At 42.3% G+C, this 249,458-nt stretch overlaps 3 protein-coding genes across 11 annotated transcripts; 2 read left to right on the top strand and 1 right to left on the bottom strand.

The window, feature by feature from the left end:
* Positions 1 to 14,942: 14,942 nt before the first annotated feature.
* On the bottom strand, positions 14,943 to 153,005 carry LOC109890791 (kinesin heavy chain). Its single transcript, XM_031824700.1, has 30 exons — positions 152,407 to 153,005; positions 117,701 to 117,788; positions 115,119 to 115,192; positions 112,907 to 113,011; positions 109,460 to 109,508; positions 107,344 to 107,399; positions 101,761 to 101,848; positions 101,221 to 101,345; positions 99,534 to 99,638; positions 99,190 to 99,338; positions 85,428 to 85,576; positions 84,522 to 84,754; positions 82,463 to 82,531; positions 80,597 to 80,683; positions 80,359 to 80,478; positions 79,922 to 80,068; positions 66,853 to 67,041; positions 63,551 to 63,668; positions 63,252 to 63,316; positions 63,024 to 63,133; positions 60,616 to 60,717; positions 51,171 to 51,231; positions 50,244 to 50,315; positions 46,204 to 46,308; positions 21,519 to 21,735; positions 19,641 to 19,875; positions 19,192 to 19,475; positions 18,986 to 19,013; positions 18,147 to 18,250; positions 14,943 to 17,594 (listed from the first exon to the last, which is right to left on the bottom strand). The coding sequence occupies exons 1-29, from the start codon at positions 152,533 to 152,535 to the stop codon at positions 18,163 to 18,165; spliced, it is 3,447 nt and encodes a 1,148-aa protein (XP_031680560.1). The 5' UTR covers positions 152,536 to 153,005; the 3' UTR covers positions 14,943 to 17,594; positions 18,147 to 18,162.
* A 16,917-nt stretch (positions 153,006 to 169,922) lies between these two features.
* Positions 169,923 to 200,422, top strand: LOC109890792 (dynactin subunit 2-like). 8 transcript variants are annotated; one of them, XM_031824705.1, is made up of 14 exons: positions 169,926 to 170,131; positions 176,973 to 177,041; positions 178,477 to 178,482; positions 181,233 to 181,329; positions 182,998 to 183,059; positions 183,267 to 183,365; positions 183,564 to 183,724; positions 184,194 to 184,344; positions 184,562 to 184,666; positions 184,972 to 185,049; positions 185,250 to 185,321; positions 185,613 to 185,715; positions 188,736 to 188,827; positions 197,963 to 200,420. In XM_031824705.1, exons 1-14 carry the CDS (start codon positions 170,096 to 170,098, stop codon positions 198,047 to 198,049), a joined length of 1,218 nt encoding a protein of 405 aa, XP_031680565.1. In that variant the 5' UTR covers positions 169,926 to 170,095; the 3' UTR covers positions 198,050 to 200,420. The 8 variants fall into 8 exon arrangements, with proteins under 8 accessions (XP_031680563.1, XP_031680564.1, XP_031680561.1 ...); XM_031824707.1 differs by lacking the exon at positions 197,963 to 200,420 and adding an exon at positions 189,012 to 189,327; XM_031824701.1 differs by lacking the exon at positions 188,736 to 188,827 and having other exon boundaries at positions 169,924 to 170,131; positions 197,963 to 200,422.
* Positions 200,423 to 209,087: 8,665 nt separating this feature from the next.
* On the top strand, positions 209,088 to 214,543 carry LOC109890793 (DNA damage-inducible transcript 3 protein). Of its 2 annotated transcripts, XM_020482827.2 has the most exons (4): positions 209,088 to 209,222; positions 210,721 to 210,785; positions 211,352 to 211,565; positions 211,846 to 214,543. In XM_020482827.2, exons 3-4 carry the CDS (start codon positions 211,410 to 211,412, stop codon positions 212,590 to 212,592), a joined length of 903 nt encoding a protein of 300 aa, XP_020338416.1. In that variant the 5' UTR covers positions 209,088 to 209,222; positions 210,721 to 210,785; positions 211,352 to 211,409; the 3' UTR covers positions 212,593 to 214,543. The 2 variants fall into 2 exon arrangements, with proteins under 2 accessions (XP_020338416.1, XP_020338417.1); XM_020482828.2 differs by lacking the exon at positions 210,721 to 210,785 and having other exon boundaries at positions 209,095 to 209,222.
* Positions 214,544 to 249,458: the final 34,915 nt, after the last annotated feature.

Genomic DNA, 249,458 nt, shown 5'->3' on the forward strand with positions numbered 1-249,458 from the left:
TATTTGGAATTCCTTAGATTTAGGTTACTGTCTCTTCTATGATTCAGCATTGTTAAATACGTTATTCAAGCAGATCATTTAGGCAACAGACACCGTCTTGCATCGAAATTCGCTTCGCTATTATTTTGAATGAATTAGTCTCTCAATTTAACCTAAATAATCTATGAAAAAAGTTCAATTTATATCTTATACAAACACTAGCGACCGTATCTTTCTAGGCAAACCATACAAATGGTTTAATTACAATGAAAGACTCAGATTTTAGTCAGAGCATTAAAGCCTTTTTGAAATCTGACACGGCGGCTGGATTAACAACAAGTTAAGATTTATTTTGATGTATTGCTCTTGTGATTTTATAGAAATCTAATTTGAATTTGGAGCTCTGCATCTCACCGGAAGTTGTCGAGACGCTAGCGTCCCACCGATCCATATGAAGTTAACATAATTGCAAAATTGATCTAAATATCAACTAGCCTTTTAAAATGATAAACTTGGATTAGCTAACACAACCTGCCACTGGAACACAGGAGTGATGGTTACTGATAATGGACCTCTGTACGCCTATGTAAATATTCCATTAAAAATCAGTCGTTTCCAGCTACAATAGTCATTTACAACAAACTTCTTAGGGCTAGAGGGCAGTATTCGGAGGTTCGGATGACTGACGTGCCCAAAGTAAACTGCCTATATGATATGGGATATGCATTTAATTGATAGTATTGGATAGAAAACACTGAAGTTTCTAAAACGGTTAAAATAATGTCTGTGAGTATAACATAACTGATATGGTAGGCGAAAACCCGAGGCTAATCCATCCTGATTTTATTATTTTTGAGTTCCTATGGCTTCCACTAGATGTCAACAGTCTTTAGAAAGGGTTTCAGGCTTGTTGTTGAGCTAGAATTTGTAGTGTTTCAAGGTGGCTCTCATTTGGACTGTAGTCTTGTGGTGCGCGTGGATGAGGGCGCACACTTCGTTATTTATCTCCGGTATTGAACATACTATTCTCCGTCTTAAATTGTATAGTTTATTTACATATTAGGGTACCTGAGGATTGATTAGAAATGTTGTTTGACTTGTTTGGACGAAGTTTATTGGTAATTTTTTAGATTGCTTTGTCTGCATGTTGAACGACAGGAACGAGTGGATTACTGAATAAAACGTGCCAACTAAACTGACTTTTTGGGGATATAAAGAAGGACTTTATCGAACAAAACAACCATTTGTTGTGTAGCTGGGACCCTTGGGATTGCAAACAGAGGAAGATATTCAAAGGTAAGTGATTTATTTGATCACTATTCCTGACTTTTGTGATGTCTCTGCTGGTTTGGAAAATGTTTTTAATGATTTTATTTGCGAGGCACTGTCCTCAGATAATCACATGGTATGCTTTCGCTGTAAAGCCTTTTTGAAATCTGACACAGTGGCTGGATTATCAAGAAGTTAAGCTGATGTATGACACTTGTATTTTCATGAATGTTTGATATTACGAATTTTGTATTTTGAATTTCGCACTCTGCAATTTCACCTAGCCTTAAGAATATTTTTTAACCATGTCTACACTCTATTTCTGATAAATTTTATGTTATTTAATGGACACAAATGTTTGCTTTTCTTTAAAAAACAATGACATTTCTTGTGACCCCAAACTTTTGAACGGTAGTGTACATCCATTTGACAATAACCGTTTCATGGAGCATTAACTTCTATATTACGTGCTAAAAAAACATTTCCATTCTCTGTAAATTAATGGACAATAAAAATAAATCTTATCTTACTGTTATTATTGATGGAGATTAAAAATGAATTATACTGTCTTTGTTGGCTGTACTCAACTTTTATACGCTGAGTATACAAAACATTAACATGCTCTTTCCATGACATAGACTTGCTAAAGCTATGACCCCTTATTGATGTCACTTGTTAAATCCACTTCAATTAGTGTAGGTGAAGGGGAGGAGACAGGTGTGCCATTCAAAAAAAATTAGGTGCCTTTCAGCGGGGTATTGTAGTAGGTGCCAGGAGAACCGGTTTGTGTTAAGAACTGTAATGCTGATGGGTTTTTCACGCTCAACAGTTTCCCATATGTGTCAAGAATGGTCCACCACCCAAAGGACATCCAGCCAAGTTTACACAACTGTGGGCCAGCATCCCTGTGGAACGCTTTCAACACCTTGTAGAGTCCATCCCCCAACGAATTGAGGTTGTTCTGAGGACAACTCAATATTAGGAAGTCATTTCTGGTGTCAGGTTCTTACTTTTCAGAGTAAATAACTCACGGACACTAGAGAAGCTTAACCAAGTTTAATTCTTCCCAAAGAGTTGACACAGCTGTAATTCAGTCAAAAGACATGGCTTCACCCGTGGTGGTATTCCTACCCCACTTTGGGTGGAGTCTCCTCCTTATGTCTAAACATTGCATCCTTCCTGCTAAGCAGGGAACTAAGTGATATGAGCCTTCAACGGTTTCTCCCCTTATCAGTACTGTCACATGTGATTGTTTTCCCTGCACTCAGCCCCTCCCAAGCTTCATTATGGCATACCTCATGTCCCCTGTGTAAATAATGTTCCTATACTCTGAGTACAACAGTATTCAAAGTTTACTCCAGAATCCAACACTGGATACCAATCAAGAACCTTACTGTAATAGAATTCCATAAAAATTGGCAAAATAGCTTTTTAGCAAAACTTTTTGTCAAGCAAGAATTTTGCTAGGCTTGTCTGGGAGTGGTCTGAGTGGGAAGGGGAAAACAGAAAACTAGTTGGCATAGATGGTGATGTCACTATGGAAAGCCGAAACTCCCCCATGCAAACCTGCTGATTAGAAGGTCTTGTGTAGATTGTATTTTCAACCAGCAATTATTTTCAACCACACTGATAAAAAAATATTGTTTTATCAGCTGTTGTACAACATGCTATAAAACACAGGAAAAAACAGAATTTTAACTGGACTGGGCCTATAAATATTTCATATTATGGTTACTAATGGTTCATTAGATGTGATATTGTATCCTTTTTTACATTAATCTATTTTCTCATTACATTAAGTGTCACGAATCCCGCTTCCTGAGTCTGTGTTTGCCTGTGTTTCTGTCCTGGAGTGTGTTTCCGGTGTCCTGGAACGCACCCTGTCTGGTTGCCGGGCGAATTAGCTTGTTGGGAGATCGATGTTCACCCGCACCTGTATCCCATCAGTAATCTGCACACCTGTCCTGATCATCACCTCTCCCCTTCAAAAGCTCTGACCTGACATCCATTCCCTGCTGGATCGTTAGCCATGAACAGTATGTTGTGCCCACGAACCAGCCTCCAGTTTATAGAGTTTGTTTTGTTTTATTGTTTTGTACGTCTTGCTTGCCTTTAACTTACCGCAGTTTGTTTTGTCTACAGCCATTCACCCAGAACCCATACCCCACCCCTGTCTGCTCGTTGCCAGTGTGTTGTTATGCATTGGATCTGCATATCCACTCCCATCAACCCACCTCCGCTGCCCGCTCCTCCACCCGGAACTATCTACCTCCACGTTCTCATTGATTAATAAATACTCACCATCTTTATACTCACCTTGTCCTGGTCTGCTTCTGGATCCAATTCTGGTAATCCGTGACATTAAGACATAATGCAACAGCTTCAAAACCCCACAACACTATTTGTAGTAATAAAACCATACACACTGTGAGTAGCTTAATATCGAGGCCTAAGTGTCGTGATATGAATCATCTTTATTGAAAGAGTTTCATCGTTATTGTCATAACATTTTTTTTTTCAGCAGCTGCAGAGGCATGTAGTGCATGCACTATCCCAAACAAACATACAAACAAAGGTGGTTCCACTCGACTGTATGTTGGTACATTGTTTTTTTAGTATTCTTTCTTAGTATATACTGTATTAGCCATTATTTTATGCTTGTGATGCCTGTAGTACATCCCATAATGCTCTGTAGGTGCTACAGTATCAGATATGACCAGAAAATGTTTCATATTGATTTACAAATCAGACAAGAGACAAACAGACAATAAGTTTCATCATCATAATCACCATCCCCAAACCTTACAATTTCCACATCAAAACCTACAGTGCAGAGATCCAACCCACTATTTGTTCCTAGGTGGTCTGTATTGAGTTATACTAGGGTTCCCTTAGGATACTGTACACTTCTTACACTCTGTTGTAAACAGTTTTACATCAATACATCAACCTTTTACACCTAGAGTTCAAACTCTCTAAGTACTAGTGTTTATTTAATAAGGAAAGGCTGCTTTCAAATATTATTCAAACAAGTTGTTTACCTAAAGCACACTGCATTATTGATTTTAAAGTGGCTGTTCCATTACACACAAAAAACATGTGACATTTGCAGTTATACATGTGAAATGGCTGTTTTCACATGTTGACCTTAAATTTCACACGTGAAACCATGAATTAAATGTAGAGTTCACATGTTAACATCACCTTTTCATGTGAGTAAAATAACATGTTTTCAACTCATGTGAATTGTAAGTTTACATTTGAAAAACATTAACGTGTGAATCTCTTTTGCAGTTTCACATGTAAGAAAACCCCATATGTAAATCTCACTTTCACAAGTGGAATTGCAAGTGAAAGTGTTTTTATCATTTTTGTCATTTAGCAGATGCTTTTATCCAGACCGACTTGCAGGAGCAGTTAGGGTTAAGTGTCTTGCTCAAGGGACATCGACAGATTTTTCACTTAGTCGGCTCGGGATTTGAACTAGAGACCTTTTGATTACTGGCCCAATGCTCCTAACCACTTATTCTACTCACATATGAAAAAGGTGGGGTTATATTGCAGTAGCAATGTTTTCCACAAATGATTACTTATTATTTCTGAGCTACACCATTATTATTGTAGTCCTCCATGGTGTTGCATTGATATACGTGTATACTTAGCGCTACCACTAGGCAGAGGCATTCAGAGTGTTACTGCTGCAGGTGCGCGCCTCTTTTTTTCGTACGTTGGTCTGTGACCATTGGAAGAAGCCGAGTGAAAAAAAACAAAAGCTAGCTCTCCGTGTCTCCTTTTAATCCTGTTTTCTGGTTTGTACGCATAGTTACTTCATCAAAATCTAGAGAACTCAACACAGTTTAGTTAAACATGTTTTCCTGTCATTTTGATGTCTAATTGAACTGTTTTGACTGAGTGAAAAACAAGTGAGATTTTCCATTGACATGAGCTAGATAGGTAGCTCCCTTTTTTATGAAAGTCAATGAGTATTCAAGATTCCATTTCGGCTGAATTAGTTTATTTCCGTTATAAATGTTTTGGCTCTTAAATGTTTTTTTCTAAAGAGGGAATCATATTGAGTGTATTTACATATCAACTACTCTAATGATATGTATTTTAGAAAGAGACACATTTGATCAAAAGTAACCAACCAACCATGCTAATTTCTAACAGCTAGCTAGCTAGTGATAGGTGATAGGTAGCCTTCCATTTCATACTAGCTAGCTATTTTTAGCTTGTGTTATTTATGCACAGGCCTAAAAAGGATTTGAATCTATTTGAAACTGTGTTAATGTGTTCGCTTTTGGAATGAATGTAAACAGTTACTTTTCTACAAAGAGATGATTTTGAATTGGGGCCTCCAGAGTTAATCAGTTAAATTGTGTTAAAGTAAACTCACTCACTTTTGTACATCGCCTTGGTCCGTACAATTGACCTTATTTTAGCGCCCAAAAAACATAATACTTCCAGATCAACTGTAATGTCAATACCATTGTAATGCACAATTTCTCCCCTTTCCAACAGAATTCATGCCGAGACCTCCACGCTGCCCGTTTCTGCATGATTGAAGACGGCAATGAGCTCCTTCGGGTCTTTTTAAAAATGGCGGGTGGGGAAGCGAAACTAATGCGTGGTAGAGAGAAGGAGAGGAGATGTGTGAGAAAACGCCTTTTTTTCACTCGATCTGTCAAACTTATCAACTTATCCCTCTAAAATGTAAATAAAACACTATAAAGAGTTTATATATAATATATATAATGTGTCATTACATACAGTGGGGAGAACAAGTACTTGATACACTGCCGATTTTGCAGGTTTTCCTATTTACAAAGCATGTAGAGAGAGGTCTGTAATGTTTATTAAAGGTACACTTCAACTGTGAGATACGGAATCTAAAACAAAAATCCAGAAAATCACATTGTATGATTGTCACATTGTCACAATTCAGAAAATCACATTGTCACAATTTAAGTAATTCATTTGCATTTTATTGCATGACATAAGTATTTGATCACCTACCAACCAGTAAGAATTCCGGCTCTCACAGACCTGTTTCTCTCACAGACCTTTCTTTAAGAAGCCCTCCTGTTCTCCACTCATTACCTGTATTAACTGCACCTCTGTTTGAACTCGTTACCTGTATAAAAGACACCTGTCCACACACTAAATCAAACAGACTCCAACCTCTCCACAATGGCCAAGACCAGGGAGCTGTGTAAGGACATCAGGGATACAATTGTAGACCTGCACAAGGCTGGGATGGGCTACAGGACAATAGGCAAGCAGCATGGTGAGAAGGCAACAACTGTTGGCGCAATTATTAGAAAATGGAAGAAGTTCAAGATGACGGTCAATCACCCTCGGTCTGGGGCTCCATGCAAGATCTCACCTCGTGGGGCATCAATGATCATGAGGAAGGTGAGGGATCAGCCCAGAACTACACAGCAGGACCTGGTCAATGACCTGAAGAGAGCTGGGACCACAGTCTCAAAGAAAACCATTAGTAACACACTGCACCGTCATGGATTAAAATCCTGCAGTGCACGCAAGGTCCCCCTGCTCAAGCCAGCGCATGTCCAGGCCCATCTGAAATTTGCCAATGACCATCTGGATGATCCAGAGGAGGAATGGGAGAAGATCATGTGGTCTGATGAGACAAAAATAGAGCTCCACTCGCCGTGTTTGGATCTTGGCTGGGTCTTCCAGCATGACAACAACCTGAAACACACAGCCAGGGCAACTAAGGAGTGGGTCCGTTAGAAGCATCTCAAGGTCCTGGAGTGGCCTAGCCAGTCTCCAGACCTGAACCCAATAGAAAATCTTTGGAGGGAGCTGAAAGTCCATATTGCCCAGCGACAGCCCCGAAACCTGAAGGATCTGGAGAAGGTCTGCATGGAGGAGTGGGCCAAAATTCCTGCTGCAGTGTGTGCAAACCTGGTCAAGAACTACAGGAAACGTATGATCTCTGTAATTGCAAACAAAGGTTTCTGTACCAAATATTAAGTTCTGCTTTTCTGATGTATCAAATAGTCATGTCATGAAATCAAATGCAAATTAATTACTTAAAAATCATACAATGTGATTTTCTGGATTTTTGTTTTAGATTCCTTCTCACACAGTTGAAGTGTACCTATGATAAAAATTACAGACCTCTACATGCTTTGTAAGTAGGAAAACCTGCAAAATCGGCAGTGTATCAAATACTTGTTCTCCCCACTGTACCTATTTGAAGGTTTGTGTCGAATTCGGTTTTTAGGGCGGTGCTAAATTGATCTTCAGAAGTATAAACAGCGGGTTTGAGAGTGACGATCGCTTACAGTGATGATGCAAAAAACGACTAGGTATCCCCCTCTTACCCCCGTCACTGTCCATTTCTTGTTTTTAAACGATGAGAGAAGTGCTACACTTGGTGGAGAGAGATTGTAAGACAGAAATAGTGCTTTATGCATGCTGTACATTACGGCATGACACGTCACGATGTAACGGAGGGTCGTTTTTTTTCAACTTTTCTCCAATACTATAGAGCCATTACCATGTCAATCAACGCTTGAATAGAAACGTAGTTCACACCCCATATTTTGAAGTCAACACAGTCGCTACAGTCCCATTAGTTTTCTTTGCAGCCTCGTTTGCGCACATTTGTACGGAATGGGGTGAGTTTACATTACCTTTTTTAATACAATGTCATTGTTGAATACTTGTTTCTGATTGGCTTGAAGGGCATTCTAGAACGAGCATTATGTACCTATAACGCACAGTGTATTTGCAGGGTAGAATTCAATGGCTATAGTTCATTCTTACATGTTCTATGTTTGAGCTGCTTTTGAAAGCAAAAGTCGAATTTAAAACATGATTGACTTGGTGAATTAGACTTTCCTAATGGCAAGCTAGGACTGATGGTTTGGTTAGCTAAACTACCAAGTCTGTTTGTTTCGTTACCATGGCAAGTACTGTAGCTATCATGTAAACTTGCTAGCTACTTCAGTGGATGTTGAACATATTTCTACTGACAAATGAACACATTTCTAGCAGCAAATGTGCTAAATTATAACCGTGGTGTAAAAGGGATAATCAACTCAGGGCTCTATGTGATCTCTTGAAAATAATGCAACTCCGTGGAAGGTCAGTTCCACTACTCTAGCCCTCATTGATTATACCTTGCTTATACCATGGCTTTGTTGAATACTCATTTCTGATTGGCTTGAAGGGCATTCTAGAGCATGCATTATTTCCCTATAACTGTCACGTCTACTCGTTTACTGACAATCGGTCCTGGCAACCCATCATTACGCACACCTGGCAACCCTCATGTTGCACACCTGCTCCCCATCATTAGGCACACATGGACTTCATCACTTCCCCTTCATCTGCAACCCGGGGACCACAAGAGCAGAAGGACGGCCCCGTGATCATCTGCCTCCTGGGTTAGGCTTGAGTATCCATCATTATCACTTTCCGCAAAACCCCTTTTAGTATCGATTTCACTAGCTGGCTGTCCTTCATAACTCTAATGGATTCCGGTGCCACTGGGAATTTTATTGATCAGAACCTTGCCTCCTCACTGAACATCACCTCATACCCGCTCAACCTCTCCGTTTCTGGTTCAAGCGCTGGATCATTGACCACTGGATTCTGGGACTATCACACACATCACAACACCACTCACCGTCCATACATCAAGAAAGCCTTCCCTTTCTCATCATCAATATACCCGTACACAAGATCATCCTCGGCCTCCCATTGCTCCAACGCCATAACCCCACCATCTCATGGTCGGGGATGTCTGTCACGTACTGGGCACCCGAATGCCTGAGGACCTGCTTTCCCTTCCCCTGTGGTTCCACGTCGATTGAGAGTGTTGTTGCAGCCCAACATCCCAGAGGTATACCAAGGCATGCGTCACCTGTCTCCCTCCTCATTGCCCCTGGGACTGTGCCAACAACCTGCTTGCAGGCTCTGCGCCTCCGCATCTACTCTCTGTCAGTGGCTGAAACCAAGGCTATGGAGGAGTACACCCATGAGGTGCTCCAACAGGGTTTCATCCACATGTCCAACTCCCCTGTGTCGACAGGCTTCTTCTTCATGGCAAAGAATGATGGAGGGTTACGCCCGTGCATTGATTGCAGAGGTCTGAATTCCATCACCGCGAACTACCGTTACCATCGCCGTTACCCTCGGATGAATGGAAAACAACTTTCAGCACATTAGCCAACGCTCCGTCAGTGTTCCAGGCATTTGTAAAAGAGGTGTTCCGGGACATGCTCGGACGCCAGGTGGTCGTGTATATCCACAATCTCCTGGTCTACTCACCGACCTTGGAGGATCACATCGCTCACATCCCAGTAGTCCTGGAACGCCTCCTGGCTAAAGCGGAGAACTGCCAATTCCATCAGGAGGCCGTCTCCTTTCTGGGTTACCAGATTGGCCTGCAAGGAGTGAAAGTGGACGGTAAAAAGAAGGTAAAAAACTGTCAGGTCATGGCCAGTCCCAACCACCATAAAGGGGTTACAACGGTTTTTGGGGTTTGCCAACTTCTTCTACCACCATTTCATTAAGGACTTTAGCTCTATCGCCTCTCCTCTCACCTCTCTCCTCACGGGTAGTACCTGTAAGTTGGGGTGGAGTCCTGCAGCCGACCAAGCCTTCCACCTACTGAAGGGACGTTTCACCTCCACCACGTTGCTCAAATACCCATATCCTACGCTGTGCTTCGTGGTGGAGGTGGACGCTTCAGATGTGGGTGTAGGGGCTGTCCTGTCCCAACAAGGAAATCCACAGAAATTGCCTCCATGTGCATATCACTCAAAGAAACTGTCTCCTGCAGAGGAACTATGACGTCGGCGATCGGGAGCTCCTAGCAGTGAAGTTTGCATTAGAGGATTGGAGACACTGTCTGGAGGGTGCTAAAGACCCATTTCTCATCCTCACCGACCATTGGAACCTGGAGTACATGCGGACAGTGAGGCGGTTTCACCTGCGCCAAGCAAGATGGGCCCTTTTTTTCCACTCGATCGATTTCACTCTGACAAATCGCCCAGGATCAATGATGTGAATGTGGTCAGTCGCCAGGCCCTGGGGAAGGAACACGCACCAGCTACCTGTCCTCCTGAGCGCATCTACGTTCCCACAGGGATAAGGGATCGGCTGCTGACCTGGGCGACCACAGCTGTCATCGCTGGACATCCAAGTATGAACCAAACTATTCAAAATACTGGTGGTCTACCTTTGCACAGGACATCACTCGCTACAACTCCTAAATTCCTCTTCCGTATGTGCACAAACTAAATCACCCCGGCACAAACTAAATCACCCCGGCACGCTACAGCAGGGAAACTCCTTCCCGTGCCTCAATGTCCCTGGTCTCATCTGTCCATTGATTTTGTCACTCATCTCCCCTCCTCTGATGGTTTCACCACCATTTTGGTGGTTGTGGACAGAATATCTAAATCCTGCCGTTTTAACCCTCTCTCTGGTCTCCCTACCGCTCTCTCTTACTAGACAATAATTTGTTCCAGGTGTGATATCCCTCCTAAATAGCTCGGGCTAGTGTTCCTATCAACTCAGTAAGACCAGCAGGCTAGTCTTAAAAAAATGTATGTATTGGTATGTAACTGTTATGAAAGTTGTATTGCCAATTTAGTTTTGTATTTACACGCCATTTTAAATGTGTACATGACACTGCAACAAAATTTCCCCATGGGGACAATAAAGTCAGTAAGTAAGTAAGGTTGCTGCGGTACTGTTCCAGCAGGTCTCAGATCTGTCCCCAATTCACGTCACGGGATTGGAAAGCCTTCATTTAGAAGCTGGGTGTCATGGTCTGCCTCACTTCCGGGTACCGGCCTCAGTCTAATGGGCAGGTGGAGAGGCTGAAGCAGGAGCTGGGGAGGTTCCTGAAGAGTCAATGCCAGGACCAGCAGGGAGAGTCGGCCCGATTCCTTCCCTGGGCGGAGTACGCTTACAATTCATTGGGTCACTACTCCACCGGGCTGACTCCCTTCCAGTGTGTTCTGTGTTATCAGCCAGTCCTGGCTTCATGGACACCGAACCAGACCGAAGCTCCTGCGGTGGACGAGTGGTTCAGGCACGCAGAAGAGGTTTGGAACAATGCCTACGTTAGGCTCCAGCCACCAGAAGGAGCAGGCGGATCACCAATGCAGTGAGGCTCCTGTGTTCCATCCTGGGGATAATGTCTGCCTGCCTCTCCATCAGGAACCCCCCACTCCGCTTGTCCTGTAAGAAGCTGAGCCCTCGGTTTGTGAGGCCCGTTCAAGGTCCTCGGGAGGGTCAACGAGGTGACGTATAGATTACAGCTCCCCACTATCTATTGGATCTCACCCTTTTTTCATGTTTCCCTCCTCAGGCCAGTGGTTAGTCGTCCCCTGGCTTAGGCCTTCCTCCACGACACCCATCTGCCTCTCCTGGACATCGAGGGGAAGCCCCACCTATGCCGTAAAATCCCTCCCAATGTCGTGGGGGTCAGCTCCAGTACCTGGTGGACTGGGAGGTGTACGGTCCAGAAGAGCAGTGTTCGGTTCCGGTGGACGACATTCAAGATCCCAACATCATCCGAGATTTCTAACTTCGCCATCCGGACCGGCCCCGCTCTTCACACTCGGGCCGTCCAGAGCGCACACTGGACACTCTGGATGAGGAGTAGTGTTGATCCGAGTGTTTTGACAGGTGTTGATCATTCGTAAATTCATCAGTGATTCTGCACTCTGGCACAGTCAGATGAGAGTGCTCTGAAATCGGTGTAGATAGCCAGAGCAAAGTTACGAATGCACCCTTTGAATCACTCTACGGCCTTTATTGTTAAACTCACCAACTGCACCTACTTCCTTACTCCCAGCGTCATTGTTACAATAATGCACTATTTAATTGAATGATTATGAAGTTCTTTCTTACACATTCTATGTTTGAGCTGCTTTTGAAAGCAAAAGTCTGTTGGAGGACTGTAATGTCAGCTAAACTAGCAAGTCTGTTTGTTTTGTTATCAAGGCAACTACTGTAGCTATCTAGTAAACATGGATGTACTCCTCCATAGTCTCCTTTGACTGCACATGGGCCCAGTGGCGGCCGGTCTATTATGGAGTTTAATTGTTAAAGAAATGTAAACAAAATAAATTATATAATTCATGGATTGTTTTAAATGTCCATAAAGTGTGTTCAATGTGTAAATTTTACTGTTTCAAAAACAAGCTGTTCAGTTATCTACTAGGTAACTCTCAGCAAGCAGCAGCTGTGTTCAGCCGCCCAGCGCTTGGATTGCATTGCCAGTTTTGCTAATGAGGGAGACTGCATCAATGAGATTGCAGGATTTCATCACATGAATTTCACAACAAAAAGTAAATGGACCATCTTGGGGCACTGGAATGGGTGCTCAGGCCTTCGGCATCTGCTCTTTCAGGTACTAAACAGATGGCACTAAAGAGAACATTTGAATGAACTTAAATAATCATAACAGTCATTGGGAGCCTGGGAGAATTTTTTTATTTAACCTTTACGCAGATGACACCATTCTATATACTTCCGGCCCGTCCTTGGACACTGTGCTATCTAACCTCCAAACAAGCTTCAATGCCATACAACACTCCTTCCGTGGCCTCCAACTGCTCTTAAACGCTAGTAAAACCAAATGCATGCTTTTTAACCGTTCGCTGCCTGCACCCGCACGCCTGACCAGCATCACCACCCTGGATGGTTCCGACCTCGAATATGTGGACATCTATAAGTACCTAGGTGTCTGGCTAGACTGTAAACTCTCCTTCCAGACTCATATCAAACATCTCCAATCGAAAATCAAATCAAGAATCAACTTTCTATTCCGCAACAAAGCCTCCTTCACTCACGCCGCCAAACTTACCCTAGTAAAACTGACTATCCTACCAATCCTCGACTTCGGCGATGTCATCTACAAAATTGCTTCCAACACTCTACTCAGCAAACTGGATGCAGTTTATCACAGTGCCATCCGTTTTGTCACTAAAGCACCTTATACCACCCACCACTGCGACTTGTATGCGCTAGTCGGCTGGCCCTCGCTACATATTCGTCGCCAGACCCACTGGCCCATGCTAGGTAAAGCTCCGCCTTATCTCAGTTCACTGGTCACGATGGCAACACCCATCCGTAGCACGCGCTCCAGCAGGTGTATCTCACTGATCATCCCTAAAGCCAACACCTCATTTGGCCGCCTTTCGTTCCAGTTCTCTGCTGCCTGTGACTGGAACGAATTGCAAAAATCGCCGAAGTTGGAGACTTTTATCTCCCTCACCAACTTCAAACATCTGCTATCTGAGCAGTTAACCGATCGCTGCAGCTGTACATAATCTATCGGTAAATAGCCCACCCATTTTTACCTACCTCATCCCCATACTGTTTTTATTTATTTACTTTTCTGCTCTTTTGCACACCAATATCTCTACCTGTACATGACCATCTGATCATTTATCACTCCAGTGTTATTAATCTGCAAAATTGTAATTATTCGCCTACCTCCTCATGCCTTTTGCACACAATGTATATATACTCTCCTTTTTTTCTACTGTGTTATTGACTTGTTAATGGTTTACTCCATGTGTAACTCTGTGTTGTCTGTTCACACTGCTATGCTTTATCTTGGCCAGGTCACAGTTGCAAATGAGAACTTGTTCTCAACTAGCCTACCTGGTTAAATAAAGGTGAAATAAAAAAATAAAAAATAAAACTAGGTAAGTCAGTTAAGAACAAATTCTTATTTACAATGACAGCCTACCAGGGAACAGTGGGTTAACTGCCCTGTTCAGGGGCAGAATGACAGATTTTTACCTTGTCAGCTCGGGGAATCAATCCAGCAACCTTTTGGTTACTGGCCCACCACTCTAACCACTAGGCTATTTGCCCCCTCAATAAGCCAGAAGTTCATCCATCAAAGGACAGAGGGATACACTAGATATAACCTTCTCGCGTATCTGTTAGGATCAATAAAATATGGCTCTGTGCCTAATTCGCAACATTGCTTTTTGTTTCCCCTGCTATTCATCATATGCTAGCTAGTGGGCAAGCTATGTACTGGTAGCTTGCTAATTTCATGTCTACTGAAGTTAACCTGTGTTAATGTCACAATGTCACAAGTTAATGCTTGACATGCTAGCTATCCCCATTTAGATCATTCATTTTCACTTGTTGTATCTGTGCTTGTGTCACCAATGCACTCGTGAGCTGGCTGCTCATGAGCTGGCTGCTCATTCTAATCTAAATAGTTGGCAATCAACAGTCGCAGCAGTGGTGATTCTGTTTTCACATGCAAAACTGAAATAGGTGTATTTATGCTGTTGATGAAATGCACCGATCACTTTATATATACTGGGTATATAAAACATTAAGAACACCTCTTTCCATGACAGACTGACCACGCGAATCCAGGTAAAAGCTATGATCCCTTAATGATGTCACTTGTTAAATCCACTTCAATCAGTGTAGATGAAGAGGAGACAGGCTAAAGAAGGATTTTTTGGTCTTGAGACAAATGAGACATGGTTTGTGTATGTGTGCCATTCAGAGTGTGAATGGGCAAGACAAAAGATTGAAGTGCCTTTGAAAGGGGTATGGTAGTAGTTGCCAGGCTCACCAGCTTGTGTCAAGAACTGCAACGCTGCTGGGTTTTTCACATTCAACAGTTTCCCGTGTGTATCAAGAATTGTCCAGCCAATTTGGCACAACTGTGGGAAGCATTGGCATAAACAAGGGCCATCATCCCTGTGGAATGCTTTCAACACCTTGTAGAGTTCATGCCCTGATGAATTGTGACTGTTCTGAAGGCTCAGTGTATCTTTCCAAAAAAGAAACAACCAGTAATTTGAATGCTGCTTTGTGTACCAGCCCTGTCTACAACCAAAATGTATTCTGATTGATCAGTTAGCATTCAATAAACAATGAATGAATAAATAGTATATATTAACATAAGAACAACCATGTGCAACTCAAGAGTAAACATATCCAGTAAATAACATCACATTCAATAATAACAATAAAAAATGAAATAATGAACAGTATAAAAATAGTTGCTTACACAATTACTAAATCTGTTATTTTTTACCCAGTTATATTTTCCATTCTGTGTTGGTGAATGTAATTGATGACCACTGGACACATCACAGCAGAACAAACATGTTGAGATGAAGGTACATCAGAAATCTAGAAAACCCTATAGAACCTTAGAACTCTATAGAACACTAGAGAATCCTAGAGAACCCTATGGAACCCCATGGAACCTACAGAACCTCCAACCCAGGTAGATAAAGTAGTATGTTACAGCTCCAAAGTATCAAGTATCTCTGTCTTTCTTTCTTCATAGAATATATATACTGTACAGTATATAGCTCCCTTCTTTCAGTCTTGTATTGATGCATTGAGAAGCACAACATTAGCACAACATTTTTATTTTATTTTAAATCCTGTCATTTTTTTTCACCAGACTTTTTATTTTTTACTTTTAGTAGTTTGCATCATAGCAGATAACCTATTTGATGAAAACCTTAAGAGTTACTGCATTAGTAAGCATACATTAAAGCATGCATTACTCTGAAAGCAAGCCTTGAAGGGCTTGGTTGGAGCGTCAGCATAGATAGACATGCTTGCGTCTGACTGTAATTGCTGTTATTCTATAGACAGGATAATATACACACAAACAAGTACAACAATGAACCTGCTGGAGGAAGTTTGTGTTTGACCTATGATCTAACTCATCCACATTCATCAGCTATTTACTCTGAGTATGATGCTGCTGTAAGCTCTATTTCTTATGGCATTTAAAAAACACTGCCACTAGCACAACAATCTTGATCTGCCCTCTACCTACAGTACTGTTCAGAAGTCTCCAACCTCACTCGGCCTGACCAGTGCCATATTTACAAAATAAGTAAATATATGGCTCTGGGCCTGACTACTCAACCGGCCAGTTGTCATCTGTTGTCTTAATGATATTGTGGAAGTTAAAGAAACAGCTGTCTGCTATGTTAACCTGCTCAGTTAGCAAACAGTATCATTATTACTATGACATCAGTCAGCTGTGTAAAACACTTATACAGTCCAATACAAAATCAACCTTAATGGGGTGCATATATACATCGATATTGTATATACTTCTATATACATGAATAGAATAGAGTGAGAAATGGTAATGTATGAATATGTTCACTTTTAAATTAAGACGTTGCCGTGCTCTGCGTGTGTGTATTACTTCGATCAATCTCCAATTGCAAGGTGGTTGTTGTCTATTGTCACACCCTGACCTTAGAGATCCTTTTTATGTCTCTATTTTGGTTGGGTCAGGGCGTGAGTTGGGGTGGGCATTCTATGTTTTGTGTTCTATTTTTTTCTATTTCTGTGTGTTTGGCCGGGTGTGGTTCTCAATCAGAGGCAGGTGTCTATTGTTGTCTCTGATTGAGAACCATACTTAGGTAGCTTTTTCCCACCTGTGTTTTGTGGGTAGTTGTTTCCTGTTGAGTGTGCGTATCACCTGTCAGAACTGTTTCGGTTATACCTTTTGTTATTTTGTATTTAGTGTTCAGTTTCAAATAAATAATTTGAACGCGCACCCCGGCACCTTTGTCCTCACCTTCTTCCTATGAATGCCGTTACATCTATTTTCCAACCGATTCTCGTGGTGTTGAATAGAGGTATTAGGCTTATATACTCTTATTTTTGATATAGGTACAGAAAAGGCCAAAAGAGCCTAAAATGATCATGTCTCGTCATTTACCCTCACAATGTACTGTACCTCCTAGACGGAGAAGAGCAGGATGAGCGTGCCCTATTGCCACACAGAACACTGCACCATCACGCTCCAATCCTCATTGGCTAGTACAGCTTCAATTCATTCCAACAGGGTCAGAGGAATAGTAAGGGCTTAGAGGAAGAGGAAGCTGCCAATTCTAGGTTGTGTGTCGAATGGCACCCTACTTCCTTTATAGTCCACTACCTTTGACCAGAGCACGACGGGAATAGGGTGCCATTTGGGACCTAAGCCTAGTGGTTCAGTTACAGAGTTTTCTATGCTGCCATGGTTCCTTTGCATACATAATCCATACAGTAGGCCTACTATACATACCCCCATACCCACATAGTACAGTACGTTATATTCATATCACCTACAAAGTATTGGACAAATGGTTCAAGAGAGTGGACAGGCGGATAGCAAGCAGGAGAGGCAGAGGGGAAAAGGTGGAGGGCTACAGAGAGTTCTACAGAGGGAGGAAGAGAGTTGGTGTTACTGGGAAAGAGGGGAGGAGGATAGAGGGGTGATCAGAGGGCCGTTGATTCGCAGCATGCGAATTTACGAGGTAAGTCTTGGCAGAACCGGACACCTGGAGAGGGAGAGAGAAGGAGAAGAATAAACAAGGCAGTGAGTCAAATAAGCACTGCAGGCTTAGATTACGTCTGATAATATAGTCTTTATTGTGAGTGGGAAGAACTGTGGAGTTGAATTTCACTAGACTCAGCTGGAGTCTAATGCTGAAATTAGCTCCTAAGCTGCATCCCAAATGGCACCATATTCCCTATATAGTGCACTACTTCTCCATTTAGGACGCATCCATCGTCCAACTCCTTATTTCCACCCAGCCAATTAGAAGGCAAGATGAAGCCATACTAATAACAATAATTCTTACATCTACCCAGTATAGTATATTAGGGGCTCTCTGGCCATTTGGAAATCAGCATAAGCACGTCCAGTCCAGTGCACTCCATCTTCTTCTCACTTTCTATCTCCCTCTCCCGGAGAGAAACAGAGAGAGAGGTAGAAAGAGAGAGGGAGAAAGAGAGAGGGCAGAAATACACAAGGCAGTGAATCTGCCATCTTAGATTGTCTGTTATGACATACTCATTCAATATTTAATATTCTCCCTCCCCCTCCTTACCTATCGAGCTGAGTCACTAGCTGGCAGTCTGTTCTGGCTGGATGACGTGGTGCAGTTTGGCTGGGTTCTCCTGGTTGTGGTTGTCGCAGTGCTGCACATCATTCCTGGAAACAGCAACAGCAGAGTGGACACTCAGAGACATGCTATACAACACCAGGCAGGGCAAGCGGGAGGCACTCAGGAAGGTAGGCCACAGCAGCAGAAGGAAACCAGCAGCAGCACAGCATAGCAGTGAGGCACAAATTACAAAATTACATATAGGTTTTCGTACCCTGTAAACAGTCTATGGACGAGGTATGACAGCAATCCATGCTTTGGTTTAGTTTCCCTGGCACTGTTTCCACATGCTAACATTTTAGCGTTCACTGCAACAAATTCCTATTCACAATGACGGCCTACCCCAGCCAAACCCGGATGATGCTGGGCCAATTGTGTGCAGCCCTACGGGACTCCCAGTCACAGCCAGATGTGATAGAGCCTGGATTCAAACCAGTGACTGTTGTGACAACTCTTGCACTGAGATGCAGTGCCTTAGATCGCTGTGCCAACCGGGAGCACAGAGGGACATTTCAAAATGCTGATGTTTGCATTTTAGCAAGGCTTGATTTATGGATTTGTCTATGTGGTCTTTATTCAAATGCACTTCATGTAATATAACAGGCGTTTCAATATTTGTGCACAATCTTTACTTAAAATATCAAAGGGACACACAAGGCACTAATTTTGTGGAACGACCCTGTAATCAAGCATGCCACATAGTAGTGTGGTGTAGTACAAGCCTGCAGGGGGATTCAATACATAACGGCAGCCAGGTCTGTGACAGTGGTGGGCAGTCTTACCTGTTGTCATTGATATCTGTAGTGTTCCCTGTGGATAGATGAAGCAGGTGTCAGGGTGAGGATGCAGTCAGACCAGTGTATAGTGAACAGCGAGGAGTGCAGACCATAGAAATAGAATTACACTAATTATATCTACTGTATTTCTATGGAGCAGACCAAGTGAGGAGTGAGTTGAAGTGGGGAACATTGAATGCTGTTAACCTTACCGTTGACACTGTCAACGTCCACCATTTCTGTAGAGTTGACTGTAGGGTCCTTCAATGTGGAGCCTTTTTCTGTAGTGTCCTTCACTGTAGGGTGCTTCACTGGGGAGTTATCCATTGCGGCACTATTCACTGTAGTGTTATCCACTGTAGGGTGCTTCACTGGAGAATGATCTACTGTGGCGGCATTGTCCACTGTTGGGTTATCCACTGTAGTCTTCTGCACTGTAGTGTCCTTTACTGTGCCGTTGTCCACTGTGGTGGTGTTGGGTGGCTCAGCTGGCAGCCTACAGGACAGACAGAGACCCATCAGTCACCTAGTCATGAATGTACAGTATTTCAATCAGTATTTCAATCAACAATCAATAATGTAAAATTATACTTCAGTGTCATGTTTGCACTTTTGTATAAAGCTCATACACAGCGAGCTCCATTCCTATGTTTGTACTCACGTCTTGGTCTGATGGAGGCTGGTCTCATTGGAGTGGTGATTGTTGGTCTGGGTGGGGTTGGAGTTAGATGATGTAGCTGGGGGAGCGGCAGGGTGGCTGGTGTGATAGCTAGCTGTCTGGCTGGGGATCTGGAACATGGCGTTACTAAAATGGATGGAGTGTTGCTGTTCAGTAATGCGAACCCACGGGTTGGTGGGGGAGCAGAGTGGGAACTGGCCCGGACGGACAGGCTTGGCTGGGAAGAGAAAACAAAGCAATGTTGGTATCAAAATCATCATTGTCATCATCGTAGTTATCATCATCATGGCACATGGTTAATAAATAGATATGCAACACGACGGCTGATTAAAAACTTTGAATTTTTCAATTTAAATGATTATACTAAATTATTGAAACCAATAGAATTGTATATAAAATCAGCAAAAAAAGAAGCGTCCTCTCTGAGTACATTTTCAGCAAATGTAACATGTGTAAATATTTGTATGAACATAACAAGATTCAACAACTGAGAAATAAACTGAACAAGTTCCACAGACATGTGACTAACAGAAATTGAATAATGTGTCCCTGAACAAAAGGGGGGGGTCAAAATCAAAAGTAACAATCAGTATCTGGTATGGCCACCAGCTGCATTAAGTACTGTAGAGCATCTCCTCCTCATGGACTGCACCAGATTTGCCAGTTCTTGCTGAGAGATGTTACCAAGGCACCTGCAAGTTCCCGGACATTTCTGGTGGGAACGGTCCTAGCCCACACCCTCCGATCCAACATGTCCCAAACATGCTCAATGGGATTGAGATCCGGGCTCTTCGCTGGCCATGGGAAAACACTGACATTCCTGTCTTGCTGGAAATCACGTACAGAACGAGCAGTATGGCTGGTGGCATTGTCATGCCTGAGGGTAATGTCACGATGAGTCTGCAGGAACTCCACATGAGGGAGGAGGATGTCTTCCCTGTAATGCACAGCATTGAGATTGCCTGCAATGACAACAAGCTCAGTCCGAGGATGCTGTGACACACCGCCCCAGACCATGACGGACCCTCCAACTCCAAATCGATCCCGCTCCAGAGTACAGGGCTCGGTGATACGCTCATTCCTTCCACGATAAACGCGAATCCGACTATCACCCCCGGTGAGACAAAACCGCGACTCGTCAGTGAAGAGCACTTTTTGCCAGTCCTGTCTGGTCCAGCGACGGTGTGAGTGTGCCCATAGGCAACATTGTTGCTGGTGATGTCTGGTGAGGACCTGCCTTACAACAGGCCTACAAGCCCTAAGTCCAGCCTCTCTCAGCCGATTGCGGACAGTCTGAGCACTGATGGAGGGATTGTGCATTCCTGATATAACTCGGGCAGTTGTTGTTGTCATCCTGTACCTGTCCCGCAGGTGATGTTCGGATGTACCGATCCTGTGCAGGTGTTGTTACACGTGGTCTGCCACTGTGAGGACGATGAGCTATCCGTCCTGTCTCCCTGTAGCGCTGTCTACCGTCTGTAAGCTGTTACTGTCTTAACGACCGTTCCAATTGTTTATGGTTAATTGAACAAGCATGGGAAACAGTGTTTAAATCCTTTTCAATGAAGATCTGTGAAGTTATTTGGATTTATACGAATTATCTTTGAAAGACAGCGTCCTGAAAAAGGGCCTTTTCTTTTTTTGCTGAGTTTAGTATGTATAATCTGGAAGTAGAGGTTCATTAGTTTGCTCCAATTAGTGTTAGTAAAAAAAAAAAAAAACATTATTACTATCATTGTGTGTGTGTTAGCTATCTGAGCTGTGTGTGTTTGGGTGTGTGAGAGACCTGTGTGTTACCTACCTGAGTGGTGTTCATGCATTTATGTTTATGCCTGTGCGTGTGTGTGCGTGTATCATTACCTATCTGGGCAGCATGTTGCCTACGGAGGGGGTTCTTGGCCCTCATAACATCTTTGATACTCTCCACTTCCTGTTGATAGCGTCTACGGTCCTTCATGGCCCCCTCCTTAGCCTCTTTCAGTGCACCTTCCAATGCCCGCACTCTCTCAGCTGTAGACCGAAGACGCTTCTCCAGCTTAGGAAGCTCACAACGCAGGTCTGCATTATCACGTACCAACTGGAGAGAAAAAAACGAGAGAGATGGGGAGGCAATAGTCATGAGAGTGATAAAAATAGCCTGAGGTCAACAACGTATCTAATATTCGCTATTGGAATAGACACTATATATACAAAAGTATGTGGATACCCCTTCAAATGAGTGAATTTGGCTATTTCAGCCACATCTGTTGCTGACAGGTGTATAAGGTCGGGCACACTGCCATGCAACCTCATAGACAAACATTGGCACTAGAATGGCCTTACTGAAGAGCTTAGTGACTCAACGTGGCACCATAATACGATGTCACATTTTCAACAAGTCAGTTCTTCAAATTTCTTCCCTGCTAGAGCTGCCTCGGTCAACTATATGTGCTGTTATTGTGGAAAAGTGGAAAATTCTAGGAGCAACAACGATAGCTGCGAAGTGGTAGGCAATAAGAGGGCTCATAGAACGGGACCGTTGGGTGCCGTAGCACGTAGCATGTAAAAATTGTCTGTCATCGGTTGCAACACTCACCACTGAGTTCCAAACTGCGTCTGGAAGCAACGTAAGCACAAATGTTCGTCGGGAGCTATATGAAATGGGTTTCCATGGCCGAGCAGCCGCACACAAACCTAAGATCACCATGCACAATGCCAAGCATCGGCTGGAGTAGTGTAAAGCTTGCCGGCATTGGATTCTGGAGCACTGGAGACGCGTTCTCTGGAGTGATAAATCAAACTTTATCATCTGGCAGTCCGACGGACAAATCTGAGTTTGGCAGATGACAGGAGAACACTACCTGCCACAATGCAAAGTGCCAACTGAAAGTTTGGTGGAGGAGGAATAATGGTCTGGGGCTGTTTTTCATGGTTTAGGCTCCTCAGTTCCAGAGAAGGGAAATCTTAACGCTACCTCAGACAATGACATTCTACACCATTATGTGCTTCTAACTTTGAGGCAACAGTTTGGAGAAGTTCCTTCACTGTTTCAGCATGACAATGCCCCAGTGCACAAAGCAAGGTCCATACAGAAATGGTTTGTCGAGATCTGTGTGGAAGAACTTGACTGGCCTGCACAGAGCCCTGACCTCAACCCCATCGAACACCTTTGGGATGAATTGGAATACTGACTGTGAGCCAGATCTAATGGCCCAACATCAGTGCCCGACCTAGCCAGCAGTATACCACTCAGCATCCCACTGCTGGCTTGCTTCTGAAACCAAGCAGGGTTGGTCCTGGTCAGTCCCTGGATGTGAGACCAGATGCTGCTGGAAGTAGTATTGGAGAACCAGTAGGAAGCACTCTTTCCTCTGGTCTAAAAAAAATATCCCAATGCCCCAGGGCAGTGACTGGGGACATTGCCCTGTGTAGGGTGCCGTCTTTGGGATGGGGCATTAAATGGGTGTCCTGACTCTCTGTGGTCACTAAAGGTCCCATCCCATGGTGTGTTAACCCTGGTGCCCTGGCTAAATTCCCAATCTGGCCTTTATGGCCACCTAATCATCCCCAGTTTAAAATTGGCTCATTCCTCTCCCCTGTAACTATTCCCCGGGTCGTTGCTGTAAATGAGAATGTATTCTCAGTCAACGTGCCTGGTAAAATAAAAAACCTCACAAATGCTCTTGTGGCTGAATGTTAGCAAGTGGACGCTGTTATAGCTGCAAAGGGGGGGGGGGACTCCATATTGATGCCCATGTTCGACAAGCAGGTGTCCACATACTTTTGGTCATGTAGTGTATATTCCTGACAATTCATTCAAGCAACACTTTTCTCCGCTATGCGTTATGCCCTCCCCTCCCTCCGAACATAGCATACCACTTCTTAACTTTTAACAATTTGACCCCTGCCTTAAACACATTTTCATCACTCTATTAACTATTTACTCCTGACCCCCTTTTCATCTTTCCATCTCCCTCTATTTCCCTCTCTGTTTCTCCCTCCTCCTATCCCCCTTTCCCTCCATCTCTCATGTTAGTATGTGATAATGCAGAAGTGATACTTGCACGCATAGGTAGCAATAAATTGGCGAGAATATACACTACGTGACCAGGAGTATGTGGACACCTGCTCGTCGAACATCTCATTCCAAAATGATTGTCATTAATATGGAGTTGGTCCCCCGTTTGCTGCTATAACAGCCACCTGCTTTCCACTAGATCTCGGAACATTGCTGCTGGGACTTGCTTCCATTCATCCACAAGAGCACTAGTGAGGTCGGGCACTGATGTTGGGTGATTAGATCTGTCTCGCAGTCGGGGTACCAATTCATCCCAAAGGTGTTCGATGGGGTTGAGGTCAGGGCTCTGTGCAGGCCAGTCAAGTTCTTCCACACAGATCTCGACAAACCATTTCTGTATGGACCTTGCTTTGTGCACTGGGGCATTGTCATGCTGAAACAGTGAAGGAACTTCTCCAAACTGTTGCTACAAAGTTGAAAGCATAGAATCGTCTAGAATGTCATTGTCTGCTGTAGCGTTAAGATTTCCCTTCACTGGAACTAAGTGGCCTTGCCTGAACCATGAAAAACATCTGGACTGCCAGATGGTGAAGTGTGACTCATCCAGTGGAGGCTCCTTAGAGGCGGAAGCAGAGGACCATCCTCCTCAGTGAATTTCACAAAAATACAATTGTAAAACATTAAAAAAGTTATCCTGTTAAGATAAAACTATACTAAATATATTCACGTCATCAAATAACTGATTAAAACACACTATTTTGTAAAGGTCTACAGTAGCCTTAACAGCACTCTGTAGGGTAGCACCATGGTGTAGCCGGAGGACAGCTAGCTTCCATCCTCCATGTACATTGACTTCAATACAAAACCTAGGAGGCTCATGGTTCTCACACCCTTCCATAGACTTACATAGTAATTATGGGGGAAGTCCTCCAACCTCTCAGAGCTCTTGCAGCATGTACTGACATGTCCACCCAATCAAAGGATTAGAGAATGAATCTAGTACTGAAAGTATAAACTACAGATAGGTAGCACTGCAGTGTATAAAATGTGGTGAGTAGTTGACTCAAAGAGAAAGACAATAGTTGAACAGTTTAACAAAATTATTTTCTTCCAAAATGAAGGAGAAGCAAGAGAGAAAGAGCAAGAGATTATTTTTGTTCACTTTCAGTTTCACATACTTAGCTAGCAAATGCAGCTAGCTTGTTTAGCCTACACAATGCTCAAATAGAGGGATGCTATGTTAGCTAGCTGGCTATGACTTTCCAACACAACAATGAAACTCTTCCAAGTCAAGGTAAACTTTTGTTATTACAAATGTATTGCCACCGGGGCCTGCAGGTGTAACTGTTTACTGACTGTACACTAACGTTACTGCATGATTGTAGCCGGTTTACTAACGCGTTAGTTCCATTAGCCATGCTGACTATGCCGTTACTGTAGCTAATATGGTGACAATGATGTAGGCTGTTTGTAGAGGTTTGGCTTGTAAAGTTTTTTTTCGCCTGGTCACATACAGCCGATGTGTGGTACATTGAAGTCCGAAGGGAAGAGAAGGAATACAACGTGGCTGTTATGAGAGAGAACTCGTGATCGGGGTGTATTCATTCCGCCGATTCTGTTGAAAAACTTTTCCTAAAACAGAAGAGAACGGAACAAAACGGGGTTAAACATACCTGAATTTGTCCAATAGATGCTTTCATGTAAAAGTGTTGGACTAATGACTACACCCTATATCGGCTAGATGCGGGCAAGCGGTATTGAATGTCACTGTCTGTCACCTCAAATTTGTCTCTCGATCTGTGTGCACCTAGATTGTAAACTTTCATTCATAGGCTAGGTTGAAGCAACCTTATGATGGGTAACGTAAACTCACCCCATTGCGTACAAATGTGCACAACCGCAACATTCAAACGAGGCTACAAAGAACTAATGGGACTGTGTTGACATCAAAATCGGGGGTGTGAACTAAGTTTCAATTTAAGCTTTGATCAACATGGTAATGGCTCTATAGTATTGGAGAAAAGTAAAAAAAACGGCCCTCCATTACATCGTGACGTGTCATGACATAACGTACAGCACGCATAAAGCAACTATTTCTGTCTTACAATCTCATCCTTTAAAAACAAAAAATGGAAAGTGACGGGGGTAAGGGGGGGGATAACCTAGTCATTTTTTGCGTCATCATTGCATGCGATCATCATTCTCAAAGCCGCTGTTAACTCTTGGAACTACCCATCCCGGATCCGGGAGAATTGTCATCAACTACACTAATTAGCATATTACTAGAAAATATCCATATTCATGAAATCACAAGTGAAATATAGTGAAACACAGCTTAGCCTTTTGTTAATCACCCTGTCATCTCAGATTTTGAAATTATGCTTTACAGCCAAAGCAAGACAAGCGTTTGTGTAAGTTTATTGATAGCCTAGCATAGCATTATGTCCAGCTAGCAGCAGGAAGCTTGGTCACGAAAATCAGAAAAGCAATCAAATTAACCATTTACCTTTGATGATCTTCAGATGTTTTCACTGACGAGACTCCCAGTTAGACAGCAAATGTTCCTTTTGTTCCATAAAGATTATTTATTAACCTGTTAAAGATAGGGCTTACTGCCCCCTTTGGAGGAATTGCGTGCCCATAGTAAACAGAAAAAAAATCTGTCAAAAATTGCTAATATATGCATATAAAAATTATTATTGAATAGAAAACACTCTAAAGCTTCTAAAACCATTTAAATTATGTCTGTATGTAAAGCAGAACTCTCAGGGCACTAATTCTCCCAAACTCTCTCTTGTCATCATAAAAGTTGGCCCAACTTTGATGTCATCGCCCCCAATACCTCCTTTTGTTGGTCACGTTATGTTCAGAAATCCACCGGAAATAGCGGTCACGACAACGTCGAATAAATGTCCAAATTACGTCCATAATATCGACAGAAACATGGCAAACGTTTTTATAATCAATCCTCAAGGTGTTTTTAAAACATCTATTCGATAATATATCAACCAGGACAATTGGCTTTTGAAGGGGATATCATTGAAGGGGATATCTGGTTGATATCCCCTTCAATGGGCAATAGGGATGCATAGAAAGACAGGGGTTTCAAAATAAGAGTCACTTCCTGATTGGATTTCTCAGGATTTCGCATGCAATATCAGTTCTGTTATACTCACAGACAATATTTTTACAGTTTTGAAAACTTTAGACTGTTTTCTATCCTAATTATATGCATATTCTTGCATCTGGTCCTGAGAAATAGTGGGTTTACTTTGGGAACGTTATTTTTCCAAAATTAAAAATAGTGCCCCCTAGTTTCAAGAGGTTAGCTTCTAAGATCACTTTTAGCACTGCCCTAAAAACCCGATTCAAATGCGACACAAACCTTCAAATAGGTATGTAATGACACGTTATATAAACTCTTTATTGTGTTTTATTTACATTTTAGAGGCGATAAGGTGATAAGTTGGACAGATCGAGTGAAAAAAAGCCATTTTCCCACACAACATCTCTCCTTCTCACTATCACGCATTAGTTTCGCTTCCCCACCCGCCATTTTTAAAAAGACCCGACGGGGCTCATTGTCTTCTTGAATTATACAGAAATGGGCAGCGTTTAGGTCATGTAATTGATTCTGTTTGAAAGGGGAGAAATTGTGCTTTACAATGGTATTGACATTACAGTTGATCTGGAAGTATTATGTTTTTGGGGCGATAAAATAAGGGCAATTGTACGGACCAATATGCTGTGGTCCATGCTCATAATTTTTTTGTCCTCCCTCATCTTAAACGACACTGAATGCCACTGGATTCATTAATCCAGAGAATGCGTTTCCACTGCTCCCGAGTCCAATAGTTGCAAGTTTCACACCATTCCAGCCAACGCTTGGCATAGAGCATGGGGATTTTAGGCTTGTGTGTGGCTGCTTGGCCATAGAAACCCATTTCATGAACCTCTCGATGAACAGTTCTTCCAGAGGCAGTTTTGAACACGGTAATGAGTGTTGTAACCAAGGACAGACGGTGGCCCGTTCTGTGAGCTTGTGTGGCCTACCACTTCGCGGCTGAGCGAATGAAAGGTGGCATCCTATGACGGTGCCATGTTGAAAGTCACTGAGCTCTTCAGTAAGGCCATTCTACTGCCAATGTTTGTCTATAGAGATCGCATGGCTGTGTGGTGATTTTATACACCTGTCAGCAATGGATGTGGCTGAAATACTGTGTTAACAACCCTCCAGGCGAGCTTCAATGCCATACAACTCTCCTTCCGTGGCCTCCAATTGCTCTTAAATACAAGTAAAACTAAATGCATGCTCTTCAACTGATCGCTGCCTGCACCTGCCCACCTGTCTAACATCACTTTTCTGACTTAGAATATGTGGACAACTACAAATACCTAGGTGTCTGGTTAGGCTGTAAACTCTCCTTCCAGACTCAAACATCTCCAATCCAAAGTTAAATCTAGAATTGGCTTCCTATTTCGCAACAAAGTATCCTTCACTCATGCTGCCAAAGTGACCATCCTACCGATCCCCGAATTTGGCGATGTCATTTACAAAATAGCCTCCAATACCCTACTCAATAACTTGGATGCAGTCTATCACAGTGCCATCACAGTGCCATCCTCACAGATTACTGCACCTGTACATAGCCCATCTATAATTTAGCCCAAACAACTACCTCTTTCCCTACTGTATTTATTTATTTTGCTCCTTTGCAACCCATTATTGCACATCCTTCCACTGCAAATCGACCATTCCAGTGTTTTACCTGCTATATTGTATATACTTCGCCACCATAGCCTTTTCTGCCTTATGGTGATTTTTTTTTTTATGGCACTCACTTGCTCACATTGTATATAGACTTATTTTTCTACTGTATTATTGACTGTATGTTTGTTTTACTCCATGTGTAACTCTGTGTTGTTGTATGTGTCGAACTGCTTTGCTTTATCTTGGCCAGCTCGTAATTGTAAATGAGAACTTGTTGTCAACTTGCCTAACTGGTTAAATAAAGGTGAAAAAAAAAAAAAAAAGTAAGAAAAATAGCCGAATGCACTCATTTGAAATGAGTGTCCACATACATATAGTGTATTATGTTACATATGGATAGGCTCGAAATACAATTTCATATGATCATAAACAACAGATGTAAACTAACATTGAAATGCTTATATACAGGCCCTTCCCAACAATGTAGAATACAGAAAACAAACAAAAATAATAACAGAAAACACAAGGAATGAATACACAATGAGCAATGATAACTTGGCTATATACACACGGGTACCAGTACCAAGACTTTAGTGCTCTGGTACCGTTTGCCGTACAGTAGCAGAGAGAACAGTCTATGATTTGGGTGGCTACAGTCTTGACCATTTTTAGGGCCTTCCTCTGAAACCACCTTGTATAGAGGTCCTGGATGGCAGGAAGTTTGCACTACCCTTTGTAGGACCTTGTTATCAGATACCAGATTCTTCACTGGGATTCTGGAGACGGTTGTAGACACAACAGGACCATAGCTGCAGCCACTTCTTCCAGTTCAGCTTGAATTAGTGGTTTATTGAAATAATAGAAAAATACATTTTGAAACTGCTCTGTTAGTGGATTATAAAATTAAGTGTTGATGTTCATTAATATGAGAGGGGTTAAATTTCCACAGCCCCATCCCTGAGCTGTATACCTAAATACATTTTGTGGACTGTGATGTGCATTGTCAAAAGTCACACCGGTGTCATCTTCCCTTTCCACAAAGCTTTGAAAAGTAGCTATGCGAGTGTATAGCCTAATGCAGATTTAATGCGGCCTACTGTTTAAGCAATTGAGATTCAGTAGATGCTGTTGATAAATGGTTTACAGAACTAAAACTACTAACTCAGAAAGTTGATGTTTTCTTAAGAAAGAGTTTTTCTATATAAATAAGAGAGAAGTTGTGATGACAGGATTAATCAGGAAATGTTTTAAAAATTCTCTGCATTCTGTTGTCCACTTCTTGATGTCACTTCTTCCTGTTTCTCCAATTAAAGTATTTGTCTCTTTTAGTGTCTTTCCCAGATGCTTTTTGAATATTTTGCACTTGTTTTCATGTTTCTATGTCACGATCATCGTATGGAGGAGACCAAAGCGCAGCGTTGTGTGAATGCATACTTTAATGATTGACGAAACCACGAAGTACACGAAACAAAACAAACAAACTAATAAGACGACCGTGGCCGCTATAGAACCACTGTGCTAACATGCAACATAACATAGACAATAACCCATGAAATACCAAAAGAAGATGACTGCCTAAATATGGTTCCCAATCAGAGACAACGATAAACACCTGCCTCTAATTGAGAACCAATCTAGGCAACCATAGACATATATGGTAAACAACCCCATAAACCTACAAAACCCCTAGAAAGTACAAAAAAAACACATACATCACCCATATCACACCCTGACCTAACCAAAACAATAAAGAAAACAAAGAATACTCAGGTCAGGGCATGACATTCTATGACAATCAATATAAAAAATGATTGCGATTAAGAGAAGTAAATGCATTTTTATATAATTTAATTATTTATACCAAATCAAAGCCTAACTTATGAAAATCAAAGGTTGTAAAAGTAGGACAGGCCTTTGTAGGATAATTAGCACCTGTTTTGATGTTTCTATGACAATCATTGCAAACGTTATTGCGAACAAGAGATTTAAATGCATTTTCATATGATTTTACTATTTATATCAAATCAACACTTTACTTTTTATGCAAATCAAAGGTTGTAAAAGTAAGACAGGCCTTTTTAGAATAATTAGAACTTGTTTTGTAGTTTCAATGCAAAAAGTTATTGAGAACAAGTGATTTCACAGAGAATGTCTGTTAATGTCTGATATAAAACCTACTTTACCTCAGTCCACAGCCAGCACAGGCTGGAGCGAATTTAGCTACAGTAGCTAGAGGTAACGTTAGCTAGAATTAACAATGCATGAATGCAACGACTTTCTATAAATGCATTAACTGGATTGTGTTTCGGAATTAACTTATCTATATGTCACGTTGTCGATGTAATTTATTGACAGTAGGCTATCCATTGTAGCGTACAGCCGATTTGTTTGATAAAGTTAAAACAAAATGCAAGTCTATTGTTCTTGGATCTAAGCGGTAAAATGCTGGTAAAATAAGCTGATACATTGTCCGAAAATAGACTGTTTGTGCATTGTTAGCTCTGGAATTGTGAAATTTATAGTTAACAAGTGTCTATTTAATGTTGATAAGTTCTGTGCCAATATGTATAGAATAGTTACTATGATAAATATGTAAAATGCATGAGCAGCCAACTAAGGGACTAAAGGAAACTAAGGAGATTGTGAGGGAAAGTTAGGTAAGAGAGGAGGAGCAGGACAGCCTTTTTTTACACGCATGTTTTATGGAGCCATGAAAAGTTATTGTACTCAATATCTTTTTACTGGTAAGTATTTTTGACAGATATGACAACTTTGTCTGATGAACATGTTTGTGTCCACAGGACTGTGTCCACAGGAGGCCCTGACTGCTCTCACACAACCCGACACGATACACTCAGCAAGGGCTCAACACAACCATCCAACTGCTATTTTCATGTAGTATTTACGATTTACCTTCCTTGTCCCTCATGCTTTGTATAATGTATCTCTATCTAATCCTCTCTTCCCATTGTTTCTGTGCAGTCTTCAGATAGCAGGCAGAGGCTAGCGACTGAACGAGCTGCAAAAAACACTCAAACGGGACCTGAACTGAACTGAAAAGAAGAGCGACCCAGGGATGTGTGTGCTTTGGGGACGTTTAACAGAATGTGACAGGCAGAATGGGTGTTGTATGTGGAGGCTGTGGAGGCTGTGGTGAAAGAGTAGTGATTACGATAGAGGAAACCAAGTCTAGATTTAACCTTCGATATGTTCTGAGAGAAGGACAGTGTACCGTCTAGCCATACTCACAAGTACTTGTATGAGGTGACTACCTCAAGCTCTAAACCCTCAGAGGTAGTAACCACACCAGTGGGGAGGTGGGCATTCTTCTCACCAAACCACATCACCTGTCAAAGCAAGGGCTGATTTCAAGGTTTTACTGCTAACCTACAAAGCATTACATGGGCTTGCTCCTATCTATCTCTCTGATTTGGTCCTGCCGTACATACCTACACGTACGCTACGGTCACAAGACGCAGGCCTCCTAATTGTCCCTAGAATTTCTAAGCAAACAGCTGGAGGCAGGGCTTTCTCTTTCTCCTATAGAGCTCCATTTTTATGGAACGGTCTGCCTACCCATGTCAGAGACGCAAACTCGGTCTCAACCTTTAAGTCTTTACTGAAGACTTCTCTTCAGTGGGTCATATGATTGAGTGTAGTCTGACCCAGGAGTGGGAAGGTGAACGGAAAGGCCTGGAGCAACGAACCGCCCTTGCGGTCTCTGCCTGGCCGGTTCCCCTCTTTCCACTGGGATTCTCTGCCTCTAACCCTATTACAGGGGTGTAGTCTGGCCCAGGAGTGGGAAGGTGAACGGAAAGGCCTGGAGCAACGAACCGCCCTTGCGGTCTCTGCCTGGCCGGTTCCCCTCTTTCCACTGGGATTCTCTGCCTCTAACCCTATTACAGGGGCTTAGTCACTGGCTTACTGGAGCTCTCTCATGCCGTCCCTGGAAGGGGTGCATCACCTGAGTGGGTTGATTCACTGATGTGGTCATCCTGTCTGGGTTGGCGCCCCCCCTTGGGTTGTGCCATGGCGGAGATCTTTGTGGGCTATACTCAGCATTGTCTCAGGATGGTAAGTTGGTGGTTGAAGATATCCCGCTAGTGGTGTGGGGGCTGTGCTTTGGCAAAGTGGGTGGGGTTATATCCTTCCTGTTTGGCCCTGTCCGGGGGTGTCCTCGGATGGGGCCACAGTGTCTCCTGACCCCTCCTGTCTCAGCCTCCAGTATTTATGCTGCAGTAGTTTGTGTCGGGGGGCTAGGGTCAGTTTGTTATATCTGGAGTACTTCTCCTGTCCTATTCGGTGTCCTGTGGGAATCTAAGTGTGCGTTCTCTAATTCTCTCCTTCTCTCTTTCTTTCTCTCTCTCGGAGGACCTGAGCCCTAGGACCATGCCCCAGGACTACCTGACATGATGACTCCTTGCTGTCCACAGTCCACCTGGCCTTGCTGCTGCTCCAGTTTCAACTGACCTGAGCCCTAGGACCATGCCCCAGGACTACCTGACATGATGACTCCTTGCTGTCCCCAGTACATCTGACCGTGCTGCTGCTCCAGTTTCAACTGTTCTGCCTCATTATTATACGACCATGCTGGTCATTTATGAACATTTGAACATCTTGGCCATGTTCTACATCAACAGTTTTCAGCTGTGCTAACATAATTGCAAAAGGGTTTTCTAATGATCAATTAGCATTTTAAAATGATAAACTTGGAGTAGCTAACACAATGGCACATTGTGTTAGCTTAAAATGTTGTTAAACTGCTGTTTTCTGATTAAAGAAGCAATAAAACTGTCCTTCTTTAGACTAGTTGAGCATCAGCATTTGTGGGTTCAATTACAGGCTCAAAATGGCCAGAAACAAAGACCTTTCTTCTGAAACTGGTCAACCAGTTGCTGATAATGGGCCTCTGTACGCAGATGTAGATATTCCATAAAAAAATCTACCGTTTCCAGCTAATAGTAATTTACATTGTTAACAATGTCGACACTGTATTTCTGATCAATTTGGTGTTATTTTAATGGAAAAATGTGCTTTTCAGCGACTGGCTGAACTCAAGCGGGTTGTAAGAAATTAAGTGGGTTAGTTTGGTGTAGAGATATGACTAAGTTGAATGGGAGATGTGCTTTGTCAATTTCTAATTATTAATACTAAATTCTATAGTTTAGGTGACACCAGTGAATTTGAGCAGGAATGAAATGTCATTTAAAATGATAATCGGTTTCCATTAAGTGGAAATGTCAATAAAGTCAATAAAGTGGATTGCAGTTAGTTTTGACTATTATGCTGATGAGAAAGATTTGTTAAACAAAAGGTTTATATTTTTACTAAATCAATGCACCAGGTTAAAATGATAACATTACCAGAAAGGAGCACAATCTAAAGCGATACAGCTATTACCTATGTCGTTGGACAGTAACGATACCAGGATCATTTGACATGGGAGGAAATGGATCTGATATTGGGGTTGGATAATCCTTGCGAGAATTAAAGACAATGGAGTCAGATTTTTTTTTTACAATTATAAATCCAAACTCTACTTGCAAACTCAGAAAAGCTTGCAGGGTTTTAATCTCGTGATACATTTATGTCTTCTTATGAAATAGATTTACATTATATTTAGTCTTATTCTGAAATAGATTCAGAGAATGGACGAAAGGGAGGAGGGGTCATGAGAAATTAGAGTTGGGGTTACCAAACCTAAAATGACCATTTAAAATGTTTTAGTGCAGTGGTTTTGGAAAATCCATGGGGAAAAGAGGGACCAATGAATCGTTAGACTCGGTGGCGAGATAAATGTAGCCCGGTCTAAGGGAAGTACATGCTAAATAAAAGGATACAATGTGGTGGATTAAAACAAACGATTAATGATTGGAGAGAGGACAGTGGACTTGTCATTATCATGTTTGGTTTGTAATTAAAACATATGGTTGCTGATTAAGATGTAGCATAGTGATTGCTTAAGAAATGTATACTATCTCTTCCAGGAGAATGGGGGTAGACATTTTCTCTCCTTTTAAAATGTTTCCCGAAACTATTGTCCTGGGAGAGAGAACCCCTGAATATGAAATGTATGACTATTTTTCGATAATTAGTATACTATAGAAACACTTCTTTGAAGGGTTTGTATGACCTCTGACCTGACATTCTAGTGTGGTTTGATCACCCTCACTGGAAAGCCGAGCGACATTGGGTGATGATTTAAAGGTCATATATAACACTGATGTGAAGGTCACATATAATACTGATTTGAAGGTCATATATAATACTGATTTGAAGGTCATATATAATGCTGATAATTACGAATATGTTCATAGCCTTATTTGTGATTCGGTCCACGGGGGAAAGAGAGGGCTGCCCTTGAATAAGGGGAGGCTGTCTTAAGTCTATTTTCCTATAACCATATTGGTAAAAATGTTTATTTTGAAATTGTTTTGTTTGACTTTTTAACCAGTAGTGTTGTTGTTCTTAAACATTAATCACATTGTGAGTCATGTGTCAAAATGAGGGAATTACCAGTCCTTTGAGGTTTTTGGATTGAAGTTTACACATCTTGAGTGATATGTACACTATGAGTGTCACACCCTGATCTGTTTTGCATGTCTTTGTGCTTGTCTCCAACCCCCTCCAGGTGTCACTTATATTCCCAATTATCCCCAGTGCATTTATAGCTGTGTTTGTTTGTCGGTTGCCAGTTCGTCTTGTCTTGGACTGCTCGAAGATAGCATACCTCATCATGCTGATATCCGGGAGGGCTCTCGCCTGGGCTACGGCAGTGTGGGAACAACAGTCTGCCATATACTTCAGCCTGGAGGAGTTCGTGGCTGAGGTAAAAAAAAAAAGGGTTTTGGGTTCTCCGTTGTCCGGGAGAGAGGCTGCATGGAAGTTACTCCAGCTTCGGCAAGACTCCCGCATTGTGACAGACTATGTGGTGGATTTCTGCACATTGGCGGCTGAGAGTGCCTAGAACCCGGAATCGCTGTTCAACACGTTCCTGCATGGATTTTCGGAGGAATTTAAGGACGAGGTAGCAGCCCGGGAACTACAGACGGATCTCGACTCGCACATCACCTTGACCATCCGGATCGATGGGTGGCTACGGAAATGTAGGAAGGAGAGGTGGTCTGATTCCACCTCGCCTCCGAGGCATCCCGAGAAGTTCCCGACGTCTCCTTTTCTGAGAAAATCTGAGGCTACCTGAGATCCCCAGAGTTTCCAAAGTCTGCTGATTCACCTCTTCCCGAGCTGATGCAACTAGGCAGAGATAGGTTGTCTCCAGCCGAACATTTACGCAGGCTTAACATGAGTTTCCTGTATTGCGGCACTACTGGTCATTTCATGTCCTCATGTCCACTAAAAGTCCAGGCTCACTGGTAGGGGCGAGTACTCTGGTGGGCCATACAGAGACCTTTCCCTCTCCACTTACTCACTCGCACCCCTCTCCATGCCATCCTGCTGTAGGGGAACCAGTCAAAATCTCTCCGGGTAGTCATCAACTCTGGGGCCGATGAGAGTTTTATGGACGCCACCCTCCGTTCACGAAGGTCCCCAGCTGCTGACAGAGCGTTTCCCGGGATCTCAAGCACCGCCTCACCATAGCTCCCATATTAGTTAATCCTGTCCCGGCAGTTCGTGCTGGAGAACGATGCTTTGGAGGTGTCTGGTGGTCTCAGGAAGTGGAGACTTGTTGGTCTCAGGTGGTTTGTCCAACTGAAACTCTGGGGAACGTTCCAATGTCCTGTCCTGCTCGTTTAAGCATTGATCCATGTCCATGGATGGAACTGGAATTCGAGCTCGGATCTGATCCACGTCTCCTTTGTCTTTGTCCACTTCTGACGATCACAGTATAGGATACTGGTCCTGAGAAATCCTCAATTGTAGCTGGAATCCATTTAGGACCAAACGCATTGTTTCTTGTGTAGACATCGTCTCCAAGGGAGAAACTTCTGAGTTTGGCTCGGTTGTCATGATTCCGTTTTTGAATCCATTGCTTTTGTTGTATTTTCACTTTCAGGTCTGGCCTGATGAGATCCAAGGTTGACCTTAACCTCCTTGACATCAGCATTTCTGGAGGTGACAACCTAGTTGTAGCTTGAGGGATCCTGTAGCTAAACAAGACTCAGTAAACCTTTGTTTCAATGCTGTCCCCTTGCATCTTCCTCATCCCCCTCCTACAAGGTCTGAACCGCACGTTCTGCTAATCCGTTTGAAGACGGGTGAAAAGGGGCCGACGTTACTTGCTGAATTCCATTCAGTAGCATTGTCACTAACCAAGTAGCATTGTCACTAACCAACATTTGAGGCAATCCCATGACACTGAAGCTTTGTCTCAACTTATCCATCGTAGAGTGCGATGTTGACGTGTTCATGGGGTAAACATCCATCCACTCTGAATGAGAATCAATCAGCACAAGGAACATTTTCCCTAGGAAGGGTCCAGCGTAGTCCACATGTAGTCGTGTACATGGTTTTTCCGGCCATTCCCATGGATGTAATGGTGCGGTGGGGGTTGACTTCCTGTTACTCTGACAATCAGCACACAGGCTAACCTCATTTTTCACATCCTGGCCCACCTTTGGCCACCAGACTTATGACTTCGCTAGGTCTTTCATTCCCGACATACCTGGATGCAACTGGTGCAACAACTTCAGTAGCATACTCCACCCTTGTGATGGGATCTTGAACCCCTCTTGAACCCAACAGAACACACTCATCTCGAACACTCAAGGCCAAGCGATGAGCTTAGTAAGGCATGATCTGTGGCTCTGTCACTGTAGGCCATCCTTTCAGGATAAATTCATAAACCTGTGATAATGCCACATCCTTTGAAGTCCAATTTCTGATTTGTGTTGTGTTCACCGGTGCATCATCCAACACATCGATCATCAAGACTTAATCATTTTCTCCTTCCTGATGATTTCTGGATCGGGCAGTCTACTCAGAGCATCAGCGTTACCATGGTATCTATCTGGATTGTAGATTATTCTGTACCCATAGGCCCTGAGCCACACAGTCCAACATTGAACTCTTGGAGAGACCATTTGTGGTTCTCCCTTCCGTGTCCAGTTGGGAGTACTTTTTCTCCACTGGCGACAATGTTCTTGACATGAACCTGATTGGGGCAGAGAAACCTTTCTCCATCCGATGTCATAGCACCGCCCCCACACCATACGATGAGGCATCACACGATAAAATGAGGTCTCTGTCTGCTGAGTAGTGCCCAAGGACTTCTGCTGATTGCAGTATTTCAAGGTCACATACTTCCTTAACAGTTGATGCAGTGGAGCTAAGAGGGTAGAGAGGTTAGGGTGGAAGCAATTATAATAGTTCAGTAAGCCTAGATAGGCTTTCAGCTCTGTAACACTTGTTGGAGCTTGCGCTTCCACGATAGCCCTCACTTTAACTTTGACAGTGTGTAACCCCTTGGCGTCCACCTTGTGGCCCAGGTGCTGCACTTCATCAGCTAACAGTGTACACTTGCTCCTCTTCAGCCTTCGACCGGCCTACTCCATCCTCCTCAAAACTTCACCCAAGTTTCTGAGATGCTCCTCCTTCGTGACTAACCTGACAACAATGTCGTCGAGGTAGACCGCTACCTTGGCTATCCCCTGCAGAACTTCCTCCATGGTTCTTTGGAAGATAGCTGGTGCGGAAGACACCCTGAAAGGTAAGCATTTATAGTTAATCATCCCTATGTGGGTGTTTATGGTCAGGTACTTCTGTGAAGCTGCATACATTAGCACTTGATGATATACGTGACTCATGTCCAGTTTTGTGAACTGTTGCCCTCCGGTTAATGTTGAAAGCAAATTCTCCACTTTGGGTATGGGGTACTGCTCCAGTGATGAAACTCTATACATTTACAGTCAGTTTTTAGTCACCACATAATCTGATGGAACCATCTGGTTTGAGTATGGGAACAACTGGTGTTGCCCACTCCGAACTTAACAAGAATAATTATATCCTCTGCTAAGAGTCTGTCAATTTCCACATCCACTTTAGGCTTCATGGCATATGGAACTGATCTTGGCCTATATAATCTGGGAGTAGCATCTGCAGTAACATGAATGGTAGCTTGGACCCCTTTTAATGTCCCTAGCCTTTCTTTGAAAATACACTCATGCTTTGAAAGCACCTGCTGTAGTGTCAATGTCTCTTTGGTGACACGTTTAATTTCATCCCCGTTCAATTTTATTACCTCCAACCACCCTCTCCCTAGTAAACTGGGGCCAGTACCTTCCACTACTAAGAGATGCAGACTTTTATTTTGTCCTTGATATTCCATTTGATCATCAGCAACTCCAATCACAGTGATCTTATCCCCTGTGTACGTTTTGAGTTTAATGGGGTTGTCTCTCAATTTAGACACTTCAACATTTTTCCACTTCCGATAGAATTGGGACCTGTTCATCAGCATGACACTACATCCTGTGTCCATTTCAAATGGTACCTTAAATCCATTATTCCCATTTCCACAATGAAAGGCTTCACCTTTTTCATATTCCACCTCCTGTACACTGTACATTGAGAACGCTTGCTCTGCGTCTGCGCACTCACTTTCACTTTATCACTTGATTTGAGGTAGCTAGAGCATTGTGAGGTATTCGGCTTTCGGTCCATTTTCTGTACCCTGTGGCTTTTTGTTATTGCGGCACGCCTTCGCAATGTGTCCTATTATCCCACATGCATAACACTTTTCATGTTTTAATTTACAGTCAAACGCGGCACTTTGCAACGATAAAAGTCTATATTGGCTGCTTCCCCACGGCTTTCCATTCTTTGAAATTCAGAGCTGCTCTCTTTTACTGTATGGCACAAAGTTGCGCCCCTTGCCTGCAAATCCTGTGCATTTCTATTCACATACTCCATGGCCTGGGCCAGTTTGAGTGTAGTCTAAAATGTGAGATTAGGCTCTGATAACGAGCGTATTTGTATCATTAATCGCACACACCAGCCGTGAATCAAACTTGAATCTTGCACTATCTCACTGGGTTTGGGGTTTAGTGATTTTTTTAAAGATCGACTAGATCTATGAATGGCTTTTCTCCTGGTTTATCTGGGATCAACAGTTTCTCATTAAGCTGTATGTCTGTGCACTGACAACCCTTATGAGTATGGATTTCTGTATAGCAACATCAGTTATTTTATTAGCAGCAAAGAAATGTTCCATTATTTCACAGTACTCCTCCCATTCCTGATTTTTAGGATCAAATGGTGGTAAAGAGCCTATGGTTGCCATCTCTTCTGATTCTCTCTCCCCTCACACAGTCAATAATTTGTCCTACCCGTATCCAGGGAATCAATCCTTCAAAATCTTCCACTGCTCACTTGAGTCTCAAGTCTATATTGGCTTGTGAGGTAACCTTGTGAGGTAATCAAGAACACTCCATTGAATTTGTGGCAAACCTATCCAACGCAGTCCTCCATCCTTGTTGCCAAATATGTAGTATCTTAAGAGGATTCTTAGATTGATGACACATATGACACATAAGTACTGTTTAGTATTTAATTGTAACTTATAATAACATTCCCTAATGCAAGCTGTAAGCTACCTGACTACACCGCTCGCGTAACGTGTAAAATAAATTTTGAAATCTATATTATTCTATATTAACCTCTAGCGTCGAGCAATCCCGTATCCGGGAGCGTAATTATAGCCTCAAGCTCATTACCATAACGCAATGTTAACTATTCATGAAAATCGCAAATGAAATGAAAGAAATATATTCACTCACAAGCTTAGCCTTTTGTTAACAACACTGTCATCTCAGATTTTCTAAATATGCTTTTCAACCATAGCTACAAAAGCATTTGTGAGTATTAATAGCTAGCATAGCATTAAGCCTAGCATTCAGCAGGCAACATTTTCACAAAAACAAGAAAAGGATTCAAATAAAATCATTTACCTTTGAAGAACTTCGGATGTTTTCAATGAGGAGACTCAGTTAGATAGCAAATGTTCAGTTTTTCAAAAAATATTATTTGTGTAGGAGAAATCGCTCCGTTTTGTTCATCACGTTTGGCTAAGAAAAAAATCTGAAAATGCAGTCTCAACAACGCCAAACTTTTTACCAAATTAACTCCATAATATCGACAGAAACATGGCAAACGTTGTTTAGAATCAATCCTCAAGGTGTTTTTCCTCGAAGCAAATGAAAAATACACGCAGCTGGAGATTGCGCAATAATTGCAACGGAGGACACCAAGCGGCCACCTGGTAGATGTAGTCTCTTAAGGTCAATCTTCCAATGATTTGCCTACAAATACGTCACAATGCTGTCGACACCTTGGGGAAACGACAGAAAGACTAAGCTCATTCGTGACCCATACACAGCCATATAAGGAGACATTGGATCACAGCGCATTCAAAATCTGGGGCACTTCCTGTATGAAATTTCATCATGGTTTCGCCTGTAGCATTAGTTCTGTGGCACTCACAGACAATATCTTTGCAGTTTTGGAAATGTCAGGGTGTTTTCTTTCCAAAGCTGTCAATTATATGCATAGTCGAGCATCTTTTCGTGACAAAATATCTTGTTTAAAACGGGAACGTTTTTTTATCCCTAAATTAAAAGAGCGCCCCCTATATCCAAGAAGTTAATCTATATTAGCACCCACACTGCTTGCACGCGCAAACGAGCGTCTGCGTTGCCAAGGACTAAAATAGAAGTCCGTTCTATTTGTGGCGTAGATCCTGCCTCTCCCATCTCCACATTGGTTTATAGAAGCAGGTACCCACGTGCCATCTCATTGGTTATACCCACGTGGGTGACTGAAAGACGAACGTGGTCAGTGGCGGTAATGCACCTAATTTATGAAAGTTGCCAAACGCAATATAAAGTAAAGAGAAGAAAAGGCCTGGAAGGAGGAAAGATGACTAGAAACGATTCGGTTGACCGTTTTATGTGTGGATTAATTGGCGGAGTAGAGGACCTTGTGCATTTCAGGTAAAATAACAACTCAATGTTTATATCCCAGGACAAATTAGCTAGCAACAGCAAGCTGACTAAATTGCCAAAAATGTTTAATGCTTTTCGACCTGTCCCCAAATTAATATAATTAGTTCAGTTTGTTTTGATATTTTAACCTGCGTGTCATGATCACATTTGGTGTGGGGGGACAAAATATATATATGCGCGATGGCGCACACGCACAGCTGGTTTGGGTTCCGTGTGAGACTTTCTCAAGCATGGTTATATAGGCAGACATAGAAAACGGCTATTGATAGCGGAAAGCAATACCAATACTGCCATCTATTGGTAAACATAAATATACCAGGTGACTACAAGGGCAATGGTGAGATCTTTAAGGGTGCAGTGACACATCCATAACCTGAGCGGAAACCAGATACTATAGACATCAAGAAAGCCAATCAGATGATTATTGACAAGTTTTTCCAACACTTTTGATAAACAGGGTAAAATAGAAATTGGCCTATAACAGTTAGGATCAGATTGATCTCCCCTTTAAATAAAGGATGCACCGTGGCTGCCTTCCAAGCAATGGGAACCTGCCCAGAGAGGAGAGACAGGTTGAAATGGTCAGGTATAGGCTTGGCGATGATAGGGTCACCACACACGAAGTTCCCTCTCAGGAAATAAAAGCTATTTTGAATTTTAAATGTCACTGGTGAAATTCTTGGGGTCTTTGGAAGATCATTAAAAAAACAATAACATGAGGTAGTCTTGAAAACCTGACCCTAGGCAAGTGATTAATGTCTGGTTTCAATTACTCTTTAGGCAACTTCTATAAGTGAAAGACAATTGTTGCGGGGTAGGTTCTCTTCAGACAGACAACTCTCCCAACAAATCATGAGGCAGACAATGTCAGAACGTCGAAATTCAAAAACTAAGTTTGCAGGCAAAACCTTTGCAATGGTTTTAGTGAATGTACACAATGCAAACTAGCCACATGCGAAATGCTCTAATTCAAAATAACCTCTGTGATCTATCTTGCTAGCTACTATTTTGTATTTTATTCAAGCAGATAAGGTAGTGTAGTTGTTCCTCTATGCCAAACTGATATTCTATTACATACAGACACTTTTAAGCCAGAGCATTTGAACATTTTGGAAGCTAGAGAGACTAGCATAACAGCTCAGTTAGAGTTGAGCCAACTATCTACATATATATTTTTATATTCTTTAGGTTCACAATACTCAATGTGGAAACTTTTATTTTTCTAATCACACTTTCTGCCATTATGTCAGACATGTTGGATACAGTGATGGGCCAGTGATGGGCCACTCCCCAGCACATGTTGCCCTCCTTCTCCTGGTCCTCCTGTCTGTTGCTTCAGTTGGGGCATAGCCCCCATGCACATCCTCAAGACCCCTATCACAGGGGTCGCCCCACAAACCCCCCTACTAAACCCTTCCATCCTAACGAGCCCCCGCTCTACCTTACATATCTTAATGCTGTAGGGGCTGGACAGCTCATGGCACACCACCCTGGGATGCATCCCAGGCAGAACGGGACAGAGAGAGAGACAGGGACAGACAGTGGGACAGGGATTTAGAAGGGCGGTACGGTGCCGGTGGGATTGTCTCTCTATGGTAATCTTACCAGGAGGGCAACTCTTCCAAGTCTTGTGGTGCACCACTCGCACCACTCAGCGCAAGAGAGAGGTGAGAGGGTCTACAGACGGGACAGCCTGGGCTCCAGAGGCCGCGGCAGACACCGTAACCACCACTCACACAACCACAGCAGCTACCACAGTTTGTGAATAGCACGAGGTAAAATGAGACGTGAATATCAGTGACAAAAAAATTGCCCTAAAGGTTTGCCATGGTATTGTGATACAACTAGGTATTGTGATACTTTGGTTTGGTATTGTTTTGTGGGTAATATTTAGCATTGTATCAAAATAAATTATAAATTATTTCATATGGGTTTAGCCACATTTGGGTTTAGCCACATTTCAGGTGAACCCCGGGTCTATTTTGATACATGTAAAATGTTTGCAATCATCTGTTTCAGTGTTCATGCGTTTAGTGACAGCACTTTCAATTTCACACCAATTTTAGACAATGGTGTTTGCAATAACCTGTTTCAGTGTTTATATGGAGTTTTACTAGGTCTGTTTGTACCTGTTAGTAGCTGTTACGTTTGGACTGACCCCTTTTTAACAAGACAGGTCCCCCAGACATTTTGCAGGGAGTTTTCCACTTTGTCTCTCACATTCTAAACGGGGTAAATGACAGTACTTCCAATTTACACCAATTACAGACAAGGGCATATTGAGTATTTTGTTATTTTACAAGAAATAGTATTTTGTACAAGCTAACATCCAGTTACTTTTTTCGTAAGTGGGTAAGATAACAATAAACATGAAAAGTTGTTAACATTAAATAATCTGTCATGATACTTGATAGTTAATGTGTTTAATGCATGCACCAAAAAATGATGCCTCAGTTATGATCTCCAAATGCTCAGACATGGCTGCTCCTGTATTGAGTGCATTCGGAAAGTATTCAGACCTCTTTTATCCAAAAGAGATAACTTTTTTTTAAATTACTTTTAGAATAAGGCTGTAATGTAACAAAATGCACACAATACCCCATATTGACAAAGCAAAAATAGTTTTTTAGAAATGTTTGCAAAAAAAATGAAATATCACATTTACATAAGTATTCAGACCCTTTACTCTACTTTGTTAAAGCACCTTTAGCAGCGATTACAGCCTCAAGTCTTCTTGGGTATGGCGCTACAATCTTGGGACACCTGTATTTGGACAATTTCTCCCATTCTTCTCTGCAGATCCTCTCAAGCTCTGCTGGGTTGGATGGGGAGCGTTGCTGCACAGCTATGTTCAGGTCTCTTCAGAGATGTTGGATTGGGTTCAAGTCCGGCGTCTGGCTGGGCCACTGAAGGACATTCAGAGACTTGTCCCGAAGCCACTCCTGCGTTGTCTTGGCTGTGTGCATAGGGTTGTTGTCCTGTTGTTAGGTGAACCTTCACCCCAGTCTGAGATCCTGAGCGCTCTGGAGCAGGTTTTCATCAATGATTTATTTGTACTTTGCTCTGTTCATCTTTCCCTCGATCCTGACTAGTCTCCCAGTCCATGCATCTGAAAAACATCCCTGCAACATGATACTAACACCACCATGGATACACCTGAGCTCAATTTCGAGTGTGGTTCCTACCGTGAAGCACGGAGTTCCAGATACAGCCCTGCCATTAGTTGAAGGCAGCCAATCCAATAGTTTCAGAAAAGTAGTCACTTCTTGAGATCTGTATTAAAATATTTAGTTTAAGTAGTTGCGTTCTCAGATCTGAATTCAAATAGTTTAAAAAAGTTGTAACTTTCTGAGATCTGTGTTCAAATGGTTTTAAAGTTTTAATTTTGTATTGTCCTCCAGGAAAAATGTTTCTTTCCACAAAGCATAGTTAACTATAGTTATCCCAGGTCTGGTGTGTGTGCCAGTCAGCAGGTAAATCTACCAAATGAAAGTGTGTGTGTGTATATGCGAAAGCATGTTCCTGTGTGTGTGCACGCACTGTGTGCGTGTCCATTCGACCCAGTCTGTAGAGCCACCTCTATGTATTTACAGCAGCAGCAGTATAAGTAACAGTACATTTCCTGCTGCTGTGTTTTTAGAGGGACTTTTATCTGGTTCTGTAGTACAGGGTGATTGATGTAGCTGGCTCTACAGTACTTAGTACCCAGAGGAGAGCAATGGCACAGCCAGGACAAAAATAATTTGTTTTGTCCCTTTTGTCCCTCTCCTACTTATTCTGCTCTCTTTGAATTCCCCTCATTCTCTCACTGGTGCTCGAACACTAAGTCATAGGTGCACTTTTAGAAAAAAAGGTGCTAAGTAGAACCATTCAGGGTTCTTCGGGTTTGTCCCCATTGGGGAACCCTTTTTGTTGCTGGGTAGGACCCTTTGCGGAGGAGTTCTATCTATAAACCTATATGTAGGGTTCTTCAAAGAACCCCCTGTATATGGTTCTACCTAGAACCCTCTATGAAGAATCATTTTATAATCTAAAACATTCTTCCTCGAATTGTCTATGAAGGGTTCTACCGAGAACGCTTTTATCTTTGGAGGGTTCTTCATAGAACAGGTAGAACCCACCAACCTTATACTGAGACCTCAATCATCTAAACTGGATCAACCAACAAGTGCAATAAATCCAATTACTAACAGATTGGATTAGTTTAGAAATCTGTATGTTATTTATGTTTGTGTAGCATAAAATTTATCAACCAATCAATGTACATGCGAAAACACATATTACAGTAAAACAAACAATTCAGAAAATTTCCCGGCAAATGATAATGCTGGGAATTATGCTGCGCGACTCGGGAGGCCCATGTAGAACCCTTCCTGCCTTCCAAAGAATCCTTCTTGCCTTTCAAATAACTATTTTTTCCAAAAACAATGTTAAAGGTTCTAGGTAGAACCCGTTGACTTACAAAGAACCCTTGTCTTCCAAAAAGGGTTCTTCTGATCAGAACAGTTATTGGTAGAACACTATCCCTCCTCAAATAACCTGTTTGGAACACTTTTCCTAAGAGTGTGTGTATGGAATAGAAATGGGCTTTGAAGTTTTTATGCAGGCTAAAACTAGGGCCAGGGCCTGTATTCAGAGTCTGAAAGAAGGTCCCTGCTGTTCTTATATAATCTAATTCATTATGAAACCAGGGGGCCAATGTATCTTTGCATATCAGAGTAAGACTGCTGATCTAGGATCAGGTCCACCTGTCCATATTATCTTATTCATTATTTTATTATAATGTTATTCAATTAATCACTATTTCAGCACTCCTCCTGAGACTTTGTCAAGAGTCCAGGCCGCTCTGCTCCACACACAACACATTCATCCACCTACCTGTTTGTGAACTTTTGTAAGCTGGTCCAGGTTGTTCTCAAGAAAGGAAATCTTCTGCTTCTGGTGGCTACATCCCCCGCTATCATCTGGCTCCATCTCTGAATGCTGCAGCGGGAAGAAACAGAGAGAGACAGAGAGAGAGAGAGAGAAACAGACAGAGAGAGAGAGAGAGAGAGAGAGAGAGAGAGAGAGAAACAGACAGAGAGAGAGAGAGAGAGAGAGAGACAGAGAGACAGACAGACAGAGACAGAGACAGAGAGAAGGAGATAAAGAGAAAGAAAGAGAATTTGGTTAAGATCACACTAGATATAATTAACTATTAAATCATTTAGATTAATGGTCCCCAACCGGTCGATGGAACCTAGGCATTCCTAGTCGGTCACCAGACGACCTCCACTCATCACTGTCAAACGCTCCCTGAAACACTTCAGCGAGCAGGCCATTCTAAATCGACCTGGCCAGGGTATCCTGGAAGGATATTGATCTCCTCCCATCAGTAGAGGATGCCTGTTTTTTTTAAATGCCTTCCTAACCATCTTAAATAAGCATGCCCCATTCAAGACATTTAGAACCAGGAACAGATATAGCCCTTGGTTCTCCCCAGACCTGACAGCCCTTAACCAACACAAAAACATCCTATGGCGTTCTGCATTAGCATCGAACAGCCCCCGTGATATGTAGCTATTCAGGGAAGCTAGAAACCATTATACACAGGCAGTTAGAAAAGCCAAGGCTAGCTTTTTCAAGCAGAAATTTGCTTCCTGCAACACTAACTCAAAAAAGTTCTGGGACACTGTAAAGTCCATGGAGAATAAGAACACCTCCTCCCAGCTGCCCACTGCACTGAAGATAGGAAACACTGTCACCACTGATAGATCCACCATAATTGAGAATTTCAATAAGCATTTTTCTACAGCTGGCCATGCTTTCCACCTGGCTACCCCTACCCCGGTCAACAGCACTGCACCCCCCACAGCAACTCGCCCAAGCCTTCCCCATTTCTCCTTCTCCCAAATCCAGTCAGCTGATGTTCTGAAAGAGCTGCAAAATTTGGACCCCTAAAAAACAACCGGGCTAGACAATCTGGACCCTTTCTTTCTAAAATTATCTGCCGAAATTGTTGCCACCCCTATTACTAGCCTGTTCAACCTCTCTTTCGTGTCGTCTGAGATTCCCAAAGATTGGAATGCAGCTGCGGTCATCCCCCTCTTCAAAGGGGGGGGGGGGAACACTCTTGACCCAAACTGCTACAGACGTATATCTATCCTACCCTGCCTTTCTAAGGTTTTCGAAAGCCAAGTGAACAAACAGATTACCGACCATTTCGAATCTCACCATACCCTCTCTGCTATGCAATCTGGTTTCAGAGCTGGTCATGGGTGCACCTCAGTCACGCTCAAGGTCCTAAGAGATATCTTAACCGCCATCGATAAGAAACATTATTGTGCAGCCGTATTCATTTATCGACTCTGTCAATCACCACATCATTATCGGCAGACTCGACAGCCTTGGTTTCTCAAATGATTGCCTCGCCTGGTTCCCTAAGTACTTCTCTGATAGAGTTCAGTGTGTCAAATCGGAGGGTCTGTTGTCCGGACCTCTGGCACCTGCCCGCCTGTCTAACATCACTACTCTGGACGGCTCTGACTTAGAATATGTGGACAACTACAAATACCTTGATGTCTGGTTAGACTATAAACTCTCCTTCCAGACCCACATCAAACATCTCCAATCCAAAGTTACATCTAGAATTGGCTTCCTATTTCGCAACAAAGCATCCTTCAGTCATGCTGCCAAACATACCCTTGTAAAACTGACCATCCTACCAATGCTCGACTTTGGCGATGTCATTTACAAAATAGCCTCCAATACCCTACTCAACAAATTGGATGCAGTCTATCACAGTGCCCCATATACTACCCACCATTGCGACCTGTACGCTCTCGTTGGCTGGCTCGCCAAACCCACTGGCTCCATGTCATCTACAAGACCCTGCTAGGTAAAGTCCCCCCTTATCTCAGCTCGCTGGTCACCATAGCATCACCCACCTGTAGCACACACTCCAGCAGGTATATCTCTCTGGTCACCCCCGAAACCAATTATTTCTTTGGCTGCCTCTCCTTCCAGTTCTCTGCTGCCAATGACTGGAACGAACTACAAAAATCTCTGAAACTGGAAACACTTATCTCCCTCACTAGCTTTAAGCATGAGCTGTCAGAGCAGCTCACAGATTACTGCACCTGTACATAGCCCACCTATAATTTAGCCCAAACAACTACATCTTTCCCTACTGTATTTATTTTTATTTTATTTATTTATTTATTCATTTTGCCCCTTTGTACCCCATTATTTTTTATCTCTACTTTGCACATTCTTCCACTGCAAATCTACCATTCCAGTGTTTTACTTGCTATATTGTATTTACTTTGCCACCATGGTCCTTTTCCCTTATCTCACCTCATTTGCTCACATTGTATATAGACTTGTTTGTACTGTATTAGTGACTGTATGTTTGTTTTACTCCATGTGTAACTCTGTGTCGTTGTATGTGTCGAACTGCTTTGCTTTATCTTGTCCAGGTCGCAATTGTAAATGAGAACTTGTTCTCAACTTGCAGACCTGGTTAAATAAAGGTTAAATAAAAAATCCCCTCAGACTGATCATCAGATGCAGGCCATCAGTCCAGTAACAACAACAAAAGCTACCATCAGTCCAGTAATTTAAAAAAATATATGAATATGTTCACATAGCTATGCCTCACAAGTACATTGAACAAAAATCTAAACGCAACATGTAAAGTGTTGGTCTCATGTTTCATGGGCTGAAATAAAAGATCCCAGGAAATGTCCAGATGCACAAAAAGCTTTTTTCTCTAAAATGTCCTGCACAAATTTGTTTACATCCCTGTTAGCGAGCATTTCTCCTTTTCCAAGATAATCCATCCACCTGACAGGTGTGGCATATCAAGAAGCTGATTAAACAGCATGATCATTACACAGGTGCACTTGGTGCTGGAGACAATAAACTCTAAAATGTGCAGCTTTGTCACACAACACAATGCCACAGATATCTAAAGATTCGAGGTGGCATGCAATTGGCATGCTGACTGCAGTAACGTCTACCAGAGCTGTTATCAGAGAATTTAATGTTAATTTCTCTACCATAAGTCGCCCCCGACATCGTTTTAGAGTATTTGGCAGTGTGTCCAACCGGCCGCACAACCGCAGACCGCGTGTGTGGCGTCGTGTGGGCGAGTGGTTTGCTGATGTCAACGTTGTGAACAGAGTGCCCCATGGTGGCAGTGGGGTTATGGTATGGGCAGGCATAAACTACGGACAATGAACACAATTGCATTTTATCGATGGCAATTTGAATGCACAGAAATTCCGTGATGAGATCCTGAGGCCCATTGTTGCGCCATTCATCCGCCGCCATCACCTCGTGTTTCAGCATAATAATGCACCGCCCCATGTTGCAAGGGTCTGTACACAATTCCTGGAAGCTGAAAATGTTCCAGTTTCCACCAATATCCAGCAACTTTGCAAAGACATTGAAGAGGAGTGCATACGCACTGTGACAAACATATGCTTATCTGTATTCCCAGTCATGTGAAATCCATTGATTACGGCCTAATGAATTAATGTCAATTGACATATTTTCTTATATGAACGGTAACTCAGTAAAATCTTTGAAATTGTTGCATGTTGCACTTACAGAATATTTTTGTTCAGAGTAATACAACAAATTATACAGTGTGATCATACACCTACAAAAAATGATATAATAAAAAAATGGTCTGTGGAGAACAACATTGACAGGGCATTTCAAGCTTAGCCAATATACAGAGATAATGTATTGGGCCTACTGCACAAACCTCATTGCTACAGAACTGTTTTTAACTGGTTAATATTGCATAACATAAGCTGACGTTTTTTTAAGTCATGTTTAAAAAAAAAAGCTGAGCGGTAGATCTTGCCTTGCATCTTCTACAGTCTTCCTCTCCCTCCTTTACTCCCTCTCTTCGTCCTTTACTCACTTACCCTTTTGACTCGAGTTGTGAGGTCTTGAACAAAAAGCTTCCGTAGGTTGTGCAGGGTCTGGAGTTCACGGGCCTGTGGAATAAAGAGAGAGAAGAGAGAGAAATAGAGTGAAAAGGAAAGTGGGAAGGAGGAAGGGATAGAGGCACGGCGGGTTGGAGAAAGAGAGGGATGTGAGAGGAGATATGGCAAGAGAAAAACAAGAGGTTTGCACAAAGAGTGGGCAAAGAGAGAGAAAGAGGAAGAGAGAGGAGGTGCATTAGTGAATCGTGATCAAATTCTCCTACAGTGGAATAAATTGAATGTCAGAGAGAGAGCGAAAGTGAGAGCGAGTGAGGGAGATACAGTGGGGCAAAAAAATATTTAGTCAGCCACCAACTGTGCAAGTTCTGCCACTTAAAAAGATGAGGCCTGTAATTTTCATCATAGGTACACTTCAACTATGACAGACAAAATTAGAAAAAAATTCCGGAAAATCACATTGTAGGGTTTTCAATGAATTTATTTGCAAATTATGGTGGAAAATAAGTATTTGGTCAATCACAAAAGTTTATCTCAATACTCAATCTCTTCACAAGGTTTTCACACACTGTTGGTGGTATTTTGGCCTATTCCTCCATGCAGATCTCCTCTAGAGCAGTGATGTTTTGGGGCTGTTGCTGGGCAACACGGACTTTCAACTCCCTCCAAAGATTTTCTATGGGGTTGAGATCTGGAGACTGGCTAGGCTACTCCAGGACCTGAAATGCTTCTTACGAAGCCACTCCTTCGTTGCCCAGGCGGTGTGTTTGGATTTTTTTTCTCATTTTGTCTGTCATAGTTGAAGTGTACCTATGATGAAATTACAGGCCTCTCTCATCTTTTTAAGTGGGAGCACTTGCACATTTGTTGGCTGACTAAATACTTTTTTGCCCCACTGTAGATACTCACCACAGTCTCTTCCAGTCCTTTAAGGTCCTGCTTAGACTGCTCGTGGCGCTCATGAAGAAATCTGGCAAAATGTGGAAGGAGCAAATAAATACAGTTCAAGTCAGAAGTTTACATACACCTTAAACAAATACATTTAATCTCAGTTTTCACAATTCCTGACATTTAATCCCAGAAAAAAATTCCCTGTGTTAGGTCAGTTTTTTTAAGAATGTGAAATGTCAGAATAATAGCAGTGAGAATTATTTCAGCTTTTATTTTTTTCCATGACATTCCCAGTGGGTCAGAAGTTTACGTACACTCAATTAGTATTTGGTAGCATTAGCTTTAAATTGTTTAACTTGGGTCAAACGTTTCAGGTAGCCTTCCACAAGCTTCCCACAATAAGTTGGGTGAATTTTGGCCCATTCCTCCTGACAGAGCTGGTGTAACTTAGTCAGGTTTTGCAGGCCTCCTTGCTCGCACACACTTTTTCAGTTCTGCCCACAAATCTTCTATGGGATTGAGGTCAGGGCTTTGTGATGGCCACTCCAATACCTTGACTTTGTTGTCCTTAAGCCATTTTGACTCAACTTTGGAAGTATGCTTGGGGTCCATTTGGAAGACCCATTTGCGACCAAGCTTTAACTTTAACTGATGTCTTGAGATGTCGCTGCAATATATTCACATAATTTTCCTACCTCATGATGCCATTAATTTTGTGAAGTGCACCAGCCCCTCCTGCAGCAAAGCACCCCACAATATGATGCTGCCATCCCCGTGCTTCACGGTTGGGATGTGTTCTTCGGCTTGCAAGCCTCCCCCTTTTTCCTCCATACATAATGATGGTCATTATGGCCAAACAGTTATATTTTTGTTTGATCAAACCAGAGGACATGTCTCCATAAGTATGATATTTTTCCCTATGTGCAGTTGCAAACCGTAGTCTGTATCTTTTATGGCATTTTGGAGCAGTGACTTCTTCCTTGCTGAGCGGCCTTTCAGGTTATGTCGATATAATTATTATGTTATAATATTATTATGTTATAATCTCCACCCGGCACAGCCAGAAGAGGACTGGCTACCCCACATAGCCTGGTTCCTCTCTAGGTTTCTTCCTAGGTTTTGGCCTTTCTAGGGAGTTTTTCCTAGCCACCGTGCTTCTACACCTGCATTGCTTGCTGTTTGGGGTTTTAGGCTGGGTTTCTGTACAGCACTTTGAGATATGAGCTGATGTACGAAGAGCTATATAAATACATTTGATTTGATTTGATTTGATATAGGACTTGTTTTACTGTGGATATAGATACTTTTGTACCGGTTTCCTCCAGCATCTTCACAAGGTCCTTTGCTGTTGTTCTGGTATTGATTTGCACATTTCGCATCAAAGTACGTTCATCTCTAGGAGACAGAACGCATATCCTTCCTGAGCAGTATAACGGCTGCATGGTCCCATGGTGTTAATACTTGCGTACTATTGTTTAAAAAGATGAACGTGGTACCTTCAGGCGTTTGGAAATTGCTCCCAAGGATGAACCAGACTTGTGGAGGTCTACACAAAAAATTCTGGGGCTGATTTCTTTTGACTTCCCCATGATGTCAAGAAAAGAGGGACTGAGTTTGAAGGTAGGCCTTGAAATACATCCACAGGTACACCTCCAATTGACTCAAATGATATCAATTAGCCTATCAGAAGCTTCTAAAGCCATGACATCATTTTCTGGAATTTTCCAAGCTGTTTAAAGGCACAGTCAACTAAGTGTTTGTACGCTTCTGACCCACTGGAATTGTGATACAGTGAATTATAAGTGAAATAATCTGTCTGTAAACAATCGTCGGAAAAATGTAAAACTCTGAAAAACTTGTGTCATGCACAAAGTAGATGTCCTAACTGACTTGCCAAAACTATAGTTTGTTAACAAGAAAGTTGTGGAGTGGTTGAAAAATGACTTTTAATGATTCCAACCTAAGTTTATGTAAACTTCTGACTTCAACTGTACGTATATCAATCACATTCAGTAGCACTGTACATTAATAGCGTAATTTTTGTGTGTGTTCATAGACAATATGTAATGTAGGTCAATGCATTATGAACACGAGTTTATGTTTTGGTTGCGACCACACAGTGTTTTTAAAGTGTGTTTATCCCAGAGCATGTTTTGTTTTCTTTGTTTGTTTGCTTGCTTGCGTGAGTGCATGCGTGCGTGCGACTCAGAGCATGTTCAGTCAGCTAAATGTTAAGGGTTCTTGGTGGTCTCATAATGGTAAATAAACAAACTTCTGGTCTCAATTCGCTCCCTACCCCCCTGGCCATAACCTTTCAATGTTTACTGATCTGAAAGGTGGAAGGAATGTGTTGGGAGCTCTGCAAATATCGAAGGATTAAGGGTATTTCCCTTGAGAGGTGCAGAGTGAACCAACTGGCTGCGGCAGGCGCCAACCGGTGTGCCCCATGGTGCTTTAGCGTCAGCGACGCTGCGTTCAAAGTTCAAGTAAATTGCACTCTGTGCTGCGGGCGGCTTGCCTATTTCAAGTGAAAGGCCTTTTAGGGCTAAGACTCTTAGAAAAAGGGTTATTTGTGGAGGGATAGGGTTCTATCAACAACCGTTTTCATCTGAAGAAACCTTTTTGCAAACCAAAAGTGTATTGTCTGTCTCACAGAAAATTGGCCAGTGTTACCTAGTGTTGATTCAGGAGGTGAATTAACTCTGTGAAAAGTTAAATTAACACTCAGTGGTGTAACCCCAAGTGTTGATGTTAACGAAAAAAGGGTTCCAAAAGGGTTATTTGCGGAGGGATAGGGTTCTACCAACAACCGTTTTGATTAGAATAAGTCTTCTTTGTAAGTCAAAGGGTTCGAACTAAAACATTTAACATCCTAAGAACTGTTTTTGGAAGAAAGTTATTTGAAAGGAAGTAAGGATTCTTTGGAAGGCCAGAAGGTTTCTACATAGAACCAAATATAATATTTCCCAGCATGATCTATAGCAGGGAGATTTTCTGAATTGTTTGTTTTACTGTAATATCTGTAGTTTTTATTGGATTATTAATTTTATGCTACACAAAGATAAATGACACAGTTTTCTAAATACAAATCAAATCAAATTGTATTTGTAATGTGCCGAATACAACAGGTGTAGACCTAAAAAGAGAGTAGCAGCAGCATAAAATGGGGGGGGGGGCAATGCAAATAGTCTGGGTAGCCATTTGATTAGCTGTTTAGGATTCTTATAGCTTGGGGGTAGAAGCTGTAAAGCTGTCTTTTGGACCTAGGCTTGGCACTCTGGTACCGCTTGCCATGCGGTAGCAGAGAGAACAGTCTTTGACTAGGGTGGCTGGAGTCTTTCACAGTTTTTAGGGCCTTCCTTATGGTAACTTCCTTATGCTAATCCAATCTGTTCATTTTCTAAACTAATCTAATCTGTTAGCAATTGGATGTGTTGCATCTGTTACTGAGATGGTTGGTCCAGTTTAGATGATTGAGGTAGTGTCAGTATTTAATCTTCCCTACCCTAGTAGTCATTCTGAATGCAGGTTGCGTGTGATTAACAATTCCACTTGTCGGCTGTCCTAACTCTTGCTGGATTCCAATAGGAATTACACATCACCTTGCAAACCAGCATAATGTGACTTGCTGGCTTGATGTAAACCAAGAGATTGCTAATACCACTGTTTTAGGTTATAACTAGGTTATAACTAAGCCCTATAACTATGTAATGTATTGCCGTAAATATTTACATTTTAAAAGGCAAAAAAGGAAGGTGGATTCTACCCGTTCTAGGAAGAATCCTCCAAAGACAAAATGGTTATTGGTAGAACCCTTCATAGAGGGTTCTAGGAAGAACCTTTCCTAGAGTGTTCAAGGCAGAACCATATACAGCACCAAAAAGGGGTCCCCTATGGGGACAAACCGAAGAACGCTGTATGGTTCTAGTTAGCAAAAAAAATTTAAGAGTGCACCTATGACTTAGTGTTAGCACACCAATGAGAGAGTGAGAGAAGTTCAACAGAGCAGAATATGTAGGAGAAGAAGAATAGGGACAAATCAAATTTTATTTGTCCTGGCTGTGCCGCTCGTCATTTCTATCCTCTGGGCATATTTTTTCTACGAGTGGAGTGCCAGCCTATTTTATTTCATTTATTTTTTATTTCACCTTTATTTAACCAGGTAGGCAAGTTGAGAACAAGTTCTCATTTACAATTGCGACATGGCCAAGATAAAGCAAAGCAGTTCGACACATACAACGACACAGAGTTACACATGGAGTAAAACAAACATACAGTCAATAATACAGTATAAACAAGTCTATATACGATGTGAGCAAATGAGGTGAGATAAGGGAGGTAAAGGTAAAAAAAAAGCCATGTTGGCAAAGTAAATACAATATAGCGAGTAAAACACTGGAATGGTAGATTTGCAGTGGAAGAATGTGCAAAGTAGAAATAAAAATAATGGGGTGCAAAGGAGCAAAATAAATACATAAATAAAATAAATACAGTAGGGAAAGAGGTAGTTGTTTGGGCTAAATTATAGGTGGGCTATGTACAGGTGCAGTAATCTGTGAGCTGCTCTGACAGTTGGTGCTTAAAGCTAGTGAGGGAGATAAGTGTTTCCAGTTTCAGAGATTTTTGTAGTTCGTTCCAGTCATTGGCAGCAGAGAACTGGAAGGAGAGGCGGCCAAATAAATAATTGGTTTTGGGGGTGACTAGAGAGATATACCTGCTGGAGCGTGTGCTACAGCTGGGTGATGCTATGGTGACCAGCGAGCTGAGATAAGGGGGGACTTTACCTAGCAGGGTCTTGTAGATGACATGGAGCCAGTGGGTTTGGCGACGAGTATGAAGCGAGGGCCAGCCAACGAGAGCGTACAGTTCGCAATGGTGGGTAGTATATGGGGCTTTGGTGACAAATTGGATTGCACTGTGATAGACTGCATCCAATTTGCTGAGTAGGGTATTGGAGGCTATTTTGTAAATGAAATCGCCGAAGTCGAGGATTGGTAGGATGGTCAGTTTTACAAGGGTATGTTTGGCAGCATGAGTGAAGGATGCTTTTTTGCGAAATAGGAAGCAAATTCTAGATTTAACTTCGGATTGGAGATGTTTGATGTGGGTCTGGAAGGAGAGTTTACATTCTAACCAGACACCTAGGTATTTGTAGTTGTCCACGTATTCTAAGTCAGAGCCGTCCAGAGTAGTGATGTTGGACAGGCGCGCAGGTGCAGGCAGCGATCGGTTGAAGAGCATGCATTTAGTTTTACTTGTATTTAAGAGCAATTGGAGGCCACAGAAGGAGAGTTGTATGGCATTGAAGCTTGCCTGGAGGGTTGTTAACACAGTGTCCAAAGAAGGGCCAGAAGTATACAGAATGGTGTCGTCTGCATAGAGGTGGATCAGAGACTCACCAGCAGCAAGAGCGACATCATTGATGTATACAGAGAAGAGAGTCGGTCCAAGAATTGAACCCTGTGGCACCCCCATAGAGACTGCCAGAGGTCTGGACAGCAGACCCTCCGATTTGACACACTGAACTCTATCAGAGAAGTAGTTGGTGATCCAGGCGAGGCAATCATTTGAGAAACAAAGGCTGTCGAGTCTCCCGATGAGGATGTGGTGATTGACAGAGTCGAAAGCTTGGCCAGATCAATGAATACGGCTGCATAGTAATGTTTCTTATCGATGGCGGTTACGATATCGTTTAGGACTTTGAGCATGGCTTAGGTGCACCCATGACCAGCTCTGAAACCAGATTGCATAACAGAGAAGGTATGGTGAGATTCGAAATGGTAGGTAATCTGTTTGTTGACTTGGCTTTCGAAGACCTTAGAAAGGCAGGGTAGGATAGATATAGGTCTGTAGCAGTTTGTGTCAAGAGTTTCCCCCCCTTTGGGAATCTCAGATGACACGAAAGAGAGGTTGAACAGGCTAGTAATAGGGGTGGCAACAATTTAAGCAGATAATTTTAGAAAGAAAGGGTCCAGATTGTCTAGCCCGGCTGATTTGTAGGGGTCCAGATTTTGCAGCTCTTTCAGAACATCAGCTGACTGGATTTGGGAGAAGGAGAAATGGTGAAGGCTTGGGCGAGTTGCTGTGGGGGGTGCAGTGCTGTTGACCGGGGTAGGAGTAGGCAGGTGGAAAGCATGGCCAGCCGTAGAAAAATGCTTATTGAAATTCCCAATTATGGTGGATTTATCAGTGGTGACAGTGTTTCCTATCTTCAGTGCAGTGGGCAGCTGGGAGGAGGTGTTCTTATTCTCCATGGACTTTACAGTGTCCCAGAACTTTTTTGAGTTAGTGTTGCAGGAAGCAAATTTCTGCTTGAAAAAGCTAGCCTTGGCTTTTCTAACTGCCTGTGTATAATGGTTTCTAGCTTCCCTGAACAGCTGCATATCACGGGGGCTGTTCGATGCTAATGCAGAACGCCATAGGATGTTTTTGTGTTGTTTAAGGGCAGTCAGGTCTGGGGAGAACCAAGGGCTATATCTGTTCCTGGTTCTACATTTCTTGAATGGGGCATGCTTATTTAAGATGGTTTGGAAGGCATTTAAAAAAAATACCCAGGCATCCTCTACTGACGGGATGAGATCAATATCCTTCCAGGATACCCCGGCCAGGTTGATTAGAAAGGCCTGCTCGCTGAAGTGTTTCAGGGAGCGTTTGACAGTGATGAGTGGAGGTCGTTTGACCGCTGACCCATTACGGATGCAGGCAATGAGGCAGTGATTGCTGAGGTCTTGGTTGAAGACAGCAGAGGTGTATTTAGAGGGCAAGTTGGTTAGGATAATATCAATGAGGGTGCCCGTGTTTAAGGCTTTGGGGAGGTACCTGGTAGGTTCATTGATCATTTGTGTGAGATTGAGGGCATCAAGCTTAGACTGTAGGATGGCTGGGGTGTTAAGCATGTTCCAGTTTAGGTCGCCTAGCAGCACGAGCTCTGAAGATAGATGGGGGGCAATCAGTTCACATATGGTTTCCAGAGCACAGCTGGGGGCAGAGGGTGGTCTATAGCAGGCGGCAACGGTGAGAGACTTGTTTTTAGAGAGGTGGATTTTTAAAAGTAGAAGTTCAAATTGTTTGGGTACAGACCTGGATAGTAGGACAGAACTCTGCAGGCTATCTTTGCAGTAGATTGCAACACTGCCCCCTTTGTCAGTTCTATCTTGTCTGAAAATGTTGTAGTTTGGGATGAACATTTCAGAATTTTTGGTGGTCTTCCTAAGCCAGGATTCAGACACAGCTAGAACATCTGGGTTGGCAGAGTGTGCTAAAGCAGTGAATAGAACAAACTTAGGGAGGAGGCTTCTAATGTTAACATGCATTAAACCAAGGCTATTACGGTTACAGAAGTCATCAAAAGAGAGCGCCTGGGGAATAGGAGTGGAGCTAGGCACTGCAGGGCCTGGATTCACCTCTACATTGCCAGAGGAACAGAGGAGGAGTAGGATAAGGGTACGGCTAAAAGCAATAAGAATTGGTCGTCTAGAACGTCTGGAACAGAGAGTAAACGGAGGTTTCTGGGGGTGATAAAATAGCTTCAAGGTATAATGTACAGACAAAGGTATGGTAGGATGTGAATACAGTGGAGGTAAACCTAGGTATTGAGTGATGAAGAGAGAGATATTGCCTCTAGAAACATAATTGAAACCAGGAGATGTCATCGCATGTGTGGGTGGTGGAACTAATAGGTTGGATAAGGTATAGTGAGCAGGATTAGAGGCTCTACAGTGAAATAAGCCAATAAACACTAACCAGAACAGCAATGGACAAGGCATATTGACATTAAGGAGAGGCATGCTTAGTCGAGTGATCAAAAGGGTCCAGTGATAGAGAGGTTGGTTGGGGTCACAGCGATTTAGACAGCTAGCCGGGCCATCGGTAGCAAGCTAGCATAGGATGGAGGTCTGTTATTAGCCACCTCGTGCGTTTTCGTTGGTAGGATTAGTGGGGTTCCGTGTGGTAGAGGGGATGAATACAAATCACACAAAAAAAACAATAGATATAGTTATAGAGGCCCAAGAAAAAATGTTATTAAATAAAAAATAAATAAATAGTCCGATAGGTCTATTCAGATAGCAGCCGATAAGAAAGCTAACGGTTAGCGGACCGCAGATGGGCGTTCAGGTAACGTCGCGATGGAGGAGCCAGCCGGATAACTCCTTTGGGTAGATAACGTCAGTAGTCCAGTTGTGAAGGCCCGGTGGGGCTCCGCGTTGGCAGTAAAACGGGTCCGGATAGGTGATTGTAGCCCAGGAGTGATTGATGGAACTCTTCAGCTGGCTAGCTCCGGAATAATTGATGTTTGCTCCGGAATCGGCGAAAGCCGATAGTCACACGGATAGCAGCTAGCTAGCTGCGAGATCCAGGTATGAATGTCCAGAGTTAGAGGTTGAAATCCAGGGACATGGAGAGAAAAATAGGTCCGGTATGTTCCAATCCGAGCCGCGCCGTACAAAACTGCCGATAGATTTTCGAGCTAAATGATAGCTGATGACCACAAACCGTGGTTAGCTGAATACTACCGATTAGCCAGTAAAGAAGCTAACTAGCTTCTGATTAGCTTCTGATTAGCTTCTGGCTAGCTTCTGGAATTAGCTTCTGGCTAGCTTCTGGTTAGCTTCTATGGAGGGTTACCTATTTGAGGTAAATAATATATTTATTTTTTTAATATATAATATAATTGGTGAGGCGGGTTGCAGGAGAGTGTTTTGAAGATGAGTATATGGAAAATAAAAAAATATATATAAAAAGGTATGCAAAAAAAGTTGTAAATATATATATATATATGGGACACGACAAGATGAGGACAAAAGACATCTGAACTGCTATGCCATCTTGGAACATTGGAGCGACTGACCCACTGGAATTGTGATACAGTGAATTATAAGTGAAACACACTCCTATAAGGAGGTGGTAAGTGAAATGGCATTGTGGCATTGTGGTACATGAAAAACAACCTCTCCCTCAACATCAGCAAAACACAAGAGTTGAGTGTTGACTTGGGGCGGCAGGGTAACCTAGTGGTTAGAGTGTTGGACTAGTAACCGAAAGGTTGCAAGTTCATATCCCGAGCTGACAAGATACAAATCTGTCGTTCTGCCCCTGAACAGGCAGTTAACCCACAGTTCCTAGGCCGTCATTGAAAATAAGAATTTGTTCTTAACTGACTTGCCTAGTTAAATAAAGGTAAAATGAAAAAAAAATGAAAAAACTTCAGGAAGCAGAGGAAGGAACATGCCCTGATCCAATGCAGTAGAGAGAGTCAGCAGTTTTAAGTTCCTCAGCGTCCACATCACCGAGGACTTGACATGGAACAACAATACGACCACTTTTGTCAAGAGGGTGCAACCATCTCCAAATGGTTCTACCTAGCACAAAAAAGGGTTTGCCTATGGGGACAAACCGAAGAACCCTATATGGCACCAGTATAAAAGTGTATGGAGTGAATTGAGATGGTCTAAAAGAGACTCACGTCAGCTCCTCCAGTTGCAGTGTCTTGTGGTGCTCCTGACTCCTAAGACGGTCAAAGTCGCTCCTCAGCCGCTCCAACTCCAGATGAAGACGATGGTTGCGACTGATCAGGACAGAAGAGGAGGGAGGACAATATATGAGAAACAGTTTGGTGTAGCCTTCCTGGTCTAGAATGCCAGGGGGTTAACTTTATCACAAATGTCATACGTTTAGATCCCATTTTTATGAGGAAATTGGTTCTGGTTATGACTGATAGACAGGAGAGGAGGGCAAAGACAGAGAGAGTAGATGCTGTGAGGAACAATCTGATGTTAATAAACTTCTAGGGGGTTAACTTAACAACAATGTAAGTACATTTACTTCCAAAATGGTCATGAAATGGTCATAAATGGGACAAAATGTTGGATTTTATATCTAAAATGTATATAATGAATATATAAATCTGTGGAATAGATATACACTTGCTATGCTCTTACAATAAATTGGGATAGGAAAGTATAAGGCTGAGGCTGAGATTCTGGGTAGAAATTTAGAGATTATATAGGTGATTTTTCAACATATGGTGCTCAAAATGCTTCAAGGCATGTTAAAATATGCAGGCAGATGCTATGTTGGTTGGATAACAGGTAGGGTATAGAATAACAAAATAGGCACTGACAGGGAGGTCGTCACACAGCAGTACAGCTGCCATCTTGTGACTGAGGTAACACTGTGAGCATAACAAAGAGAGGGAGAGGTCGGTACTGGCTCAGCGAGGTCGTCAATGATCTTTGTAACCAGCACACTAGTACAGAAATCTACAGATGGAGGTAAGGTTGTGAGTCAGGTTAGGTAGAATGACAATGAGAGAGCAATGGGAGGGAGGAGAGAGGGAGAGAGGACAACAGTACAGATACATAGCGTGACAGAGCATGACAAGGGTAGAGACTTGACAGTAAGAAGGAGATGAATGCACTGATTCACATAGGTCGTCCCACAAAGCAGTACATCTGCAGGCTATGTAGTGAGGTGACACTGTGAGGTAGAGTAGAGAATGACAATGAGAGGGAATCGAAGGGAGAGAGGGGGAGAGGAGGGAAGTGTCATGGCTCTCCTGACAGTGGATCCAAGAACCCATCAGCTAGGCAAATGCTTTAAGATAGCCAGACCCCCTGTCTCCCACGGAAGAGGGGCTGGGGGGTGGGGGGTGGTGGGGGACTGTGCCGGTCTTGACACCTTAACACTGGGTCGTACATTTAGAGAGAATGAACTTTCTCTTCCTTGCCCTGCACTATTGGAATACTGAAACTCCTTTGTTACTGAGAGACTCTTGCCAACCAAAACATTTTTCTCCACGTCACGAATGGTTAAAACTACAAGACCAGACAGCGTGGAGCGGTGGCTACCCGGCAGAAAATGGTGATACCCGTACATTGCCGGGTTACTACTGGCATGTAAAGTGGTTGGGGGCTGAACCCTGAATAATCAACCATTGATTCCAAAAGATGTGAGACGTTAGTCCACACGTTGAAATAGTGAGAAACTGAAGCTCTCAACCTCAACACTAGAAAAGAAGATATCCTCACCTAGGAGACCAGAAACATTTACAGTCTGCAGCTGAAGTCTCAGTTCCACCAAACACTCTACTAACAGAGAAGCTCTACAAAAAAGAAGGACATTGTGACCTCAGGTGGACAATCAGAGCCTCACAGCGAGCCGCTACCCATAGACGGATCAATTGGTTTCAACAGAGAAAGACATCTACGCATAAATACAGTATGTGGCATTTCTTATCCGACTGAGCGGTGGTTAGGGTGCTAAGTATTCTGGTTACTTGGAGCGTAGATTCCAAATGTATTTACGATAAGTTGACTCTCTTTGTCTCTGCCTCTCTTTATCTTTCCCCACCCCCTTTACATTGTATAACAAGCCGTCATATCGTGTCAGTCCACTAGGGACTTTTATTTCATGTAAATGTGTATGTGTCTACTGTGTTACTATTTAGTTAGTTAGTAAATAAATAATTAAGCCAATTTGTGTATTGATGTATGCGACATTCGGAATGAGACTGATGAGGTAATGATTGATGTAAGCGATATCTATAGAGTTTTATGTCGGGAGATAGTAACTTGTTAAACAACTTTCCCATGGTGCCCCAAATTCCTTAATTGTTACATGATCAATTCAATTGAGTAAAAATTAAACATAGTTTATTGATTTTATAAATAACAGTCATCAGGTTAATGATAGTCATGTCACGACAAGAGGGAAAGGGAGCGAGAGAAGAAGATGATGAGAGAGAGGAGGAGAGGAAGGTACTTACTCAGTGAAAGGGAGATGAAGGTTGAGAGAGTGACAAACGGATATATGAGGAGAGGGGGAGAGGGGGATAGAGGGGTAGAGGGTTATGGAGGGAAGAGAGGTACTGACTCAGTGAGGTCGTCAATGATCTTCTGTTTCTCGTTGATGTCGTCTCGGAGACGTCCCAGTTGCTTGTGGTGCGTCTCACGGTGAGACTCCATCTGCTGCACCAGAGCCCTCTGAAATAGGGAGAGAAACAGACAGTTAGCACTCACACACAAACACAGGGAGACACACACACACACACACACACAGCGTTTAAAACACAAAATAGTCATAGTCAGTGAGCATAGTTACCTTAACATCAGCAGACTCTTCGATGTCCGCCTGGTCCCCTCCCTTTGTCACCTCTGACATGCTCTCTGAAACACACACAAATATTTGCATTTCAGCGTATGCCTACAAACAAGTCACTTTACTGTCATTTCACTCGTCATTTCAGCGCCGCTGGAATGCATACACAGTGTTGCACTAATTGTAGTGTCAGTCATTGAGTCATGTACCCTGGGCCAGAAGTTTTACTTTGCACCTGGAGTTTAAAACTCAGTTTAACACTGCACTGCATTATGTTGTAGTCATTGGGATGACAAATTTACCTTGGGCATGGAGTTTGGCCAGCTCTTCACTCAGAGAGTCATAGTTATCCTCCAGCTGTCTATTCTTCAGCTCTATGTTCTGCATGTAGTCTGTCAGAGAGTGGATCTTCGCCTCATGCTGCACACACATAAAACACAATCAATGATACAACCAATGTTATGACCAATGAGAATCAACCTCACACCCTAAACAAGATGATGAGGTGCATGAAGATACTTGAATGAAAGCATAAGGTAACATCCACACATCTGGCATCAGAGCAAATAAGCTTCCCACTTGAACGACTAAGCGCTCCAGAATAAGCTGAAAGGTGCACTCAGACTAAATTAAGAGTTTTATTCCCAAATGCTATATATCCATTTTCAGAAATCTTGGTAAATTACCTTGGATTGTTTAAAGAACTTATAAAACATTGGTGTGTTTTCACTATCTAATCACGGCATGGGGTTGACATGTAGAGTATTTGTTTATAGCCCATCCAACTACCTCATCCCCATACTGTTATTTATTTTATTTTGCTCCTTTGCACCTCAGTATCTCTACTTGCAAACTCATCTTCTGCACATCTATCACTCCAGTGTTAATTGCTATATTGTAATTATTTTGCCACTATAGCCTATTTATTGCCTTACCTCCCTTATCCTACCTCATTTGCACACACTGTATATATAATTTTTCTATTGTATTATTGACTGTATGTTTGTTTATTCCATGTGTAACTCTGTGTTGTTTGTGTCGCACTGCTTAGCTTTATCTTGGCCAGGTCGCAGTTGTAAATGAGAACTTTCTCAACTCTCCTACCTGGTTAAATAAAGGTGAAATAAAAACTCAATAAAAAACAGACTTGTGGAGGTATACATTTCTTTTCTGAGGTTTGGCTGATTTCTTTTGATTTTCCCATTATGTCAAGCAAAGAGGCACTGAGTTTGAAGGTAGGCCTTGAAATATATCCACAGGTACACCTCAAATGATGTCAATAAGCCTATCAGAAGTTTCTAAGCCATGACATAATTTTCTGGAATTTTCCAAGCTGTTTAAAGGCACAGTCAACTTAGTGTAGGTAAACATCTGACCCACTGAAATTGTGATACAGTGAATTATAAGTGAAATTATGTAAGGGGTGGGTGTTTGTGGCAGGGAAGTCAGGCGCAGGAGAACGAACTTGGTATAAACGGAGTTGTTTAATAAATGCTGACAAAACTCCAAAACAACCAAAATGTACAAAATAACAAGTGGGTACAAAAACCTGCCGCACACCAACACTAAAATGCACATCACATACAAACAAAACAATTTTCCAACAAGGACATGAGGGGGGGTTAAATACACAACATGTCATTGATGGAATTGGAACCAGGTGTGAAGGAAGACAAGACAAAACCAATGGAAAATGAAAAATGGATCAGTGATGGCTAGAAGGTCGGTGACGTCGATCGCCAAACACCGCCCGAATAAGGAGAGGGACCGACTTTGGAGGAAAGTGTGACAAATTATATGTCTGTAAACAATTGTTGGAAAGATTACTTGTGTCATGCACAAAGTAGATGTCCTAACCGACTTGCCAAATCTATAGTTTGTTAACAATACATTTGTGGAGTGGTTGAAAAACAAGTTTTAAATGACTCCAACCGAAGTGTATATAAACTTCCGACTTGAACTGTAGGTGTTCCTTTTGTCCAGGTGGGAAAGGGCAGTGTGGAGTGCGATTGGTTCACGCATGCTCTGAGTACACCCCTGGTCTGATCCAGTGGCCTTGTGAATGTTGACCTTTTTAAAGGTCTTGCTCACATCGGCTACGGAGAGTATGATCAACATGTTTGTAAAACTTAATGTAAAACTCAAATGGGAAGTACATGCAGCCATTTAGGCAGCATATCAAACACAAGCAAGACACAGACAAAGTCTAATTAGCAATTGAATGTTATGTTTTCATCATCATTGCAAACATTGGCTAGGCACGAGGCAGACAGTAGTGGTGTTTTTTCAGCAACTCTGGCTGGTGGCTATGCTATGGCAGCAACTACAGTACAAAGATTAGCCTACATCAGGGATGGGCAACTGGCGGGCCGCATACAGCCTGCCCTTTTGTAGGCCTGCAACCGGGGGGGCTCTATGTATTTTGTAAGTCACTCTTACTCAGATATCATATGAAAAACTGCAAACAGTTCTCTCCAACCTAAGGCAAAATGTGTAGAATTTCAGGAAATTAGTTATAATGTTATAACATTTTAGTATCTTCTTTTGCTAGCAAGTTGGATGGGCCACTCCAACAAATCTTCACTTAGGGCCCCCAAAAGGCTGGCTCTGACTGCATATGTGGAGATGGATGTGGGATGCAGACCTCTGAGCCACTGTGGCCCCTCCTGATGAGTTATGATTTTTTGTGTTGCCCATCCCTCACCTCCATCACACAAAACACAGAGGGTGTTCTTTAATGGAAGCCTCTCCAAGAAAATCCAGGTAGAATCAGGAATTCCACAGAGCAGCTGTCTAGGTCCCTTAATTTTTTCAATCTTTACTAACAACATGCAACTGGCTTGGAGTAAAGCCAGTGTGTTTCTGTATGCGGATGACTCAACACTATACACGTCAGATACTACAGAGACTGAAATGACTGCACTTAACAAAGAGCTGCAGTTAGTTTCAGAATGGGTGGCAAGGAATAAATTAGTATTTCAAAAATCTAATAGCATTGTATTTGGGACAAATCATTCACTAAACCCTAAACCTCAACTACTGTAAATCTTATAATGCATAATGTGGAAATTGAGCAAGTTGAGGTGACTAAACTGCTTGGTGGAGTATCCCTGGATTGTAAACTGTCATGGTCAAAACATATTGATACAACAGTAGCTAAGGTGGGGAGAAGTCTGTCCATAATAAAGTGGTACTCTGCTCTCGTAACAGCACTATCAACAAGGCAGGTCCTACAGGCCCTAGTTTGTCCCACCTGGACTACTGTTCAGTCGTGTGTTCAGGTGCCACAAAGAAATGTGCATTTGGCTCCAAACAGGGCAGCACGGATGGCCCCTTGGATGTACACGAGAGTTAACATTAATAATATGCATGTCAATCTCTAATGGCTCAAAGTGGAGGAGAGACTGACTTCAACACTACTTGCATTTTTGAGAGGCATTGACACCCATTCATACCCCACAAGACATGACACATTAGCAATAATTTCTAGTGAAAAAACACAAATATAAAAAAATTGTGGAAAGTAACTCTTCAAATGTACTTCTAGTATACCCTTGATTCTTCTGCATACTAAAAGGTACTCTGAGTATGCCCCGTCCCTGACCTGTGAGATGAGGAGTTGGCAGGAGGACAGCTCTCTTCCCGTCTCCTCCATCTTCCTATGACACTCCATCTGAAGGTTCTCCAGCTGACGACAGCGTTTCACCATGGACTTGACCTCCGACTTGATCTTACTGATGTAGAGACGGGCCACCGTAAACTCCTCCTCGATCGCACCCGTTATTTCCATTGGCTGGGGGAAGAGACAAAGATTACCATTATCATTGATTCAATATGTTCCTATATGTTTGCTTTGGCAATGTATATGGCTACACTTTCCACACCAATAAAGGCTTTTGAATTTGAGAGAGAAAAAGGAGATAGAGAGCTGAACAGAGAGTAGGAGAGAGAGAATGAAAGAAAGAAACAGAGAGAGAGAAAGAGAATGAGGTAAAGAGAAAGACTTCTGCCGTTTATTTGTAAAAACAAACATCCATTATATTACAGATCATTTAGCAAACGCCACATCAATTACCATCTAAATATGACAACAGTGATGTTGTTGACAGAAAACTCTGCTCTCCCTGACAACTGGCATGAGGTACTTCCGCTGAGGGCCTTTTGGAGTGAAACTTCAAAGTATTGTTTTTCATACTAGAAAAAGATGAACTCTTAAAATCATTAAATGAGAGATAGCTGTGCCTATCTGGGCCTGTATTCAGAAAGTATATCAGGGGTCCTGACAGTACAAGTTTGCCTTTTAGATCACAATGACTTAGATACAGTGTCAAGAAAAGGTATGTGAACCCTTTGGAAGTACCTGGGTTTCTGCATATATTGGTCATAACATTTGATCTGAACTTCATCTAGGTCACAACAATAGACAAACACAGTCTGCTTAACCTAATAACACAAACAATTATGCGTTTTCATGTCTTTGTTGAACACACCGTGTAAACATTCACAGTGCAGGGTAGGAAAAGTATGTGAACCCTTGGATTTAATAACTGGTTGAGCCTCCTTTGAAAGCAATAACCTCAACCAAATGTTTTCTGTAGCTGTGGATCAGAACTGCACAATGGTCAGGAGGAATTTTGGAACCTTCCTCTTTACAATACTGTTTCAGTTCAGCAATATTCTTGGGATGTCTGGTGTGAACTGCTCTCTTGAGGTCATGCCACAGCATCTCAATCGGGTTGAGGTCAGGACTCTGACTGGGCCACTCCAGAAGGCGTATTTTCTGCTGTTGAAGCCATTCTGTTGTTGATTTACTTCTGTGTTTTGGGTGGTTGAGCTTCAATTGGCAGACGGCCTAACATTCTCCTGCAAAATGTCTTGATAAACTTGGGAATTCACTTTTCTGTCGATGATAGCAAGCTATCCAAGCCCTGAGGCAGCTAAGCAGCCCCAAACCATGATGCTCCCTCCACCATACTTTACAGTTGGGATGAAGTTTTGATGTTGGTGTCCTGTGGCTTTTTTTCTCCACACATAGTGTTGTGTGTTCCTTCCAAACAACTCAACTGTAGTTTCATCTGTCAACAAAATATTTTGCCAGTAGCGTTGTGAAACTTTTGTAACCCTTTCCAGCTTCATGCAAGTAAACCAGTCTTAATCGTAGGTCTGTGTTACGGTTTTCTTCCGTCGTAGGAGAGTCGGACCAAAATGCAGCGTGGTAATTTTGATACATGTTTAATAAACAAAAAAAACACGATAATACAAAAACAAGAAACATATACAGCCTATCTTTTTTTTTAAATAAAAAATAATTTATTATCTTCAATACCATTCATTCTTTACAACTCATAATTCTCATACATACTCAAATAATGGTATTTTAATTTAACTAAACAAAAACCCCAAACAAAACCTCAGGGGAGCATCTTCCCTCCCCGTCACCCGTCACCCTACAAACTACCTTTCCCTATCTCCCCGTCCCTAATCTATCCCCTTACAAATCTAAATGACACCCAGCCCTAAACCCCCCTTCCACCTCTCCCGAGCAGCATGCTGCCCCCACTTCCTCTCCTCCCTCTTCATCCTCCCCCTCAAATCTCCTTCCACCCTCCTCACTATCCCTTCCACCCCCCAATCTCTCCCTGTCTTCACCATGTTCTGCCTGGATTCCCACAGCCCCCGTTTAAAGAGACTCATGAGAAGCCAGAGCAGAAACCTGTCCCTATCCGTCCCTCTCGCTCTCCCTACACCTCTCTCTAACCTGGCCCACGTCAATACAAAATCCCCCCTTACCAAACCTAACAACACCCGTGCCCTAGCCCATACTACTCCGGCAAAGGCACAGTCCCAAAAGACATGGCGCACAGTCTCCTCCCTGCCACAAGAGGATCTTGGACAGGTGGGGGATTGCACCAAACTATACCGGTACATGATGGAACGTACCGGCAAGAACTTATGGAGGCTCAACCAATTCAGGTCCTTGAGCCTGTTGTCCAGACCCCACGCCTGCACTCCCTCCCAGACCACTTCCGAGATGTCCACTACAGGCGCCGGACTCCCTGCCTTTCTGGCAACTTCAACCTCAGGGTGCGCACCCAGCCACTTGGCCGCATGACCAAAGTGCCACGGCAGCTGTTCCGCCCGAGGACCCGTGTTAGACCACACCATTACGCTTCTCGCCTGATACGAGAAGAACACCTGCAGGAGGTAACCGGACTGGATGAGCAAGCTCCGTTAACAAGAAAGAAACAAAAATTGTGTCCAGCTTGAGGGGGAAATGTGGTACACCACTACCTCCCTCCCCGATGGGACAGAGCATGCGTGCCCTGGCGACCCACTCGCACCTGCCACTCCACATGAACTGAAACACAAGCCTCACTAGAGGCCTCCTCAGACAAGCCGGCAATGGGTAGATGTACGCCAAATACAAAAGAGACGGCAACACATCCACCTTTAGGACCAGGACTTTGCCCATAAAAGACAAATACCTAGCCTTCCACATTGCTAGCTTCCTCTGTACCACTGCGATACGCATGTTCCAGTTTAGCGTCGCTGAGCCAGAGGTCTCAAAATGGACCACGAGAATCCTCAGGGCCCCCTCACAGAGAGATAACCCCCCAGGCACATCCGTTCTACCGCGCCATCTTCCGAAACACTTGACGGAAGACTTAGCATGGTTCAGAACCGCTCCCGACGCTCGGGTGAAATCCCCAAAGATGGCAAGGGACCTTGTCAGGCACGAGTCCTTGCACAGCAGCAAGGAAGTGTCGTCGGCGTACTGCGTCATCTTAACACGCAGCCCACCACTTCCAGGGATCAACAAGCAATCCACCCCTGTGTCTGCCCTAATGGCAGCCCCCAGAGGCTCCATGTACAGAACGAACAGGAGTGCCGAGAGTGGGCACCCCTGCCTGACCCCAGACGAGAGGTCAAAAACATCACCCAAGTGACTATTTACACTAACTCGGCACCCCGCTCCGACATATAATGTATGAATCCATCCTATGAACTTCTCCCCAAATCCTAATCGACCTAACACTCTGAATAAAAAGGATCTATTCACGCGATCAAAGGTTTTCGCCTGATCTAGCGCTGCTACCATTAAAGGCAGTCCTCTATCTTCAACCCAAGCGATGGAGTCCCTGATTAACTGCAGGAGCAGGAGCACCCCGTCGTGATCCGAAAAGAAAACAGGCAACAGCCTCCCAGACAACTTACCCAAAGACCGGGGTACAAAAATATAGTCGAGCCTCCGCTCAACCCCCCTGGAGTTGCGCCATGTAGGACCGGCCATTTTCGGAGTAGTGTGCAGACCACCATCAACCAGACCATGGCAAGCCATTAGCCCGGTAATGGCGCCTGCACTGCTATCCCCCCTATTCCTAAATCTGTATTAAAATCCCCCCCTATCACTAATTTCCTATTTGTGACACACAGGGGCGTCAGACAGTCCACCATCTCCCTCCTGTCTGCCACCACCTGTGGCTCATACACCACCACTAATCTAAATTTACAATCCCTTATCGTGACATCCACCCCTATAACCCTCCCCTGCATTACCACAAAAGAATCCTCCACTTTTACCTCCCTGTGCCAACACAAAATCCCTACCCCCGATGAGTGCACCCCCCCAATACCCCAAGCCAACTCCCCCTTGTCCCACTCCCTCTTAAACCTACTAACATCCCTTCCATCCCTCAGGTGAACCTCCTGTAAAAAACAAAAATCAAACCCCACACCCTCCAAATAACTAAAAACCGCCCTCCTCTTAACAAAATCCCTTAAACCCCTTACACTCAAATTCTAAACCCAGACAGAAAACAAACAAAAACAGGAGACTCACCCGATGCTCCTCTGCTCCATATCTACCGGTGAAAACACCATCCGTACTCCCGACATTCCCCCCTCTTCCTCCATCTCACCAACCCAGGATGCAGGAATAGTGTTTGGCTCCGGGGTGCCCTGCACCCTGGGTCTACCCCCACACTCCTCCCCCTCCCTAGTGCTGCAGCTGGTTTGGAAAAAAATCGGGGAGGCTGAGTCCCCAAACAAAAAACTCCCCACCTCCTCCTGTACCCAGTCCTGAGTCTTGTTAGGTGTGTCCCCACCCAACAGAAGTTGAGGGCCTGGGGAAACCAGCAGCAACCCAGAGGTTTCTCCCACTCCCATCACTCTCTTGACCATCCCCTCCCTCTCACTGTCGGCCAATCTCACCCTCCTCTTCATTCTCTTCTTTGGTGATGGTGGCAGTGGAGAGATACCACCCTCCCCCCCGCCAGCTCCTCCACCATACCCCTCATCTCTTCCACCAGAGCACTTTCCCCCCACTCCACTTGCTCTACCACCGTCTCCTTCTCCACCACTCCTCCCTCGCTTTCTTCTCTCTCATGCTCCTCCACTCGGTTGCCTTCTTCCGCCGCTTTTCCTGGTTCTCCTACTCCCGTGCCTTCTGTTTCCTTCTCTCTTCCATCCGCCGCTTCTTGCTCCTCCTCCTTCCTTGCGGCCTTCCCCTCTGGACCTGTACTCTGGTCATGAGGCGTGCTTCCTTCCCCTCCTCTTCTTCCCCCATCCCCCGCTCCTGCTCCCCCCCCAGCCGCAGACGCATATGACCTCTGACGATCCGGGCACCCCCGCCACAGGTGTGCTGACGAGCCACACCCGTGGCACGCCTTAGGCTTGTCACAATCCCGTGAAAATGTGGCCGTAGGCCATACAGCGCCTGCAAAATGGGGGCTGACGTGCATAAAACAACGTCCCCCTGTCAGCCCCTAGGGAGAACATAGCAGGAGGATGGAGGTAGCCACCATGTCCCTTTGGGTCCTCCCTGAGGAGGGCCTGGAAGCCTCTCATCCCATTCCAAAACCCAAGGGAGTCTTTGAGGTGCCTTGCTGAGGAGACGTTATCCATGCATCTCCCCAGAAAGGCCCTCACCTCTTCGTCCTTAACGTATGGGTTGTAAATGTTGACAGTTACAACCCTAAAGTTGTTCTTCGCCAGGCTTGTTATTTCATAGTGGCTCATCGGCCTCTCACCTCCCACTGCTCTTGCCCTTCTCAGGATATCATCGTGTTTCTCCTCTGTATATAGTGCCACGTCGTATGCTCCCTTCAACGAGTTGCCTTGGAAACAAAACACGTCCTTCACCGTCAGCTTTAGAATCCCCATCAATATTATCCTTCCAAAAGTTTCCCGTCCTAAAGGACTCCAACTCCTTTTCCTTCCAAGCAAACCGAATCGTGTTGGCCAGCCCAATCACAGGGACCGACCGTGTTGATGTATTTTGCACCATCTCCACAAGGAGAATGGCGCTCGTTCTCTTCTCTTCCAAAACAAGGAAAAAAGAAAAACCAAAGTGACTGAGCCTTATTTTTTTTAATAAAAAATAATTTATTATCTTCAATACCATTCATTCTTTACAACTCATAATTTTCATACATACTCAAATAATGGTATTTTAATTTAACTAATTTAACTAAACATAAACCCCAAACAAAACCTCAGGGGAGCATCTTCCCTCCCGTCACCCTACAAAATACCTTTCCCTATCTCCCCATCCCTAATCTATCCCCTTACAAATCTAAATGACACCCAGCCCTAAACCCCCCTTCCACCTCTCCCGAGCAGCATGCTGCCCCCACTTCCTCTCCTCCCTCTTCATCCTCCCCCTCAAATCTCCTTCCACCCTCCTCACTATCCCTTCCACCCCCCAATCTCTCCCTGTCTTCACCATGTTCTGCCTGGCTTCCCACAGCCCCCGTTTAAAGAGACTCATGAGAAGCCAGAGCAGAAACCTGTCCCTATCCGTCCCTCTCGCTCTCCCTACACCTCTCTCTAACCTGGCCCACGTCAATACAAAATCCCCCCTTACCAAACCTAACAACACCCGTGCCCTAGACCATACTACTCCGGCAAAGGCACAGTCCCAAAAGACATGGCGCACAGTCTCCTCCCTGCCACAAGAGGATCTTGGACAGGTGGGGGATTGCACCAAACTATACCGGTACATGATGGAACGTACCGGCAAGCACCTATGGAGGCTCAACCAATTCAGGTCCTTGAGCCTGTTGTCCAGACCCCGCATCTGCACTCCCTCCCAGACCACTTCCGAGATGCCCACTACAGGCACCGGACTCCCTGCCTTTCTGGCCTCCTCGTACAGGTGCCTGTGATCTAAACCTACTCGGGCAACTTCAACCTCAGGGTGCGCACGCAGCCACTTGGCCGCATGACCAAAGTGCCACGGCAGCTGTTCTGCCCGAGGACCCGTGTTAGACCACACCATTATGCTTCTCGCCTGATATGAGAAGAACACCCGCAGGAGGTAACCGGATGGGTGTATCACTGGATGAGCAAGCTCCGTTAACAAGAAAGAAACAAAAATTGTGTCCAGCTTGAGGGGGAAATGTGGTACCCCCCTACCTCCCTCCCCGATGGGACAGATCATGCGCGCCCTGGCGACCCACTCGCACCTGCCACTCCACATGAACTGAAACACAAGCCTCACTAGAGGCCTCCTCAGACAAGCCGGCAATGGGTAGATGTACGCCAAATACAAAAGAGACGGCAACACATCCACCTTTAGGACCAGGACTTTGCCCATAAAAGACAAATACCTAGCCTTCCACATTGCTAGCTTCCTCTGTACCACTGCGATACGCATGTTCCAGTTCAGCGTCGCTGAGCCGGAGGTCTCAAAATGGACCCCGAGAATCCTCAGGGCCCCCTCACAGAGAGATAACCCCCCGGGCACATCCGTTCTACCGCGCCATCTACCGAAAAACTTGACGGAAGACTTTGCATGGTTCAGAACCGCTCCCGACGCTCGGGTGAAATCCCCAAAGATGGCAAGGGACCTTGTCAGGCACGAGTCCTTGCACAGCAGCAAGGAAGTGTCGTCGGCGTACTGCGTCATCTTAACACGCAGCCCACCACTTCCAGGGATCAACAAGCCTTCCACCCCTGTGTCTGCCCTAATGGCAGCCCCCAGAGGCTCCATGTACAGAACGAAGAGGAGAGCCGAGAGTGGGCACCCCTGCCTGACCCCAGACGAGAGGTCAAAAACGTCACCCAAGTGACTATTTACACTAACTCGGCACCCCGCTCCGACATATAATGTACGAATCCATCCTATGAACTTCTCCCCAAATCCTAATCGACCTAACACTCTGAATAAAAAGGATCTATTCACGCGATCAAAGGCTTTCGCCTGATCTAGCGCTGCTACCATTAAAAGCAGTCCTCTATCTTCAACCCAAGCGATAGAGTCCCTGATTAACTGTAGGTTCCATCTAATAGAGCGGCCCTCTACCCCGCACGTCTGATCCTCATGAACGACGTAGGGAAGGGCTGTGCGCAACCGGTCTGCTAAAACCTTTGCAAGTAGCTTGTAATCTACGCACAGCATGGTCAATGGCCGCCAGTTGCCAAGGTCTGTTACTTCCCCCTTCTTATATAAAAGTGACAGCACACCAACAGCCATTGATCCCCCCGGGACCCCCGTCTCAAGGATGGCCTTCAAGACTTCGAGGACCACTGGTCCAAGTATACCCCAAAACTTGAGATAAAACTCAGCCGGCAGCCCATCCATCCCAGGCACCTTCCCTTTTCCCATCCTCCTAAGAGCGCTCTCAACCTCTTCTAGTGAAATCTGGGCCTCCATCACTTCTCTAATGTCCTCCGGCAACCGCCTGGACAAGTGTTCTAAAAACACATTTCCCTGCTCTACATCTATTTCCCTTTCCTTAAATAAACCTTGGAAATGATCAGTTGTCACCCTGACCATATCCTCTGGTTCTCTAACTATACTACCATTTTCTTCCCTAATGCCATGCATTACCTTCCTACTCTGTCTGGCCCTAACCGACTTAAAGAACATAGCGGAACAAGTCTCATTGTGTTCTAGAAAGCCACTATGCGCACGCTCCAGGAAAGCTCGAGCCTTCCGCTCCTGCAACTCCCTGAGCTGCGCCTTTAGGGTAGCGGATCTCTCCCAGTCAAACGACCCGCCGAGGTTGCCTGCCTCATACTCGAGTTCAATTAACCTTTGGATACGATCCACCTCCCTCCTCTCCTCCCTTTTTTTCCTCTTGCAATACCCTATTATAAAAGCCCTAATCCTCACCTTAACTAATTCCCACCACTCTAACACCCCCTCACACATGGACCGGAGGCCTTCAAGCCTCCAAAAGAAATCATAAAACCTGTCAACAAAAGCCTGCTCCTCCAGCACATCCCGATCTAACTTCCAGTACCCCCTACCAAAGAGGCAGACTGGAGACCCCACCTGCAGGAGCACCCCGTCGTGATCCGAAAAGAAAACAGGCAACAGCCGCCCAGACAACTTACCCAAAGACCTGGGTACAAAAATATAGTCGAGCCTCCGCTCAACCCCCCTGGAGTTGCGCCATGTAGGACCGGCCATTTTCGGAGTAGTGTGCAGACCACCATCAACCAGACCATGGCAAGCCATTAGCCTGGTAATGGCGCCTGCACTGCTATCCCCCCCTATTCCTAAATCTGTATTAAAATCCCCCCCTATCACTAATTTCCTATTTGTGACACACAGGGGCGTCAGACAGTCCACCATCTCCCTCCTGTCTGCCACCACCTGTGGCCCATACACCACCACTAATCTAAATTTACAATCCCTTATCGTGACATCCACCCCTATAACCCTCCCCTGCATTACCACAAAAGAATCCTCCACTTTTACCTCCCTGTGCCCACACAAAATCCCTACCCCCGATGAGTGCACCCCCCCAATACCCCAAACCGACTCCCCCTTGTCCCACTCCCTCTTAAACCTACTAACATCCCCTCCATCCCTCAGGTGAACCTCCTGTAAAAAACAAAAATCAAACCCCACACCCTCCAAATAACTAAAAACCGCCCTCCTCTTAACAAAATCCCTTAAACCCCTTACATTTAAAGTAACAAAAATAAAATTAGACCCCATGAAAGAATCAAATAAAAACATGTAATACACTCAAATTCTAAACCCAGACAGAAAAAAACAAAAACAGGAGACTCACCCGATGCTCCCCTGCTCCATATCTACCGGTGAAAACACCATCCGTACTCCCGACATCCCCCCCACTTCCTCCATCTCACCAACCCAGGATGCAGGAATAGTGTTTGGCTCCGGGGTGCCCTGCACCCTGGGTCTACCCCCACAATCCTCCCCCTCCCCAGTGCTGCAGCTGGATTGGAAAAAAATCGGGGAGGCTGAGTCCCCAAACAAAAAACTCCCCACCTCCTCCTGTACCCAGTCCTGAGTCTTGTTAGGTGTGTCCCCACCCAACAGAAGTTGAGGGCCTGGGGAAACCAGCAGCAACCCAGAGGTTTCTCCCACCCCCATCACTCTCTTGGCCATCCCCTCCCTCTCACTGTCGGCCAATCGCACCCTCCTCTTCATTCTCTTCTTTGGTGATGGCGGTAGTGGAGAGATACCACCCTCCCCCCCCACCAGCTCCTCCACCATACCCCTCATCTCTTCCACCAGGGCACTTTCCCCCCAGTCCACTTGCTCTTCCACCGTCTCCTTCTCCAACACTCCTCCCTCGCTTTCTTCTCTCTCATGCTCCTCCACTCGGTTGCCTTCTTCCGCCGCTTTTCCTGGTTCTCCTACTCCCGTGCCTTCCGTTTCCTTCTCTCTTCCATCCGCCGCTTCTTGCTCCTCCTCCTTCCTTGCGGCCTTCCCCTCTGGACCTGTACTCTGGTCATGAGGCTTGCTTCCTTCCCCCCCTCTTCTTCCCCCATCCCCCGCTCCTGCTCCCCCCCCAGCCGCAGACGCATATGACCTCTGACGAGCCGGGCACCCCCGCCACAGGTGTGCTGACGAGCCACACCCGTGGCACGCCTTAGGCTTGTCACAATCCTTCGCCTCGTGTTCCTCAGATCCACAAAATCTGCATTTTCTTGTGCTGCACGAGGCGAATATGTGGCCGTAGGCCATACAGCGCCTGCAAAATGGGGGCTGACGTGTATAAAACAACGTCCCCCTGTCAGCCCCTAGGGAGAACATAGCAGGAGGATGGAGGTAGCCACCATGTCCCTTTGGGTCCTCTCTGAGGAGGGCCTGGAAGCCTCTCCTCCCATTCCAAAACCCAAGGGAGTCTTTGAGGTGCCTTGCTGAGGAGACGTTATCCATGTATCTCCCCAGAAAGGCCCTCACCTCTTCATCCTTAACGTATGGGTTGTAAATGTTGACCGTTACAACCCTAAAGTTATTCTTCGCCAGGCTTGTTATTTCATAGTGGCTCATCAGCCTCTCGCCTCCCACTGCTCTTGCCCTTCTCAGGATATCATCGTGTTTCTCCTCTGTATATAGTGCCACGTCGTATGCTCCCTCCAACGAGTTGCCTTGGAAACAAAACACGTCCTTCACCGTCAGCTTTAGAATCCCCATCAATATTATCCTTCCAAAAGTTTCCCGTCCTAAAGGCTCCAACTCCTTTTCCTTCCAAGCAAAACGAATCGTATTGGCCAGCCCAATCCCAGGGACCGACCGTGTTGATGTATTTAGCACCATCTCCGCAAGGAGAATGGCGCTCGTTCTCTTCTCTTCCAAAACAAGGAAAAAAGAAAAACCAAAGTGACTGAGCCTTATCTGGTGACAATAAACACAGAGACAGGAACGATCACCCATGAAACACTCAAAGAATATGGCTGCCTAAATATGGTTCCCAATCAGAGACAATTAGAATCACCTGCCTCTGATTGAGAACTGCCTCAGGCAACCATAGACTATGCTAGAAAACCCCACTAAGCCACAATCCCAAAACCTAGCCTAACCAAATAAAGAAAGAAAACACAAAATACTAAGACCAGGGCGTGACAGTCTGAGATCTCTTTTCGAGGCATAGTTCACATCAGGCAATGCTTCTTGTGAATAGCAAACTCAAATTTTGTGAGTGGTTTTTATAGGTCAAGACAGCTCTAACCGACATCTCCAATCTCGTCTCATTGATTGAACTCCAGGTTAGGTGACTCCTGACTCCAATTAGCTTTTGGAGAAGCCATTAGCCTAGGGGTTCACATACTTTTTCCTACCTACACTGTGAATGTTTCAATGATGTATTCAATACAGACAAGAAAAGTGTGTTAATATGTGTGTTATTAGTTTAAGCACACTGTGTTTGTCTATTGTTGTGAAGATCAGATTAAACCAATTTATTCACATACTTTTTCTTGCCACTGTATATGGACTGGGAAACCTAGCCTCGACCTCCAGTGTTCTAGGAGAGGTTCTCAGAGATAGGAGTTTAGAGTCTAGATCAGCACTCCTATTTTTTATACAGGTGTACAGGCCGTACACGCTTAGAATTATTGGTGACTCAAGGAACCCTGGTGATCCTCGTGGAACCCCTGGAATTCCTTAAGCAACCATTGCTAGTCAATGGTTCATATTTGCACCTTCAGTTAGTTGAGGGGTTCATAGAGGAAACTTGAATGGTTCAATGTAGGAACCTGGAGTGGAGGCGTGGCTTAGTAGTGGCGTGGCTTTAAGATAGGTGTGGCAGTTGGCCTAGTGGTTAGTGCGTTGGGCCAGTAACCGAAAGGTTGCTAGATTGAATCCCTGAGCTGACAAGGTAAAAATATGTTGTTCTGCCCCTGAACAAGGCAGCTAACCCAATGTTCCCCGGGAGGCTGTCATTGTAAATAAGAATTTGTTCTTAACTGACTCGCCTGGTTAAATAAAATAAAAATATATTTTTGGGGCCACCTGTTAGAGCAAATGTCATTACATCTGTTAGGTTGTACTGCCATTAGACGTTAAGGTTGAACTCTGACAGTTTTGTAGTTTCAATTAAGCTAACAGAGGTGTATGATCCCCTCAAAAGCCTATGCAAATCCCAAAGTTACCCCTTTATTACTGTATGTAATCAGCAATGTTAATATTATATAAAAATATATACTGTAAAAAATATCCAAGAAACATTTTAATTTGCACAAACTTAACATGATGAACAGGAATGACATTTAAGCTAAAGGGTGACCAAAAATAAATATCTGAATGCCAAACCTCCAATAAGCTAGACCTTCAGTCTGATAGGCTGCCACTTCTACATTACATTATTAAAAATACCCTTTTCAGAAGGGGAACCTTTTTCAGCGGGAAAGGTTCTGCCTGTACGGCAACCCAAAATGTTCTTTCAGGCACCTTTACTTCTATGAGGGTGCAGCAGGTAGCCTAGTGGTTACTGTGTAGGGTCAGTAACCAAAAAGGTTGCAAGATCAAATCCCTGAGCTGACATGGTTAACATTTGTTGTTCTGCCCCTGAACAAGGCAGTTAACTGTGGCCGTCATTGTAGATAAGAATTTGCTCTTAACTGACTTGCCTATTTAAAAAAAGGTCAAAAAAATAAGTGTACTCTTGGTAACAGCAGACCACAGGAAGTTGGTGTCACCGTAATTGGGGAGAATGGGCTTGTGGTAATGACTTGAGTGGAATCAGTGGAATGGTATCAAACACATGGTTTCCAGGTGTTTGATTCCATTTGCTTCATTCTGGCCATTATTATGAGCTGTTCTCCCCTCAGCAGCCTCCACTGTAGCAGACGTACCAGTTTGATGTCCTTTTTGTTAAGTAAAAGTCAGGTATCAAGAATCAACAATCAAGCAAAGTGAAGTCAACTCAGAAATCATCTTTTTACAACTAAAGTAAAGTTCTGACCAGTTTGATGTCTTTGTTGCCTACGATGGCACTGAACTCAGAGAGGTCCCTCATTAGGCCGTTGAGAACCTCAGCGATGCGTTTCCTCTGATGACTGCTCACTTCCTGTAGACGAGACAGCTCCGCCTCAATTCGCATCAGGTGGGCCTGGAGTTGGGGGGAGAAGAAGAAGAGACTGTGACTTATCTTTTTTAATTTATCCTATCCCCCTGAGACACACACATAAGCACTCACCAAAGGAATAGAATGATAGATATAACTGTAGTTGGATGGATGCATGGATGGAGGAAAGGCACAGTACAAATACACATTTAGATGGATTTATCAAAAGGTTACAGTAATGCACATAGGGCTGGTTGTGTGGATGGGCGGATGGGGACAGATGTACGTAAAGAACGGACGAACAGATTAAGTGTAATCCCCTCCCTCTGACTTACCATTTTCTTGGCCAGTTCCTCAGCCAGTAGTTTATTCTGTAGACTCTTATCCTCCACCTGCTGGCTCTTCTCGTCGTAGTTAACAGCCAGCTCCTCTAAGGCCTGTAGAACCTCCTTCACCTATAGACCACAAGTGAAATCAGTAACTGACTTTATTATTGTAATTTACTGGCTCTATATGTATTCAATTGTCAAATAAATTCAATCAATCAATCACTCAATTAATCGGCCAACCAACCTCCGCCTTGGCAATGTCACTCTCCATCTGTAGTCTGCCCAGCTCTGATGACACCTTCTCACTGTCCCCACGGGAGGAGACCAGGAGCTGGGAGTTACACAAAAACCCAATAACCATCACTCACTTATCTTCGATAGCTCCTTAGAGCATAGCGCCTCAACATTTGGGCCAGTTCCCAGGCTGAATAACCATAACCATAGCATTAGAAATAAAATAAAAGTGATGACAGATTATCCAACGTGAGTTGAGTTCTCAATACAATTGCCAAATGAAATTACACTGAACAAAAATAACTGCAACATGCAACAATTTCAAAGAGTTTTACTGAGTTACAGTTCAAGGAAATCAGTAAATTGTAATAAATTAATTCAGGCTTAATCTATGGATTTCACATGACTGGGAATACAGATACGCATCTATTGATACTTTAAAAAAAAGTAGGAGCCTGGATCTGAACACCAATCAGTATCTGGTGTGACCACCATTTGCCTCATGCAGCGGGACACATCTCCTTTGCAAAGAGTTGATCAAGCTGTTGATTGTTGCCTGTGGAATGTTGTCCCACTCCTCCTCAATGGCTGTGTGATGTTGCTGGATATTGGCGGGAACTAGAACAGGCTGTCGTACAAGTCAATCCAGAGCATCCCAAACATGCTCAATGGGTGACATGTCTGATGAGTATGCAAGCCATGGAAGAACTGGGAGATTTTCAGCTTCCAGGAATTATGTACAGATCCTTGTGAAATGGGGCCGTGCATTATCATGCTGAAACATGAAGTGATGGCGGTGGATGAATGGCAGGACAATTGGTTCGCTGTCAGTAGCTTATCCCTGGCCATAACCCCACTGTCACAATGGGGCATTCTGTTCACAACTTTGATATCAGAAAACCGCTCGACCACACAAGCCCCTAATTGCTGTCTGTCATCTGCCTGGTACAGTTGAAACCAGGATTCATCTGTGAAGTGCACACTTCTCCAGCGTGCCAGTGGCCATTGAAGGTGAGCATTTGCCCACTGAAGTAGGTTACGACAACGAACTGCAGTCTTGTCAAGACCCTGGTGAGGCCGATGAGCACGCAGATCAGATTCCCTGACATGGTTTCTGATAGTTTGTGCAGAAATTCTGCATTTGTGCAATCCATAGTTTCATCAGCTGTCCGGGTGGCTGTTCTCAGACAATCCCGCAGGCGAAGAAGCTGGATTTAGAGGTCCTGGGATGGCGTGGTTACATGAGGTCTGCGGTAGTGAGGCCAGTTGGACATACTGCCAAATTCTCTAAAACAATGGTAGAGAAATTAACATTCCATTCTCTGGTATCAGCTCTGGTGTACATTCCTGCAGTCAGCATGCCAATTGCACGCTCCCTCAAAACTTGAGACACCTGTGGCATTGTGTAGTGTGAATTATCTGCCCATTTTGAGTGGACTTTTTTGTCCCCAGCATAAGGACCACCTCGGTAATGATCATGCTGTTTAATCAGCTTCTGTCAGGTGGATGGGTTATCTTGGCAAATGAGAAATGCTCACTAACCGTGATGTAAACAAATTAGTGCACAAAATTTGAGACAAATAAGCTTTTTGTGTGTATAGAACATTTCTGTGATCTTTTATTTCAGCTCATGAAACAATTTACATTGCGTTTATATTTTTGTTCAGTATAAATGAAATTAAATCACCCTGCAGATTCATTTTTCATTTGACAGTATTTTTGGCACAGATTTCTGCTCTTTGCTTGACAAAAATGTAAATTAATCATCTCCTGCCAACTACTCAGTCTAAGTAAGCTCAGATGGGCTGAATAACAGAGGGATAGAGGAAGATAGATGAGGAAGAACATTGGGCTGAGTAGAGGGAGGGTGTTGTACCTCTTCCTGGTCCAGCATCTGCTCCTTCAGCTTCTCCGCCAGCTGACTCTGCTGGTTGATCTCATCATCCTGTGTAGACACACAAACAAACACACACACACACACACACACACACACACACACACACACACACACACACACACACACACACACACACACACACACACACACACACACAGTGAAAACCAGGTATGTCATACAGAGCATTATGGGTAAAGTAGTTCATCATGCACATAGACAACCCACAAGAATAAATACTATAGTATACTATGGTATAAATATCGTACTATTACTATATTTTTTTATACCAGAACATTGTTGAATACTTGTTGCTGATTGGCTAGAAGGACATTCTAGAATGGACATTAAAACCAGATCACGGGACAGTTGTAAAAGGAATCTGGACAGTTGGAAAATATTCGCTAGGAGCTCTATGTGTGGTTTAGGTTAATGTTCCATCTTTTATGGATCTGGCTGTCAAGCAGCAGGAGGTGGCAATTGCCCATGTATTTGTCCATGTAATGTGTATAGCTAGCCAGCTAGCTGATAATATTTGCAAACTAGTACCAGTAGCTAGAAACTTTGCACAGTGTCAGTTGGCTAAATGTACTTTTTTATTTGTAGTTAGCTTGCTAGCACGATCCCCTTTTCAACATTGTTTTTAAGAGTGTTTAATGCTGCTGACAGATATAATAGGCTACATTGAAATGATTGACCACATCAAATTACCTAGCTAGCTAAAGACAGATCATGTCAATTTGGCTAGTTATGTTTTTTCTCAATCACGTACAAGCAATTTTGGGATCTGTGTTGAAACGTATCTATAGCAGAACAGCAAGTGTATGTAAACTTCTGACCCACTCGAATTGTGATACAGTGAATTATAAGTGAAATAGTCTGTCTGAAAAATTACTTGTGTCATGCACAAAGTAGATGTCCTAACCAACTTGCCAAAACTATAGTTTGTTAACAAGACTTTTGTGGAGTGGTTGAAAAACGAGTTTTAATGACTCCAACCTAAGTGTATGTAAACTTCCGATTCAACTGTAAGTACAGCTGTGATAATCTTTTTGCAGGCAGTTGTGTTCTTTTGATGCATCAATTACTATCCTGCAATTTTGACAGTATAATATAGTTTTGATTCATGTATTTATGTTTTGAGAAGGCAACTACATATTGAAAAATCATTTACTGTTTAGCAAAAGGACACATAGTTCTGTAATGCATGTAGTGAACTCTGTTTTGAAAATCGACACAAAAAAATAAACAATTATTGAGAAAAGCTATAACAAGCTAACTTTCAAGGGATGAACTAGATAGCTAGTGATCTCATTGATTGATTTACTTGACATCTATTAGTGGTGATGACAGTAGTCAAACTGGAACTTTACCTGGATGAGTTTTGACTCAAATACTTGTCGATGTCAAGCTCTTTCCAAAACAAAAGCCTAATCTCTGACGAAGCAAGATAAATGACACAAGTTGTTTGCTTAGCTAGCTATCTACAGTACATGCCAAATAGGTAGGCCAACCACACATATCTAAAAATACATGATCAATTGATGTTTACTGATCATGAAGTGCATGCAGTTGCTTGCTGTATAGCTCTGATGATAGACCTACATGTGGGAAATTGTTTTGCATGGAATAACTTGTAAATTTGTAGTTAAGACTGTGCTCTTCAAGAGGGGATCATATTACAACCAAATAGGTGGAAACATTTATTTCACATTCCCTTGAAAATGGCACTCGGTTGTAATGTTTTAAACTGAGCTGGAGGTCTCCTTGCCCCCCAGAAGGCAAATCGAACGCTCTGCACCGTATTGGGACGCTTACTGATAACAACCTATATTATTCTACAGTATACTACAAAATTCCATAGTATGTGCTACACATGATCGAGGGATACTACAATGTAGTATAGTATTTTACCAGAGGATGCTGGTGGGAGGAGCTATAGTAAACTGTAGTATTTTTTATGTGGGAATGACACTCTACTTATGTCACATCAAGCACCAACTTCAAATAGATGTTACATTTTGTGTGTGAACCCCCTCACCTTGTCGTCCAGCTGCTTGTAGAGCTTGCGTATCTCCTCCTCATACTTCTGTCTTTCCTCCTCTGAGATCCTGATCACTATAGAGGAGGAGCTGTCTTCTCTAGGCAGCCGACTCAGACCGGAGGAGGAGCTCTCTTCTCTGGGGAGCCGACCCAGACTGTCTTCTTTGGGTATCAGACACTCAAGAGGCACAGCACCAGGACACAACTGATCCAGCTCTGAGTCCTCCTCATCTGAGGGAGGGACAATGGATCATAAGAAGGACAGGCCTCATTGGGGGAGGTATGGGTGTAGGGGTGGTTGCGTGTGTGTGTGTGATCTTCTTTAGGGCTAGCCAAGGAGGCCCGATGTGTGTGTCCCTCTCTTTATGTGGCTCTGGAGCAGCAGACAAGTGTCTACAGTCTAAAATATATGAGTCCATGTGTGTCTTGAGTATGTGTGTCTACAGTATATAATGTGCCTCTTAGGAGATGTTTATTTTTTTTTACCCTTTATTTAACTAGGCAAGTCAGTTTGGAACAAATTCCTATTTACAATGACAGCCTAGGAACAGCGGGTTAAAAGGCCTTGTTCAGGGGCAGAATGACAGATTCTTACCTTGTCAACTCGGGGATTTGATTTAGCAACCTTTCGGTTACTAGTCCAATGCTCTAACCACTAGGCTACCTGCCGCCCCAGGTAGCCTAGTGCTCTGAGGATTACTGAAATATAAGAATCCATAAAGCATAAAGGCACAAAGAAATCTGCCTCCAGGACACCGTGGGAGAAGGCAATTCATCTTTGAGAGTGTGTGTTTGTGTGTGTGTTTGCCTGCTCGTGCCGCATGTTTTTTTTGTGCATGCCTGTGTGTGTGTCTCAGTGTCTATGTGCCTGTGTGCCGGTGTGCGTGTCTGTAGGTGGCCTCACCATTCATCCACCTGTTGAGCTCAGACTCCAGCCTCTGTACCGTCTCCTTCATCATCCTGTTCTTCTCCTTTTCCTTCTCATACTTCTTCTTCCACTGTTCTGCCGTCAGCTCCAGATTCACTGACGCTGTGTTCCTGATCGTCTTAGCTCTGGGGGGATAGAGAGAGACAGAGGAGATGGTAGTAAGGCATAAGGCTGTATGAGTTAGGTAGAGATTGTGTAATTGTATGGATTCTATTGTTCTGGATTGCCTTAGTGATTCAATGGAACACGCATAGGTAATGACTCAGTTGGATGAAAGACGTAGGAGAATGTAGTGATGTATAGATAGGCTCTGTAAGTTTGACATGACATTGTTCTTAGGTACAGATTCTATAATTGTATGGATTCACTCTCGACAAAATCTGTCCAGAATAAGCCCAATGTGTTTATACAGGTTTAAAAAGGGAATGGAAACACTATGATTTAAAACGCCAGCTAACTGTAACTGTAAATCGCCATATTGGCATTGTTGCGTCACTGGCAGGAGAGAACATATTGGAACTCCCAAAAATGTCTGATTTTACCGAGTCTGAGAAGGAGTTTATTACAGAGAATTAAATCATTTAAGTGACTTATTTTCCACCATAATTTGCAAATAAAATTCATAAAAAATCCTACAATGTGATTTTCTGGATTTGTTTTCTCATTTTGTCTGTCATAGTTGAAGTGTACCTATGATGAAAATTACAGGCCTCTCTCATCTTTTTAAGTGGGAGAACTTGCACAATTGGTGGCTGACTAAATACTTTTTTGCCCCACTGTATATGCTGCCTGAAACACCTCAGCTTAGAGGGTCGGCGTAGGCAAACACAAACTGGTGTGAGTGGGGATGCTGCCAGGTAATGGCTAGAGTAGAAGTGTGTGTGTTGTAGAGAGATGGTGGCGATACAGCACAAAATCCCAGGGGAGCTGTTAATCCCAGGGTGGCTGTTATTACATCCAGTCAGAGGTTCCTGTCAATCTGTCTGGATGGCGATGTATTTATTGGACGTGTCGGTGCTCAAAATATATAATCGGTATCCTATAACAATGTTTCTTATCAGCGCTGTTTGGCGCGTTGGTAACACATTTATCTTTAGATCAGACGGCCGGGGTTCCAATCGCAGACAACATCATGATTCATGAAATCTCATTCTAACCAATAATGGGGCATGCTCATTATAAATACATTGTGATTAAGTTTCGGTAGCAGGCTAACTTTTTTATGATTTTGGCTATGAGCAGGCTGGCAGTTTATCGCCATTTCACCCTATGGGCAAAAGAGAGAATTGGACGAGATGTATGGCGTCTCATCCCTGCGTGTGTCGTTTCTTCCATAAGGCGTGCATAGCCAGAAGCAAAGGCATTGAATAAAAGTTCAAATAAAACCAGTTAATTTAGTAAATCTAGCCTAGCCTAAGACATAATAAACCATTTGACATTAGTTTTCCATATCTCCCCACTGACAATTCACCACATTCTTTATGATAGAATTATTGTTACATTATCCACTTTTTGGACATTAGAGTTTTGGGAAGGCAAAATTCTCTGGAGACAAAGGGACATTCCTTTATCCAATACTGGAGGGTAGAGAGAGAGAGTCCTCTCCTGCTTAATTTATGACCGGGTGTGGAGATGTCAAAACCATCCAGCATCTAGTGGATGCTCACAGGACAGTCATGACAACTACATGACCATAAATATGTGGAGACCGGGTGTTTCGACCATCTCATTACAAATTCACGGGAATTAATATGGAGTTGGTCTCCCCTTTGCTGCTATAACAGACTCCACTCTTCTGGGAATGCTTTCCACTAGATGTTGGACCATTGTTGTACCCCAAACTGTTGCCACAAAGTTGGAAGCACAGAATCATCTAAAATGTCATTGCACGCTGTACCGTTAAGATTTCCCTACACTGGAACTAAGGGGCCAAGACAAACCATGAAAAACAACCCCAGATCATTATTCCACCTCCACCAAACTTTACAGTTGGCACTATGTATTCGGGCAGGAAGCGTTCTCCTGGCATCTGCCAAACTCAGATTTGTCTGTCAGACTACCAGACAGTGAAGAGTTATTCATCACTCCAGAGAATGCGTTTCCACTGCTCCAGAGTTCAATGGGGGCGAGCTTTACACCACTCCAGCCGACGCTTGGCATTGCGCATGGTGATTTTACACTTGTGTGTGGCTGCTTGGCCATGGAAACCCATTTCATGAAGCTCTCGAAAAAACAGTTATTCTGCTGATGTTGCTTCCAGAGGCAGTTTGGAACTTGGCATTGAGTGTTGCAACCGAGGACAAATTATTTTTACGCGCTACACACTTCAGCACTTGACGGTCCTGTTCTGTGAGGTTGTGTGGCATACCATTTCGCAGCTGAGCCGTTGTTGTTCCTAGATGTTTCCACTTCACAATAACAACACTTAAAGTTGAACGGGGCAGATTTAGCTGGGCAGAAATTTGATGAACTGACTTGTTGGAAAGGTGGCATCCTACGACAGTGCCACATTGAAAGTCACTGAGCACTTCAATAAGGCTATTCTACTGCCAATGTCTGTCTATGGAGATTGCATGGCTGTGTGCTCGATATTATACACCTGTCAGCAACGGGTATGGCTGAAATAGCCGAATCCACTAGTTTGAAGGAGTGTCCATATACCTTTGTATATATACTGTATATTCATGTTTTGCCAAAATTATATAGTTACTCCTCTAAATAAAATTTATCAAAATACTTCACCAGAGTGAATGACTTAGCCACAGACGATTATTAGCTTCTTTCTGGATTGTTTCAAATCAAGTCGGTAGGCCTATGCCTATTTGGGAAGCTCGTAATTTCGGTAGCCCGTGACAATATACCAAGTTGATTATTGAGTTGCGGCTGTCAGTAATAAGCATCTATGAGTAAAGATAATGTGTCTTGGGTATAATTTTAAATATGAGACAAGAGAAGGGGAAGGGTGTGTGGCTAAGATATGGATCATCTCTCTTCAGAATGTATGCATTCATTGTTTTATTGTGTGAATATTTGCCCTTTGATTGTTTATTTTTATAAATTCCACAAGCACATATGGTCTAGTAAATGTACTGTTGATCTCAGTCACATTCATTTCTGTTAATGCATGTATTAATTACATTCGTTTACTGTTCTCATTCTCAGAGTGGAAACGTTGTTTGCATAGTTCACAACTTGCTACACTTGTGAGAAAAAGGTTTTGATTAATTTCATAACCATTTGAGTTGTCTTCTTTGGAGTGCTCCATGTGAGCAATGAGCATGTGTCCGTTTCTCTATCCTGATAATGTTGAGGGGAGTACGTGACTGAGCACTCATAGCAGTACCTGGCCTGCTGCACCCAAATGTAGGAAAGGGATGTCTGATTTCTGATCGTATTAACTCACCACGTCTACCACTAATAAGATGAGCCTCTCAGTAATTTTTCCTTCACCTCATAGCCGACAGTTTGTTTTTCTAACATCCATTGCAAATGATAATAGTTCCTCACAAGCTAGGTTTTCATCCTTTTCGCAACATGATTTTCATTGGAATATTGTAAAGTCTGCATAAAATGCATTTTCCCACCAGAGATGTGTTTCCATCCAAGTAACTTGTTGTGGATAAAAGGCTGTGCGTGATGACATAGTGCACATAACCATTTTAAAAATACAAGTTAAATGGGTTTCCATCGTATTTTCAACTCTACTGATTATTTTAGTCACAAAAGAAAATGTGCGTTAAATTATAGCGAATGTGCCACTCTGGTCTTGGCACATGTGTTCTAGCCAACAGCTGGCAGATACAGTGTGGGTATAGCCTACATGATGAGATTATTATGAACAAAATAGTGAGTTTGTCTTTAATTGTTACGCCAAGCATCGATCATCATGTCACCAGAATATGATCCTCGATATTAATTGTAGTGAAGCTTCAAGCTTATCACCATAATCTTTCACCACCCTGTGAAGTTCATCATAATGTATTTAATCTGTAATAGAGGGTTTCCCAACCTTGTGAAGATACTGGAGAAAACAGGTAGAAAAGTATCTATATCCAAAGTAAAATGAGTCCTATATCGACATAACCTGAAAGACCGCTTAGCAAGGAAGAAGCCACTGCTCCAAAACCACCATAAAAAGCCAGACTACAGTTTACAACTGCACATGGGGACAAAGATCATACTTTTTGGAGAAATGTCCTCTGGTCTGTTAAAACAAAAATAGAACTCTTTAGCCATAATGACCATCATTATGTATGGAGGAAAAAGGGGGAGGCTTGCAAGCTGAGGAACACCATTCAACCGGGGGTGGAAGCATCATGTTGCGTGTGTGCTTTGCTGCAGGAGGGACTGGTGCACTTCACAAAATAGATGGCATCATGAGGTAGGAAAAGTATGTGAATATATCAAGACATCAGTCAGGAAGTTAAAGCTTGGTCACAAATGGGTCTTCCAAATGGACAATGACCCCAAGCATACTTCCAAATTTGTGGCAAAATGGCTTAAGGACAACAAAGTCAAGCTATTGGAGTGAACGTCGTCTACTCCTTTCATCTGCAAAAACCCCAGTCTTGCTCATTATTCAGTACTTGGCTAAGGTGTTTGTAAACTTCCGACTTAAACTGTATTTAAAAATATATTTGAAAACATATCTCAGGAAGTGACTACTTTTCTGAAACTATTGGATTGGTTGCCTTCAACTAATGGCAGGGCTGTATCTGGAACTACATGTGGAAGATAGAAATAGAATGAATAGAGCACACACAATCTCCTATCAGGTATTCCCAAACTGCGGTATGCGCAATGCCGTCGGGGGTACGCCAGATAAAAATGTGATTCACATTTTCAAACAGTCCAATTTTCCAACGGGCTATACATTTAGGTGTGTTTTTTTCCTCACCTGAGTAGCCTCGTTTCACTGCCCAAAATAAAATTGAACCATCTAGTGTTCAGCGAAATAACAACATAATGTCAAAAATAGGTAGCCTAGTCAAATAACTAACATCCAATCACATTAACCATTACTCTCTCGCAGGAATTCCACTAACGGTCCGTACGTAGCCAAAAGTAGCTGCTGCTCATGTTGGTATCTGTACTGATGGCTCAATAGCCATAACAGGGAGACATAGTGGAGTGGTAACACGAGTGGTGCAAGCAGTTGTTCCTGACGTCACTTGGGTACACTGCAGCATCCACCGAGAGGCTCTTGATGCCAAGGGAATGCCTGACAGCTTGTAAGATGTTTTGTACACTGCAGTGAAAATGGTGTATTTTATTAAAGCCAGGCCCTTGAACTCTCGTGTATTTTCTGCACTATGCAATGATATGGGAGGTGACCATGAAACACTTTTACAACATACAGAAGTCCACTGGTTATCAAGGGGCAAAGTGTTGACACGTTTTTAAAAATTGAGAGACGAGCTTAAAGTTTTCTTTACTGACCATAATTAATTTTCACTTGTCTGACCGCATACATGATGACTAGCTTCTCATACGACTGGCCTATCTGGGTGATGTTTTGTCTCGCCTGAATGATCTGAATCTAACTGTACTCAATGTGCGGGACAAAATTGAGGCTATGATTAAGGGGTTGGAACTCTTCTCTGTCTGCATTAACAAGGACAACACATAGGTCTTTCCATCATTGTATGATTTTTTGGTGTGCAAATGAACTCAAGCTTACAGACAATGTCAAATGTGATATAGCGAAGCACCTGAGTGAGTTGGGTGCGCGCAATACGTTATCCCTTTCATGCCCTGCCTCCAGTCCACTTACCGATATCTGAACAAGAGAGCCTCATCGAAATTGCAACAAGCAGTTCTGTGAAAATTTAATCAGAAGCCACTGCCAGATTTCTGGATTGGGCTGCACATCCTGCGTTGGCAAACCACGCTGTTAAGACACTGATGCCCTTTATTTTACCTTTATTTAACTATGCAAGTCAGTTAAGAACAAATTATTATTTTCAATGACGGCCTAGGAACAGTTAACTGCCTTGTTCAGGGGCAGAACAACAGACTTTTACCTTGTCAGCTCAGGAATTCGATCTTGCAACCTTTCGGTTACAAGTCCAATGCTCTAACCACTAGGATACCTGTCGCCCCAGATTCTCGGCCCTCACTAGCATGAAAACTAAATACAGGCATAAACTGTGTGTGGAAAAGGATTTAAGACAGACTCTCTCCAATACAACCCAACATTGCAGAGTTATGTGCATCCCTTCAAGCATACCCTTCTCTTTAACCTGTGGTGAGTTATTCACAATGTTCGATGAACAAATAATGTAAGCAAAATTATTGATTATTATTAAATTATTATTTGTGCCCTGGTCCTATAAGAGCACTTTGTCACTTCCAACGAGCCGGGTTGTGACAAAAACTCACACTCATTCTTATGTTTAATAAATGTATTGTATAGTGTGTGGCAGGCTTACAATGATGGCAAAAAAAAATATTTGAGAGTGTGCTGACCCTGGTATGGGACTATAAAATGTTTGGGAACCACTGTCTATTCCAATCTATCTGACAGTCATATTGGATCTATGCAATATATTTCTATCTGAATATTTGGTAAAAGTCCATTCTCCTGAATATCCATTGCCCCAGGTGTACATAATCAAGTCAAAACAAATAAGAAATTATATTTGGTATATTTTACAAGTATAAATAAGTTGTGACGTTCAAATACTATATGACTCTTTCAACATGCCACTGAAAAGGTTGAAAGATGCAATTCATTGTATGATACCTGAAAATGCTGCATCGTTTGCATTTGCAAATATGCAAATAGCAAGTTAGATGCTTAGCAAAAACAACTTAGAAACCTCTTTGTCCATCTGGGGGTAAGTGTTCACATGGTAAGTGTTCACACAATACCATATTTAAAGGGATAGTTCACTCGGAATACAAACTAACATGATTTTCCACCTACCTTGGCAGTAGTTGATTAAAGGCCGTTTTGGAATATTTTGTTTCCTTTCGACACTTATTAGCCATATTTTTTACTGTTGGCATTCTCAGTAAGACTTAAAATCAACAACAATGCACTATTGTAATAATCAACGTTACTACACATGTAAAATAACTTGATGTCAAGTGTTACTGCGTTACCTTATGTCTCACTCATTATGAAAATATATTTGTTAGTCATTGTGAAGCTGCAAAAGTGGTCTACTCTAAAGTTGACATTCCATGCCCCTTATGTATTTAATTCCAGGCTATAGCCAATATGAAGATTCACGTCAAACCAATTGATTACGATCATAATGTATATTTAGACTAATTCAACTAACTGTTGTAGTTTTTGTATCTTGTTTTTTTATTTTTTATTTAACTAGGCAAGTCCATTAATAACAAATTCTTATTTACAATGACGGCCTACCGGGGAACAGTGGGTTAACTGCCTTGTTCAGGGACAGAATGACAGATTTGTACCTTATCAGCTTGGGATTCCATCCTGCAACTTTCGGTTATAGGCTCTAACCACTAGGCTACCTGCCACCCCTTGTTAAAATACTTCAAACCAGAGGGTGGCAGTAGTGTTGTTTGGCAATGCATATCCGTGCGTATTGCTTATGGTCCAGATTCCAAGCTATCTGCGCTAATGTTGATATTTTGTAGAAAGCCATTGTTGATACTAGCCAGATTGCAACAGCTACAAGATCTACAAGATGACAAAGAAACAATTTAATTCAATTTAATTTAGTGTTGTGTGCATTGCATCTGTGAAAATGCCCTATTCTTATTTTTTTTTGTTAGCTCCCCCACGCGGGGGTTCGTGCTCTCTGATTGGCTCAAAGTCAACTTGTTGGCCACTGATGACTGTTGCGATTCTACAGTTGTGGCCAAAAGTTTTGAATGACACAAATATTAATTTTCACAAAGTCTGCTGCCTCACTTTGTATGATGGCAATTTGCATATACTCCAGAATGTTACGAAGAGTGCTCAAATGAATTGCAATTAATTGCCAAATCCCTCTTTGCCATGCAAATGAACTGAATCCCCAAAAACATTTCCACTGCATTTCAGCCCTGCCACAAATGGACCAGCTGACATCATGTCAGTGATTCTCTCATTAACACAGGTGTGAGTGTTGACGAGGACAAGGCTGGAGATCACGCTCTCATGCTGATTGAGTTCAAATAACAGACTGGAAGCTTCAAAAGGTGGGTGGTGCTTGGAATCATTGTTCTTCCTCTGTCAACCATGGTTACCTGCAAGGAAACACGTGCCGTCAGGATATTGCTGCCAGTAAGATTGCACCTAAATCAACCATTTATTGGATTGTCAAGAACTTCAAGGAGAGCGGTTCAATTGTTGTGAAAGCTTCAGGGCGCCCAAGAAAGTCCAGCAAAGCGCCAGGACCGTCTCCTAAAGTTGATTCACCTGTGGGATCGGGGCACCACCAGTACAAAGTTTGCTCAGGAATGGCAGCAGGCAGGTTTGAGTGCATCTGCACACACAGTGAGGTGAAGACTTTTGGTGTATGGCCTGTCGTCAAGGAGAGCAGCAAAGAAGCCACTTCTCTCCAGGAAAAACATCAGGGACAGACTGATATTCTGCAAAAGGTACAGGGATTGGACTGCTGAGGACTGGGGTAAAGTCATTTTCTCTCATGAATCCCCGTTCCGATTGTTTGGGGCATCCGGAAAAAAGCTTGTCTGGAGAAGACAAGGTGAGCGCTACCATCAGTCCTGTGTCATGCCAACAGTAAAGCATCCTGAGACCATTCATGTGTGGGGTTGCTTCTCAGCCAAGGGAGTGGGCTCACTCACAATTTTGCCTAAGAACACAGCCATGAATAAAGAATGGTACCAACACACCCTCTGAGAGCAACATCTCCCAACCATCCAGGAACAGTTTGGTGAGGAACAATGCCTTCTCCAGCATGATGGAGCACCTTGCCAAAAGGCAAAAGTGATAACCAAGTGACACTGGGAACAAAACATCGATATTTTGGGTCCATGGCCAGGAAACTCCCCAGACCTTAATCCCATTGAGAACTTGTGGTCAATCCTCAAGAGGAGGGTGGACGAAAAAAAACACAAACTCCAAGCATTGATTATGCAAGAATGGGCTGCCATCAGTCAGGATGTGGCCCAGAAGTTAATTGACAGCAAGTAAGGGCGGATTGCAGAGGTCTTGGAAAAGAAGGGTCAACACTGCAAATATTGACTCTTTGCATCAACCTCATGTAATTGTCAATAAAGGCCTTTGACACTTATGAAAGGCTTGTAATTATACTTCAGTAGCCCATAGTAATATCTGACAAAAAATATCTAAAGACACTGAGGCAGCAGACTTTGTGAAAAGTTATATTTGTGTCATTCTCAAACCTTTTGGCCATGACTGTACAAGTAGAATCGGTAGGTTCGCCGCTACCGGGTTGGAACGCAGCAGGTACCACTTTTGTTCTTTCAAGAGTAGGAACGGCATACCACTGTTATAAGTACCTATCAGAAATGAGATTCTCGTGTTTGAGTTTATAAAAGCAACAAAGTGTTTCCACATCTCACAAGCTACAGACAACAGAAAACATGGAAAGTGATAATACACACAAATCTGATTGGCCTTTAGCCATGTCTTCATGTTTTTTTGTGAAAGTGTGATAGGTGGTGCAGTTATGGGTGTCTGATGGATTTACTAAAGGTGCTTTTCCTTAAGGTCACCTCTCATGGCAGACCTTGTGGAACTGCTGCCATATGTTTGGGTTTTCTGTTTAACAAAAATACTGAGTGGAGGGGGAACCAGGCCATTTACGATCTTGAATATAAGACACGTGTGGGTGTATTGCACAAGATTTTCCCAACTCAGGAGCTCATGCTTTCTGAGGATGTAACAGTGATGATGGCTATTGGGCTTCCTATCAAGCACTTTGAGAGCCTGCTTGTTGACAGACTGAATGGGTTTTAATGTTGTACAGCAAGCTTGGGCCCAACTAGTCAAGCAGTATGTTAAGTGGGGGAGTATCATAGATTTGAAGTACAGTTTTGCTACCTCTGTAGTCAAACAATTTTGTATAAATCGGAAATTAGCTAGGTTCAATTTGGTTATTTGAATTACCTTTTTCACCTGCTTTTTAAAAGAGAGGTTGGAATCCAAGGTAGTTCAAATCAGATACCACCTGGAGCTTCGCCTCTGACACATAGACATCTGGCTCAGTAGCATCTGTTGCCCTCTTTGTGAAGAACATGCAGACAGTTTTTTTCACATTGAGATGCAAACACGAGTCACTGAGCCACTTTGTAACCTGGACCATTACAGTAGTGAGTTCTTGTGCAGCTTGTTGTTTGCTCTTTGCATGCACATATATCACTGTATCATCTGCATACATTTGAACTTCAGACCCAGTACAGACAGAAGGCAGATCATTAATGTACAGGCTGAACAGGAGGGGCTCCAGTATTGACCCTTGGGACACGCCCACATCATAGCTAAGAGTGGGCGACAGCTCATTGCTCACTCTGACACACTAAGTTCTGCCTTCAAGGTATAATTTCATCCATCTCAAGGCATTGGGGGAAAAGTTGAACTTGGACAATTTTGTGATGAGAATCTCATCTCTCAAAGCCTTCCTTAGGTCCAGAAACACAGCCCCAACAACGCCCCCTTTGTCCATCTTGGACTTCACACAGAAAGCAGTTGGCCATTTCTGTGGAGTGTTTCTCTCTGAAGCCAAACTGCATGGAGTGTAATGTGAAGGGGCTGTTGTTGAGGTGGGCATCAGTTGTTCTGCTACACACTTTTCAAAAATCTTCGACACCACAAGTAGTATACTAATGGCCTGTAGTTACTCACGTCAGCAGGGTCACCCGATTTAAAGATGGCCGTTATTATGGCCGACTTCCATACCCCTGGAAACACCCCCTGACCAATAGATGTGTTGGTGACCTTAGTAATGGGGCCAATTAGTGACTCTGTAGTTTTTAAGAAAGGTAGAGTCCAGCCCAAACACATCTTTGGCTTTAGAGTTATTTAGTGAGCTAATCACCTTGTTCACCTTTGACTGAGAAACCTCCCTTATGATGAAGACAGGTTGAGCATAATTTACTAGCACTGAGCCCAAGAAACCAGTGGAGGGGTTCTGTGTCAGTACCTTGACAGAGTCAATAAAGTAGGAATTGAAGGCTATTGCAATGTCGACTCTATCCTGTGTTAGATTTTTATTCACCATGATTTCTAGTCTTTTTGTAGTGTTACTATGGTCTTTCCCTGTTAACTTTTTCAGATTCTCACAGATCAATTTAGAATTTCCCTTTGCTTCACCAATTACGTTAATAAAAAAGTTTGCCTTGGCCTGTCTGATTTCTTTCATCACCTTATTTCTAAACCTACATCTGTCATGCTCTAATTTGGATTTTGACCTTTTTTTTTAAGCATAATCTCGTTCTTTCATCAAATTCCAGATTTCCCCATTTAGCCAAGGAAGAGTGCTTTTTTGGACAGGTTTGGATTAGATTTTTTTTAGGAAACCATTTATTGTAGTCTGGATTGTGGATAGAAAAACCTGACTATCAGCTTCCACATCTGTATAGGACAAGAGATCATTCCAGTTAATTTCCTTAATTGCATTTTCAAAATAATTGAATTCACTCTTAGGTATTCTTAGTTGATCCAGCTTTCTAACAGTAGAGAGGTTAAACCTGCTCTTAGACATCTTTCTGGCTATAAGTGTCAGATTATGATCAGATAGCCCAGTAACCATATTGAATGATTTAGTCACTCTCTCTGGTTTATTACTGAACATCAAATCAATCTGTGTTTTAGAGGAACAAGTCACCCTGGTTGGCCCTTTAACTAGCTGTGCAAGGTCAAAGGTATTAGTGATCCGTTTGAGGGTTTTCCTACAAGACTTGTCTTCATAATTCATGTTAAAATCTCCCATTAAGATGACCTCTTTCCCCTTTCCCAATAAGGGTAAAATACATTTGGGGAGACAGTGTAACATTCAGGCCAATACATTCTAGTTCATTATCACATGACCAATAAATTTGTTTACATCAGATATGTTCTTTAATGTAAATCATCACACCCCTCCTCTTCCTTCAATCCTGTCTCTCCTGAAAACATTGTAGCCAGGCACAATCAAAGCAGAATATGGAGAGTTTTAATGGAGCCATGTCTCTGAGAGGCAGAGGAAGTTGTCAGGAGTTCACCTAGGGGTCATGATTGTGGCTGTACCAAATGATTGATGTATTGATTATGCTTTTGTTGTATTAAAAGAAGGGGATGGGTTATAAGACCACTCCCTCCTTACATTTATAGGGTCCTAGACTACAGATTAACAATATATATGCATTATGAGGTTTTAATATTGTTCCACAGTTGTTTTCTAGTTCTCTCTCTCTGCCTCTTATAAAGAGACCCCTCTGAGAAATGTGTGACTGAGACAGAACTCTGCAGGGGAGTGTAGGAGATAAGACTAGTCAGACATTCCACTATAAATCAACTTAGACAATTACTGCTAAGCTTTTAGATAACACGAAAAGCCTTGTTCATATAGATGTGTAGACATGGTTTTGGTCTCATGGGTAAAAGGTAATGACGTAGGCAGTGACATCACTAAGGCTGGACTTCGGGTTTAATAAAAGCAACTTAAGACCTTTTCTATTTTGCAGAACTTACTCAGAAACATGTGTGCTATGTTCCTGATTGTCAACTTCTGTCTGCAATTGCATTAATAAAGGTTTTGAATGATTTAATTAAAGATATTGTCATAATGCTAATTTCACCAATTTCACAAGGAACAAGGAAACGAACCCCAACAAAGTCAAGGTTGGAGTCTGTGAGAAGATGTTGAATTTGATCACTTTCTGGAATGACACTACGAATGTTCAAGTGCCCCCCTAGTAGTCCCTTAGCTTAGCTCGTGGGTCCCAGATGACTCGAGAGTGATTTACACATAAAAAAAGTCACATTTTCGGTGTTTTCTGAGAGCTGGGTTTAGGCCGTTTTGTTTCGTTTTGATTAGGGGCAGTTAGGTAGCACAATTAACAATCCCTCCCGCTTGCACTGGATGTGGGGAACTAATTAAGACAGCTTGCGTACCAGAAGCAGAGTCAGGGATCGCATATAGCGACTTGGGTATGTTTGAAGAGTCAAATTCCATCCTGGAGTCGGGTGAGTCGAGAGAAACCACGGCGACGATCAGTGGACGGACGAGGCCACCCACTGCTTTCCACTCCTGTGAGTATTTCTGGCTCGGTCATGTTAGGCCCAGGATTGAGTTGCAGATCCCCAGAGAGCAGGAGGGTAGTGAACAGGTAGTTTAAAACAGTTTCCGATAAATGTTGGACTTGTGTTTGTTATGCCTAAGCGGTTCAGTGGAATAGGGAGCGAGGTAGACTTGACCATTATTCAGAACATTATGGTATGCTGTGTACTGTCTGCTCCCGTGGAACGGTGTACCAATGTGTTTGGTGTTGATATTCTCCAGCAGTAGATTGATTGTGTCATCCCAGCAAGGACGCACTGAGATTATCAGTAGAGCAGCTACATAACTGACAATCATGGCAATGTACTGGAGATAAAACACATTATTGCGCTTTAAATCTTTGCATGAGTTACTTAGCTGGGGTCGACGAACACCTGATGTTTTAGATAAAATAACAGCATTCGTAGGAGAAGCGGCACCTGCCGCACCACTCTCCCTTCCGTCTGCCATTTTGTTTCATGCTTTACAGCAACAACCAAGGAATGTGCATGTGTGTGTCCGTGCATGCATCCGTGTGTGTGTTTTACCGTTGTCCAAACATGAGTGTGGACTTGGTCTCCTGGTCGTTGTAGCTGGATGGAGAGCAGCAGATGAACATGGTGGTCCTGCAGTTCCCCCCTAGAGAGTCCTGCAGGATACGGGTCATCTTACTGTCACGGTATGGCACATGGGTCTTCTACAGGGAGGGGGGGGGTTAGAGTAGAATATACATGAATCGCTGAACCGGTCACTTTCTACATCATTGAGTCCACATTCCAGTTTCCTTTTAAAAAAAGTATATATTTTTTTATTAATTAGAAAATCCATTAATTTACATTTGATTTCACAACACCAAGATGAAGAATCATGGATGTAATAGGACTAGACTTACGGTTCCCTCGGCCAGAGCAGAGATGACGTTTCCTAGAGAAGATAGAGACTTGTTGATGTTCTTAGCTTCATCCAGCACAGCTCCCTCTGCTCCTGTCTTACTGACCTGTGGAAGCACATTACAAAAAACATACAGTACAAAAGATTATGCACAGAAACATCACACACATTTTGTACTGTGTGTAATAAAGATCGATCAATATATACTGTATAGTCAGGTCCATAATTATTGGCAACCTTGATGGGCAAAAAGACAAAATAAATACTAAGTTACTAAATTGTATGCTAAATTGTATGCAAAATATTTTGGGAGAAATTATAAAAATGTTTACTAATACAATTGCTCAGAGAAAGATATTTCGCTTAACAACTAAGAACAAAACAAATCTAGAAAATATAGGAGTAAAAATGATTGGCACCCCTGTTTCCAATATTCTAGCACCCTCCCCTTGCGAGGGTAACGACACTGAGCCTTTAAAAAAAATGCTTTAGGAGATTGGAGAACACGTTGGGAGGGATCTTAGACCATTCCTCCATACAGAATCTTTCCAGATCCTTGATATCCTTCGTCTGCTGTTATGGACAGCCCTCTTCAATTCAAACCACAGGTTTGTCCAGAGACGAAGATGGTCATGGCAAAATTGAGACCTTTTGGTTTTTCCTTGTGAATTTTGATTAGTGCTTGGGGTTCTTGTCTTGCAGGAAGATCCGCTTGCGGCCAAGTGTCAGGTTTTCGCTTGCGGCCGAGGAAACCAGGTTTTTGGTTAAAATATCCTGGTACTTGGTAAAGTTCATGATGCCGTTGACCTTAACAAGGGCCACATGACCAGTGGATGCAAAATAGCCCTATAACATCAAAGATGGTTCACAATATTTTAACATAACACCATCTGGAGTTTTATAGATGGCATTGGCACTTGGAACCGGTGCTATGGTCAGATGACCTGAAAATATAGAGCTCTTTGGCCACACACACCAGTGGTGGGTTTGGCATTGAAAAACAAGCATATGCAGAAAAGTACATGATACATGCACCTATGGTAAAATATGGTGGTGGATCTTTGATGTTATGGGGGCGATTTTGCTTCCGCTCGTCCTCAGGCCCTTGCTAGTTCACCAATGACCTATTACTGGAGACCTGAGAGCTGAGTGCCGATACAACGCTAATAAACACACTTGGGACTATATTAAGTGCTGTGTGCAGAATTTACTTTTTTCTGCTGTAGTCAGCAGCAAGAACACTGGTCCCAATGCACATAGGTATAAATTAAGTTGCTAACTGTGGCCAATACAGAGTAGAAAGAAACCCATTTTAACATGGCAGACCAGTTGTACTGATCTGTAACTGAGATGGATGGGAAGGAAAAGATAACAGAACAGCCAGATGAAAGAGAGAGAGAACACGTCTCTTGGGATGCAATAAAGATGGTTCATTAGTTACCCTAGGTAACTAGACTAGGTCTTCACCTCACCTCCTCACCTTACCTTATCAGCCAGGTATATCATTCAATCACTAAAGGCCAGTTTCTCCGACAAAGATTATGCCCAGTCCTGAACTAAAAATGGAAATTCTTTATTAAAATAGGTTATTCTGTGGCCCTAAATGTCTAGACGCATACTAAGTGTATTGGGATAAAAAATAAAGATGCTTTGTTACCATTAATTACAGTAGGCTTTAACCTCCTCACCTTCTCACTCCCAGCCAGGTCCACCAGGTAGAGCTTCCCACAGAGTTTTTGTTCTGTCTCCACGTGCTCCTGCTTGATGTTGATCAGGAAGATACTGTGACTCCTGGAGCTGTGCTCATTCATATCTGGAGAGGGGAGGAAAGGAGAGGTGATGTGATGTGAGGAAAGATGTTTGTGTGAGAGTGGAGGACATAGTATATATAAAAATATATAAAAAAATATATACAGATAGAGATATAAAAATATATACAAATATAAATATATATAAATATAAAGATAGAGATATAAAAAATATATAGCAAAACCCTGTGATAAACACCCCAGACACTATATAAGATTCTACAGAGTAACTCTACAGATGTGACTTTACACTTCACACTATAAATTGTACTAAGTGGCAGACTGCCAGAGTGGTGGCGGGACTTACTGGTGACAGCAACATGGCAGGGATGTAGCAAACACTATGTCAAAAAACCTACCACATACAGACTCTACAGATCATTTTTAAAGTGTCAGTGTCAGAGTGTCATTGGGACTTACTGGTGACAGCAACATGGCGGTTGGCTTTTCCTTCATCAATAACATCCATCACCTCCTCTGGGCTGGAGACAAAGCGCTCAGTGCAGCCCTGAGATTCCACAAATAAAGGTTAGAATTGTTCGAATTCATTCCTGTTCACAAGAACAGACTGACCTGCTATAACAGGCTACCTGCTATAATGACTACCACCCTGTAGCACCTGTAGCACTAACATCTGTAACCATGAAGTGCATTTTTTATTTATTTTACCTTTATTTAACTAGGCAAGTCAGTTAAGAACAAATTCTTATTTTCAATGACGGCCTAGGAACAGTGGGTTAACTGCCTGTTCAGGGGCAGAACAACAGATTTGTACCTTGTCAGCTCGGGGATTTGAACTTGCAACCTTCCAGTTACTAGTCCAACGCTCTAACCACTAGGCTACCCTTGAAATGGTAGTTAGGTCACATCAATGCCATCATCCCAGACACCCTAGACTCAGTCCAATTTGCATGCCTCCCCAACAGATCCATAGACGACGCAGCCTTAATTGCACTCCAGACTGCCCTCACCCACCTAGATAAGAGGAAAACCAACAGTGCATTCGGAAAGTATTCAGACCCCTTCCCTTGTTCCACACTTTGTTAAGTTACATCCTTATTGTAAAATGGATTACATTTTTAAAAATCCTCATCAATCTATACACAATACCCCGTAATGACAGAATGAAAACAGATTTTTAGAAATGCTAGCATATTTATGAAATTAAAAACAGAAATATCGTATTTACAGTTGAAGTCGGAAGTTTACATACACTTACAGTAGGTTGGAGTCATTAGAACTCGCTTTTCAACCACTCCACAAATTTCTTGTTAATAGTTTTGGCAGGTCAGTTAGGACATCTACTTTGTGCATGACACAAGTAATTTTATCACCCTGCATACCACTGCTGGCTTGCTTCTGAAGCTAAGCAGGGTTGGTCCTGGTCAGTTCCTGGATGGGAGACCAGATGCTGCTGGAAGTGGTGTTGGAGGGCCAGTAGGAGGCACTCTTTCCTCTGGTCTAAAAAAAAATATCCCAATGCCCCAGGGCAGTGATTGACACTGCCCTGTGTAGGGTGCCGTCTTTCGGATGGGACGTGTTAACCCCGGTGTCCTGGCTAAATTCCCAATCTGGCCCTCAAACCATCATGGTCACCTAATAATCCCCAGTTTACAATTGGCTCATTAATCCCCCTCCTCTCCCCTGTAACTATTCCCCAGGTCGTTGCTGCAAATGAGAACATGTTCTCAGTCAACTTACCTGGTAAAATAACGGATAAATAAAATAAAATAAAAAAATAAAAATTCCAACAACTGTTTACAGACAGATTATTTCACTTATAATTCACTGTATCACAATTCCAATAGGTCAGAAGATTACATACACTAAGTTGACTGTGCCTTTAAACAGCATGGGAAAAATCCAGAATATTATGTCATGGCTTTAGAAGCTTCTGATAGGCTAATTGACATAATTTGAGTCAATTGGAGGTGTACCTGTGGATGTATTTCAAGGCCTACCTTCAAACTCAGTGCCACTATACTTGACATCATGGGAAAATCAAAAGAAATCAGCCAAGACCTCAGAAAAAAAATGTAGACGTCCACAAGTCTGTTTCATCATTGGGAGCAATTTCCAAACGCCTGAAGGTACCACGTTCATCTGTACAAACAATAGTACGCAAGTATAAACACCATGGGACCATGCAGCCGTCATACCGTTCAGGAAGGAGATGCGTTCTGTCTCCTAGGGATGAACGTACTTTGGTGTGAAAAGTGCAAATCAATCCCAGAACAACAGCAAAGGACCTTGTGAAGATGCTGGAGGAAACAGGTACAAAAGTATCTATATCCACAGTAAAGCGAGTCATATATCAACATAACCTGGCCGCTCAGCAAGGAAGAAGCCACTGTTCCAAAACCGCCATAAAAAGCCAGACTACATTTTGCAACTGCACATGGGGACAAAGATCATACTTTTTGGAGAACTTTCCTCTGGTCTGATGAAACAAAAATAGAATTGTTTGGCCATAATGACCATTGTTATGTTTGGAGGAAAAGGGGGACGCTTGCAAGCCGAAGAACACCATCCCAACCGTTAACCACTTTTTACTAGGATTAAATGTAGGAATTGTGAAAAACAGAGTTTAAATGTATTTGGTTAAGCTGTATGTAAACTTCCGACTTAAACTGTACATAAGTACTCAGACCCTTTGCTATAAGACTCTGTAACGGGATTCTTCCTGGGAAGGAGAGGCGGACCAAAATGCAGCGTGGTTGAAGTTCATGTTTTTTAATAAGAAAACTAAACATGAACATAATACAAAACAATAAATGCGGAAAACCCGAAACAGCCCTATCTGGTGCAACAAACACAAAGACAGGAAACAACCGCCCACAAACCCCAACACAAAACAGGCTACCTAAATATGGTTCCCAATCAGAGACAATGACTAACACCTGCCTCTGATTGAGAACCATATCAGGCCAAACATAGAAATAGACAAACTAGACATATAACATAGAATGCCCACTCAGATCACACCCTGACCAAACAAAACATAGAAACACACAAAGCAAACTATGGTCAGGGTATACAGACTCGAAATTGAGCTCAGATGCATCCTGTTTCCATTGATCATCCTTGAGATGTTTCTACAACTTAATTGGAGTCCACCTGTGGTAAATTCAATTGATTGTACATGATTTGGAAAGGCACATGACTGGTTCCACTGTGGAGATGATAGAACCTTCCAGAAGGACAACCGTCTCTGCTGCACTCCACCAACCAGGCCTTTATGGTAGTGGCCAGATGGAAGCCCCTCCTCGGTAAAAGGCACATGACAGCCCTCTTGGAGTTTGCCAAAAGGCACCTGAAGGACTCTCTGACCATGAGAAACAAGATTCTCTGGTCTGATGAAACCAAGATTGAACTCTTCGACCTGAATGCCAAGCGTCACATCTGGTGGAAACCTGGCACCATCTCTACGGTGGAGCATGGTAGTGGCAGCATCTTGCTGTGGGGATGTTTTTCAGAGACAGGGACTGGGAGACTAGTCAGGATCGAGGGAAAGATGAACGGAGCAAAGTACAGAGAAATCCTTGATGAAAACCTGCTCCAGAGCTCTCAAGACCTCTGGACTGGAGTGAATGTTCACCTTCCAACAGGACAACAACCCTAAGCACACAGCCAAGACAACGCAGGATTGACTTCTGAATAAGTCTATAAATGTCCTTGAGTGGCCCAGCCAGAGACCGGACTTGAACCCGCTCAAACATCTCTGGAGAAACCTGAAAATAGCTGTGCAGTGAAGCTTCCCATCCAACCTGACAGAGTTTGAGAGGATCTGCAGAGAAGAATGGGAAGAAACTCCTCAAGTACAGGTGTGCCAAGCTTGTAGAATCATACTCAAGAAGACACAAGGCTGTAATCGCTGCCAAAGGTGCTTCAACAAAATACTGAGTACATGCTCTGAATACTTTATTTTTTACAAATAAATGTACAAATATTTCTAAAAACCTGTTTTTGCTTTGTCATTATGGGGTATTGCATATAGATTGATGAAGGACTTTAAAAACAATCTATCTATTTTAGAATAAGACTGGAACGTAACAAAAAAGTCAAGTGATCTGAATACTTTCCGAATGCACTGTATGCTGTAAGAATTCTGTTCATTGACTACAGCTCAGCATTCAACACCATAGTCCCCTCCAAGCTCGTCACCAAGCTTGGGACCCCGGGACTGAACACCTCTGTCTGCAACTGGATCTTGGAATTCCTGCCGGGCCGACCCCAGGTATTGAGGGTTAGACAATATCACCTCCGCCATGCTGACCATCAACACAGGGGACCCACAGGGGTGTGTGCTTAGTCCCCTCCTATACTCCATGTTCACACATGACTGCGTGGCCACGCACGACTCCAACACCATCATCAAGTTTGCTGACGACACAACGGTGGTAGGCCTGATCACCGGCAACGAGGAGAAAGGAACAGGAAGAGGTCAACCTCCTCAACCTCTCCCGTAATGTCAGTAAAACCAAGGAGCTTTATTGTGGACTACAGGAAACGGGGGGAGGGGGGTGTAGTGGAGTGTCAAGTTCCTCAATGTCCAAATCACTAAGGATGTAAAATGGTCCAAACACACAGACACACAGTCGTGAAGAAGGCGCAACAGCGGCTCCTCCCCTTCTGGAGGTTGAAAAGATTTGGTTGTACTGCTGCACCATTATACTGCTGCACCATTGAGAGCATCTTGACTGGCTGCATCACTGCTTGGTATGACAACTGCACCGCAGGTGGTAGTGCGGACAACCCAGTACATCACTAGGGCCGAGCACCCTTCCACCCAGGACTTATATCAGGCGGTGTGAAAGGAATGCTCTGAGAATTGTTAAAGACCCCAGCCATCCAAGTCATAGACTGTTCCCTCTGCTTCCGCACGGCAAGCGGTACCAGAGAAGCAAATCTGACACCAAGAAGCACCTGAATAGCTTCTATCCCCAAGCCATAAAACTGCTAAATGACAAACAAATTGGCTACACGGACTATCTGCATTGAACCTTTTTTTACACTGACTATGCACACTCACAGGACTCTACACACTCTCACACACACACATTCACAGTGACACTCCAACACACACACACACACACACACACACACACACACACACACACACACACACACACACACACACACACACACACACACACACACACACACACACACACACACACACACACACACACACACACACACTGACTCTACGCACACACACACAATCTTCGTATACTCTGCTGCTACTCCGTTTATCATATTTCCTGATGCCTAGTCACCTTACCCCTATACATAACTACCCCTACCACTCCAGTACCCCTGCACATTATAAATATGGTATTGGCATTGACCCTTTTTTTACACTGACTATGCACACTCACAGGACTCTACACACTCTCACACACACACATTCACAGTGACACTCCAACACACACACACACACACACACACACACACACACACACACACACACACACACACACACACACACACACACACACACACACACACACACACACACACACACACTGACTCTACGCACACACACACAATCTTCGTATACTCTGCTGCTACTCCGTTTATCATATTTCCTGATGCCTAGTCACCTTACCCCTATACATAACTACCCCTAACACTCCAGTATCCCTGCACATTATAAATATGGTTTTGGCAGTGACCCTGTACTGTACAGTATTAGATTACTTACTTTCTCGTGTTCTTCTTATTTATATTTATTGTGTGTTTTTGTTCTACTTAATTTATTGTACTACGAATATTGATTATTGCATTGTTGGGAAAGAGCTTGCAAGAAAGGCATTTCAGTGTACTTGTGCATTTGACAATAAAACTAGACATTTGAACATTTGAATTAGTTGGAATTGTTTCCTGACGTAATAATGTTATCATTATGACGATAACACTTAATGTAAGAGCCCATCACAGATGAGACCCACAATTTACAGATGGCCAGTTAGTTAACATCCCATCAGCAGTCTGACTCACCTTCACATATGGAACCCTGTTCTTGTCCTCATGCACTGCCAGATTGGTTTTAGTCACTGAGAGAGACGGGTGCAGAAGAAGAGAGATGTCATTATTACCCTACAAGTACAATCACCAGAATTGGACTGGAACACCTGTTACTTACAGCATTTTCACACATAGTTCTGAGCTATAGTTCGATTCAGAGTTTGATTATTTGTCACATTGTATTTTTTCTTCTTCTTTTGGTCTGGTGCATTTCACATTGCCAAATGTCAAACGAATGAATAGGTCAAAACAAAACTATCAATTCATGGAAGTCATTTGTTTATTGGAGAAAAATGCTCACGTTAAATCCATCTATGAGAAGCATAAGCATGAGAAGCTTGTGCCTCCCTTAACGCTCACGTTAAATTCATCTATGAGAAGCATAAGCATGAGAAGCTTGTGTCTCCCTTAACGCTCACGTTAAATCCATCTATGAGAAGCAGAAGCATGAGAAGCTTGTGTCTCCCTTAACGCTCACGTTAAATCCATCTATGAGAAGCAGAAGCATGAGAAGCTTGTGTCTCCCTTAACGCTCACGTTAAATCCATCTATGAGAAGCATAAGCATGAGAAGCCTGTGTCTCCCAAACGTCATATTACTTTGGTCTTTCAACAACATGCAAAGCCGCTCTAACTGCAACTTGAATAGGCTATATTCAGTAGCCTACATGCCCGGTATAGCCAGAGTTCCCTAATCTGCATCGGATGCGCTCATAAATGTAATGCTACTCAGAGATATCAAGTTATGGTACTGTGTGCTCGCAGTCAAACAACCAATAATACTACGGTGAACCACACCACAGTACAAATGGAATCATCCGAGACCACCCCTTTTTGAGCGAACCATGTTGCATTGTTGAGTGTGCTCCCGGGTGCTGATAGTGTTCACACCAGTCCAAACAAACCGAACTAAGTGGGGAAAATGCGCCAGAGTTCAGAAAAACCGCACCAAACCAATTTGGTGTGAAAGCCCTCTAAGTTCAGAGACTTTACTTTTTCATATTTGCCCAAAGGCCCAAAACAGTCAAATCAAATCAAAACGCATTTGGAGTGCATTTCAGAGACACTTTACAAACACAGACACAACAGTTGCTTTATGTTTCAACTTTGTGTTTTTGATGGGAGTTCATATTCAATCAGATCAGATTTACATCAAGGCTGTGTATACTCTCAGAGGTGTGTTTGTAATCTTTTTGTGTGACTGGAGTGTTTCTAAGCCTGACAAATCTGTTGCTGCTCTGACTCGAGCCCTCCTCAGGCCCTGACTTCCAATTTAATTTCAACTGGAAACAAGCGGTAAAACAGACACTCTCCTCCAGGACAGGACAGAAGAGCGACTAGGGCCATGTATGTACAGGTTTGTGTGAGAGATCATATCCAATCAGATCAGATTTATGCCAAGGCTGAGGATACTCTCAGAGGTGTGTGTGTGTGTGTGTGTTGTTTTCTCTTTCCATCAGTGTTGTTTGTCTGCTTTCTCCCTTATTACCTCCTGTCTTTTCTTAGTGATCCACTGTTCTCTTGCTCTCTCTCCCCCTTCCTCTGTGCCCCCCTCTCTCTCTCTCCAGAATGTAGATGGGAACTCTCATCTCATCACTGCCTTAGGCTGCTGTCATATTGTCTGCATCCCAATGTCACCCTATTCCCTTTATAGTACACTATATAGTCAATAGGGTTCCATTTTGTATTTTATTTATTGCCTTTATATAACCATTCTTTGAGAATACATTAATTGCCTCTGGCTGGTGTGATTTACTAAGATAGACATCTACCATATACTTACAGGGAGTCTAGCCACAGCCCCTCTAGAACCTTACATAGACTATCATAAGGGTATCATTTTACTGTTGCACATACAAACGAAATACTAAATTGAAGTGGAAATGACAAGTCACATTGAAAACTGCAGTGTGTGTGTGTGTGTGTGTGTGTGTGTGTGTGTGTGTGTGTGTGTGTGTGTGTGTGTGTGTGTGTGTGTGTGTGTGTGTGTGTGTGTGTGTGTGTGTGTGTGTGTGTGTGTGTGTGTGTGTGTGTGCGTGCGTCCATGTGTGTGTGCGTGTGTGTGATTTTAGTGCTGTGAATACACTTACCATCCAGAAGATCTCTGATTTTGTCCATGTATATTTCAAAATAGGACACCTGGGGAAGAGAAGAGAGAGCATATTGAGAGAAATTAATCTTCGAGAGGACAGCGGACTGATAATGCTAATATGTCAAATATGTTAAAGTGGTCTTCTTGGCTCACAGGCATTCTGATAGGTCTAGTCTCTTGTGAGCACAGAGATTTGGTTCTGCGTGCCGAGTATGCCAGGTATTAGTTGTGAGATATTATAAGATAGTTGTTATTTAGGCAAATGTACAAATATGACAAGATACTAATGATTTATTAATATCCTGTGTCTATGCATTCCATAATTCCAGAGGCTATGCACACAGACATCATACACAGTTCATGGTGAGGTGATGCAGTAGACTGGTTTGGTCCAGATGTTTATGCTTTAAGTAGATATTGATGTTTGGGATGTTTTATTGCACATTGTGCACCATGCCTATTCATCAACAGTAACTCCAGTGATTATAGAGCGCTATAGCTATGATGGATTCAGACACACAGTTTTCAGTTATGGGGTGAGATGGTGCAATAGCCTGGTCCAGTGATCTGTCTAAAGCACATCTTTACCAGACTACTGGTGCGGACACATTCACATTTACAGTGATTACAGAGGGTCATGGTGGATTCTGACATCACACTCTCATGTATGGTGAGCTGGTGCAGTAGCCTGGTACAGTGATATGTATGCTATGGCAGGACAGTAATATCCAGAATAGCCGCAATACTGGCCCAAACACAGCAACTCCAGTGATTATAGTGGGCTATAGCTATGGTTGATTCAGACAATACACAGGTCTCAGTTATGGAAAGGTGGTGCAGTAGTCTGGTGCAGATCTATGTTTATTGCTCGACAAAATAGCCAGAAGAGCGTAGAGACATAGTAGAGAAAACATTCACAGTGTCTACAGTAATTCCAGAGGGCCACTGTGAATTGAGGCATCACACTATCAATTATGGTGAGTTAGATGGTGCCATATAGTGGAGGCTGCTGAGGGGAGGACAGCTCATAATAATGCCTGGAATGTAGTAAATGGAATGGTATCAAACGTGGTTTCCTTGTGGTTGATACAATTCCATTGACTCCATTCCTCAGAAGCCTCCACTGGTTCTCGAGTGTGGTCGGGTCCCAGATGTGCTTTAGCTAACTCCTCTGAACTATTGGAGCATGAAAATAATAACCATAGGAGTTGTCTGGAGCACATAAACTCATAGAAAAAAGTGCAACCTAGAACCTAAAAGGGTTATTCGGCTCTCCATATCAGAGAACTCTTTTTGGTTCCAGGTAGAACCCTTCTGGAAACAAAAAGGGTTATCTCATGAACCCTTTCGGGAACCCTTTTTTTAAAGAATGTGGAGATGTGGGACACCACCATGTCTACTGGTACAGAACATGTTGTTACTACAGAGCAGAGGTTCATGATGGAAGACATCACACAGTTCTCAGGTATGGTGAGCTGGCGTGGTCGTCTAGTACAGAAATGTGTTTTAGTTTATCCAACTTCTTGAGTCCCCGGACTATCATGGTCATGAGGGTCATGTTTAAGGGGTGTGCTCATCCCCAGTGCCACTATCTTGATTGTGGAGGAGGTGGTTCTTATGGCAAGGATGACCTAGACGACTGACACATCCTAATAATAACCATAGGAGTTTTCTAGAGCACATAGAGCAGTGGAGGCTCCTCAGTGGAAGGGAAGGACCATCCTCCTCAGTGAATTTCATTTTTTTTTAAATAGTGAAACATTAAAAAAGCTAGATAAAACTATACTAAATATATTCACATGTCACCAAATGATTTATTTAAACACACTGTTTGTTTTGCAATGACGGTCTACAGTAGCCTCAGCAGCACTCTGTAGGGTAACACCATTGTGTAGCCAGGGGCCAACTAGCTTATGTCTTCCTCTGGGTACATTGACTTCAATACAAAACCTAGGAGGCTCATGGTTCTCCCCCCTTCCATAGACTTCCATAGTAATTATGACAACTTCCGGAGGATGTCCTCCAATTTACCAGAGCTCTTGCAGCATGAACTGACATGTTGTCCACCCAATCAAAGGATCAGAGAATGAATCTAGTATTGAAAGCATAATCTACAGCTAGCAAGCACTGTTGTGCATAAAATGTTGTCAGTAGTTGTCTCAAAGAGAGAGAGAGAGAAAATAGTTAAACAGTTTTGAACAAATTAATTTATTTAAAAATGAAGGAGAAGCAAGAGAGAGAGAGAGAGAGAGAGTGAGAGCTATAATTTAGTCATTTTACTTTCACTTTCACTTACTTAGCTAGCAAATGCAGATAGCTAGTTTAACCAACTCAAACGCCTGGCTCAAACAGAGGGATGCTATGAATATGAAACCCTGGAACTCATCCAAGTCCAGGTAAGCTTTCGGTTTTACTAATGTATTGCCACCGGGTCCCGCCGGGTGTAACTGCTAAATTGCTTACTGACTGTACACTGTACTGCATGATTGTAGCAGATTTACAAACGCGTTAGTTCTATTAGCTAGGTTGACTATGACGTTACTTTAGCTAATGTGGTGACAATGATGTAGACTGTGTGTAGCGGCTATGATATGGTTTGGCTTGGAAAGGTTTTTTCACCTGGTCACATACAGCTGATGTGTTGTGATTTGAAGTCCACAAGCGGAGGAAAAAGGTAAGAGGAGGAGAGCGCGTAGATGCGAGAAGGAATACAATGGGCTGCTATGAAAGTGAACAGTGTTTGCATGTGATTCACTCCACCAATTCTGTTGAAAACGTTTCTTAAACGGAAGCAAACATACCTGAATTGTCCAATAGAAACTGTCATTTGCAACTGTTGGACTAATGATGTCTGTCACCTCAAATTTTTGCAACAACCTCATGATGAGTATAGGTAAAATTTGAGTATTATGTAGTAGTCCAAATATATCCATGTTACATTGAACTGGGTGAATGGAATATGAATGACAGTTATCCAATATGCTGTAATAGAAGTAAGGTCAAAAAAAGTCCTCCCTCATCTTAAACAGCACTGACCGACACTGACATAGAGATCTGGTACACCACCGAGCAACTGGTGCAGAAAATGTTGTCACTACAGACCAGAGGGTCATGGGGGAATACAGACATCACACTGTTCTCAGTACTGGTGAGATGGTGCAGTAGTCTGGTCCAGTAATCTGTATCCTATGGTGTGATACAAATAGGCAGAAGAATTGGCTAAAGGACATTCAGATCTAGGACACCAGACAGTGTTTTTAGAGACATCATCAACTAGATAGATGTTGAGATAAAACAGACGGCAAGACAAAATTAAAAGTGGCAGAGCGATTTTCAAAGTGAGGTCCAGAGGGGCAATGTGTGGTCCGGAGTCGGCTGCACTACCACTTGACCAGACTATGAGACTATTGGTGCAGACAGACAGTGTTGTCAGCAGAGTACAGACCTTGATGTGGAACTCAAGGTTTTCATCCATTGCGAATATGTGATTGAAGATGTCCTCTGCAATTCTAGGGATGATCCCCATCCCATGAGGGTCATGCAGCTTGCCCTGAAAGAAGACAGAAGGGATGTGGGAAAAGAAGATGAGACGTCAGAGAAGACGAGAGGAAGAATGGATAAGAGAAAAACACTTGGGGGAGGTCACTTGGCAGAGGTTAAAGGAGAGTAAAAGACTAGGGGGAGTTAGAGAGGAGAGGGGGAGGAAAACATTGTGAAAGGAAGCGGAAAAGAAGGATGAACAGGGGACAGGAACTTAACTTGGAGGAGAGTCCGATGATATTTAGAAGAGAGGAGACAAGACGGTAAATAATTTAAAGCAAGGGGACTTCAACTACTGGAGTGTACAATGATTTATGCCAGTTAGTGTTTTTTTAACCACTCAACTAATCATCAATCCATTGATTAGTTCTGATGGATTCTAGGTTCTGACTCCTAAAATTTGGAATAGGGTTAATTATCAGGTATCCTGTTGAAATATTGAGTGCTATGGTTTAGAGGCTCGACACCAGAAGTTATTGGTTATCTGTAGGAGGAAGGTATATGGTGGGTGCAATTAAGCTTGGAATATACTGAGTGTAGGGAAAACGATCACACATGGCAGGCATTGATGAGGGGAGAGAGCCATAGATTAATGATGAAGGGGGTCGAGGTCAGGTCACGTTAAGGGAGAAGGAACAGTTTATTGCCCTATCACTTAGTTTCCTGCCTAGAAACGAAGATACAATGTTTAGCGAGAAGGAGGAGACTCCACCCAATGTACAGTGCCTTGCGAAAGTATTCGGCCCCCTTGAACTTTGCGACCTTTTGCCACATTTCAGGCTTCAAACATAAAGATATAAAACTGTATTTTTTTGTGAAGAATCAACAACAAGTGGGACACAATCATGAAGTGGAACGACATTTATTGGATATTTCAAACTTTTTTAACAAATCAAAAACTGAAAAATTGGGCGTGCAAAATTATTCAGCCCCTTTACTTTCAGTGCAGCAAACTCTCTCCAGAAGTTCAGTGAGGATCTCTGAATGATCCAATGTTGACCTAAATGACTAATGATGATAAATACAATCCACCTGTGTGTAATCAAGTCTCCGTATAAATGCACCTACACTGTGATAGTCTCAGAGGTACGTTAAAAGCGCAGAGAGCATCATGAAGAACAAGGAACACACCAGGCAGGTCCGAGATACTGTTGTGAAGAAGTTTAAAGCCGGATTTGGATACAAAAAGATTTCCCAAGCTTTAAACATCCCAAGGAGCACTGTGCAAGCGATAATATTGAAATGGAAGGAGTATCAGACCACTGCAAATCTACCAAGACCTGGCCATCCCTCTAAACTTTCAGCTCATACAAGGAGAAGACTGATCAGAGATGCAGCCAAGAGGCCCATGATCACTCTGGATGAACTGCAGAGATCTACAGCTGAGGTGGGAGACTCTGTCCATAGGACAACAATCAGTCGTATTCTGCACAAATCTGGCCTTTATGGAAGAGTGGCAAGAAGAAAGCCATTTCTTAAAGATATCCATAAAAAGTGTTGTTTAAAGTTTGCCACAAGCCACCTGGGAGACACACCAAACATGTGGAAGAAGGTGCTCTGGTCAGATGAAACCAAAATGGAACTTTTTTTTTCAGTTTTTGATTTGTTAAAAAAGTTTGAAATATCCAATAAATGTCATTCCACTTCATGATTGTGTCCCACTTGTTGTTGATTCTTCACAAAAAAATACAGTTTTATATCTTTATGTTTGAAGCCTGAAATGTGGCAAAAGGTCGCAAAGTTCAAGGGGGGCGAATACTTTCGCAAGGCACTGTATATGGTATGTATATCCACCACCGGTGGAACCAGCTGTTCGACCCTTTGGGATGAAAAAACTTGGTTTGAGCTTTCAGTGTCCGCCGAGTTCTTACTCTGGTAATTAGAACCTAACAGTTCAATAAGGTGTGCTTTCCTGGGCTGGAACAAAATCGTGCAACCGGCAGGGTACTACCCGAGGACTGCAGCTGAGAATCACTGGTTTATATCACTCTACATAAAGAACGCTCCACTCTACGTCCCAAACTGGACAAAAGTAGTGCAGTTTATAGGGGATAGGGTGCCATTTAGGATACAAGCCAAGTCTAGTCTCTGTGGTGATGTGGTCTACGAAAACATACCTCCATGGTGTGTGTTTTTCCAGAGGAGGTCTGTCCATAGGCGAAGATGGTGCCATTGTATCCCCCGAGTACATCTAGAGACAGGAGACAGAGAATACAGTACGTTCAAAAGAACAGCACATCTATAAAGTAGGAAAGATACAGGACAATGGACAATAGATGTTAGATATACTGTAACAACATATCTAGATGCAGGGGAACAGTAGACAGAAGGCAGGAGGCAGGGAAGGAGGAGAAGGAATGACAGTTAGGCCTATACAGCAACAGCACATTTTGTTAGGAGATAGGAGACAGGAGGCAGAATGCAGGAGAACAGAGGCAGAATAAGGAGACAGGAGTAGGGAGAGGATGCTAGACATAAGACAACAGCCTCCTCATTCAGCCCATAGCAACAAGACACTGCACCAACAAAGATTGCCCACCTACAGAACAGCACACACACATACGTGCTCACACACGCACACGCACAACCACACACCCACACCTACAGAGGAGCACGATACAGCAAGCACTAACAAGCACCACAACCTCTGTTTTGTCAGTTAGTGGGCAGAAAGTCAAACATACATACCAACTACCAGGCTAGGAGCCGGAGGGAACCATAACTTCTTTCATCCTATACCATTTCATTTCACACTCCTTTTATCTTTCCTTATTTCTGTTGCTTTCCCTCTCTCTCTGTCTCTCTACATCTGTCTCTCTCTCTCTCTCTCTCTCTCTCTCTCTCTTTCTTTCTTTGTAAGCTATTCTAGTCATGCTGGTGCTGGAGCTAGCCGAACCGAACCGTGACATAAACAAGTAATTCAAGACACATGGAATCTGTCTCTGAGAGGAGAGGAGGAGAAGGACGATAAGAGGCCAGAGCCAGAGAGACAATTAGGCCAGTGCAGCTGGGGGGGGGGGGGAGAGAGAGAGAGTGAGAGAGAGAGAGAGAGAGAGAGAGAGAGAGAGAGAGAGAGAGAGAGAGAGAGAGAGAGAGAGAGATCCAATTATCTCTGTACTGCAGACACACTGAGTTAGACCAGCTCTATGGCATCTCTTTCACTCTGTTCTCCCTTCCTTTCCTTTCTTCCTTGTCTACAGTATGTTTCACACCTCTCTTATTTTCCTTTCCTCTCATCCTTTCTTTTTGTTCTCCCCTCTCTTCTTTATTACTACATTTGATTTCCTATGCTACACTCTGGCTGTGTTCTCATCTGTTTTCTCTATTTCTCTTTCTTCTGACAGTGCTGTTCTTTCCCTTTCATTAAACTGTCCCAGGCTCAATCACAGGCAGACAGCATAGCACTCGTTTGTCATGTTAGACAATGGGATTGAAATCTGCAATCTACACTGTCTCTCTATGCATGTGGGAAAGGAGAGGGAAGGCTGGACAGCAAGATGACAGAGAGGGGAGAGAGAGATACAGAGAGGGGAGAGAGAGATACAGAGAGGGGAGAGAGAGATACAGAGAGAGAGAGTGAGAGAGAGAGCGTGCAAGGAGGAGAGAAAGAGCAAAGGAGAGACTGAGAGCAAGATAGATAGCTCAAATGTTAATTTCAAGATAAGCTTGCACATTATTGTTACTTTAATTTCTTTTCATCAGGGCCTAAATAATACTGGAATAAAATTTCAGAAACAGAAAGTGCATGCAATGAATGGTCTATCAGCTATCAGTTGTTCTATCAGCTACGGTCTGCTCTGGACTCACCTTTGACTATATGTTTGGGACAAGTGTTGTACATATACTACCGTTCAAAAGTTTGGGGTCACTCAGAAATGTCCTTGTTTTTTAAAGAAAAGCATTTTTTTTGTCCATTAAAATAGCATTAAATTGATCAGAAATACAGTGTAGACATTGTTAATGTTGTAAATGACTATTGTAGCTGGAAACGGCAGATTTTGAATGGAATATCTACATAGGCGTACAGTGGCCCAATATGTGTTCCATTAGAGTGTCTAGTTTGAGAAACAGATGCCTCACAAGACCTGAACTGGCAACTTCATTAAATACTACCCGCAAAACACCAGTCTCAACGTCAACAGTGAAGAGGCGACTCCGGGATGCTGGCCTTCCAGGCAGAGTTGCAAAGAAAAAGCCATATATCAGACTGGCCAATAAAAATAAAATATTAAGATGGGCAAAATAACACAGACAATGGACAGAGGAACTCTGCCTTGAAGGCCAGCATCCGGAGTTGCCTCTTCACTGTTGACGTTGAGACGTTGAGACTACACACTCTAATGTTCTTGTCCTCTTGCTCAGTTATGCACCGTGGCCTCCCACTCCTCTTTCTATTCTGGTTAGGGACAGGGTGCGCTGTTCTGTGAAGGGAGTAGTACACAGCGTTGTACGAGATCTTCAGTTTCTTGGCAATTTCTCGCATGCAATAGCCTTCATTTTTCAGAACAATAATAGACTGACGAGTTTCAGAAGAAAGGTATTTGTTTCTGGCCATTTTGAGCCTGTAATCGAACCCACAAATACTGAGGAGAGAGAGAGAGAGAGAGAGAGAGAGAGAGAGAGAGAGAGAGAGAGAGAGAGAGAGAGAGACGGACGGACGGACAGGCAGACAGACAGACAGACAGAGGCTGGCACTCACCTTTGACTATCTGTTTGGCGCAGGTGTTGTACACCTGTTCCTGTGTTGTGTTGGTGGGGAACACCCGGTCAAACACATAGGACTTCCCCTGTGGAGCCAAGACACACAGTTCCTGGGTCAGTCAATACATCAAAACAAACACACAGACAAACACCGTCTCTGGCTCTGGATGCATCTCAAAAGGCACCCTATTCCCTGAACAGAAAACATGCACTACTTTTGACCCAATTCCCTATATATTACACTACTTCCCTATGTATTACACTATCATAGGGCTCTGGTAAAAGTAGTACACTATATAGGGAATAGTGTGCATACAGAGACAAACACAGCCCTTAACACGGTCCATGAGAATGTTGCCGCAGGGAATGGGGGCCTATTGGTAGATGTATAAAAAAAGCAGACATTGAATAACTCTTTCAGCATGATGAAATTATTAATTACCCTTTGGATGTTGTATCAATATACCCACTCATTACAAAGATACAAACGTCCATGTTAACAATTGCCGGAGAGGAAGGAAACCGCTCAGGGATTTCACCATGAATCCAATGGTGACTTTAAAACAGTTACAAAGTGTAATGGCTGTGATAGGAGAAAACTGAGGATGGATCAACAACATTATAGTTACTCCCCAATATTAACCTAATTGACAGTGAACTGAAGGAAGCCTGTAACAGAATAAACATGCATCCTGTTTTCAACAAGGCATTAAACTAATTTAGCAAAAAATGTGGCAAAGCAATTAACATTTTGTCCTGAATACAAAGTGTTATATTTGGGGCACTCTTCATATTTTCAAGCATAGTGGTGACTGCATCGTGTTATGGGTATACTTGCAATCGTTAAGGACTGGAGAGTTTTTCAGGATAAAAAAAATTAACAGAATGGAGCTAATAAGCACAGACAACATCCTAAAGGAAAACCTGGTTCAGTCTGCTTTCCAGACAATGGGACATTAATTCAACTTTCTGCAGGACAATAACCTAAAACACATGGCCAAAATGGGCAAATGTTACACAGTCTTCACTGACATTTTCAACCTCTTTCTGACCCAATCTCTAATACCTGCATGCTTCAAGAAAACCATCTTAGTTCCTGTGCCTTAGAAAGCCAAGGTAATCTGTCTAAATCAAAAAGAAAGGAGGACCAAGGCACTCTTCATATAAATAATTAAAATGCCTTTATTTGTATGGCATGTTCAATAGAAAGAAAGTTTAAAAAATCATTTTTAACATGCCATACAAAGACTGTTCTACAAAGACTGTTCTCTCTGCTGCCGCACAGCAAACTGTACCGGAGCGCCAAGTCTGTGACCAAAAGGCACCTGTACAGCTAATCAAATGGCTACCTGGACAATTCACATTGAACCCCTTTATTATTTGTTTATCTTAATTGTTTTGCACTGTCTCTCTATGCAAACTCACGAGACTCTACCCACACATTCACACACACTACACTGAAACTCCAACACGCACACACACACACACACACACACGCGCTCGCTCATACACACAAAACACACACACTCTTTACATACGCTGCTGCTACTCTGTTTATTATATATGTTGATTGCCTAGTCACTTTTACCTCTACAAACATACTGTATTATTGTTTTTATTGTGTTACTATTTCCTTTTTCATTTAGACAATATTTGTCTTACTTTTTAACTCTGCAATGTTAGGAATGGGCTTGTAAGTAAGCATTTCACTGTAAAGTCTACACCTGTTGTATTTTATTTTATTTTGAGTCTGTTGGTCAATGCATCACCTCATCTACTGTCAACATCACTACTCCCCTGGTTACTGTGTGTGTGTGTGTGTGTGTGTGTTTGGTAAATGGTCTCTGCGGCACGCGGCAAAGTCAGGGATTGAGGTATTGAGGGACGGAGGAACGGAGAAATAGAGGGATGGAAGGATGGCAGGACAGAGGGGTGGAGGAATGGAGGAGTGAAGGAATGAAGGGGCGGCCCTCCCTCCCTCCATCACATCACTCCACCCCTCCCCTCCCCTGCTGTTAGCCAGCACAGATTCAGTAATTAGTCCATCTGCCTCACTTTTCCTCCTATCATCTTCTCCCTTTCTCCTCCCCTCGCCTCCTATTCCCTGCTCTCCTCTCCTAAACCGGCTCCTCCTTTCTCATATTCTTCCTCTTTCATCCCCTCTCCCTTCCTTCTCATCCTCTCCTCTCATCATATCTCTCCTCCTTTCTACTGCTCCTCTTACTATGACCTAGTTGAATAGACGTAGAGTGTTTTTCGTACATCCCATTTAAAATGAAAAGGCTTTCAAGTATCACAATTTCACCGCCGGTCGATATCTACTTACTCACTGGCTTAAGAGTTCAGTTATTAGTTTCTGCTGCAGATAAGGAAATACATGGTACATGGAGACATTTTCCTGAGGTCCTGATATGACATAGTTGAATAGGTAATAAACTCCATGTTTTTCGTAATCTGAAATTGGTTTCAAATAACTGAAACAGTTGTCAACTGTCACAGTTGCACCGCAGAGCTCGCCAGGTGCAAACACGCTTTCCATTAGGCTTGATTACCGTTGGGCACAGGTCCAAAGGATGTGCTCCACACAGAGCAGAACCCTGCACTGAGCAGAAAAACAAAACATGTTGGCCTTCACCAGGGGCTTGTAAAATTAAATGAAATGCTTTTATGATATAATGAGGATCAAAAACATCCCAATTGCTTTGCTAAAATGTTTGTTATCATGATCTCCCTCCTTAAAGCTAATCTACTATGTTGTTTTGTTCTGTTCTGCTGCAGATACATGACAATCGGATGTTCAAAACATAAGAACACTAAGCTCAGCTGGGACTGTGTCAGTACACTCTTAGAATTTTTTTTTCCAAAAGGGTGCTTTGGCTGTCCCCATAGGGAGGACCCTTTTTGGTTCCAAGTAGAACTCTCTGTGGAAAGGGGTCTACATGGAACCCAAAAGGGTTCTACCTAGAATCAAAAAGGGTTGTTCTAAGGGTTCTGCTAAGGAGACAGCAGAATAACCCTTCTGGTTCTAGATAGCAACAACAACAAAAAATCTAAGAATGTACATACACTGTATACATGTGTTTGTGTGTGTGTGTTTGCGTGCGTGTGTGTGTATTTGTGTGTTGCATGTGAAACACATCAGGCCTCCCTTTCTTCAACAGCTTCCAATCTGTGGTTAGCGTGAGAGTGGGGGAGTGGGGGGAGAGCTAGCTATCAGAGAGGTTCTGGGCTATAGGGAAAAACAAAGAGAAGGGTAGAAAAGGAGGAGAAGACAGGCCAGATGGGAGATAGGAGGGAGGGAGGGGCGGTGGTATGGAGGGGTGGAGATGGAGAGACACTGCAGTGAAAATCTCCATAATGAAACAGACCTTAGTCACTGGCCAGCCCTCCCTCCATCCCTCCCCCCGTCACTCCATCCCTCCCCTCCTCCCCTGCTGTTAGCCAGCACAGATTGAGTAATTAGTCCATCTAGCCTCACATTTCCTCCTATATTCTCGCTTTCTCCTCCCCTCTACTCCTACAAGTTCCTCTCCTCTCCTTTACCCTCTCCTCCTTTCTCATCTTCTTCCTCTCTCATCCCCTCTCCTTTCCTCCTCATCCTCTCCCCTTGCATCATACCTCCCCTAATTTCTTCACCTCCCTTCTTAGCTCTCTGTGTAGATTGGCTAGGCACATATTTTCCATAAAACTATATTTAGAATCATGCACTTCACTGAATTAAACATGTTTAACAGTTGTGACACAAGAGAGCCTGAAATGTTGATATTCTCTTCGGAGTTGCTCGGCGTTCCATTCTGGAACATGTTCCTGTTCTATTCTGGTGTTGTTCTGAGCTGTAATGGGCCTAAAGACTGAATCTGCTTCCCAAATGGCACCTTATACATACTGTCCTACTTTTGACCTGAGCCCTATAGGTCAAAAGTAGTGAACTATATAAGAAATATGGTGCCATTTTGGATGCAGACAATATCCACTGACTCATTTGCTTTAAACTCAGATTCAGGTAGTTCTACAAGTATTCTTAGGATGTTCAGTTATTAATTTCTGCAGCAGACAGGGAAATCATATACAGTGTGTAGAGAAGATAATTTCCTGAGGTCCTACTATGACCTAGTTGAAGTATTTTTTGTACTTCCCATTTAAACTGAAAAGGTTTTCAAGTGTTACAATTTTACCGCCGGTCAATATCTACTGACTAGCTTTAAGATTTCAGTTATAAATTTTTGCTGCAGACAGGGAAAATACACAGTATTCTGATTTGACATAGTTGAATAGGTAATAGACTCCATGTTTTTCGTCATCTGACCTGGGTTTCAAATAACTGAAACCGTTTTTAATTGTCACAAATAAACCTCCGAGCTGGCCAGGTGAAAACAAGCTTTCCATTAGGTCTGATTACCATTGGGTACAGTTCCAAAGGATGTGCTCCACACAGAGCAGAACGCTGCACCTAGCAGAACAACTGCAAATGTGTTGGGGCTTGTGAATGACATGAAATGCTTATATGATGTAATGAGGATCAAACATCCCCATTGCTTTGCTAAGCCGTTTCTTATTCTGATATCCCTGCTTAAAGCTAATCTGCTATTTTGTTTTGTTCTGTTCAGCATACATGTGCTATATACGTTTCTCCATTATGTGTGTGTGTGTTTTTTTTTGTGTGTGCTTGTGGGTTGCATGTGAAATACAGCAGGCCAAGGCCTCCCTTCCCGCAATCTGTTGTTAGCGTGAGAGTTGGGGAGTGGGGGAGAACATAGGGGAAACAAAGAGAAGGGTGTGACAGGGGAAGGAGGGAGGGAGGGAAGGGGGAGAAAGAGAGAGCGAGAGAGAGCAGCTGAATGTAAATGGAGGTCTGGCAGGGAGAAATGGGCTGAGCTTTGGGGACCATCAGAGCTCTGCTGCTCTGCTCTCTCTAACCAGACCGAGGCCTTGGCGCGTGTGTGTGTGTGTGTGTGTGTGTGTGTGTGTGTGTGTGTGTGTGTGTGTGTGTGTGTGTGTGTGTGTGTGTGTGTGTGTGTGTGTGTGTGTGTGTGTGTGTGTGTGTGTGTGTGTGTGTGTGCACGCTAGACTCAGGGGTGGGCAACTCCCGTCATCAGGGGCCTGATTGGTGTCACACTTTTTCCCCATCACTAGCAAACACAGCAGCTAGAGGGTTGGGCGTGGTGGGTTTAACCGGGGCAGCAGCTACATAGCCACGGAATTTGCTTTAAAGCTTCCTTTTCACACTCTACTACCTTCCCTCTCATCTATCTCTCGCTTTGCATGTTAATGCATCACTGGCTACATATTGTGGGTTGGTAAAAAAAACAAAAAAACACACAGATTGATAAATAAGAGGCTTTGGGATTTGGTGATACATGCATGTGTTTTTCCCTCCCACTTGACTTGACTCTCTGCTGAGGCCGGGGGAAAAGAGATTGGCTCCTCTCCTCCTCTCAGAGGTATGAAGGGCCCTACACACGGGACGTTTGTGTGTGTGTCACACGGGATGGCCAGCTTACACCGGATGCAGCCTGCTCTCAGGGCAGGTCTCTGGGCAGCTATAGACTGCTCTGGACACAGAATCTACATGGTTCTGGGCTGCTGGCTCCCTACAGCTAAACCACAAACAGACAGATAACAACATCATTCAACTCCCCATCAACAATGGCAGGCACAAGAATACATTACATGAAAATAATACATTTACAGAAGGGTCAAATAAACTCTCTCTCTCTAGAAAATGCCTGTTAAACTGCTGCACAATCCGTGGATACCACCAGGCTCTCTAAATAGGAGGCATATTTATACACCATGGTTACAAATTACAATAGAGACATAGAGAATGCAAATTCTGCAGAAAAAAAAACAAATAAAATGAAAAAAACTAAGGAAATACTTGGGTTTATCTTTCAAATCAAGCAGAGAAATGGTAAGGTTCTCTTTGTTCCTGGATCGATTTTCACAATTTGAGTCAGGAGAGGAGAGCTAAGCTAGAGAAGAGAGAGAGAGTAGTCAAAAGGAGAGAACAGCTAAAGAGAAGAATATTTCCCTTGGTTCCCTAACTCTGCAGTGAGGAGAGAGTGGGCGAGAGAGAGATGGAGTGAAGGGATAGAGAGAGGGAGAGGGAAGAGAATCCCTGGGAAGTGACTAATCCAGGGGAACAAATGCCACCTAGCCCCCACGAAAGGGATTGTCATGGTCTCCTCGAGAGCAGACACACACAGAGAGGGTAAGAGAGGACGAAAGAGAGTGAGGAGAGGTAAGAGAGGATGAAAGAGAGTGAGGAGTGAGAGAGAGAGACAGAGGGAGCGAGGGGGGGGGGGGGGGGTGAGAGAGGGGAGAGGGTGAAAGAGAGGGAGAGAGATGGAGACCTGCAAGAGCAAAGGAGTAGAGCCTAAGTGAGCCCATTTCTCATTTTAAATGCCAGTTCAAGCCTTGATACAGCCATGAGTGAGAAAGACAGGCATGTCAGATGATGGAAGTGCTTACGTATCAACCTGACACTTCTGAGTTTTACTGTACAGTCTTCCAGTGATGTGCACATTAACATGGATGGGTTTAGCCGACAGACACTACAGCCGACACACAAGTACACAGACAATCAAAGTTAACAAAAAAAATGTGTTTAAATCCACTTGAATTACATACATTCAAATACATGTAATTAATCAACCACAACCTTAGGGGAGAGCTTAATTTTAACCCCTCAAACTAAGAGTCTGATGTTACACCTTTTCCACCCTGAGGTGTTACCTTGCACAGTTACTGACATGTATTTGAAAGTGGGGTAGAGAGTCAGGACTCGGGACACATCCTGAGACTCTACCCACTGGGCAGAAACCGTTTGAAAGTAACATATTCTGAATTGGAATTTAAGTGGAAAATACTTTGGATTTGAAAAAAGTATCAACATAAACTGCTGTTGAGGATGAAACTTCAACCACAGGTAACCAATTTTCAACATTGACAAACCTTGTATGATATATTTTGAATTTATACCTTTTGAAGAAATATCCACATCAAGAAAAAAACTACAGGCTGGTCAACACCTATTACTGGAGAGTTGATCTAAACTTCTACAGCTACCCTTTGGTCTCCCATCCAGGGTTTTAACCAAGCCAGGCCCTACTCAGCATAGACATTTGTCACCGGCTGTTACCAATGTGCTATTGTGAGTGTAATTGTTGAGAAAACTCCACTTAATAGATTCACTGTTGCTATCAAAGTCATTTGAAAAGGTAGGTTTGATATGGATATATTATTGAGTTAATTCGGAAAATGCTAACTAATTAAATAAACTTTTCCCATGGTGCCCCAAATTCTTAATGAGTTAATTGTTACATTATTAATGTAATCTACCAATGATTAAACGTAGTAGGTACAGTTGAAGTCGGAAGTTTACATACACTTAGGTTGGAGTCATTAAAACTAATTTTTCAACCACCACAAATTTCCAGATTTCTCCATTTAGCCAAGGAAGAGTGCTCTTTTGGCTAGGTTTGGATTTGATTTTCTTTAGGAAGCCATTTATTGTAGTCTGGATCAGTTAATTCCCTTAATTGCGTTTTCAAATCATTGAATTCACTCTTAGTTGATCCGACTTTCTAACAGTAGAGAGGTTAAACCTGCTCTTAGAAAGCTTTCTATCCATAAGTGTCAGATTGTGATCAGTAATCATTCAGTAATCTTGCTCTGATTTGATTTCCTGAGTGTCCCAGAGATAAAATGTCGAATTGTTTTGTTTGATCAAATCCATTTCTATATTCAAATTTAGCAACTTTGAACCCCTGCAGTCTCTAGATGACTGTTATTTATTTAATCAACTATGTTTAATTGTTACCCGATTAAATTAATAACAGTCATCAGATTCATGAAAGTAAAGTCACGACATATTGGAGCCCTTGTGTGAGGAATCTAAAACAAAATTAAGCCTTACTGTTGAACAGTCTACATGAATTGTGTAGCAAATTACGTTATACACCAATAGAGCTGTAGGTAGGATTATCGTTGAGAGTGAGTGATTCCTTTTGACTAAGATACTAGAAAGATTGCCTCCGGTGTTGTATACACGACAAAGGGTCAGAGTGAGTATACTCACCAATTATTAATTCCTAGAGCTACGAAATATGGTCCATATTAAGCCGATTAAGGAAATTTGAGAAAATATATTTGTATGGCCAAAGCAAAGTATTATATCTCTGTCTCTCACGATTCACGAGCGAGCACTCGGCTAGTATTAACTCCTAGAGCTAGGACATATGGGCCAGCCGATAAAGGAAATTTGAGAAAATATATTAGTTTGGCCGAAGCAAAGTATTATATCTCTGTCTATCACGCTTTAGAAGCGTGAGTATACACAGTGAATATTTCTTTATGTTATCGTGTGTTTTTTCGGTAACAATACTAGTAAGAAATGCAGATTGGGTTGAATGTGAGACATCGTTAGTAAACCCCTGGTCCCGTATTGAAGGGGACCTTGTTTGTGCTTGAAAGTTAACATTCTTGTGCAAGAACGGCTAGCTTTGCATTAGATGCTAAGTTAACAAATAGAGATCAGCCATTTTCCTTTGTTCACAGCCAACTCCCACGCGTTGTGGGAATCCAGTGTCATTTCAGGTTTCAGCGTGAAATCCTATGCCTTGGCTGACGGAAACCCTAACCCTAACCCTAACCCTCTGCTGAAATTCTTTGGAATTCAGCTCTCTGGGGTAAGTGACCCCTTGTGCTGAAGAGTCAACAGTATTTTTTTTTTGCCCAATGTGAGGGCCAATGTCTTCTCACATTTGTAACAAATGGTTACACTTTAATAATATCCAACCAATCTCAACTAATTGGATGTCATTGTCTCATTCAATTTAACAAGGAAGTTAAATTGCCAAACAAACCAAACAAACCAGGTCAATCACTCAGATAACGACCAAATTGATTTGTTCCAACCAATGAGACATTGTTGTTCTGATTAAAGAAGCAATAAAACTGGCCTTCTTTAGACTAGTTGAGAATCTGGTGAATCAGCATTTGTGGGTTCGATTACAGGTTCACAATGGTCAGAAACAAAGACCTTTCTTCTGAAACTCATCAGTCTATTCTTGTTCTGAGAAATGAAGGCCATTCCATGCGACAAATTGCCAAGAAACTGAAGATCTCGTACAACGCTGTGTACTACTCCCTTCACAGTACAGCGCAAACTGTCTCGAACCAGAATAGAAAGAGGAGTGGGAGGCCCCGGTGCACAACTGAGCAAGAGGACAAGTACATTAGAGTGTCTAGTTTGAGAAACAGACGCCTCACAAGTCCTCAACTGGCAGCTTTATTAGTACCTGCAAAACACCAGTCTCAACATCAACAGTGAAGAGGCGACTCTGTGATGCAGGAACAGGAACTCGAATTAACCAAAAATAAATATGATGAAGTCCATGTCAAACTAGATAAATCTGACGAGTTACCTAAAAACAGGAGCACGCAACTTGAATACATGCGTGCAGTTTTGATGAACGTTACTCATAGCAATAATGTTCTAGTCCAAATGTTGCAGACCAAAGAAGATCAATTAATGAACACAATGACAAAGTTGGATGACAAAACAGCTGAACTCATTGAAGTCGCTGACCAAATGATTGATGAGAGAACCCAGGTGAGAAAGATGGAACAATGTATCTCCATGCAAGCGGAGGAAATCTCATCACTGAATCTCTCACTCCGCACTCAAGACCTCTACCTGCAAACCATGACAGATAAGTATGAAAACGAACGGAGCAAGTGCGATACCCACGTGTCTAAAATAAGTACTCTGTGCGCCCAAGTAGACTCTGCGATGCAGTAGAATACCACCCTTAGGCACCATCTGGAGGAATTCCAGAACAGTCATGTGCTACAGCGTGACTAATCAACCAAGCAACCAAGCTCACAACCAGAGCTCGGTACACAAAGGAGTGTAGACGACAGAAGGTTTTAGACTTTTACCTCTCTCAGGTGTCCCTCAGTCTTCTCCTCTTGGCCATTTGGCACAGAGTAATATGGCACTTCCTTGCAATCAAAGCCAAAGCTTGGCTTCACAATTCCCCAGAGGATGAAGCCAACCCTCTCTGCGCACTTGGCACAGAACGCCTTGACAAAATCTCCAAGGGTAACAAAGGGTTCAATGACGATGCTCTCTAGAAGCTCAGCTAAGAGACGTACAAAAGTGCAAACAATTTGAGCAAAGAGGAAAAAGGTGAATCACCATGACTAGTTGTGGATTTCCCGGACAACAGGTCCGCCAAAATTAAGACAGTTTATGAGGACGTAAACAATCAAATTACTCCCGATCTCACTCGAGACCCTATCCAGGGCCCGCTCAATCTAGAAACAGGCCCACAGGCTTTGACTATAGACTCAGATACAAGGGTAAAGTTAAACATCGCATTAGCCAATTCCACTCAAACTCCAATAAGTCTATCTATTTTAACCATGAATACAAATGACTCATCACGCCGTTGCGAACAATCACTCCACTTTGTGGAAAATATCACCACAAATGCACTTCAAATAGGCCATACCTCAAAGCAGTCCTGGAGGACTGCTTAATCATCTCTCAAACATTGTTCAATGATCGCAAAAGGGCTTTGAACTCAGGTAAATGCGGGTTAAAAACGAACCGATGCGATAATAAACTTTGAGGTTTCCCTCAGACTACCTCGCCTCTCACAATGTGACTCATGCTGAAACTACACTTCCAAGATGTATCGCTTGTTCACCCTGTGTATGTTACCAGCCTGATACTGAATATCTGCTACTCAGAGTAGACTTTATGGATCGTTTGGTCCCACTGATGGATTGGAAAAGCAACCAATTGTGGTCACAGGTAACCGTGCCTTCTCCTATCTCTGATTGCAACACAGTCATCCACAAGGAGTATCTGTGGAAAGGACCTTTTGGGAAACAAACATTTCGACACATCTTGGTGCAGAATCTGACTTAAGCAGATATTACGATATCTCGTCACATTCAATCAGCCAACCGGATTGACTATTATTTTCATGATTTCGATCATGCAGTCTCTGTGAGTGAGCAACTTCCCTCCTCCGTGGAGTCATGCAATACTGTAGCTAGGATTAACTTCCCTTGTCCTTCAGACACTTCTGCAAGCACCGCGGCCATCTCAGGAAACATAGCATCAACGTGAAGAGTGGAATCTGCTTCCGATGATACATTTTCCCGATTTGAGAGAGACTGAAACCCCTTTTTATAGGAATAACGGCATCAGTTCCGCCACTGATCTGATGACTCCCACTGGTGAAACACTGTGCGATATATCCTCATCTCAGTTTGCAGGTACTGGAATGGTTACCACACACAGACGCTGTGGTGACTGGCAGGCCACCAGGAGATTTGGTTGAAAGGTGACAGCCAATCGACTAACAAAGTGGCTGCTGACAATTTGTACAAAGGGTCCGACCTTTTCGTTGGTGCCTTGGACTCCAACATCAACCACTGGTGGGGGGTCCCGAGACAGAAAGGGGGGAGAATACTAGCCCAGACCTATGATGAGTATGGGGGGGGGGGGGGGGGTGAGACTACGTGCAGCACTGTACAAGGCACTATCCTAAGCAACACACTGCTAAGCAGGATTGCCCTAAATATGACATGAGACAAAATGCCATGATAGAGTGATTTAGCCAAGACCGTGGACATATATAAATATAGTCCATTAGATGATTAAGGTATATCTTTTGTTTGTGTTTTAATTCATTTTTGTTTAATTTTATTTGACACTTAGGAAGTGATAGAGCCACAAACAACTTCCCCATACAACCACCGGTTAGTGCCACAACGCCACTCATTTGGGAAAGAAATGTAATGATGTATTTCATGAGTGTTGTGCGTTATTAACGTCTGTCTAAGTTACTGCCTAGATCCACCAGCCTGGACAACTGGATGACGGTCAATAACACAATAGAAAAATCTATATACAGTGTGTGCAAATGTAGTAAGATTAGGGAGGTAAGGCAATAAATAGGCCATAGTGGTGAAATAATTACAATTTAGCAATTAAACACTGGAGTGATAGAAAGTGCAGAAGATGAATGTGCAAGTAGAGATACTGGGGTGCAAAGGAGGAAAAAAAACAATAAGGGGATGAGGTAGTTGGGTGTGCTACTTCATGTCCAAGATGACGTAGCAGTGCAGAAGTGGTTTTGTAGTCCTCTCGTGTACTTTTGTATTTTTAGTCTTTTTTTGTATATATTTCAATTTATTTTCAATCTCTTTCCATTTTTACATTCAATATACCTTCCAGTAACCCGCCTCACCCAATGTGACACGGATCTGCAATTATTTTTTTAGACCTTATAGCCAGAACCTCCATGAGAAGCTAGCCAGCTAATTAGCTACTAGCTATTTAGTCATTGTTAGCCACTGCTGGCGGCCTGTCCTTCTGCACAGACACCAGCCATTTTTTTTGCCTGGATAATACTCACCAGCATCGGACTGTTTTCTCCACTACAATGTCGGATTCCTGCCATAAACCCTGGAGCATTATTCCTGATCATCACAGCTTGCTAGCTGCCACCGAGTGACGCAGCCCCGAAGCTAGCCCTGAGCCAGGCCCACCTCCCGGCCTACTCTGTGATCACCCGGCTACTCCGCCGATGCCTTCCGGACTCTACCCCAACATGGCTAGAATCCACCACTCCGCCGGATCCTTGTCGTAAGCTCTGGACCTGTGCATCAGATCATCGCTGCTACCGAATGGCTATAGTGGCTATAACGCCCCTGCCCCGAAGCTAGCACCAGATAGCCGCGAGCCAGGCGCATCTCCCGGCTAGCAAACGAAATGACTACAACTACAATTACCTCTTTCGCCGTCTGGTCTGGACCCTTTGTTGACACAGCACCCCGTACCACCACGACTGATCTGCCGACTTAACTCTGTCCGCTGTAACCGGCCTTCGCCGGATGTCGGAGCAGACGCTTCTACTTACCCCAGCCTGATAACTTTAAACGCTGTGTCTCCCATGTGCAAGCGTAGTAACAACTAACAACTACTCCATCTATTGCTGTTCACTGGACCCTATGATCACTTGGCTACATAACCGATGCCTGCTGGACTGTTCATTAATCATGGGACTCCATTTTGTTTATTTATCTCTCAGCCCCAACTCAGGCCCTGTGTGTAGTTAACCGACCCTCTCTGCCCATTCATCGCCATTTTACCTGTTGTTGTTGTCTTAGCTGATTAGCTGTTGTCTTACCCGTTGTTGCCTTAGCTAGCTCTCCCAATCAACACCTGTGATTGCTTTATGCCTCGCTTTATGTCTCTCCAAAATGTCAATATGCCTTGCACACTGTTGTCTAGGATTGTTATTATTGTCTTAGTTTACTGCGGAACCTCGAGTCCCACTCAAGATACCTCCTTTGTCCCACCTCCCACACATGTGATGACCTCACCCAGCATAACTAGCCAGTCCAGAGATGAACCCTCTCTTATCATCACTCAGTACCTGGGTTTACCTCCACTGTACCCGCAACCCACCATACCCCTGTCTGTACATGATGCCCTCAATCTATTCTATCACAACCAGAAATCTGCTCCTTTTATTCTCTGTCCCCAACGCACTAGACGACCAGTTTTGATAGCCTTTAGCCGTACCCTTATCCTACTCCTCCTCTGTTCCTCGGGTGATGTGGAGGTTAACCCAGGCCCCGCGTGTCCCCAAGCACTCTCATTTGTTGACTTCTCTAACCAAAAAAAGCCTTGGTTTCATGCATGTTAACATCAGAAGCCTCCTCCCTAAGTTTGTTATACTCACTGCTTTAGCACACTCTGCCAACCTTGATGTCCTTGCCATGTCTGAATCCTGGCTAAGGAAGGCCACCAAAAATTCTGTCATTTCCATCCCCAACTACAACATTTTCAAGATAGAACTGCCAAAGGGGGAGTAAGCCTGCAAAGTTCTCTCATTCTTTCCAGGTCTATGCCCAAACATTTCGAGCTTCTAATATTAAAAATGAATCTCTCCAGAAATAAGTCTTTCTCTGTTTCCGCCTGTTATAGACCCCCCTCAGCTACCAGCTGTGCCCTGGACACCATATGTGAATTGATTGCACCCCATCTATCTTCAGAGTTCGTTCTGCTAGGTGACCTTAACTGGGATATGCTTAACACCCCGGCAGTCCTACAATCTAAGCTAGGTGTCTTCAATCTCACACAAATTATAAAGCAACCCACCAGGTACAACTCGAAATCCATAAACATGGGCACCCTCATAGATATTATCCTGACCAACTTGCCCTCCAAATACACCTCTGCTGTTTTCAATCAGGATCTCAGTGATCACTGCCTCATTGCCTGCATCTGTAATAGGTCAGCGGTCAAACGACCTCCACTTATCACTGTCAAACGCTCCCTGAAACACTTCAGCGAGCAGGCCTTTCTAATCAACCTGGCCGGGGTATCCTGGAAGGATATTGATCTCATCCCGTCAGTAGTTAAATGCCTTCCTCGCCATCTTAAATAAGCATGCCCCATTCAAGATATTTAGAACCAGGAACATATATAGCCCTTGATTCTATCCAGACCTGACTGCCCTTAACCAACACAAAAACATCCTATGGTGTTCTGCATAAGCATCGAACAGCCCCCGTGATATGCAACTTTTCAGGGAAGATAGAAACCAATATACACAGGCAGTTAGAAAAGCCAAGGCTAGCTTTTTCAAGCAGAAAATTGCTTCCTGCAACACAAACTCAAAAAAGTTCTGGTACACTGTAAAGTCCATGGAGAATAAGAACACCTCCTCCCAGCTGCCCACTGCACTGAGGATAGGAAACATTGTCACCACCGATAAATCCACCATAATTTGAGAATTTCAATAAGCATTTTTCTGCAGCTGGCCATGCTTTCCACCTGGCTACCCCTACCCCGGTCAACAGCACTGCACACCCCACAGCAACAAAATAGCCTCCCATACCCTACTCAATAAATTGGATGCAGTCTATCACAGTGCCATCCGTTTTGTCACCAAAGCCCCATATACTACCCACCACTGCGACCTGTACGCTCTCGTTGGCTGGCCCTCGCTTCATATTCATCGCCAAACCCACTGGCTCCAGGTCATCTACAAGGCCCTGCTAGGTAAAGTCCCCCCTTATCTCAGCTCACTGGTCACCACAGCAGCACCCACCTGTAGCACGCGCTCCAGCAGATATATCTCTCTGGTCACCCCCAAAATCAATTCTTCCTTTGTCCGCCTCTCCTTCCAGTTCTCTGCTGCCAATGACTGGAACGAACTACAAAAATCTCTGAAACTGGTTAAAATAAATAAAGCTGAAATAAATGATAAAATAAAAGCCAATCTCTTTCTCTTGGCTAGAGCTCCAAGCCCTTTTATATTGGATCAACAAGATCAGATTGCAGCAGAAAATATACATTCTATATGGTAGCTACAGTTTACAAGCACGGAGAAGCCAAACCTACAGAAAATCTCTGTTTGTGAACACACTGGCCCTGTATTGGCTAGCTAGAGAGATCTAATCTAGCCAACCTCTTGCTCTTATCCAGAAATCCAAGCCCTTCTATAATGGATCATCGACACTAGCCTAGCCTGGAATCCAAGTGGAATACCCCTCAATTGTTTCAATGAAGTGTGTTGATATAGCTTGGAATCCCAACGAAATATATCTTTGTTTCACTATTATACTGTTTCACTACACTGAAATAATATAATAGTGGGCAATACAAACTGATACTCAGGATTCCAAGCTACATTAACACAGATTGCAGCAGCAGGAAAAAGAATTGATAGCGAGCTACAGATGGGATAGGCCACACTTTTCATGCATGGATAGACCAAAACGACATCAGAAGCTAACAAGCTGTATCATATTATGCCATTAATATAAGCCCCATTTGTGACTACAGTACATATGGTGGTTGATCATAAATCATACCAGAACAAGACAGTGAAGGTAAATAAATGTGCTACAACCATATTCACCCCATAGTGAGTGAGTGAGTGAGTGAGTGAGTGAGTGAGTGAGTGAGTGAGTGAGTGAGTGAGTGAGTGAGTGAGTGTGTGTGTGTGTGTGTGTGTGTGTGTGTGTGTGTGTGTGTGTGTGTGTGTGTGTGTGTGTGTGTGTGTGTGTGTGTGTGTGTGTGTGTGTGTGTGTGTGTGTGTGTGTGTTATAATCAATAGTGTTACATCAACATTGATATGCTAATGCCAGCAGCTAAATGTGTTGGAACAGAATATCGTAATCTTTGAAATTTACACAGAGCCCTAGTTGAGCGAGCAGTATTGTATTCAATAAAGGTGAACACTGTTACACAGAATCACTTTCATAAAAGAACGAGGCAGATAATTAAATTAACCAGAAATTGATGGAGCAATAGAGAAAAGGAGGAGAGAGGGAGGGATAAAGAGAAGGAGGAGAGGTAGAAAAAAAGAGAGAAATAGGCTACCGCGTTGTTGATGCCAAGAAGCAAAGCATCTCAAGAGATCTCAAACATTAGGAAAGATTTAATTCAGAAACAGATTTAATTCAGCCAGCCCGAAGATATAGTATCTCCCACTTTAACTACATTTGGTAAAGGATTTGATTATTAGGCAAGAGGAACATCAAGGAAGAGGAGAAGAGCGTTAGGGAAAGAGGGAAGGAGAGGAGGTTAAGAGGAAATGGGTGACCGCGTTGTTCTTGTCAAGAAGCTAAGAATCTCAAAAGGAATCTGAAACATCAGGACATAAACAGATTGAATTCAGCCTACAGATAGGGATTTGCTTCAGTCTGCAGTAAAGGATTTGCTTATTAGGCAAGGGGAACATCCAGAACAAGGAGGAGATAGGGAGGGATAGAGAGAAGGAGGAGTGGTAAAAAAAGAGTGAGAAATACTGGGTTGTTGTTGTTGCCAAGAAGCTTAAAGCCGGTGTACGCTGCAAGATTTTGGCCCCGATTTAGCTGTCCCAGACAAGTTTTTGAGATCGGAGACAAAATCCCCATGTTGTTGACTAATCGGGGCGCTCGGCCAACCACCGACGCTTGCTTAATGTGAACGGGTCAGAGACGCAATCTGAGGCCTATCGATCTCGTCTTTGAGCAGTACCAGATGTCCCGATATTTTCAAACATGCTTGATTTAATCTGCAATGCTCTTGTAGTGTGAGATGTGCAACGACAAGTTTTGAGAATGGTGATGACCAATAGGCAATGAGAGCTCGCCAGAGAAGAAACCAGTGAGATGATGACATTGTATCGCATCACACATAACGTGTAGACTCTCAGGAAGGAGCGATGACTACTCCTAGTATGCTTTTGTACTTGCCTTTAAACTAAGCCAAAGTGCCAAATCGTTACAGCTCTGAAGTTCACAAGCAATGTTATTCAATTCAAAATGTTGGCTAGATATTTCAACTCGGCAAGCGTGAAAGTCTGACGGAAGACATTTGAGGCTGCTTTGAGCAGAGCTCGCTGTAGCCATGTTAAATCTAATCACATCATCACATCATTGTTTTCGCGAGACAACATGGTATCTAGAATCCTCAAGACCAAGTGAAGAATCGCGTGTGACCGTCTCTGCCACATCGTTTAGTGTGAGCACCACTACGTTGGCAAGACAAAAGAACAACAGGAAAGATGGTTGTTTAATGTGAGAGGATTAGTGATGTTAGGATTTTGACAATCGTGCAGTATACATCCGGCTTAAGCCATGCATCTCAGGGGTGATCTCAAACATTGAGACAGAAAGAGAATGACTCAATTCCGCCTGCAGATACTCATCTGACTCATGTTCCACTATCAGTTCTTCTGAGTCCAGGGGTGTGTGTATGCATCACATCATGCACATGTGTGTGCATGTGCTCTGATATGGATATTTAAGCTAGATGCCCACAGAGGACACCACAGACAGACAGGGAATGATGTAAGGGTTCCCCTTGGCATAACCAGACATCAGAACAGAGTTGTGACATAAAAGAGAGAAATGGGCACAATAAATACCCCCAGAAAGAACAGTCTTATGGAGCATACTTATTTTTAGCCCAAATTGCATGCAAATTGAAATTATGTTCATTATCCGTAGCTTATGCCTGCTCATACCATAACCCCACTTCCGCCATGGGGCACTCTGTTCACCACGTTGACATCAGCAAACCGCTCGCCCACAAGACGCCATACACAGCCATCAGTTGAAACCGTGATTCATCCGTGAAGAGCACACTTCTCCAGCGTGCCAGTGTCCATCGAAAGTAAACATTTGCCAACTGAAGGCGGCTTTAACAGAAAAACTGCAGTCAGGTCAAGACTCTGGTGAGGACGACGAGCACGCAGATGAGCTTCCCTGAGACAGTTTCTGACAGTTTGTGCAGAAATTCTTTGGTTGAGCAAACCCAGCACACCCAGTTTAATCAGCTGTCCGGTTGGCTGGACTCAGATGATCCCGCATGCTAACTAACAGGTACAGTATATATATATATATGTGTAATTAAAATGGGATTCGCTGGGAGAATGTGTCCTCTTATCAAATGCATAAATATATATATATATTCTATATATAGAATCCCATTTTAATGACATGACTCCAGGTTTGGGAACCACCGTACTACTAACATCTCTCTCTGCTTGCTTCCTCTCTTTTTGTCTCCTTTGCCTCCTACATTGCAGCCTGTCTCACCACTGTCGCTCTCACTACTCTCTGTAATGAGAATTTCAGATTACAGCTACTGCCGAGGTCAGGCTCCATTTAACATTAGCTTCTAACTTCAACCTTCTAGTTAGGTAGTTCTACCTAGCTAGCTGGCTAACAGTAGCCAGAGCCCTTGAGCTAACTAGCTAACATTAACTAGCTATCCACCTGACTGAAATATCAGCGACTATTTACCAGTTGTACATTCATTCTCCAAGAGTCAGTTTTTTTTGTTTGTGTGTTGAAACGGCAGGAGTCGAGCGTGAGTAAAGGTGAGTAAACGCTATTTCACAATTAAAAAGGTGAGTTTACCCTCCACTACATCACTGAGCATAGCCAACCTGTGTATTTTCCCTAGTGGCACGCACTGTTGAGTTTTGGCCACATTAGAGAAAAATGCTGTGTTTTTGTCTGACAGTAATGCTATACTACACTATTATTTTCGGTTCTGTTATGTAGAATATTATCATTATGTGATCTTGATCTTGGTTCAGCTTTAAACTAACTTTAGATCACCATTCGAGCACCATTCGCCAGAGTAGCCTGCAGCCTGCAGTAGAGCAGAGTAGAGCAGAGACTGTGTCAAATAAAGAATAAAGGAAAGGGAAAGGGGGTTACCTAGTCAGTTGTACAACTGAATGCCTTCAACTGAAATGTGTCTTCCGCATATAACCCAACCCCTCTGAATCAAAGAGGTGCAAGGGGCAGCCTTAAACGGCATCCACGTCTTCGGATGACCAGAACGTGATCCGCACATGTCAGAAGCGTCAGGATCTTTAGTCCGGGGATCTGCAGCCACTCCATTATCTCTATGGGTACACCAATCTCTGAGGGTACTCTTCTCCCCTAGTCGTTAGTAGAATGCACCTAAGAATTAATGAGCTTTTCCCTTTGAGCCTCTCTCTCTATGTACAGTATCTGAGACCGTTCTCTCTCTCTGTCTCGCTTCCTCAATCTCTCTTTCTTTCTCCTTTTCTCTTCTCTCTCTCTCTCTCTTATTAACGACAGCCTTTCCCTTCAATGTTCTCTCGCTCTCTCTCTCTCCATCCCTCCCTCCCTCCCCACTTGTTGTAATTATAGTTCTGTTCTGTCCTGCTTGGAGCAGTGAGTGAGAATGGCAGTGAACCGTGACAGGATGGATGTTGCTATGTCCTAATTCAAAACTATTGACACATCTCCTCTCTAGTTAAACAGATGCTTAAGTGATAATGCCTTCATCTCGGGACAGCAAACCGTGTCAATATATCCACCAAACACCAGCTTCGAGGGTATTATCACTTTTATACAACGGGTTACCAACATATTAAAATAATGATTGACATATTTTCATTAGAAACATTATTTATTCATACTATTTCATCGTTCCATGAGCTATAGAAGGTACAAGCTCTCTCTGTGGTGCAGCTCATTGACATTCAGATCGGTTGCTGGTGTTGGCATGGGCATGACATTAGAAATAAATTCACATTTCTGAAGCAATGGGAGAGAATTATTGTATTATTGAGCTACAGTCAGGTCCAAAATTATTGCCCCCTTTGATAAAAATGAGCAAAGAACACTGTATAAAATAAATGATACAAATACTGAGCTATATTGTATGCAAATGTTATACTAGTACAATTGCTCAGACAAATAGACTTTGTTGAACAAGTAATACTTAAAATCTAAAAAAGAAGGGTCAAAATTATTGTCACCACTGTTTTCAATGCTCCACAAAATTCCCATTGCGAGGTTAACAGCACCGAGCCTTTTTCTAAAATGTTTTATGAGATTGGAGAACACATTGGGAGGGATCTTGACCATTCCTCCATACAGAATCTTTCCAGATCCTTGATATCCTTCACCTGGCTTATAGACTGTCCGGACACTGAGATGGTCATTGCAAAAGTATCATGTTGTGGTCAATTAAACATTTCTTTGTGGAGTTTGATGTGTGTTAGGGGTTATTGTCTTGCTGGAAGATCCACTTGCAACCAAGTTTCAGCCTCCTGGCAGAGGCAACATAGCCTCGTACAAATCTCTGCTGTTTGTCTTCTGTTGCCCCGTACCCTTCGTATACAACCCACATTTCATGTGTCCAGAGTTAAACCCATGTCTCACAGCCCTTTGTCCCCTGTTGGATTAATAAACTGTGGTAAATTGGCAATGGCCAGCACACGTAAGATTTGGTTCTGGGTCCCTCGTGAGGTTTAATGGGCACATGAATTGCCCCAAGGGGACAAATAAAGTTGTTTGAATGAATTATTTTCAACTCACAGCACAGGGAAAGTATATACTCCATCTGTCTGAGAAAATTAAAGGAGAAACATGTGGATCTTTCAGCAGGCAGGTGACTCAGAGGGTAAAAATACTAGTATGTAAGCCAGTGGCATACAAAGAGAAATATAGAAGTAAGCTATATGTACCACTGGATAAACGTAGCCTGTGAAGAAAAACTAAAATCGAAAAACCCTGAGCCTTGACCTTAGGGACAAGGATTGAGCAGCCAGCAAGGTGAACTGAAAAACTCTTCAGTAACATTCACTGGCAAGGTTTGCAATTTCACATGGTTTTAGGAAGCTACTTGTCTTCATCCCCCATCAGGCCTTGTGTAGCCTATGTGAGATACTGATGGCAACAACAGCTACAGCAATCACAAACCAATTCCAACCAAACCAAATCAATTCAAGAAACTATTCAATAAATGGACACAAAATCGAAATGCTACCTCCCACTGTAATTCAAGGCCAAGATAATACCAAGGAGAGCTGCTGTCTGAGCATGAGCTATGTTGAATGCTTGTGGCAAGCCATTGCGTGAAAAAGTTGTGTGTCACGCTACGACCCAATGCTAACCAAAACACAGACGTTCTTTTGTGTGTGTGTGTGTTTGAGCGTGTGTGTTACGCCCCTGAAAACAGGGGAGAAATAATCACGAGAGTGATACGGTGTTGTATTCTCAATTTTAAAGTTTAGTTCAATGAGAAAAGACCGCGATTTTCCCCAGGAATATGGGTGGAGACCAGAGCAATCGATCTCCGGCTCATAGATTAAGAGCATTTCGTAGATGACAGATTAACACTTTTAGGCACCACAAAATAAATTAATCAATATAACGTTTACACATTACTCTCACAATTCGTACCCTTTGACAGATTTTAACTTTAACACAATTATATGAATGTTATCAATCTCTATCAACTAATACTGAATGCATTTTTTAACCTTAGATGTTTTAAGATCCTCACATACTATGAACTTACTAATTTTAATGTATAACAGGCTATGAATCTTTCCTTTAACCTGTTACACTCTCCCCAACAAAATAAATGTTGTCCCAACATTACCAACATTGTCTTCTTCAACAGTCCGTATGCACTGGACCTAGAAAATCCTCTTCTGTAAGGTAGTACTTGAGCAGAGGTCAAGGGTCACAGTTCAAATATAACTAACAAGTTATATTCACAGTCCATATCTGTTGACCAGCTATATAACATAAGCAGTATTTTCTCATACTATTGATCAACAGTCCATCAATTTTAATAATCTATATGCATAGTCTGTAAATTGTCTCTTTTGACAGTCTGTGAAATCAGACAGTAGTCCATGGTCAAACATGTCAACTCTGTATCCTCATGTTTGCTGAAGCCCATACATGTAAGGTGGCTGAAAGTAACATTGCTGTAGTGATGGCAGCCATGGAACCAGTCCTGGTGCAGAGTAGACAGGGAACAACTGTGGCTGTGGCTGTATACTGTAGCAGGAAGGGATACCAAGCTGATCATAAGTGATACGTCTTGGAGGGTGTCTCTCTCTTTGTGGCAGCTGGTAGGCTGGTTCCTCAGGTTCAGCAGCATCAGTATATGAAGGAAAGGCACTTGGTGGACGATCATCAGGAAAATTTTCAGCAGGCAAGTTACTCTCCTCAGCAGGCAGGTCTTTAACTGTTGTTGTCTCCTCCAGCCGCTTTTCAACAAGAGGTTGTGCTGGTAGCGTATCAGGGACTGGCACTGCAACTGTCTGTTTCACTGTTGGGGGCCTGTGTTCCCACTCTCTCGCTGGTTCAGCATTCCTCTCCTCAGGTACTGTAGGAGACGTGGGAACCTGTAGCGGCTCATGATGAAGGTCATATTCATCCCCACTGTCTTCATCAGAATCTAGGGTCTGTGATGCAGGCTGGTGTCTCCTCGTTTTCTGACTTTTGTCCACTTTGGTCATTTCTGGTTGTGTCTCAAAAGGTAAGTGGTCACAGGACATGAGCAGATTTCTGTGCAGGACCCTGGAGCATCCCCTACCCTTTTCTGGTCTCAATTCATAAATCGGCAGGTCTGAACCCATTTGTCTCACCACTGTGTGAATTGTATCTTCCCAATAGTTACAGAGTTTTCCTGGTCCTCCTCTTGGTGTCAGGTTTTTAATCAGAACTCGCTCGCCAGGCTGTAGCACTGAACTCCTAACTTTAGTGTCATAGTACTTCTTACTTCTTTCAGCGGCTTTCTGAGCATTTTCATTTGCAATGGCGTAAGCTTCTTCCATCCCTCGTTTCCAGTTCTCCACGTATTCTCGCTGGTCACTGGAACCTGCCTCTGTGCACAATCCAAAGAGCATATCAACTGGAAGCCTGGGTGATCTCCCAAACAGAAGATAAAATGGTGAATAGCCAGTCACTTCGCAACGGGTGCAGTTATAGGCATAAACCAGTTTGTTCAGAGACTCCTTCCAATTTGACTTTTGTGTCTCAGTTAGTGTCTTTAACATTTGCAACAATGTTCTGTTCATGCGTTCCGCTTGACCGTTTCCCATCGGGTGATAGGGTGTTGTCCTGGACCCCGCCATGCCACTGAGTTTCTTTAACTGATGGAACAACTGATTTTCAAATTCTCCCCCTTGGTCATGGTGGATGCGGGACGGGAACCCAAACTTCAGGGCAAAGTCATTGAAGATGAGATTTGCAGCAGTTTTACCTGACTTTGATGTGGTGGCGTAGGCTTGAGTGAAACGTGTAAAATGATCAACAATCACGAGGATGTATTCATATCCCCCTTTGCATCTGTCGAGATGAAGGAAGTCAATACATACCAGTTAAAATGGCTGTGTTGTCACAATGTTTGTCAGAGGAGCTCTTGTTGCATGGGCTGGCTTTTTCTGCTTGACACAGCTACAAGTTTTAGTCACATAGTGCTCGATGTCAGATTGCATATATGGCCAGAAGAAGCGGTCACGTACTAGTGATACAGTGCGGTCAGTACCTTGGTGTCCCATGTTATTGTGCAACTCTTCCATCACTTTGCCTTTGTACTGCTCTGGTAGAACTAACTGCTGTAGTGATTCTGTACAGAATGCCATCACTGTCTATTGTCAATTTGTCCCATTCTCTGAATAGGCATTTTGTCTTTGGACTGAATTTCTTTTGCTCTTTAACTGGCGGTTTGGAAACCGACAGTTTGAAATTGAGCACAGGACGGATGACCGGATCAGATTCTTGTGCTTCTCTTATCCCATCTTTTGGGATCGAGCTGGTTGTTGCAGTGGTTGTCTCACCTTCAGCTGATACTGACATAGATGCAGCTGAAAATGACCAAGGTACAACAGCCTCTTTCTGTACCTCAACTGCTTGTATCGTGGCGGCGATGGTGTCTGGTGGAAGCTCCTCAGAACATTCTCTCATCAGTGACTCTACATCCAGTGGCATCCTTGACAAAGCATCTGCATCACCGTTCTCTCTGCCTGGCCTGTACTTTATTGTAAAGTGGAAATCAGCCAAGTCTGCAACCCACCTGGAAGTGGTTGCGTTCAGTTTTGCAGTAGACAGAATGTAGCAGAGCGGGTTGTTATCGCTGTATACAGTGAAGGTCGGAGCATAGTACAAATAGTCATGGAACTTATCAGTGATTGCCCATTTTAGAGCTAGAAATTCTAGCTTGCTCGAGTGGTAGTGATAGTTCTTCTCAGCTGCTGTTAAGGTTCGAGAGCCATGAGCAATGACCCTAAGCTTCCCCTCCTGCTTTTGATAAAGAACTGCTCCCAAGCCTTGGTGTGACGCATCAGTGTGTACAACAAATGGCTGAGTGAAATCAGGGAAACCTAAAACTGGTGGGTGAAGCAAACACTCAATCAGCTGTTCAAGTGCCTGTTGATGCTGGTCAGTCCACAGGATTGGCTTGTTTGAGGGCACCACATGACTTACTTTCTTTTTTTTTGTTTTCCGTGGGTGGTCAGGTAATTTCTCTGAATCTGCTTTCAGGAGGTCATACAGGCAGCTGGCACTCCTAGAAAAGTCTTTGATGTACTGTCTGTAGTAAGTGAGTAAACCAAGCATTTTTCTGAGCTGGCCCACAGTCTCTGGTCTGATTTCTTTCAATGCTCTTACTGCTTCAAAATCGGCTGGGTCAACTTGGCTGCCCTCTGCAGAGATCACACTTACTTGGTTTGAGTTTAATGCCATACTCTCTGAGACGCTGAAAAACTTTTCGCACATCATTCACATGGCTGTCGAATGTTTTACTGAAAACTAGCGTGTCGTCCAGATAAGGAATGCAGATGTTATCCCGGAGCCCTTCCAAACACTCCTCCATACACCGCTGAAAAGCTGCAGGAGCGTTCATGAGACCGAATGGCATACGTATCCACTCATAGAGTCCCCATGGGGTCACAAATGCTGTCAGTGGTCTGCTCTCTTCAGAGATGAACCCCTGGTGATACGCTTTTCCCTGATCTAAGAGGGAGAACCAGGAATTACCACCTAAACTGTCCATGATATCTTGGACCCGAGGGATGGGCTGGCGGTCGGGATGTGTCTTTCTGTTCAGGTCTCTGTAATCTATACACAACCGGAGGGTCCCGTCCTTCTTACGAATGCACACGACAGGTGAAGAATATGAAGAGTTTGACTTCCTAACCCAGCCCTGGACTATGAGGTCATAAATGTAACCCTTCATCTCCTGATACAGTGGCCTGGGCACTGACATGTATGTGCGCTTTACTGGTTCAGAGTCCTTTAGAGAAATAGTCATTTTCAATCGTTCAATGCAGCCAATGTCATTGTCTGATCTGGAGAAGGAGTGACACTCTTCTCTAAGCATTTGCCTAACAACCTCTCTCTATTCTTCGGTTAGGTGAGTTAAATCTACTGGTGGATCCCACTGTTCAGTAGCAGTACATGGGGTTCGAACGCTGGTGTGATTCACTGTGGCTGGGGTGACAGTTTTTTCAAAGACTTGGGCAGGTAACACCGTCATAATGGTTTGTACTGTACCGAATATTGTGCGTCCTAGCAGGGCAATGTTGTGGTCAATGGGGTTAGAGACATCAAGCAGGATAACTGGAAAAACACCTTTCCTGACTCTGACTAGTGTGTCAAAGAACTCAAGGTCGTCTGGCCACTGCGGGTTCAGGTCTGGCTGGAAAAGCATTGTCATGTCATCTTTGAAAGGCTGGGAAGCTACACGGCACTCAATCTGAATGCTACTGTGTTTTGGTACAGCAACCTTCTCTTTCTTGGTTTTCACTGCGTATTCATCTGTCTGTTCTGCGCTAACAGCCTGTATAAAAGCTCTCACCTTGTTTCTTTTGAGGCTTGGGAAAGCTGTTTTTACTGTACTGTATCGTTTAGTCTTTTCGGTCATTGTCAGGATGTCCTCGATAACATTGAAACATATGATGGGATGAGATAGGTGACAGCCTTTCATTACCAGCACCGGGATGATCAGTTCCTTTGTTTGGTCAGTTTCAGAGGCTAGCCGAAAAGTTGTTTCAATCCATCCCAGGTACGGCATTTCAGTCCCATTTGCTGCAGTCAACCTTAGATCATCAGGTGAGTCCACGATTTCTGAAACATCTCTCAGCCTTGCGTTTGGGAGAGATTCCTCTTTCCATCGTTCATCAATGACCGATACCTGAGAGCCTGTGTCCCATAGAGCTTGGAGGTGGTGGCGATTCAGGTGACACTCAATAAGGCACTGTCTGCCGACTAGCAAGGTGACCTTACGGGGGTGGCAACCTTGAGCTAGGGATGGTAAGGAGTGGGCATTTCCCTCTGTGCGGGAAAACCTTTCACTATTAGAGTCAATTTTCAGGTGAGTGCATTTTTCCTTATGTTTAGTCCAATGTTGGTTTTGACATACTTTGGAACAGTACTGTGTCTCTTTACATGATGAACATTGTTTCAGGTTCTCAAATGAATCTTCTCTGGCACAATTTGCACATTTCTGGGACTTTTTGGTAGCTACGGTTAACACTCGTCCCTCAGCGGTAACCCGTTTCCGTTTAAAGGGGCCTCCCTTGATGGTCTGGCTCCCCAGATTTTACATCCAGCTTGAAAATGTTCTCCACTCCCACATCGGAAGCAGTGTGTGCAGCGTGCATCTGTTCTGGCCTGCTGGCAGACAAAACACCTCCTTGGAGCTTGAGCAGAGTGGTTGGTATACCAGTTAGGTGCATATTGATGCTGTGCAGGGTCAGGTGCTTAGGACCGACTGTAGCTGCTGTAATACTGCTGCTGGGAAACAGGTGGCTGGGGGTCCCTATCTGGCCTCCTAACTGGGGGTGGGGCATAGGCACAAGGTGGTGACTGAAACATAGGCTGCTGTAATGTCTCCTTAATCTGAGCAATCTCTGCACTGAGACCTTTTAGAGAAGCTACACCGGTCTTAAGTTCAGCTAACTCTGTTAACAGTCCTGCGGGTATCTTAGCTTTGGCTTCCTTCACAGGACACTTTGCAGATGGTGTATCTTCTAACTGGACTACACTTACAGTTGTAGCAGGCTGTGGGGCATTAAACCGCTTTTTGTTTCGTCTTTCTATCTCATTAGCACAAGCAATGTTAAGCTTCTCTAGCAAAACCTCATCTGATGTTTTGCTCTCTAGCAGGAGAGGCTGCATGTCAATCCTGATACTGTCACTCTGGAGACCCGTAAGGACTGTGTGAAAACACATGCTCTGGACTAGATACTTAAGCCCTGATTCTGACTCCTGGGATGCAAACAGTACTTTTTGCCTCAAATCTAAAACGCGCATCAGGAAGCTTTGAGGAGTCTCCTTGCTATGCTGTGCTTCTGAAGCTAGCTGTTTGTAAAGCTCTGTTGCACTCTTCTCTTGGAAGTGGGAACGCAGGATACATCTAAGTGTGGGAAGAGTTAGCTGGGGTTTACCTTCCAAGTAGCTGCGTAGCTGTGAGCCTGGAGAAATAGCCCTGACTACTGCGTCTACTATTTCTACCTCAGGATATCCTCTGTTAAGTCCATTTTCAATCTGATGGACAAGGCTGGAAAAAATCAGTTTTTCTTTCTGGCCCGGTTCACCTATCTGACTAGAAATTTTTTACTCTTTGCGCCAGTATGAGCTGGGCTGTGCATTGGGTGAGAGCGGCACACTCCCCTGAAGATTGGCATGGTGTTGGGGCTGACGCAGAGAATCACTGGCTTTGGCTGCAATAATCTGCTCAATTCCCACCCCTTTTTGTGGGGTTACAGTTCTCAGTTCCTCTATTCTGTGATGTGTTCCGGCTGGTTCAATATCATGGTCAATTTGCCCTGTTTTGTTATCTATGCCACTGATCATCTCTGTCATTTCGTCTCTAAGTAGCAACAATTCCGACATGCCGCCATCTTCTAACTCTGCGACTTCCTCTCTTTCAAGGAACATCATAATGCGAGTCATTAATGCTATGCGGTATTTGTCTTTAACATCTCTTCTCTGTTCGCCTGATATTTTAAGGAAATCACATATCTCTAGTAATTTCTCTTTAGTCAGGGTGTGCAATTCTCCTACTACCTCTTCCTGTAGTTCTTCCAAGGCGCTTGTCATGTTGACAGAACAGGAGGAACTTTTACTGTGCAGGAGTTGACTCTGAATTAGATGGTCCTTACTGTCTCTGATGGTCGATCAATGGCCTCAGTTGACACGTACTTAACCACTAACTTCCAACTTCCCTCGAACAGCAACACTTTCCTCACTGCAGCCTGCCTGAGTTGTTATGTGGAGATTTAGCTGGCTCGGAATTCAGCGACCAGGGTGTGGAAACTGGACATCTGAGCAGCTATCTCAGCGGAGCCTCCAAAAATGTTACGCCCCTGAAAACAGGGGAGAAATAATCACGAGAGTGATACGGTGTTGTATTCTCAATTTTAAAGTTTAGTTCAATGAGAAAAGACAGCGATTTTCCCCAGGAATATGGGTGGAGACCAGAGCAATCGATCTCCGGCTCATAGATTAAGAGCATTTCGTAGATCACAGATTAACACTTTTAGGCACTACAAAATCAAGTAATCAATATAACGTTTACACATTACTCTCACAATTCGTACCCTTTGACAGATTTGAACTTTAACACAATTATATGAATGTTATCAATCTCTATCAACTAATACTGAATGCATCTTATTAACCTTAGATGTTTTAAGATCCTCACATACTATGAACTTACTCATTTTAATGTATAACAGGCTATGAATCTTTCCTTTAACCTGTTACATGTGCATGCATCTGTCTCTGTGTGCATGTATGCTTCTGTCTGTGTGTGTGTGACACACACCACGTTGTTTTCATTTTTTTTTATTCCTTTATTTCAACAAGGAACACAGACTGAGACCAAGGCCTCTTTTACAGCTGGGCCCTGCGTATACATGTTTACATATACAGTTTAGGTACAATGATTAAGAAACTACACAAGACAAACAAAACAATCACAGATAACATAAAAAAATACAGCAACAGATTACATTTACACACAGGTTATTCTACTAACAGGTTATTCCCCTAACAGGTTATTCCCCTAACAGGTTATTCCCCTAACAGGTTATTCTACTAAGAGCACAAGAACTTGCATTACCCGAAACAGTTACAAGCAATACAAAAATAAAAATCCTCCACTAAATATTTAAAATGGTCGACAGGGGGACAAGAGTCTCAAGTTTAAGTTTAGTCTGCAGGCGTTTCCATAGGCAAGGAGCATAACAGGAAATGGCAGCCATACCCAACTCTGTGGAAAACACATGGGCCTCACAAGTGTAATCCATGCTTGAGACCTGGTTTTAGGAATTATAATTATAATATTGATGAGTGATGATAAATAAGAAGGTAGCTTATTCAGAAGTGCTTTATAGACAAACACGAGAGCATGTGGTCTAGTCTCACGGACAGCGAAGACCCACATTTTGATATAAAACACAATTGTGAGTTCTGTAGCTAGCACCTGTAATAAACCTAAGTGCGCAATGATAAGTAGCGATTTAAGTGTTGATACCGTAGCATGCATGTAAATAATATTCCCATAATCTATAACAGACAAAAAAGTAGCTTGCTTCTATTTGTAGAGGACAAACATGTCCTGTTTCTATAACAAGAACACTCAGATACCCAAGTCAGAGTACACCCTCTGCATACTCCACTGTCCCCAGGCTGAGATGAGAATATTCTTGCCAGAGGAACAGCGGCCGGGTCCCACAGGCACCATTCAATTTACCCTGCTGCTGTATGCTGATGAAGAACTGGAGAAACACCAGTGACATGACTCATCAGCACATTAACCAAATTAGTGGCATCATGGTCTTACCAACTGAGCCCGCACAGGACAATGGAGGTAGCAAGGCCAACAATGATAATGAAAATCCACCACAATTTTAAGACCATCAAAGCAACACTGTCGATTTTTGTTTTCACTAACCGCCTGATGGCTTTGCTGTGACACACACAACTGGTCCCGTGTGTCTCTGGTTTACTGTGATGTTACTAATCCTAAATTAATCTGACGCTGTATCGTAGCCCTACTACTCTTTACTGACTGATACACACCACACACACACAGTCTTTCTTTCTCTCTCTTTCTTACACACTCTCTCTCTCTCTCACACACACACACACACACACACACACACACACACACACACACACACACACACACACACACACACACACACACATTCACTCTCTATCTCTTTTCACTGACAGATTCCCTAGAAGAGATCCATCCCAGTGTCTGAGACATGTGTGGAGGGAATAGGATACACACATGCATTTGTATGATAGCCAACCAACAACACACATCCAGTGCAATAAGCTTCAGGAAGACCACATGTGCTTTGGATAGCTTCCTGCAGGAGAAGCATGAGAGGAACAGAGTGGGTGTGTGGTACTTGGAATTCATTTGAAATTAAATTAAATAGCCATTTTCCTGGATATTATCTTTCTGGTATTGTCAGCCTTTGGTTTACACACTGCTTACAGTACTGTGTATTTGTAGAATGGGTGGGGCTAAAAATGTATCTGTGTGTACACAATGCATTTCAATTATTATTTGTTATTTTTTATAATGATACGTAATATAAACATATAGGCCTAATTATAATGGCTTGTTTTTTCTAGGGTAAATAATGCAAATTCTACCATTTGCATTTGTGCTGTGTGATCAAATTGTCCTCATTCAGCCTGTCTGTTTCACCGTCCATTCATGAATGATGATGTAGGCCTACAGCACATTATAATAAGATAAGTTAGAAACTCAGTACACTATAAGATAAGATCTTCACATTACGATAAGATCTGCAACATGGTAAAATAAGGGGCGAAAGATAGTCTCAAGGTTAGAGTGTTGGGCCAGTAACCAACCCGTTGCTGGTTCGAATACTGGATCCAACAAATCTGTTGTTGTGCCCTTGAGCAAGACAGTTACAGTGTCAAGAAAAAGTATGTGAATCCTTCGGAAGTACCTGGATTTCTGCATATATTGGTCATAGAATTTGATCTGATCTTCATCTAGGTCACAACAATAGACATACACAGTCTGCTTAAACTAATAACATGAACAATTATATGTTTTCATGTCTTTATTGAACACACCGTGTAAACATTCACAGTGCAGGGTGGGAAAAGTATGTAAACCCTTGGATTTAATAACTGGTTGACCCTCCTTTGGCAGCAATAACCTCAACCAACCGTTTTCTATAGTTGCGGCTCAGACCTGGTCAGGAGGAATTTTGGACCATTCCTCTTTACAAAACTGTTTCAGTTCAGCAGTATTCTTGGGATGTCTGGTGTGAACTGCTCTCGAGGTCATGCCACAGCATCTCAATCGGGTTGAGGTCAGGACTCTGACTGGGCCACTCCAGAAGGCGTATTTTCTGCAGTTGAAGCATTCTGTTGTTGATTTACTTCTGTGTTTTGGGTGGTTGTCCTGTTGAATCACCCAACTTCTGTTGAGCTTCAATTGGCAGACAGCCTAACATTCTCCTGCAAAATGTCTTGATAACCTTGGGAATTTTTCTGTCGATGTTAGCAAGCTGTTTAGGCCCTGAGGCAACAAAGCAGCCCCAAGCCATGATACTCCCTCCACCATACTTTACAGTTGTAATGAGGTTTTGTTGTTGGTTTGCTGTGATATTTTTCTCCACACAGTGTTGTATGTTTTTTTTTGGACAGCAGTGTTTTTTCCCGTGGTGTCCTCCCATGAACACCATTCTTGTTCAGTGTTTACATATTGTAGACTCGTCAACAGAGATGTTAACATGTTCCAGACATTTCTGTAAGTCTGTAGCTGACAGTCTAGGATTCTTCTTAACCTCATTGAGCATTCTGCGCTGTGCTCTTGCAGTCATCTTTGTAAGACGGCCACTCCTAGGGAGAGTAGCAACAGTGCTACACTTTCTCTATTCATAGACAATTTGTCTTACCGTGGACCGATGAACATCAAGGCTTTTAGAGATACTTTTGTAACCCTTTCCAGCTTTATGCAAGTCAACAATTCATAGGTCTTCTGAGATCTCTTTTTTTCGAGGCATGATTCACATCAGGCAATGCTTCTTGTGAATAGAAAACTCTAATTTTGTAAATGTTTTTTATAGGGCAATGCAGCTCTAACCAACATCTCCAATCTTGTCTCATTGATTGGACTCCAGGTTTGCTGACTCCTGACTCCAATTAGCTTTTGGATAAGTCATTAGCCTAGGGGTTCACATACTTTTTCCAACCAACCAATAATTTGTGTTTTTAGTTTAAAGCAGACTATGTTTGTCTATTGCTGTGACTTAGATTAAGATCAGATCAAATTTGATGACCAATTTATGCAGAAATTCCCAGATATTCCAAAGGGTTCATGTACTTTTTCTTGCCACTGTAACCCAAATTGTGGGTGTTTCAGGGGGAGTTGGGAAATGCAAGAAACACAGTTGTGTGTAACAGGACAAACATGGGCCTCCCGAGGGCGCAGTGGTCTAAGGCACTGCATCACAGTGCTAGCCAGAGAATTGTATGTTGATTTCTCTACAATAAGCTGCATCAAATGTTGTTTTAAAGAATTTGTCAGTACGTCCAACCGGCATCAAAACCGTAGTAACAACCCCAGACCAGAACCTCCACATCTGGCTCTTTCATCTGCGGGATCATCTGAGACCAGCCACCCGGACAGCTGATGAAACTGTGTGTTTGCACAACCAAAGAATTTCTGCACAAACTGTCAGGGAAGCTCATCTGCGTGCTCGTCGTCCTCACCAGGGTCTTGACCTGACTGCAGTTCAGCGTCGCAACTGACTTCAGTGGGCAAATGCTCACCTTTGATGGCCATTAGCATGCTCTTCATGGATGAATCACAGTTTCTTTTATTTTTCACTCCTTTAAAAAAAATCTAACTCCAAAAGCAAAGCACAGTTTAGATATGATCAAAAATGTCTACATGTTATTAATGACATGGGACATACCAGTTGATATCAGATCAATCCAGGCCTATTAGTCCAACCCCAGCCAGATGAGATATTGATGAAGTGATCTCTAAGTCAGTCTGATATAACAGTCTGATATTTATGGCCTGGGTTGCATCCCAAATGCACCTTATTCCCTTTTAAAGCTGCAATATGTAACTTTTTGGGTGACCCGACTAAATTCATATAGAAATGTGAGTTATAAATCTTACATTCTCATTGAAAGCAAGTCTAAGACGCAGTAGATATGTTCTATGTGCGCTATTTCTATGTTTCTCATGCTTAAACGTTGTCTTTTATTTTCGGGTTTTGTACACCAGCTTCACAGCTGAAAATAAAATATTTTTGGTTATGGTACAATGATTATCAACACTATACTTGCCTGTTTTGTCGCATAAACTGAAATTAGGCAAACTACTCAAATTTTAACAACCAGGAAATGGTGGAGCGATTTCTGCATAGTGCATCTTTAATGTACTCCTTTGTCCAGGGCCCATGGGACACTATATAATGAATAGAGTGCCATTTGGGACGGAGCCTTTGAAAATGTCAAGCCCATTGGATGTCCTTTCTGAAACTGATCACCACAGCCCTATAAAGACATGCTAAGTGATCTGTGTTATTTGAGATGACAGATCTATCCCACTATGCAAAAACAGATTCAAACAACTTGTTTCCATGTCATTTCGACACAAAAAAATGTGATGACGCTGAAACAACATGGAAAACTGATTGACCTAAATCCAATGACATGGTGACATTTTTTGTTAATATAACGTTGAATTCACGATAGTTGACAACTCAACCAATTGTAAATCAAAACTAGACATTCAACTGATGTCTGTGCCCAGTGGGCTATTGTCTCACGGGTCATGCAATGAGCTCTTTCCCAATAATCGATAGGTTAAGCCTTGTTGGCTGATCAGAAATTATACATACATACAGCCTATTATGGTACACTAGGGTCTACCACTATCTGAATGGTTTGAATCCATGCAATAGGTGAATTGACTATTATTCCGGAAAACTGATGCTGCAACATTAATTAATGAACTGCATTGTTTATCTGACTGAATGTAGGCTACAGCTATCAACTCTTGAAAGTGATGTAAGAACTTGATGATGGTGAGGACTGGAGGAGGATGATAATTATTGTCTGTATGGTTTCATCAAATCAGTTACTGGCAATACAACAAGGCTGAACTTCAAGGAAACTGTGTCCAGACTTGACCAATAGTCAGAGGGTGATAATGTTTGTAGTGTAATGGTTTGTAAAGACACTATGTAGGCCTAACCCCTGCGTCACCTTTTTGGATGATGCATCATCATCATAATCATCATCACTAAAATGAATGGCAACAAATCTGTCAAAGAAGAATGAGCAGAAATAACAACTTACCGCGATACTGACGGTGTCATCTCCTTGGAACAAGGGGATGAATTTGTCTCCACGGATAATTTCGGACTGATTCAGAGGACGGAAGCGACATAGCACCTTGATGTTACATTCTGCGCTAGCATCGGCCATTGTGAGAAAGGAATCTGATGTGCCTCCGAAAAGCAAAATATATATTTTTGAAACCAAGTTACTTTTTGCCTTAGACTATTTAATCTAACATAAACCCTATTGATGTCGACAATCTCTTTTTTTTTGCAATGGACAAACTGAGAGTTGGCAGGAATTAGAATTTTCTGCTTTTTGCTTAAGGCCAATTTCGATTTAAAACAAAATGGTTATGTACATCTCGGAGAGTTTGCTGGCTTCAAATAGCACACGAACAAATAAATATACTTGAATAGGCCAACATTTGTATAATAGTATGTCCATGCAGTCCGTTATAATTTAAATGTTAAGAGTATTCCAAGCGGCTCCGGCTCCAGACGGTCAGCTGTTGTAGTGAGAGAGATGCAGGAGAAGAGGTTATTGAAGCGTGCCTATACCGAACGCTTAGCATCAGCGGCAGGTCTCGTCTTTAGCACCGGGCGTGGTCTGCACGGATCCAAGCCAACGTTATTAAAGTGGTAGCCTACTCGCATCACTCTCATCAGCACCACTGACGATAGAGTGGTTGCCTGTCGGCCAAATCCGGTGTTATATTTTGTCTAACAGCTCCATCATGCGACCATTGCCCCATTTTTTTGGACAATTAATTTGACATTTAATAGGCCTATATGTGATATTTAGAGTGCTTGAAAGAGATGGATATGCTATATATTTAAATCGACTTAGGCTATTTAGGCAACTTACATCTATAGGCTAGTAGGACTGGAATAGGCTATACTTAGCCTAACAAACGTTTTGATTCACAATATGTTGTACCTTATTCCAATTGTCCATTTCATAAAAACAGGCTTTTATGATTACATTCCCGAATCCAGGGTTCTCCAAACCTATTTCGGGAGAGCTACCGTTCTGTGGGTTTTCACTCCAAACCGGTTGTAAAAAATTCTGTGTATCAACCAGCTAATTATTATAATCAAGTGCGCTTGATTGGGTTTGGAGCGAAAACCTACAGGACGGTAGCTCTCCAGGAACAGGGTTGGAGAGCCCTGGTTTATTAGAAACGTGGAAAAGTAGGTTTGAGTTTCGATATTCGCCAGACATTCGGGAATTCAAAGGTTAGGCTCTTTGTGAAGGGAAAAAGGTGTACAACATTGCACAGGTCTTATTTTCCCGATTTCGACCCGAGTTTCATAATCACATAGCAATGGCGTAGCCTGTCTGGCACACAGTCAATGCAACTACTTAGGGACCGTCAACAAAGTGCATGATCACAATAGTCACATTTCAAGAGCTCTTTAACCACATGATTTAACAACCTCATTTCAATTGTCCATTATGCCTTACATAGAGAGGCATGTTGAGCACCTGTTGGTTTTTCTCATAAAATGCTCCCAATATGTTTATATATACACTGAGCAAAAATATAAACCCAACATTTAAAGTGTTGGTCCCATGTTTCATGAGCTGACCATCTCTATGTGAAGGAGAGGTGTCGCGCTGCACGAGGCAAATGGTGATTATACCAGATACTGTTTTTTTTTATCCACGCCCCTACCTTGTTTTAACCAACAGATATATATCTGTAATCCCAGATATATATATATATATATATATATATATATATATACACATACACACACACACACACACACACACACACACACACACACACACACACACACACACACACACACACACACACACACACAGATCAAAAATATAAATGCAACAATTTCTACGATTTTACTGATTTATAGTTCCTATCAATTGAAATTAATTCATACGGCCGTAATCTATTGATGTCGCATGACTGGGATTACAGATATAATGTGTTATATTTTCTGTATATATATATATATATATATATATATATAGTACCTACACATTCAAGTATTTTTCTTTATTCTACTATTTTCTACATTGTAGAATAATAGTGAAGACATCAAGACTATGAAATAACACATATGGAATCATGTAGCTACCCAAAAAAGTGTTAAACAAATCAAAATATATTTTAGATTTTAGATTCTTCAAAGTAGTGTGGTGAAAATGCAATATTATTGACATACTATACTGTTTAATTAGACATACTATGCTGTTTAACTTAAGATAATTGTTATATGTTAGTATTTTTACTGATACAGGCTTGTCATTTGACTTAGTCATAAGTCTGGGCTTACAGAAAAGAGCTGTTTGTGGTGCAACAGCAGTAGGTGACATCCTGTTTTAACAATATACAGGAACTTAGATGTGTGGAAACATGCAGGAAGGAACAGACAATGGTGGAAACATCAGCTAACTTAATCTGCACAGACATGCTAAATCAGTTTTTACACACCATGTCCCTGTTTCAATCCATCTGCTAAACTGCCACGTAGACAAAATAGGTTGTACTTTTTCTGTAAGAGGAGACAACTCTGTTCGTTGGACATTCCTAACGATGCACTCATTTAGTGGTTGTTATTGATTGTTTATTTTTCAAAATCCTATAAAATTGCTTTTTGAAAGAATCTACAGTCCCTCTTCCTATAGAATTATTCTGACAGTAGCCACCATTTGCCTTGATGACAGCATTGCACAATCTTGGCATTCTCTCAACCAGCTTCACCTGAAATAATTTTCCAAAAGTCTTGAAGGAGTTCCCACATATGCTGAGCACTTGTTGGCTGCTTTTCCTTCACTCTGCAGTCCAACTCATCCCAAACAATCTCAATTGGGTTGAGGTCGGGTGATTGTGGAGGCCAGGTAATCTGATGCATCACTCATCACTCTCCTTGGTCAAATAGCCCTTACACAGCCCGGAGGTGTGTTTTTGGTCATTGTCCTGTTGAAAAACAAATGATAGTCCAACTAAGCACAGAACAGATGGGATGGTGTATTGATGCAGGATGCTGTGGTAGCCATGCTGGTTAAGTGTGCCTTGAATTCTAAATAAATCACAGATAGTGTCACCAGCAAAGCACCCCAACACCATCACACCTCTTCCTCCATGCTTCACGGTGGGAAACACACATGCAGAGATCACCTACTCTGTGTTTCACGAAGACACGGCAGTTGTAATCAAAAATCTCAAATTTGGACTCATCAGACCAAGGGACAGGTTTCTTGGCCCAAGCAAGTCTCTTATTCTTATTGGTGCCCTTTAGTAGTGGTTTCTTTGCAGCAATTTGACCATGAAGTACTGATTCACGCAGTCTCCTCTGAACAATTGATGTTGAGATGTGTCTGTTACTTGAACTCTGTGAACATTTATTTGGGCTGCAATTCCTGAAGCTGGTAACTCTAATGAACTTATTCTATGCAGCAGAGGTAACTCTGTTTTTTTCCCCCCCGTGGTGGTCCTCGTGATAACTAGTTTCTTGATGGTTTTTGTGACTGCACATGAAGGAACTTTCAAAGTTCTTGAAATGTTCCGTATTGACTGACCTTCATGTCTTAAAGTAATGATGGACTGTCGTTTATCTTTGCTTTTTGAGCTGTTCTTGCCATAATATGGACTTGGTCTTTTACAAAATATCTTCTGTATACCACCCCTACTTCTTCACAACAACTGATTGGCTATAATGAATTGAATTTAAAAATAAATAAATTTAACCTTTATGTAACAAAGTAGTTAAATAAGTAAAGACATTCCACAAATGAACTTTTAACAAGGCACACCTGTTAATTTAAATTCATTCCAGGTGACTACCTCATGAAGCTGGTTGAGAAAATGCCAACCTGTGCAAATCTGTCATCAAGGCAAAGGGTAACATTGAAGAATACTTTTTTGGTTACTACGTGATTTCACATGTTTTATTTCATAGTTTTGATGTCTTCACTATTATTCTACAATGTAGAAAATAGTAAAAATAAAGAAAAACCCTTGAATGATTAGGTGTGTCCAAACTTTTGAGTGTATATTGTTTTATCCATTTTGAATTTAGGCTGTAACAACAAAATATGGAATAATTTAAAGGGTATGAATACTTTCTGAAGCCACTGAATCTGCTTTAGTTTTCGAGATGATCAATCCCTGTCGAGGGAGGGGCTGCTTTAAAAAAAATGATGTGTATATTTATTTATTCTGAACACATTTTGAACACCATTTCTCCCAAACGTTTTCAAAATATTGACTTTATTGTTCGCTAGCTGGACAGGCAAACACGAGTAATGAACTATGAAACTAACAAAACTTGTGTACTACAGTGCCTTGCGAAAGTATTCGGCCCCCTTGAACTTTGCGACCTTTTGCCACATTTCAGGCTTCAAACATAAAGATATAAAACTGTATTTTTTTGTGAAGAATCAACAACAAGTGGGACACAATCATGAAGTGGAACGACATTTATTGGATATTTCAAACTTTTTGAACAAATCAAAAACTGAAAAATTGGACGTGCAAAAGTTAATACTTTGTAGCACCACCTTTTGCTGCGATTACAGCTGTAAGTCGCTTGGGGTATGTCTCTATCAGTTTTGCACATCGAGAGACTGACATTTTTTCCCATTCCTCCTTGCAAAACAGCTCGAGCTCAGTGAGATTGGATGGAGAGCATTTGTGAACAGCAGTTTTCAGTTCTTTCCACAGATTCTCGATTGGATTCAGGTCTGGACTTTGACTTGGCCATTCTAACACCTGGATATGTTTATTTTTGAACCATTCCATTGTAGATTTTGCTTTATGTTTTGGATCATTGTCTTGTTGGAAGACAAATCTCCGTCCCAGTCTCAGGTCTTTTGCAGACTCCATCAGGTTTTCTTCCAGAATGGTCCTGTATTTGGCGCCATCCATCTTCCCATCGATTTTAACCATCTTCCCTGTCCCTGCTGAAGACAAGCAGGCCCAAACCATGATGCTGTTTGACAGTGGGGATGGTGTGTTCAGGGTGATGAGCTGTGTTGCTTTTACGCCAAACATAACGTTTTGCATTGTTGCCAAAAAGTTCAATTTTGGTTTCATCTGACCAGAGCACCTTCTTCCACATGTTTGGTGTGTCTCCCAGGTGGCTTGTGGCAAACTTTAAACAACACTTTTTATGGATATCTTTAAGAAATGGCTTTCTTCTTGCCACTCTTCCATAAAGGCCAGATTTGTGCAATATACGACTGATTGTTGTCCGATGGACAGAGTCTCCCACCTCAGCTGTAGATCTCTGCAGTTCATCCAGAGTGATCATGGGCCTCTTGGCTGCATCTCTGATCAGTCTTCTCCTTGTATGAGCTGAAAGTTTAGAGGGACGGCCAGGTCTTGGTAGATTTGCAGTGGTCTGATACTCCTTCCATTTCAATATTATCGCTTGCACAGTGCTCCTTGGGATGTTTAAAGCTTGGGAAATCTTTTTGTATCCAAATCCGGCTTTAAACTTCTTCACAACAGTATCTCGGACCTGCCTGGTGTGTTCCTTGTTCTTCATGATGCTCTCTGCGCTTTTAACGGACCTCTGAGACTATCACAGTGCAGGTGCATTTATACGGAGACTTGATTACACACAGGTGGATTGTATTTATCATCATTAGTCATTTAGGTCAACATTGGATCATTCAGAGATCCTCACTGAACTTCTGGAGAGAGTTTGCTGCACTGAAAGTAAAGGGGCTGAATAATTTTGCACGCCCAATTTTTCAGTTTTTGATTTGTTAAAAAAGTTTGAAATATCCAATAAATGTCGTTCCACTTCATGATTGTGTCCCACTTGTTGTTTATTCTTCACAAAAAAATACAGTTTTATATCTTTATGTTTGAAGCCTGAAATGTGGCAAAAGGTCGCAAAGTTCAAGGGGGCCGAATACTTTCGCAAGGCACTGTATCACTCTGCTGATCACGTTTACCAATCTCATTATCCATACCGAAGGTAGTATGTAGACTTTTGTATTTATTTGTAATCTAACTATTCAGTTATAGAAATGTGATACCTTCAATGTAAGCTTTAGAATGACTCCGAACTTAGAACACAGCAACCTAGTAATGTAGCTAGGTTGCTAGTTAGCTAGTTACAATAAGTAGATCTGTTGCTAGAAGATAGCTTTATCACTGGTTAGCATGTCATTCCAGGACAAGTAGCGTTTCAGTTTATTCCAAGTAATAATTTAAGACTACACAAATCTATAGGACAAGTATTGTAAAACTTATAGTCATCAAGGCAGGACTTATTTCATTCACACTGAAACATAACAAATGCATTTATCCCTGTCAATAGTTGGAGTAGGATGATTGCAGAGCACCCTGCTTCAGACTGCCATGATGTTCATTTTCTAGCTCACAAACTACAATCCTTTGCTGTGATTATTTATTGCATTAATTCTTGTCTCTCACTTTTGTCTCACATTATCTATTCAGCTCTCCTGTGTCCTTATTTTTTAAATTGTATTTAACCTTTATTTATCTGATCACAGAGATCAACCTAGCATGGGATGATTCATTCACATGTAATAGGCTTTGCCATATGTATTTGCTAATATGCATATAGAGCTGTCATTTTTTAAACTTCCATACAAGTATACATGACACCTTTGCTATCTACATGCCTTTATCTGAGTTTCTATGCAAATTATATGATTGAATGTTTCTTTAAGCCTGCAGCTAGTTACTTGAAATGAGACAATCATGTCAAAACCTGATTCAAAATTGAATTCACTGACAGATGGCTAATGAAACACTAGCTTCCAAAGCAGGCAGACAGTTACAGTATTAGCTGGCTAGGCTGGTCAACTGTAACATTGTCTAGCTTTCAATTCAATTGGCTAAATGGTAATTGTCATATAAAAAAAATCTCAATGAACACTGAACAAAAATATAAACTCAACATGCTACAATATACAGTTACAGATCATATGAGGAAGTCAGCTAATTTAAATCAATTGAAGTACCTCACCACTCCAGGTGATTGTGACACTTTCCCATTATTGCTTGTGCCATTCATGTTTTTCTTTTAACGTCTTTTGCCTCAACGATTCAACTTTGTCACACGAGAACAACAAGCCAGTGCAATAAATTACATCTTCCAATAACATAAGAAATGTAGCTATTATCAAGGCTGATCTTGTCATTTTTTTTTAAATATGTAATTTCACAATAAAAAGCCAACACGGCGCCTCCAGGGTGGTGCAGTGGTCTAGGGCACTGCATCACAGTGCTAGCTGTGCCACCAGAGACTCTGGGTTCGAGCCTAGGCTCTGTCGCAGCCGGGCGCGACCTGGAGGTCTATGGGGCGATGCACAATTGGCCTACCATCGTCCGGGTTAGGGAGGGGTTGGCCGGTAGGGATATCCTTGTCTCATCGCGCACTAGTGACTCCTGTGGCGTTCCGGGCAGAGTGCACACTAGCCAGGTGCATGGTGTTTTCTCCGACACATTGGTGCGGCTGGCTTCTGGGTTGGATGCACGCTATGTTAAGAAGCAGTGCGGCTTGATTGGGTTGTGTTTCGGAGGAATCATGGCTTTTGACCTTCGTCTCTCCCGTGCCCGTACGGGAGTTGTAGCGATGAGACAAGATAGTGAAAACTAACAATTGGATACCACGAAATTGGGGAGAAAAGGGGTCAAATTAATGAATAAAAAAATAAAAAATAAAAAAAGCCAACACAACAAGCATACCAGAAATACAGTACTTTTGGGTTTTCCTATAAAATCAATGATCTGGATAAAAGCATAACGTTTAGAACTTCAACACAACATTATTGAAAAACGTGAAATCTAAATGAAACAACCATTCCCTCAAAGCTGTTTTTTAGAAAAAATGACATTAAATACACACACATACTCACACAAACACACCTTCGGTAGGTGTGAAGACGGCTGTGATATATTTTCCTATTTAAAGGGGCATTACACCAAAATTTTAATTATTATAAATGATATTCACCCCAACAAAAATGTACTTAAAAAAGTGCTCCTGTGAGACATTGACCAAAATGATGGCTTCGTTTTTTTCCACAGTGTAAGAGGTGCGTGACTGGCTGCAGAGAAGTCAGGCGCAGGAGAGCAGTACTGGGTAATAACCGGAGCAGTTTAATAAGCAAACCAACGGCGCCCAGAACAACAAAAATATGGGTACAAAATAACCCGTCGCGAACCAGTCAGAGTGCACAAGCACTTACAACAAACAATTTCACACACAGACATGGGGGGAACAGAGGGTAAAATACACAACAAGGAATGAGGGAATGTAAACCAGGTGTATGGGAAAACAAGACAAAACAAATGGAAAATGAAAAGTGGATCAGTGATAGCTAGAAGACCGGTGACGTCAACCGCCGAACGCCGCCCGAACAAGGAGAGGAACCGGGCTGAAGTTGTGACACACAGCCAGCATTTTCATCACTGTTAGTCAAACAATCAGAATTAGATGTTTTTGGCTGGGTGGCAATTGACCCCAAAAGACTAGAATTTATAAAAACGAGTACTGTCTCTGTCCTTACTATGTTAATTCCCTGATTTTGGCAACGATTTAGGCTGTGTGTAGCAGTTATGGTTTGGCTTGGAAAGGTTTTTTCGCAAGGTCACATACTATACAGCTGATGTGTTGTGCATTGAAATCCACAAGTGAAGGGAAATGTGAGAGGAGGAGAGCGCATAGACGTGAGAAGGAATACAATGTGGCTGTTATGAAAGTGATCTGTGTTTACTTGTGATCAGGGGTGTATTCAAACTGCCGATTCTGTTGAAAAGTGTTCCTTAAATGGAAGCAAACGGAATGAAACGGGGATAAACATACCTGAATTTGTTTAATAGAAACTTTCGTTTGCAACTGTTGATTACACCCTAGATCAGTGAGATGTAAGCAAGAGTGTGCAAGGCGGTATTGAATGTGTCACTACCTGTCCATGTGTTACTTCCTGTCACCTCCAATTTTTCTCTCGAAATGTGTGCACCTGCGTTGTAAACTTTCATTCATAGGCTAGGTTCTAGCAACCTCATGATGGGTACAGGGAAAATTTGAGTATCATGTGGTAGCCTAAACCTATCGATGTTACATGGAACTGGACGAATGGAATATGAATGACAGTCATCCAATGTGCTGTAATAGAACGGCACCGACCGCCACTGGTGGAGACACATCTGTAGGCTACAATATGAGGAGGAGATTATAGTCCTAAAATGCTTTCCAGTTTAATTGACTCACCCAATAATGCCCTGCTAACTCACGGGTGATTGCCGATGCGTTCGGGGTAAAAGCCTTACTTTATAAAACAGTTTGGAAGTTTATCAAATATTTTGGTAGCCTACAGCAGGTCTTCTGTTCTCTTTACAGCAGGAGCTACTCGCTTTCCAATCGGTGTTTTCCAGCGATTGTATTTGAAATATTGAGAAAGGCCTGTTTTGTCTCCATGCTGCGCATCCCCGACTGTAGGCTATGCCTTGTTATTGGCACACACACAATCCACTGATAGGCCATTTAAAAAATATATTATCTATTGATCCTCTGAGGCTAAATGATATGCCTTCTCATGGTATAGTAGGCTATTCTGAATTATTTCATAAATTTTTTTAACAGACATCAGGCATTCTTTAAATTTGGCAAATGTATTTTAATTCATCAGGGGTACTGCAGCTCCTCCAGAACCCTTCAACTGGCTATGATTCTATATGGAAATAAATGATGAAGTGCAACGTTCGAGAGATGAGTCGCAGGCTCATGTCTATCAAAGCTGGTTTTAACTGTTTTTAACACGCAATTTCATTTAGATTTTTTTCACAATGAATGGCCTTATAAAGTAACATTTTACTCCAGCAGCAATCAGCAGAGGAGCTGCAAGAGAAATTATGCTCAAAATAGACTCTGTATGCTGTGCGGGTGTGATAGTAGTGTGGGATAAATAAAATACATGATGACTAACAAAAATACACACTTGGTCAATATGGTCATGTATTTTCATCAACTGGTATTTCTATCAATGAATAAAAAGCAACTGCCGTCTAACGGAAACCCTGCTCTTTTCACATGTGAAGCTGGGATACACTACATGACCAGAGGTATGTGGACACCTGCTTGTCAAACATGCTGAAACAGGAAAGGGTCTTCCCCAAACTGTTGCTACAAGCACAGAATCGTCTAGAATGTCATTGTACTGTATGCTGTAGCGTTAAGATTTCCCTTCACTTGAACTAGATGGCATAGCCTGAACCATGAAAAACAGCCCCAGACCATTATTCCTCCTCCACCAAACTTTATGGTTGGCACTATGCATTGGGGAAAGTGACATTCTCCTGGCATCCGACAAACCCAGATTTGTCCGTCGGACTCCCGAGAATGTGTTTTCACTGCCCCAGATTCCAATGGCGGCGAGCTTTACACAAAAGCAGCTGACGCTTGGCATTTTGCATGGTGGTCTTAGGCTTGTGTGCGTGCGGCTGCTCGGCCATGGAAACTGTAAGCTCCCGACAAACAGTTATTGTAATGAAGTGGTTTCCAGAGGCAGTTTGGAACTCGGTAGTGAGTGTTGCAACCGAGAACAGATTAATTTAACTTGCTACGATTTGGAGAACTGACTTGTTGGAAAGGTGGCATCCTATGACGGGGCCATTTTTAATGTCACTGAGCCATTCTACTGCCAATGTCAGTCTATGGAGAGTGTATACGCGTGCTTTTAGGGCACAGTCAATAGCGCGCTAGACTTCGGGCTAGAAGGTCGAGGGTTCAAGGCCTGCTCCCTGCCTGTTTCGTTACAGTATATATAGTATATCGAAGCTACCAGCTAAATCTGACACAACTAGTAGCTAACATTCACAAACTTGAATGAAATAAATATATAATTGCACTTATTCACTAACACTTATACTTTACTTTTATATTCCATAATTTGACTCCTTCGAATCATTTACTCCCTCTAAATGTTTTGCAAACACTGGGAAAGGAGCTGGCCCACTACAGCAGGGAAGTTCTGTAATAATTTCCAGGTCTATGCCTATAAACAGTTCGAGCTTCTAATTTTTAAAATGAATCTCCAGAAATAAGTCTCTCACTGTTGCTGCCTGTTATAGACCCCCCTCAGCTCCCAGCTGTGCCCTGGACACCATATGTGAATTGATTGCAGCCCATCTATCTTCAGAGTTTGTTCTGCTAGGTGACCTAAACTGGGATATGTTTAAACACCCCGCCAGTCCTACAATCTAAGCTAGATGCCCTCAATCTCACACAAATGATCAAGGAACCCACCAGGCACAACCCTAAATCCGTAAACATGGGCACCCTCATAGATATTATCCTGACCAAGTTGCCCTCCAAATACACCTCTGCTGTTTTCAATCAGGATCTCAGCGATCACTGCCTCATTGCCTGCATCGGTTATGGGTCCACGGTCAAACGACCACCCCTCATCACTGTCAAATGCTCCCTAAAACACTTCTGCGAACAGGCCTTTCAAATCGACCTGGCCCAGGTATCCTGGAAGGATATTGACCTCATCCCGTCAGTAGAGGATGCCTAATTGTAAAAAATAATAATAATAATGTAGAACTAAGAACAGATATAGCCCTTGGTTCAATCCAGACCTGACTGCCCTCTACCAGCACAAAAACATCCTGTGGCGGACTGCACTAGCATCGAATAGTCCCCACGATATGCAACTTTTCAGGGAAGTCAGGAACCAATACACACAGTCAGTTAGGAAACAGAAATTTGCTTCCTCAGCTCTAACTCCAAAATGTTCAGGGACACTGTAAAGTCCATGGAGAATAAGAGACCCTCCTCCCAGCTGCCCACTGTGATGAGGCTAGGAAATACTTTTGCCACCGATAAGTCCACGATAATCGAGAATTTCAAAAAGCCTTTCTCTACGGCTGGCCGTGCTTTCCTCCTGGCTACCCCAAACCTGGCCAACAGCTCCACACCCCCCGCAGCTACATGCCCAAGCCTCCCCAGCTTCTCCTTCACCCAAATCTAGATAGCAGATGTTCTGAAAAAGCTACAAAATCCTGCCCGTACAAATCAGCTGAACTAGACAATCTGGAACCTCTCTTTCTACAATTATCCGCCGCCATTGTTGCGACCACTATTACTAGTCTGTTCAACCTCTCTTTCGTATCGTCTGAGATTCCTAAAGATTGGAAAGCTGCCGCAGTCATCCACCTCTTCAAAGGGGGTGATATTCTAGACCCAAATGGTTACAGACCTACAGTATATCCATCCTGCCCTGCGTTTCCAAAGTCTTCGAAAGCCAAGTTAACAAACAGATCACTGACCATTTCAAATCCCAGCGTACCTTCTCCGCTGTGCAATCTGGTTTCCGAGCTGGTCACGTGTGCACCTCAGCCACGCTCAAGGTACTAAACGATATCATAACCACCATCGATAAAAGACAGTACTGTGCAGCCGTCTTCATCGACCTGGCCAAGGCTTTTGACTCTGTCAATCACCGAATTCTTATCGGCAGACTCAACAGCCTTGGTTTCTCAAATGACTTCCCTGCCTGCTTCACCAACTACTTCTCAGATAGAGTTCAGTGTGTCAAATTATTTCTCTATATATATCAATGATGTCGCTCTTGCTGCGGGTGATTCATTGATCCACTTCCACGCAGATAACACCATTCTGTATACCTTCTTTGGACACTGTGTTAACTAACCTCCAAACAAGCTTCAATGCCATACACCACTCCTTCCGTGGCCTCCAACTGCTCTTCAACGCTAGTAAAACTAGATGCATGATATTCAACCGACCGCTGCCCGCACCGGCCCGCCCGACTAGCATCGCTACTCTGGACGGTTCTGACCTAGAATACAGTGGGGCAAAAAAGTATTTAGTCAGCCACCAATTGTGCAAGTTCTCCCACTTAAAAAGAGGAGAGAGGCCTGTAATTTTCATCATAGGTACACTTCAACTATGACAGAGGGGAAAAAATCCAGAAAATCACATTGTAGGATTTTAAATGTATTTATTTGCAAATTATGGTAGAAAATATAGTATTACAGGCCTCTCTCATCTTTTTAAGTGGGAGAACATGCACAATTGGTGGCTGACTAAATACTTTTTTGCCCCACTGTATGTGGACAACTATAAATAGCTAGGTGTCTGGCTAGACTGTAAACTCTCATTCCAGACTCATATTAAGCATCTCCAATCCAATCCTATTTCGCAACAAAGCCTATTTCACTCACGCTGCCAAACATACCCTCGTAAAACTGACCATCCTACCGATCCTCGACTTCGGCGAAGACATTTACAAAATAGCCTCCAACACTTTACTCAGCAAACTGGATGGAGTCTCTCACAGGGCCATCCGTTTTGTCACCAAAGCCCCATATACCACCCACCACTGCGACCTGTAAGCTCTCGTCGGCTGGCCCTCGCTACATATTCATCGCCAGACCCACTGGCTCCAGGTCATCTATAAGTCTTTGCTAGGAAAAGCTCCACCTTATCTCAGCTCACTGGTCACCATAACAACACACACCCATAACACGCGCTCCAGCAGGTATATGTCACTGGTCATCCCCAAAGACAACACCTCCTTTGGCCACCTTTCGTTCCAGTTCTCTGCTGCCAATGACTGTAACGAATTGCAATAATCGCTGAAGTTGGAGACCTATATCTCCCTCACTAGCTGTAATTATCAGCTATCTGAGCAGCTCACTGATCACTGCAGCTGTACACAGCCCATCTGTAAATAGCACATCCAACTACCTACCTCATCCCCTTATTGTTTTTATTTACTTTTTTTGCTCTTTTACACACCAGTATTTATACTTGCATATCATCATCTGCACATCTATCACTCCAGTGCTAATTTGCTAAATTGTAATTACTTCGCTACTATGGCCTATTTATTGCCTTACCTCCGTACTCCTTTTGCACACACTGTTTATAGATTTTTTTTATATTGTTATTGACTGTACTTTTGTTTATCCCATGTGTTATTTTTTTTTGTCACACTGCTTTGCTTTATCTTGGCACGGTCGCAGTTGTAAATGAGAACGGCGCCGACAGAGATGGCCGCCTCGCTTCGCGTTCCTAGGAAACTATGCAGTTTTTTGTTTTTTTACGTGTTATTTCTTACATTAGTACCCCAGGTCATCTTAGGTTTCATTACATACAGTCGAGAAGAACTACTGAATATAAGATCAGCGTCAACTCACCATCAGTACGACCAAGAATATGTTTTTCGCGACGCGGATCCTGTGTTCTGCCTTACAAACAGTACAACGGAGCGGATCCTATGCAGCGACCCAAAAAAACGACTCCGAAAGAGAGGGAAACGAGGCGGTCTTCTGGTCAGACTCCGGAGACGGGCACACCGTGCACCACTCCCTAGCATTCTTCTTGCCAATGTCCAGTCTCTTGACAACAAGGTTGATGAAATCCGAGCAAGGGTAGCATTCCAGAGGGACATCAGAGACTGTAACGTTCTTTGCTTCACGGAAACGTGGCTCACCGGAGAGACGCTATCTGAAGTGGTGCAGCCAACGGGTTTCTCCACGCATCGCGCCGACAGAAACAAACATCTTTCTGGTAAGAAGAGGGGTGGGGGCGTATGCCTTATGGCCAACGTGACATGGTGTGATGAAAGAAACATACAGGAACTCAAATCCTTCTGTTCACCTGATTTAGAATTCCTCACAATCAAATGTAGACCGCATTATCTACCAAGAGAATTCTCTTCGATTATAATCACAGCCGTATATATCCCCCCCCAAGCAGACACATCGATGGCTCTGAACGAACTTTATTTAACTCTCTGCAAACTGGAAACGATTTATCCGGAGGCTGCATTCATTGTAGCTGGGGATTTTAACAAGGCTAATCTGAAAACAAGACTCCCTAAATTTTATCAGCATATCGATTGCGCAACCAGGGGTGGAAAGACCTTGGACCATTGTTACTCTAACTTCCGCGACGCATATTAGGCCCTGCCCCGCCCCCCTTTCGGAAAAGCTGACCACGACTCCATTTTGTTGATCCCTGCCTACAGACAGAAACTAAAACAAGAGGCTCCCATGCTGAGGTCTGTCCAACGCTGGTCCGACCAAGCTGACTCCACACTCCAAGACTGCTTCCATCACGTGGACTGGGAGATGTTTCGTATTGCGTCAGATAACAACATTGACGAATACGCTGATTCGGTGTGCGAGTTCATTAGAACGTGCGTTGAAGATGTCGTTCCCATAGCAACGATTAAAACATTCCCTAACCAGAAACCGTGGATTGATGGCAGCATTCGTGTGAAACTGAAAGCGCGAACCACTGCTTTTAATCAGGGCAAGGTGTCTGGTAACATGACCGAATACAAACAGTGCAGCTATTCCCTCCGCAAGGCTATCAAACAAGCTAAGCGCCAGTACAGAGACAAAGTAGAATCTCAATTCAACGGCTCAGACACAAGAGGCATGTGGCAGGGTCTACAGTCAATCACGGACTACAGGAAGAAATCCAGCCCAGTCACGGACCAGGATGTCTTGCTCCCAGGCAGACTAAATAACTTTTTTGCCCGCTTTGAGGACAATACTGTGCCACTGACACGGCCTGCAACGAAAACATGCGGTCTCTCCTTCACTGCAGCCGAGGTGAGTAAGACATTTAAACGTGTTAACCCTCGCAAGGCTGCAGGCCCAGACGGCATCCCCAGCCGCGCCCTCAGAGCATGCGCAGACCAGCTGGCCGGTGTGTTTACGGACATATTCAATCAATCCCTATACCAGTCTGCTGTTCCCACATGCTTCAAGAGGGTCACCATTGCTCCTGTTCCCAAGAAAGCTAAGGTAACTGAGCTAAACGACTACCGCCCCGTAGCACTCACATCCGTCATCATGAAGTGCTTTGAGAGACTAGTCAAGGACCATATCACCTCCACCCTACCTGACACCCTAGACCCACTCCAATTTGCTTACCGCCCAAATAGGTCCACAGACGATGCAATCTCAACCACACTGCACACTGCCCTAACCCATCTGGACAAGAGGAATACCTATGTGAGAATGCTGTTCATCGACTACAGCTCGGCATTCAACACCATAGTACCCTCCAAGCTCGTCATCAAGCTCGAGACCCTGGGTCTCGACCCCGCCCTGTGCAACTGGGTACTGGACTTCCTGACGGGCCGCCCCCAGGTGGTGAGGGTAGGCAACAACATCTCCTCCCCGCTGATCCTCAACACTGGGGCCACACAAGGGTGCGTTCTGAGCCCTCTCCTGTACTCCCTGTTTACCCACGACTGCGTGGCCACGCACGCCTCCAACTCAATCATCAAGTTTGCGGACGACACAACAGTGGTAGGCTTGATTACCAACAACGACGAGACGGCCTACAGGGAGGAGGTGAGGGCCCTCGGAGTGTGGTGTCAGGAAAATAACCTCACACTCAACGTCAACAAAACTAAGGAGATGATTGTGGACTTCAGGAAACAGCAGAGGGAACACCCCCCTATCCACATCGATGGAACAGTAGTGGAGAGGGTAGCAAGTTTTAAGTTCCTTGGCATACACATCACAGACTGAACTGAATTGGTCCACTCACACAGACAGCATCGTGAAGAAGGCGCAGCAGCGCCTCTTCAACCTCAGGAGGCTGAAGAAATTCGGCTTGTCACCAAAAGCACTCACAAACTTCTACAGATGCACAATCGAGAGCATCCTGGCGGGCTGTATCACCGCCTGGTATGGCAACTGCACCGCCCTCAACCGTAAGGCTCTCCAGAGGGTAGTGAGGTCTGCACAACGCATCACCGGGGGCAAACTACCTGCCCTCCAGGACACCTACACCACCCGATGCTACAGGAAGGCCATAAAGATCATCAAGAACATCAACCACCCGAGCCACTGCCTGTTCACCCCGCTGTCATCCAGAAGGCGAGGTCAGTACAGGTGCATCAAAGCTGGGACCGAGAGACTGAAAAACAGCTTCTATCTCAAGGCCATCAGACTGTTAAACAGCCACCACTAACATTGAGTGGCTGCTGCCAACACACTGTCAATGACACTGACTCAACTCCAGCCATTAATAATGGGAATTGATGGGAAATGATGTAAATATATCACTAGCCACTTTAAACAATGCTACCTTATATAATGTTACTTACCCTACATTATTCATCTCATATGCATACGTATATACTGTACTCTATATCATCGACTGCATCCTTATGTAATACATGTATCACTAGCCACTTTAACTATGCCACTTTGTTTACATACTCATCTCATATGTTATACTGTACTCGATATCATCTACTGTATCTTGCCTATGCTGCTCTGTACCATCACTCATTCATATATCCTTATGTACATATTCTTTATAATAAAATTTGATTTGATTTGAACTTGTTCTGAACTGGCCTACATGGTTAAATAAAGGTGAAATTAATACAAATAATAAAGTAAAGAGGAAGTAGAATCCCTTACTTCCGTTGTTTATATGTGCCCATAGCAACGTTCGAAAATGAGAGGGATACTTAATCCGTACAGTAGGTGGCGGCATCCACCACTAACATATGTTTGTGGACCTCCGTAATACCATAGACGAAGATTCGTTTGCTGCTTGTTTATTCCGTTGGTGATAGCTATATAACGGAGTAATAACGTGTCCACACGGTCTATTTCAAAGACCGTTGGCAGATTTTTTTCGTTCTTGTCTACTCATCCACAACCGGTCTCGTCATTGCGTCCTCACAAATGGCTGATCCTAAATACGCCAACTTGCCTGGAATTGTAAGTGGCTTGTTAGCTTGCTTGCTATTCACATTGTCGCGTTGTTAGTAGGTAAGCACAAGTGTTTATAAGATGTTTGATGAATGCTAGTAAATTACTAGCTAAACTCTAATCAAAACCACAGAGCCCCGGCAGCTAGTTAACTATTTAACGAGTTATCCAAACGTTTGCTAGCTAGCATTGGTTTGCCACACCAATATAGCATTGGTTTGCCACGCCTGATATGATAAATAAAATAAAAAAAGCCTGATATGATAACGTTATCGTACTAGCTAGTGACCTAAGCTAACGGTAGCTAGTCAGTGTCAGACTCCTGGTTAACTTCTTACATGCATTGACCGTTAAATAACAGGCATGTCTACAACTCATCACATTTCTAAACGTAGTCTTTGGACGGCTAACTAGCTATTAGTCAGCCTAACAAAACATGCAGCAGCTAGCTAATCCAGTGGTGTGATTGAATGTTGGCCAGCCAAAGCTAACTTGGTAGTTAGCGAAATTTGCTTTTGGTGGTTCCAGTCATTGGGTGGGTGGTTCACGATGTAAAACTGATGACTACAGTCAGTACAGGGAACTAATTTGGCACTTCATCTCTTTTTATTCCTGATATTTGCAATAGTGACTTGACAGAAGTAGGCTTACATATCCTGAGCTATGTAACGTTAGGCATTAAAAAAAAACACACAAACAGAAATGTACAATTACATAAACCTAACAGTCAATTTGTTAAATACTTTTGTGGTGCGTATTGCTTTTTTTGTTTTTACATTTACTGATCATTTCAAAATAATATTTCAATTCTATCTTAAATAATGTGAAGAGGGGTTTGTTCTCTGCCCACTTCATTTTATGGAAAAGAATCTTCCATGAAAGATAAACAAATGAACAATGAATGTTAAATCAGGGTCCATATCATTTGGATCAAAAATAAAACATAATATCAGAGTCTTTCAAATTAACATTAATAGTTGTTTCTTTTAAAATAAAATATTCTAACTCACACAAATCTTCTGACATTAGAGCAGTCCCAAAATAAATGGTCAAGAGTCTCTGGGTCACAATCACAAAATACACATTTGTTATCAATAGCTATGTATATCAATAGCTCTGTGTATAATAAAGGTCTTTACAGCGTAGATTCTATGAATGAGTTTGTATGATACTTCTTTCACCTTTATTAGATGTACAATATTTACCAGATAACAATGCAACTTTGTTCCATTTCACTTGTCCTAGGGCTGCATTCCAGTACATTTTAGCAGAGGGAATAGTAACATATTGATATAGTTTCCTTATATACATGTTATTACATTTATAGTTTAAAATGTAAATTCCTTCTAACTGTATTGAGGCTACAAAATCCTCAACAGTTGCACTTGGAGTATTGTTATATTCTCCTAAAAGAAGAAAGCACCTTTAGGGATGGCTCTAACAACAATTTGATACTCCTCAGGAGTGAATGTAACATTGTGTGTTCTAATAAATTCTGGATAATCATATAGTTGTCCATCATTATTCAATAATTGTTTAACCCAAATAATGTTGTTGTCAAACCAGTTTTGGAAAAACAAAGACTTGTTTTTGTATTTTATGTCTTTATTATTCCAGATTGTATACCTATGAGGGGAATATTTGTGTTTGTACATGAGGTTCCAAGTTAGAAGTACTTGTTTATGAAAGTTTGCAAGCTTAATAGGGATTTGACCCATATCTGCATTTAAAATAATATTAAATTAGGGATGATATTCCAAATGCAATCCTTATTTCTTAAATAGTTTTGTATCCATTTAATCTTAAATATTATATTGGAGGTTTTAAAATCCAGAACATTCAAACCTCCCTCACCTTGGGTGCTACAAACGTTAGGCATTTAGCTGCTGAAACTGAATTGGAAATGCAAATGAACAAACTATATATATCGATATCATGTTTGTAATGGCTTTCCCAAAATGGATTTTTTTTTTTTTGTGACAATTCAAATTGAAATACAAAAAAGATATTGAATTATCATTTTCATGATAGAGTATGCATAATGCCTACCAATTTGAATAATACATAGAAAAGTGTGTTTATTTCATTTCCATGCCATGGTACTAACCAGTACAACACTGACACATTTAAAAACTAAATGTAAATGCTGAATTGACATCATTACTCATGTTTGCCATTACGTTTCCTTGTGACAGCATGAATTGTGACAAAAAGAAAATGGCAAGTTACAATAATTTTCCATTCCGCGTGGTTTAAAGGGATACTATAGGATTTTATATTCTACTTCCCCAGAGTCCGATGAGCTCATGAATACCACTGACACACAATCAGTTAACCGCTACTCTAACATTGAAATATAGTATATACACCCTTGTCCCCACCATTCCACAGACAGGATCCTGTGAACCATCTGTATATGTCCTTAAAAACACATAAAACTGATTTTTATCTATATTTCTCTCCTGCCCTCAATCATGTATACATCTACACTTGGTTTAGGAAACTCCCCCGAGGCCATATTCTACCACCTTCTGCCCGATTGTCCACCCGTATGTCCTCTGCTTACCAACTACTTGCTCCCAGCATTCCCCAGTTGCCGTATCCTTCTGAACCCCCTTTCAACCTCGCCCAGTACGCTAATGCAAGTTTGTCCTGCCTTATCCTCCGTTGCAGTATCCACAGGGAGGCGAACTAGTGTCACCTTTTTGGGCCCTGCTAGGTGGATAAAAAATAAATACAAAATTCTAGTGATTAAGGCTGGATCCCTTCTTGAAATGCAGTTTTTAACTGTGTACTTATTAAACCCCAAATAATATGATTTACATTATCAGTCTTTTTGTGTAAAATAAAGTGGTTAATGTGATCCTAACTCATAGCAACAACAAAAAAAGTGTTACCTAGACTTTACTACAAATTACACTCAAGTCCACAGAATAAAGAATACATTAATATTGCAGTTAGTGTTGATAGCCTTTATAATAAGATGCTTGTGACCACACACATTTAAATATTGCACTTGGGGGGAAAAAACCCATCTTAAAGTAGAAATAGAATTAAACAATTTTTTTCTCTATTATAGTGACCACTATAGTAGACAATGATCAAGTGCACAAGAATACATGTGCAAAAATAATGTTCACTGATTAAAACATGTAATAATCCCCCTGTTATAGTACAGTGGGGCAAAAAAGTATTTAGTCAGCCACCAATTGTGCAAGTTCTCCCACTTAAAAAGATGAGAGAGGCCTGTAATTTTCATCATAGGTACACTTCAACTATGACAGACAAAATGAGAAAAAAGAAAAAAAAATCCAGAAAATCACATTGTAGGATTTTTTAATGAATTTATTTGCAAATTATGGTGCAAAATAAGTATTTGGTCAATAACAAAAGTTTATCTCAATACTTTGTTATATACCCTTTGTTGGCAATGACAGAGGTCAAACGTTTTCTGTAAGTCTTCACAAGGTTTTCACACACTGTTGCTGGTATTTTGGCCCATTCCTCCATGCAGATCTCCTCTAGAGCAGTGATGTTTTTAGGCTGTTGCTGGGCAACACGGACTTTCAACTCCCTCCAAAGATTTTCTATGGGTTGAGATCTGGAGACTGGCTAGGCCACTCCAGGACCTTGAAATGCTTCTTACGAAGCCACTCCTTTGTTGCCCGGGCGGTGTGTTTGGGATCATTGTCATGCTGAAAGACCCATCCACGTTTCATCTTCAATGCCCTTGCTGATGGAAGGAGGTTTTCACTCAAAATCTCACGATACATGGCCCCATTCATTCTTTCCTTTACACGGATCAGTCGTCCTGGTCCCTTTGCAGAAAAACACCCCCAAAGCATGATGTTTCCACCCCCATGCTTCACAGTAGGTATGGTGTTCTTTGGATGCAACTCAGCATTCTTTGTCCTCCAAACACGACGAGCTGATTTTTTTACCAAAAAGTTTGGTTTTGGTTTCATCTGACCATATGACATTCTCCCAATATTCTTCTGGATCATCCAAATGCTCTCTAGCAAACTTCAGACGGGCCTGGACATGTATTGGCTTAAGCAGGGGGACATGTCTGGCACTGCAGGATTTGAGTCCCTGGCGGCGTAGTGTGTTACTGATGGTAGGCTTTGTTACTTTAGTCCCAGCTCTCTGCAGGTCATTCACTAGGTCCCCCCGTGTGGTTCTGGCATTTTTGCCCACCGTTCTTATGATCATTTTGACCCCACGGGGTGAGATCTTGCGTGGAGCCCCAGATCGAGGGAGATTATCAGTGGTCTTGTATGTCTTCCATTTCCTAATAATTGCTCCCACAGTTGATTTCTTCAAACCAAGCTGCTTACCTATTGCAGATTCAGTCTTCCCAGCCTGGTACAGGTCTATAATTTTGTTTCTGGTGTCCGTTGACAGCTCTTTGGTCTTGGCCATAGTTGAGTGTGAAGTGTGACTGTTTGAGGTTGTGGACAGGTGTCTTTTATACTGATAACAAGTTCAAACAGGTGCCATTAATACAGGTAAAGAGTGGAGGACAGAGGAGCCTCTTAAATAAGAAGTTACACGTCTGTGAGAGCCAGAAATCTTGCTTGTTTGTAGGTGACCAAATACTTATTTTGCACCATAATTTGCAAATAAATTCATAAAAAAATCCTACAATGTGATTTTCAGGATTTTTTTCCCTCATTTTGTCTGTCATAGTTGAAGTGTACCTATGATGAAAATTACAGGCCTCTCTCATCTTTTTAAGTGGGAGAACTTGCACAATTGGTGGCTGACTAAATACTTTTTTGCCCCAATGTATATACTGCAATGCATTTTTTTTTATCATCACCCCATAAACTCTTCTGCAGTAAGATCTCGTACTCCTCTGCAGCTGCCACCTACACTCATTAAAAACCCACTACCCCATTCCACTACTTTGACCCCACCTGCTCCTGCACCATGCCAACGACCTGGGAGGACGGGACATCATCCCTCAACACACGCTGTAACTCTTCTGAAGTCAAATCTCATATACCCATATACGTCTCTGCAGCTGCCACCACAATATCTATTCACTGTGATTTACATTCCATTTCTGTGGTACAGTTGATATCTATTGCTATGAACGCTAAGAAGCCAACCTTACTGAAGCATAACTCAATCGTTTCCCTATCCCTCTGTGCTGGCACGAATCTACTACATCTCTGGGATCCTCTCTGGATCCCTGACACTTGACCCATCCTCCTCCACTTTCTTCACTGCCTCAGCAAAGGTCACCTGCTCTATTCTGACTGGCCACATCAACCTGCCTCTCTCGCGCTGGACACTTCCGATCCCCAGCTACATGAGCAACCCTACAGTTGACACGCACAACTTTATCCACCGAAACGACACAATCCTCTGTCCCATGCCCTCCTGCACACTTCCCACATCTTGGAATCGCTTGGAATCTCCCTCCTACAACATGACCATAAAGTTGCACATGAAACAGCGCAGTGGATTCTGCACAAAAGTCCAAAAAGGATATCTAAAATATCCTAACAGAACTTTATATGGTAGAGACTCAACTCAAAAGGTCTGACAAGGACTCCTCTGTTTCACCTCGCTCCCCACCGGTTCTACGTCGCACCAACCAGAGGGCGTCACAAACACCAGGAATTTTCAACTTCAATTGCTCCACCTCCACACTTAACTCTACCACAGAAATCATTCCTTTCAATGGTGCCCTGTTCCTAAGAGCAAAGCAAGAAATAGATCTTGACCCAAGTTGTGTGACATGGAGCGCTGGCTCCCTCTGGTCAGAAGAAACACAAACAAATATCACAAATCCACTATTACCTTCACTGATTCAACTGCCCCCAACTCCTTTCTCACCCATGCTAAAACCACAAGTGGATCATCCAAAAGGCAAGGGTCCACTTTCTCTGAAAATGTCACTCCGACTGGTCCAGATTGTTATTTATCATGTCTGACGCCATTCTTCCTCAACATACATCTTCATACTACACTCAGTTTTTCTTCTTCCTCGCTGTCTATAATCACATCTATCCGTTCACCACTCTCAATCATCCGCTGCATTGCTTGCAGAGCACACACTGATGGTGTTTCTTCAAAACCCAACTTCAGTTTCTTAGCCCATTTTACAAGTCTGGCTATCTCGGACCTCTCCGTGCTTCCTTCACCTTCCAAACATTTACCACGCCGCGGCTCTCCAAACTGGCGGTTGTTGCCGGGACAGCCCGTAACTCTACCATCCCTCCCCTAATTGGAGAAACCTAATGGACAACAACACTTAGCATGTATAAGCTGGCAGTAGATGCCTATTATACATTTTATGGACACAGTACATTTTACATTTAGTTATTTTTTGTTTGTTTTTTGTCCCATAGTTCAGCTACCCTCAACCCCTCCCTTCTATCTCTGAAGACTATCCCGTTTTGATTTCTATTTGACATATATATTTTTAAACTGAAAGTGACCGTTGCTAGCAAGCACAGGCAACCTAACCTCTCTTCCACCTCACGTTACCGAAACCCCACCCACAGTTTTTGACAATCAACACAGGTCGAAAACGGTAACACAAATGAGGGAACTAAATAGCAAATTAAGCATTGTGAATGATTGATAATTTAGAATTTTGACAGTCTTAAACCACAGAGTATGGAAAATCATTGTCAATTGACAATTATTTATATTTTGTCACAGTTTATGCTATCACAACAAGGAAACTAAATGGCAACTCGACTTCATCTCGGGCCTAACACCCGTGCCAATACCCTCCAAACACCGGCTTCTTGGCCTTTATCACTTAATCAGAACACAAGTAGCTAGCTATGTTAATGTAATATTGATTGATTGAATGATTTTGTATTCGTAGGCGTCCAACGAGCCAGATGTATATGAGACCAGCGAGCTGCCAGAAGATGACCAGGCACAGTTTGAGTCGGTGAGTGAAAGTTGGAGGAGAGAGGAAAAAGGGATTGTGGAGAGCGAAAGGAAGAGTTTCGACCCCCAAATACAGTTTTGCAATCATCTGTTGTGGCGTAGCAGCATGACTTCCTCTATGATAACCACTGCATGATACAGAGTGGTTGGTTGTTTAGTTGATTGATTAGCATCTCTGTATCATCATGCTGGCTCATGGATCAAGTCTGCTGTAGAACATACTTAAATGTCGTTTGACTCCCACTACAACCTAATAGTGGTTTCCCTCCCGTATCCCAAACCCTACCCCTCCCTCCACGTGTCTTGTTGTTGCCTCCTCTCCCCACCCACCCCTCCTGGAAGGCTAGTTTGTACAAGTAAGAGGTTATTTCTGTCTCAGTGCAGTTAACGGCATGTGTTGTAAATCCTTCATGTCCCCTTTTTCTTCCCCTCTTCAAATTGGGTGGAAATTGAGAATAGCCTACTTACCTGACGACGTAATGTGTCCCATTGCTCTGTATCAATTCTGTTTTATATTTTAAAAAATGTTGTAATGTGCACTTGGCCAAATGGTTTATCACTTTTGTAGGGAGTGGTGTTTTTCATTTGATTAGTATTCATGCAAGACATTTAGTAGGCCTAATAACCCTCCGTTTTCACCTCGACATAGAATTGTAGCACGTCAGAGGATATTGAATCTAAGATGTTTCTGTTATTGTGTGTGCTGATAAGAGATCTGCTAATGTATTTGTTTTAACATCCCTTTCGCCCATTCATAACAGTGTACATGTTAACAGAAGTTTAGTAACTAAAGATTGTTACGAACTACATTGCTTATCAAACACTAGGTGTGATACTGCAACACACTCTGAAACCATTCAGAATGTCAATTGCAGATATGCATTAGCCTACTTTTAATATCTGAAGACCATCAGGATTTCATCATACCCACACAGTTTCTTAATGGACTCGGTTGAGTTTATTTACTTCATGGCGCTAAACCTATTTTCTTTCTAACCATCTCGTCTTTGACTTAGGGGCTCAGAAATTGCTTTTCCCTCCTGACAATCCCCTCCTTCCACTGACTACATGATGCTAACAATACCAAGTACAGGATTAGAGGCTTCAGTAAATAGTGAGGGGCTCAGGGCATATGTTGCCTACACACAGGATATCAGTCATATATTCAGTGTGTGTGTGTACTGTATGATTTGTGATGTCAACAGTCTAACCAATGCTGCTAATGTATCACAGTAACCACAGCGCAGGCCGAGAGAGAGAGAGAGAGAGAGGACGGTCAGCCTAGCTCAGAACACTGTTCTCTTTCTTGGCAGTGACAGGCTGGCTGCTACTGTTGTGCGTGGCATGTGATAACCACATTAATCTGTGTTTCTTTCTCTTTTCTACTCTTCCCCCTGTGGTCTTCCTCTCTCTCTAACTCTCCTTGGGAACCCAAGGAGCTGGTAAGATCCTCAGTGACTGACTGACTTTACCCCTCCCTCCCTCCCTCCCTCCCTCCCTCCCTCCCTCCCTCCCTCCCTCCCTCCCTCCCTCCCTCCCTCCCTCCCTCCCTCCCTCCCTCCCTCCCTCCCTCCCTCCCTCCCTCCCTCCCTCCCTCCCTCCCTCCCTCCCTCCCTCCCTCCCTCCCTCCCTCCCTCCCTCCTTCCTAACATCTACTTGTCAGTCTTTTGCATGCATCTCTGTACTGTGTGTGTCTGTTTTTACTGTCTGTATTAGTGGTGATTAATCCCATGAGCCCCTTTGATGTGAGCTGATCATTTGAACCTTAGACACATTGATGACTTTATACTCAACCTAGTGCACAATTGCCTGAGGCTCCAGAATGATGCTCTTCGAGTTTGATTAGTCGTAGGTTCCCGGAACAACTAATGATAGGAGTCTGACTCTTCCAATGAGTAGATGCATGTCACGGATGGATTTATTAACAGGTAATAGCTGATCTCATAGAAGTCATGCAGAGATGAAAGACCAAAGCCACAGGAGAAACTCTGAATACCAAATAAGCTAAAGGCTGAAACTAAAACCAAACTCTACCATATGATGTGCTGTGGGTTTCATGCTACTGTATTCTTTGCTCCCCCCTACCATTTTCCTAAGGTTTTAAGCCCCATAGCTTCCATCAGTCAGCTGTGCATGCGGTTCATTTTCATGTAGAGCAGTCGTTCTTGGATACCCCAGAGTCAATGTTAATTTTCCATCCACATTCTCTTCACACCCTCTTACACAATTAGTTGTTCCGTTTCATTGGTCAATAAAGAGCTTGTTTAATTAGTGCGGAAATCCCGCTAGCGGGATCAAATTCGACAACATCCGGTGAAATCGGAGCGCGCCAAATTCAAAATACAAAATCGTAATATTAAACATTCTTGAAAATGCAGGTGTCTTACATAATTTAAAAGCTTAACTTCTTGTTAATCCAGCCGCTTTGTCAGATTTCAAAAAGGCTTTACGGCGAAAGCATACCATGCGATTATCTGAGGACTGCGCCCCACACACAAAAGCATTAGAAACATTTTCCAAACCAGCACAGATGACACAAAAGTCAGAAATAGCGATAAAATAAATCACTTACCTTTGAAGATCTTCCTCTGTTTGCAATCCCAAGGGTCCCAGCTACACATCAAATGGCCGTTTTGTTCGATAAAGTCCATCTTTATGTCCCAAAAAAGTCAGTTTAGTTGGCGCGCTTGATTCAGTAATACACCTGTTTCCCTCGTTCAAAATGCATACAAAGGAATCCCAAAAGTTACCATTAAACTTTGTCCAAACAAGTCAAACAATGTTTCTAATCAATCCTCAGTTACCCTAATATGTAAATAAACAATCAAATTTAAGACGGAGAATAGTATGTTCATTACCGGAGATAAATAACGAAGTGAGCACCCTCATCCACGCGTGCTATAATCCTACAGCCAAAATGGGAGCCACCTAGAAAAACTTCAAATTCGAGCTAATTTTTTAAAAAACAAGCAAAAAATCATTCTAAAGACTATTGACATCTAGTGGAAGCCCTAGGAACTGCAATCTGGGAGGTATTCCTTTGATTTCCCCAATAACAAGGATTTGAATGGGCAGACACCTAAAAATAAATAATAATTCTGGATTCTCCTCGGGTTTTTGCCTGCCATATCAGTTATGTTATACTCGCAGACATTATTTTAACAGTTTTTTAGAAACTTCAGAGTGTTTTCTATCCAATTATATGCATGTCCTAGCTTCTGGGCATGAGTAACAAGGAAGTTAACTTTGGACACGTCAGTCATCCGAATTTTTCAATACTGCCCCCGGCCCTCAAGAAGTTAAAGATTGTTGATTGTGGACCCAGTTGAAACCATACATGCCATACTTTCATAACTTTGTGTTCAGGATTAAATTGTTTCTCTTTTCCTGATCAAATCATAAATCAGCCATTTTGGTTTTCCTTCCTGGAGAATAGACTGGTTTCTCCAACTGAATGTGTGTGTGTGTGTGTGTGTGTGTGTGTGTGTGTGGTGTGTGTGGTGTGTGTGTGTGTGTGTGGTGTGTGTGTGTGTGTGTGTGTGTGTGTGTGTGTGTGTGTGTGTGTGTGTGTGTGTGTGTGTGTGTGTGTGTGTGTGTGTGTGTGTGTGTGTGTGTGTGTGTGTGAGAGAGTTGGAGCTGTCGTTGATTGGCATTTCACTGGGGTCCTCTTTTTCAAAACGTGTGAATAAACTCTTCATTGAGCTGTATCTTTGTGACTGGTTTAATGTATTGACTGTTAAAGACTACAGATGACAATTCGTTTTGTGGCTAGAATCTGGTGCATGGGCCCTGTAAAATAAATACATTCTGGAGGCTGGATGTACACATATCTAATGGTTCTGGTTGTACAGATGCATAGGACTAGTTCCCAGATCATATTTAAAGAGTCAGTGTGACAGATGGCCCATGGTTAGAACACTAACAGCAGAAATCCCATCAATCTGTCAATCAACTGGGAATCAATCCTTAAGAATAATTTTGCCCTAGATCCACTCGCATACCTCTCTATTCCCAAACCATGTGTACATATGGTCGAGATTGGCTGGTAAGATTGCGGATTGGAGACGAGAAAGTGAAGAATATGGCTGCATCTCAATAGTATAAAGAGAGCTGAGATGCAGCCTGTGTCTGTTGCGTATTCCTGTGGTGTATCTGACATTACGTTCTCTCTGGGTGCCTCCCTCCATAACAGGAAGAGCTGTGCAGTGACAGTGTGGAGAGGATCGTGGTCAACCCCAATGCAGCTTACGACAAGTTCAAGGACAAACGCGTCAGTACTAAAGGAATCGGTCAGTCTACTACATCCAACAGCTGGATGTCCAGGCATGATATACAGCGCATTCAGACCCCTTGACTTTTTCCACATTTTAAGTTACAGCCTTATTCTAAAATGCATTACATTTGTTTTTGTTCATCTTCAATCTACACACAATACCCCATAATGACAAAGCGAAAACAGTTGTTTTAAATATTTTTTTTGCATAAACAAGTAACCGTTACCTTATTTACATAAGTATTCAGACCCTTTGCTATGAGACTCGAAATTGAGCTCCGGTGCATCCTGTTTCCATTGATCATCCTTGATGTTTCTATAACTTTACCTGCGGTAAATTCAATTGATTGGACATGATTGGAAAGGTACACATCTGTCTAAATAAGGTCCCACAGTTGACGGTGCATAGCAGAGCAAACTCCAAGCCATGAGGTCGAAGGATTTGTCCGTAGAGCTCAGACACAGGATTGTGTCCAGGCACAGATCTGGGGAGGGTACTGCAGCATTGAAGGTCCCCAAGAACACAGTGGCCATCATTCTTCAATGGAAAAAGTTTGGAACCACCAAGACTTTTCATTGAGCTGGCCACACGGCCAAAATAACAATAGAGGGAGAAGGGCCTTGGTCAGGGAAGTGACCAAGAACCCAATGGTCACTCTGACAGAGCTCCAGAGTTCCTCTGTGGAGATGGGAGAAGCTTCTAGAAGGACAACCATCTCTGCAGCACTCCACCAATCAGGCCTTTATGGTAGAATGGCTAGACAGAAGCCAATCCTCAGTAAAAGGCACGTGACAGCCCACTTGAAGTTTGCCAAAAGGCACCTAAAGGACTCTGACCATGTGAAGCAGTATTTTTTGGTCTGATGAAACCAAGATTGAATTATTTTTTGGCCTGAATGGCAAGCGTCTTATCTGGAGGAAACCTGGCACCAATCCCTACGGTGAAACATGGTGGTGGCAGCATCATGCTGTGGGGATGTTTTTCAGCAGCAGGGACTGGGAGACTAGTCAGGATCAAGGGAAAGATGAACGGAGCAAAGTACAGAAAGATCCTTGAAAACCTGTTCCAGAGCGCTCAGGACCTCAGACAGGATCGAAGGTTCACCTTCAAACAGGACAACGACCCTAAGCACTCAGCCAAGACAACGCAGGAGTGGCTTCGGGACAAGTCCTTGAGTGGCCCAGCCAGAGCCCGGACATGAACCAAACCGAACATCTCTAGAGAATCCTGAAAATAGCTGTGCAGCGACGCTCCCCATCCAACCTCACAGAGGTTGAGAGGATCTGCAGAGAAGAAATGGGAGAAACTCCCCAAATACAGGTGTGCCAAGCTTGTAGCGTCATACCCAAGAAGACTCGAGGCTGTAATCGCTGCCAAAGATACTTCAACAAAGTGATGAGTAAAGGGTCTGAATACTTATGTAAATGTGATAATTAAGTTTCCCTCACCACACGACCTGACCTGGAAGAACTTTTCCTGCATATTGTATCTTATTATTGTTATTATTATTATAATATAGTCTATATACAGAGCAGTTAACCTCAGTCACATGATCAGGAAGACTCATGGCTCGCCTAACATGGTCAGGGAAAACTTCTGGCCCTAGACATCAGGCATTTCATGAATTGGTCACAAATCACCTAATATTCTGCTTTCTCCTGTAAATAAATGTGTCTCTTCCAGACTTCTCAGACTGTATCAGTAAGAACAAAAGAGTGGGTTATGAGTCTGGAGAATATGAGATCGTGAGTAGACTCTGGGCCTACATTATTGAATTTCATATTGATCATCTTAGTTATATAAATAACACTTGAATTTCTGTGAAATCAACGGCAAGACCTTTTTACGTTCTAATCGTGTGTTATTTGCTGTCTGTTCAAGTGCTTCACTGTTTTAACTGGTTTTCCTCTCCGTCTCTTCTTTCACTTAATCCCCCTTTTCTCCCTGTCTAGTTGGCGGAGGGCTGTGGGGTGAAGGAAACCCCCCAGCAGAAGTACCAGCGGCTGGTCAATGAGATCCAGGAGCTCAGTCATGAGGTGGAAATCATCCAGGTAGGGCCCAGACACAGTTCCAAGCAACCTGTTTGCTTCCTAGCCCTTACACCCTACCCCCTAGGCCTAGACTATCCAGGTCAGACAGGAAAATCAGGAATCCCTTAAACCATCCTTTATGTACTGTATACACCATTTGACCTAGATCTACCCCAAATCAGTGGTTGCCCTTTTCACATCTGTCTCGCTGTCCCCCAGGCGACCACGAAGGATAGCAGTGCAGAGGAGCGTCTGACCCCAGTAGTCCTAGCCCAGCAAGCTGCCCAGCTCAAACAGCAGCTGGTCTCTGCCCACCTGGACACTCTGCTGGGACCACAGGCACATATCAACCTAGCTGACCCAGACAGAGCACTGGCCAAGTAAGTAAGGGAGGGGAAGGGACTCCCTTCTGGGTCCCAGAAGAGCTCGCCAAGTGAGAGGACAGGGAGGGAAGTAAGGAAGGGATTAAAAATGGTAGCAAATGCAATTTAGTCTCAAATGGTTACATACAGTAGTTGTCAGAAAGGGAGACAATATTACTTAGTCTTAGCAGTCGCTGCTCTTATTAAAGACTTAAAAGGCGTCAGGAAGCCTAGCGTTTAATAGCGTTGGGCCAGTTACCGAACGGTTGCTGTTTTGAATCCCTGAGCCGACTAGGTGAAAAATCTGATGATGTACCCTTGAACAAGGTACTTAAACCCTAATTGCTCCTGTAAGTCACTGCATAGGAGCATCTGCTAAGTGACTCAAATGTAAAAGACTGTCTTCTTATCCCCCTTATGTTTTTTCCTTACCTTCCCTCTCCCTTCTCCACCCTTTTGTTCTCTATTTGTTTCTCTCCACCCCCAGGCGTCTGCTAACCCAGCTGGAGGCAGTGCGGAGCAGTAGGAGGAGTACAGGGGAGGGGAAGGCCTCAGCAGCATCTAAAGCTCCCGATGGTGTGGTGCTCTATGAGCTGCACAGCCGGCCAGAGCAGGAGAAGTTCACAGACGCTGCCAAGGTAAGGGGCCCCGGGGCCATGGCTGGGTGTCTGCCAAATGGTCACCAGTTGCTGTGCATGCGCATGTGAGTGAAGAGAGCTCAATGAGTGTTAGCTTTTGTGTCTGTTGCGCTAGATGGGTTGGTGATGTAATGTTAGGTGTGTGAGGTCTGTTGACTAAATTATTTGTCTTTGTTACATGATTTAGTAGTTAATTTTCCATCTCTCCTGTGTGTAGATGGCAGAGCTGGAGAAGCGGCTTGCAGAGCTGGAGACTGCTGTGGGCTCTGGATCAGACAAACAGAGTCCTCTGAGTGCTGGGGTGCAGGGAGGCAGTCTCATGGTGAGTCTCTTCTGCACTCTTTTTTTTCAGTACTGAACTCCACCCATATTGTCAATCACTGTTAACCCTTTGACTGATTTTGAGACATTCTATCTGTGTGTCATCAATCACTGTTTGGTACTGAGGCAGAATTACTAAATATTATTAAGTTCAACCTACACAACCACAACTTCACTTCGTGGTCATGATTGGAAGCCAATGAATCCCTGTTAACCTTGTGACTGTCTCCCCCCCCCCCCTTCCATCTCCCTCTTTCTCTTCTCCATGCTGTCCCCCCCCCCCCCCCCCCCTCACCCACCCCCCAGGACACCATGGAGCTGCTGCAGGCGCGGGTCAGTGCTCTGGACTCAGCCACTCTGGACCAGATAGAGGCCAGACTGCAGGTTAACACACCTTTACCATTGCATAGGCAAATACAAAACAGATCAGTGTCTGGGGCAACTTCAGCCTACTCCACACTGTGTGTCTTGCCGCTTCTAGTTGTCAGAAGGCCTGGAGGGACCTTGACAACCAACACCATTTGTTGTCGTACTGCAGTACTACACTTATCTACATGTGATGATTTTGTGTTGTCTATGTATAGAGTGTCCTTGGGAAGATGAATGAGATTGCAAAGCACAAGGCAGCCATCGAAGATGCTGATACAAAAAACAAGGTCAGTAACTACCTGGTTTTTATGTCAACTTTTAAAATGTGAACTTTATACCGCATCTTAGGACTATTTCACACAACAAGGAAAAACTATTGGCACAAACTATGCCCTATTGATCAAACCCTGACAATCCACTACTAACCATATAATTATTCCGACTGAATTTTACAGCAACTCGTTCTGCTGTCAGTCAATATTGTTCACACCCGACCGTATCATTATTTGGTCTGCAACTTGTTCCATTAACTATTATTTTATTTATATTATTCCAATAACTGTTATGTTGTCTGTCAGGTGTCTCAGCTGTATGACGTGGTGCAGAAGTGGGACGCCATGGCAACCTCTCTGCCTCAGGTGGTGCAGAGGCTCATGGCTGTCAAAGAGTTGCATGAAGAAGGTAATAACTAGGGCTGGTTCAATTACTGTGTAACTGACGGTTATGGATAAGGACATGAAAATAAAATAACCGTAAAAAAAAAAAACGGGGTTGGGGGAACAAACAGGTGACAGAAGCCGGACATTTGTGCGGTTGAGTCGGTTTCTGAGGTAACATGGACTCTTAACAACGTGCTGAAACTTTGTTGCTCCTTGCTGAAATAAGCAACTAGTAAAATAAAGCTTTATTTATACAGCACATTTCAGACATGGAATGCAACACAATGTGCTTTACAGGAAAAAAACTAACAATGAAAATAAAAGCTGAAATATTTACTACACAACAAGATACATAAAAAAAAAAAAAAGAATGACAAACTGAACAACTAAAAAGCTCCTGAAGGAAAAGCAGAGCTAAACATGTTTTTAAAGATTTTTTTTTGCCACATTTCAGGCTTCAAACATAAAGATATTAAACTGTCTTTTTTTGTGAAGAATCAACAACAAGTGGGACACAATCATGAAGTGGAATGACATTTATTGGATATTTCAAACTTTTTTGACAAATCAAAAACTGAAAAATTGGGCGTGCAAAATTATTCAGCCCCCTTAAGTTAATACTTTGTAGCGCCACCTTTTGCTGCGATTACAGCTGTAAGTCGCTTGGGGTATGTCTCTATCAGTTTTGCACATCGAGAGACTGACATTTTTTCCCATTCCTCCTTGCAAAATAGCTCGAGCTCAGTGAGGTTGGATGGAGAGCATTTGTGAACAGCAGTTTTCAGTTCTTTCCACAGATTCTCGATTGGATTCAGGTCTGGACTTTGACTTGGCCATTCTAACACCTGGATATGTTTATTTTTGAACCATTCCATTGTAGATTTTGCTTTATGTTTTGGATCATTGTCTTGTTGGAAGACAAATCTCCGTCCCAGTCTCAAGTCTTTTGCAGACTCCATCAGGTTTTCTTCCAGAATGGTCCTGTATTTGGCTCCATCCATCTTCCCATCAATTTTAACCATCTTCCCTGTCCCTGCTGAAGACAAGCAGGCCCAAACCATGTTGCTGCCACCACCATGTTTGACAGTGGGGATGGGGTGTTCAGGGTGATGAGCTGTGTTGCTTTTACGCCAAACATAACATTTTGCATTTTTGCCAAAAAGTTCAATTTTGGTTTCATCTGACCAGAGCACCTTCTTCCACATGTTTGGTGTGTATCCCAGGTGGCTTGTGGCAAACTTTAAACAACACTTTTTATGGATATCTTTAAGAAATTGCTTTCTTCTTGCCACTCTTCCATAAAGGCCAGATTTGTGCAATATACGACTGGTTGTTGTCCTATGGACAGAGTCTCCCAACTCAGCTGCAGTTCATCCAGAGTGATCATGGGCCTCTTGGCTGCATCTCTGATCAGTCTTCTCCTTGTATGAGCTGAAAGTTTAGAGGGACGGCCAGGTCTTGGTAGATTTGCAGTGGTCTGATACTCCTTCCATTTCAATATTATCGCTTGCACAGTGCTCCTTGGGATGTTTAAAGCTTGGGAAATCTTTTTGTATCCAAATCCGGCTTTAAACTTCTTCACAACAATATCTCGGACCTGCCTGGTGTGTTCCTTGTTCTTCATGATGCTCTCTGCGCTTTTAACGGACCTCTGAGACTATCACAGAGCAGGTGCATTTATACGGAGATTTGATTACACACAGGTGGATTGTATTTATCATCATTAGTCATTTAGGTCAACATTGGATCATTCAGAGATGAACTTCTGGAGAGAGTTTGCTGCACTGAAAGTAAAGGGGCTGAATATTTTGCACGCCCAATTTTTCAGTTTTTGATTTGTTAAAAAAGTTTGAAATATGCAATAAATGTCGTTCCACTTCATGATTGTGTCCCACTTGTTGTTGATTCTTCACAAAAAAATACATTTATATCTTTATGTTTGAAGCCTGAAATGTGGCAAAAGGTCGCAAAGTTCAAGGGGGCCGAATACTTTCGCAAGGCACTGTATATATATATATATTTCACCTTTATTTAACCAGGTAGGCCAGTTGAGAACAAGTTCTCATTTACAACTGCGACCTGGCCAAGCAGTGCAACACAAACAACACAGAGTTACACATGGAATAAACAAACATACAGTCGAAAAAAGTCTATATACATTGTCTGCAAATGAGGTAGGATAACAGAGCAATAAATAGGCCATAGTGGCGAAATAATTACAATATAGCAATTAAACTCATTAAACGCATAACTAAAGGCTGCCTGTCCATGCGTCTTGGTCCTAGGCTTTGGGATAGTTAAAGGCCAGTTCCAGAGTACCTAAGGGACCTACTGGTTTGACTGGTAGACTCATTTGTACACTCGCAATGGCTGCCTAGTATTGAAATTTCCATGTAATATAGAAGTTCATTCAAATGATAACTGATGTGGCACGTGGAATGTACTGTATTTATTTAGAATTTTTTGTTATGTCAGTTGAATCTACAAATCACTTCACACATTGACAGGTACACTTCCTGCTTTGCTCCTCTGGGGACACTCGCAATGGCTGCCATTCCACCCATTATGCAATCATTGACTTGAATTGAGACACCCTTTCTATCTCTATGGCAGCACATGCAGTCAGGAGCACATGCTGTAAAAACATTTTTTTGCTATTCGAAAGGTTATTACGGAGACCGTGGTCATTTGGCTGGCCAATTACGATCATCCAAAAAGCCATGACTGTAACAACCCTAGTAATAACCTGACAATCTCACCTGGTGTCCATACTTTTGGCAAACAAATTGTTATTTGAGTTGCACTGGATTCGGCTAGAATTTTGCTCTTTTGGGACTTGGCTTGACTCGCTGGCTGCGATTTACACAGGCAGCCCAAATCTGATATTTATTATCTGACAATTATTGGCAAAAGATCTGATTGGTCAAAATATCAGAATTGGGCTGCCTGTGTAAATGAAGCTATAGTAATGCAGATTGCTTAACTCTGATGGACAGTGTCTGCCTGTGATGACCTGACTCATCAGTCTTAGTCTATCTATAGCCATGCAGTTTGGTCAGCTGCTGATCCACCTGGACACCACCCAGCAGATGATCAACAACTCTCTGAAGGACAACGGAACACTGCTCTCACAGGTAGGAAACACTACATCACTCACCACTTTCACACTGCTGTGGGACACATTTCACACTGCTCTCACAGGTTGGTAGGACTGCTGCTGGGACTGACATGTGACCTTTACACGACTGAGCTCTTGTACCTTTCACACTGTATTGAGCTGAACTGTACTGCACTTGTCTGTTTACCCATCCATCATAGTTGCTGGAACTGTGCTGAAAAGGAGAATGTGAAATGATGGTGTGGAAAGGGTAATAAAGTTCTCTCGTCTACCCGGGACAAACATGTCCATGTACTTGATCCCCATGGTGTCACCTGTACATCGTGCATTGTCTTTTTTTTTTACAAAAGGTCCTGTGTAGCTAGACAGCCTGTCCAATACATTAAACCAAATAAATGCACTTAACCTAAAATCATTGTTTATGAATTACCATAGATGTATGTAATGATTTTGCAAGAAATATAAGTATTTTTATGTACAGTGCCTTCACATCCCTTGACTTTTTCCACATCTTGTTGTGTTACAGCCTAAATTTAAAATTGATTTAAATTGAGCTTTTGTGTCACTGGCCTACACACATTTTTACAAATGTAATAAAAAGCTGAAATGTCTCATCTAGGTATTCAACCCCTTTTATTATGGCAGGCCTAAATAAGTTCAGGACAAAATTTGCTTATCAAGTCACATAGGTTGCATGGACTCACTGTGTGCAACTGTGTGTTTAACATGATTTTTAAATGACTACCCCATCTCTGTACAATTATCTCTAAGGTCCCTCAGTCGAGCAGTGAATTTCACACACAGATTCGACAACAAACACCGGGGAGATTTTTAAATGGTTCGCAAAGAAGGGAACCTGTTGTTATTTATTTGTTTACAGTGCATTCGGAAAGTATTCAGACCATTTTGTTACAGCCTTATTCTGAAATAGATTAAATGTCCCCCCCCCCACAAATCTACATACAATACCCCATATTCACAAAGCAAAAACAGGGTTTTATATATTTTTGCAAATTTGTACAACGGAAATATCACATTTACATAATTATTCAGACCCTTTACTCACTACTTTGATGAAGCACCTTTGGCAGCGATTACAGCCTCAAGTCTTCTTGGGTATGACGCTACAAGCTTGGCACACCTATATTTGGGGAGTTTCTCCCATTCTTCTCTGCAGATCCTCTCAACCTCTGTGAGGTTGGCTGGGAAGCGTCACTGCACAGCTATTTTCAGGTCTCTCGAGAGATGTTCGATTGGGTTCATGTCCGGGCTCTGGCTGGGCCACTCAAGGACATTCAGAGACTTGTCCCGAAGCCACTCCTGCGTTGTCTTGGCTGAGTGCTTAGGGTCATTGTCCTGTTTGATGGTGAACCTTCAATCCTGTCTGAGGTCCTGAGCGCTCTGGAACAGGTTTTCAAGGATCTTTCTGTACTTTGCTCCGTTCATCTTTCCCTTGATCCTGACTAGTCTCCCAGTCCCTGCTGCTGAAAAACATCCCCACAGGATGGTGCTTTTACTAAGGAGTGGTTTCAGTCTGTCCACTGTACCATAAAGACCTGATTGATGGAGTGCTGCAGAGAGGGTTGTCCTTCTGGAAAGTTCATCCATCTGCACAGAGTAACTCTGGCTCTCTGTCAGTGACCATCGGGTTCTTGGTCACCTCCCTGACCAAGGCCCTTCTGCCCCGATTGCTCAATTTAGCTGAGCGGCCAACTCTAGGAAGAGTCTTGGTGGTTCCAAACTTATTCCATTTAATAATGATGTAGGCCACTGTGTTTTTGGGGACCTTCAATGCTGCAGACATTTTTTGGTACCCTTCCCCAGATTTGTGCCTCGACTCAATGCTGTCTCGGAACTCTACTGACAATTCATTCGACATCATGGTTTGGATTTTGCTCTGACATGCACTATCAACTGTGGGACCTTATACAGTGCCTTGCGAAAGTATTCGGCCCCCTTGAACTTTGCGACCTTTTGCCACATTTCAGGCTTCAAACATAAAGATATAAAACTGTATTTTTTTGTGAAGAATCAACAACAAGTGGGACACAATCATGAAGTGAAACGACATTTATTGGATATTTCAAACTTTTTTAACAAATCAAAAACTGAAAAATTGGGCGTGCAAAATTATTCAGCCCCCTTAAGTTAATACTTTGTAGCGCCACCTTTTGCTGCGATTACAGCTTTAAGTCGCTTGGGGTATGTCTCTATCAGTTTTGCACATCGAGAGACTGACATTTTTTCCCATTCCTCCTTGCAAAATAGCTCGAGCTCAGTGAGGTTGGATGGAGAGCATTTGTGAACAGCAGTTTTTAGTTCGTTCCACAGATTCTCGATTGGATTCAGGTCTGGACTTTGACTTGGCCATTCTAACACCTGGATATGTTTATTTTTGAACCATTCCATTGTAGATTTTGCTTTATGTTTTGGATCATTGTCTTGTTGGAAGACAAATCTCCGTCCCAGTCTCAGGTCTTTTGCAGACTCCATCAGGTTTTCTTCCAGAATGGTCCTGTATTTGGCTCCATCCATCTTCCCATCAATTTTAACCATCTTCCCTGTCCCTGCTGAAGACAAGCAGGCCCAAACCATGATGCTGTTTGACAGTGGGGATGGTGTGTTCAGGGTGATGAGCTGTGTTGCTTTTACGCCAAACATAACGTTTTGCATTGTTGCCAAAAAGTTCAATTTTGGTTTCATCTGACCAGAGCACCTTCTTCCACATGTTTGGTGTGTCTCCCAGGTGGCTTGTGGCAAACTTTAAACAACACTTTTTATGGATATCTTTAAGAAATGGCTTTCTTCTTGCCACTCTTCCATAAAGGCCAGATTTGTGCAATATATTGTTGATTGTTGTCCTATGGACAGAGTCTCCCACCTCAGCTGTAGATCTCTGCAGTTCATCCAGAGTGATCATGGGCCTCTTGGCTGCATCTCTGATCAGTCTTCTCCTTGTATGAGCTGAAAGTTTAGAGGGACGGCCAGGTCTTGGTAGATTTGCAGTGGTCTGATACTCCTTCCATTTCAATATTATCGCTTGCACAGTGCTCCTTGGGATGTTTAAAGCTTGGGAAATCTTTTTGTATCCAAATCCGGCTTTAAACTTCTTCACAACAGTATCTCGGACCTGCCTGGTGTGTTCCTTGTTCTTCATGATGCTCTCTGCACTTTTAACAGACCTCTGAGACTATCACAGTGCAGGTGCATTTATACGGAGATTTGATTACACACAGGTGGATTGTATTTATCATCATTAGTCATTTAGGTCAACATTGGATCATTCAGAGATCCTCACTGAACTTCTGGAGAGAGTTTGCTGCACTGAAAGTAAAGGGGCTGAATAATTTTGCACAGGTGTGTGCCTTTCCAAATCATGTCCAAACAATCCACCACAGGTGGACTCCAAGTTGTAGAAACATCTCAAGGATGATCAATTGAAACAGGATGCACCTGAACTCAATTTGAAGTCTCATTGCAAAGGGTCTGAATAAGTATGTAAATAAGGTATTTCGGTTTGATTTAAAATACATTTGCAAAAAAATCAAATCAAATTAACCTCGTCATTATGGGGTATTGTGTGTAGATTGAGTTCTTTCATTAATTTTAGAATAAGGCTGTAACGTCACCATGTGGAAAAAGGGAAGGGGTCTGAATACTTTTTGAATGCCCTGTTGTATGTCAGGGACCATGTACATTGCATCAGATTTAGCTAGACAGCTAATTTTAATCTGTAGTCCCTGGGTAGAAAACAATCAACATCATTACAATGCTACAATATAGCACACTATTTAAAATGTGGGTGGTTGGGTGGGTGGGTGGATGGATGGATGGATAAATATACAGTAGTACATGTTTGGACACGTACTCAGGGTTTTTCTTTTTTACTATTTTCTACATTGTAGAATAATAGTGAACATGTCAAAACTATGATTGGTTGGTTTCTTGGTTTGTCAAATTATTGCCTCGCCTTGTTCACCAACGACTTCTCTGAGTTTAGTGTGTCAAATCGGAGGGCCTGTTGTCCGGGCCTCTGGCAGTCTCTATGGGGGTGCCACAGGGTTCAATTATTGGACCGACTCTCTTCTCTGTATACATCAATGATGTCGCTCTTGCTGCTGGTGAGTCTCTGATCCACCTCTACGCAGACGACACCATTCTGTATACTTCTGGCCCTTCTTTGGACACTGTGTTAACAACCCTCCAGGCGAGCTTCAATGCCATACAACTCCTTCCGTGGCCTCCAATTGCTCTTAAATACAAGTAAAACTAAATGCATGCTCTTCAACTGATCGCTGCCTGCACCTGCCCGCCTGTCCAACATCACTACTCTGGACGGCTCTGACTTACGTGGAATACGTGGACAACTACAAATACCTAGGTGTCTCGTTAGACTGTAAACTCTCCTTCCAGACTCACATCAAACATCTCCAATCCAAAGTTAAATCTAGAATTGGCTTCCTATTTCACAATAAAGCATCCTTCACTCATGCTGCTAAACATACCCTTGTAAAACTGACCATGCTACCGATCCTCGACTTCGGCGATGTCATTTACAAAATAGCCTCCAATGCCCTACTCAATAAATTGGATGCAGTCTATCACAGTGCCATCCGTTTTGTCACCAAAGCCCCATATACTGCCCACCACTGCGACCTGTATGCTCTCGTTGGCTGGCCCTCTCTTCATACTCGTCGCCAAACCCACTGTCTCCATGTCATCTACAAGACCCTGCTAGGTAAAGTCCCCCCTTATCTCAGCTCGCTGGTCACCATAGCATCACCCACCTGTAGCACGCGCTCCAGCAGGAATATCTCTCTGGTCACCCCCAAAACCAATTCTTTCTTTGGCCGCCTCTCCTTCCAGTTCTCTGCTGCCAATGACTGGAACGAACTACAAAAATCTCTGAAACTGGAAACACTTATCTCCCTCATCAACTTTAAGCACCAGCTGTCAGAGCAGCTCACAGATTACTGCACCTGTACATAGCCCATCTATAATTTAGCCCAAACAACTACCTCTCCCCCTACTGTAATTATTTATTTATTTTGCTCCTTTGCACCCCATTATTTCTATCTCTACCTTGCACATTCTTCCACTGCAAATCTACCATTCCAGTGTTTTACTTGCTATGTTGTATTTACTTTGCCACCATGGCCTTTTTTTGCCTTTACCTCCCTTATCTCACCTCATTTGCTCACATTGTATATAGACTTATTTTACTACTGTATTATTCACTGTATGCTTGTTTTACTCCATGTGCAACTCTGTGTTGTTGTATGTGTCGAACTGCTTTGCTTTATCTTGGCCAGGTCACAATTGTAAATGAGAACTTGTTCTCAACTTGCCTACCTGGTTAAATAAAGTTGGGGAAAAAATAGGGGGAAATATGAAATAACACATGGAATCATTTAGAAACCAAAAGAATGTTATATATATTTTAGATTCTTCAAAGTAGCCACCGTTTCCCTTGATGATGACAGCTTTGCATTCTCTCAACCAGTTTCATGAGGTAGTCACCTGGAATGCTTTTCCAACAGTCTTGAAGGAGTTCCCACATATGCTGAGCACTTGTTGGCTGCTTTTCCTTCACTCTGCGGTCCCACTCATCCCAAACCATCTCAATTGGGTTGAGGTATGGTGATTGTGGAAGCCAGGTAATCTGATGCAGCATTCATCACTCTCCTTCTTGGTCAAATAGCCCTTCCACAGCCTGGAGGTGTGTGTTGGGTCATTGTCCTGTTGAAAAACAAATGATATTCCCAGTAAACACAAACCAGATGGGATGGCGTATCGCTGCAGAATGCTGTGGTAGCCATGCTGGTTAAGTGTACCTTGAATTCTAAATAAATCTGTGTCAACAGCAAAGCACCATCGCACCACCTCCATGCTTCACAGTGGGAACCACACATGCGGAGATCATCCGTTCACCTACTCTGCATCTCACAAAGACACGGCGGTTGGAACCCAAAAATCTCACATTTGGACTCAGACAAAAGGACAGATTTCCACCGGTCTAATGGCCATTGCTCGTGTTTCTTGGCCCAAGCAAGTCTTGTCTTTTTAGTAGTGGTTTCTTTGCAGCAATTTGACCATGAAGGCCTGATTCACGCAGTCTCCTCTGAACAGTTGATGCTAAGAGGTGTCGGTTACTTGAACTCTGTGAATAATTTATTTGGGCTGCAATCTGAGGTGCACTTAACTCTAATGAACTTATCCTCTGCAGCAGAGTTAACTCGGTCTTCCTTTCCTGTGGCAGTCCTCACGAGAGCTAGTTTCATCATAGGCTTGATAGTTTTTGTGACTGCACTTGAAGAAACTTTCAAAGTTCTTGACATTTTCCAGATTGACTGACCTTCATGTCTTAAAGTAATGATGCACTGTTGTTTCTCTTTGCTTATTTGAGCTGGTCTTGCCATAATATGGACTTGGTGTTTTAGGGCTATCTTCTGTATACCAACCCTACCTTGTCACAACTGACTGGCTCAAACACATTAAGAAGGACACATTCAACAAATGAACCCTCAACAGGTACACCCTTATTAATTGAAATGCATTCCAGGTTACTACCCCACGAAGCTGGTTGAGAGAATGCCAAGAGTGCAAAGCTGTCATCAAGGCAAAGGGTCGCTGCTTTGAAGTGTTTCACACTTTTTTGGTTATTACATGATTCCATATGTGTTATTTCATAGTTTATGTCTTCACTAGTATTCTACAATGTAGAAAATAGTAAAAATAAAAACACTGGAATGAGTAGGTGTATCCAACATTTTGACTGGTACTGTATATGAGTATAAAAATATAACCACAACATGTAAAGTGTTGGTCCCGGGTTTCATCAGCTGAAATAAAAGATCCCAGATTTTAAAAAGCGAGACGCTCTTGTCGTCCTTGTATTATCCTTGCAATATGTAACAAACTGCTTAAGAGGTGGTGGGGCAAGGTCATGAGTGATCATAAACAGCAGAGAGGTGTCGGCAAGGCATAATAATCTGTCCAAGCTCAGGTTGTATTGCTTAATGATATTGCATGATATTGCAGTGGTAGACGGGTAAAAAAAAAAGCGGACATTGAATATCCCTTGAGCATGGTGGATTTATTAATTACACTTTGGATGGTGTATCAATACACCAAGTCATTACAAAGGTACAGGCACCTTTCCTAACTCAGCTGCCAGAGTGGAAGGAAACCGCTCAGGGATTTCACCATGAGGCCAATGGTGATTTTAAAACAGTTGGTTTAATGGCTGTGATAAGAGGATGGATCAACAGCATTGTAGTTACTCCACAATACTAACAAATTACAGAGTGAAAAGAAGGAAATATTCCATAACATGCACCTGTTTGAAATAAGCCACTGCAAAAAAATGTGGCAATGAAGTGAACGTTTTGTCCTGAATACAAAGCGTTATGTTTGGGCCAAATCCAAAACATCACTGAGTACCACACTTCATATTTTCAAGCATGGTGGTGGCTGCATCATGTTATGGATATGCTTGTCATTGGCAAGTACTAGGGAGTTTTGGGGATAAACAGAATATAGCTAAGTACAGGCAAAATCCTAGAGTAAAATGACCTAAAACACAAGGCCAAATATAAACAGGAGTTGTTTACCAAGACATCGAATGTTCTTGAGTGGCCTAGTTACAGTTTTGACTTAAATTGACTTAAATTGGCCATAAATCTATGGCAAGACTTTGACAATTTAGAAATGATCAACAACTAACTTGACAGAGCTTTGTAACAACAATGTTTGAATATTTTCTGAAAGCACTATACTTTACCAATATTTACAATGACACCCCTGTTTGTGCATGGCCATTCGGTTACTTAAAACATCTTTAGTTTGATGGTGCCCAGATTATATCTGTTTACAAATTTGACACTCTACCAGCCCCAAAGACTTAAGTTAGTATTTGTATAATTCATACAATCTTAGTTCAAATCACTTGTTTTCATAATTAGGCTGCTTGGCTCAGGGTCATTAACACTGTGTTACAATTGCCCCAAACCCTTGCAACCATGATAAAACCATATTTTTTTATTTTTTATTTTTTTATTTTACCTTTATTTAACCAGGTAGGCAAGTTGAGAACAAGTTCTCATTTACAATTGCGACCTGGCCAAGATAAAGCAAAGCAGTTCGACAGATAAAACGACACAGAGTTACACATGGAGTAAAAACAAACATACAGTCAATAATGCAGTATAAACAAGTCTATATACAATGTGAGGTGAGAAGGGAGGTAAAGGCAAAAAAGGCCATGATGGCAAAGTAAATACAATATAGCAAGTAAAATACTGGAATGGTAGTTTTGCAATGGAAGAATGTGCAAAGTAGAAATAAAAAATAATGGGGTGCAAAGGAGCAAAATAAATAAATAAATTAAAATTAAATACAGTTGGGAAAGAGGTAGTTGTTTGGGCTAAATTATAGGTGGGCTATGTACAGGTGCAGTAATCTGTGAGCTGCTCTGACAGTTGGTGCTTAAAGCTAGTGAGGGAGATAAGTGTTTCCAGTTTCAGAGATTTTTGTAGTTCGTTCCAGTCATTGGCAGCAGAGAACTGGAAGGAGAGGCGGCCAAAGAAAGAATTGGTTTTGGGGGTGACTAGAGAGATATACCTGCTGGAGCGTGTGCTACAGGTGGGAGATGCTATGGTGACCAGCGAGCTGAGATAAGGGGGGACTTTACCTAGCAGGGTCTTGTAGATGACATGGAGCCAGTGGGTTTGGCGACGAGTATGAAGCGAGGGCCAGCCAACGAGAGCGTACAGGTCGCAATGGTGGGTAGTATATGGGGCTTTGGTGATAAATGCCTAGCAATAAACAAGTGATACATGTAAATGTTTAGCTAAAATTGTGATTTAAATTATGTTTGTTTGAATTCTTTGATGTTTATGCTCAGGACAGTAAGAACAATGCAGCCAGTGGAAAAAATTACTTTCACCCATAAAACATGCAAATAGTGAGATTTGGGTGAAAGCAAGGGAGAGAATCTAAAAGGACATGTGCTGAGTGAATTTCATCACTAGCATGTTTCTGTTTGGGGAAATTGAAGGTGTTTCAATTGTCCCTTGTCGCTATTGCTGCCGGTCTCCCCTACTGTACAGGCATTGACTCTGTTAACATATCATCCCCCCCCCCCCCCCAGGTGCAGACGACCATGAAGGAGAATATCCTGTCGGTAGAAGAAAACTTTGCTGCCCTGGACCAGAGGATGAAAAAGTTCAACAAATAAATCTGCTTAGTTTGAAAAACTGCTCTTGGTTGAGTTTGGAAAATGTGGGAGAGGGAGAGATTGGAGTCTTTTCCACTTCTCTCCCTGTCTGTCTTCATCTATTCCTCTGCCTTTTTTTCTGGAAGCCGGAATGTTTGATCAAGTGGATTATAATAAAAAATGGAGACCAAATGTTCTTGTCTATTCTCCCTTCCCAACCTCTTTCTTTCCCATTGAAACATGTTATTTGGTATGCAATGCAATACGCCACACACTATACAGAATCCCATTGAAATGTTTACTTTGGCTGAAATGCATTATTATTATGGAGTGGCTGCGGATCTGACCTTTTGGGGATCTTTAGTCTTTAGTCCAAAGCTTCTGCACATGTGCGGATCACGTTCTGCGCAGGTGTATATTCTCCACTTTACGCACAGAACAGGCTACTCAGGCAGATGATGCTACTTTTAATAGTCATATTAAAGCTCAATGTCTGCAAGATCACATAATGATCACAGTATTCTACATAACAGAACCTAATCTAATAGCCTAGTATAACATTACTGTAAAACAGAAACACTATTCAATAGTGAACGATCATTCTTCAAGTTTTACAGGTGAAACATCCATGTGGCATAATTCTGCATTGTAACCATTTGATCTTGATCAGTTTCATGAGTATACGCATTTAGGTGTTCTTGAGTTATACAGTGTTTTGAAGTAGCCTGTTTTGAATGATGCACAGGGAATGAATTTTAGATCAGATGGTGTTAACTGTAGCCTGCCTGTGTATTTTGTCTAGTGGCGCGCGCGGTTGAGTTTTGGCCGTGAGAGAAATGCCATGGTGTTTTTGTTTTACAATAACGTTTTACTATGTTTGGTTCTGTCTTGTAGAATACTTATGTGACCTTGCAGACATTGGTCTAAACTTTACTAAACAAGCACCATTCGACCTGAGTAGCCTGTTCTCTACGAGTAAAGTAGAGAATACATGCGTAGATCGTTATATTTTTGATTTAACCTTTAACTAGGCAAGTCGGTTATTTACAATGACAGCCAAACCCTAACGGCGCTGGGCCATATGCCCAGAAGCTTCAGCTATTTTCTTTTCTGACTAAAGAAGGCTCCACAGACTCCCACTATATACACACACATCACTTAATATTCACGTTCCCTTCAAAGCTTGATTGCTTTTAGACTGAAATGATTCTCAATGAAAATGGATCCATAACCTTTCAACCTCTTCAACCACACTGTTTAGGTATTTTCTACAACATTCATTCAGCTAAGTCAATTTATTTTCCTGTTTTGGCAGAGCTCTATGTAAAGATATGGCTCTGGTTTGAGAAGTGTTCAGAACAACAACAAAAACAAAGGTGAAATGGCATGTTTAAGAAAGGACATGTCTACAACTGCACAAAAACTAACCTTCGGTTGCATCCCAATTGTCCACTCTTCTCCCAAATGTGCACTTGCACACTTCCCGTCATGGATATAGCAATGGTGGAAACTTCTTCCAACCAATGCTTACACCAAACCAATGATGGGAAGTGTGCAAGTGCACACTGGCAGAAGGGTGGAGAATCGGGATGTGCATTGTAATCCATCTTCCTACTGGTGTAGCAGCAGGAGCACCTTACAGTACCTGTGTGTGTTGGGGGCCTGAAGTCATGAAGGAATGCTTGTAAATACACTTGTGTACTTAATGTTTCATGCTCCGTTGCTTGTAACTATTGTATTATGACAGACTAAAATGCCACAGACAAACTAATTTTAATCTACTGTGTCATTGCTTACGATGGACTGTAATTGTACCTGACCCAGTCTGGTGATGGGATATCTGAATAAAACATGCTTTAACTACACTCACTTTTTGAGAGGGAGAGAAACTCGGCATATACTACTTCATTATTACTTGCAATGTTTAAATTATGACTTATACCCTGAAAGACCCATGACAATTAAGTCCTCTGACTTGATGTTTTTGTGTAAAAATACAGAACATTGCTACTGTGCACAGACTGCATCTGCCAGACTAGGGTAATCTGATCCTAGATCTGTGGTTACCCGCAACTTTTTACTGGAGCGCTCTAGTCTAGTTACAATCTGTTTGTAATGGTGTAAAGTGGCCAGCAGAGAGCAGCATAGACCCTTATAAAAAGCATCACTTGAGTTCATATAGTAGGGCACAGAGTTTGCCTTTGGTAAGGTTTCCGCCATTATTGCCAACTAGGCTACAGTGCAGCTCAAATACAGTGAAATTGAACTTTGGATATTTTAGCAACCTTTCAAGTGTATTTACTAAAACCCTGATGTACACTGAACAAAAATATTAACACAACACGTGTTGGTCCCATGTATCATGAGCTGAAATAAAAGATCCCAGAAACCTTATTTCTCTCATTGTGTGCACAAATTTGTTTATATCCTTGTTAATCTGCAGATTAAATAGCATAATCATTACACAGGTGCACCTTGTGATGAGGGCAATAATCAAATCAAATTTTATTTGTCACATACACATGGTTAGCAGATGTTAATGCGAGTGTAGCGAAATGCTTGCTTATATTTATATCATTTCCCATCAATTCCCATTATTAAAGTGGCTGGAGTTGAGTCAGTGATAAAAGGCCAGTACAATGTGCAGTTTTGTCACAACACAATGCCACAGATGTCTCAAGTTTTGAGGGAGCGTGCAATTGGCATGCTTCAGAGAGGTTGGGTTAAATGCGGACATTTCAGTTGAATGCATTCAGTTGTACAACTGACTAGGTATCCCCCTTTCCCTGACTGCAGGAATGTCCACCAGAGCTGTTTCCAGATCATTTTATGTAAATTTCTTTAACATAACCCCCTCCAACGTCATTGTAGAGAATTTGGCAGTACATCCAACCGGCCTCACAACTGCAGACCAGGTTGAATCACACCAGACCAGGACATCAACATCCGGTTTCTTCACCTGCAGGATCGTCTGAGGACAGCTGATGAAACTGTAGGCTTGCACCACCAAAGAATTTCAACACAAACGGTCAAAAACCGTCTCAGGGAAGCTCATATGCGTGCTTGTCGTCCTCACCAGGACTTTGACCTGACTGTAGTTCGATGTCGTAACTGACTTCAGTAGGAAAATGCTTACGTTCGATGGACACTGGCACACTGTAGAAGTGTGCTCTTCAAGGATGAATCCCGGTTACAACTGTATCAGGCAGATGGCAGACTGTATGGCATCATGAGGGCGAGCGGATTGCTGTTGTGAACAGAGTGCCCCATGGTGGCGGTGAAGTTATGGTATGGGCAAGCATAAGCTACAAACAATGAACACAATTAGATTTTTTTTTAAGGCAATTTGAATGCCCAGATCCCATGATGAGATCCTACCATATTGTCCATGGCATCCTCGGCACTCGTCAGTGCTTTGTTCCTCCTCCTACCTCTCCTGGCTCCTGTGCGTGTTGCACAGGATCCAGGTATCCCACGCACTCTCACCTGCTTTCGAGTTCGCTTGGGGACTTGTTACCAAATTCAAAGTTTCAAGTTCCGATTATTCCTTGAGAGTTTTCCTTCAGGCGTGCTCGGTCGCTGAGAAGTGAACTTTGGAAAATCCTTTCCACTGACAATACACCTGAAGAGGCACTCTGCAATTCTGTTCTCTGTGCAGTTTCAAGGACCTGAGCTCCCTCTTCTTTTTGCTTTATTATAGGCTATAGTAAGCCAAACAATTGATATGTGAGTGTGTGTATAAGGTTATGAGTGTGTGGGGAGAGCACAGCAGAATGATGCCGCCATCAAAAAAACTCCAAGAGGAGATGGAACACACAGCACCCATTACTGTGTCTTCATCCCCTCTACATTGACTGACCAGATGATCCAAGCTTATCATACCAACCCCATGAGTGGCCATCTTGGAGTCTTCAAGACCTACCGAAGATTACAGGAGGTGGTGTACTGACCAGACATGTGGATCAATACCAAAAGGTTTGTACAGCAGTGTGAAGTCTGCCAGGAATACAAACCAGACATGGGCAGACCTGCCGGGAAACTGCAGCAGACCATTGTGAACCGTCCCAATGAATGAATTGTTATTGGTGCTAGTGGTCTACTACACACACTGGGTGGAGTTGAATCCACTCCGCAAAGCCACTGCATCCGCCATTGCTCTAATTCTGTAAATGGAGGTCTTTACCAGATTCAGGATTCCAAACCAGATTCTCTCTGACCGAGGTCCGCAGTTCATCTCAGGAATCTACAAAGAGCTCTGTACCTACAGGGGTGTAGTTGCCAAGCTGTCCACGGCCTACCATCCTCAGACCAACCTGACCGAGAGGGTAAATTCCACCCTTGAAGGGGATGATTGCTTCATTCGTGGGGGGGGGATCAGCACACAAGGTGGGATCAGCATCTTACTGAGTTTTGCTTTGCACTGAACTCTGCAGTCCAGGAGACTTCTATGGTCACTCACGCCGAACTCCACCTGGGAAGACCACTAAAAGGTCTGATGAAGTTAGAACACTGATTATACGTTTTGGGTCCTACTGTCTCTAACTGACAATGAATGGGTGACATAAACGTAAATAGAAACTGATAAATGTGCACGACTTCAGTATTACTTACTAAAACTGTTGTTACACTAAGATATTTATTATTTTATTTTGTTACGATTATTTAGCTCTTACTGTAGTACTGTAGACCAGTTATGTTGTACAACACCTGAGTGGCGCAACGGTCTAAGACACTGCATAGTATTGCAAGCTGTGTTGCTACAGATGCTGGTTCAATACATGTGCTGGCCTCGAATGAGAGACCCATGAGATGACTGTAGGTGTTTGGTTTCTCTCCCTCTAAAAAAAGAAATAAATAATCCTAAATAACAAACTTGCTTTATTTACAAATTAGTAACAATGTCTAACCCCATGTTCAAGTATGGCCTTTTTCTTGCTCCTTTTACGTTATTTGAAAATGAAATCATCTCCAAAATATTATTTTTTAAACAAAGCAATTATTATTATTAATTTCGAATTATATAAAAGCCCATTGGATATTCTCACAGATATATTATTAACCCTGTTATTAGCAGGACAATAAATGTTGTTCATGGCTCCCGAGTGGCGCACAATGGGATTACCTTGCAGTTCTCCAGCTGTATCAACAAAGCGTGCAATGTTCAAGGCACGAGGGCAGGGGGCACGGGATGGGCCGCAGAGCCACTCACAGAAGACTGACCTAAGCCATGGGGAAGGGAGGAGGAGGGGGGGTGAACCCCCACCCCGCTACACTAGCACAGAGTAACACTTTAAGGTGCATTGCACTAATAATGGAGCTGACTAGGGAAACGTTCCCGCTGTTTTTTATTGCCAGTCTGCACGTTCAAACTAAAACAATGGAATAATAATAATGGCATCTTTATGCTTTCATAATAAAATAATTATAAAAATACTCTTTCAAAATGTCAACATTTATTTAGTTATGGATCCATAATGAATTACTAAATATAACTGAATTACAGAAATATCCTCCAATCCTCTATATGTAATTATTGGCGGAGAGTCACGTCATATTTTTCGATATACTGTAGGCCTACCGTAGGCGCCATGAGTCTCACTAGTGTTGAGTAATGTACTGTTAAAAGGGGTGTAGGTCTTATTTATTTAAAGAGCATACTGAAGTTAGAAGCCATAGGAGTTGAAGCAATAGCCTACAACATTTAGCACTGCTCTGAGACAAGCATGGGGACTGGTCTTGATAAATTAATGAGATTTTTATTTTGACTGAATCTCCGTTTGGGTATTGGTTAGACTACAATTAGGGTGTAGGGTATAGCACTATTTTTGAGAAACAATCAAACACTTTTGCAAGGGGTGCTCTTACATGCTCTTAGTGTAACCTTTATATAACTAGGCAAATCTCTTGGAACTACCCATCCCGGATCCGGGAGAATTGTCAGCAACTACACTAATTAGCATAGTGCATTGGTCAAATAATCTTACTAGAAAATATTCATATTCATGAAATCACAAGTGAAATATAGTGAAACACAGCTAATCACCCTTAATCACCCTTAATCACCCTGAAAGAAAGACCCTTAATCACCCTGTCATCTCAGATTTTGAAATTATGCTTTACAGCGATAGCAAGACAAGCGTTTGTGTGAGTTTATCGATAGCCTAGCATAGCATTATGTCCAGCTAGCAGCAGGAAGCTTGGTCACGAAAATCAGAAAAGCAATCAAATTAACCGTTTACCTTTGATGATCTTCGGCTGTTTTCACTGACGAGACTCCCAGTTAGACAGCAAATGCTCCTTTTGTTCCATAAAGATGACTTTTATACCCAAAATACCTCCGTTTGTTTGTCACGTTATGTTCAGAAATCCACTGGAAATAGCGGTCACGACAACGCCGAAAAAAAATCATTATTATATCCATAATAATCGACAGAAACATGGCAAATGTTTTTTATAATCGATAATATATCAACCGGGACAGTTGGCTTTTCAGTAGGACCGGGAGGAAAAATGGCTACCTCTCTCTTTTACGCAAGAATCACTCTGAGAGCCATCAGCTGGCCACTTACGCAATGTGTTCGTTTACGCTCATTCTTCAATATTAAGGCATGAAACTACGTCTAAAGGCTGTAGACACCCTAGGGAAGATGTAGAAAAAGGAATCTGGTTGATATCCCTTTCAATGGGCAATAGGGATGCATAGAAAGATAGGGGTTTCAAAATAAGGGTCACTTCCTGATTGGATTTTTCTCAGGATTTCGCCTGCAATATCAGTTATGTTATACTCACAGACAATATTTTTATAGTTTTGGAAACTTTAGAGTGTTTTCTATCCTAAGCTGTCAATTATATGCATATTCTAGCATCTGGTCCTGAGAAATAGGCTTTGGGAACGTTATTTTTCCAAAAATAAAAATAGTGCCCCCTAGTTTCAAGAGGTTTTAAAGATCAAATTCTTATTTACAAGGACAGTCTACTCCTTCCTCCCTGTGGGGAATTGAACACTGGTCTCCTGCGTGCCCGCATGACACAGGGATTCTTCAGCTAAATAGCCCAGTACTGTAAGCCTATCAAATGCTTCTCAAAGATGCCCTCTGGTGGTCGAACTAGGACTAATGGCACCAGTGGTTCACACTTAAATAACGTGCCATAGAATTATGCGGCACCATGCAAGCTGCGACACAGTATGCTGCAACTTTTAAAGGACGAACCACTTGGTCTGTTTGGAGGACACAGGGAAGATAATAATTGAAGCCTGGATGCAACAGCTAAGACCATCTGTCTTTATCCCTTTCTTCAGTACTTTACACTGAAATAATTTCTCTGTTTGTGCTGCGCTCCCTTTTATGTTCAGTGCCTTTGGTATACTAATAATGCACTGTAGGTCCGTTTGACATTTTAGTTAAAGGGAGGTTGTGTGAGAGTTTATTATTGTTTTAACTGTATTGATTTTGTGTGGGACTATTGACATTTGGCCAAGAATATATATTTTTTAACATTTTAAGGCCTTCTTTGTTTTGTCTATGAACACACTCATACACACCCCACTCACTCCTCCACTGGGAGGTAATACACAAATAACACAGTGGTAAACATGTGTGATCCTTTATTTACTTTGTTTGACGCAACTCCTCTTGGTATTACGTTTATGACACATTAACCTAACGTAGCAGGTGTAAAAGAAATGCCTGAAACTAAGAAGAAAAAACGGGTGCTGGAGGTTCTCTTCTGCACTGTTCAACCAATGCAATAAATGTGGTGTAGGAGTTAAGATTGAGTGTTGCGTACCACAGTATCGTGTATCACAGAGTCGTAATACCCATATACCCTAGTGGTCAAACAAGAAAATGGTTCCAATCGTTTTTCCACCATCCATTTTTCCCATAAGGGATTTTAGAAACCCTTAAAATAAGGGCTGTGTTTCACGTAGGCTTACCCTGGCGTGACATTTTGATAACCATGTAAATCTCTTTAGGACAAGGGGACTTTCATCAATATATTCGCCTGTATTAAACCCCAAAAATGAAATGCTAATTAGCTGCTAATTTGGTTGTCATAAAAAATTACAAATGTCATGGTGATTTGGATGAGACTGCCGAATCGAGGCAAAGGTTAAAATCTCTGGATTATTAACTAATGTTAGCTACATTTAGTAATTCATAAAATGGCTACATTTCTTTCAATTGACAATTCTGTTAACTGTCTTGTGCAAGTTTTAAATTGACTCAATGCCTGTTAGCAAAGGTGTCAGCTAGAGATGACGTGCAGGAGCTTGCAGGGATTTGTAGTCTTGCATGATTTCGACTTTGATGCTTATCAGCATTTTCGAATCTGAGAGTATATACAGCCGAATATACTGATAAAAGTCACCTTGTCCAAGAGAGATTTACATGCTTAAAACTTCACGCCGGGGTGAGCCTACACAAAACACAGCCCTTATTTTAAGTGTTTCTAAAATACCCCATGGAAAAATGTACGGTGGAAAAACTATTGGCACCATTTCTGTTTGACCGCTAGGTTTTATGGGTATTATGACATCTCCACTGTGGGGCTCTATAGGTGTCTCCCCATTCTTATGCTATGTTTGTGTACTAGTCGGAAATAGGAAACTCTGAAATGTCTGACTTGCTAAATTGTTGTAGTTATACACGTTGCTGCGTTTAACCAGTTAGCAAGTCGGACATTTCAGTTTCCTAGTTCAGACTAGCACTTGAACGTGGCATTATTACACCTCAGTGGTGTCACCTTGTTAATGGTTAGAGCTTTGGGCCAGTAACCGGAAGGTTGCTGGATCGAATCCCCGAGCTGACAAGTTAAAAATCTGTTATTCTGCCTCTGAGCAAGGCAGTTAACCCACTGGCGTCGAATACGTAGATGTCGATTAAGGCAGCCCCCCGCACCTCTGATTCAGAGGGATTGGGTTAAATACGGAAGACACATTTCAGTTGAATACATTCAGTTGGACAACTGACTAGGTATCCCACTTTCCCTTTCCATTACCCTGAAAACCTTTCGGCCACTGAGGTATAATAAGAAAGGACTTGGCAGAGGCTAATGACACATTCATGTAGCTAAAGAAATCCTCTTAGAAAATAAACACACTAGGCGACAAAATACCAGATATTCAAATGAAAAAGCTCATAATGTTTATTAGTACAATTTTGTAGTTTATTGATTTCTCTAATGCCTCCCACCTTTTGATTCTCTTGTGAATAACATTTCCCAGTTTTGTTTAATTTTGATTTTGTTTGTAAAGCACCCTTAGCAGGAATGTTAGTATTACTACATTATTATTGAATTGTTATTAGGCCTATGATTATGAGAATTACATATAGTATTTATTTTATTAGAATTATCGAACTAACAATTTAGATAAATGAAGGGAATAACATTGTGGTGTAGTCTAAACTTGTGTTTTGCTTTTATAAACACTGTTGCCTCCCTGCCCATTCCACCCTAGACGGTCGTAACAAAAACCCAGCCTGTGCCAACAACCCTGTGTCCTTTATCCCACTAATGAATACAATACACACGACACGACGGGACTCAATAAACATTAGACAGAGAAAGTATTCCGCTCAACTACTCAGCAACAGCCCCTCAAGTCGTGACGTGGTAACCAAGGCTCCTCGCGCGCTTTAACCCTGCTCCTGGAGACAGCGCGTGGAGCTTTCTATTCGCTACTCACGCACGCGACGCGTCTCATCCCACTTGGCGCTGTTGCTAGGCTTGCTGTTGCTAGGCTGATAAACATGGATTTAAACACTTTATCTGTCCTTCGGAGTTTGAATATTTTTCGACGTGAAGTGTCCAAAGACGAAATGGCACATGAGATAGAATAAGAAGTGAGCGATTGTTTATTAGAATGAGAATGTTGGCTTTAAACGGTTAACCTTAATAAAAATGTGTCTTATCTTTTATCTTGTACAGTTGTAGCCTGTTCACGATCATCCTCGAAACGATGCGGTAGAGGAGTTTTGGGGAACGCCCAATTTAGAAACTGGCTTTCGACATGTTGAATCGGAGCGTGGTGATGTTGCTTTGATAGCGCGCACAGGCACTCCAATAAATTATATTTCTGAAATGAATATCCGAATGACATGATGTTCCTTTAGAATAAACGTGCAATAAAAGAAAACAAAACAAACAATTAATTATTATAGGCTGTCACTTATTGCAATAAATGGGCTATATTGCGTTGTTTAATTTGAGGAAAAAAATAGGTTTAAGTTCAATTGTTGCAGCAGGCTATACTAGCCTACTCTTGAGAAATAACACTATTTACACAGACAGGGCTACAGTTGGGGGATAGCAGTCGAATTTCAAAGCATTTCACATAACATGACACACACAGACTTGATTAAAGGCCGACTGTACAATGTGGCCCTCACGCGCGTAAAGAAAACAATCGGTCCCCAAAAATAAAGACACAATAGAGCTACCAGAGAATTGTGAGATCAAGCCTATATCAAAAATGGAAAATAAAAACCACACAATTATTGGATTTACATAGAAAATAAGCCATTATTCCAAGCGGACTTGCTTTCTTTATTCTTTTCACTAGCCTATATAACTGAACAGAAATTACAAATAGCCTCTAGTGTAATATGTGTAAGAAAAACTTTGCTTAGACATTCTAAAATATTCTTGCATAAGTGTATTTTTTTTTTTAAATGTTAGAGCCAGAGAGAGACTTAAATAAAACATGTTCTGGTTCTCCCGGTCTTATCACTGACTAGAAATTTGTTGCCAAGCATTGCATCATTCCTTTCATGTGACTCCCATACGCCCCAAATTCGTCCTGGCCGTCTTATGACTGCATCACATCTTCAGGTCACATAAACTACGACGGAGACAACTAGCAAGACATTTTAAAGCCCGCCTTCACTGTAGAAGATAATTACGCATTGGATGTCACCAAGCAAAATATTTGAGCGCGTAGATTATGATTGGACCATCTGGATGTCAGTAATTTCATCGTCAGCTAATGGTGTTTGGTTGTGGAAAAAAAAAAAATCTCCACGTTAAGTTCGGTTGGCTCACCTTATATAAACACCACCGGGAGTTTCCAAAAATCACATTCACTATACTAAGCCGAACAATGGTTAACATGAGCTATCACCAATCTCAACTAAAATATATACATACTCCGAACCCAAGACAGTCAAGAAAGCGAAATAATAAAAGAAAAAGGGTAAGTGGATTTTATTTTATTGTCTACAGTTTTTAAGAGTTGTTGAATGCCTTCTACAAGAGTTCTAATTTTAATTTGGCAGCTGATCGTCTCTGGCTTTCCTTTAGAAATAGGAATGTGCATGTTTTGGCAACTTTCCCATGTCTGTTATAGGAGAGCAGTTGCTCTAGTTCAATTATAATTGACAGTTGTTATATTTTTATTCAAGATTCAGGGAGGCATTTATCTGCTTATTTGACTTTGACCCCAAGTTTTGCGTTCTCTCTACCACGAGCTTTATCTCTCTACCAAAGTTTGATATCAGTGACAGCTGAGCTGTCAAACGCGTACAAGTTTTGCAAACTTTTGTTTCGGTTTTATTAACTTATGTAGACTACTGTTATCAAAGACAAAGTATTTGTTTGATAAATGTATAGGATGTCATGTATCCAGATAGTATATAGGCTGTGTTATATTAATAGCCAATTAAATAAAACAAACACTTATCTGCATTGACAAAGAAGAATAAGGTCGCACGTCTTGCTATTTTGAGTTCATTGAGTTTCCTGTAGAATAGAATAGAACAGCTTTGTGTTCCCATCCCAGTGTTCTGTACCCATTGGAGGTGTCAGTTTTCACCCTTGCTTTTGTTTCACTCGTCCGGTACTTTGATTCCATGACGTAATGCCTTGGCTTGGCTGGATGGATGGAGAGCGAGCTGAGACCACATCCGAGAAAAAAACAGCATACAGTTGCATAAATGTCACTTTTCTGAAATGTATTCGTCAAACAATACATTCAAGAATAAATAGATACTGATCATAAAAGTATTCGTCAAGAATTGGGCTGCATTTATTGATTGTGGCAGAGTTAAAGGTACTTTAAATCCAGTTTCTCTGACCACAATAACGACTTTCTTTGCTCGATGTCTGTTGTGGTCAGACAGCCATGTATTTCCTGTGTTGAGCAAGTGGTTTCAAAGTACCGTTTACTATTCAATATTAAGGATAAAACTATTTTTAGACCAAATATTTTCTACTCGGAAAATTGGATTTCAATTATATATTTTCTTTTTCATGAGCTAGTGTAAATCGAACTCAAGGAAGGATGTTTTGATAGAAATATAATTAATTGTGGACCTTGACAGACAGAGGGCGCCATAGAACACCTACGGAGTCTTTGTTTACATGAGGCAAATCAATGACCTGATTTTGTTGTGATTTTCCCTAAAAAAAATATAATCAGAACACGTGAAGCCAGTACAGTAGTTTGTCAAATTATTGCATTCGTTTTCTTTATAGAAAATCATTTGTATTGGCCTATTCAACATTTTTATGAATGTATTGTCAGCAGGTTGTTTTATCAAGTTGACTGCATCAGCTTTAATTTGAGGAGACATCTCTATGGCTGCTGTTATACAATATGTTCCTTTAAGCAAATTCTAACATCTCATCACACTGTATTATGTATTTGTTACAATAATTGCCAATAATTCATGTCATGAATTCTTTCTTTCTAGACTTGTTGGGACAAATTATCGCCAACAACCAATTGCCAGACTTGATTATAAGAGACTTTCAAAAGGTGATTTGCATTTCCCCATTAATTCTTTAGATTTCTGTGTTGTTTTTACTGAGTGTTGGATGTTTTGTCTATGGCTGTCAAGTTAACCTCATCATATTTATATTATATCAATGCATTTCTTTTCTAGATTTTAACTTGATAATGTTTGAAATGTAGTCATCACTACATCTCATGTTTTTGTCTATAGAATCCTATCATCAATTGATTCATGCAGTACAGCCATTTGTCCAAAGAGTGTCACTATTTTACAATTTCAATGAAAAGTGGATTTTTTTCACTAAATATAGAAATTATAATACCGGTACTTTGTTCGATTGTATATATTTCTTCAACAATTGATAATTACAAACAACATGCTAACGTAGCCAGTTCTATTGCACAGCTCTTTCACATACAGCTTTCTTGGTAATATGTCGATCCCGATGTCTAGCCTACTGTATAGAAACCCCATAACGGTTCACACTAAAGATGCTATATTAAATAATTATTTCATCATTCTAAAACCAAACCCTCCTGTCTCGACATTATTTTAAAACCGGCTCCTCCTTTCTCCACCACCATTCCAGGTCCAGTGTGTACCAGCGTGTGGCTGTGAAAGACTATCTGTGCGACTGAGTGACAGAGATGACTACCGAGTGGCTTCACCTGCCCCCTCCGTACCCCCCTGGTGTGGGGCCGCTGTGTGGTGCAGAGTTGGAGGCGTGGTATGAGGACCTGCAGGATATACTGGGATCAGACACGGGTGGGGCCAAGCTGACTCGCGCCCCTCCCTGCTCAGAGGTCAGTTGGGATTATAATTCGTTTTTTTATTTTTTATATTGATTGATTTATGAACAAAGTGATCGATGACTGATTGTGTTTTGTTTTTCTATCGGTTGTTGGTTATCCCAAAATGTTGTTTCATCTTCTCTTCTTTGTCTTCTCTTCTTCATGATGCAACTCTTTCAAGAGCGCTGATGTAAGAAGGGTCTTTGACATAACCGCTCCTCTTTTTTATTCTCTTCTTTCTTTCACTCTTCCTTCCCTCTCTTCTTTCTCCTCTCTATATCTCTCTTCATAGAAAGAGACAGAGTTCCTGGATGTCCTGGAGAGCTGTTCCCTGACATGGCTGACGGACGGGGTGGGGGTGGGGGTTGGAGGGCAGGCATGGGGCGGAGGAGAGGGTGTCCAGAGGGTCACAATTCCGGAGGAGCCTCCTACCCATCCGCCCCCCTCCTCCACCACCTTGTGTCTGAATCCAGCTGAGGAGAGGACGGAGAGGCCTAGGGACAGAGAGGGAGGGAGAGATGGAGAGGGAGGTTCGGGAGGAGGGGACCTGTTACCCCCAGAGTTCTTTGAGCTGCTGAGTGAGGGAGGGTTGGGCATGGTGGACAGTAGCTACCATCATCATCATTCCAACAATGTCCAACAGCCTGCGTCTCCCTCCACTAGCGAGGAGGATGAACACCCATGTGTCCCCGACTCACCCTCCTGCTCCTCCTCCGCCGCCTCTCCTTCCCCCTCTCTCAACTGCTCTCCTCCTTCCTCTCCTGTCTCCTCTCTTACTAGCACCGCTTTCTCATTGTCTCGGCTGGGCAAACGCAAGAGAGGCAACTCTCTGTCCTTCCCTTCCACCGGTTCGCGCTCATCCTCCTCTTCCTCTTCTGCGAAGAAGAGCAGGAGAGAGAGGGAGCAGGAGAACGAGAGGAAGGTGCAGGAGCTGACGGACCAGAACGAGAGGTTAAAAGCGGAGATAGACAGACTGGGAGAGGAGGTGCAGAGGACACGCAGAGCCCTGATAGAGAGACTAGTTAACACCAAGAAGTGAAGGAAGAAAAGCAAGGAGAAGAGCGGGATGAGAGGTAGCAGGTTGACAGAAGTAACACAAGGCAGAACATAAACATTTGGAATAGCAGGTTCGCGGTGAAGGGTGAACATTGGGGTGACCATGAAATGCATTTCTAGATGATGGTTAGAAAGAAACCAAAAGATACGTACGTGTTTCGAGAAGAAACTTAAAAGTTTCTTCAAAACTGTATGAGAGAGAGAGAAAGAAGGAAAGTTAGAAAGAAAGAGCAAGTCAAAGGAAAACCATGGAGAGAAGGAACTGCAGCATTGCGGCAAATGTAGAGAGAGAGATAGACAGCATGTAAAGGAAATGGAGGAAACGGTTTAAATGGCAGGTGGATCATGCAATGCCTCTGAGATGTTAGTGTACTGTATTTATGTAGGGCTGGATTTTAGGAAGCACATTTGAACTAGATGGGTAGCAATTAGTGCCCATCACAAGCATTGTACGATTGTGTAGCTCATTCAGTCTACTGAAGTGCTCAGTTTGAAGTACTGTAAGGATTAGTTAGAGTCAATGAATTGATTGAGGGCATCGATTCCAAAATTAAGAAATTGATCGGAAGCATCAACAGTTAACGCCCATCGCAAGCATTACATGGGACTTGTTCATTAGGAATCAAATGGAAAGAGAAGGTGGGTCTACCTGGAGTCATCCAATAAGAAACGCTGATAGAGGTTTTCTGTTGCAAAACGCTTTAAAACTTTTTTGCCATGATGAGCTCAATCCTGATTATGGCGTTTTTCGCTTATCCAACCTAGTGAAGTGTTCAGTATGAAGTAGGGGATGATGAGTTAGATTCAATTGAGTGATTGAGGGCACCAGCCTCGTTTCCAAAATGAAGGAATTGGTTGGAAGCTTCTCTATGAAAGTTGTTAACCAACACCCATCAGAAGCATTCCATGGGTCGTGTTCATTAGGCACCAAACGGAAGACCAACTTGGGCTTGTTCATCAACAAACACACAATTACATTTTCTGTTACATGCCATAATGAATGAGACTGATTGGGCGTGGTTTAGATCATTCAGCCTAGTGAAGGGATTTGTATGAACTAGGGATGAGTTTGATTATTGGATTAATTGATCAAGGGTGTTGGCATTGACTCCAACATTATGGAATTGACTAATCACATACAGGTGATATTTACCATTGCTAGGAGTTTTATTGACTAATCTGCCCTCGCAACCATCAATGAATTGATTCTGAAAAACATAGTTGGGCTCATCCCTAGTATGACGGTAGAGTGTGGAACGCGGAGAGTGCATTTCATTGTCACCCTATCCTTTATCTAGCCTGGTTAAATCAGACTGAATGCTTTGCGTACCATTGTTCCCCAATGAGACAACAATGAAACATAGCTAAATCAGTTTGGATCCCAGGCTATCCCTTATCTGCCAACCTCTAAAATCTAAGATTAATCCTAAAGGCTGAACAGCAAGCAGAGATAATATTTCTTGCATAGTTTATGAGGAAATATGGAGCTCAGGAAAGTTTGTCAGTACTCAGTGCAGTGTGAGTATGTGAGAATGATGATTGGTAGTTTTTCAATTTCTACTTTCGTATAACCCGCTGCAGCTTTAGTGTGTATGGATATTTCTACACCTAGGACCCAGTTATTTTTCTTTCTACGCTGACCTTTTTCTATCAAATTGACTGAATTTGGAGGTAGTAATATTTACAATGTAGAGCTACCCTGATTCACCTATATATTTGATATAACCATGTATTATACCTAGTTATACTGTAATATATACACCCTTTACTGTACCCATATTAATTTGTCATTTTATTATTATAAAATATGTATCGATTGGTGGTTGAATTAGAGGAAACTAACATCCATGTATTTTGTTTCTGTTGTTACATGAAACATTATATTGTATTTACTTTATTATATGCTCACATTTTCTAATAAATCCTTAAAACAATTTCAGTGTCTTGAAATGCTTATTTGAACGTACTCCGGTTAGTTGACGAGAGAGAGAAAAGTGAGATTCGTATATATTAAGGTCCAAACGAATGCTTAAAAAAATCTTTTTTTCTGTATTCATTTTCCACGGTATTTGCAAAACGTTACTTGTAGCCATGCTATTTATTTGATTGAATAAATGGGTAAGGGGGATATAATTTTTTTTTATTTTTTATAATTTAACAATAGTATTATATTTTTAAACATCTACCCAAACCTGACATTGATCACACACGGACCTGTTCTGATTTCTGCATAGTGACACTAGATTCTAGGACCTTAGCCTGGTGGAATCAGCACGATCGTTGCCTTCACCATTTTATTTCACTTCACGATGGATATGGCGCAGTAAAACAGAATGGTGAATGCCAGCAGCTATCAGGCTGGTTTCTACCAGGCTACTAGAACCTTCTACTTTGAGAACAGACATGTAGAACTATTCTGATGTCAGAATATGCTGTAACTGTTTTCAATATCCCTGTCTTTGCTTACTGATCTGTCCTTAAACCCAACACCTTTTCAATTCCCCCATTTTCCTCAGCCCACATCACATTGTCTTTCATCCAGTCATAGACTTGTCTTACAGAAGTTATTCTCATATTTCTTGATCCTATTCTCCATTAAGGTAATTATTGAAATCTTACTTCCCTCTACTCTTATTTTCCTGCTTTCTGTCTGTCTTCCTTCTCTCACTTCTTGTCTTTCGTAGGGGCAGGTTCAGGGTTCTTTCCCTCAGCCAAGTCTAACTGTGTCATGTTCTGACCTTAATTCTGTTAATATATCTTTGTTTTAGTATGGTCAGGGTGTGAGTTGGGTGGGTTGTCTATGTTCGTTTTTCTATAATTTGGGATTTCTGTGTTCGGCCAAGTATGGTTCTCAATCATAGGCTGCTGTCAATCGTTGTCCCTGATTGAGAATCATACTTAGGTAGCCTGGTTTCACTTTTGAGTTGTGGGTGTTTATTTTCCGTGTCAGTGTTTGTGCCACACGGGACTGTTTCGTTTGTGTCGTTGATTCACGTTTATTGTTTTGTATTTCAGTGTTCATTTTTATTAAACATTATGGACACTTACCACGCTGCGCATTGGTCCTCCGATCCTTCTCGCTACTCCTCCTCAGAAGAGGAGGACGAGATCCATTACACACTGTTCCTTCAGTTCCAGTAGTTTGGTGATCTCTGCTCCGATCACAGCCTTCTCTGCCTTCTGGCCTTTTAGGGTCCTCACCTTTTCCCCCTGAATCAGAGACAGACCAGAGAGTAGGTTGTATTAGACCTAGTCGTCGTTGACAACTAGTGAATCATTACCTAACATCCATGTATCACCGTGATTGGGAGTCCCATAGGGCGGCGCACAATTGGCCCAGCATCGTCCGGGTTTGGCCGTCATTGTAAATAAGAATTTGTTCTTAACTGTCTTGCCTAGTTAAATAAAGTTAAACAAAATATATATATATATATATATAAATAACATCTATTCCCCCTAACATGACACAGTCCCTTTAAGATGACACAGTTGTCATTAACAACTAGCAGGCTAAATCATTAGCTACCACCTTTTCCCCCTGACCCAGAACAGAGAAAAGCAGAGAAGAGGTTAGACACAGACGCCATGATAGAGATACAATATAATGCTATAAGGACTCAGTCATCATTACCAGCTATTAAACCATTACATAACTGGCACATAAACAGAGTAGAGAAGAGGTTGGACACAGAGAGTCAGCATTATCAACTAGTAAATCATTGACTAGCAAGACACTTTCATCATAACCAGCTAGACTGTCGTGATTACAAAATGGTAAATTAATAACTAAAAAGGCCCCATTACTTAGTCTGCACAAGGTGCCAAGCTCGCTGCGTGGTCAGGTGTAGAAGCTAGCTGGGTTAGTTAGCTGGGTGTAGCTGTTTGACGTTCTTGGACGTATCATGTGAAGCCGGGTCATCAATACCAGATAGACAGTAGTCATTGCCAAACTAGTACATTATTAACTCAAGCCAATAGATGGACACAGTGACATGCTTTGAAATCCTATGGTTGCATTACCTTTCACATTACTAGACACTCAAGAGAATTCTAATGTTAAGGCATAAGATAAGGTATAAGATGAGAATTTACCATTTAAAGATGTCATCATAAAATGTCTGGGATTTATGTAATGGCGCATCTGTGACAAAATAAATATAATGTTTTGATATTTGATCAGGAGGTTTAACATTGGGAGCATGTCCTTTCATATTTATATTCTGAAGATGTCCCGGATATCATACTAACAAGACATTTCTGGAGAAAATCATGAAGTATATAACTGGCTTAGGGGACAATTTATTTCATAATTTAATTGTTCCACCCCTAATTTGCTACACCCGTACCCCTCATCTTACCTGTTCTGCAACAGCGAGTGTTAGCTCCCTGGCTCTCTCAACGTCTACTCTGTTCCTTACAGCCTGAGCAGTATTAGCTGGGGTTGGGGCATTCTTTCTTTCCCTCGGCCAGGGATAGCCGTTTCTTCAGTTCTAGTAGTTTGGTGACCTCCACTCTGATCACAGCGTTCTCTGCCTTCTGGCCCTTCAGCATCCGCACCTTCTCCCCCTGGAGCAAATAAAGTAGAAGAGAAAGAGGTTTTGTTAAACAGTCATCAGGGACAAAGAAATATCAAACATGTTTATTTGACCGGTAGGTCACGCGAACATTGGGAACCATTCCAGACACATTGTGCTTCCGATATTCCTAACATATGCCAATATTAGGACGACATACGAACATAACATTTTTGGAAGGAAATCATGTACCATGTAACTGTCTTAGACTCTTTCATTGCTTAAAGAGGCAATCTGCAGCTGTTACATCCATTTTAAAACTATAATTCCATATCATGGATGGTCAGTCCTTGCATCGATACCTCGATCTATGAATTTGAGAGTGGTTAAATTTCTCCAGCCTCATCCCTCAGCTTTTTACTGAAACAGTGGTGGGAACACTTTTTTATTATTTCAACTGTTGATTGCTCCTTTAAGGTCATTGTGTCACCCATAATTCACTACACCCATCGCTCCACCATCCCACGGCCAGTGTTAGCTCCCTGCCTCTCTCAGTCAGTGTCAGCTCCGTTCACAGCAGCAGGGGCTGTAGCTGAGACTGGGGCGGGCTGGGCGTTTGCATTAGTCCGGGCGGTTGATTTGGGCTGGAATGTAAAGACAGGTTTCAGATTTTATAAGCAATTTTTCTCCAACTATCTCAGGATTACACTATTACATTTCACTCACTGTAGTGACGCCTCTAAGCACTGCGATGCAGAGCCTTAGACCGCTGCACCAAGCGGGAGGCAGTGTTGCAGTTCTTGACACAAACCGGTGCACCTGGCACCTACTATCATACCCCATTCAAAGGCACTTCCATTTTTTGTCTTGCCCATTCACCCTCTGAATGGCACACAAACACAATCCATTTCTCAATAATCTCAAGGCTTAAAAATCCTTCTTTAACCTCTCTCTCCATCTCTCACGCTCTTCACGCTCTTCTCTCCCTCGGTTAATTGTTTGCAGGAAATATTTCAATATAACAGGCACAAGTGAGTACACAACCGTTAAAATGGTTTTTGGGGTGTATCTACCCACGGCCTGTACAGGTCTGGAAAGATACATCCGTTGTTTTATTTTTGTTTTAGTCTGCCTGCAAACAAGCTGGGTGATTCAGAATCCATTGAAGAGCTTGAATGAGTCATTGACGAGAGATACTTACGAGCTCAAAGAAACATGTCACTGGATTTGGAGGATTTAAGCACTGTTAAGGACAACAAACCCAATCAACAAAACAAACCAAAGCCAAGTTGGCCAAGCGGTATCAACGATGGCATCAAACCATCCTCAAGCAAGATGGAGCGTGTGGAGAGTGGGGAGAGGTTTACGGATAGGGATGTTAACTTGTTGAAATCCATCAATGAAAGGCTTGCCAAACTTCGATTTACTAAGAGAGGACATCAATACATAATGTGCCAGTCTAGAATTCAGCCAATGTCAGATGTCACACAACTTAATGTCTAACAACTTAAAGAAACCTTGCTTGACGATCAATGCGGGATAATCTAATATTTCCAGGGTTAGCGGAGAATGACAACAGCAGAGGCTGTAAGGACACTGTTCGAGACTTTATGTCAACTCAACTGAAACTGCCCACAGATGTTGTGCCTAATTTGACTTTCTTCAGAGTCCATAGAATGGGTAAGGCCTCTGGGAATAGGCCACAGGCTATTATTGCATGTTTTGAACCTTTTAAGCTAAATTAAATAGCGAAGAGTTAGGGGTAGGAACTCAGAAACACTGACTTTTGAATGAATGATCACTTCCCAACGGAGATCAATGAAAGGAGAAAAAAAACTATTTCCCATCCTGAAGGAAAAGCGCTGCCTGAATCGATGAGTCTCCTTGGTGATGGATAAACTTTACGTCAACGGGCAACTGTATCAGGACTCTAGAGTAATTACCTGGCTATTTTAATCCAATGTTCAAATCTGAGTTTGTGTGTTGAAGTGTATCATGGCAACTTCAACTATAATGAATACATGCTCTATTGATCTCCACTTGACAAGGAAAGGGTTGCATATAGCTCAGGTTAATGTATGTAGCCTTCCTAACAAAATACATGAGGTTTTTAACTTGGTCAACATAAATAATATTCATATTTTAGCTTTGACCGAAATGCATTTGGATGCATCTGTAAATGATGGGCAAATTAACAGTCATGGATATAGTCTACTTAGAAGGGACAGGAATAGGAATGGTTGGGGTGTAGCACTGTACATTTAGAATCATATACCTTTTAAGACGAGGGTTGACCTTAATGTATGTCAAATAGAGGCAAATTGGAAGTATCATAATAATTCAAATATAACTAAATGAATGAGATATACCGAGAGCTGTGGTTTGGAACAAATTGTTAATGATACTACTGTACTAGATCATCAACTAAGTTAGGTCACTGTTCGGACACGTGCATTGATCTGATCTTCTGTAATATACCATTACAATGCTTAAAAGCCAGATCAATGCCAGTGGGCTGGACAGACCATAATATTGTGACCATAACCAGGGGTATGCGCAATGCCGTTGGGGGTGCGCCAAATAAAAATGTGATTCACATTTTTTTTTCACATTTTCCATCAGTCCATTTATATTTTCCAATGGGGCTATACATTTGGGTGAGGTTTTTTTCTCGCCTGAATAGCCTCGTTTCACTGCCAAAAATTAAATTAAACTATCTACCATTCAAGCCAAGGGAATGCCTGACTGCTTGAAAGACGTTCTGTACACTACAGTGAAAATGGTTGACTTTGTTAAAGCAAGGCCCCTGAACTCTCGTGTATTTTCTGCACTATGTAATGATATGGGCAGCGACCATGTAACACGCTTACAACATACAGAAGTGCGCTGGTTATCAAGGGGCAAAGTATTGACACGTTTTTTTTTATTTGAGAGATGAGCTTAAAGTTTTCTTTACTGACCATCATTTTCACTTGTCTGACCGCTATTTCATCATGCCCATCTAGTGTGGAGGTTGAGAATAATAACAAAACTTGCTGATATTGCCAATGTTTTTTGCAAATTTATTTTACAAAGAAAATGTATTTACTGAAAGGTAATGTAAACACCCATTCTTCCAAACAAGCGATTGTCCAAAGTCTACAAATGGTGTCAGTAGAGGTATTAAACCTATTGAAGTCATTACCCGATGGTACATCTACAGGCTTTGATATTATGGACCATTTTTTACTTCACTATACTGTTCCCCAGATTGCAGCTCCACTGAAATACATATTTAATTGGTCACTGGAAAAGGGGACATTCACGCAAATGTATGGAAGCATGCTAAACTGTGTCTAATGCTATGAATAATGGCAGGTTTGTGGGTGTACTATTTTTAGATTTTAGTGCATAATTATTCAGCGGATCATAAAATAATTTGGACAAAATTATTGCATTATGGGAGGAGGAGGCAGTATTGAATTGAGTACAGTCATATCTAACTGACAGGAAACAGTCCACCTATATCAATGGGTCGTGTTCTTCCCCTCATGCTTGAAACTGGGGAATACCGCAGGGCAGCTGCCTTGGTCCACTTCTTTACTTATGCCTTATCTGAAACTCAAGCTACTATATTTGCAGATGATACTACAATGTATACAGCAAGACAATCGGTTCAACAGGTACAGCAAGCTCTTACAAGTAGATCTGAGAAATATCAGGGAGTGGGTTTGCCAGAACAAACTTGTTTTGAACACCAAGAAAACCAAGTTTATGTTGGTCTGTTCCACCAGAAAAAGGTCAACACAGCATGGGATACAATTAAGTATGGGGGGAGTACAAATTGAGGAAGTGGCAGAAACCAAACTACTAGGGGTGCAGCTAGACAACTGCTTATCATGGTCGTCTCAAATAACTAATCTATGTATAAAAAATAAAATAATAAAATGCATGAATGATCAGAAGGATAGCTAAAAATGTACCGGTAAAGATTCTTTAGCAAACAACCCAAGCGTTAATTGTGAGTCAGGTGAACTACTGTTCTGTGGTCTGAGGAAATGCAACAGCAAGTGAAATTAGGAGGCTGCAGATCGCACAGAACATAGCAGCAAGGATTGTTTTAAGGTGGAGATATGGTTTGTCTATTGTAATCAACGCTCTTGGTTGGCCATCAATCAACAAGATAATTGAAAAAAAACATGCTTATTTTATTTCACAATGTACACCATTTATAACAGCCAAACTCCATTCACAACCGTATTTAGTTGGTAAGAGACAAATATTCAGTAAATACTAGGAATAGATTGTCCACCATCTGTGTTGTCCAGACGGAAAAGAGAAATATGCTACATAACATTTCTATTTTGAGCAATAAAGAAATGAAATCATTTATCTGAGCAAACCAGAAACCTTTCAATATATAAATTCAAACAATACTTCAGAACCATTTAAATATAAAAAATTGGAAGATTGTGCGGGACTATGGTAGATGAAGGAATCTATATTTTCAGACTAGAGTTAGAGTATTTATCTGGCCAATATGTCAGTGTATTATGTCTGTTTGTAACAGTGTGATATATGTGAAAATGTGATTGTATTATAAATTGTATTTTAATGTTTAAGGACTCTTGGAAGATTAGTCCAAATGAGGACTAAAAGAGATCCTAATAAAATGAACTCAAACCTGTCTCCTCCCCTTCATCTACACTGATTGAAGTGGATTTAGCAAGTGACACCAATAAGGGATCATAGCGTTCACCTGGATTCACCTGGTCAGTCTATGTCATGGAAAGAGCAGGTGTTCTTAATGGTTCGTATACTCAGTGTACATTGTAATATAAAAAAACTCTAATTTCAAGCATGCACATTTAAAATGCCTGAATGGCTCCCTGGCAAGAACATTAAACTGCTAAGAGGAGCTATTTATCATTGTCATATAAAATATAATCGAATATATGACAATGCGGTTTCCCTTTGCCCATGTCCAATAGTCAGAGCTTGCTCTCCCTTTCCTCACCATGCCAATGTGATGCCAGGCGGGCAGAGAGCAGACAAAGTTCCCGGATCCCTGCAGCATGGTGGCGGTGACGATGGGTGGGGCGTTGAGCTGCTGACGGATGGTCTGGGCAGGAGCATGACAGACAGAAGGCACAGCACGTTCACAGATACACCTGTTTCCGCTCGCTGCCTGGAGGAGGATGTGGAGGAGAGAAGGGCATCAGTTATCAGAGAAAGAGAGAGGGGAACACAAAGGGCGAGAGAGAACGAGAGAGAGAACAAGAGAGCGAGAGACAGGCCAGAGAGAAGAGAAGAAAGAGAGACAGGGGAGAGAGAGAAATAAAGAGAGACGCAGGGACACAGAGACAGGAAAAAGAGAGACAGGAAAGAGACAAGAGAGAGAGGGAGAAAAAGATAGTAGTGACACTGATGGTTTTACCACAATACCCTGATTTATGATGAACTGTCCCAACCACAGCCCACAATATCAACAAGTTTCACTTTCCATTCAAATCAGCAGCTTGTAAAATCATTTGTGTGTGTATGGAGGACATTATAGACAGGCCCTAGAGACAGAAAAATGCATATTTTGTCCCATCAAGGATTCTCAGGTGGATTATGCTTGTCTATCCCCTGCCCTTGCAATTAAGCTTTTGGGCCACCCTGGATGTTGTTGCAAATTAAATATGGCAGCCATAATGCCATTGAATGAAGGTTTAGGCACCCACACTGAGTGTACCAAACATTAGGAACATCTTCCTAAAATTGAGTTGCACCCCATTTTGCCCTCAGAACAGCCTCAATTTGCTGGGGCATGGAATTTAAAAAATATATATATATATTTCACCTTTATTTAACCAGGTAGGCTAGTTGAGAACAAGTTCTCATTTGCAACTATGACCTGGCCAAGATAAAGCATAGCAGTGTGAACAGACAACACAGAGTTACACATCTCCAAGGTGTCGAAAGCATTCCACAGGGATGCTGGCCCATGTTGATTCCAATGCTTCCCACAGTTGTGGGAAGATGGCTGGATATCCTTTGGGTGGTGGACCATTCTTGATACAAACGAGAAACTGTTGAGTGTGGAAAAACCCAGCACCTTCTACCATACCTCGTTCAAAGGCACTTACATTTTTTGTCTTGCCCATTTACCCTCTGAATGGCACAAATACACAATCCATGTTTCAATTGTCTCCTCCCCTTCTACACTGATTGAAATGCATTTAACAAGTGACATCAATAAGGAATCATAGCTTTCACCTGGATTCACCTGGTCTGTCTATGTCATGGAAGGAGCAGGTACTTTGGTGTAAGTTCACTGTGAATCCAAAATGGCCACCATAATGAGCTTTAAGGGACCAGTTGCATTACATATCTTAAGTACATTTACTCCTTAAAATGTACATACAATTATTTGTGCAACCTAAAAAAAGTTACGTGAAAAAGTTAAGGATGCCCACGAGGAACCTTAAAAGGGATACTCAGAGATTCAAATTTTTCAACTTACCCAGAGATGAACTCGTGGATACCAATTGTATGTTTCTGCGTACAGTATGAAGGAAGTTGATGGTAGTTTTGCGATCCATAGTATATGCTACTGTACCTGTAGACTACCCTTCACTGCGCTCATGCTAGTTAGCATTGGCTCGTGAAACTACCTCTAATTTCCCTCATACTGCAAACAAAGACATACAAATGGTATCCACGAGTTCACACACACACAGGCCAGCACCTTGCATAAGCCAGCACCTTGCAAACGCAGCCAGTGTATCTCTGGCTGCATTTGACAGGCAGACCAATTCTTTTGACCAATCACATCTGATCTTTTCACATCAGATATTTTTCAGAGCTGATTTGATTGGTCAAAAGACCAATTAGTGAAAAACAGATAGGAATTGGGCTGCCTGTCTAACTGCATCATCCTTAGATAGTTTAACAGCTAGAACTGTGACAAAAGGGAAAGTTAGAACAAATCTGTGCGTAGTGGCAACTATTAAACTACCCTATCCATAGTGCTTTACTAACAGTAGTATTTGTCCTTTATAGTAATTATCCTTCTAAGGACTCTAGCACACCGATTAAATAAATGTTCATAGGATCCTAGAGACCGGGGGCTGTGTGTTTGTACTGAGTAATTAGTACTTTTTGAGGTCAGTTTGGTTATAAAAACAAATGGTGTTTTTTCGCTTTCGATTAATTTTGCTAGTCCTTCAAAGTAAATAAGGCATACTTTCAAGACTGCTTATTACTAACTACTACAACTATCAATCAGGTAGAGCTACGGTGCCTTCAGAAAGTATTCACATCACAATTTACTTTTCCCACATTTTGTTGCGTTACAGCCTGAATTTTACATTTTAAAGTGTAGATGTTTTGTCATTGGCCTACACACAAAACCCCATAATGTCAGTTTTTCAATAAAAAAATAAACCTTATATGTTTTGAGACAAAAAGTATTAAATCCCATTGTTATGTCAAGCATAAATAAGTTCAGGAGTAAAAATGTGCTTATCAAGTCACATAATAAGTTGCATGGACACACTGTGAGTGTAATAATAGTGTTTAACATGATTTTTGAATGACTACCTCATCTCTTTACCCCACACATACAATTATTTCTAAGGTCTCTCAGTCGAGCAGTGAATTTTAAACACAGATTCAACCACAAATACTAGGTTTTCCAATGTCGTCTCGCAAAGATTGGTACCTATTGGTAGATGGGTAAAAATGTAAAATAAACATACATTTGAGCATGGTAAGGTTATTAATTACACTTTGGATGGTGTATCAATACACGCAGTCACGACAAAGATACAGGCGTCCCTCCTAACTCAGTTGCCGGAGAGGAAGGAATCTGCTCAGGGTTTTCACCATGAAGCCAATGTTGACTTTAAAATAGTTAAAGAGTATAATGGCTGTGATAGGAGAAAACTGAGGATGGATTAACAACACTGTAGTTACTCCACAATACTAACCTAATTGACAGAAAAGAAGGAAGTGTCGTGACGTGACTTTCATTAATGTGATTACTTATTTATCAAATAATTACCTACTATGTTTAATTGTTTCCAGATTAAATTACTCATGCAACAATTAACTCATTAGGGATTTGGAGAGAGAGAGAGAGAGAGAGAGAGAGAGAGAGAGAGAGAGAGAGAGAGAGAGAGAGAGTACTTGGATACATTTGGGAACTGTGCTCACAGTAATCTTAATACCTTGCCCCGAACTGCCACCCGATTGGGTAAGAAGTAATGCATAATGAATGTGTTGAAGGTCTTCGTCGTGTATTTCTGTGGGACCCAGGCCTTTGTGAAAAGGGTTCCGCTTTGTGAAAAGGGTTTGATTGGGCCTTCTCCTTAGTTCATAAGTGTAAGGCTCTGATTGTCCACAAGAGATTACAATGTCCTTCCCCTTAGTTGTCTGTGTTCACTTTCACTCGATCTGGAAGAGTGGTCTTCTGAGGACAGCTAATCAGCCGTGTCGATGATCCCCAGAGTTGTGATGAGAGCAGTGTAGTTGACGATGACTTGAAGAGAATAACCGGATGGTCCTACTTAAATTTACTTTCTTAGATACTGCTACTCTACCATAACATTGATTGTTAGAGGCTACTTTGTCGTCTTCAACTCGTGTTGCTTTTCAGGGTCGAGACCTAGCTGCAGCTTGTGGTCCTTCTAGTCTGGTATGTTAATTCTTAACTCAATCTAGTATACATTTGGGGGAAAAAGAGGCGTTTCCATCAAACTGACACGCTCTCTGAACTCCCTCGGAGTAATTACGGCGCAAAACATCACCAAAAACTATGATCTGGTTAGAAAACTAAAATCTTTTGTGTAGATAGTTGACAACAAATTATAATTAAATCTATTTTAATCCCACTTTGTAACATTACAGAATGTGGAAAAAGTGAATTGGAATACTGTGTCTATCCCTCACGTCACTGCGTTGTGTACATTTCTCTCTCATGCGGTCTGTGTGAAGGCTATCCATCACTGTCCCAGCCAGGAAGAACAGGTGCAATGGATTATGGTTGTTGTAGTTAATTGGCAATTTTCTGTCCTGAACTAGGTTGAATATTTGCCTAATGAAAACTACAACTCCCACATAGTTCTTGACTTAATTTCTCTCATGAATGATTTCTCTCTAGAGAAAAGGAGTGTTGAGCTCACAAAAAAAACTGAATGGATTCAAGTAAGAACCCACGTCAGACAAGTAGTTGTTTAACAACCCTCAAAAAACTGAAATATCAGTTAATCGCTCAGCACTAGCAGGCATATACAGTTGAAGTCAGAAGTTTACATACACTTAGGTTGGTCATTAAACTCATTTTCAACCTTTCCTCAAATTTCTTGTTAACACACTGTAGTTTTGGCAAGTTGGTTAGGACATCTACTTTGTGCATGACACAAGTAATTTTTCCAACAATTGTTTAAAGAAAGATTATTTCACTTATAACTCACTGTATCACAATTCCAACGGGTCAGAAGTTAACATTCACTAAGTTGACTGTGCCTTTAAACGGCTTGGAAAATTCCAGAAAATTATGTCATGGCTTTAGAAGCTTCTGATAGGCTAATTGACATAATTTGAGTCAATTGGAGGTGTACCTGTGGATGTATTTCAAGGCCTACCTTCAAACTCAGTGCCTCTTTGCTTGACATCATGGGAAAATCAAATGAAATCAACCAAGACCTCAGAAACAAATTGTAGACCTCCACAAGTCTGGTTCATCCTTGGGAGCAATTTCCAAACACCTGAAGGTACCACGCTCATCTGTACAAACAATAGTACACAAGTATAAACACCATGTTACCACGCCGCCATCATACCGCTGAGGAAGGAGACGCTTTCTGTCTCCTGGAGATGAACGTACTTTGGTGCGAAAAGTGCAAATCAATCCTAGAACCACAGCAAAGGTCCATGTGAAGATGCTGGAGGAAACAGGTACAACAGTATCTATATCCAGAGTAAAATGAGTCGAATATCGACAAACCTGAAAGTCTGCTCAGCAAGGAAGAAGCCACTGCCTCAGAACCGCCATAAAAAGCCAGACTACGGTTTGCAACTGCACATGGGGACAAAGACTTTTTTGAAAAATGTCCTCTGGTCTGATGAAACAAAAATAGAACTGTTTGGCCATAATGACCATCGTTATGTTTGGAGGAAAAAGGGGGAGGCTTGCAAGCCAAAGAACATCATCGCAAACGTGAAGCACGGGCGTGGCAGCATCATATTGCGGGGATGCTTTGCTGCAGTGCTGGTGCACTTCACAAAATAGATGGCATCATGAGGTAGGAAAATTATGTGAATATATTGCAGCGACATCTCAAGACATCAGTCAGGAAGTAAACGGGTCTTCCAAATGGACAATGACCCCAAGCATACTTCCAAAGTTGTGGCAAAATGGCTTAAGGACAACAAAGTCAAGGTATTGGAGTGGCCATCACAAAGCCCTGACCTCAATCCCATAGAAAATATGTGGGCAGAACTGAAAAAGAATGTGCGAGCAAGAAGGATGACAGACCTGACTCAGTTACACCAGCTCTGTCAGGAGGAATGGGCCAAAATTCACCCAACTTATTTTGGGAAGCTTGTGGAAGGCTACCCGAAACGTTTGACCCAAGTTTAACAATTTAAAGGCAATGCTACCAAATACTAATTGAGTGTATGTAAACTTCTGACCCACTGGGAATGTGATGAATTAAATAAAAGCTGAAATAAATAATTCTCTCTACTATTATTCTGACATTTCACATTCCTAAAATAAAGTGGAGATCCTAACTGACTTAAGAATTTTTACGAGGATTAAATGTCAGGAATTGTGAAAAACTGAGTTAAAATGTATTTGGCTAAGGTGTATGTAAACTTCCGAATTCAACTGTACATGCATGAATCCCATGTTGAGCTGCCCTCCAAATTCATTACAATGTTCCTGTTGGGACCGATATTTTGAGCCCCATTATGGTAGGCTACAGTAGGATGAGTACACTAACCTGTAACAGTGACAGAAAATTATTATTATTTTTCTGGGTTAAAATGTAAAAACAAAGATAGAAAGTATAAAGTATTTCGAATTACAGACCTATACAAGTAACTGGCCTTTTTCTGGCCGGCAAAAGTATTTCGACAAACAAATTGTTCTGCACAAAGTCTGTGTGTCCCTCCGTTGAATTTCAAAATACCGATGTGGACCTCAAGCCAAAAAGTTTGCCCACACCTGTCATGAACCCCCAATGTTTTTTTGGTCAGGAAGAAATCCAGACCAGTTTAATTGGAACGAAAGGCAGAGATGCATTTCCTGCTTTTACTTACAGTATGTAGGAAAATATAAGGCATATGATGTATCAGAATATTATTTTTTTGGTGCAATATATTTATTGGCATTGCTTTTTTTGTCTTTTTTTTTAACAATCATCAAAATATGACACAGATAATGCCCCGTTATTCCTTCCAACCAACACAAACCACCATGCTAGATGGGGGCACATCATGGAAAACCCTTCCCTTCCCAACACCCCTCTACCGGTATTAGCTTCACTTATTATCAACAACAAAAAAAGGAACAGAATTACCTTCACATTCCATGCTAGAAAATAAATTATTCAACACAAAAACGAATAATAATATTACAGTATATTAATGAACAAAGTAGTAATGAGGCAGCTAAGGTGACATCTCTAGAAACTGCTGAAAGTCCCCCCAGACATCAGTAAATTCAAAAGGTTTATTACGTAAATTGTATGTTATTCTTTCATATGGAATATAGGAAGATAGTTCTTTAAGCGACATCTGCTTGCTTGGCGGAGTGTCACTCTTCCATATAATAGCTGTGCATTTATTGGCTGCAATGACTGCCAATTTAATGAATCTGGTTTTGCTACAAATATTAACTGGTAGAACAGAATCATCTCCAAGAAGAATAAGGGAAGGATCTAGTGGTGCCGTCATATTAGTGACCTGTGATAAGATCTGAATAATATTTTTCCAATAAGTGCTTAGTTATACAGTCTCTCTGGTGTAAAAAAAATTCTCTGGTGAATTGCATCTACTTGTGCCTTGTGTTACAGTTTTTCTCAATTGCTAAAACAATTAAACCCATTGGCTGAACAAAGTTCTCAGTTGCCTGGACTCATTTAGCTAATTATGCAGTCTGTTGTCAATAGCTTAAACCATTTCACATGATAAAACACAATTTGCAGATCTCACTTAGACTTTTCAGCAAAACTCTAAACACATTCTCATTCTCAAAACACATTCTGCACTCTAATGCACATGTCATCCATACTGGTAAACACAAGTGGCAACAATCAAATACAAATAGAGAACATATGTCATTGATTGAACACAACCACTCAAAATTGATTTAACCTGTTTCAAATGATGCGACACAACCAATATAAGCCAGTTCAGAGAGCAAACAGTTTGTTGAAGGTGGGAAGGAGAAAGTCTGAGAATGGATTCTGTAGTACAGTGCATTGTAGACTGTATACTGTACAATGGATGAATTGTATGGTCTGAACATTGTGCTTTCCATTTATTAACAGTACTGACTGCTCAGTAGATTTTGACTGGTTGCAGGTTCATATCAACAAAGAACAAGAATTACAGTATCACAGAGACAAAGGACAAGTTTGTGAGATGCAGGGTACAGTACTGTAAAAATAAGGGTACAAGGAGGAGGAAGAACAAAAAAACAAAATTACAAAGCAGAGTAGTAATTTCTGATAAATTTTGAGCTACTATGATAGAACATGTTTTCGTTCATCAAAAGACAGTGACGGAAAAATATGCATTCTTTTAAAATAAAAAATGTACTTCTCCCTGAGAATTGTATGTTTTGAACAATGTGTTTTCTATTTTTCGGTGTATTGTTTACTGACTGCTTGAGAGTGTATATCATTTTGATCACTTTGTTTATGATTTGAGAGCAGTGTTTGATTTTGAACACAGGTAAAACTGTTTTGAGGCGAATGGTTCATTTTGCAAGAGGAGTCAGAGGTTATGTAAATAGTGCTTGAAGATGAGGTTTTGTGTTTAATGTTTTCAGGAAATGGATCAAGGTTTCAGAAATTGTGTTTTAGCAATTGAGAAAAACTGTAAATGAAAGACGCTGAGCATCTAAAAAGAGCTTTCTCCATTTCTCATCCTCAACAATGAGACCAAGGTCATCATGCCACTTCATGCAAGCTTTCAGAGGTTCATCGTTCCCCAACAGAGCTTGAAGCCTAGAGTACATGTAAGAAATTAAACCTTTTAGCCCTTTCCTTTCCAGACACAGTTTATCAGTTATAGGTATACTCATGGGCAGAATCCTACCTCCCTGCTGAGTGGCAATATAATGCCTAACCTATAAAGAAATGAGTTTGAGGTAACTGAAAATGAGATGCCAGTTGTTGAAAGGATAGTAGTTCACCTTCTCTATAGAGATTACAAAATGTTTTAATTCCTTTGTTGAACCAAGAAAATGTAATACCATCTCTCAGGTCTTTGGGTAAGATGGTGTTATTATAGAAAGGTGTTTGTTCACATATAGATCAAAGCCCTTCTGTTTGTTTACAGACTTCAATCCATATATTTTAAGTGTTTTTAATGAAAGGGTTGTTAATGAGACCTAGCAAAGCTTTACGTGGGATAATATAAGGTATAGATGCCAATGTAGCAGGGGTCAGACACTCCTCCATCTGTCTCCAAGATGGTGAACTTGTTTTGGTATTTTGCCATACCCACACAGCCTTTAACTGAGATGCCCAGTAATACAACTGGAAGTCAGGTAGAGTAAGTCCTCCTTCTGAGTGTGGCTTGCATAAAGTTTCACTCTGGAGGGTTTCCCTTTCCACAGAAATGAAGAAACCTTCCTATTAAGTTGTTTGAAAAAGGTACAAGAATTGTGGTAATTTATTCATTTTTACACAATTTTTAAATCCCTCTATTTATCGAATTCTTCCCCAACCTTTTTGAGAAGTGGAGTATAGTTCAGTGGATATCTCTTAATAATTTCAGAAGGAATTTGCAATCCAAGATATGTCATTTTCTGTGGTTTCCAAGAAAACGGCTGGTCTAAGATTGGGTTCTGCATAGCTGCCCTGTTAAAAGGCATAATTATACTCTTCGATAGGTTTATTTTATATCCTGAAAACATTCCATATTCTTTCAGGATGTCAACTAATGTTTGGAGTGAAATTTCAGGTTTAGTGAGGTAAAGTAATATGTAATCTGCATATAGTGAGACCAGATGTTCACGCCCACCTATACGAACACCACGGATGGATGGATGGATGAGATCTAAAAGCTTCTGCCAGTGGCTCTATAGCCAAAGAAAAAAGGAGAGGACTAGCGGGACAACCCTGTCTTGTGCCACACGATAGGGAGAACTGTGAGGTAGTGTTTCCATTTGTCAGGATCTGATCTACCGGACATTTGTACAGTAATCTAATCAGACCAACATACAATATTCATCCTTTGTAAAACTTCAAACAGGTAGTTCCATTCTATGCGGTAAAAAGCTTTTTCTGCATCTAATGAAGCCGCCACTACAGGTTCTTGGTCATTATCTACATAATGCATAATATTAAATAATCTTCTGATATTATCAGGAGTTGAGCGGTTTCTTACAAAGCCTGTTTGGTCCATATCAACCAAGTCCGGAAGAACCTTATCCAGTCTAAGAGCTATGAGTTTCGCAAGAATCTTATATTAAGTGTTTAATAGAGATATTGCTCTATACGTCACACAAAGCAGAGGATCTTTCCCAGGTTTTAACAAAACTGTGATCAGTGCCTGTTCAAGTGTGTCTGGGAGCTTTTATGTCTCTATGGCATAATTAAACATACTGCAAAGAGGCTCAATTAGTTTGGGTCAAAAGGATCGATAGAATTCAATAGGGAATCCGTCTAACCCTGGTGATTTTCCACCAGCGGTGTTGAAAATGGATTCCCTAATTTCCTCTGGTGTAATCTCTTTCTCCAAGTGCTCTCTATCCTCATCAGTTAAAGTCTGTAAATTGAGTTTGTTCAAAAACGCACGCATTGTGGCAGGGGCATCCCCTTCAGACTTGTACAGTGTTTCATAAAACTCCCTGAAGACTAGATTAATTTCCTCAGGACTGTGAACAACTGTGTTATTGGGCAGGTTAATAGAGCTAATAACTCTACTAGCATCCTCTCGTCGTATCTGCCAAGCAAGCAACTTTCCTGCTTTATCTCCATGTTCATAGTAGTTTTGTTTTGTTCTCCTAAGAGCATTTTTCGCTTTATTGGTCGTCAGGGTGTTATATTCCAATCGCTTTGAGTCTAGTTTTTGTAGAGTTGAGTCGTAAAATGTTACACTATGTTCATTTTCCAGATCTCCAATTTCATTCTCCAACGAATCTACTTGAGCCTTATACATCTTACGAGCACCTGAACTAAAGGATATGATTTGCCCCCTCAGATATGCAAGGGAAGCTTCCCATAAAATTAGAGGGGGAGGCAGAGTTGTTATTGGTGCAAAAAATGTCTATGAGTGTTCAGAAATGTTACAAATGTGCGATTATTTTGTAAGTATTTGCCAAACCTCCATCTTCCTGGGGGTGGCTGTACTCGACTGACTGATACTGAAGCCAGCAGGGCAGAATGATCTGATATACATCTTGGTAAGTACTTACACCCAGTAGTTAAACTTCCCTTGGCTGCAGGAATAAGAAATAAGTCAATTCTAGAGTAACTGTTATGGACTGGGGAGTAAAATGAGTATTCTTTAACCTTTTGGTTGTGAAATCTCCAAGTCCAAAATGTTTCATTTCTGCTTTTAACATTTTAGCTGCCTGTGTGAGGTTGATACTATTAGAGGAAGATCGATCACTGGAAGGGTCCAGTACCAAGTTAAAATCCCGGGCCATTATTATCTCTGATGATGGGCACGTTAACTTAAAAAAGATGTCTTGGTAAAATTTAGGATCATCATGGTTAGGCCCATACACATTCACAATGGTAATGGGCTCAGTGTTAATGAAATCTTGAATGATCACAAACCTTCTCACTTTGAATTTAATCTGAGATTGTATCTGAAAGGGGCAATGCTTATTAATGAGTATGGCCACCCCTCTTGCCCTAGAGGTGAAAGATGAATAGTACACTTGACCCACCCACTCTCTCTTCAGTTTATCATGCTCAGAGTCAGTTTGGTGTGTCTCCTGAAGAAGAGCTATATCAACCTTATGCTGCTTTAGATCATTCAGAATGCGTTTGCGCTTGACTGGGCATTTAGTACCTTAATGTTAAGTGTCGTAAATGTATAGTTATTAGGTGCCGACATCTTTAAAGAAAATAAGAGATAGGGAAAAAGAAAGAAACAAAATTGCATTGAGTGTATACAACTTCTACAAAATGAAATTATGAAAGTATAAAGTAGTTAACATCTCGTGAGCTAATACCCTGACCCTACCACAAACCCACCCAACCCCCTTCCCAACTGAGGGAGTTAAAGAACCCATACCATTAGACGCTAGTCTTTAAGCTAGATGTACCTGCTATGCATAGCTTCGCTCGAATTTGGTTAATTCTAAAATATAAGTACATGGAATTAGAAGTACATGTATCAGAAATTGTGTAATATAAATATTGTCACCCCAACATTGTCATATAATTATAAAAACACAGTTTATACAGGTTTTATATCCAATTTTTGGTATAAATAGCCTCAAATATACAGTGCATTTGGAAAGTATTCAGACCCTTTGACTTTTTCCACCTTTTGTTACATTTACAGCCTTATTCTAAAATTGATTAAAAAAAAAAAAATCTTTATCAATCTACACACAATACCCCATAAAGTGTTTTTTAAACAGAAAAAATGGAAATATCACATTTACAGTACATAAGTATTCAGACCCTTTACTCAGTACTTTGTTGAAGCACCTTTGTCAGCGATTACAGCCTTGAGTCTGCTTGGGTATGACGCTACAAGCTTGGCATACCTGTATTTGAGGAGTTTCTCCCATTCTTCTCTGCATATCCTCTCAAGCTTTGTCAGGTTGGACGGAGAGTGTCGCTGCACAGATATTTTCAGGTCTCTCCAGAGATGTTTGATCGGTTTCAAGTCCGGGCTTTGGCTGGGCCACTCAAGGACATTCAGAGACTTGTCCCAAAGCTTCTCCTGCGTTGTCTTGGCTGTGTGCTAAGGGTCGTTGTCCTTTTGGAAGGTGAACCTTCACCCCAGTCTGAGGTCCTGAGTGCTCTGGAGCAGGTTTTCATCCAGGATCTCTATGTAATTTGATCCGTTCCTCTTTCCCTCAATCCTGAATAGTCTCCCAGTCCCTGCCACTGAAAAACATCCCCACAGCACGATGCTGCCACCACCATGCTTCACTGCGGGGATTGTGGCAGATGGCACCCTTATTGGGTCGTCAGGCCAGCCTGTCCTCTGGTTTTCATCCCCAGTCCAACAGCCAGTCGGAGTGAGCTAATCCGGACCTGGAGATGACTCTTCGCTGCCTCATCTCCACCAATCCCACCACTTGGAGCCAGCAACTCGTGTGGGTGGAATATGCTCACAACACCCTTCCCTGTTCTGCTTTTTGAGTGTTCCCTAGGTTATCAGCCCCCACTCTTCCTGGAGCAAGAGGCAGAGGTCAGCACACCTTCTGCCCAGATGTTCGTCAGTCGTGGTCACCTTACTTGGAAGAGAGCCTGGGCCGCTCTTCTCAAGACCACCTCTAGGTACCGAAGACAGGCGGATCACCACTGGACCCCTGCTCCCGTCTTGGTCAGAGGGTATGGCTGTCCACCTGGGATCTGACCCTCCGGGTGGAGTCCTGCAAACATTCCCTCCGTTTAGCCTTAGCCCCTCTGCTGTGCGTCTTCTGTTTCCCAGTACCCTCTGTATACATCCCAGTTTTCATGTGTCCAGAATTAAACCTGTCAGCAGCCCTTTATCTCCTGGACCTAGCCCTCATTGCTGAGTTCCACTGCCGGCACCCCGGTCAACCAGGTCTGTGCTTGTCTCCACCCCCCTCCAGGTGTCGCCCATCTTCCCCATTATCCCCGGGGCATTTATACCTGTGTTCTTTGTTTGTCTGTTGCCAGTCTTTTCAGTTCTTACCAGCATGCTTTCCCGTCTTCCTTTTTCTGAAGTTCGGTTTCCTAGTTTTCCCGGTTCTGACTATTCTGCCTGCCTTGACCCCGAGCCTGCCTGCCATCCTGTACCTGCTTGACTCTGACCTAATTACAAACCTCTGCCTGCCCTGATTCCGAGCCTGCCTGCAGTCCTGTACCTGCCTGACTCTGACCTGATCCCGAACCCATGCCTGCTCAACCTTCCCTTTGCCTGCCTTGTGTTTACAATAAATCATCAGAGAACTGTACTATACGCCTCCTTTGTCTGCATCTGGGTCATATCCTGAGTTGTGATAATGAGGTTATTTTACCCATTGGTCAAAAGATGCATTTTTGATTGGACACACTACAAAATGCTACTCATATTACAGAGAAAGTGGTAAAGCTTCATACACATGAAACATTATGGAGGTTTAAAGGTCCAAAATGTTCCAACATCAATTAATTATTTGTCAATTATGCTTTAAAATACAAATGTCAAATATATTGTATGTCATCAACCCTTCCTCCAAAGGACACTTCTTTGGATACAATTTCTAGCAAATCATGTTTTTTCTTTTGAATGTTGTGTGAGGAATTATCCCTGTAGCCTATCGGCATTAGGCCTATGGGCTTATCCAAGTGCTGCTCGAGGAGTGGAGCAGATCTGATGGGCAGATATATAACACAACTCTGAAAATGGTCTTCTATCATACATTTACAGTTTCTATTGCTGCCATGGCGCCTAGTGGCAGCCTAGGCCCGAGAGCTCATGTAAACTGTATTTTTCAATAGCTAAATGGGTACAGATAAAATCATAATATCATGAATTGGATTCCTGGCTGAAAATGTATGAAAATCAATGGTCAACAAGCTAGCTAGTGCTAGCTAGCCAGTATCTGTTTTCATTTGAATTACATTTACTACGGACTTTGGGATGTTTTTCACAAACAGTGACCAAAGAGGAGGCTATTATTTTTAAATGACTTACTGTTGTTTATTTTACTTAACAAGCGCTTGGAGATTATGTCTGTAATGAAAATGCTATAAAAGTTGTATATACAGCTGAAGTCAGACGTTTCCATACAACTTAGCCAAATACATTTAAACTCAGTTTTTCACAATTCCTGACATTTAATCAGAGCAAAAAAGTCTTAGGTCAGTTAGGATCAACACTTTATTTTAAGAACGTGAAATGTCAGAATAATAGTAGAGAGAATGATTTATTTCAGCTTTTATTTCTTTCATCACATTCCCAATGGGTCAGAAGTTTACATACACTCAATTAGTTACGACTTCTAGGAGTAGTGGGTGCGGAGTCAGGCGCAGAGAGCAGAGGGTTAAGGACAACCATATTTATTCCGGTCACAGAAAGGTCACGCCAAAACACCAGGTGCATACAATGACCGGCCCAAATACAGGACACAAACAGTCCGAAGAAAATACAAAAATAACACATCCACAAAACGAACAGAGATACAAGCCCGCACAAAAGCAGGTGGGCATAACCGGCTTAAATAGCCCTAACCAAACCCCAAACAAGAAACCGGTGTAACCAATAAGACAAAACCAACAGAAAAGGGGATCGGTGGCAGCTAGTAGACCGGTGAAGACGACCTCTGAGCGCCGTACAAACAGGAAGAGGAGCCACCTTCGGTGGAAGTCGTGACAGTATTTGATAGCATTGCCTTTAAATTGTTTAACTTGGGTCAAACATTCCAGGTGGCCTTCCACAAGCTTCCCACAAAAGTTGGGTGAATTTTGGCTCATTCCTCTTGACAGAGCTGGTGTAACTGAGTCAGGTTTGTAGGCCTCCTTGCTCGCATACACTTTTCCAGTTCTGCCCACATATTTTCCATGGGATTGAGGTCAGGGCTTTGTGATGGCCACTCCAATATCTTGACTTAGTTGTCCTTAAGACATTTTGCCACAACTTGGAAGTATGCTTGGGGTCATTGTCCATTTGGAAGACCCATTTGCGACCAAGCTTTAACTTCCTGACTGATGTCTTGAGATGTTGCTTCAATAAAAAAAGGGCAATCTTTGTCCTCATGTGCAGTCTGGCTTTTTTATGGAGGTTTTGGAGCAGTGGCTTCTTCCTTGCTGAGCGGCCTTTCAGGTTATGTCGATATAGGACTCGTTTTACTGTACATTTGTACCTGTTTCCTCCAGCATCTCCACAAGGTCCTTTGCTGTGGTTCTGGGATTGATTTGCACTTTTTGCACCAAAGTACGTTAATCTCTAGGAGACCGAACGCATCTCCTTTCTGAGCGGTATGATGACGGTGTGGTTCCATGGTGTTTATACTTGCGTACTATTGTTTGTACAGGTGAACGTGGTACCTTCAGGCGTTTGGAAATTACTCACAAGGATGGACCAGACTTGTGGAGGTCTACAATTTTTTTCTGAGGTCTTGGTTGATTTCTTTTGATTTTCCCATGATGTCAAGCAAAGATCCTTAGCCAGCTGGCAGCAATTGCACTGACTTTACCAGTGTCTTACGTTAATTGTGAGAGGGACTTCTCTGCAATGAAACGAGTAAGAACATTTCAATGTGAAAGTAGAACCTCTTTGTCCCTCTCCCATCTCTTATTATTCTTTCTGTTATTGCAGGTCAAAACAGTCTTGAGGAACAGACTGCAGGGAGAGCATCTAGCCGCCTGCATGCAGCTCTCCATCAACGGCTCACCCATCAAGGAGCTCAATTACAGGAGGGTGTTGGAAATCTTTTTACAGAAGCCCAGAAGAAAAAAGTTCTCTGACAAAAGCTGTAATGTCAAAACAAGGTTTTTGGCAGAACCTGGAAAGAGATTTCCAACACCCTACATTTATGATTAACATGAATTAGTGGGCTCTAATTCATGTTCAGTCAAATGTTCCTGTTAATTTTGTCAAGCTAAACTTTTTTATTTCAGAATGAAGGTCTCTGTTATGTTTCTTTAGATAGTGCAGCACTCAATGGTTTATTTGAGTTTTTTTCCTTTTAAAAAGTTACGAGAATTTTCAGTACTTATAAATACTTTGTTATGGGGGTGAGGACCCCGGGAATCCCCCCCAAAAGATGGGACCAACCCTTAAACCCCCACTAACTTTTCCCCCACAGCTAACACATTTTCCAGAGGAAACACTGGTGTGTACTAAATAGTTTTTCTTCCAGAAAAGAAAGGAGATGGGATAGCATCATCCATTTCACAGTCTATATGGATCGGTAATGCGATCATCTCAACTTTTAAGGAGAAATACTACTTAGCTTATAAATGCATAACAACACGTTGATAGTCTGTTGGTGTGTAACTTGGTTGTGTGTAGCCTGTTTACAGTGTGTGTGTGTAGCCTGTTCTTTACTTGACTTTGTCCATGAGGTTGATGTATTGCTTCAGCTCCCATCCCACCTGGGACAACAGTCTCTTATCCTCCTGCTGAAGCCCTATAGCAGGGACACAGTTCTCAAAGAACTTACTGACAAACACCAGCTCTGAGAGAGGGACAAGGGAGGGGAGTGAGAGAGAGAGAGAGAGAGAGAGAGAGAGAGAGAGAGAGAGAGAGAGAGAGAGAGAGAGAGAGAGAGAGAGAGAGAGAGAGAGAAAAAAAAGGCGGATAAGAGTTCATCACCTCCTTACCATTCCCAATGTGTTGACTTCAGCACTTAGATGGGGCTAAATGATTTATTCCAATACTTATAATTTATTAATGACTTAATATAAATTAATCAGCTACTAGCCAGCTACTTAAACTACTTGAATAATAGATTCGTAATTTCCAGGTTTAGATACTCAGTTCTTGGTACTCTGCTTTCTCCTGACCTGGAAAAACTTCTAACCCTTCAGTATCTGAGTTCTAGCTTTCTCCCTACCTGTTGATGAAGTTGCCCGGGTTGTTGAGCAGTTCAGAGTTGTTCTGGGTGGCCATGTCTGAGCCCTAGTATAGTATAGCACTCTCCCTACCTGTTGATAAAGTCTTGTCGAAGCCTTAGCGCTCTCCCTAACCCTAGCTCTAACGCTCTCCCTACCTATGCGTGATATGAAGTTCTGGTTCTACTAACCTGTTGATGATGTTGCCCAGGTTATTGAGCAGTTCAGAATTTATGGCCATGTCGGCCCAGGAGAAGGCAGAGTCCTGTCCCTCGGGGCGGAGGAAGAGCAGGTAGAAACGCACACGTCAGATGGGATGCCTGTTTCCTTGGCCATGTCACCAAACACACCACTTAATCTTAGAGAACTTGTGTCCTCGTAGTTCAGATACTCTGAGCTAAATTCATATAGATTGATTTAAATTAAACTCCTTGAGCAACTGTTTATACACTCTTATTCAGAGCAATTAACAATTCAAGTGCATTCAACTAAAGGAGGTGTAAGAACCACATGACTAGAGTTGCAAGTCTTCGAAAATAGAGAATTTAGCAACAATCACATAGCTAGAATAATAAAATAAGAATTGTGCTTCATAAATGTACTGGACTGTCTGGTGTATGTGTGTGTTACCTGTAGGTACCAGGTGGTTGACCAGAGCAGGGGGACACAACACCGTGTAACGGTTATACAGCTCTACCTACCTGGCCATCAAATACAGGAATGATATGTTTTAATACAATTCCATCTAGCGGCAGACAGAGGAATGACATGTTATAATACAATTCCATCTGGCGGCAGACAGAGGAATGACAGGTGTGAACATGTCTGGACCAAAGCAGATGAGTTGAGCGGTTGTAAATCCCGCTCATCGCTCATGGATGCGCACCACTTCATGTGATTTCCTAAATGCTCTGCGCTCACAGGAAAAAAAGCTGCTGCTCCAAATTCACTCCATTCATTAAAATCACAATTGAACTAACACCCATCTATTTTTGTGACTACCTGGACCTACCAATTATTTTTTAAGTATTGAGACCAAAGCATATGGATTTGAGTGAAAAGTATTTGAAAAATATAAAAATATATACAGAAAGCATTCTAAGACAGAAATGAGGCATGCAAGACAAGAAAAGAAATCCCTCCTTGCCGTTGTGAACCAAATGACCAAACGCCTAATCCTACTAATTTAACTATCATAAAAGCATAATAACAAATTATGAAGAGTATTTTCCAAACCATCAGAATCAGTCCTACTTGTCCAAAGAGTAGCGCTAGGGGTGGATTTGGAGTTTGGCAACTCTCTCACCTCCTCTCCCCCTTTTCTCTGTATAGCTGACCAAAGAGGACCACAATGGGAAAAAGGCTTTGTGTTGTCCTCAATTATTTTAAATGTAGTGTGAATTGTGTTTCTAAATGGTCAAATAAATCAAATAAAATCAGGCCTATATTAAGCATCTGAATACTGATCTAGGATCAGTTAATTGCCTTTGAGAGCATAATGAATATGATTATGGACAGGGGTACCTGATTCTTGATCAGCACTCATACTCTGAGACACTTTATGAATACAGGCCCAGATGTCTTCTCCTACCTCAGGGCCAATGCATGGCTCTGTGCCTCTACCCTGACACTGGCCATGGTGAGTAGTTGGCTGTCTCTGCATGTACGTCTTCAAAGCCTCAGCCATCAGTCCCTTCCCCGTCGCAGGCTGCCTGCACGCCCACATGCTCAAACCAGTGATGCACCTTCATCTGCTCACCTACCATATATGAAGTGTTATAACATAACTCTTCATTTATTACACTTAAACTAAACTACTGTAGATCCATTGTTCACTTTAAAACACTTAACACTCACCTGACACCAGACTGCTGTCCGAGAGGATTGGATAGAGGGCTACCCAGAGAACAACGTCTGCCACTGAAACTATCTCCTACATAAAAACACAGAAGTTGAACTTACACTGTCTCAAAATGTAGGGCCAGTTTCACAGTTAAGCCCAGTCCTGGATTAAAAAGCTATTTCAATGGAGATTAAATGCATGCTTTTTAGTCTAATACTAGGCTTAAAGTCTGTCTGGAAAACGAGCCCATAGAGAATTATACATATATTTTTCACAAAGATGTGAAGGTGTGTGTTGAGTATACATACAGCAGTGAGAAATGGTGTGGACCTCTTGCTCTGGTCCAGGTAGCTGAGAGGTCCCTGTAGAGGAGCTTTGGTTCCTTTCCCCTGCAGCACCACCATGTGGAGGGCTTGCACCGGTGCAGGCTGGAGAGACAATAATACTAATAATAAATTAATATTTAACAATATAATTGTATTTAATTCAAATAAAATACAGAACCAGTGATAGACACAGACGTTGCTATTTTGCAACATGATAAAAGTTATGATTTATGTATATGTTCAATACACATGTTTAAGCTGACATCAGACATCCAATATACAGTTTATTTATGGGTGGTCAATGCTTAAATAAGCAAAGAGAAATGAGAGTCCATCATTACTTCAAGACATGAAGGTCAGTTAATGCGGAAAATGTCAAGAACTTTAAAAGTTTCTTCAAGTGCAGTCACAAAAACCATCAAGCACTATGATGAAACTGGCTCTCATGAGGACCGCCACAGGAAAGGAAGACCCAGAGTTACCTCTGCTGCAGAGGATAAATTCATTTGAGTTACAGAAAATGCAGCCCAAATAGATGCTTCGCAGAGTTCAAATAACAGACATCTCAACATCAACTGTTCAGAGGAGACTGTGTCAATCAGGTCTTCATGGTTGAATTGCTGCAAAGCACCACTACTAAAAGACACCAATAAGAAGAAGAGACTTGCTTGGGCCAAGAAACACGAGCAATGTACATTAGACCGGTGGAAATCTGTCCTTTGGTCTGATGAGCCCAAATCTTTGTGAGATGCAGAGTAGGTGAACGGAAGATCTCTGCATGTGTGGTTCCCACCGTGAAGCATGGAGGATTTGTGATGGTGTGGGGGTGTTTTTCTGTTGACACTGACAGTGATTTATTTAGAATTCAAGGCACACTTAACCAGCATGGCTACCACAGCATTCTGCAGCAATACGCCATCCCATCTGGTTTGCGCTTAGTGGGACTATCACAGATTTTTCAACAGGACAATGACCCAAAACACACCTCCAGGATGTGTAAGGGCTATTTGACCAATAAGGAGTGATGGAGTGCTGCATCAGATGACCTTGCCTCCAATCACCCGTCCTCCAATCACCCAGAGAGTTTGGGATGAGTTGGACCACAGAGTAAAGTAAAAGCAGCCAACAAGTGCTCTGCATATGTGGGAACTCATATGTTGGAAAAGCATTCCAGGTGAAGCTGGTTGAGAGAATGCCAAGAGTGTGCAAAGCTGTCATCAAGGCAAAGGGTGGCTACATTGAAGAATCTCAAATATAAAAAGAAAAACCCTGCAATGAGGAGGAGTGTCCAAACTTTTGACTGGTACTGTAATAATAGATTAATTTAAAAAATATACACTGCCGTTCAAACGTTTGGGGTCACTTCGAAATGTTCTTGTTTTTGAAAGAAAAACACATTTTTTATCCATTAAAATAACATCAAATTGATCAGAAATACAGTGTAGACATTGTTAATGTTGTAAATTACTATTGTAGCTGGAAAAGGCGGATTTTTAATGGAACATACACTTATGGCTACAGGCCTACAGAGGCCCAATATCAGCAGCCATCCCTCCTGTGTTCCAATGGCACGTTGGGTTGAGAAACAGACACCTCACAAGTCCTCAACTAAATAGTACCGCAAAACACCAGTCTCAACGTCAACAGTGAAAAGGCGACTCCGGGATGCTTGCCTTCTAGGCAGAGTTGTAAGACATATCTCAGACTGGCCAATAAAAATAAAAGATTAAGATGGGCAAAAGAACACAGACAATGGACAGAGGAACCCTAGAAGGCCAGCATCCCGGCCTTCACTGTTGACGTTGAGACTGGTGTTTTGCGGGTACAATTTAATGAAGCTGCCAGTTGAGGACTTGTGAGGTGTCTGTTTCTCAAACTAGACACTCTAATGTACTTGTCCTCTTGCTCAGTTGTGCACCAAGGCCTCCCACTCCTCTTTCTATTCTGGTTTGAGCCAGTTTGCTCTGTTCTGTGAAGGGAGTAGTACGCAGCGTTGTATGAGATCTTCAGTTTCTTGGCAATTTCTCGCATGGAACAGCCTTCATTTCTCAGAACTGTGCCGTCTGTTTTGCTTAATATAAGGAATTTGAAAGGATTTCTACTTTTACTTATGATACTTGAGTATATTTAAAACCAAATACTTTTAATCATGTAGTATTTTACTGGGTGACTCACTTTTACTCGAGTCATTTTCTATTAAAGTATGACAAATGGGTACTTTTTTTCCCCCACCACTGCCTAAAGTATTTGCCAAATAACCCCCCAAAATTGTTCAGAGTTGTTCAGAGTTGTTCTGGGTGGCTATGTCTGAGCCCTGATATAGTATAGCACTCTCCCTACTTTTTCAAAGAATAACCGCTCTTCCATGCTCTCCACACGTAGCAGCATATAGCCTTCTAAGCAAAGAGTAGTAACATAATAAAACTTCAGTGTTTCCCCTATATGCATTTAGCAGTGGTGCACCACCGCTGCTAAATCGTGGCAGCCACTAAATCGCGGCCCACACTGCAAAAATAATATTACATTTATTTTTCGTAAACTTTGACGACTACAATAAGATAATGTATGAGAAAAAAAAGATAATGGAGCAATATGTTTTTTACAATATCTTTGAGAACTAACAATCACCAAAATAAAAACTAGACAGTCAGGGAGAATCTAAAATTTCCCAAATGTCATAGGCCCCCCCCCCCTCTGAGTCACTCAGACGGCTTATGCCTTGTTCTTATGCTATCGCAAAATGTGTATAATAAATGGAAATTGTCTTTAAAACTGAAACATTTCTCTCTGCCCCATGGCAAAATGTGTAGAAATGCAGGAAATTAGCTTTAAAACAGCAAAATTGTCTCTGACCTTAGAGATCCTGTTTATGTCTCCATTTTGGGTTTGGTCAGGGTGTGATTTGGGGTGGGTATTCTATGTTCTATTATTTGTATTTCTATGTTTTGGCAGGGTAGGGTTCTCAATCAGGGACAGCTGTCTATCGTTGTCTCTGATTGAGAACCATACTTAGGTAGCCCTTTTTCTCACCTGTCTTTGTGGGAAGTTGACTTTGTTTATGGCACATAGCCTTTAGCGGCATGTTTTGTTTGCAGTCTTTTCTAATAAAAATAATATGTACACACACCTGCACCTTGGTCCTCTTCATTCAAAGGCTGTGACACATACATTGCTCCTGACACCCAAAAGTACTCATTACATTTTGAATGCTGAGCAGGACAGGACAATGCTCAAATTCACGCACATATCAAGAGAACACATAAAAATACCACTGATTTGAGAATCCCTACTGCCTCTGCTCTGGCGGACTCACTAAACACAAATGCTTTGTTTGTAAATGATGTCTGAGTGTTGGCGTGTGCCCCTGGCTATCTGTCAAATAACAAAAACAAGAACTGTGCTGTCTGGTTTGCTTTAATATAAGCAATTTGAAATTATTTATACTTTTACTTTGGATATTTTCACTCAAGTAGTATTTTACTGAGTGACTAACTTTTACTGATTTTATATTAAAGTATTTTTACTTTTACTCAAGTATGACAATTGGGTCCTTTGTCCACCACTGCCTAAAGTATATTGGCAAAATAACATGTTTTTTTGAAGCTGAGCTCGATTTAAAACTAACTTTTTCCAAGAATAACCGCTATTCCATGCTCTCCCCACATGAACATGCAACAGCATATAGCCTTCTCTTTACTTTTACTCAATGAATATTGGGTATGTTTTCCACCACTGCAGCTCTGTGACTGATAATATGTGTCAATTTGTCATTACATGCCCTTCAATCTGAATATGGATCTCATCTGAGATTGAACCAATCTTGATATTCCACACTCATGAACTAGGGCCTTACATTGTTGACCTAGTTAGCTAGCTAACATCTGTCAGATCTGACAGGCAGGCTGCACAAAATGAGTGAATGGCTCTTCACAACTGTACCGGTAAGCCTTGTTCACATTGGCAGTTTGAAGTGACTCAAATCCATTTTTTCTGCACATCAGATTCAAATCTGTTCTTTGTCCTGTAGTCTGAACAGCCAAAAAGCACATGGAATCGGATATTTTAAGTCACATTTCAAACCACCTACTTAGGTAGGTAATCATAATCAAATCTGATTGCTGGCCATGCGACTTGTGTCTGAATGGTCAAATCTGATTTACTTTAATGGGCTGCCCAAATTGAGCAAGTTCTCCATTATATGTACTTGGGTATTTGGATTGACGATAAGCTCTCTTTTAACACAAACATTGAAAAATGGACAAAGAAAAAAAACATGGAGAATTAAGAATGGTTTCTTTTATAGAAATAAATCCTGCCTCACTTTGGAATGTAGAAAGAAGAGTGTTCTTCCAGTGCTTGATTATGATAACCTATAAATGCGACATGTAATGTGTTGGTCCCATGTTTCATGAGGTGATGAAAGACCTCATATTTTCCATATGCACAAAATGCTGATATCTCTCAAATTTTGAGCACAAATTTGTTTACATCTCTGTTAGTGATCATTTCTCCTTTTAATCCATCCACCTGACATGTGTGGCATATCAAGAAGCTGATAAAACAGCATGGTTGTTACATAGGTGCACCTTGTGCTGGAGACAAAAGGCCACTCTAATACATGCAATAATGCCACAGATGTCTCAAGTTTTGAGGGAGTGTGATATTGGCATGCCGATTGCAGAAATGTCCACCAGAGCTGTTACCAGAAAATTGAATGTTAATTTGTGACTCACTGCCTTGATTCGGTATTATGTAGCAACATTTGAAATAGTGTTTTTTATATTGGATAAAAGCAAAGACATAGAGTAGCAAAATGGTATATCATACACTGCATCTGGGGAACAATGGGAAAGTAATTCTGCTTTGAAAGTTGATAAATGTGTCAACTCTGGTACCTACTTGAGCGCTCTTCTTCGTCTACACCCATTCAGCATCGTTCACACCCTCTTAAGCTTTAGCCCCATCTCTTTAAGGGTTGATCTGAGCGTTCTGTCCTAACAACAACAGTCAAGCACCCAAGCTAAGTGGCTAATGTTGACTAGCTTGCTAGCTACTTCCAGACACAAATGAGAGAACAGCTCACTGACTATTTTACTTGTGCTAGTGTAACAGTATAACTTTAGTCCGTCCCCTCGCCCATACCCGGGCTCGAACCAGGGACCCTCTGCACACATCAACAGTCACCCACAAAGCATCGTTACTCATTGCTCCACAAAACCCGCAGCCTTTGCAGAGCAAGGGGAACCACTACTTCAAGGTCTCAAAGCGAGTGACGTCACCAATTGAAACGCTATTAGCGCGCACCACTGCTAACTAGCTAGCCATTTCACATCGGTTACACTCACCCCCCTTTTGACCTCGTCCTTTTCCGCAGCAACCAGTGATCCGGGTCAACAGCATCAATGTAACAGTATAACTTTAGTCCGTCCCCTCTCCCATGCCCGGGCTTGAACCAGGGACCCTCTGCACACAACAACAGTCACCCACGAAGCATAGTTACCCATCGCTCCACAAAAGCCATGGCTTCAAGGTCTTAAAGTGAGTGACGTCACCGATTGAAACGCTATTAGCGCGCACCACCGCTAACTAGCTAGCCATTTCACATCGGTTACACTAGCAGAATTAGTTAGGCTGTTTTGATGTTATCCAGAGCGTTGGTGACTGCAACTGTGCTGCTGGCAACCATTTACGTTTTTTTGCCAACATTTACTGACACCGGCCATATTCAACGAGTGTTGTGCATTTGTAAATTTGTCAGTTATTCTGCGCTCTGGCACACTCAGACAAGAGTTCTCTGAAATCAGAGTAGATAGGCAGAGTGAATTTACCAGCTACGTCGACATTCTACGTCGGCATTCTATTGAAATGGTTACTTGCATAGTGGAGTCTTGTTAAGACATGTAGCTAGGTAAACGATGAACCATAATCCCAACTCATGACGTTACTACCCTGCATTAATCTGCAGCTAGCTAACCAACTGAGTTCAATGTTAGCTTGCCAACATTAGGCTAAAACTAGCAAAGTAAATGGCTGAGATACAAAAAATAAGATCATACACGTGAACGTTAGCTAGCTAACAGTACACTAACTTGAAATGAAAACAAATGTCAAAATTAGAAACATGTAATATCCAAAAATGTAGCTAGCTAGACTATTTTACACAGAAATCCTGGATGGACGATTCTACCTGTCATGGATGCCATGGTTGCCCTTAGTTTGAAGACGTAATCCGGAGACAGGTGTTTTATCCATCTCCTTAGCTATCATACTCTAATTCCACTGATTTCAATACTCGGGCCTCCAGAAAGTGGAGAGCAGCACTTATTCAGTTCTACTACGCAATATATATATATTTTTAAAGCAGCGTTAGACAGGATTACCTACACTGACCAGCTCAAATAGACATAAGCGTGCTATATGGCAGACCAATCCAAACTCATCTCTCGCATGTCCAGCCCACTCATATCAGCCAATCGTGGCTAGCAGGAAGGTTGCTCACTTTTTCTGTGGCTAAACCAACTAGGCTCGTAATTTAACCATTTTATTAATATTTACAGATACAAGTTTGTCATTAAGGCACATGAAAGTTTCACATGTTCCATAAAGGCATTTCTGCCAAAAAACGCATTTTGATAAAAAAAAATTTGTTTACTTTCAAATGGCTCTCCTGTGAAGTAGTGACCTCAGACATACGCCATGATACCTGAAACCAGTCACATTTCTCTACCATAAGCTGCCTCCAAATTCATTTTAGAGAATGTGTCAGTACGTCCAATTGGCCTCACAACCGCAGTCCACATGTATCCACGCCAGCCCAGGACCTCCACATCCAGCTTCTTCACCTGAGGGAACATCTGAGACCAGCCACCCGGACAGCTGATGAAACTGATGGAGTATTTCTGTCAGTAATTAAGTCCTTTTGTAGGGAAAAACGAATTCTAATTGGCTGTGCCTTGCTCCCCAATGGGTGGGCCAGTCTCCCAAGAGGGTGGGCCTATGCCCTCCAAGGCCTGCCCACCCATGGCTGTGAAATCCATTGATAGGGCCTAATTTATTTATTTCAATTGACTGATTTCCTTATATGAACTGTAGCTCAGTAAATCATTGAAATGTTGCATTTATATTTTTGTTCAGTATAGGACATATAACATTAGCTTGAGCCATCAATCAATTCATCGGACTAGTAATAACTCAATACCATGTGTTGGTAAGCAAACAAGGCTAACTGATGAATAACATAGCTAGCTAGCAGCCTCTGTTTTAAAACCTTTAAACTCAGTCTATGACTCAGCACTGAGTTTTATCACTGGGGACAATTTTCGTACACATCACTGCATTTTGTATAGTTCTGTTAGCTGGTAGTCTCTGACTACCAGAAGGGCTCAGCATTGGCTACGTTTTGTAAATAAAAGCGGTTCTTCTGAAAATCCCCCACAACTTCAGCTCACATATTAATTGGAGATCCAGCTATTTTCAGACCCGCTCTCTGGACTGGCTAGTTCTGGAGGTCCCATGGGTCTCCACTGAGCTGGGGAAAATGTGTTTAGTTTTTATGCCACTATCTCATGGAATAGCCTTTCAGGCCATCTTGAATCTGATCTCGCTGGTCCCCATTGGACAGTTTAGATACACAGGGCAACCTTGAGTATAAGACCCTGGTCTCAATGGTGACCCCCCCCCCTAAATAAAAGTTAAATAAAGACATTTAACTGGGAAACGTCCATGGCAGGCATCGTTGTCATATTAGCTCGCTACATAACGTCTGAGCCTAGGGAGCACAAGCATCATGACCAATCAGCCTACACGACTGTGCACACACCCGTCGTTACTATGGCAAGTGTAGTGTAGCCATGTCAGCAAATGACTGTGAGATTTGGTCACGTGTTACTTGCTGTTTGGGCAGTCAGATTCAAAACGGATTTGAAAAATACCACTGATTTGAGCATTAAGGCCTGCTGTGTGAACAGGTAGAGCTGGTGCCCTTACTGATTATCAAGCTTGAATTATTTGAATCAACTGGGGGGGGCTGATTTACAGTATCAAGCAAAGACATAACGTATAACGTTAGCTCGAGCCATCAATCAATTCGTCTGACTAGTGATAACTCAATTTAGCATGTGTTGGTAAGCAAACGTTGCTAGCTGGCTAGCACCCCCAACTAGTTTATTACCGTCCCTTAGTGGTTGACATGTTGAACGTCACAGTTCACACCTTCCCACAGTGCGGATTTCGTCACTCACTCAAGGTTCCATTTGGCCGCCTGT

The sequence above is a fragment of the Oncorhynchus kisutch genome, linkage group LG5 (assembly GCF_002021735.2).
Source record: "Oncorhynchus kisutch isolate 150728-3 linkage group LG5, Okis_V2, whole genome shotgun sequence".
Taxonomy (NCBI): domain Eukaryota; kingdom Metazoa; phylum Chordata; class Actinopteri; order Salmoniformes; family Salmonidae; genus Oncorhynchus; species Oncorhynchus kisutch.

Bases quoted from the DNA above. Each gene is read 5' to 3' on its own strand.
- LOC109890791 (XM_031824700.1), bottom strand. From the start codon at position 152,535: ATGGCCGATGCTAGCGCAGAATGTAACATCAAGGTGCTATGTCGCTTC. The intron at 109,509-112,906 runs GTCTGTACTCTG...TCTCTTCCCCAG, and splicing joins ACCTTGAGTTCCACATCAAG to GTGTCCTATTTTGAAATATA. The intron at 85,577-99,189 runs GTAAAACACACA...CTATCCCCCCAG, and splicing joins ACACTCATGTTTGGACAACG to AGCTAAGACGATCAGGAACA.
- LOC109890792 (XM_031824701.1), top strand. From the start codon at position 170,096: ATGGCTGATCCTAAATACGCCAACTTGCCTGGAATT. The intron at 170,132-176,972 runs GTAAGTGGCTTG...TTGTATTCGTAG, and splicing joins ACGCCAACTTGCCTGGAATT to GCGTCCAACGAGCCAGATGT. The intron at 185,322-185,612 runs GTCAGTAACTAC...GTTGTCTGTCAG, and splicing joins ATGCTGATACAAAAAACAAG to GTGTCTCAGCTGTATGACGT.
- LOC109890793 (XM_020482827.2), top strand. From the start codon at position 211,410: ATGACTACCGAGTGGCTTCACCTGCCCCCTCCGTACCCCCCTGGTGTG. The intron at 211,566-211,845 runs GTCAGTTGGGAT...CTCTCTTCATAG, and splicing joins GCGCCCCTCCCTGCTCAGAG to AAAGAGACAGAGTTCCTGGA.